This window comes from Ochotona princeps, chromosome 9 (genome assembly GCF_030435755.1).
Source record: "Ochotona princeps isolate mOchPri1 chromosome 9, mOchPri1.hap1, whole genome shotgun sequence".
NCBI classification, from domain to species: Eukaryota; Metazoa; Chordata; class Mammalia; order Lagomorpha; family Ochotonidae; genus Ochotona; species Ochotona princeps.
This window is the reverse complement of record NC_080840.1, coordinates 8,306,897-8,595,254: the sequence shown is the minus strand read 5'-3', so window position 1 is coordinate 8,595,254 and position 288,358 is coordinate 8,306,897. Positions and strand designations below refer to the sequence as shown.

The following is a 288,358-nucleotide window of genomic DNA, read 5'->3' as shown; positions in this document are numbered from 1 at the left end:
CTCCCTGATGCTGCCTCTTACAGGTGTCTAGCTGACCACACATTGCTTCTCCTACTGCTATGCCATTTTGAGTCTGGGCTTGGGGCACAGCCTTGCTGACCCCTAGATTTTTCTGAAGCTATCAAATGCTTTCCCTGCCTCATACCTCTCACTTGACTCAACCGGGGCACCTCTTCACCACCTATACCCTAGTCCAGGTGAGTCTCTCGTGGTCCGTCCTCATCACATACTCTTCTCACTCTTCTGTCTTGTGCTGGAAGGATTTGGCTTGAAAAGCTGAAAGCCCCAGTGGCATTCTTGGCACTCCTTCCTGCTGGGCCACCTCTCCCCTGAGTGTTCTGCTTGATGCTTCAGTGCAGGAACAGGATCACAAGGTAGAAAGAACAGTGAAAACCACAAAAGGAAACAGAATTTTGTTAATAGTTGCACACTGCTGTGTGTGCCTGATGTTGACAATGTCTGCTTTGAAATCAGGCAACCTGGTTTGAGTACTAACTCTAAGGTGGTTGATTTTGCAATTCCTAAACACATACAAACAACCGATCTCTCATCTATAGACAGGAAGCAAATATTCCTATATAATTTGTTCTTTTGTCTTATAAAACCAGGGTCTGTCATTGCTACTGCCCTCTGACTGACCCTGTTTACATAGTGTGGCCTGCTCTCCTAAAGACTCATCAAGTTCAGGAATGCTGCTGCGCTCACGTTAGCCATTCAGTAGGCCAAATGTTTATGTCCCTCCAGACGCCCAAGCTATGACATCACCCTCCAGTGTAACGACATCGGCAGGTTCTCAGGTCATGGAGGAAGAGCCCTCAAGAACAGGATCAGTGCCCTTAGAGGAGACTGCAAAGAGCTCCTTCACCATGCCAGAGGCAGCCGAAACACAGCTTTGTATGAACCAGGAAGTAGGCCCTCTCCAGACACCACATCTGCCTGTGCTGGGGCCATGGACTGGCCAGACTCCAATAACTACCAGCTAGAAAATTCTGTGACTCGTAAGTCTCTCAGTCCATGGTGGTTTGCTGCGGCCTGAGTGGAGTAGACCACCCAGTGAAAGGATGCAGATCAGGAAGCATAAAGGGAAGAGGCACGCTAGTTGGGAGGGTTCTAGACTGGAGTGTCTGGCTGTCTCCTCCCAGCGGGCTTGTCTAGCCTGCACTTGCTTTTTCCTATGACCATCCATGGCAACCCGCATGGAGCATTGCAAATCAGGGAAGCTCACCCGAGCTTTAGTCTCAGGGTTGTTATTGTTCGGTAATCCCAGCTAACTGTTCATGTGGCTGATCTTGATCTGCAATTTGTCCAGACTGATCAATACCACGTGGCCAGATCTCCCATCAGAAATCACATTGCTAGCACACACTGTCTGCCACGGACCATGGCCCTTGGATAGATAAAGACTTTTACCAAAGCAGGGCATTCCCAGAACTTAAAGTTTCCTTTCCAGGAGTTGAGAGCAAGGGGCAAATCTTGCCTTAGGCAAAGCTAATCCCTTACTGAACAACCTCTATATTTATCCTGGTCTAATTTGAAATGTTATGCCAGTTCGGCATAGTGTAGGTATTCTATGTTCTTAGTAATTTTTACTGATTTATTTATATTCATTTGAAAGGAAGAGAGACACACACACACACAGAGTATCTTGGGTTTTTCCATCCTCTTCTTCACTCCCCAGGAGCTGAGACTGGGCCAAGTCAAATCCAGGATTTCAGAAATCCACCTGGATTTCCCATGTGTGCAGGAATCCGAGTTATTTATACCCAAATCTGCTGCTTCCCAGGGTGTGCACCTACAAGATGCATATCCCTGATACGGGATGTGTGCATTCCAAGCAGTGTTTTAACTGCTGTGCTAGCTAAGAATAATAATCTTGGTTTGTCTTCCCTTTTGCCTTTTTATTATTATTATTATTGTTTTTCTTTATTCCAACTTTCCTTCCATTGCTAGAAGGTCAACTCCCTCCGGACTCTCTATTTGCATTTGCATGTCCTGGCAGGTGAGATCCAAGGCCTCCTGAGCAACCCTTGTGTTTTTGCCTCCTCCCCATCGCCCTGCGTACTGTTTAGGTGACTTGATGTGCCACTGGGACCAGAACGAATATCTCCTGATGGGCTCCTTTACCTTATGACTTTCCCTACCATACCTAGCCCTGCATTCTGCTCCTGGAGTTCTCTCTCTTAACAGCTTACCCCTGTCTTGAAAGTTTTGGATGATTCCTGTTACCCTGATAGTCATGCTCTCTTGGCAGGTTGGGGGCTTTGCTAATTATTCTGACCCATTTTTCTAACACTTCCTCTTGTCTTCTGAATCAGTGTCATTGCTTAAATACGATTATTCACACTTCTGGTCTGCTCTGACTGTTTTTTTTTCTTTTTTCTGCCTCTCCCAGTAGCTCTCCTAGGCTACTTTTCTATATCCTTCCCCTACCTCCACTGGTCCACTCACCAGGACACAGTAGCTGCCTCTGTCCTCTGCTGGGAGAAGCTGGCATGGTATCCTCAGAGTGCTCCTTCAAGGCCCTGGACAAGCCTCTGTTAGAGTTCTTGCACATTGGTTTTAACTTTGGCCTTGGTGCGCGGCAGACACTCGCTGACTTGTGTCTGCTTAGCACACGTGACCTTGTATACTAAAGACACAACGCACTCTATCCTAGTTATCCCTAACATGTGACATTGGATGTGTGATTCTAAAATTAGCTCTTTAACGAGTCTATAATTTTGTATTTCATTTTAAAATGTCCTTACCATTCATCATTTACTCCTGCTGTTGCTTTCATTTTTTTCTACATAAATTATTTCTTCCTCTTCAGTGAGTGCTTTGCTCTGGGATTAGCAGGATGTGCAGACATTTTATCATGTAATACCTGGCAGTAGAGCAAATAAAATCTCCTAGAAGGTTCTGCTTTATGAGAAAATATGTATTATGTTTGAGCTCTGGCATGGAAGCTGGTTATCACTTACTAGCTGTGTGTTAATACTATGCTGTTTTTCTGTTACTGCTTTAGTTGTCTAAGCAAGGAAATCCCCGCGGTCTCAGATGCTGCCACCTGGTGGTGAAGTGAGATGACAACCGTCTCCTTAATCAAAGCCTAGAATCCCTGAAGGCCAGATCCAGGGGCTGGGGAATGGCAGAGGTAAAGAAGCGGAGAATTGAAACCACTTTTGGCAAGACACATGGAAGGTGACACTACACTAGCCTTGGTTCTTCAGGGGAGAGACCACAGTCTCATTTCACAAATGAGGAACAGGGCTAGGGGATATCATCCAGAAGCATCTGACCCTAAAGCCCGGGCTCTTCCTACCAGCCGTGATGAAAGCCTGTAGGTAGAGCCATCTATCTGCAAGGTCCAGACACCCCAAAGCCTTTGCCCTCTGGGTATGAAGGGACAGATGGCAAGTGCACTCAGATATCTGGAAGGGTGCTCTCTGGCAAAGTGATTAGATTGATGTTCTAAAGGGATGCGGGGCACGTAGATGTAGCATAAAGGAAAACCGTCAGGCCAACACAGAGAAGAGCTTCCCATCCCTAGGACCATGGCTGTCCTTGGGCTGCTTCCTGGACTCCTGCAGTATTTTCTCTAGGTGCAGCAATCTCTGGAGCGCACAGTGTTTCACATGCCAGTGGTTCCTCATTGAGGGAGAAGCCATGCTCAGCCTTCTTCACATCCAAGGGTCTGGGTCAGAGGCTCTTGAGTTGGGAATAAAACAAAATGTCTGGTATCAGATAGCTGTCTATAAATTCTTCCTTGAAGAGGTGAGTATCGTTGCCTGCAGGAGGCGCTCTAAGGTTGGAGGATCATCCAACAGGGGCGCTGTAATTGGCCCTCTGCCTTTTGTGGGAGTGGGAAAGGGTTCCAAGGTGGAGCTCCCGACTAGGCAGCTGTGTAACTTCCTAGGGAGCTGAGTTGTTGATGTCTGAGCCTGAGGGACAGCAAGGAAAACACAGGAATGGAACTGTTTCTTGGGAACAAAACACTAGGTATGAGCAGCCTCAACCATGTCATGACGTGGAAAGGACACGCAGATCCAGGACTTTCTAGGTCTGAGAAGGTAGTGCTTCATACATTGATGTACTCCCGCCCTTTTCACACTGACCCTGGCATGGGCCATATACACGATTTTCTTGAAATTACCCTTGGCCTTGGAGCAACTGGGAAGACAGGGGCAGCTGTCTGAACCACTAAGTTAGGAAGACATTTTGGTTTTGCCTTTGTACGTCATGGGATAGCAATGTTGGCAAAAAAGAACATGTGGATGCCTCTTCCATGCTAATCCTCATGGAAGATGCCGTTCTTTATCTGTAAGCTTTGCTTTGCTCTCTCCTCTTGTGAAGAGATTCTCCTGGGTGGTTCCTTTGATGGGCTTGGTTTAGTGACTGGTTTGGGCAGGTAGTGTATTTGTGGACATGATACAAGCAAAGGCTACGCAGTTCCTCTATCATATACTTTCTAGATGAGCAAACCCCAGTGGGCAGTGAGCCCTGGAGTGACAGACATGTGGAGCAGACAGGAACTTGATTATGTAGCCAAGAGTGTAGCACTTAGGCCATACTGGACTACAGGGACACAGGTGGAGGATCTGAAACAGCTGCCCCTTCGAGTTTGCTTTTTCAGGAGGCCAGGCCACCACTGACAGGTAAAGCTGCAGGAGACAAGTTTCAGCATAGTTTTGAACACACCCTGTGTGAAGATGTGTGGCGTGAGCAGGCCCCTGGTCTACATCTTGACACAACCCTTGCTGTAAGAGCCCTGGTGGACTGCTTCTTAAGGGAGCCAGTTTCTGCAGGGAACTACACTTACCCACCGTCTCCTCTTCTTCACCTGTTACAAGCAACTAAAGCCTTTCTTGAAGGACCTTCTTCTTGAGGCTGGTAGCACAGCTACATTGAAAGCAAACCAACTCCTGTGTCTGTGGACAACTGCAGTGAGATGATCAGTGTTTCAATGGGAGAGGACTTACCGTACAGCAGTGAAGCACTTTTCAGAATGTCTGCATCCTATATTGGAGTGTCTGGGGTCAAGTTCTGGCTCCATGCTCATTTCCAGCTTTCTGGGAGGCAACAAGTAATTGGGTCCTTGGTTTCCATGTGGGAGACCTAGGTTGGGTACTGGGTTGGGGAGTGAACCAGTGGAATAAAAGCTCTCTCTGTCTCTCCCTGCATTTCAAATAACGAAAAGTAAAGACCATAAAAATGAAAGGGAAATGATTTCTTTTTCAAAGAGCTCATGTTTTCAATGACAGATGCATTTTTATGAACCCTTTGCAGCAGTCATCCAGGCCTGGTTCTTGGCTATGTAAATTGGCTTTTAATAGATGCATGCTCTATATCTGGGTAAGACATGACTTTTAAAATACTGTCCTGAATATTCTATTTTAGTTTTCAAATGATGAATGCCAAATGTTCCTTCTCTTTCTGTTTTCCGCTCTAAGAGCCCTGATCACACACATCCTGGGGCTTTCTTGCTAAGGCAGAAGGCGATGACGCCTTAGGCTGATGACAGAGAGAAAACTATTCAGGCATAGAGAAAGGGCCATTTGTAGCAAAATGACCCCTGCTGTGATCAGCATGTCCTTGAGGACAATGGTCATATTGCTGCTATAGGCCTGCTTCCTTCTGTTTTAATCCAAAATCTTGCCCTCTCCCTGCCTGCTCTCCCCCACCCCTACCCCAGGGATATCAATTTTAAGCAAAGGCATGCATAAAGTACACAAATGAGAAGAGTATTCATTTGGAAGATGAGAGAGGAAGCACACATTCATGTATGAGCATGTGATGCCTCACGCAGAGCAATGCCTGTCAAGAATGGGCTGCGTATGAGTGTTTGTGTGAGGGGGAGGGTGGTGAGTGGGATGGGGAAAGAGGTAGGGGAGAGAGGGATAGGACCTCCAACCGTTGAAAGAAGCCTGTCCCCTCTTCTCAGCCTTTATTACGGGGTGAGGGGTGTTGCCTTACTTGAATAAACAGGATGGAGTCGTAGCATGCATGAAGCCACTGGCGATTTTCCCGGCGCCTCCCCATGCGGAGGTGTTGCTGGGCGTGAGATCACGCCAGACATGTCTAAGGCTTATTAAGGAGTCTTTATTAACCAAGCTTTGTGATAACAGGGCCCATTAGAAATAGCACTCACAAGTCCATATGGCAATCCAGTCAGTCATAACCCCAAGAGGAACAGATAGTTAATACCCTGAGGTTCATCCGTTAAACTGAAGACCTATGTCCCAGACTCTCCAGTAATATAAGTTATCCTAGGAGACATGCAATGAATATCCTGGATGCACTTAAAAGCTGCAGACATTCATCTTTCCCTGTTCTTTGCCCACATTCCACTACTGCTAGGTTTCATCTCTCCTTGAATTCCGATAGTACACACATTAGAAATACAAAGCATCTTAGCATTGCTGTCTTCACTGTCCCACCCAAGAACTGAATAGAGAGTGAGGAATACAGACACACAGGGGCCATGCTCAGGGGATACCTGTCCTCAGAGTCTTTCCGTGGGAAGCCAGAAAGCAAGCAGGTCCTGGGGAGGCCAAGAATCGGAGTGCTAGAGCAACGGAAGCATGTGACCAAGACAGCCAGCCCCTCCTTATCATGAGCCTTTATAGGGGCTTATGAGGGGAATGGCACACAACAATTCAGTACCACCCTCTCTCGGGTTCCAGGTGGTGATAGGTGAGCCTCACCTTAGGGATGCTCCTGACTTTCTCACTGTCTCACTGGCAAACCCAGAGAGCTGATCAACCCCTGTACATGGTCCACATTTACTGTTGAGGAAGATGGCCATTTACCTGGTCTAAAGCCGTATCTGTGAATAATCTATAGTCTCTGGAGTAAATGATACTGTGTTTGAATTTCCATACATGTTTCAACTGCAATTTTTGAATTGTATAACAATAGTTTTGCTAAGCCAATATGTAGCTGACTCAAAAGGCCTCACTTTCACTAACACATTATTATCCCTCCCAACAGGTGAACAATTGTTTGTTCTGAATCTTTGGTCTCCAGCCGCAATGACTGCTAGACTTCAAGGGATTGGAGAAGTGGTTGGCTATGATACAAAAGGGAAGACAGAGAAAGATCTTATCATGAAGTCTGTAAAAGTCTGATATTGAGGACTTAGGAGAAATACCAGGACAGAGGAAGAGACAGATTGCCATCCATGATCATTTGCAACAGAGGGAAATTCTGGCCCTGACTCAAGATGGTGGAGGGCCAGGGACTGGGTCTAGGAGATAAGAATAAGGTTGTGCTACTAACTGGTTGTCAGGTCATGACCAAAGTCTCTTCTTGTGAAAGGGCAAATGGTGATCCTTGGAATAGTGCTGTGTGGGACTTTTTCATGGCTCTCGTCATGACCAGGCGCCCTTTCATGAGGTCTCCCACATCTAGATTGTGGTTTTTTTTTTTTTAATTTCCTGGTGTTTGTTTCAGTCTGTCAATTTCTGTTCACTGAGTTCTCTCAGGTTCTTATATTTTTCTTTCTTTAAGTGGCTTAAGTCATTTTTGTGCCTTCAGTAATAAGCAGCCAATTAGCTGGTAACAGCCACTTCCTTGACTTGCCAATCAGTTCTGTACTTCTTCCTTCACAACGCTTTGCACTCACTTCGTCCTTGCAACAACTCCATCAGGCAAGTGGACATGGCAGTGTTCACATTCCATGAAGGTGACACAGCAGGAGCATGGATGCAGCAGGGATGACTTGGGCTGAGCGTGCCAAGGATCTGTTGCTAGAACAGAGCCGAGTGGCACTAGCTCGGTTCTTGGAGCCTGAGCGCTCCTATGACATGGATAAGGCGTAATATATAGTCTTATCTTTGTGCTCTAAGTGATAATATGTGTAAGATCACTCTGTGAACTCTAAGGTTATTCAAGCTTGTTGTTGTTGTTAGATTGTAATATTTTTAGTGTTTTTCCTATGTATATAAATTCAGAAATAAGACATTTCCGAACAGATACATAAACATTTATCAATAAATCATCCTGATTCAAAAAACTCCTATTTACCTGAATTTAGAAAAGCTTTCCTGCGAGTAACTAGTCCAACTACATTAAATGTAAAAGTTGAAGTACATCAACCATTTGCTTCCTTCAATTCTTTTGTTTAACAATGTACAGATGCATTTTCTTACCTTCCCGTAACCTTGCACTGCTTTTATTTGTTTTTCCTACACACCTTCCACCAGCAGAAGGCTAGTAAGTGGTCAAAATAAAGTTTTGGAATCAGAGAGACCTGGGTTTGGTTGCCAGCTGCCTGTGGTGCTGGATGTCATCCATAGTCCCTGAAGTCCGTGCTCTTCCCTGACTTGAGGGGTTGGACTGGGCACTCTGCCTCTTTCACCTGCCAGCCCGCTTCTAGGTGTAGTACAGTATCTTCCAGAGAGATCCACTTCAGCAAAACATAAAGAGGAGAAGTAGGCGCTATTTCTTCCTGTTCTGGCAGCAGCTGCAGATATGTGGCTCCGTGGATATGAGATTCTTTGCACTGGCTTTTGTTTGTCACTAAAGGTGGATACTTTTTTGGGACTTTGGAAGAAACATAGTACTAACAGTGTCCTCCTGAATTATCCCCATCTCTGAACGGCGATCCTTGTAATTCTGCTCAGTATCACCTAATGAGAATGCATATGCTTCGTTCTTCCAGCTTGGAACACCTACGCCATTTTCTGTTTGCTTGATCTGTCACTGGGCGATACATTGCTGACCTGGCCCGAAATCTTGGGCAAGACAATTTACCATTTCTGGCCTCAGCTTCCTCATTTATGATGTGGGCCCAATAACAAGGAAACTCTTCCAAGGATCAAATAATACACGTAAATTATTCAGCATAAAACAGAGGCTCAGTCACACTTTTGTTTTAAGTCTCCCTCATGCGTACTACTCTTCAGCATCCAATGTTTTCTTTTGGGTTCAGAATTCTTTCCGCTTGTTGGGAGTTGATTGGAAATCTAAATGCTTGCATGGCTCTTCATGCTTATAAGGTGAACCCAGAGCTGCCTGTCAGCTGGATATGCAGCTGTTGCTGGCTCCAACCTAGATCTCTCACTTTTTGGCCCGATTGATCATCTGCCCTTTGTGACAAGGATGGCCGACTGCTGTCAGAGGTTTTTATGATTAGCTGATGAAGCTGTCCTCAGGGAGTCCACTGACATTTTCCTTCTGTGCACCTCTCAGAGTCATTTTTAACTTGGACAGATTAATTTATCAAGCTCCTAAATGCAGCAAGGCAAGTCCTGGCCCAAGAAAAAAAAGTCTTCCAAGAGGCAAGTGGTCTGTTTATAATTCCTAGTCTACTTTGAGGCACCCACCTGCTGCCAGGCAATGTCTCCTTCTGGATGTGAAATAGATAAGCAACCAGCCCCCTTGGCTGATGGATGCAAGAAGCAGGGGACCTGAGCGCTTCTGTTTTGGTGCTTGCTCTGCCATGATGGCTGAAGGTCCTAGGCCAGGAACTGTCTCTGTTGGGCCTCGATTTCCTCCCTTGCAGAACTGGCAGTGAAGAGCTTCAGCATCAAAATCCCAACCATTTGTTCACGGCTCATTGCCTCTGAGAAACTGTATGAGCTTGCAGGCTAAATGGCCTTTGCGATCTCTAGCTGCCTATGTGACCTTTAGCACTGATGGGCCCCAATTCTTATGAATCAAGACCCACCTAAGTCTGGTTATCACACAGGTGGCTCCAAGTAATTAAGTGGGTGCTTCCCTTAGTTGCTGGAGGCATGGGCTGTCCAGCCGAGATAGGTAGGAAATGTGTGGTATTTCCCCTCACCTTGCAGACTATTGTGAATTGCCCCTTTTCAAGCTATTGCAGACTGCCTCTATAAAAACCCTACGAATGTGCTATTAGGGGCCACACTACCAGTAAGGGGTGTTAGTCCTGGTTGGCTGGCTGGCTCGTTGGTCAGCCAGCTGCCTTCTCTCAACCAAGAAGTCAGGCTTGGATGTGCTGAGCTTCAATAAACCATCCTTGTGCATTTGGATCAACTTCAGACTCCTGGTGAATTCTGGGGATCACAAAATCTGGGCACAACAGTAGTTGAGTCTCTTGAGGGTATTGCAAACCCTGACATTTATGTAATCCCCAGAGGACTTCAGTACCTCTTCTGGAATGTCCTTTGGGGCTGACATCAGTGACATCGTTTCTCACTACATTGTTCTATTTCTCTGCCTGTTTTTAAGTGGGGTCCTCTAATGGGAATGAGACTGACTTTCCAGAGTGTTCCTTGAACACCCAAGACTGAGTGAACCTCTTGCAGCTCCCTGAGAGCACTCATAAGGTTCATGTCTGACAAAGTCTGCAGAATCCATCCGTGGACATGGCTGGCAGATACCTATTACTGTTAATGGCAAGTCAGGGGCGGGTTTATCTGCTGAGCACAGTCTTCTCAGGGAAGAGGATTTGCAGATGGATTGCAAGGCATTGATCTGCATTCCTTTGAAAGCTAGGGCTTAAAGAGATGTGGTCCCTGAGTGAAAGATGCTGGACAAGTGCTCCAGTTGAAAGGGCCATTAGTAGATTAATACCCTGCAGTGAAAGCAAGCCTGGGGCATAAATAGTTTCTTTCGAGAGGGGCTCTAGGGAGTCACATTAACCTCAACAACCCTGGGATCTTGAGGGAGCAGAGGTCCATCTGGACAGGCAGCCAGTATGTTCTGGAGGGGTCAGGGCTTGGCCTTTGTTGCATCCTGGCTGATGGTATTGAATCAATTTCACAACTGCTTCAAATCTAGTTTTCCAATTCATTCAATGGGATCAATGACACCTAATGTACAAAGGTTGCTGGAAGGACAAAATTGAGTAACAAATGAAGTCTACCCAGAGACTTGGCTGACATATACTGGATGGTCTATACATATTCATTCTCATCTGCTTCCTTATTTTCCACTCAGGCTTATTTTTCTTTCCATTTCTGTGCTTAGATTTAGACTTGAGGGGAAGTAAAATAACTTGGAATCTATTATGAACTGGGACATATCGCTTATATAAAGATGATCATTCCAATTAAAAATGGGAAAAATCTCGAATAAGCATTTTATTAAAGAAAACATCTGAATGGGCAAAGAAACATACGCCCAGGTGCTAATGTTAGTAACAATAAGATGCCTTTCTGTATCAACAGAAAGGCCATTTGTTAAAAATGTGGGGTGAAAAATGGAGTGGAGGCAATGCAACCCTTGTACTTTACTGGTCAAATGGGAAACAGTGCAACTATAAATGGGTTTCAAAGAGTCATGGAAAATTTGCATGATCATTTAATTCTATTTCCCCATCAACTTTTTCAGGGTCCTTCTAAATTTACCAAGCCACTTGGCAGTTTTGCATAATGTAAAAAATGCATTTTCTGTATGATACAAAATCCAATTCAAAAGTCATGATCACAACTTCCTTTTTTATGGCTCCATTGAAAATTCAAACAGTGATGGGTTGAAACGTAGTTTGTGGTTATTGAAATTGCTTATTATATATTTCTGGTTTTAGAAATCTTGTGTCCTATAAGAATCAGTTACAGAGTATGGTGGTATACACAAGCCCTCAGAGTCCGTCACTGTCTACCTTCCTATCCCTTTCTCTCTCTTGCCATGCATTTTGTTTTTGAGCTGTTTGAAAATTAGGTAACTTCTATTCAAAATTCCTTCTGCGTAAGCATCCAGATCATTGTACATTATTCTAGCATCCTGCAATTTTCCCACTTGAATCTCCTCTCGATCCTTCTTGGCTTTGGCTTGGTGAGGTATTACTTATTCTTTAAATCTGTATTGTTAAACAGGGTGTCTCTGTCACATTTCTAGATTCTCCCATACAAAGGCAACTACCCTCTCTTCTGTGTTTTTGTAGACCTCAACTGCAGCACTACATGCTTTATCCATTTAAATGTCTCCATTGCTGATGTTCATCCCGCGTTCATCCTACAACATAAATTCCATTATAGCAGCCCCCCATTCTTTTTTTTTTTCTGTGTACTTCACAACAAAATCCAAACTCTTTCCCATGGCAAGTACAGGAGCTATACAGTATCTGACCCCTCTCTCATCCCATCTGCAACCGCCTCCTCTGGCTCATGGGATTCCCACCACCACGGCTCCTTCTAGCTTCTTGTCTGCATCAAATTCCTCCTGCTGCAGACACTTCTTCATTCCAGCACCCCTTAGGGAGTTGAGAAAGATCGTTCTTTACAGCTTTCCAACCTTTCCATTGTCCCTTGCCTGGCTTCTCCTTGGAATCAAGCAACACAAGCAATCCTCATACTCACCTGGTTATTCTTTTTTTTTTTTTTCATTTTATGACACAGTTTCATAGGCTCTGGGATTCCCCTAACCCCTCCCCGTGCCCTCCCCCCATGGTGGATTCCTCCACCTTGTTGCAGTGGTACAGTTCATATCCAGTCCTGATTCCTTCATTGCAGGCATGGACCATGTAGAAAGTCCGGAATCTTATTGTCCTGATAAATTCAACAGTTTCATTGGGAAACCATCCCTGGTCTGAAAGTAGAGCAGGCAGAATATCATCCCCTCCAATGGAAAGCCACCACACAACTTCAACAACAGTTTACAACATCATGGAGTTAATTGACATGGTATTGAGTGACCAATATGTTAGAAAATGCAAGTTCTTAACCGCATCCTGTGACTACTTCATTGACATTTTAATTTTAGTTTATACACAACTGGCTGCTATACACCTTAAAATAGTTATAGGGTACTATTCAGCTGTCTTGTGTCTATTGTCATTTTTATATTTAGCAGCTTATAGTATTCAAGCGTGATTTTTACTGAACTTGGCGAATTTTAGGATAGTCCAAACTGGCTTATAACTCAAACATGCCATATGTTAACAATTGAGGAGCAGAACAGTTTTAGGAGGGGTGTGCAGAGAAATCTTCAATACCTTAGTGAGGGGTAGCTAATCTTTGTGTCCTACCTAGTAAAGTATATGTGAGTCCAAGCTGACTGTTTCCTGTCTGTTCTAAGATTTCTTTATTCTCACCTGGTTATTCTTTCACAGCATCCTATACTGTTCTTTCACAGCCCTAGTCACATTTCCTCAGTGCATTTTTGTTGTTAAGTGACTCTTACCAGTCACACATGCTACGTTCCTGGAAGGCCATGTCTATGTTTTGTTCTGTGCTGCATCCTAGCAGGTAGCACAGAGCCTATTTAAGTCTGGCATCCCTAGATATAGACTGACTAGAGGCAGTGCTATTAGGTGACTACAGGAATGAGTGACTTAATGATTTATCTCAATTTAAAGATGATGGCTTTGATTGATACCATATAGATAAATATAATATAGTTACATATGATATATTTTTATATTTATGCAGTGTTAAAAAACACATGATCACTGTAACAAGTCAAGCAAGAAAGATGTTAGAAATGTTAATGATTTTTCTCTCCTCCTCTCCTTTATGCTAACCAATGTTAGTATGTGAAGATGTTCTTACAGATTTTTACATATATTCATGTATTTCTTCTTTTATGTATATATGGTCCTACATATGTACATATATATGTAATTTTTCTTTTATAAGTGGGATGATATTTTACATATTGTAACTTGCTTTCTTCTTCTGCATATTTTTCATTTTGAACTGGCTATTCCTCCAGTTCAACAGATACACATTTTTAAATATTAATAGTAGTGTAATACTTCATAGCATAGCTGTCCTGTCATCACAATTCAGCTAAATTCCCTGTGGTTGAATGTTAGAGCTGTACGCTGCCAAAATAACTGTTCAGTAATTACATACTGTTGTATCATTGTGTCCTTCTACACTGAGCTCTTGCAAAATAATACAGTGTCTTCATTTTGTAAGAAAATAGTGATCAAACTTTTCTAAAAATGCAATTTACACTTTGTTTAGCAAGGAGCATTTTCCTCTGTGTGAACAATGGATGTGCTTGTTTCTAGGCATGCGCTCCAGGACCCTGTGATTTGCTGATGAGGGCTGAAAGGGAAGTCATCATTCTTCAGGAGCCCTGAGGTCCAGGAACTAGAAGACAGCTTTCCCCTCCTGGCTGTACACATGGAAGACAAACCCGGGGGCCACTGGACCACCATCTCCCTCTGCAATCAGTTCCTCACCAACGCTGACTTGATGCAATTTTCCGAGCTCCTCTGAAAAAGTGCAGTCTGGTAATGGCAGCATATGGACGTGTGACAGGAGGTGCTTCCATTTGGGTATCAAGTTTAGTGTAATGCTGTGTCAGGGGAGATGTGGTATTGAATTCACACTGGCTGATTCACTTAAGAGCATCATGAGAGGAACTGGTGTGCAGCATCTGTAAGCAGTTGGTTCCCTGGGAGGCAGATGGCGGGGAGAGGAATGGAGTTCTGAAAATCAGGATGGATGCACGAGAGCCTGTATCACTGCTGCAAACGGTGACACTTCTCTTAGGGATTTGGAGGACATCTCAAATATTCCTCATGTTGCAGAAAACACAACTATTTCCGATTTCTTCTTTTCAGTTGCATCCTGTGCTTAACATTTCTCTCAGGTGCAAAGGAAGGTAACACCTTTGCAAAGTGTCAGATGCTTCTGGGAGAGACTGCAGAAAGAGGAATTCTATGCTTTTGCTTTTTTTCAGCTTTGTTATTTAGATCTCAACCACCTATGCATGCCTGGTGGCAGCAGGTGCCTCTTGAGGATCCTGAGGAGGGGACTCGAGATGGCTCTAAAAGGCGTCTTCATACTTCATTTCCCGGTAACATTGACATATTTGTTTGCTTTTATATTCATAGATTTTGTGCTAATTATTACTGATTGCTTTTTCTAAAGCCAACTCACAGTTAAACCCAACCTGTCTCTGAGATTAATGCATTTGAAATTCTGACTTTACTTGCAATAGTCCCTGCAGCATTCTAGTTCTAGGGGTTCAAGCACCAAATGGAGAATGGAGACTAGGACACACACAGGGGTGTCTTTTGAATTTGAATAAAATGGTGAAATGAAATTGGAATTTCTTCATTCCATTTGGAGATTGAATAGAAATAGTCAATGTATTTTTAAGCATCTAACATTATTAGAGGTAAGAATGGACATTGCATGTGACAGATTGATTTAAGAAATATGCTCAAAACTTTGTTTCTCTCTTTTCTTTGCAGGCCCTCCTTTCTGAAGTTTATTCTTTACCCCTTGAATCTTACCTTGCTATGGCTTTTCTTGGCCAAGAGAAGGCTCTAGAAATGACACTGCATCAGTTTTGAACATACGATTCAGACGGATCATGTGATTCTGGAGCCCCAGAATTACTATGTGAATTGTATGTGGACCAGTGAGTGACAAGGAGACTGTGATGACCTTGCATCAGCCATCACTGTCCACAGTCATTCAACGTGGCACACCATGAAAGGCTCATACCCTGTCTGGGTGCGCTTGGCTGCAACTGGGAGTGGGCTATGCTAGTTTGGGTCCAAGTACCTACCAGAATGCACAAGATTTGGGTCTGGGAATGGGGTAGGGGGACTTTGGAGACTGACTTGCTTAGGTTACAGCTCCAAAGGTGAGTGTGAGAGCTGGGTCGGTGGGCAGACTAGGCTTGGCAAGGCTGTAGCACTCACAGGCATGCATGTGGGTTGGACTTAACGGCTGGCCAGACTGGGCTAAGTTTCAGCACTTCAGTGCTCAAGAGAGCCAGAATGGATCTGGGCTTTGCCAGGCTGGGCTAGTCTGCGGCATCTACCAGTTCACATGAGAGCTGAGTCTGGGGCTGGGGCTGGGCCAGGCTGGGCTAGTCTTCATTGCTCCTGAGAGCTGGAATGGGTGTGGACCAGTTGGGCTAGGCTGCATTACCTGCTGATTGCCAGGACTGGGGCCAACCATATCAGGCAGGGCCACAACACCCACCAGCATTTGCAAAATCTGTTGCTGAGAGTGGGACTGCTAGGGGAACTTGGGAACTCCCCTGCTAGGCTGTAGCTCTAGCTGGTGAGCACAGGAGCCAGGGTTGTTGAGTGGGCCAGACCGGGCTGGGTTGTAGCACCTGTTGGCATATGGATGAGGGTATGGGGGCTGGTTGGACAGGATTAGTCCATAGCACATATTGGCATAAGTAAGAGCCAGGAGTGGTACAGGTTGGTCTAGGTTAGACCGCAATACCTGCCAGTTCACATGAGAGCTAAGGCTGGCCAGGCTGGGCTAGGCTGCTGTACCCTCCAGCAAGAGTGGGACTGAGGACAAGCTGGGCTAAGCTAGGCAGTAACATTTGCTGGTGAATGGCCAGACAGGGGATGGGCTGTCTCAGCCTTGGCTGTAGCACCCACTGGCACACACAAGATCTGGGGTTGTGAGTAGGTCTGGTAGAGGAACCTTGGGGACTCCTCTGCTGGGCCTTTGCTTCTGTTGGTGAACATGATGGCTGGATCCAGGTTTGGGCAAGACTGTTACACTCATCAGCCAGTATTTGGGCTTGGTCTGGGGGCAAGTTAGGCTGGGCTAGGCTGCTGCATCTGCTGGCATGGAGAGAGCTAGAATGGGTGCTGATGTAGTTTGACAGCAAGGAGCTGTCCCATGTCTTAAAAGTCTTTTGGTTGGTAAGTATCAGCCAAAGGGCTTACTCTGACCAAAAAAAGAAAAAAAAAAAAGTAGGGCATTAAGGAATATTTTAAAGCGTTAGTGGATGCCTGGTCAAAGTGAGTTCTAATTTAGAATATATGGTAGTGCTGAAGGAGAACAAATCATGTGATGAAATTTTCTCCCTCTACTCGGGAATTGAAACTCACTGGCATGAACTTCAACCCAGACTAGATGCTTTCAGTGAAGATAAGGGAAACATGCAATTGTAAGTCAGGGTTCCAGTGCTTCTGTTGAGCTACTTTAGTGATTTTTTGATTAGAAAAGGTTGTGGTGCAGGAATTACTGCTTCAAGAAATTTTGGTGGTATTTGAGAAGTCTAGACTGGGTTTCCAGGGAGGACACCCCAAAAAACACCATAGAACTTACTTGATAATAGAACAATGGAAAGAAATTTATCTTTCCCAATAAGGGAATTAACATTTCTTTCAAAATCTGTTTGAGAGGTAGATGGACAAAAGATAGAGCTCTCGAATGCTATCTCATTCCCGGAAAGACCTCAACTAAGGGACAAAGTAGGGAATGAGGGGTTCAGTGCAGGTCTCCCGCCTGTGAAGCAGGACCCTAAAACCACAGCAAACCATGGTTTTCTCATGTCTTAAAAGTCACTGCTGCTTTCCAAGGTACATGTTTGCTGGAGCTGGATCAGGAGCCGGAAGCAAGATCTAGGCTCAGGTTCTCTAATTTGGGGTATAGGTCCCCCAGCCAGCGTCCTAACTGCTGCATCAAATGCTTACCATCTAACTCCATTTCCAAGAACTTTATGCAGCCTCCTCGTCCTGAAGCAGCTGGATTTACCTGATCTCTGTGACCTTCCCTTCCTGCTCCATAGCTCTGCTTGGGCAGCCCCTTCGCCAAGCTTTATAGCTCAGGGAAAGAAGATGTGGAAAGCAGCATTGTATTTCAGCAACTGTATAGTTAACCTCTTCCACAATCAGAGTTCTTTGATCTTTCCCTCTTCAGTTCTTATCACAACTTAATTATGAAATTATTTAAAAGACTTTGGACTCAGTATCTCTCTCTCTGCTAAAGCTGAAGTCCATGGAGGCAAAATGAGCCCCCGATGACTGACTCTGGCGCCTAGAGTATGCCTGACTCGGAAAGGCACTGATGAACAAACATTCTTTGGACAAATGAGTAGGAAAAAGCACATGAGGAGCTATGTTTCCTTTCTGTACAAATGCATGACTTATCAGCACACCAAGAGTAAAACAATGGACATTCATCACTGGTTTTGAAAATAAGGACAGGAAGAGAAGGGTCTGGTCTAAAGTGGCTAAATGATTCCACTGAAGGAATGGGATATTTTTGGCTCCGGCTGTTATTTAAGGATGGCTATTTCCAGTCCTTGAGTGAAACACACGTTAATCAAACAAGGCAGGTGGTTGCAGGGTATTTGAGAAGAAAAGGTAATGTGATAATGTCCCACTTTGATTAGTGGGGGTTCTAAATGCAGCATGTGGTGTGATGAAAGAAAATATGGGATCCTACTAAAGGGGAAGCTCCAAATAACTGGAGTTGAAGAAAAAAAATGACCTTTCACTTTGGGAGTCATATGGTACAGGTACGCTCTAGTGACTTTGCTAATCCTAGCTTAGCTAACTAAGTATCTACGTATCTTCTTATGCATTAGAATGGGCTGCTAATGCATATTGATACCTGATCTCATTTGCTTTATTAGATGGTTCAGAAAATGCCTGAAGATGAATTGGTTCTTCAAATCCTTGGAATAAACTTCAGTTTTAGGTGTTATTATCCTCATTTTAATAGAGAAGGACAATGATGCTTGAAGGGGTTAGTAATATCTTCAATATCATACAGGCATCAGGTGGTTTCCAGGGCTGACTCCATGCAAGGACTTGGTGCTCTATGGAGCACCAAGCTGAGGGTCAGCCTACTTGCTTTCAAATTCAGGCTTTCCCTTTCCAAACTGCTTGAATGACAAAACACAGCTGGGTTTCAACTCCCACAGCAACTGGAGACAATGAAATAGAGCACTGGTACTCAGCATGTGGTCTACTCACTCAGCACAGTGAAGGTGACCTGTTTAGACAGTGGAAGGGTAGGGTACCTGAACGTGGGATGTGGAGGTACTGATGAGCAGACAGCACCGAGCTAACTTACAGGCAGCTGATCTTAAAGGCAGGTGTCCATTTTCTCTCCTCTTCAAAGTTTGCAGAGGGAAGCCTGTGCACCCATGAGCTTGGAACACAGTACAAGCTTCGGTCTGCTACTCTCAGAGCATCTTTTTATTTTGTAGCTGGGTTCTTTTCCAGTGTGGAAGCATCTTAGTTTGATGTAATCCCATTTGTCTAATTTTCTTTCACTGTTTGTGCTTTTGCTATATCTAAGAAACGCTCTTTAAGCCCAGTGTCATGGAGCATCCATCCACTGGTTGGGCCTTTAGGTTGTTACAAAGAACACTGATGTGAGCGTTCGTGTACTTATCTTTATATAGACTATGCTTAAATTATTTTGGGAAAATACCTAGATGATCATGTGAGACATAAATGTTAGCATTTTTAGGGAAGTGTTTATATTGGGAATGTCTTACTGTTTTCTTCACATGAGTACCGCACATTTCACATTATGGTTATTTCCAAGAAGATGGTCTTTATTTCTGTTTCTTTTAAATTTTTTAGATTTATTCTGTTTTTTATTGCAAAGTCAGATATGCAGAGAGGAGGAGAAACAGAGAGGACGATCTTCCATCGGATGATTTACTCCCCAGGTGAGTATAACGGCTGGTGCTCCTTAGCCAGGAGCCAGGAACTTCCTCCAGGTCTCCCATGCAGATGCAGGGTCCCAAGGCTTGGGCTGTTATCGACTGTTTTCCCAGGCCACAAGCAGGGAGCTGGATGGAAAGTGGAGCTGCTGGGATTAGAACTGGTGCCCATATGGAATCCTGGCACGTTCCAGGCAAGGACTTTAACTGCTAGGCTACCGAGCTGGGCCCAATGGTCTTTATTTCTATTGGAATAAAGTACTGGATATTCTTTACCTTTTTACATGGTAACTCATCATTTTTGTGCACCTGAAGGCATTGGTTTCTGTATTTACTGCTTTTACAGTCTGCACAGTATCATATTATCTTATTTGGATTAGTTCTTTTGTTGATTTATATCCCTGAAAATGCTCACAGCTTTTCTTTACTCATTCATTTTAAATTCTCTATCCTATAGCTGTTTGTTTTCTCTAATTACATGAGCTAATACCACTTCCAGCATCATGTCGTTTCATAGAGGAGACACAAGCGGACAAGGTTGTAGTGTTTCCTGACCAAAGAAATCGCTGCTAAGAAACTATTTGGGACTGGGTATTTGTTGCAGTGGTGTAGCCACCCCTCGGGACACCTGCATTCCATGCCAGGGTGCCTGCTTTGGGTCTTGGCTTTGTGGCTTTGGATCCACACCTTGGGAAGCAGCAGCAATCGGCTGGAGCAGCAGGCTCCTGTCGCCCCCAGGGGACTCTGTAAGGCTTCAGCTGCTGACATCAGCCTAGGTATTTGGTAACAGAACCGCAGGATGGAAATTCTCCTTTGTTCTTTGTCTTTCTACCTTTAAAATAAAATACCAAAATAAAAATAAAAATTTAAAAGAAAAAAAAGCGACAGCACTAATGGCCAGAAATGTAAGATGAAAATGTGTGTCCATACGTACATGAAAGTAGTTAGCATATATATGAATTTTTATATACATTTGAAGGTGTTGAGCAACTGACTTTTTTTTTCTGAATGATTACACTGGGAACACATGTCAAATAAAGATGCTTTTCAAGCATCTCTGGAAATAATCATATTTTTCCGTTGGCCTCTTAATGGACTATATTAATATGAATCCTACTATGAAATCAACCTTTACTTAGCCATTTGTTTTATGTTGAAGGATTTTTTTGGAAGTTTTGTTTGGCAGCTCTTTTATTTTCCTATTTTAGAGATAGCTTGGCACTGATTTGCTTGTGTAATTTCTGTTGAAAAGCTGGCTATGGCTGTTCCTTTGAAGGTAAAGTTTCATTTTTTATCTGGATGCTTTTAAAACATTTATTTTATCGTCGGTTTTTAGCAGCTTTACTATGAAGTGCTTAGAAGTAGTTTTCTTTCTGTTTGTGACACATGTGGGTTAAAGAGCTTCTTTAATCTGTGGCAAGTTTTGGAAACTTCACAGTGTTTGCAAACACTTGTTTGCCTGGTCTTTCCTGATTTGGAGATTTTCATTACAGATGCATGTACTCAATATGTCCCTTATGTCCATGCTCTCTCTTTTTACTTTTCCACCTTAGGAGATTTTATGTACTTTAATTTCTGTTTCCTAGTGATCGGTGGGCATTACTCTTCCCTTTATTTTTAAAGTGCCTGTGTCACACCCTACCCTGCTTCTGTTTTTGTTCATTTGTTTTCAGCTCTGTCATGCCTGTAAGCTTTTGACTGGATGCTAGACATTGCAAATAAAAGAAACGTGCACGTTGTTTGCGGAGTGATTTTTCTCCAGGTAGAATTCTGTGTTCCACTGGCAGCATTTCACCTTGTCGCAGGTGAGGCTGGGCTTCAGGCTTCCGGGCTGGGCTTGCTCAGGTTTGCTCTTCATGGCAGTGTGTGTCTCAGTGGAAAGCCTGCTTCCTTCAAGAGGTTTGGTCTCTGCCTTTTGCGTCCCTAGCACTCTGCTGCTGATTACTCCTTTTTATTGCTTGTCTTCTGCTTTGTATAGATGGAGTTACTTTAAAAAAATCATGGAAAGGTAAGTTTATATTGATGCCAAAAATCGAAATCCATGCATAGGACGGTATATTTAAAACTTCATACAAATACACATTATAAAAATCTGTATGGATTTTAAAATTGCTTTTTTGCACCAAAGTAATCTATCTTTTAGTTTTATTTTCCTATAAACGAACTGAAGCACCTTTATATATACAGCTTGGAATATCAGAGACTTTCTGGAAGGAAGATTTTGTGCAGGATTTCCCTAGGGCTCCATTGTTCTAGGAGACTTTCTCTGAAAGTCCTGACTGCTGTGCTAGCCTGAACCTCACATTTGTTTCTTCCTTTCCTTTCATCCATCCATCCATCCATCCATCCATCCGTCCATCCATCCATCCATCCATCCGTCCATCCATCCATCCGTCCGTCCATCCATCCATCCATCCATCCATCCATCCATCCATCCATCCTAGGGAGACTTCCACACACCCTAGAATACTTTCTTCAGACCCCTCCTACTTGTGCTGTCAACAGCAAAAGCCCTCGAAGAAGAAAGCAATATGAGATGCAGGGCTCACCTCCAGGTCTTCCCCTTCTTGGGGAGTCCTGGTTTCTCTCTCAATTACTTTGATTGCTCTAGTACTTGCACCAGATATTTATTTTATATTCATCCGGATTTTGTAGCTATTTTTATTTTGAGAATATTAGTAGGATAGGAGATATGCCATTAAAGGTGGAAGCACAGTTCTCTTTAAATAGATTCACTTTGATATAAACCAATTACCTAGTCTTCTAGGCAATAATATTCATGATGTCACTGGTTCGATGTGCTAGTGAGCTTTGCTTTAGAGAGAGAACATATTGAAAAAATGCATATTGAAAGATTCACTTGGATATCTCCTAAAATCTTTTCCTGCATATAGCATACTTTGGAGTTATATTCTGGAACATACTTGGAAGGTCATTCTTAGCATCATTTCTGTGTTACTCTAGGCATTCCAGCTTTGCCACCCACTGTAGTCTGAATGTGTCCCCTCTGACTCCCTATGTTGAAATCCATCATTAAAGTGACATAATTAAAGGTCTAGGTGGTGGTTGACCTGGATCTCCAGCCTCCAGATCTCTGAGAAATAAGTTACTGTTGATTCTATTATTGCTTTTACCATTATTTCTACTATTATAGCATTTTGCTATCCTAGACTGACTTAAAAGGCTAGATCTGTAAGGACAAACCACCTGTCAGTTATAAAACCCAGAGGATTCAGCTTTCCCTAAACTGGTGTGCAGTGTCACTACCTCTGAAATATGGCCTGCCCACCAGTGTCCAGATTGCCTGGCTCCGGATGCTGTTGGGGCTTATACACACTGGCTAACTGCTCGAATTCCTGGCCTTTTCTCCAGTTCTGTCCTCTTGGAAGGTTTCCTTTTTTCTTTTCTAGTAAAGATAAAGGTTTCTGCCATCCACGCGGAATTCAGATTTGGTGTGTCAGAGCCTGAGACAGGGTGTGTTGATCCAGGCAGTCCCTGGGAAGGACCGACCTTTGTACTTTGTGTACTTTAATTAAGGGAGCTTTGAAGAAACCCTTCGCATGTCAATATCTTCTTTACATTTTCAAAATATATCAACATTGTAGGTTGTTTTTGTGGGATACATATTTTCTTCACTATATTCAACACATACCTGTGAGCACCTGCCGCAGGCAATGAGACAGGCTGTGTGAAGGGGTGGCACGTGGACTCTGTGTTCAGCCTCCCTCACCCCAGTTCATATTTTAGAAATCCTAAAGCAATGTGATGGTGTTAGGATGAGATGGGTCGGTTAGGAGGTAATTGGATCTTGTGGTCTTACCCTTGGAAAAAGGAATAGTGCCCTTTTAAGAAAAGGTCAGAGAGCTGGACAACTCTCTGCCATGTAAGGAGACTAAGCATGCTCAGCAATCCTCCCTGAGAACTGGACCCTCCCTGGAACTTGACCATGCTGGTATCCGGATCTCCGAGTTACAGCCTCCGTTACTGGGAGAAAGAATTCCTATTGTTCACAAGCTGTGCCGTCACACGGCCACGTTTTAATAGCAACAGGAACTGAGACAGATGAATTCTTCGGCACAGATTTGAATTTGATTCCAGGCTCCCTGTAGAGTGTGATCTGGGGAGAGTACTGCGATTTCTTTTGCCCCCTCTCCTCACTGAAGAAGCTGGTATTGCGTCTTTTACATGTCTTACAGTTATTGTAAGAATTCTCAGGAAGCCAATGGCAGTAGTTACTGGCAGGGGTAGGAGAAAGAAGGGTAAATGAGCACAGTATTGTACTAAGAATTATTGGAGTATATCTTACTGGATCACTGATTTTTTTTAAAGATTTATTTATTTTTATTGCAAAGTCAGACATACTGAGAGGAGGAGAGACAGAGAGGAAGATCTTCCATCCAATGATTTGCTCGCAAGTGGCCACAATAGCTGGAGCTGCTCCAATCTGAAGCCAAGAGCCTGGAGCCTCTTCTAAGTGTGCCATGTGGGTGCAGCATCCTAAGGTAGACTTGGAGGAGGTTCATGGATCCTGGCTTTGGACTGGCTCAGCTCCAGCCATTGCAGCCACTTGGGGAGTGAACCAGCTGATGGAGGATCTTCCTCTCTTTCTCTCCTCCTCTCTGTATATCTGCCTTTCCAATAAAAATAAATAAATCTTGAAAAAAAAAGAATGGAAGCTTGTTCATCCTTTCCTCCATGTGAGGACACACAAAAATAAACCATGTATGCTCATGGGCCCTCACCACATGCTGCGTCTGCTGGTGCTTTGTTCTTGGACTTGGCAGGCTTCAGCAGTGCGAGGAATCTAAAGCTCTGTTGTTCCTAAATTATACAGTCAAGGGTGTATCTTGTTATTGCAGCCTCAACTGTCTGAGGCTGTGAGCTTGTCCTTTGTGCTTCTGAGAGGTTGGTCTGAAAGCCGAGCCGTGCTGTGAAGTAGAGTATGTACTCCCTGGACGCTGACTGCTAAATGCAGCAAATGCTTGCCCTGCACGGTGGTGGCTTCCTGGTGTCTGGTTTGATGTCGGGTGTAAGCCAGAGCACACCTGGAAGTGTCACATGAGCGAGCTGCTGGACAGAGCATCAGGGGACTTTTCCTGCTTGGACACCAGCTCCAGTGTTTGGAGGAAGTAGAAGAAACACAGAGCAATGAGACAGTGGTGGGCTTCAGCTCACTCTAGGACGCAGGTTTATGACCCAAGAAGTGCTTCTTCTGTGACCTCCCTAGGCCATATACTTTTTGCTATACTGAGTTCTTTTCCCAGTTTCTCTCAGTCGAGTCACCAAGGGATTGCAGTTGCTCTGTAGGGCCCGGGCCTGGAGCCCAGCAAACACTACCTTGTTGGAATAGCTGTCTAAGTGTTGTCTTGGAGTTTCCAAGCATAGTCTCATTCTTCCCATGATAACGACTCAGTAGAAAGAGAAGCTGGGTTGTTTTGATTGTCTCAGCGCTTAGTTGGCAGCTAGTGGCAATGAGGATGCAATGTTAGCAGGGACTTCAGAGTTGGTCTTCTGGAAAAGGTAGACTTGGAGCAAAGATTTGAAGAAAATAAAGAAATGAGCCAAGAATTGTTCTGAAGGAAAGACTTTCCAGTCAAAAATAATAGTCCAGTCAAAATTCCTGAGGCAGATGTGGGCCTGGTGTGTTCACAGCAAAGGAGTCTATAGCATGCCTGTTCAAAGTGCAGAAATAGTGAATGGGCAGCTGTAACAATCTAGGCAGAGAGAATGAAGATGGATTATATTTGGAATGTGGCATAGAGAAACCCAGGGTGGGATCTGGTGACTAATAAACTGGCAAGGACAATTGTGCATGTGGGTCTAAATAGTGGGTTTTCCTGGTTCATCAGTTGGAGAGAGAACATTTATGACAGGACAGGGAAGTGGAAAATATCTCAGAGCAGAGAAGAGTGAGATCATGATTTAGATTTGATGCTGTTGGATTTAATGTATGTATGGGATACTCCAATAGAAATGGACGGAGCTGGATGCCAACGGGACCTCTAAAGCTTTCATGATCAATGAGATTATCTGGGAAAATGAGAAGAAAAGAAGGCTATAAGCAGAACTTCTGACAATGTGATGAAGCCACAGAAGAGATTGCAGGGGGAGGGAGGGGAAGGAGACCAGGGAGAAGTTGTATTTCTAATACCAAGACTGGAAATATGGTCAGGAAGAAAATACGTGCACACCCCTGAGCGGTCCGCAGAAACAGAAGAACAATAAACATCCTTTGGGACCAGGGAGGAGAGCTTTCTCTGGTCCGAGCCTGGCTCCACCTCTGGACCCCCACCCTTCCTTGCAATGACCATCAGGATCGCTCCGAAAACCCCTCATAGCAAACAATCATACAAACTAAAAAAACCTAAAATAAATAGACAAACAACAAAAAGTAGAGCTTGGAATCAGACAGGAAAGAGCTGGCATGGATTTGCTCATGCCTCGCTGGGTGGGACATGAAGATTAGTCACTCTTCACCGTGGTGTTGGGGACTTTCCTGCACACCCTCCCCCAAAAAAATGTTCTGCACCTTAATTGTTGACAAATGTCTTGTTAGAGTTACAAGCCAGTCTAGATTATCCTAAAATCTGCCAAGATCAGTAAAATTATACTTCAACACAACAAATGGCTAAATACTAAAATGAAATAGACACGAGACAGCTGAATGGTACCTTATAGCCATTTTAAGGTATATAGCAGCCGGTCCTGTATACAAACTAAAATTGAAATGTCAATGAGCAAATCATAAGTTGTGGTTAAGAACTTGTTTTTTTTTTTTTTTTTTTTTTTTTAACATACTGGTTACTTAAAACCATGTCAATTCCATAATGTTACAAATTGCTGTTAATGTTATATTGGGACTCTTAATTGACTGGGATGATATTCTACCAGCTCTAACTTTGGACCAGAAATGGTCTCCCCAAGAAACTGTTCAACCCATCTGGACAATAAGTAGCTGGACTCTATGTTTGGTATACGTTTGCAAGGAAAGAATCTTGATTGAATTTGAACTGTAATACTGCACCAAGGTGGAGGAATCCACCAGGGGGGAGGGGCGTGGGGAGGGGTGGAGGGATTCCCAGAGCCTATGAAACTGTCACATAATGCATAATAATTAATAAAAAATAGTAAAAAAAATACGTGCACAAAATTTGCAGTAAGATGAACCCATCAAAGAAAATGTTTTGAGCCAGGAGATTATTAGAGATCGTGGCATAAACTATAGTGTTGGAAAGTTGGATACAGAAGGCAGGTTGAAATGAGTTGAGAGGCAAACAGTGGGAATGATGAGATGATTCAAACACAAATTCGTGACATTTCCTAGGTTTGACTCTGAACATAGGGAGAACAGACTTAGGGTAGGAACAACAGAGAAACTTTTTGTTTCTGAAGGTAAAGTAACAAATAATCACATTTAATAGCTTAAGACAACACACATTTGTTATCTCCCAGCATCTGTGAATCAAAAGTCCTGGCACAGGACTTTTGGGTCCTTTGTCATTCTTGGAATCCCTACGTAATGAACTCAAACTGACTTAGTCATAAATCAACCCAGCTAGCACGTGAATGAACTGAAAGTCTAACCTAGGAGTACATGTTCATAACACATGGCTCAGTCAAGCCAGTCCCAGCAGGCAAGCTTTTGCCTGTCACAGGCAGCTAGAGGATCAAACTAGGTTCGAACAAGGCAGACACTGAGCTGCCACCAGGCGAACTGTCTCGTGCATAGATTCTGCCTGTCCACATTGTACGGCTGAGTGCTCTGAACCTCCTCCAGTCCTAAGGGCTGCCCAGTTGGTGAACTGTTATTTGTTCAATTAAACTATGTTAAATCTAATTTCTTTAGATCTTTTCCTGTTAACATAGAAACTTGGAGCAGGAAGAAATTGAGATACTTGGAAAAAATGAAGGTGTATAACACTGTATTAAATTGATGGTGATTTGCTGAAATTGTTTCATCTTTCTCCTGTAGACTCTCTGGAACCCTGGGAGCCTCCAGGAGAGAGCAGTGAGACAGTGGCAGGTTTCAGCCAGGAGCTGGGTTCCTCATCTTTACAAAAGGAAGCCTGTTAATGGTGAGTGGGTGGGTTGGGGGGGATTCATCATTAGGAAATGCACATTGCAGTCTGAGAACTAGTGAAGGCTGATATGGGCTAAGAAACTTGCAAGTAGTCATCAAATTCAGATGGAAGGGCAGGAGAAAAGTCCCAAAAATGAAAACTCAGGGGTGTAAAATGAATGATTATTTAACATGACATGTGAACAGATTGAGGGGTAGTTTTGCAAACATCAAGCCACCAGAATGTTAAGTTTCCCTGTAAGTGTATGCAGCATTTTGCTGGTCTTGGGATACCTGCTAAGGTCCCAGTGTGATGGTGTATAATAACAGCCAAGAACTGCTAAGACCTATCATTTCTTTGGAAAAATGTGTTAGATTCTTAACACAGTACCTGACTGAATGATAGTTGTTATGTTATTACTATTTTTACTTGAGCTCTAGTTGCACTCTTCATGTTTTTTTTTCCTCCTCTCCTCACAAAGCTGCTCCATTCCCCAAGAACTGTCAGGCAGGTGAGTGGGCACCCACTTTGAGAAAACAGCTGGGAGGGGGTGACACCATCTGTATCTTTCCTAAAAATGGCTCTCCTTGGAGAAAATTACTAATCCCTGTCATTATTCTGCATCTGGTGTACTTCATTCCAGGTAAAGGACACTGTAAATGGAATTTTAAATTCTTAATTTAGGCTATTTTCGGGAGGGGTGTGCTCATTTTGGTACTCACTACACGAGGCATTGGACCGGGCATGAAGTTTTGATGTTCAGGGAATACCTTAGCAGGACTTTGCACTTTTTCTCTTGAATATACTAGGTCTCTATTAAAGTTAATTGCATTTGTGCCAGCTTTGTAGGTATCTTTGGCATGCTAGGGGGAGTGGAGATCAGCCCTGAACATGACTTTCACAACCAGGAGCCTAACTGGCATCCACTCCATTCTTCGCATGGAAGTAGTGTGAACTTAGCAGGTGCAAATTCCTGTTGCATTGGTTGAATGACGCTCTTTACTCAGGACTGCAGAGCCCTGGCTGCTTGCACTCATGTCATTAAATGCATTATCTCTTGCCTGTCTCTGTTTACCAAGCTCCACGCACTCTGGTCTGTTTTTTCCTCCTGAACTAAGTGACTCTATTGCTTGCACCTGTAATATTCCCTCTCACAGTTAGTTTCTTATCCTTTAGAATTGAGATTCAACTATCTCTCTAAAGAGGTTTTCCTTGGTCACCATTTAAAAAGTAGGACATCTCATTACTTTTTTTTGAATATTTATCTGTTTTTTATTGGAAAACCATATCTACAAAGAGAAGGAGATACAGAAAGATCCTCCACAAGTGTCCACAGTGGCCGAGCTAAGCCTATCTGAAGCCAGGAGCTTCCTCTGGGTCTCACTATTCTGTGTTACTCCTCTTAAAGAGAGAGTAACAGGCTTGATAGACACTTGCAGAGTTTGCCAAATTGTGTGATGCTTTTCTATCTCACTAGACTGTATGCTCCAAGTTGGAAGGAAGCATATATATCTTGTTATTACATAGAACAGGGTCTGTAGAGTCAAATTTCACTTCAAATTACAGTGATGTTGGTGACTAGCTCTGTCCCAACCTTGGAATCAGTTACACAATCCTCTTGTACTCTAATTTCTTTTTCTGTAATGTGGTAAATAACAAAATCATGCTTCAGTTAATATTTGTGAAAAAGCATTAAAAAGAAGGCAGGCTAGTGTTGTGGAGTAATGAGTTAAACCACCGCCTGCAAGTCTGGTATCCCGTATGGGGATCAGTTTGAGTCCTGGCTGTTCCACTTCCTATCCAGCTGCCTGTGAAGGTGCTTGGGAAAGCTGCAGAGGATGACCCAAGTACGTGGTCCCATGCACTCATGTACAAGATGCAGCTAAATTTCCTGGCTCCTGGTCTCAGCCTGGCATCACCCTGATCACTGTGACCACTGTGAGCACTTGGAAGTATACCAGCAGATGGAAGATATATCCCCCACTCTAGCTCTGTAGCTCTGCCTTTCAAGTAAATTGAATATATATATTTTATTTATTTATTTTTATTTTTTGAATATATATATTTTAAATAAGAAAATAAATGGGATAGTAGTTACTGTCAAGTAGTTTAAATGTAGGTAAGGGATGAGTGGCTTTCAATAAGAAAGCTCTTTATGTTTCAAAACTGTTCCAAACTCCTAGAGATTAATGTGGAGAAATCTAGGAGGAAGACTTGTGCCAGTGGTGAGTTGCATCACTGGCCTGCAGGCCTAACAGGGAAATCATCTGTTTCCAAGCACAGTTGAACAGTACTCTTGCGACTCATGCAAATTCGGACTCTCACTTATGGGATAGATATTATGCAGCTATTGAATAAAACCACTCTTTGTCCTGGAGATGCTGATCACTTACCTGAGAAGAAAACAGCTGATAATTTAGGCTGATGCTGATGCAGACATCTAAGCAAAGGGCAAACAAAGCAGAGGATGGAGGTGTTAATCCTGCTCTAAGAACCCAAGAGTCCCGAGTTTCAGTAACTGTGAGTATAGTGGTTGCTGTTGCGTTGTGTGAATTTCCACTTTCCAAACCTCCATTGAATGTGTAGGCTATTGAAAAATCAAATGTTTATGGCCTAGGAAGGCTGTAGAGGATGGGCCAAAGCCAGACCCTAACCCTCCATGGGAGACCCAGAAGAAGCTCCTGGCCCCTGGCCTTGCATTGGGTCAGCTCCAACCACTGCAGCCACTTGGAGAGTGAACCAGTGGATAGAAGATTGTTCTCTCTGTCCCTCCTTATCTCTGTAAATGTGATCTGCCTTCCTAATAAAAACAAATGAATCTAGAGCCTGGAACAGTAGCCTAGCAGCTAAAGTCCTCACCTTGAACGCACCAGGATCCCATATAGACGCTGGCTGAAATCCCTGCAGCCCATCCAGCTCCCTGCTTGTGGCCTGAGAAAGCAGTTGAGGACGGCCCAATGCCTTGGGTCCCTGCACCCACACTGGAGACCTGAAAGAGCTCCTGGCTCCTGGTTTCAGATCAGCTCAGCTCTGGCCATTGCTGTCATTCGGGGAGTGAATCATTGGACGGAAGATCTTCCTCTCTCTATCTCTTTCTCTCTTTATGTATCTGACTTTGCAATAAAAATAAATAACTCTTAAAAAAAATCTTAAAAAAAGGAGGGGGAGGGGCACTTGGCGTGGCAGCCTAGTGGTTAAATCTCCGTTTTGCATGCTCTGGGATCCTATAAGGGCACTGGTTCATGTCTGGCTGCTCCACTTCCCATCTACCTCTTGGGTTATGGCCTTTCAAAGTATGCTGGTCTGAAGAGGTGAGTGGAACTTCTTGTTCAAACACAAGTATGCAACTGGGGGAAAAAAAATCACCAAAAAGCCATTTCTACTCTCTGAAAACCACCCACACCAGAACAGAAATTGAGAAGCACTTATTTTTAAAAACAACTTTGTTGAGATGCAATTTACATACCATGAAGTTAACCTCTTGAAAGTGGAAGATGCAGTGATGTTTTGGGGTGTGTCCATGGCATTGCACAAGTGCCCATTTATTTAGTGATGAAATATTCTTTTAAAAACTGGATTAATTGATAATACTTGCACATTTTTAATGGTGCAATGCAACTGTTCAGTAAACAAACGTAATTTAAACCAAACACACCAATCAACTTTTCTATTCTGTTGCCTTTGTTTTGTTTGGAGCATACTACCTAGGTCCTCTATTTCAGTTCTTTATACAGCATGTAATACATCATTGCAGATTATAGTCCTCCCTCTGTACTGCCAAACACTAGCCCTTTTACACCTGCCCTGATTATTTAACCCTGTACACTTGTTTAGGAGAGTGGGAGTTTGAGTTGTTGCCTGGAGCTACCCTCTGTATTCTCCAAATGTGTGGAAGAGGGGCAGCTAGCCCCAAATGTCCACAGTTTTTCTGAAAGCTTTGAGCCCATGCAGCTCAGAGCTGGGACTGAAAACGTGAATTAGTCCAACAAAAAGCCACAGGTGAAGCAGACTTGCTTTGTATGAAAAACAGAAAAAGAAAGAAATAAAAGAAAGAAAGAAAGAAAGAAAGAAAGAAAGCACAGCTAAGCAAACTTGGCATTGATTGTACAAAGCATCCCGAACATTAGGCTAAATGTGAGTTTTAGAATGGTGGTTTGAATAGTCCGATGAGTTTGTGGTCAAGAATACACAAGGCGAGAAGGCCGGCTTTGACTTATGTGTGGAACAGAGATGGAGACGTCAAGTAAGAAGTTTGAAGCTGAGGAAAGAGCCCTGAGTGTGGATATAAATTTAGGTATGTGAACCTGCAGGGTATCTGGCACACTGGGCAATGCTGTGATGGTCCAGGAGGGTGTGAGGTCATGATAACCCGTGATGTCAGGAGTCCTCTTGAGCATTGCAGGGTGTTTAGTATCAAACTCTACCCAAATTCTACCAAGCATTTTCTTCCTAGACTCTAGCAAACAAAACTATGTGAAGATACTGTCAAATGTCCTGTATCCCCTACTCCTGGTCAGCCCTGAGAGCTGCTAGTGTAGAGGGAAGCAAGAAGGAGGGGAAGGTACCAAGAGAACACTCAGGTTTAAGAACTACCTAAATATTGAAGATACATACAGACGGAGAAGGAATTTGTGATTCGTTAAAGAATGATGTACCTAAACTTCGCTTTCTACTATCTTATTCCTTTTGTTTATTTTCCAAGACATGAATTGGATGGCCTTGCAGACACTGAACAGGCAGTGCCATAGCCAAGCTTTTAGAGGTGGTATCTCAATCTTGGCCACATCCTAGCTCATGGCTTTGACCATGTCTACTGGCAGGACACTGACCACTCCCTTCCTGCAGGGGCTTCATCATCCCCTCTGCACCTGCACGGCCTCATGACTTTCACTGTTCATCTGGTGCTTCTGTTAACGCCTCATTCCGTTCCTTCCCTCCCCAAAGCCTTCTTTTCCTAAGTATAAATTGACATTTGGATGAATTTGGAAAAAGAAAACATGAAAATGATAATACAATGAATTTATTATTTAGCTTTTATAATTAGGAGCTGAAGTTGTGGCATAGTAAGTAAAGCTGCTGCCTGAGGTGCAGACATTCCATGGGGGCATCAGGTTGTGTCCTAGCTGCTCCACTTCCATTTGGTTCCCTGTTAATGCTCTGGGAAAACCAGTAGAAGATAATCAAATACTTGGATCCCGATACCCATGTGTGGGGGGGACCCAGAAGAAGCTCCTGACTGCTGGTTCTAGTGTGGGCCAGTCATCTGGGGAATGAGCAGGTGCAAAGATCTCTCTCTCTCTTTCTCTCTCTCATTTCTCTCTTTCTCTAGCTCTTACTTTCAAATTAGCAAATGAATTTTTTTCAAAAATTTGTTATAATTTCTATGAAAGAGAGTGCTCTAGATGTCATTGAAAGATCCACAGACACTCTGCTACAAGCAGAAGCAATGGACAGAGACAACAGGGGTAGATGAAGGAGGCCTCACTTCTGACATACAGGCAATAGGGAAGTGTGGGGAGTTCAGGGATAAAGAGGTCCGACAGGCATGGTTTCACTGCTGTCACTCTATCACGGTTGCTGACCGAAGAGCTTCAGTTACCTTGAGATCATGAAGATCACTTGAAGGACAGGGAATATGAGGAAAAAGAGGCAATTCCACTTGGGCACCAGTTCGTGTGCACCACCAGAAAGAGGCAATCGACAGGGAACGCTGGATAGACCAAAACAGGCAGGCACCCAAAGGAACAGAAGGGAGACTGGGCTTTAGAGATCTGATGGGCTTCAGTCTGTTGCCATGGCAAGGGAGACAGGAAGAGAATGACCACACATGTTATGGGTTACATCTATGTTGATGTCGGGCTGAAGAGACCATGGTCCTCCTAGGTCTCTCTTTGTCCATTCTGTGAATGACCAGGTACTGATTTTCAAAGATCACATAGCCAGAAAGTGGAAGGACATAGTTTTGAACTTAGATCTCCAGGGTCCTGCATCAGGTCTCTTTCCTTTCGGCACACGTCACATTCTTTTAGAACTTTTCATCTGTCCCGCAGATCATGGTCAACATCCTGTATTCTGAATGGACTCATGGGAAGGCAGAACGGCTCATGCAAAGGATGTGCTGAGTTCAAATTCCAGTTTACTGCTTGGAAGCTGCCTGCATCATCTCCTCTACCCAGTGGGAGCGACTTTCCACAGCATCACTAGCTGGAAATCAGCTGATGTTAGTCAAGGTGTGTTGATGATGGAAAGCTGGCCACACTTTTGGCTATTGTGCAAGTTTGGCCACAAGATGGCAGCAAAGGAAAGCAAGTCCTAGTGTCAGGAATATTGTAGTTCTCTTAAAGATTTTTTAAAAATTTACTTTTGATGATGTTTACATAGCTGATTAAGGTGGGAAAGGTCGAGGGTTACAGGAATGTGGGTGAGACAATTGTTTCTATATTTTCTTTTTTTCTTCTTCCTGTATCTGAGGGAAGGGAGAAGATAAGGGGAGAAGCCACACTCAGCCTCCCCACTGCCTCAGTACTGGAGGATGGGAACGGCCACCTGACGTCACCCTAGGGTCCTTGGTGTGGAGCATGCTCCGAGGGTTCTGCTCAAGTTCAGTAGTTCCAAAATGCTGTTTATTTTGCAGATCCAAGGATGAGGAAATCCTTCCAAATCCACAGGCTGATTTAGTCCACATTACATTCCCCATTGCCCATACATTTGCTGCCAACGACTTGTCCTGCCCTATTCCTTCTGTGATGGTGTAAGATGTCCCCTGCAGGCTCAAGTGCACTGCCATATCATCTGTGTGCATCTGGTTATGCTGTCCACTGCTTCACGCAAGCCACTGAGGAGGCCCAACTCTGACACATGCATTCCATGGTCAGCTCACAGATCACAGATCACAGATCACAGAGCCTGTGATTCTCCCCATGGTTGGGATTCTGAGTCCAGTGGTTCATTTTTGGGGATCTCCAAAGAAACATTGCCTGAAGTGATCTCAGACCTGAATCGTGTGTGCTTACCAGTATGCGGCCGGCTCTGTCCGTCCCTCGTACCAGCCTATGCATACACTAGTAGGTGCAGTTGCTGGGTTAGGTCTGTCTTCAACATTGTCTCTTACATAAACCAATGGATGCTGTGGCCCAGCCCAACCCTACCCACCATACACCTAGCCCTCATGTATACCAGCTGGAGCTGCAGCTTAGCTGGAGCAACCCATATGAACTCCCTCTAGGCCTGCTCCCAGCCCTGTTTCCTGTGCTTGTCAATTTGTACAACATTCTGTTCCACATCACATTCAGTTCTTGTAAATGTCAATGGGCACTGAAGCCTACCTAGATCAACCCAAGCAACCCCACTGTCCAGCCCACATTCATGCTGGTGGGTGCCACTCCCTGTCTAGCTAGGCCTGCTGCCAGTCCTGGTTCTCACACTCACCAGTAGGAGCTGCAGCCCATCAGAGAAATGCCCACAGTTTCTCTACTGGACTCATTCCCTACCCCACATGTTGCATTCTCTAGGTGGTTCTGCAGTCAAGCTTAACAGGACTAGTCCCCAGTCCCAGTTCTTGACAGAGATGCTACAGCAAAAGCCTGACCAGCCTGCCCTTATTGTGGCTTCTGCTTGCACCAGTGGATAGAGTTGGTTAGCCCTGCCTGTCTCTCCCCCTAACCCAGTTCACATGCAGGCCCACAGGAATTGTAACCCTGCCTGGCCAGGTCTACCTCCAGTCCCAGCTCTTATGCTCACCAGTGGGCAGCAGTGAGCCCCACAACTCCCCTTCTGGGCTAGCACCACCCCACTCCCTGGGTCTTGCATTTGCTGATGGGTGCTGTATCCCAGTCTGGCATGGCCTATCACACCTGGCATATGCCAGTGGGTGCTGTAGTCTGGCCTGGCACATTCTGCCCCCAGTTCTGGCTTGTACTGGTGGGTCTTGCCACCCAACCTGGCCCAGCCAGTACTCAGCCTTGGCCCCAGTGTGAACTGGCTAGTGCTGCTGCCCTACCCAGCCCATCCTTCACCCCTTCCTGGTTTTCAGCTTTACCAGAGTGTTATGAATTGGCCCAGCCTAGCCTGCCCCCAGACCTAATTCACACGTATGTCAGTGGGTATTGTAACCTGGCCTGGTTTGGGCTGCTTCTTACCTTATTTCTAGCATTCACCTGCAGGCACTGTGTCCTGACAAAGGCATTCCCCAAGCTCTTCTATCGGTCTTCTCCCAATGGCAGATTTTGTACACATGGGTGGGTCATTGGCTCAGGCTGACTTAGTCCACCTCTTCCATCCTGGCAGGAACAGTGGCCCTACCCAACTGGCCCACACCCACTCCAGTGCTTAATGTTGTATGTTACAGCCCACCCACACCTAGTCCATGCCCTGTCACAGCTCTTGCACCGTTCAGCAGGAGTCCAGCCTGTTCTATACCTACCCTAGCTCTCACGAGCACCAGCGGGTGCTGAAGTCTAGCCCAGTCTGGCATGCCCTAGACCTGGTCCATACCCATGCCAAGAGACACTACAGCCATGTCAATCCAGATTGCTGCCCCATTCCAGCCCTTGTGCTCACTGGTGGAAACTATAACTCAGCAGGGGCGCCTCCTTAGCTCCCCAACAATGCCTGTTCCCAGCCACAGATCTTGAGCATGCCAGTGGTTGTTCTGACCCAGCTTGGCATAGCCCATCCCCTATCTTGGCCTTTGCCATCACATGCTGTAACCTTGTCCTGACCTGACCTACTCAGCCTGTTCCCAACCTCAGCACCCAGAAGTGTGGAAGGATTCCATGGTCATACCTAGCTCAGCCTGTCACCAGCCCCAGCTCCTAAACTAACCAGCTGGAATTACAGCTCCCCAGGGGTGAGCCCACATATCTACCATAGAATCTGTCCCCAGACTTGGTTCTTTCGTATGCTTGTTAGCGTCATGGTCCACCTAACGTGATGCGTTCTCTGTGCTGACATGCATAGGCGGATACTCTGATCTAGCCCTGTCAAGTAGGTCCCCAGTCCTAGCTTTAGTGTGTACTGTGTGGTTGTCAACTATGGACCATGCTAACTAGGCCAGCTCAGGTCTTCCACGTGGGCTGGTTTATTGGTCTGACCCATAAAGGAGGAAATGCAAGGAAAGCGAGGCTATTTCAAGTGTGTTCATAAGTACCAATTACAGGGAGGGCAGGGGCCCTGAGGGAAACACCTGCCGGAGAAGAAGATTTGAATCCTCTTATAAGACAAGACTGCAGAAAATAGGATTGAGAAGTGAAGAAGCTTCAGAAACAAGAGCGATTCGGCAAAGTCACCACTCTTTTCTGCTTCGTCAAGCATCCCATCTTCCAAGCAGAGCAAAGGCCCATGTTGGGAAACTGCTTTCACCTTCTCTGAGCTGCAGTTTCCCGCAATTGTGGAAAGGGACCAGGGAGACCTCGCCCTTACGAGTCATTACAACAATCCAATGTGCTCCTGCACAGAAAGCCACTGACTCCACCCAGCCCCATGTGACACCCAAGGCCAAGCAACTGAAGGCACATTCAGGAACAAGGTTCCCCTGAGACTGGGTGCCAGCAGCACGTCCAGCTCCTATTACCCTGCCAGGGGCAGAAACAGAGAGGTGGACCTTGTCCAATCCCACCTCTTTCCCGCATGCATTCCCCCATCTCAGAGCCCTATTCATCCTCAGTCCTTTGCTTGCCCCAGGGGCCAACTATTTACAGAAGACCAGGGTCAGACTAGGACAGGTGTGGTCTGTGTACTTATTGAGTTTACAGAGCCCGGCGGAACAGGACAATTGATAAATGAACTCTCAAATAAATATGGCACCACACCCATGCAGCATAGAGTTTAGGCTATCACGTGTGAGTAGGGTAACTAGCAGGTGGGGACGTTTGGGCAGCATTCATCCACTCTTATCAAAGTGCTTCCTACATGCCAGTCCTCATCCCACACCTTCAAATACATCAATAAACTTGACTGACACAACCCCAAACATACTAGTGACAAGAACACCAAAAACACAAAAAGAAAGAGAATTACTTCCGTTGATGGCAAGTGATTCAGAAAAGCATGGTAGAAATGGCATGTGGATTGTGTGTAGTGGGCCAGGGCTTGACTTAGGCACCCCCCCACCATGGTTCATCACTCAGGGCTGGCTGTACGAATGCCCTAAGCACACCTGGACAAAGGTGAGAGGGGCAGTCAAGGCTCCGGATAAGCAAGGGGACCTGCCGTGCTCAGAACAAAGGAATCCTGAGTCTGAGTGACTCTACTGTTTCATGGTGCTGGGTTCAGGGTGATGGTGGCTGTGACAGCACAGAGAATGCTGTGGTCTCAGAGAGACCTCATCACTGGCAGTGGTACAGGCAGACTCCTGGCTCCACCACCAAAGCGTGTCAGGCCTCCATGGTCCTATAGTATAGTGATTCTAGAATAGAATCTGGGTGACCTGTAGGAGGTCCTGCCTCACCAACTAGCAGTGACAGCAAGCTACAAGCAGCAGGGGTGGGTGGACACATGTCAACATGACCACAGGGGCTACAACTGTTTCTAGTGGGTGGGCTCTGTGGACAAAAGCAGAACCCTTCCATGTAAGTAAGAGCACTGTGTTTGAATGATGAATGTGAGCTGTGAACCCCTTTGCAGTTAGCAGCAGCGACATCCTAGGCAATGGGTGCTTTGCCGCAAAGTGCTGGTGGAAGTGTGAACCTGCGTTCCCGGGACAGAGAGGTTACACACACAAGTATGTAGTGATGGAGCAGGGGTTAGACACTTGGTGTGCTGCCTGTTTCTTTGTCAACTTGGCCCCACTGTCACCCTTTTCTTGGATCTTCACTATGTCATGGAGAAGCTAGGAATTACATTTCCCAATAGATGTCCCTCAGTTAGCCCTTAGTTGCAATGTTTCTAGGTTAAGAAATTGCAAGAATTTGGAGTCTGAGGAGGAAGACTGTCCAGCAGGTGGCAGTAACATACATGAGCTCTGTGGTGAGCAGGAAGGTCCTAGGGACTACTTACCGGGTTCAGGCGATGTCCCTGAGTGGTACAGGAGGCTCCAAAGGGATTGGATTGCCTCCAGGCTCTGACTTCTCAGGAGGCAGCAGTTGCTGGGTGTAGTTTTGTGGGGACATACAAAGCAGGCAGAGTTCAATGGCTAAAAATCTGCCTGTTTGGGACACTTTTAAAATAAAGGAATGCAGGAAAATGTGTTTCTGATGTAATGGGTGCAGCCTTCAGTGATGAAATAAACATCCTTGAGACCAAGATATAGAGGTTGTGGTTTGCTCGTTTATGTCAGACAGAAAAGTGCAGTCAGGAAAGATGTGTAGCCATGACAGCTCCCAAGCAAGCTTCAAGACCTCACTCACAAGTCTTCTGGCTAAGACCTGCATGCCTGCTTCCTGTCTCCCTGATGCCCGCTGGCCTGTCCTCTCTCAGGGTCAGCTTTCTGATCAAAGTGCTGGTGTTATGTGGGACTCCTAACCGCTGAGATTGTCTCTGAGTCTCCACGTCCTGTGCTGTGAAATGGAATTAGTGTCCTCTCACGTGCTGTCTGTGAGATGTTTGCACAAACGCTCCTTTGCGGTGTTTGACAACTAGGAGACACGTGACAAGCATGAAGCCTCTCTTCTCCACTTCTGAGCTGCAGAAATAAATGTCTGGGGCTGAGGGAAAGAATGACAGAAGTAAAAAAAAGCATTGTCCACTAGGTGTCTGTGCCTTCTTCCTTTGACAATGGCCCAAGCTGGGTTGCTTGCTCAGCATGGTTGCCAATGGAGGAGGCATGGATAGATAGCTAAGTAGATAGATAGATAAAAATCTCCATCCACTTATTTACTCCTTAAATCACTGCAACATCTAGAGCTGGGCTAATCTGAAGCCAGATGGATGCCAGAAACTCAATACAAGTGTCTCATTGGGCCATTATTTACTGCTTCCCAGGGTGCACATTAGCAGGAAGTTCAATGGCAGATGTGGCACTTGAGCTTAGGCTGTCTGATATGGGATGCTGTCATTCTAAGCAGAGACTTGACCTACTGTGCCACAACACCCAGCACAGGTGTCACATTCAGAGTATTCTCAGTTGTATTTTTGAGAAGTGGAGTATTCTTGAAGTTATTATTCATGGGTTTTAGAGACCTGTCAATCTGCTCGTATCCTTTGACTCAAACTCCTAAGCCCAATTGCTTTGGAAAAGAATTGGTAGGTTGTAAGTGGGGGAGGACCATGGCTTGACAGATGCTTGGGGTGCACTGAGCACTGTGTGATGACTGCTGCAGAGTGTGGCGGGCAGGAAAGAGTGCAGTGTGGAGACTGTGGGGAGAGCTGGGGAGTCCTGTGGCGAAGTGTCAGGCGGGAACCCTGAGGAGTAAGAGGAGCAGAGACTGGAGACCTGGGGTTGAAGAAGAAAGTGGAATGGAAGGTTTACTGGTTCAGAAAATTGCTTTTTGTTGCATTGACTAAATCCTGTGTATTAAGTTGAATTAAAGCTTGTGGCAATTGACAGAGAAGTCCTAATAAGTCATGGAAAGGTGCCATGGTTTCCTTCTGGGATTACTGGCTGCATGGGAAATGAGCTGTCATGTAGCGAGAATGCTCCAGCAACCCCATGGAGACACTCATGAGCCAGGGAAGCCAGCAAGCCACGGAGGTCTGTCTTGTGGCTACACCAGCCTAAAAGTGGGTTGCTTAGCCGCGTCAAGCCTGTGGGGGTGCTGGCTGAGACTCTGAGCCTGACCAGAGTCACACAGCTCAGCCTCTTCGGAACTTACGGTTTGTGCAAACTGAGAAACTAGACGCTCTCTCTTGGAAGCTGCTATGTGTTAAGGCTGTCTGCCACAGCACTGGAGAGTTAACACAGTGTTCCTGAGGTGGCAACATACACTTCAATATTCAGGCTGAAGGCAGAGAAGGAAGGCTTGTCTTCAGTAGGTGGCACTTGACATAGTTCCTTAATTTCCTTTGAGTACAATTTGGTCCCAGAATTCTGTAGTGTCAGCAGAGACTGGCAGCGCAGCTCCGTTTTTGGTGGCCTTCTCACGAGTAAAGGTGGGAAGGAGGGGCCAGGGAACACCAGAAAGCCTTCACCATGCCTTTATAGTGCTGTTTGTTCTGCCTTGAAAGAGTGCGTTGTTGGGACAGGTGTTTGGTGCTTGGCACTTGCGCGTTTGCTTGTGAAGTGCTTAGGTCTGAAGCTCAGTTCTGCTCTCCGTCCCAGTCACTTGTGAATCCAGCAGGTGATGACTCAAGTGGTTTGGGTTTCCACCAACCATGTGGGAGACCCGAGGGAGTGCCAGGCTTCCAGTTTCACTGGTCCAGTCCCAGCTGTTGTAGGCAATTAGGTGATGGACCTGTGGATGGGAGATCTCTGTCTTTCTGCCTTTCAAATAAATAAAATTAAGATTTCCTTGTTGATGAAGAGTAAGAACTTCTTGATCATTGCTTAATGGAGGAATTGGAGCGCCTAAGAACTTGTCCCTTTCAAGCAAAGAAGTACCATCTCCCTACAGAAAGTGGTGGCAGAGGTAGTGATGAGCCTGCTCCCTGGAGAAGACTTGAGGTAGATTTCTACACACTACTCTGGGCTGGGCATGTTTGTGCCTGTGATGGAGCTTAACATAGATCTAGATTTGTGACAACTGTTCTTGATATCTGCATGATAGACCCTACAGAAAGAGGCAGTGTAAAGGGTTTGGTCAGTGAGACTGGGGAAAGCATGGCAAGCAAGTCTCCTAGGGAAAAGATAAGACATTGCAGTTGGAAGAGGGAAGTGGATGGGTTGTGAAGACAGGGAGGACAATGAGGAGGAGTAGGAGGTGAGGGTCAACAGCAGAGACACTGTGATGGGAGGGCTGGCACCTTGGCCAGCTTTCCTGTGATGGGCTTGGTGTGGTGTTCCAGGTCGTACTGCATCTTCTACATATGGAAGTAAGTGGGAGAAGACATTGAGCATGCGCAGAACAGCTCCTGACCTTCATGCCTGTCTTTTAAGAGGTTTTTAGTACTTTTAATTGTTATTATTATTTCCCTGATATGGTTTTGTGGGTATGTGGATTTCTCCCTTTACCTGTGCTTCCTCCCTCTCCATTCTCCCCACTCCCACAACCATTTCTCCCTATATTATTACAATAATGTGTTTTTTATTTAGGCATTTCATGGCATTGTCGGTATGGGCAATAGTGGAAAATCTTGTATTATATTGTCAAGGTATATTTAACAGTTTCAATGGGAGTTCTCCTTTTATTTCGGAGTAGAGATGCTTATTGTAACCTATGTCCAGGTGAGGAATGATTGCAGAGGGACTTCTGTAGACAAGGCTAGTGTATTTGCAGATAAGCGAGGGGGCTGAGATCCGGTGGTTTGAAGGGAGGAATGGGAGAACCTTTGATGGTCAGACAGAAGCACCAGTATGTTAGGGAGACCTGAGTTAGTTTAGTATTGCCTACCACTGAATACTACTCAGTGGTGCATGCTAAAGCTAGGGCTGAGGGCCTATCTGGTGGGGTTAGATCACAGCACCTACCAGTGAGATTCGGAACATAGGATGGGTAATGTTAGGTTGTCCCATGGCACTAACTAGCACGTGAGAAACTCAGGTCTGGGGGCAGAATCTTTTGAGGGGTATGTTGGCTCACTCCAATGGAACTGCAATCTTTGCTGGCATACACAAGATCTGAGGCTGGGAACAGCCATGGTTGGGGAGCTAAGGGGATGCCCTTGCTGGGTTGGGTTTCCCACTGGTGAGCGTGGGGGCCAGAATGGGGCTGGTAGTCTGGACTGGACATGGCTGCAGTCTCCCTTGGCATTGGTGTGGACTGGGTCTGGGAAGTGCCAGACTGGGCCAGATTCCAGCACCTACTGGTACTCGTGAGAGACAGGGTAGATGTAGAATAGGCTGGACTGGGTCTTAGCTTTCACTGAACCATGTGAGTACTGTGGCTGAGAGTAGACCAGGTATGGCTGGGTTGTGACTCCCAAGAGTAATAACTGGAATGGGTGTAGGCTGGCTGAGCAATGACACTATACCTGCCAGGTCAGGAGGTAGACTAAATAAACCCAGGCCAAGGACCTATCAGTGTATGCAAGATCTGCTGTGGGGAGAAGAATTCATATAGGAGCTTGGGGAACTCCCTTGTCAGGATGCAGCTCCTGTAGGTGAGCACAAGAACCAAGGCAAAGAGCAGCCCAGACTATGCCAGGTTACTGTACCCACCAGCTTACATGTGAGAGTCAGGTCTGGTGCTGGGCCAGGCTGGGCCAGTTCATAACACCCAGTGGTAGATCTGAGAACCAGGATGGGGTGAGTGTAGGATGAGCCAGGTTGGACTGTAATCGCAGCCAGTCCACATTAGGGCTGGGATTGGGTACTGGCTGGGCTGGATTAGGCTGCATCACCCACTAGCAGGAGCTGAAACTGGGAGCAAGCTGGACTGAGTCAGGCTGCAACACCTGCTGGTGGAAGCTGAGATGAGGTGAGCCATGCCAGTCTGGGCTTGATGGATACTGGGTCTGTGAGCCCCAGGGGCTGGGGTTCCAGTGGGGCCCGGACCTCCTGGCTGGGGTCCTTGAGCCTGCTTGCAAAAACTGATCCTCCTCAGTCAAAAGACTGAGCAGTGGACAGGAGGCACTGATGCACATGGGGGATATGGCAGCTCACTGGGACCTGCAGAGGACATCTGGCACCTTAGCAGAGAAATGTGAAGAGAACACATTGGACAAGTATTCAAGTCAAATGATGATAGCAAAAACATGGATGAATGGAGACTTCAGGTGAAGTGTGTCAGCTAATGGACATGGGAAGGGCTGCTTTATCCTTGCACCAGCAAAATCGACAGCATTTCAGAACTACCCAAACAACTTGAACAGAACCTTTGGAACATGCATACATTAGGGCTCTGGTTTGATATTGGGTGGCAGTTTCCAATCTGGGACATTTGGGCATTTGGGAGGCTGGGTATGACTCCTCCCCTTATCTCCTCCCTTCCCTCAGAAACAGGAAGAAGAAATAGAAAATTTGGAAACAATGATTACTTTTCCTATCCCTTGATCTTTCCACCAACCTGATCAATTATGTAAACATCATTAAAATAAGATCAAAACAAGAAAGGAAGGAAGAAAGGAAGGAAGGAAGGAAGAAAGGAAGGAAGGAAGGAAGAAAGGAAGGAAGGAAGGAAGGAAGGAAGGAAGGTGGAGTTACTTGGTTCGGGTTTGGCTTGCTGGTTAAGTTTTTGATCCCATATTGTAGTAATTGTGATGAACGCATGGCTCTGACTGTCAGTGCAGGGTTCTGCTAAGCAGTTCTGGCAGGCAGCGGTCATGGCTCCACTGTTGGTACCCAATGGAAAATCTAATTTCTGACTCTGGCTCCCTGACTGCTGCAGGCATTTGGGAAGTGAACTAACAGATGAGAGTTCCTTTTCTCTTCACCCATCTATGTGTCTTGCTCCATGTCTTTCTCAAAAAAAGAAAAAAGAAAAAAGAAAAAAGAAAAAGATAGATAGATAGATCTTTGTTTACTTGTTTGCTCTCATTTAGGTGATGGGCCAGGGAGCTCTAAGTGACCTCCTGGTGACAGGGCTCCCTGGTTGACAAGAAATCAGAGCAGATGACAAGAAATCAACATACTCAGGCCAGAGTGGAACCAAAAGGAATTAAATTGTTCACCTTCTGGCTTAATTCCACTTTTGAGTGATGTGTTGATTATATATGTTCTCTTCTTTTGGGTTTTAGGTTCTGTATACGTAAAATGAAGACTTGGGATTTAGTGTGATTTCTTAACTTCTTTTCAGCATTAACACTTTGTTTTTAGGTACAGTTTTAGTAATTTTAAAATTTTAATTTATTTGAAAGGTAGACAGATTGGAGAGAGGGCAAGCAAGTGAGCAAGCTTTTCCACACAGTGATGGCTTATTTCCCTAATGTCCACACCCGGTAGGACTGAGCAAGGCCAAAACTAGGGCCCAGCACCCTATCAGTGTCTCCCACTGCATGGCAGGGACTGAAGTCATTGCACGATCACCTGCTGCCTTCCAGAGACTGCGTTAGCAAGAGGCATACATTGGGCGTGGTGTCTGGGACTTGAACCGAGGCACTCGGGTATGGACTGCAGGAGGACAGTTAATTTGCTACACCAAATGCCAATTCCTATTAATATTATGATCTCCAGTTCTCTGGAAAATTAGGATAATAATCTCTTTCTCTGAGAGCTGTTACGAAGATCAGTTGAGACCATATTTAGAAATGCACTTTGCAAACAGTGAAGCACTCTTACAAATTTTCATTCTCATTGTTATGGTAATATTATGTGAGGGGTATTATGCGAGGGGTCAGTATAATATAAAAAGATTAGGTCTGATATCACTGTTTTCCAGACAGAGACGGTTGGCACTGGAGTACCGCTGCCATCTGAAAGGCAGTGCCTGGAGTCTACTTGGTGTACTCATTCAGGAATGGAGATCTTATCTTCCCAGAGTGGGAGAGGGGAGGCGGCTGGCTGGGAGTGGGCAGATGATGTGCCATTAATAATTCACATAAGCACATGGTGCTATTTTGCAGGGCACCCTGTCCCTGGTAACTCATCAAATAAATATGGGATTCACTTGTTTGGAGCCCACAGCTAATCTGAAAGCCATGTTCTCATTTGGAAATGATGCTTGGCACAGGCACTAGAGAGTCAGAAAAGCCAATGGCTTGGAATAAAAATCAAGGAAGGCAATGTATTTCAATGCCCTTTTCTTAGGGTGTCCAGAGGGCAGGGGGTGGTCTTGAAAAACAGGTCAACAGTTTTGCTGTGACCCTGAAGAAATCTTTGCTACTCTCCAACTTGAATAGCTCCATGGGTGGGGTCTCACAGGTGGAAGTCCCTGAGCAAGGTTGCCAAAGCCATCTGGGGAAAAATGTACAAATATAGACAAGTAAAAAAAAAAAATTAAAGACAAGTGCCCGGCGGCGCGGCCTAGCGTCTTAAGTCCTCGCCTTGAAAGCCCCAGGATCCCATATGGGCGCCGGTTCTAATCCCGGCAGCTCCACTTCCCATCCAGCTCCCTGCTTGTGGCCTGGGAAAGCAGTCAAGGATGGCCCAAAGCTTTGGGACACTGCACCCGCGTGGGAGACCTGGAAGAGGTTCCACGTTCCCGGCTTCGGATCGGCACCGGCCTGTTGCGGCTCACTTTGGGAGTGAAACATTGGATGGAAGATCTTCCTCTCTGTCTCTCCTCCTCTTTCCAATAATAATAAATCTTAAAAAAAAATTAAAGACTTTCCAATAATAATAAATCTTAAAAAAAAATTAAAGACAAAAGAAAGTACAAATGATCACTATTTTGATAAAATCACTGTGTTTTTAGTAACAACACAGCCAGAAACATTTGAGTGCAGCCCAAGACCAAGTTAAGTGTTTAAGTGTGTCTTTGTTATCTTCATAACAGCCCTCACTGGTGGAGGAAGCCTTGTAAGCAAGGGCTGTAAATGTGTCTTAAAACTGTGTTGGGGGTGAAGCCTGACTGGCAAAACAGTCTTATTTAGAGATTGTAAGCTTGGATAGTTAATCTGATGACCTTATTACTTAAATTAGTTATGTTGCACTGCTTCAGACTTCCTGGGGAAGTGAAGTTGGTAGTCCTGAAATTTGAGAATATCAGCAACCCAAGTCGTGATGACTTCCTTTATGACCCCTGTGAAACAGGTGAAGCAGCCCAGGTGCACTGAGTATGTACCATTTGCTCATCAACTTCTAAGTGGTAGAGATAGGATGTGAATGACTTTGATATCTCTTTCTGGGATCCTACATCAGGTTTATGACTTATGCAACTTTCTAAAAACAGCTTGACATTTCAAGTCCTTTTGATAGATGAACAGAAGTGACCCCCAAAAGTAGGCAAATAGAAGCACACTCTGAATTTCAGAAAGATCATTTGCTTTTGCTCACCCTGCAGATTGTACAAGGCCCTTGAATAGCCAGTGTGCTGGATCTCTCTTTGTTCTCTTGCCCAAGGAATGGGGAGAGTGCACACCTGCTGGTGCTGATGGAGGGATGGGCCTGGAAGGCAGATAACCAGTGCTTTGGACTGAGGTGACTTAGTACCAGGCCATATACCCACTTGGTGGGGATTCTTGGTGTTTTCTTGGAGAGTCTCGGCACCATCCTGCCCCCATTCTCCTCTCATTGATACTTCCCAGGTACTGGATAGGGTGTCCACCTCCTCCACCTGTTTTATCTCAAGGCTCAGCTGTATTGATTTGAGAACTATCCCGTTGTCACCCCCAAATGGCAGCAGTCATAGTCCTGAGGCCTCCTACCTTAGCTGCTGCCCAGTTATCTTGCCTAGCACCACCTTCTGATTCTGGTCCAGGGATTTTGTCCTGAATCTTAGTTTTGGAGCTAGACCAACATCTCTCCCTGTAGACTCCCTCCTGGAGCTGTATTCAGTTGTCTGCTCACTGGTGTCTCTGCTGAACATTGTCCTGTATGCTGGAGAGGACCACAGCTTGGTAACCTGCAGCAAGCTTAGTCTGCCTCTCAGACACTGTGCTTTCATGAATGGACTGTCTTAATTGAGTCAGCCTCTTTGTGGTGTTATCTGTAAAACTTGTGACTGACTTGGACTCAGCTCCCCCTCTGAATCTGGGCAGGTTATATTAAGTCCAACACTGGTGGAGGACTTTTCACTTGACATCTTATCTACACTCTGGTTGTTTTTGGATGCAAAAATGGGTTCTGAGAATGAAAGGCATTCCAAGAATGGCTCAGAATTCAAGGTCATCCTGAATCCTAATTCCTTCTTCGTGCATCTGTAGAATATGATTTCACTTCTAGCACAGGGATCTCAGATAGGTTGCCAGCTTATCTATTATAGATTTATTACTTGGACTCACTTCTACTCCTTCTCTCTTTTTTAATGGTCTGATGGTTACAGTCAAGAATGTAGAGAATGATTGGGATTCCACCCTCTGTGCTCCATGTCTTAACTTACCAGAATAACTAAGTGTTGCTAAACTCAGACTTTGGGCCTAGATAGATGCTGGATCTTAATTCTAGTCATAAAGACAAAGCCCAGGAGGAACCCATTTCTCAAGCTGCATCTCAGAAATCACATAAACAGCTTTCTGTGCAGGTGTCTCAGGCCATTAGAGGCCCTGGAATCTTGTATGGAGGAGCACTGTCCTATATCCAATAGGATGTGAAGAAGTTTGCCTTCTACTGTGCCTGGACACTAAGCTTGAGAGTTGCTTATTATAGCAGTTGGCTTTTATTCAGCAATACAGTTCTGACACTAGTGTTATGTGATTTTGGGCAATTCCATTAATTTTTATGAATTTTATCATCTATATAAAATTTCCTTTGCAGCCTTAGGGTTGTGAGAGGACAGCTTAGGATGAAATCTTCCCAGGAGACAGTCAGCTTGCTTACAGAACTTAATTAACCTGCTGACTTTCTAATTGTTCTTTCAAGGTACCTGTACTGAACTCATAGTAGGGATTTTGCATTTGCTACTTTTTCTGTTTGGGTTATTTTTCTCTTTAATTCTATGTGCTGCTCCAGTTAAGACAGCATCCCTGCCCTCATGTTTTTTTATCCCAGAAGTCCTACTTAGCTTCCTTTACTGCATCTACTGCTATCTGCAAGTAGATTTATATGTTGGTTTGTAAGTAAAATGTCTGTTGTCTCTCAACTAGAGTGTCCTGTATGGGAAGCACTTCTGCTGGGCTTTCTCCGGAACATGCAGGGGGGTAGCCCTTGCCAATGGTACGTGTTCTGCTTGCATAGGCAGGTATTGGGAGGATTACATCAGGTCATTAGGTAAAGACTCTGGCACTTGGTGTAGCATGACAAATGTTTAAAACATGGAGATTTGGCAGATGTTGCAATGTAGCTGGCTGGGTCTCCACTTGGGATGTATGCATCCTATGTTAGGATTCCATTTAGACTCCTGGCTATTGTTTCTGATCTAGCTTTTCAGTAATACACCTGACAAAGTAATGAATGATGGGCCATGTATTCGGGCTCGTGTCACCACTGTGAATAACTAGAATGGAGTTTCTAGATCCTGGTTTTGGCCTGGCTCAGCCCTGGATATTGTGGCCATTGGGGAGTGGATCAATGAATAGTCTCTCTCTTTCTCCATCTGTCCTTCTACATTCAAATAAACAAATAAGTCTTTAAACAAGCGGAGTTTGTCACTGAATATCCCACTGGACTGAGGCTCTGCATATTCCTTGTTCCCACTTAACTAACGACCTCTTCAAGTCTGAAGTTGCTCTTATGTATCTTGCTTCTCAAAGGGTCTTGTACATGAGAGGTGGTCCATCAGTGTGGCTGAAGATGACTTGATCTGGTGCATTCAAAGACCAATGAAAACATCTGTGTTGTAAAAAAAATTAAACCTTTTTATTAGTATATTTATTTTATATATAAAAGAAATAAAAAAAAAGAAACACAAAGAAAATGCATTTATGGCAAATCCGGTTTTTCACTGCCTTCGGCTTGGGCACCAGGCTCTGATCCAGTGGGTGTCAGCAAAGTCCGCCGGTTGTAATGGCCTTTGATGATCCCCGTATTGTTGTTCTCATTGAGTAGCTGCTTCTGCCTTTGCCGGTTGAGTGACTGGACAAGGCCTAGGACGACTGCGGCCAACGAGTACTGCCCAGGTAGTCTTCTTGGGGGCAAGATGAATGGGTTGGGTTGGACTCTTCCCAGGAGAAAGTACGTTTTGATTTTCCCTTCCTGTTCACTGATGCCTTTCACGTAGATCTCCCCTCGGTAATCAAAAGCAAAGCCTTGGTCCTTCAGGATGAGATAGGTCTCTTCTGGCACTTGGATCCGCCCGCTAACCCCTGTGCTGTCCATTCGGCTGGCCAGATTCACAGTTTTGCCCCAAATGTCATACTGCGGTTTCTTAGCGCCAATCACACCAGCTACCACGGAGCCATGGCTGATGCCTATGGGTGAACCAGAGGAGCAAGAAATAAGAGACAGAAGAGGAACAGACAGGGCCTGTCAGTGAGGCATCCATGTAATAAAGGTTGGGTGAGAGGGTGATGAATGAGGTTGAGAAATTAGACACCAAGCAGATAGGAGATGCCCTGGTATGTGATCTCAAGGAGCAGTGGTTTGATCTTATAGATAAAGGCACTCCGGTAGATGTTTAAGTGTATTATAACTGGATCCAATGGGCACATCCTAAAGTCTTCTCCTCCCACAGCAGTCAGAGGACCAGGAGGACACTGGAAGATCAGCCCCAGAAAGGCTTCTGTGTGCACACTGGATCCAGTTACAACCCATGGATTGGGAAAACGGTGCTGAACACCTGCATTACCAAAGACAAAAGGAGGTACCCAAGTCCTCATGCTGGCCAGTCACTTCCCTCTCTTCCCTTTGCTTCTTCTAGCTCAGACACTCATTTCCTCCCGAACTCAAAGTTTGATAAATGCTTCTGAAGATATTTGAAAATAAGCACAGACTTCTCTAGAAGTAACAACGTCTCACTAAACACGTGAAAGGCATGTGTGTCTTCTTCTTAAGTTTCTTCATTCTACTGTCATTGGACTTGGCATTGGGAACAGAATGGAGATAAAGTCCTACCCTTGAGGATTTTACGTCCTAATGGGAAGACAAGGACAGTAATAAAGAAAAAAAATCAATCGGGTTAAATGCGTAGGCAAAGAGGAGGAAGGTGCATTTTGGAGTACAGTGATTTCTGAAAGATTGGAAGAAAGTAATGGACTTGGGCACACAGAGGTCTGGGTAAGGTCATTCTAGTTAGAGCCAGGAGTATCGCAGGGGAGAACTCATTTATCTGTGTGTGTGCACACACACACAAGACACAAAAGCTTGCAAAACAGACTATGGAATCTGTGGGAATCACAATGACACTTAACTTCAAAATTCCAGAGAACCTTTTGAACCATTGTCTCATTTTCTGAACAGTTCTTTAAATGTTTAGAAATTTATTTAATTTTAAGACAAAAGGGAAGGAATGGAGGGAAAGAAAGAGAGAATCCATCTGTTGACTCCCTCCCCAAATGGCCACAACATCCATAGTTGGATCTGGCCAGGCTGAAGCCAGGAGCTAGAACCTCAGTTATGGTCTCATGCATGGGTGTCAAGGACTCAATGACTTTAACAACCACCACTGCCTCCCAGGGTGTGCACGGTAGGAGGCTGGATTTAGGATTCAGGCTGGACTCAGGGATCTCGCTTCTAATGCAGGAGGCGAGATCCCTTCGTGGTGTCTTAATCACTGTGCCAAATGCCTCCCTGTGATTTTTTTTTTTGATTATCACGTTATTTCTTGGAAGAAGGAAGGTAAAATGGAAGAAGGAAGGTAAAATGTAAAAGCCAGCTCACACAGGAGCCAACAGAATTATGAAGCTTAAAGGACCAGAGATACAGAGCTGTTTACTACAGGCCCAGAACATAAACAGAGATGCTCAATCCAGTTGAGAAATTGATTTTCTCACCTCAGAGATCGATGAAACTACAGCAGCCTTATTACAGATCATGCCAACAGTTGGCCCTGATGTCAGCATCGTTTCAGAATTTGCTCAGAATAGAGCGCTCTGTTCGGGGTTAAGGATAGCGTTTTATTCCTGGTTCAGTTGTGCAGTTAGTGATTTCAGAAGGGACATGCAGGGTCGATGGGAGTCATGGGAACAAGCCCTGAATATCCCATCCAAAGATCAAAAAGCATTAAAAGAATAACTTCTTTTATGCCAGACAACAAAGGCCCGCAGCATTCCTAGGTCTGACAAGGCAGACATGGGTGCTTCCTGACCCTGTTTTCCTTGAAGGCTTCTATGGGAGAATCAAATAGAGTAACATGCCACAAGAGCCAGAGGATGTCCACATAGGAGGATAGCAGCACATGCTGTTTTAACCTGCTCCAGGCAGCCAAACTGTCCTTGTCCCACAGTCAGAGGATTGCAGAGGTGCTGCTGCCCTGCCCGCTGTGCTGTGGCCTCAGGATAATTACTCCCTATTTCTAGGCCTGTGTGTGGTCATCTACACAGTGAGTGTGCTGACCAGGGGCTTTCTGACTGCACGGAGGCAGGAGGAGTTGGTGAACCACATGGCTCAGAAAAGATGATTCATGTGCAATGGCCGGTGTATTGCCTCCTTACACAAAAATTTCTGTAAGCCCAAAAGAGGGAGAGCTGTATGGCTGAGCTAGGTGCTGACTTTCCTGGGCGGGATATAGCATCTGCCAACCTCAATTGCACAATCTTCAGAGCAATCCCTGAGCCATCGAAAGAAAGTGATACAGAAGTCAGATGGGAAAGATTGGTTGGTCAGGACCTTGTGTGATGGGAAGGCTGCTGGACAGGTCAGCTGGAAGACAGGTAGGTACCCAGTGTCTAGTGTTTCCTAAAGACCGACAGCTTTGTTTTTCTGTACACTCCTTAGTGTCCTTCTCTTCTCTCCAGCATCTGGCTTGAGGAAGGCTTGAGCTGACTCTGTCCGTTTTCTTAGCAGGCCCATACCACTCCTATTACATTTTGTAGGAAAATACTCCCTGCATTAATGCCCTGGACATGGAAAGGGCTGAGGCAGCCAGGCCAGCAGACCCCACAAGCTGCCCCTTACCAGTTGACCAGCTGCTACTCACCAATCCGGAGTTCAAAATTATTGAATGAATGCTTGTTGATCTCCTGTATGCTTTCAGTCAGGGCAAGAGAGAAGTCGGCCAGGGCACATAAATGTCCCCACTTGTCTTCACATTGCTGGAACAAATAGGAGAGAGGATTCACTAAATGTGGTCATCAGTACATGTTGATGGCAAGAGTTTTGTGTTCCAGCCTCACCTGCACATCTCTCAACAGCAAATGACCTTGTATGTTTGCTTCTGTACACTGAACTCATGGGCATCCCAGAAACATGGGATTGCATAAGATTTTCTTTCAGGATTTGTAAGTGTGGGCCACCATCTTCCTTCTCCTCACTGCACTTCTTGATTTGCATGCATCTGTGTCAATGTGTTTATGCCTTTATGTGCAACTTTGCCAAGCTAGGAACCATGCCTATACCCTGTGACACACTCAGAGCATCTGTCTAAGGGATGTTTCCCATGAACCTCTGGTCTCAGATTCCTGAAGTGCAGGGTAAGCTTCTGTGCCTCCCGGAACCCGAGTTTCCAAATCTACAAAATGGAGATCAAGGTACTTGCCCTGTGACTCAGTGAGATTACATGTGCCAAGGAAACCCTCCTGTTTCAGTGAAAGACCACTTAGCAGATAGTGTCATCTTTATTTAGAATATTCAACTCTGCCCATTTAGTTTGAAAGGAGCACAATACAAATAAATGGGCATGGCTATGATCCAATACAGATTTGTTTACAAAGCCAGTTGAGGGGCATACTTCAATGACCCCATAATTATGTGCCCGTGCATGTACCATATTACCAATGTGACTTTCTTCCCAGATATTCACTTCATGGGTACTTCTAGAATTTTGGTTAGAAAGAAAGTACAGGAAAAAGGAGATAAAATAAATGAAGATATCATCTCCCTAATGAACTCAGACTCACACTTCGCATTCAGGATGTATGAGATGATAAGCTTTGTGTGGGAGCATGGCATTATCCCAGGCAATTCATGCATTAGCTGTCCCTGTGTAACACAATGCCTGGGACAGTCAACACTCCCAAGGGCAGGGTGGATTGCTATTGCTGCATACAACTGTTAAAGGCAAAAACAAAAATGAGAAAAGAGGCTAGCATATGGCATCAGAAGCATTCATAGCTGATTCATTACTAGGGTATTGCTTGGCCCTGATTTTGGTCCAGTGACGCAAGAATAAAGCTCAGAACCAAACCTAAACATTTGTCAAGCAAGTGGCATGTTTTTGTCCAGCAGTCTCTATCTGCCTCAGAGCAAACATACATCACACAGCTATTGGGATCCACTCTTGCAGATTCTCCTCACATTCCTCAAGCCTCCTGGTGATGGAGACATCATCATCTCCAGCGACAAGACAGCAAGTCCCTGGTAAAAGCTGTGTCCAACTTTTAGGGGTCTTTTACCTGTTTTTCTGGAGACAGGCCTGACACAGCCATGTAGGTGCTGCCAATGGTCTTGATCTTTTCAATGTCCTGGAACCGGTCTTCGCCAAGCAACTGAAACAGATGCAGGCAGTGGTGTTAGTGCTTGGGTTGCCTCCTTGAGGAGGCTGATGCCTTCTGTCACAGGCCTCTGGCTCACCACGAAGATCTAACTCCAGTGGTCTAGCACCCTCGAGGTGGCAGCTTTTCTGGCTGAGGAAGGTGCATTCAGTCACCATGTATGTTTATTGAGTACCTGCTCAATGTCAGAAGCCATAGCCTTTAAGGAGATTTGTATCCATGAATCTTTGAAATAAGCAAAGCTATTTGACTAGCTTTGTAATCACAGATATTTCCAAATGCATCCGTGCCTCACTGTGGCTTTGCCTTCATCAAGCACTCTGGATCCTGCTGCTCTCACTTCCCTGCCGCTCTGTTAGCCTTCTGCTCCTCTTGCTCTCACCTCCTGTCTCCCAGATGGTGCCCAGCACAGCCCATTCCCATGGAGGTCAGCCAGTAGCTCCACTCTGTGCTAACCCCTCCCAGGGCTTCCTGTTCCATTTAGGCCAAGGTCAGTCTTTACTGTGACCTTTCCCTCTTGGATCACCTATGGCTTGCCATGACCTACTTCTTGTATTGTCCATTTACCTACTTTGCTATGGCCCCACAGGAAGCAGCGAGTTCTGCTGTCTCAGGACCTCTGCATGTGTTGTTCCCTAAGCTGGACTACTCTTCCCTGAGACAACTGCCCACTTTCCTCCATCACTCCAGGTCTTCTCTGAATTCCACCTGCTCTGGTGGTCTTTTTGGTCACTGCCTCTAAATGGAACATAGTATCTCATCCTCACAAACATGCTTATCAGTTCCTCTCTTCGTTTCCTAGCATCTTTTCCTGACTTTGTTTTTTCACTGTCACCAAACCCAGTGGGCTGTATGATTTCTAGGGCAGGCACTCCTGTCTGCTGTATGCAGTGCTCAGCACCCAGACAGAGCCGAGAGAGACAGTGCAGATAGATCAGGGTCCCATGTGTATGGTCTCATTTGACTATGATGAACTCTGCATGAGCCCTGTTTTCAAACACAGTCCTGCCAGGATTAGAGCTTCAATATGAATTTTGGGAGGGTATATCATTCAGTTCATGGCCCAAAGGTCAGTCTGAAGTATTGTTTTATTTTATTTAATTTATTTAACTTGAAAGTCATCATGATCTAAGCGAAGGGAAATGAAGAGAGAAAAAATCTTACATCTGTTGTTTCACTCTCCAAATGGCCGTATTGGCCAGGGTTGGGCTGTTCCAAAGTCAACAACCAGGAACTTTTGGGTCTGCCACCTGGCTACAGGGTTCCAAAAAGTTGAGTGATCCTCTACTGCTTTCCCAGGCCAGTAGCAGGGAGCTGGATGGCAAGTGGAGCAGCTGGGACAAGAACCAGTGCTCATTTGGAATGCCAGTCTCCAGGCTGAGGATAAGGCTCCTGAAGTATTTTATGATCTTTGTATTTATGATGTAATGACCAGGATTTGTTTCATTTTTCAGATGAGTAAACTGAGCCACACAGATGATTGAAGAATTTGCTTAAGGGCATGGAGTGAGAAATTATTGAGTTAGATTATTTCAAAGCTCCTCCTCCAGATAATGTTCAATTAAAAAAAATCTCAATGTAGCTTATATTTTCAAGATCTAAATGAAATATTTAAAGAGGTTAAAATGTAGGCCAGAAGAGGTGTTGAACTTGTCCTTTGGGGCCTGAAATAAGGGCTCTCCCTTCTTGCTTGTTCTTCAGAATGCTTCTTTGAGCCTAGTGTTCTTGTTTGAATTTCGTAGATGAGCCAATAAGGATTCAACATGACAGAATAATATGTCCTGAGGCCCCAGGGTGTGATGGGGGAGGCAGGACCAGCTACAGAAAACAGGCTGGTGCAAAATGAGATGTGGAAACCTTTGAAAAGTACTCAGTGATGATGGCAGACTAGCAAGCCAAGTAGAAGTCCCTGATATGGCTGCACAAGTCACACACTCATGACACTGGCCTGGAGCAGATGACCTCCATTAGAAAAATCTAAATTCTGGCGTCTCGTCACCCTTTGTTCATGGGGATATATATGCAATCTCTTTATCTTCCATCAGTGCTGTGATAACTGAGGGAGGTCATGTCAACCAGTGATAGACAAATGGATGTGTGAGGGGATAGATGGGCTGTTTTTGGACTATCTTGCTTTAGCCAACAAAATGTGGAAAATTTTTGCTTTGGAGGAACTCTTCTAGAAATGTGCAGAGCACAGGCAGGTGCTTTTGTGACTAGCTGTGTGTATATGTATCTTGGCTGGCAAGAGAGCTAGTCTTTACCCATTATTTTATTTTTCTAAGTAAAATGAAGCTCCTCTTCTGTTCTTACTGAGATCCTGCAAATTGTGACTATGGTATCCCATTCCTAGCCTTGGGTGTCTGGCATTTGTCCTCAGACACCACATCACATTTGGTCTTTCAGCAAAGCCCTGGGCTATTATTGTTTTAGCTGGAAGATCTTTGGATAGCCCCCACCTCTGCCTGCACAAAAGATTTCATTATTTTATTTATTGTCCTTGCAGCAACTTCACCTGCACTATCCCTTACAGGGGGCATATCAAGGTCCTGAGTCAACCTGTTGATTAATTCATGAGTGGGGGTGGGGAACCTGAGATGGTAGCAGGCCCTTAGACAGCCTTTTTTCAGACTAGGGCACTGGGGTGGGCAGCTTCGTGTTGGCTTGGTGCACACAGACCTGGAGAGCATGCTCTGTGAATGTGCCGCTTTCCCCTGGACTGAGAAAGGATTTTGCAGGAGTTCAGGCTCCCGTGAAAATAACAACAGCAAGAACAGCAGCCTTACTGAAGCAAGCACCAAGTGTCTAGCTGGAGCTCAGCCAGGAATAATCCAGAAGACCTATCTTGATCCCAAGAAAGAAGGCCTGTCTGGATGACTTCAGCATCCACCAGGGAAAGCTAAGTGCTTGGAACTGGCAAGTCAAGGTACCTTACTGCTTTTCCCCCTGGCTACATTCCCTTCCACCCTTCTTCCTCACCTGCCTTCTTCGACTTTCCCTCCCTTCCGTCCTCCTTTCTTTCTCCTTCTCAGCTCTGCCTCTCCTCTCCCTCTTTTTTGTAAGACAATCTGTTGGATCAATTCCTTTATTTCCAACTGCCCTCTGCAAACACTTAGCTACATAACTGGAGGCACTAATCTGCTCAGCTTGGGGAAAACTGCAGTTTCCACAGTCTGATCCATTGAGATACAAGTATAGATCCAACTCTATTACAATTTAAGAAGACACTAGTGAGCACTGTTGAGAGTTTCTAGGGAGTTTAAAATACAACAGAGCCTGATGTGTCAAGCATTAGTCAGATAGTTTTAATAGTTATTTTTAAACATAAAAGTCTAAGTTTTGGATTACATTAGCTTATCCTCCTCCTGCAAACAGGGTTCTAGCTCCCTTTCTTGGTTATTGATTAAATCATTCATTTGGCAAATACTAGCAAACACAGGCTTCATACATCTTGCCTCTCTTCTGTGCTATATGCAGTTCTAGGTCCTGAGGACTTGACAAGATACAAATATGTGTGGCTTCTATCTTTATTAACATTTGGCCAAGCACAGAGCATAGAAGTTACAGGTGGTCTCACTACAATCTCTTTGTCTCACCTCTCCACCTTGCAAGGCCTTCTGTACCAGCACATAGAGCAGTGACTTCTCATAGAACAGCAATTTAAAGACAACCTGCTTCCCATTGGATGGTGAAGCCACAGTAGACAAGCAGAGGCTGATCTCTTTTATATTGATTTCCACACTCCTTCCTGGGATGGTCAAACTAGCCATTGTTCAAATTATGATTTCAAAGCAACCATTGTGAGATGCCAGGTAAGTGAGAAACAACGTAATACAATGATTAAAAACTATAACAGCATGGCAGCCATGGTTTAAATATTGGCTTTGCCACTTAATGGTGTGTGACCCTGGGCATTCCTGGCATGTCTGAATCTCAGTTTTGCTTATTTATAAAAGTGCTGATTAATAATTTCTATCTTACAGATTTTGTGTGAGAGATGAGTAACAATTAAATGTATTGAAAATGCATTTATGGCAACACATTGTAAATTACTATGGAATTTCGTTAATAAGGTAGATTTCTGTTCTAGAACTTGGTAGGAATGTGGAGGAATCAGATCTGGCCAGCAGAACTACAATGGATGGCTTCAAGTGCTATGATAGGGAAATTTTTTTTACTAAGAAAGTAAGTGGTAACATTTGCCTGGAGAGAGAAGAGAGAATGCTAGGAGAATAGAAGCGGATGCTATCCATGCCTCATGCAAACCCTCTTACAGGATCCTCCTTTGTACTGCCACACTGTTTTTAGAGAATTGAGCTGGATCTGTGGGAATCTCTCCACTAAAAATGCCCAGGCTGGTGTATACTTCCACAGGGCAGTCCACAACTTCCAGGTGTCCCAAAGCCTGTCCCTCTTGCACCAATTGCCCCAGTGTGAGGCAGTTGAGCTCCTGCAGGATCAGACCGAGGCTGAACTGAAGGTGAGTCCACTTTTTGCTTGGCTTCTCCCTAGTCTTTCTCAGTGAATCGCCTGATTTCCACTTCAGGCTCTGCCAATTGGGCAGACACTGGTGGCCTTCTTCCAGAGGGCACGGAATGGGCAGGGCCACTCCTGTCAGGGTTGCCCACGTAACAAGAGCAGCATGAGCATTTCCTGTCACAGTATGGATTCATAATCCCCGTGGAACCTGCAGGGAGAAACTGGCATCTGGAGTGTTTAGCTCTCGGACTCAGAGCTAACTGCTGGATTTATTTGGCACTTTGAGTAGAAGGAAAAATGTCCTCATTAGTGTCCAATGACTCTGTGAAGCCACATAGTCTTCCAATCAGACCCTGGTTTTGCCATTTGCTAATTGTGTGACATTGAGTTACTCGGTCTGTCTTAGACACTCTTTTAACGTGAAATAGAGGAACAATAGCATATCTTTCAGGTGATAACTGTGATAACTAGATTGCATGATACACATATGTGTTTATAATGTGGTTTGAAATTCTATAAGCACACAAACATGACCAATCCCCCAACGAATAATACAATATCATGACCAAAAGGATTTGCACTCATCCATGAAATTTTCTGAGGATTATCTTTACCTCATCGAAGTCAGCAATGATCTCATTCAGCAAGCGCAGGCACTCCACTCCCTGGTTATTCATTTCTGTCTGCGAGTAAAAGTCTGCAAATCCTGGGATAGAGGCAAACATCACTCCGACAGCATCATAGGATTGAGAGTAGAGTTCCTGGAAAGGGAGACACACAGAGAACCCCAGAGACCGGGATCAGGGTCAGACTCTGTAAATGCATGTTCACATGCACAGGTGCCTGTCAAAGAACAGAAAGTGGGAGGCAGTACTTCCACACCGTGTTAACGCCACAAACCTCAAGATGTTCCAATTGCTATAACTAAGTGACTTCCACTGAGTGGCTTATAGCAACAGACGTGCCCTTCTTCCAGTTCTAGAGCAGCCCGAGATCAAGGTGTTGGTAGACTTGGTTTTTGATGAGGGCTCAGTCTCTGATTCTTTTTTAGTGCTGTCTTCAAGTGGTGTAAGGGGTGAGATGGTTCCCTGAGGCTGCTTTTATAAAGGTGCTAATCCCTTGGATGAGGGATTCACCCTCATGATCTAATTACCTCCCCAACGGCCTTGATTTCAAATGCCAGTGTTTTAGGAGATTAGCATGTCAGCATATGGATTTTGGAAGGACAGAAATATTCAGTTCACTGTACCATAATCACAACATTGCCAGCCTATGTACTGAGACAATCAAACATTCTTGGCTACCAGCCTTTATTGGACCTGAGTTTTCACAGCCCATTCATTCATTCTTGATTAGCTTCCTTTTCTGTTCTCCTCAATAGCTAGTACAAAATCCTACCACTCTTCTTAATTTAACCCTTCCCATTCTTCCTCTTAATAGATTACCTTATTGCCCACACTATTAAAAAGTGACCCTTGGCCATGGCTCATCTCAACCTCAATCCACAGATGCCTACTCATGATGGTTTTCATTTTGATGTCTCTTCTTGTTACTCTGGGTTTTTCTTTCTCCTATTTGTACCTGAGCTCTTGATCCCCTTGTAATCTCTTCTATTGCCCCAATGATCCTTCTCTCATATATTTTGTTTTCTTGTTCTTTTTCCTTTCTCCTCTTCCTTCTCTTAACCTTTTCTTCTCGAAGAACAATTGTCCCTGGGGTCTTATAGAAACTTAAGTTAGTTTTTCCACTTCCTTTCCCCACACTCTCAATTTCCATCACATCTCAGAATGAAATTAAATGGATCAAGAATGTGCCAGCCTGACAGTCAACGTGGAACAGTCAATGCACACAGGCCTGTCTACCTCCTACTGGATGTCTTCTCAGATTTCTCTACTGATCACTCTCAAGAGTTCTGTTCTCTTGCATTTCTGTGCTTTAGAGACATCTGCTGTTTTCTTTATGTTTGGCCTCTTCAAGGTTGCCTCTTGCTTTGGCTTATCTTCCATCTTCAGTCTTGCCCATTGCTATGGTTCTGTCCTTGACCCAGCAAATGTATCAGATACTTACCTGGTCCATCTCATTCAGTGTCAGACTTTCTAACACACATATGCTATTGGTATTTCTATCTTCAGGTCAATTCTTCTTGGGCTTCCAACTTACCCATCTCACTGTTAGCTGTCTTGACCCTGCTAAGCTTACAGAAGCTAGCAACCCAGCTAGCAACTTACCCTCTCTCCAACTGCACCCACACATGTGCCTTCTTTCTCTACCTCAGTGGGTGGCGCCAGAGTTGCCAAATCAGCCACTTGAGAGATCTGTAGAGTCATTGTGACTTCCTTACCTCTGTTACATTCATATTCAGTAAATCACCAAGTGTGTCTGGGTTTTTCTCCTAGACACTCTCCCCTCCCCCAACCTTTCCACTTTCATTGAACTCTTCCCAGTCTCCTCCTAGATCACGACTAAGAGAATTTCCTCCTGGGTTCCCCGACCCCAGACTGCCTCCTCAGGGAAGCCAGAGATATTTCACACATGCAGTACCTGTGCCTCTCCCCTTCCTGAGTTCCTTTAGTGTCTCACCCTGGCCAAGATAACAGTCAAACAACGTAGCAGATGTTGTATTCACACCCATAATTTTTTTTAAAGAAAGATCTATTTTACTTTTATTGGAAAGTCAGATACAGAGAGAGAGAAAGAAAGACAGAGAGGGAGATCTTCTGTCCAATGATTCACTCCCCAAGTGGCCGCAATGGCTGGAGTTGAGCCAATTCGAAGCCAGGATCCAGGAGCTTTTTCTTGGTCTCCCACATGGGTGCTGGGTCGCAAGACTTTGGTCCATTCTCTACTGCTTTCCCTGGTCACAAACAGGGAGCTGTTTGGGAAGCGGGGCTTCCAGGATTAGAACTGGTCCTGATATGGGATCCCAGCGTGTGCAAGGTGAGAACTTTAGCCGCTAGGCTACTGCGCTGTGACCCACTTTCTCCGCCTCCTGATAGCCTGCAGTTCCTCAAGTTGGATCTTGTGCTCTCACTGAGGCATTTGTGTTGTGTCCTTGCTGCAGCAGACACTGGAGGAGTCCTGTCGATTTTCCCTCTGGGGGATGGAGGTCAATGGAGGTGCTTGTGTTTCCTTGCTAGAGTTTGTCTTATGACACTAGAGGGCACTCTGCCCTTGTGAACAGTAGACTGAATATGTAGGAAATCAAACTTGTGGGTAGATATTCTAGTACTGATATGAATTCATAGATGATACCAGCTCCTTCACCTCAGCCCACATGATTTTGAGATGTGCTTGAGTATCATTTCCTCAAACTTCACAGTAGTATGATAAATTTCATGTCACAATTATGTATATACTAGTAAAACACAATGAAAACAATTATATATGCTATGGAATTATAGTTAATTATTAATTCTTATCCTAGCTGCCCACAGAAGTAATGGAATTAATAATATATATCATTTATCTGTTGCTTTCTTTTCTGTTCTTCTACACACGCTTGCTTCCTGAGATTATTTCCAAGTAAATTAATCGCACACAAATTCTTATCTCAAGGTTTGCTTAAAGACACAAACATCTAAATACTGAAATGTTTTGTTTCACAGTACATGTTTTAATTTCTATTATCTATTTTTTGATGGAACACTCTTTTTTATGTCATTAAGTTATCTTTTTTAACTGGCCTCACTTTTTGTTTTGTTTTTCCCTTTTCTAAACACTTGAGCCCTGATCTTCCATAATGTTTACCAGACTCACACTGAGTGGAGAAGCTGAGCTGCATGCTATTGTAGTTCTCCGAGCTGCCTTATAGTAGGCTCTTTGCCACCATCACTGCTGTTCCAATGCTCATTTGTTCCCATTAAGTGTGGACCCCAAGACCAAATGTATCTGGAGCTGATGTGAGTGGTATAAAAGCCTGAGTTCAGACCTACTCTCTCTGTAACGGGAACACCCTCCGACATATGTTACCGTCACTGTTGTGTGCTGCCTTTACTAGGCACCAAACCAAAGAGGCTGGCCGATCTTGACCTGGACCCCCAAAATTGTGAGCCAAGTTTTACTTTACTCTTATTATTATTAGAGGTAGTGTTTTTTTAAACATTTATTTTTATTACAAAGAGATACACAGAGAGGAGGAAAGATGGAGAGAAGATCTTCTGTCCGATGATTCACTCCCCAAGTGACTGCAATGGCCGGTGCTGTGCCGATTTGGAGCCAGGAGCCAGGAACTTCCTCCAGGTCTCCCACATGGGTGCAGGGTCCCAAGGTGTTGGGCCATTCTCGACTGCCTTCCCAGGCCACAAGCAGGGAGCTGGATGGGAAGTGGAGCTGCCGGGATTAGAACTGGTGCCCATATGGGATCCCGGTGCTTTCAAGGCAAGGACTTTAGCCGCTAGGCCACACCGCCGGGCCCTAGAGGTAGTATTTTATGATACAGTTCCATATGCTCTGGGATTTCCCTTGCCCCACACCAAATCCCCTCTCTCATCACTGATTTCCTCTATATTATTATAATAGTATAGTTCTTCATAAACAGTTGTAAGTCCATCATTGCAGGCATGGACAATGGCAGAGAGTCCAGAATCCTATTGTCTGATATATTTAACAGTTTCATTGGGAGTTCATCTGGAAGTAGGGATGCATACTGCATTGTATCCTCACATCTGAATATGATAGTCTCCAATATTTATCCCATTAAATGAAAAGTCACAAAACAAAATAAACAGCAGGAAGAAAAATAGAAATCTGCTCTTTATACATTATTTGGCTCAGATATTTTGTTGTGTAATGAACACACAATGCAGCAAGTACAATGAATTTATTGGCCTCAGCTGTAGGAAGGGAGAAAAGTTTGCTGGTTTTGCTCCTGCTTGCACTAAGGTGTCCTGCTTGTCTATTTGCTTGTCCATCTGTTTTCATTAGTTCCACTAAGTGCTCTCATCCCTTGACCCTTTGGTTCTGCGGGTGGTGAGAGCTTCCTAGGACTACTGGTCCCAGGAGTATTTATCATCACTTTGTTATCCATTGCTTCAGTTAAGGACCCAACAGACAATCAAGGGCAGTTAAAAATCAAGAACACTCAGGGAAAGTTAATTTACACATGAAGGAAGAACACAGAGAAACTCTAAGAATTCTTTTAGGAACCTAGGACTAGTGGTAGTGGAGCTGTCACCCAGGCTGAACAGGATGAGACCAGGTCTAAGCAGTGAGTGAAGCTGACATTGGAGGCAGTTCCTTGGTGGCCTTCAGATGAGTTGTCAATTTCTGTGGGGGGTGATAGCCAGCCTCCAGTCTTGGTCTCGCTCTCCTCCCCTGTTTCTCTGACCTTCTGCCCAGCACTCATTGCTGATGATCCTCAACTGGGGAAAAGAGCCCATGGAAAGTGGTTGATGCAGGCAAGCCATCTCCCACCCCACGGCCATCGCAAGAGTAACAAGGAGAAGATGATAGAGAGATATGAAGAGGCACACAGCAGGAATCCTGCCCATCAACCCACACCTTTGCAGATAGTCCCTTCATTCAACTCACTCTAATCAACTGTTTTGAATGTGCCATCTGTTTCTTGCTATTTTGGCCTTAGAGAAGACAAAAACACTTTGCAAACTGGGAAGGGACTGCTGAATATAGAAACACTGTCATATTTTATTGCCATCTTCCTCTGGTTGGCAGGAGCTATTGGTTAGCACTCAGTACAGCATCCCGAGCACAAGCATGTACCCACCTCTGCCCACCATATGCCAATGTAAACACTCCAATGTCCTCTTTGCCCAGGGACCAATGTCCCTTTTTGTCCTCTGTCTGGTCCTGACCTACTTAACACCATCTGAGTTCAGTTTTGTGTTTCTCACACCATGATGTCCCATAAAATACCCCCCTGTCTTCGTCAGGATCCTTTTGTTAGCTCTTATGAAGCTACAATGAGCCATTAGGTTTCCTGGGGCTTAAGCATAACCTGCTTGACACTGCCTGGCATGGACTTCCTGCTGGTTTTATTTGCAAGAAACTCTAGCTCAGTGGAGATAGCCACTATTCTAAACAAAGTTCAGCAGAATAGCCAGAACTGCCTGAACCTTTGAGTGGCTGACACAGCTGGAAGAATCTTGAGCTGTTTGCATCTAGTTTCCATGTACTGTCTGTGTCTGGATGGTCTGCCTGTATTGAGCTAGAGAAGGAAAACACACACACACACACACACACACACACACACACACACACACTGACTTTGGTGGTACCTGTACTTGGGTTTGAGTTTGAGCTAACACATTCATAAACCTCCACCAATTCATTCATTCTCTGTGCCTTAGTCCCATCATCTACAAAATGAAGCTCATATTCTTTCCTATTGAGCACCCAGAGAGTGAAATCCAAGCTTCCTCAATGCCCTCGAAGCCTAACCACTCTACCCAAGACTCCTGTGCTCTATCCTTTAAATACTAAGGCGTTGTGGTCTTCCTACTTGTTCATAGCCATTAATCTTTTCAGCAAGGTCACACCCCAAGGTCTTTGATCATTTGAATCTATCAGTCTTATTAACATGTGGGTCTTTGGAGGGTAAGTACAACTATAGCTGCTTTACATGTGAGAAAACTGAAGCCCGGGCAGATGAACTGATTACCCTAACTGCAGAGCTGGGATTTGAACACAGGTTTCAGTGGCTTAATTGCTTTATCCACTCCCATCAGGTTACTTGGCCTCCCCTGGAGAACTGTAAAAGGTGTTAGAATTTGGAAGAGGTGAGGAGGGTCACTGAGCTTGCAGCAATGATGGCTATGGTAGCTTAGAAAGTGATTCTGTGACCTGGGACAATCCATACTCCCACCCCGATCCCAACACACGTGTTATATGTGGGAAGTCATTTGATTTGTCAGTCATTATTGTTGTCTAAGGAGAACCATTTGACATAAACAAGTCAGTTGGAGTCTGCAGGTGCCAAGTGATTGCCCCAGGCTAGCTGACAGTCAGCCATGACCATATCGGGGTGGGGAAAGGTGGTGCCTGGGGCACAGCTGTGGCCTTGTGAAACTCTGAGACAGCCTTGGATTTTCAGAGGGCTATATCTTCATTCTGGTTTGTAGCAGAGACATGAAAAGTGACCGTCTTTTATAGATCAAGGGTGTGACATTGAGAGTTCTTGTGGATTTCAGCAGTTCCAGACATGCCATCCTTCCTCAAGATACACTGCTGTCTTTCTCGTTTACATACACATATACCCCTAGTCTCACCTGACTATAGGGAATCCCTGGCTAGCAGTATGGTAAGGTGGAGAGGGGTAACTCAGAAGCAAGAAATTCAAAGGTCTAGATTCAAGTCATAACTGCCTATTCAAAGCGAGGCACTTTACAAAAACTTCAAGAGGCCAGTTTTTCCTCAACCACGTGGGTCACAATAATCCTCTTCCAAACACTGTGGAGAAAGAGATGATTTTCAACAATTGCCTATCTCAGTAACTGTGTGTAGTAGGTGCACAGTAAGTGGTATTACATAATAATGTGGAAATTCAATACTTAACATAAACACATTCAGTGTCTAATCTTAGTCAAATGAGAACTGGTTAAATATCACTCTCAAATAGTCTGGACAGGGGTTTTCTTAGAAATGTCTTAGGTATGTGATGAGGGTAGAAGCTGTCACTTTTGTTGGCCTGGATGAAAGCTGATGACCCGAGTCCTGGCGTGCTTCCTGGCTGACTTATTTCCCTTCAGGATTAAATGAGTCCTCAGTGGTCTTCAGCCCTCATAGTCTGCGTATTTTTATTAAAGATATATTTCCTTTAATTTCTCCTTGGGCTTTCCTTCTGAGTTTCTGGCACTCCGTCTTTTCCATCTGGTGGTCATGGCTTATGCACACCAACCTTCTCTCTGTCTAGAAGCTCTTCAAACAATGCCTCTGACCCTAGGGAGCCTTGGGAACATTTGGCCTGAATTCCATCTGCTAGACAGGGTGGGTAGTGCTTTGATTTGTAGCTGAGAAATCCTCAAGGGCCTGAGTACATTAATAGATGCATTATTCAAATGGCTAGTGACTCATTCTGTTTTCTCTTTCCTGGGTCCTTCTCCAGTGGCTTGGAGAGGGAATGGATTTCATAGATCTCTCCTAATTCTAACTTTTAGGATTCAAATTCAAGGGTCACCAACTCAGACTCCTTAGGTGTCTGAATACATGACAAAATAGGCAAAATATAGCTGTGCAGAGGCCGAGGTATATCTAAATATGTCACACACAAATTGAAACAAGTAAATCAACCAAGACTGAAGGATCTGTCACAAGGTCACCCTTGTGACAGATACAATTAAATAAAAGATACAATTAGATAAAATGAAGCCATTACTGCATTGTGGTGTGCTCTAAATCTAGAAATTAATATCCTCATGAGGGAGGACTGTAATTAGATGAAGGCAGACATTGGAGTAACATGGACGTAAGTCTACAAACTCCTGAGGAAATATTCTTCCTCAGACCAACTACAGGGAGCATGAGCCACCCCACACCTTGATCCAGATTTCTACATCAGCCTCACTGAGAGGTTCTTCAAGCATCATATCAGCAAAAATATATGTGAAAAAGAGCATCTCTGGGTATTTATTACATACTTGGTAGTATAAGAAGGTATATCCATAGACAGTTATGCATCAGTAGATATATACACACCTATATTTACATGGGTATATGCCTACTTTTATGTCTTATGAATGCATATAACATACCATCTGCCATCTTCACCAATACTTGTATAGCTCAGTGGTATTAAGTACATTCATGTTTTTCAACCATTACTATCTGAATTCTATTCCTTTCAAAGGAGCAAGACTTTGACATTTAATGTATACATACCATTTATAAAAACATACTCATCCATTGGTGAATTCTTGGGTTGTTTCTACTTTTTGGCGACTGTGACTAATGTTAGTACGTGTAAAATACACTCATGAGGGTTTTTCTTTCAATTCTTTTGAGTATATATCCAGTTCTAAACAAAACTTTAAAATTACAGTGGAGATATTACCCATTTTATAGATGATAAGCCTGGTGGAAGCCATACACAAATTTCATACGGTTAGCCAGTTTGGGCTGCCTGGTACTAATGGGGTAGGCTCATCTCCATTCTCTTGTACACAACTGAAGATGGTGGAGTGCCCCAGAACATGAAATCAATGTTACTACAGGGCAACACCCACCACCCGCCCTTCTCATTGTTAGAGAAGCCCAGCTCACCTCATTGTCTCTGTCTTTCTCCAGGAAATGTCGGGCCACGTGGCTGGGTAAGATGTTCCGGAGCATGTTTTCATTGTGTTCCCTCAGCTCTTTCATCTCATTGATCTCCTCCTTGGCTTGTACTCGCCAGAGGAAGTCTAAGCGGGCCGTGTACTCCAGCTGCAATGAAGAGGAAGAGAAAAAAAGCCCATAAGCTCCTGGAGGATGCAGTCTGTAGCAGCAAAGTCTGAGGGGTGGGAAGGTTTCTCTGGAACTCTTCACACCTGAGCTGCAGCCTGATGAAAGCACTGTGGCCGGCAGTATGCTTGCAGCCCACAGTCGGAGCATGACCATACTCAGAGGGACGTGCCCCAGCCCACCCGAGGTTGCTGCGCTGTGTGATTATCTGACACCACCTGTTTTCTCTACTAAATGTTAGGTGGTGTGCAGCCACATTGCACTCTTTCTGTTATGGGTTGACTGTTTGTGTCTTCTTCAAATTTCTATATTGAAACCCTAATCCCCAATGTGGTTTGAGATAGGATCTCTAGGAAGTAATAAAGATTGAATGAGATCATAAACACATGTCCTGAAAGATGAGATTTTGTTTTATTTTCTCTTCATGTGTGTATACCACTCAAGACAATGTAAAGACACAGTAAGGCAGTGACTATCTGCTAATAAGAGAGTCCTCTTTAGAAACAAAGTCCTCACGAGTCTGGGAGGGATCCGGGCCTTGGGGTTGGGGGCAGCTTGCGGCTCCCCGCAGTGTGGTGGCTGTGGGGGTGCCCCTGCAGGGCCGGATCCAAGGCTGGGGACTCAACCAAAGCCACTGCCAAAAGGCAGTCAATGAGCCCTTGGCTTTGAGCCAGTGCATTAAGTGGTGCCAGGCTTTGCCTGCTGGCCGCCCAGCGGCAAACTCTGGGGTTTTAGGATATGTAATTGCTCCCTAGGGACACCCATGAATAAGGCCAGTTTTAGTGTAGGTAAGAGATGAATTCTGGGTGATTCCCAGGACCAGGGTCATGGAAGTTTTAGGCAAGTGTGTGGACTGAGACCTGATGGTTTCGAGGGGAGTGTCGATAAGATCTATTTTGGCCAGACTGAATCACCAGCCAAATTAGGAATCCTGAGATGGGCTGTTAGCATAGAGCATCACTGACTGCCACACACCAGACCACACCAAAGCTATGGATGGGGGCCTGTCTGGCAGGGCTAGGTATCATTACTTGACTGGGTGGTGGAATAGTTCACTGGTCACATTTGGCAGGGTTAAAACACTAACTAGCACGCGAGAGAATTTGGTCTGGGGGCAAACTCTGTGGGGGAAGTGTGGGCCCAGCCTTATGGAAATACAAGTCCCACAGGTTAGCTTGTAAGCTGGGGTGGCGATGGGCTAAGCTAGGAGTGACCATGGCACCTGCCATCACTAACGGGTAAAGGAACCAATGGCAATCCGGGCAGGTCAAGGCTGCACCACCCGAAGGTGCATCCTAAAATAGGATGTGGGGTGGGCTGAGCTGCAACTGGAAGGGGGTGGACTAGGCAGGGCCGAGCAAACTTCAACTCACAAAAAATAATAGAAATCAGGATGGAGCACATGTCATTCCAGCCTAGGCTCTTACACCAACTGGTCTGCATGATAGGCAGAGATACTAGGTCACAGCATCGAAGTCAAAGGCTGAGACAGGTGAGGGGCCAAGCCAAATGGGTCAGAGCATCCACTGGCAAGCACGCAATCTAGGACTGGGAATAGACTCAGTTGGGGAGCTGTGAGAGTATACCCTTGCTGGGTAGGGATTCCCACGGGAAGGTGTGGGGGCTGAGTGGGGGCTGATTGGGGGCTGCGTTCTGGTCTGGATATGGCTGTTGTCTCCCTAGGCACAAATGTGGACTGGGGCTGGGCACACCAAGCTGGGCTAGACACCTTCACCATCTGGCACTCTGGAGAACATGGGTAGATATAGGACGCACTAGGCTGGTTCTCTGCCCCTAGTGTGCCATGTGTAAGCAGTGTCTGGGCATGGACAAGCCTTGGCTGGGGTGAAACAGCCAACACCAAGAACTGGAATGGATTGAAGGCCAGCAATGATGGCTGGCCCATGGAACCAGCAGTATGTGCAAGACCTGGCATAGGGAGAGGTTCTGAAGGAGGAACTTGGGAAACTCCTGTTGCAGCACAGTCTTTACAGGTGAGCGCAAGAACCACGATATGAAGCAACCCAGGCCAGCCCAGAGGAAGATACCCACCATCATACATATGGCATAGGTGGGGGTCAGACCAGGTTGAACCAGTTCACATCAACCGCTGGTGGATCTGAGCACCAGCATAGAGTGTGGGTCAGGCCAGTTTCGGTCGCAACACATACCAGTGCATATTAAGGAATGCCAAGGTGAGGTGAGACGTGCCAGATGCTGTTGTAGTGCCCAGAAAGCACAAGTGTGAACCGGGGGAGGGGGAGGAGACAAAGCTGGTAAGGGAATGTGGGCTCCCTTGCTGGAAACCACTCCCACTAGAGAGCATGAGTTGGGATGGGGGCAGATCAAAACAGGCAGGGCTACAACACCTGTGGGTCTCATGTGAGCTAGACTGGGGAAGGGCCAGATTGGGTTGACTGTTCCGACGGTGCAAGCAAAAACTGTAGTGGGTGAGGGTTGGTTGGGCTTAGCCACATCATCAGATGGCAGAGGCTGGCACTGGGGGCAAATTCTGTTAAGTTAAATGCCAGAACCACCTGGAGAGTGCACAATCCAGAAGTTGGAGTGACCTAGAAGGGAGGTAGTGGGCACCTCCCTCTTGGGTGACCACTCCCACTGGAGAGCACAAAAACCAGGACAGGGGCAGGGGTGGCTAGACAGAAAGGCACCTGCCAGTAGGTGCGTGGGCTGGATAGTAGGTTGGTTGGGTTGAACTAGGCTTCAATGCCAATTGACAAGTACGAGAGCTAAATGGGATGTGAGACAGACTGAACAAGTCTGTGGTACATACTGGCAGGCATGGGAACCAGGAAAGGGAGCAGGTCTAGTGGGGGTTATGGGCAGCAAACTCATGCAAGAATCAGATTTGGGTTCATCTCAGATGAAGTTTCTTTGGAGATCCCTCCAACTGAACTGCTGATCTTAGAACCCCAACCATGAAGAAACTATGTCAGCCAGTGGACTCTGAATAGGTTTCACTGTGATTGGAACTGAGAGATTGGCAGCAATCCAGAACTGTTGAACTATCAAAACTGCTTGAGCAGGACCCTCAGAGCGCGCCTCCCATTGGGGATCTGGGATGGGTGGGAGGCTGGGTGAGGTTTTTCCCTTTGTTTCTCCCATGACCCCAGATACAGGGAAAAAATGATATTAGTGTGGAAACAATGGTATTACCCACTTTCACCCTGTAGCCCTTGACCCTTTGTACCCTAATCAACTAAGATCATTCAAAAAAAATAAATAAATTATGGAAAAAACCCTAATACAAAATGTATAATTTAGAGGGGGACAAAGGTGGTTATGTCCAATAAAGAAAAGAATCTTAAAAAAAAAAAAGGAACAAAGTGCTGTTGGACCTTGCTCTGTACATTCAGTTTCCAGAACTGTAAGAAAATAAGTTTCTGTTGTTTAAGCCACCTGGACATGGTGCCTGGTTTCAGTATCCAGAAGACACTTACATGAAAGACAGAGACACAGAGATCCATATGTCCACAATAGCTAGGGCTTGGCCAGGCTGGAAATTAGAGCCTGGAACTCCATCCATGTCTCTCATAATGTCTCTGTTGGTATTAGAATCAAGTACTTGAACCATAACCTTTTGTGTGCCAAAGTGCATGTAGGCAAGAAGTTTGATTAGAAGTGGAGGAGCCATGACCTGCACCAGGTCTCCAGTATGAAAGATAGGTGTTCCAAGTGGCACCCTAATCACTGTGCCAAAGGCTTGTTCTTAACATTATTTGGTGGCACATTGCTGAAGAGAAACATCCTCAGGATAAAAAAGCTCAAGCATCATGTTAAAACAGCCTACACTAATCATATTGTAGGCAGTTATACTTGCATTTATTATTCACAGACAGTTCTAAACTGTACATTAAGGTGAGTGAGTCATTTTACTGGGTGTCATGAAAAGTTAGAATTTCTGGGAATAGTAGAAGAAACTGTAGGTATCCTATTAAAGGGACTGAGTCAAAAGTCAGTGGTGACCTTTAAAAACAACCCCTACTCTTTCCAAATGGCTAAAGGTTAGGTGCAACTTTCACAACGAGCCTTTTGTTTTACTCAAGACACAGAGACAACCAGAGCTTCCTTCCACGGATTCTACCTCCAAATGTCTGCAACGGCTGGGATTGAGTGAGACTGAAGCCAGGAGCTGAAAACCAAACTTTCCATGTGAGTGGCAGGATCCCCACCATTTGAGACAAGACTGCTTCCCCTAGTGGTCCATATTATCAGAAAGTTTCAGACAAGCGCCAGAACCTGGAATTCAATCCAGGTGCTTTTTTGTTCTTTTATTTTTTTAAAGATTTATTTGCAAATTTGAGTTACACAGAGAGAGGGAGATTGGTAGATAAGTAGATAGATAGATACAGATATCTTCCATCTATTGGTTCATTCTCCAGATGGCCGAAATGGCTAGAGCCAGGAGCCAGGAGCTTCTTTCCAGTGTCTCCCACATGATGATAGGGGTCCACATACTTGGAACATCCTCTATTGTTTTCCCCAGGACATTAAGAGGGAGCTGAATTGAAAGTGGAGCAGCAGGGAAATGAGCCAGTGCCCATATGGGATGCCAATATTGCAAGGGGTAGCCTCATCTGCTGCATCAAAATGCCCTACCATCCCAGGTGCTTCCATGTGGAATGTGGGTTTCCTTACTGTTGGCTTATCTTCCAGGCCAGAAACCCACCCCAACACTGGTATTTTTAAAAACATTTTTTTTCCAGCATTTGCTCAGAAATCATGAACTGGAATGTATCTTCTTTCTCATTTTTTCTTCCAAAATACTGAGGGACTGTCTATTTGAAAAAAGCTGCTACAAAGGAAACTAATACATATGCAGGTGCTTTAAAAAGCTCACCAAAAATTGAATTAAAAATGGTTATTCTGGTATAAATCTCTAAAATCCATGCAAATTTTAAAAAGTATATTTTGATAATTTTCTGCAGTCTTTTCAAAGACCCTCACATGCATGAGTTTCAAAACCTTTTCCACCAAAATCAATTTACTTTCATATTTCATTTCCTCGCAAATCTCTGCGGGCCCTTTCTTCTATGTTTTTGTGCCAGTCTTTTCATTTGATGTGAGCCAGTATTGACTGAGCTTTTGTCTCAGCTCAATAAGGTGGGCACTTTAATGTCCGCCTTTCAAAGGCAGGGAAACAAAGGCACAGTAGGTGAACCACCAATCTCCTAGGATCTCACAAAAAGAGCTTGTTTTCAATTGAGGGCATTTTGACTCCAAGTAGTGACTCTTTTCCCCTGAACAAGTGAATGATCTTATTCAGTTGTTTTCCAACCCTCTACTGATTGTTGTTTCATGTTACAGATAAGGAAATGGCAGACCAGAGAGGCTGTCTCTCCCATTCTCGAAGTGGCACTGTTGGTACTCAAGTATGGCCATTTGCTTCCAAGGCCCCTTGTTCCTAGTGTGTCTTTATCAGACCTGTAAGAAGGTAACTGGAGATGCAGTCTCACTGATTTCTGTCCTCACATGCTGGTGTGGCTTCCTCTGCTAAAAATGGAGATGGCTAGGCACAGCCCCAAGTTCCTGGGCTGTGAATGAATCAGGCACGAGGTGGGAGGCTCTCCTTGTCCAACCTTCAGAGCATTCACCTGCCTCAAAGGAGGAGGAAGTGTTTGGCATATAACTTCCACATATGTGCAAAATAAAATCTCCCAATTATTTTGTTACATAACCACCTCCATCAATCTGGAGATATATAATTGCACATCCTCCCATTGGATGCTTTAGCAGCCACCAGTGGGCATTATTCAATTTTTATTAAAAATAGAGGACCTCTGAGTCACAGTGAAGCAGGTAGCAAGCTCAGGAGTGGGCAAGTTTGGAATGATCAAGACCCTGGAGGATGCTATAGATAGAAGACACCTGAAGTGACACGGTCCAGCAGAAGGCTGCCTCTCACACAGAATGGCGGTGGCGGTGTGCCACAGATAGGAGGAAACCAGGAGTCAGCCTGTGGCAGTCTGGCTTTTCCTGCTCACATTATGACCTCAGGGAACTTGACTCTCTGCTCTTGCCTTGGGACAATGAATAATACTTATTTTCCTATTGCTGTCATGGACTTAACTTCAAAGTAAAATATTAACAGCTAAACCATCTTTGAGTACATATTATATATGTGAACTACTGGCATAACGAAGAACATATTTTCATATGATAGCACAGATTCTGTGAAGAACTTGTTAACCATATGCTGATCTTATAGGAGGGGAAACTGAGACAGAAAGATGAGTAAATTGAGGATGGTTACATATTTGACTAAGAGGCAGAGTTGAAGTCTGAATATTATCTGCTCAATAACAAAGCCTGAACCTATAACTGCTACTGTTATGCAACACGACTATGAATTTCCAAGCCATTTGAAGTTAGAAAAGGAAGGCAACAATATCAGATGTCACTTAATCCCAGTAGCTCACACTATCAGTAAGCATGTACATGCTCCCACTTGTATATAATCTAACATAATTGGGCTATCTGCTTTCTCAGGACAAACGGGGATGAGCCTAAACTGAATCAGAGTATTAGAAGCATTCCCTTTTAGAGAAGAGGCACTATTGGCTCAAGGCAATTCTTCAAGGTGACAGGGGAGACAAAAATATCCTACTTATAACAGAAAGAAGACCCTCACCCTGAACTTGTCTTCTCAGATATTTTCAGACATTTCTCGCTTGTCAGACTTAACCCTGTGTGATGAAGTGAGCATATGACTTTCTGCAGGACTGGCTTGTCTGCTGCTGTTGTCATAGCCTCCTCGAGGGCTGTCATCCACTTCTCAGACTGAGGAAACCATCAAGACAGAGCATATGCTCAAAGATAAACCACAGGACTTTCAGGAATGGCTAGAGTTTGACAATTGGCTGGCTCATAGGTTGTAAATTCAGCCAACTGTGAGAAGAAGTCAAAGTCATATTACAGGACTGACTGTGTTGGGCCAGGGTGTTGAAACTCGGTCTTTATTCTGCTTCGGACTAGTGAAGTGGGAAATGCTGGGCTCTGGAGATGGACTTCGATTCTAGTTCTCAAATTCGTTAGCTTAGCAGCCTATCTTCACCTGAGCAGTGGACTGTTGGCATTCCCGCTTCAGGTTGTTGATAAGGTTGAATGAGCTAGCTGAAGGGAAACACCAGGAGCAATCACTCAGTATTAACTCTTCACTTCCCCTCTTTGTCAAGTTTCTGTGCTACTCACATTTTCTTGACTACATTTTGCCAATCCCCTATTACAAACAACTTCATATATGTATCTCTCCAGTTTCCAGGGATTTTTGGCTGTTGTATTCTTAGTTTTCCCGGATTTGTTGCTTCGCTATTCCCATGGTGATTTCCCAGGGATAAACTTCCATTTCTGCTATGGATGACAATCTTATTTTGTTTTTCTCCTCTTCTGGTTCTTCTTTTCGCAATGCATGAAGACAGGAAACAGATAGATTGGGAGCAAGAGTGCAGCAGGGCAGCTGGCCGGACCTACTTCCTCTTTAGAAATGAAAATCTCAAGTGATAGATGTTTGTGGGTCAGAGTCCACCTGAGGTAGTCCTCCTGGTCTGTGAGAGCTTGTGACACCCCTTGGATGAAGTATTCCATGATGCTCCCATCAGAATAATGAAGTCTAGGGAACGTGTGGTCTACACATGGCAGCTTTATTAGGATACAACCTCCTTCAGGCCCTTTATCTAATTAGGAAAATCAGTAGTGAAGCCTACCTTAGACAAATGTAGGGTGGCACATAAAATGTGTGCTTGATAACCTCAAATGAGCCCCTAACACAGCCCTACTTAATCCTATTTTACTTCAAAGTAAGGTTCAGGGAGATAAGCACCTTTCTCAAGTCCACACACTGAAACGAGGATCTGATGATTATCTGGATGATGGCCTGCCATAGCCCACACCTTGTACAGTCACTGTTCTGTCCAGGCAGTAGAACTGAGACAACTTTGTTTGTCTCAGCCAGAAACCAAGAGCTCTTTTGTTAGGGTAAAAGCCTTTTGGGAAGAGATGTGCCTAAAGAAAATTGAAACTGTGTTGTTTAATAAATTGTTTCCAGTTCCTTTTTTATTAGGTGGTCTTTTTTAAATATAAATTGATCAAATAGTTACCAGTCATTTGAGACAAAGAACAGTGTGAACTTTTGCTGGACAGTTTCATGGCAATAGTTAGCCAAGGGTGTACAGAACAAAGTGTCACATTACCTGCTGTCCATGGTAGAACACAGCAAGGAGGAACATGGCCATTAGCAGCAGTGAAGCCTCTTTGGTTCCCAGGAAATCTCTGCAGAAAGAAAAAATGCAGGATGGCGCACAGTTGTAATAATCACAAAAGTACTTCAAGGACGAACATTACACAGCAGAAGTATAGAAAGGTGTGGAGCAAAAAGAAAAAGAAAAAAAAATGCTTTTTGAGCATCTACTTTGTGACAGGAGCTGCTAGAGGGTTTGCACCTTGGCTATTTCAGGAATTAGTTGATCTCCAAGAGTATATTACTGGGGCGAACCTGGTGAAAGAGATTTTGAAGTTTAATGTCTTTCTAAACGATATGCTCACCTTAAAAATAATGCCTTATATTTTCACACCACTTTTGCTAAGCTTCAACAAACTTTAACATGTTCTCATTACCAAAATTTACATGAACATGAATGAGTGAGAGAGAGAGAGGAAAAGGTAGGGGGAGAGAGAGAGAGAAAACACTAGTGTTCTCATTTACTGTTTCATTCCCCAAATGCTTGCATTTGGGCTAGGTCAAAGCAAGGTTCAGGGAATTAATTCATGATTCCTTTATGAGTAACAGAAACCCATTTACTTGAGCCATCAGCCATCAGTTAATAAATCCCAAGGTCTGCATTGACAGCAGGCTGGAATCAGGGGCTGGAGCTAGGAGCTGAACTCAGGCATTTTAAGCAGTATCTTAACTGGTAGGCTAAACATGTGACCTCTTCTCTGTCTTGCTAAATGCGTTACTCTGTTTAAGAGACCAATATGCAATGTCTGTTGGCTGTATGTGTTCTAATTGATTTCATCCTCACGTTACTTAATTTATTCTGTGAATTGGACCCTGTTTTACTTGTTATAGTAGTTCTTTTAATCTTTATATCAGTTCTATGATTTGGGGGACTTATGTTATCCCTATTCTTGGGTATTTTAATGTCTTTTTTCCTTTGTGTCATCTCTTCCTAGAGAAAATCTCCCACGCTCAGTCCATAGCAGCAGAGGGAGCACATGTTGAAGAATCATTGACAAGGGCTGCCTTGGATCTCTGGAAGATCCTGGTGGCAAGGGGAAAATTTACACACCAGTAGGACTTCCAGTTGCCACAATAATCAGAGAAAGATGGTAGCATCTGTGGCTGGATTTTGAATGTTTTTTTTTTTCATTTTATCACAAAATGAAGCCTTTCTCAGAACACATTTATTAGGAAACACAAAAAGTTGAAAGAAGAAATCTTGGACTTCAAATATATAGATGTGGTTGAAATGAGTAAGTATACAGACATAAGGAAGAAAACTCATTATACGACTCTCAAGAACAAATCACCTGAAGATGTCATGACATACTTCACCTCACCTCATCTGTGTCCCATCTGCCCAGGCTACTCTGTCTCATGCAATGACCCCAACCCATTCACCCAGGTGCTCCAGTACAAAGCAAAACCAAGACCTGGTCAGTTCTCATCCTCACTCCCTACTCAACTTTTAACCAAATGCTGTCCTCTCTGCCACCAAATATACTCTCAGTCCATTCACTTCTCTCCATATTTACCACCGCCACCTCAATACGGATATTATAATCAATAGACTCCTAATGTTGTCCACTGTAAACTACTTCAGAATTTTCTTATTGTTAAAAGCAGGTGAGTCTATATTCTTGCTTCATCTTCTCCCCAAATGTAAGCACTTATATCTTCACAACTCACTAGAAGTAACTTTTACATGGTCATTATGAATGAGTTGCAATTACCATAGGGAGTAATAGACTGAGCAACAAGCTGGTCACACCAACATCAAGCTTTTCCACTTGTGTTTTGCTGTATAGTAATAGAACTGGCATAGTGATCAGGGAAACGGGGTCATGAGGCCAGCTTTTCGGTGGCTTTATGCAATAAAGAACCTTATGGACAAACTTAGTCAAGTTCACTATGATAGAGCCAGGAGTTAGAAATGGAAATATGAATGTGTTGTATATGTTTAGGGACCAAAAACGTTGTATATATGAGGCCCAAGAAGTCTAAAGAACTTTGTAGGCTGAAGCAAGATCCAAATTTGTGAATTCTAAGTTCCATGTGATTTTATCTTGGAGATGAGATGCTATGAATAGATGGTACTCATTATTATGTTTCTTCTGAATTGCATGAGAGGAGAACATCATTATTGAGCATCTACTGTGTGTCAGAAGTACTCTAGGATACAGAGGTGAAGAAGGCAAATAGCTTTGTTTTCATAGTCCAGTGAGAAAAAGAATCTAACATGCACATAATTTTATAATGTGATATACCACACAAAAAGGATCTATTCTGTTGCTATAGAAATGCATGAGGAGTTAAAGCAAGCATGGCTAAATGTTCAAAGAAAACTTAAAAGATGATAAAACTTCAGCAAGAAACAGTGGGATGGGACTTTCAGGTGGAGGGGCCTATCTTGGTTTGGTAGCTAGCCAGGCTGAAGTGTCTGGTGCAGGCAGGGCTAAAAAATACATGTCAAATTTTATGTTTGGATCACATGCAGACTCAGAAGAAAATACTGCTTGGTTTTCCTGAAGTTGTCCAACATGAGTGTTGAAGTGAAGAAATGGTGAGCCACATGTTGTTATGACTACATTTTGGGGTTCCGTGGGGATGAAATTCCTTACATCCAATTACTCATTCATGGTCACTATTGTATTATAGGCATGTAATAATACCACCATTTGTTTCCTTAGTGTGATTTAATTTTCTAGCCTCTGAAGTTTGTGGAGCCATGAAAAAAGCAGCAAAGATACGATTGCTGGATTTTGTGTGGGCCAAAGCTTCAGGCTCAGCTTCATTGCTGACCAGTTATCTGACCGTGGAAAAGACATGTAACATCTTTAAATCTGTTTGCCTACCCGTGAGAGGCGAATATCACCATCTGTGGAAATGTGAGGATTAAGTGGGTAAATCACGGTCATGTACCTGACCTGTGATGCACCTACACCTCCTCTTACAGATGGTACTGTTGTTCTCAATGATCATGCATTCACATTGTTAGCTTGAGTTGGAGAAATTCTATGTTTAGCTATTTTTGGATATGCCCCAGACCCTTGCTCTTCTTGGCACTTACAATGTCCTTTTTCTTTGTGATGCAGGAGATTTTCTTGAAGCCCAACAATTTATCACTTGAAACACGTTTCTCAAGAGCAAACATAATGCCTCTTGAATCACTTTGACTAGAATCACGATGACTAGACCAAACTCAGAAGGAAAAGCAAAGGAAAATTGTGAATGATCTTTGAATTGTTACTTGTATTTCGATGGAAAAAATAGCTTGAGTAGAGATTACAAAATCAACATAGTCAGCCACTCTAATAAGCATTTAAAAGAAATTGTGATTTGAAAATAGAGAGGTTTTTTTCCTTTTTGCAACTTGTATGATTGTTTTAAAGAATTTATGAAAAGAGTTAAGTGGCTGAAATATGTACCGAATTATAATACATCGCTTGATTTTTGGGTGTATTTGAAAACAGAGCCTTCTGAATTGATCTATTTGGTCTGATAAAGTGCTAAATTAATACTACCATTATCCTATGCTAATAGACAAGGGCATTCTTAAATGAAAATTCATGTATAAAATGCAATTCTCTAAATAAGATTAGGGAAAACCTTATTTATTGTATAATAAAAGATAATGCTTGATTGTTACTGAATACAGAAATTCTTATGCTAATTTGTCATGAATTTGGAATCTAATGAAAATTCACAAGTAAATAAAAATAATTCTTAACAATAGTTAATTGTTGCTGAGGGTACATTAGAGCCTTTAATTGATCGGGTTGATAATCTGATGGTTCTGCCCTCAAACCGGTCAGGGTCTCCCCAGGAAGCTGAAGAACTAGATTGGATTATAAGATGTTGGACTCTATGTTTAGTTTATGCTTGCAAAGAGGGAATCTCAACTGTACTTGATCAGTGGATATGCAAGAAGGTGGAATATTCCACATGGGGGGAAGGCAGGGGGAGGGGTGGGGTGATTCCCAGTTCCAACGAAACTGTATCACATAAAACAATGTAATCAATGAATAAAAAAAATAAAATAAAAAAGAAAACAATAGATAATATCTTGAAGTCAACCAAACTTAATTTTCTTTTTCCCTGTGCAAAAATGTATTTACAAGTTTAGAAGCACATGGTTCACAGCATTTTGGTAGCTATCTTTCCATTTAGGACAGATTAGAAAAACAATCTCATATAATTAAATATTTCATAGTATGTACTTGGTAAATATAGCCCATTCTGCATTATGCATACCATACATAATGCATTCTTTGCAAGACTTTTATTTTATGGGTAGTAGTCTGAGGTCCCTGGAGAAGACTTCTCAAGGTCAAATTGGCAATTTTGACAGAGGAACTTGAGAACTCACATCGTAGGTACCTTACTCAGAAATTTCACTATTGTGAGTTCTCCTCCAAAAATGTAATGTAATTGTCCGTTCCCATTTAAGCTACTAAAATATCAAATTCAAATTTTAATTTATCTTTCATTCTGTAATCTACTGAAGACTGTGTTTATTAATTGATACCATATTTGTAATAATCACTTTACATATAATGCTTACTTCTTTGCATCAACAATCAAGATGCTGTTAACTCTGTTTTAGAAAAGGAGAAATGGAGGTTTAGATGTGAATTAATTCTTCCAGTGCACAGAACCAGTTATCAATTCAGAACTCATTAATGTTTTTTCCATTCCTATAATGTCCTCTTACATGCACATATTTATAATTGCTTGCCCTTAAACTCCCTAAGGGTATATACAGTCATGTACTGCTTAATGGCAGTAGTTTGCTCTGAGAACTATATTGTTAGGTGACTTCGGACTGTGAAAACATTACAGAGCTTACTTAAGACAGTTTTTTTTTCATTACAATGTGATATAATCTTAAGGGACCTCTAATATATATGTAGTCTAATGTTGGCATTATTACATAGCACAAGATTATAATGTTTTACTAATATATGACTCTTCAGAGCCTAGCAATAGCTGTGTTTATTAAATAGAGATGGATTGATGGTTGACACCTATGATATTTTATGGTAATGTTTGGGTTATTCCCAGGTTTTCATTCCTTCTATACAGTATGATCTCTCTTGTGAATGAATGCAATAGCCAGAACCTGCTCCATGATTCATGAGGGTCAGTGAAAAAAATGAAAAGACACCAGATCCCTGGGGAACACTATTATTACATTCAACATAATTAAAGAGCTTTAATCCAATGGGCAAGTTATGTGTGCATTCCATCTGGTCTTTCTTTATCTTGTTCCATTTTGATTCTTCTTTTTTCTTAATCAAATAACTTTGTTTCAAAATATCCCTACTCTTGTTTGGTTAAGGCCCTTCTGGTAATATCAGAGTTTCCATGATGCTTAGCGAGGTCTTCATGCTCTCATAGCTATGCCTGTCTTGCTATTCTTCCACTCTTTATACCACATATTAAAATAGATCATGAGCTGGATTTGATCCACATACCATAGTCTTCCAACCCTTATAATGGATCCTATAAAGTAGCCCCTCTTGGAATGTTGGAGAACAGGCAAAGCAGTGCATAATGGGGAAAGATCATGAGATTGAGCATGATCTGAAATTTCTGGGAAGGACTGATGTGCTAAATCGCAGACAGCATGAGCAGGTTTGCAGGACTGGATAGCAAGAGCTGAGTAACAGACCCTAATTCTGCATTTGCAGCACTGAAGTAAAAAATGCACCATTGCTGAAGATGGTGGGCGGGAACTTTGCTCAAGCTTGAGTAAAACTGTACCCTGTGTGTTGTTATCATATTTTTCCTTGAGTAACCAAGACTGATGAGGTGCCCCTGGGCCAGGAGAAGCACTGACCTGGGGAAGCTCCTTGTTAAAGATCAGGATATGAGGCATAAATTCATCTCTGATGACCCTTATAAACTGCTGAGGCATTTCAGGATGGCAATGCTCTAACCATCTTTGGAAAATGTTGCTAATACTGTTGCTCTGTGCCTTGCCTCTACTGATTTTGTTTTATGGTCTTAGCTGAGCAGATCTTGACTGGTTTTCTTTGTTGACGCTCACATCTGGTGTTCCTGCCTATATGACTAGCTATTGGTATTGGTCAGCATATATTGTTCAACATATTGTTCAGCACATGATTATACAGGTGTTTTTCTTTGAAACCCTAGTAAACCCACTGTGTGGATGGACACCATCTGAAATACTACACATCCAGGATTGCCCATCCCCGGTTCTAAACACAGCAACAAACTTGGAGAGTTCCTAAGGTTATTTTTGCTGTGATTAATAGCCGTATATAAATAAATACAAGGGAATTGGAAGTAATTCAATGAAAAGTACTCTGACCACAAATGACATTAAGACCTGCAATCCATAGCTAGCTTTTTCACTTATAAGTAGTAGTCAATAATTTCCCTGCTGTAAAAGGAAATCAAAGATAGGGAAAGGCTGGTGGGTATAGACTAATATGTAATTATACAGAAGAAAAAAATTGTTAATGCAGTATGGTGACTATAGGTAACAATGCATACTATGTATTTCAAAAAATCTACAGCAAAAGACTTTGAATGTCTTCATCACAAAGAAATAATAAATGCTTACCCTGAGTTGAGCTTTACCCATTTACATGGTACCCCATCAATGCTGGCTATTTTTACAAGTCAATTGAAAAAGAGAGAAAAAAAATAATTAAAAAAAAAAAAAAACCCAGAAACCGAGACTATCTGTCTTTGAAAAGTGGGAATGAAAGCCTCTCTCTTTGAAAATTGGGTGATGAAATCTACATCAAAAATGATCAGGGCCAGCATTGAGGCACAGCTGATGAAGCCACTGCCTATGATGTCAGCATATCATGCTGTTATACTTCTGACTCAGCTGCCTGCTGACCTGCTAACACAGTAGACCATGGCCCACATGCTCGGGTCCCTGCACTCATGTGGGAGACCTGGATTTCAGCCTGGCCCAAGTCATGGCCACTGCAGTAATCTGGGGAGTGAACTAGCATATGGAATATATCTCTGTTTCTCCCTCTCTATGTAATTTTACAGTTCAATCTAATCTAAAAAAATAATAGAAAGTTATCATGGTACTAAATGAAATGATTAGTTCTAAAGAGATATGTGAACTCTTAAACCTTGTGCATAAGTGAGGAAGAATTGTTATAAAGATTATGAATCTTGACAATTCCAGTTATTTTCCAGGATGGAGCATTTCTAAGGATGGATATTTCTAAGAGAATGAATAAAAGGGACTCAAACTTATCAATAAGTTAGTTTCCCTTTCCATGGGGCTTCTAGAATCTGTCAACATCAATTTTCTTTGGTTCCATCCAGATAGCTTTAGGTGTCTGATTTTTCTTGAAATTATTCACTCAATTCATTATGGTATATGAAAGTCTTGTCTTGTAACACATCTTCTATCTTAAAGGTTTGTTTTCAATACCAAACATTTTTGATGAATCTTACAAGGATACTTTTGGTAACTATGGGTTATATGTAGCTTGGAAATCTCTGAGAGGCTATTTATACTATTTTGCTTACAGGTACCAAAATGAAGAAACAGCAATGTCAGAAAATAAGGCATACTGACGTGTATGTGTATGTGTGTGTGGTGGGGGTGGATGTGAAGGTGGTTTGGGGGATTGGAGAGGCAAGAATAGCTAATATAAAATGAAAGGCAAAGGAGATACTAGTCGCTTTTGTAAGCACCTATTTTGTAGCAAGGTGCAAGTTAGATCTTGAAAGGTTTTCATTGTTGAATTAGAATAAATGTCCTTTAAGTTCCACTGAGAAGAAAGGAATAGCATGAAAACTATCATTGCCACTTCCAAAATACAGAATGGAGATAAAAAGACAATCTCCCAGCACTATCACTGACAAGTTGGATTGGTAAATACTGGTATCAGCATTGTTTAGGCTCTTAGTAAACATATTTCATTGGCTTCCTAAATGAAGAATGTGGTCACTAACGGTTAGAAAAAAGAGAATCTGATTTTAGATTTTCTAACCTCAACTATATTGCATTAATGCATTCTAGTACAACAGAACTTCAACAGATTCATGGAAAATGCATTTAATGAAATCAAATCATGCGTGGTATTCAGAAAAAAAGTTGCACTCAAATTTATCTTTTAATTCAAATTTCTGTGAACCCTTTGGAGTACTTTCACATCTTACCTTTATTTTAAGAAGACAGCAAGGCATAAGTGGTAGGAAAATAGAATCTTCCTGATTATCAGTTATTTACAACTTAAAAAGCCAATAAGATAAAGCTCCCAGAGTAAGTTAGAAGGCTTAGTCAGATGTAATTACTATAAGTGTGAAATTCAAAATATCAATTCCAAAGCAAATGGTGTTTACATCATAGAGAGCACCCAATTTAAGAGAATCAGTGAGAAAAAGATAAAAGGGATTGTAGATGACAATTGGCTTCCTGTGGATCAATAGTGTGATACAATTCTAAATGAGCTGATGTGCTTTTTAGTCATCCATTCATTTACTACTTCATTCCACAAATACTGAGACACCTACTGCCGGATTCTCTAAGTGCTGACAATATGAACATGAGTAATGGCCCTTCTCCTCAAAACTTCCTATTCAAATGGAAATCTACGATGGCAACAGGGACTTAACTGCAATGACACCAAGTTATGTACGTAGACTAGAAAATGATGAATGGCCAGTGATAGAGTCACCAAGGAAGAGTGTGCTTGGATTGGGTTTTGAGAAAGATGGGCTGGACTTAAGGAGTTATCAGGCAAGGGAACACTTATGTAGAAGCTCTTTTGGGAAAGAGTATATGATTTTTCATGGCTACAAAATGGTGATTTGTAGGAGGTAAGATGGAAGAAATAAAAGCAGGCCAGGAAAACAGAACTTTGAAATCTTTATCAAGCTGGTTAAACGTTTGGCTTCTGGGAGGTATGGAACCCCTGGCGTCTTTAAAATATGTGATTTGGGGCTTAGCATGGTGACTCAGTGGCTAAATTCTCGCCTTACTAGGTCTGGGATCTCATATGGAGACTGGTTAGTGTTCTGGCTGCTCCACTTTACGTCCAGCTCTCTGCTTGTAGTCTGAGAAAGCAGTGGAGGATGGCCCAAAGCCATGAGATCCTGCACTCACATGGAAAACCCGGAAGAAGCTTCTGGCTCCTGGCTTTGCTTCTGGCTCCAGCTGCTGTAGCTACTTGGGGAGTGAACCAGTGGATGGGAGCTCTTTCTGTCTCTCCTCTCTGTAAGTCTAATCTGCCTTTCCAATAAAAAGAAAAAAGAAACAAATATTTATAAAAAAGCATAATTTGGCCAGATGGCTTTGGTGAGTGTGAAGTGAGAGTAGACGTTGGGAGAACAATTAGGAACAGATGAGGATGAGGAACTTTAACAGCTGAGTTTGTGCTATGGCAGGGACATGTGTAATAACAAGTGGCAGCACTTGATTCAAAATCTTGGCTGTCAAGAAGAGCACTGAAATAAACATTGGAGTTTATCTTTGCATCTGCCTTTATCAGACCTGATGCTCAGGAACACACAGCAGGAATTTCCCTGAATTAATTTAAGCTCCCCAAATGTGGATTATTCCCAATAGCCTGAACATTTGGTGAATGCCAGCCAGCTTCACTGTGACTACTGTCCTGTTGATCTGCAGTGCTGCCAAGCCTTTGTTGCTGCACACTTCATTGCTGAACCAAGTGAAACTCATTTTTTCCCTCTAGTCATACTTGAGCAGCTTAACCAGTGGTTTGAGTGTTGCTGCCAAGCAGGAGGTGGATGGTTTTCTCACCTGGGTTATAGTTTCATGGGTAAGGGGGCGGGGGTATTTCACCTGAGATGGAACCTAGCTCAATATACAGTCCCTCAGATCGGGTCTGTTACTTCAATTTCCTATGACTCTACTTTCCCTAAAAGGCAGTCAGCTTTGTTCATATCTCAGTTTCTATTTTGATGCTTATTTCTCCATGGTTATGGGAATCTGTTGCCAACAACCATCTTTTTTTTTTTTGGAACTGTTCTTTCTTTCAAACCTGGAAATACAATGGTAAATTCTTGAGCATGATTTAAAACATGTAAGAATTCATAAAGGTGGACTTTGGAACCAAACTTGAATCCAGTTCTGTTATTTACTAGGCATATGCACATGAGTGACTGTTGACTTGTCTTCGCCTGAGTTCTTTGGAAAGTTACTGTGAGGACTCAATAGGATAAAGCTGAGAAAATACGTGGTCTACGGTTATAGAAGACACACATTGATATCAACCATTTATGGAAAACTCTCATTCCTCAGCACTTGTGATTAAAACTACAACGAATGTGGGAAAACAAGCTAAGGGTGATCAACTGATCACCCTGATCCACAATAAAGAAAATGTGGATAGAGAATATATATGGAAGTGTACACACACACGCACACTTTCAGGCCTAAAAGAAGATAAAATGGTGTGACTGGCCACAACATGGATGAACCAAGAAGGTACTGTTTTAAGTGAAATAAGCATACAATAAGTTGTCACTCACATGAAATCTGAAAGAATTGAATTCTGGAAATCAGAGATTGGAAAGGTGGGTTGGAGGTAGAACTGGGAAGATGTTGATCTAATTATGTAAAATTTTAGACACCCATGTGAGCTAATATGTGTATCAAATAACTTGATTAGTCATTTTTTAAATGTATACATGGAGCAAAAAATTATATAGTATGCTATAAATATAGACAGATTTTGTCAGTTAAACACAGAAGTGATTCTTACAAATTCAGTGAGAAAAAGTTGAACAATCCAATAGAGAACTGGAAAAAGGGAATAAACTACCAATTCATTTACAAGCAAAATCAAATAATCAGTGAGTACACAAAATGATGCACACATGAGCCATAATCTTTGATTCAGCAGGGACTGAAAACCACTAATAGTGGTCTGGATGAGAATGAGGAGATGAGAGCTTCTGCTTATAAGAAGGGGGTTATTTTAGGAGGCATTTGGCAATGCAGCCCTTTAAAAAGTAGAAATTTCAAATAACCTACAATCCAGCAAAAACACTTTTATATAGTACATCTAGGAGGTATATTCAGGATGGTCATTGAAACATTTTGTATAATAGGAAAGACTGATCATCTATATATCTATTAGTAGATCAGAGAATACAAATATTTTGGCTATGTTCATATTGCATCATACTACAAATAACAGCTAAAAAGAGATCTATAGATATCAATCTGTATGGATTGGAAGAAGACAATATTGCGTAACAACCAAGTAACAACATAAATGATTTACAAAGACATAGCTAAATATGTGTTTTAAATACGAATGCAACCCTATGTATGCGAGCACATGCAGTGTGCTAGAGGTTGCTCTTGGCAGGAAGGGGGAAGAACGGCACTAGGGGATGAAATTTCAACAATCACTGTACAACTTTCTATTTATGAAAGTACCAAAGTAAGCATGGCTAATTGCTTGCATTGCTTCCAAAAGTTTGTTCAAAGGTGTTCAGACAATTTGTTTCCAGTGCATTTTCTGAGGCTCCTTGGGTTGCTTTGTCTTTCTCTTTGTCTGTTTGGCACTTATTCTGGCCTCAGCTATATTTGTGTGCTTTCTTCACCTCCAGCCAACCAGCGTAGTGCTCCATGTTTGACTCTTCTGTTCCTGCCTGTGTGGGGTCTGTTTCCCCAGAGGTATAGAAGAGGCAAATGATGACATTAGAATGTGTGCTCAGCACTGGAGAACTGTGACCAATAGGGAAGGGAGAAAGAAGGAACCGGAGAACACATTTCTGGCTTTCTTCTCCTCTGAGACATGTTTCCTCCACCAAGAAGCTTGCCCAGAAATGTTTCAATCATCTAAGAAAGGAGACATACCCAGGCATCCACCCACTCCCTTCACAGTTCAGTTGCCAAGGTAGACACTTGCATTTGCCTCCCAGACTTTTCTTCCTCACTTCCCATTACCCCTACTCCCAAGCACTGAGTTTGCATTAGCATTTAAACTTTGCCTCAGGCTCGTTTTACTAAGAAATCTAGGCTAAGACTTTTTTCTTTATGTATCTATACTTTAAAAATGATCCATGGTTTGGCAAAGTAGCCTAGTCGCTAAAGTCCTTGCCTCGCATGCATCAGGATCCCATATGGGCACCAGTTCGTGTCCCAGTAGCTCCACTTTCCATCCAGCTCTCTACCTGTGGCCTGGGAAAGCAGTAGAGGATACCCCAAATGCTTGGGACCTTACACTCATCTGGGAGACCTGGAAGAAGCTCTTTTCTTTGGATTGGCTCAGCTCTGACTGTTGGAGTCACTAGGGGAGTGAATTACTCTCTCACCTTCTCTCTTTAGGTCTGCCTTTCCAATAAAAACAAACAAATCTTAAAAAGAAAAAAATAATCCAGCACCAAGTGGATGTGTGCTCAGTACAGTTACTATAATTAATATGGCAATATGCAAGTTATGATCTGACCCTGTAAGTTTTACAGTTGTTCATACGAAAGAAATGACAAATTATCAGGTTTGCAGAGGAGTGGAGCTCCTATTTTGTTAATATTTACTCCAAATCTAAATTATCAGCTATCCATGTGACTGATGTAACTGAAGAGCAGGCATTTTGCCTAGGTCTATAAATTAGTGGATTCATGAGTTGAGACACAAATCAGTATCTAGTCAGCCCATAAGTTTCAATAACTGTCTTTTGATCATTTTTTCTCAGTGCTTTTGCTGGCGGGAGAAAGTTGAGCACATTTTGAACACAAAATGGTGGACACTTACTCTCCACTGTGATTCAGGTTGTCGTAACGCAGGAAGAGACCAGCATAGATGGTCTCAGTCAGCAGGGCATAGATGGCGATCATGATCAGCAGCACAGCCAGCTTCAGCACAGAGTTAAGTCGGAGGAAAACTGCACAGGTCACCATGGCCAACACTCCAGTGAAGACAAAGTACTGTCAACAGAGAAGGCAGGGATCAGAGGGGATAGGAGGGCAAGAGGCTCCCTCTCCCAGTGCTCGACACTGTGGGTGGAGTATTTCATCTTGGAGGTCCCAGAGCCTCTGGAAATTCAACAGGTCCCAACAGAACTCTTCATTTCCCTAGTCTCAAACCCACACTGCCTTTTTCTGAGAATGACGTCATGATTCACATCTTCCCCGAGCCAGAAGCCTTGTTGTCCACCAGAGTTCCTGTGTCTCAGGGCTCTGCATCCTCAAGCTCCTGTCCATCCGCCATTACCCTGTGACTGACCTTATTCTGCCAATAAATGTCAGCTCAGATATCCTTTTCTCTAAGCTTTCCTGGATGTCTACAGGTGCTTGAGATCCAGCTTATTCCTCTGAATATGCTATTAGTTATAAACATTTATAATCATTAAAGAACTGGAATGATGGAGTAGTCCCCACGTGTCACAGCTCAGCTAGATTTCAACCTTTGGTGGTGAGGTCTTCAGCCTATAAAGTCATCTCAAAGCATCATTCTGGATGGTGCATTCGGATTCTGACTATCCAATTGGAAACAAGAACAAAGCTTGGGTTGTCAAAAGCCCATTTAATAGTAATATTGTGATCTCTACTCACATTTTCTCTTTTTAGTATGCAAATGAACTGCTCAAGTTAGACTCATATTTCCATTTTGCAGATGAAGAAACTGAGGTTCATAAGACTTAAGCAAACTGAGATTTGTAGCTAAAAAAGTGTGATGCAGGTGATCCAGACACAGCCGGTTTGTGTACATGTAACTCTAGTGGGAACACTGGGCTTGATCATTTCTGAAATCCCTTCCAGTCTTGGCATACATGGATTTTGGTAACATTTTTTGGTCTTCTTTTTCTGGAGACAGGTAAAAACGGCCAAAATTCACGAAGAACATTTGAAGATGCATCTTCTGACTTATTAAGAGAAACTGATTTATTCATGTATCCTTTCTTCAACTACTGATAGCAACAAATCTGGATGTTCCCAGTGAAGGCATTGGCCTCGCTTCTGTGATGTGTGAGATAGGCTAAGGGGTAAGTAAGCATCCACTCTGCATCCTTGACTTTTGTCATTTTTTTTCTAATAGACCCAATTATGTCATTGGATCAAATGGAATAGAATCCTTTAAGAATGTTTCTTTCAGCCACATTGGTAGATAATTATTCTAGATGTTTCTGTGCGCAAGGATGCTATGTGTGAACTGTGCTCATTATTCAGAGTTTATTTTCTCCAGAGAAATTTCACAAACCCATTGTTTTATCCAGGAACAAAGGAAAGAGGAGGAGAAATGAAAGCTTTAGTTCCACTGCTGCCTGCACTGTGCATGCAAGGGTTGTGCAATGCAAGTTATGAACTGTATGTTGAATCAAAAGCTTGAACCTTTGGGATAGGAACTTATGGGGCTCCAAGAGCCGAGGTTTTTGAACGTAATAATCACTTATTGAAGCTAACTGAAATTAAGGTATGGTTCTACACTGGATGTGGAGAGGGCTAATAAGGGATAGCTCAGGTCTAAAATGGAAAGCAAGCACGAAAATGTGAATAACTCTACAGAATACTTTGCCAGCAGTGTGCTAAAACACAATGAGAGAATGGAAGTATAGCAAGTGTACTCTGTGGGGAGAAGGTGCCTGTGTGGAAGCCTGTGTGGGAGACATGAGTTTGAACTGAAGCATGAAGGATGGGGAGGATCTCACATGATAGAAACTGGGAAAACAATAGCATGAGTGCAAAATAATAAAGCAGCAGAATTAGCTCCTTGGGCTATGCTAGAGGATCATGAGTTAATGCCACAGGTGGCCAGAACAATTTCAGATGTTTTCTAAAGGGCTCCTGAAGGTCTACAAAGCAAGTATAATCATGCATTTGCACAATGGATCAATCAGCTGTATTAGTACCTTCTTGTCATCTCTGCCTACCATCCAGTTTCATGGAAAGAAATCCATTGGTTTAGAACTTTCTTCTTCAGAGTATAATGCTGAACCCTCCTGGGTGCAGTAAGCCATGTGTCATCAATCAGAATGAGATGGCTAGTCAACATCTAGCACATCGCTGTCTATTTTTTTTTTGTTACTTTGATTGTATGTTCGGGATGGGGCCAGGCACTAGGAGAAGAGAAAGCAGGGAGAAGTGCAGCTTTGTGAAAGCCTGGTGTAAACCTGTCTCTGTCTCTTGGGGTCTTGATCCCTGACTTGTTTTCTCCAACTTGGGAAGACACTGGGCTCAATACAGTGACTGTGCCTGTCAGGCAACAGTGTTTGTGATCTGCTGTGTTACTCAGGAAGACAGATCAAGTTGAGAGATGTAGATTGTATTGCTCAACCCTACCTACATGTATGATCATCAAAGCAGAAGATTAAGAAATAAAATGGAAGTTACAGAGACTAAAATTCAGGGACTACTGTGTCTGTATGCTGATGGAAGAAGAAATGCAGAAAAGCTGATTAGGAATTGTTGGGGATTTAAGGGGGAGAACTAGAACACAGTAGTGAAAAATGCACATAGGATATCCCAAAGATTAATCAGACAACAATTTTGAGAGGCTCATTCAAATGGATTTTGAGTGAATTTATTTCTATTTGTGTTGCCCGTTAATTTTAACTTGCAATATTAAACGAAGGAGTAAATTAAATGTACCATTTGGAAGTGAGTCTTTGTACTCTTATAAAGTAATGGGGTGCTCTGTTTTTTCCTATATCTTAAGTATTTATTTACTTATTTGAAAATTAAATTTACACGGATGGGATAGAGATATTCTACCTACTGGATCACATCCCAAATGCTACTAACAGAATTTTGGGGCTGGCCCAGTCACAAGCCTGGACCCATGCTAGTCTCCTACTTTGGTGGCAGGGATCCAGGTACTTAGCCCATGATTTGTTGTTTTCCTGGAATGACAGAGGGAAGATGGATAAGAAGCAGAGTAGCTGGGACTTTTTAAACCAACATGACAAGAACGGAAAATATCAGAAAAAGTTTCAAAAGTCACTGTGATCCAAAGGGATAATCCAAACTTACTAACTCATGTAGAACCTGATTCTTTGCCATTGTAACTGGTGGTGCAGACAGCACACTGAAGGGTCAACAGGCAAAGACAGAGACTGCTCTGTGACTCCCTGAGCCCGTAGCCCAATTTTCCATAGTCTAGGAATGAGAGTGTGTAAGTCTGCAGGGTCACTCAAGGTGCTGAGTGGAAACAGCTGAGCTGACTCTCCAAGCTCTATATTGGAAAGCATCTTTTAGAAAAAGTAAAGACTGGATGATGCCTAGTGAAAGTGTGAAAAAGGAGAGAAAATGTCAGGATGCCAAAACATGGATAATATCAACCCATGGTAACACTGACTTTCAGGGATCCGTTCAGAGCAAGCTCTGAATGCTCCTACAGTATGGTGAGCTGTTTACTCAGACACGCCACAGCATACCGTCAAGGGGCTTGATGTGAAAACGGAGGAGTTTGCATGGGAGCTCCTGAGGGCCCTCCATTGGAGAGATAGGCGTTCTTGCTTGTACGTGTGACTTGCATTCATGTTAACAACGCATGTTTCTGCCCTCTGTAATTTCTCAGATTACAGCTGGAACATGTCATTGTTCTTTCTCATTTTCTGTTTTCTTATTTTTTTTTCAGTAGCTTGCATGATCTCAATTCAGAATTCAACTATGCTTTATACCATAAGCTATCACAGTCTCATGTGCATATCAATGCAGTTTATAACATGACTTTGGACTGGGGGTTGTTCCTCATGAGGTGGCGTAGTGTGGCATTGGATGAGGAAACCAAAGCTCGCAGAGAAGAGGTGGTTTGCTGGGGGACACAGCAAGTCTTTCAAGGCATGGACTTCTAATTTCTGCTGGGTTGGCAGACAAATGCATAGACAGAGTAGCACAGCCACAGAGGAGAGGAAGGCAAAGGGCGCCTCAAGCTGATGCGTATAGTAGCTGCCTATCTGTCCTGCGGCCACAATTGAACTCTTCGGTTGTGGAGGGAAATAGTAAGACATTGGTTCATATTTATTTTTTCTGGCGTTTAAAAACATTTTTTCACTTTTGACTATCTTTCATGACAGACATGTACATTAGCACCACAGTACAGATATGTGTAACTCCATGTTTAATAATGTAAATGGACGGTGCAGTCTTTCTATTGGAAATAATAAGTATATGAGAGCTGGCATTTAATTAGTAGATATTTTGTGCCAGGCATGGCCCTAACTGTTTTACATCTATTAATTTGCTTAATTTTCAAAACCACCCAATGAGAAAGGTACTATATTACTGATTTTTATAGAACAAGAAACTGAGACATAGAAATGAAGCTGTGTGATCAAGAAGCTTAGCTACCACTTTCATAGGACTGGCATATCTATGATATCTGTAGCCCTAAGTTTGGAGGATCTGGTGTGAGGTCTAGGGTCGACAAAGTTGATTTAGAGTGAGGTGGAGGCACAGATTAATAGTTGATGAACATCTCCTCCATCTTAGGTGGTATGTTAGCAACTAAATATTCATCAGCTCATCTAAGCACCGTGAAAACAGGTAACTTTCTAGTATCTACCTTAAGGAGGTATTAATTTTCCCATTTTACTGATGAGGAAACTGAGGTTCAGAGAAAGTAAGACTCAATCTTACATTTCACTGTTAGCAAGTTACAGGGCCTGATTGGAGGGGAAACCCAGCTTTTGTCTTGCTCTGGCCATTCAATTCTTGACATACTCATTGTCCTCCAAACTTGGAACATGAACCCGTACTCTCCAAGGCAAGAGTTTCTCAGTGATCTGGCATTCCACAGAGAATGCTAATTTTGGTCCATTTCTTGCTGGAAGAAAGGGCTCATGTCTGTTCAGGTAATCCTGAAGAGAGCTGGTCCTGAGAAGAAGAGCTAGTTATTCCTCTAGGGACTGGGCCTGGATTCTGAAGTGTGGCATAGGGATAAGGCAGATACGGCTTAAATTACAATACCAGTTCTTGGTAGCTGTATGGAAAAAAAAGAAAGGAAGTGCAGAAAAAATGCAGGAAGGGAAACAGGGAAGGGGAAAGGAAGACAGGCAGGTGCAGGGCTGAGTGTACTAAGTAAGTTACCTTCTTGGGTCTCATTTCCTTTGGTACAACATGAAGAAGCAACAGACCCTGCCCCCCATCTCTTTGCAGGATTTCCTGATGTTATGGTTATCAGGTACCTGGCATGTGCGGGTGGAGGGAAGAGGGACTTGCTTTCCTCTCACAATGCTTGCCAGAGTGATTCTTTGCTGAGGAGATGCTCCTTCACCCATATGCTGGAGGTCTCTGAGTGTGACCTCAGGACGTGTCCACCCACAGGTCTCCAGGGATGGGGCTGGTTGGGGGGTATGAGGGAACCACTCAACTGCTAACTAACTAACTAACTAACTAACTAACTAACTAACTAACTTCTTCCTTCCTTCCTTCCTTCCTTCTTTCCTTCCTTCCTTCCTCCCTTTCTTCTTTCCTCCTGCAAACACTAAGCAGCGTGATTTAGACTATGGCACTGTCTATTACAGGATTTTTCAGACAAGTTAGGAGAAGGCAGCACTGAAGGAAATTATGAAAAGGGATAGAAAGAATAATGGGAGAGAGGAAGGGCATGAGCCAGGGAAGGGTGGAGGTCCAGAACAGGAAGAGGAGGGGACAGGAAAGATGACAGAAGCAGAAGATGTCAGGGAGAAGGAAGGAAAGAGAAAGGGAAGAAGAAATGAGAGGAGGCAGAAGCTGAACAAGGAAATGGGCCTCTTGGATTCTTTTTCAGGCCTTTCAGCCATTTCTGTGGGCTTGGAGGAGGTGGGGCTATCTCTCCGACTCTCATCAGGGGATGCTTATCAATAAATACCTCTGGGTAGGAGCAGATATCTGTAAACACAGCTGAGGAATTGAAAGTCAGGTTCTTCAAGGGTATCGACTTGTCAAAATCACACCACAGCTGCGGATTAAAAAAAAATAAAAGAACAACAACAACAAACAAAAACAAAAAACAAAAAACACAGGAACAACAAAGTCAGTGTGAGTGTCGGAAATGGAGCAGAGTGCTATCAGTCGAGGGGACTCAGCTCAGGCTGGGGTGCACTGGGTCCTAGACAGGGCTTCGTTTCAGAAGGGAAGGAGCAACTTTGATCTTTTTTATTTAGGAAACAAGTACAGGCTCAGAAATAGCTTTTGTGAGCTGATTGAGAACTCAACGTTTCTCAGTTGGCCTAATCACATGAGGTCACGGGAGTGTGCATGAGGGGCTCAGAAGAGAGAGGAGGGTGGCAGGAGAAGAGGGCTGGGGTAAGCTAACAGCCTGTCTCCTTTCAACAGCAGGTGGGCAGGGGATCTGAGGTCTCAAGGGACACGTATTCCAGAATGACAGTTAATGTGGCGGGGGTGATGGGCTTTCTAAGGACAGAATTTACTACTGGAGATCTTGTGTCTCTCATAAAAGCATAACTATCACTGGCCCAATGCCTCCTCTGTGCCAGACACTTAGTACAAAGCCTCACAGCCACCTTGGCATGGAGCTACCATTGTAATCCCCATTTTACAACTGGAAAAATGAAACTCTGAGAAGTAAAGTAACTTGTCCAGGGCCACTGAGATGGTAATGGGAGGAGCTGAGATTTGTGGGCAGGTCTATCTGACTCCAGCACCTCTGATCTTCCTAACACATGAGTGCAGCGTGGATGGTCCCAGTGGTTACCCTACCTAGAGCAATTGGGCTGGTTTCCAAGTCCTGTACCCCAGGAATATCCGACACACCATCAAGACTACCACTTCACAGCAGTTCCATTTCACCTGTCAGAATCTATAGGTTATCATTTGATGGTGATTTTCCTGTTTCTTTATTCCATGGAGTCCTTCAGTACAAGGACAACTACAAAGCATGGGTAGAGTCATTACAGAGTCAGTTTGGACACTGCATTTCAATTGAGTCACAGGCTGTGAATTGTGGGTGTCTGCATTTTGGATTCTGAAAACTTGGAGATCTTCTCTCAGCCCCAAGGGCACAGTGATGGTCTCAGCCACAAAAGGATTCCTCCCTTAGCTTCTCCCAACTAGCCATGTGCCAATTTTAAGACCTGGAATCAGAGAAATCACTCCTCAGACTTAGCTGCCTTAGTCATAAACACAGACTATTTGTGCATATATAGAAAACACCTGTAGCCACCATGACACCATTCTAGAGACAGTGAAGTCATTACAAGGTAGATTAACAAGAGGGACATATCACGTCAGTTGGATTTCACTTGAAATCATGATACTCAATTTTCATGGAACATGGTTTCCTCATCCATTAAATGGAGGCTGTGATACCCACCTGTAGCACATAGTAGGTACTCAATAATGGCAGTTCTATCATTTCCACTTCACCCACCCCACTCCCACTCTGAGAAATAACTCAGTATGAGAGAATGCGTGTGGGTCATGGAGTCAGACAGACCTTACTAGCAAGTTATTTCATGTCTCCGAGCCTCAGTTTCCTCAGCCATAAAGTGGGGATAATGAGACTTACCTCACGGGGTTTCTGTGAGGATTAGGTACGAAAACTTTCAAGCTCCCTCCTTCAGTGCATGGCACACAGTAGGTGAATATTGGTGACAAATGAATGGCAACTCTTACCAAATTACAATTGATTGGCCTGAGAGCAGAAAACTTAGAGGGCTTTGGAGTTTCTTTGTAGTAGATAACTCCCATGTTGGGAAAAAGACAATTACCCCACTTCGAGATGCACCTTTTGGACAGGAAGCACATCTTTGCTCATTGTGAGCTTAGGACCAGAGAGCAGCATAAGGGTAAGTGGTATTATTACGAAGGGCAATGCCAGAAACTGGAGGCTCCACAAGCTGCTAATTTCTGACTGTACACAAGACACACAGGCTTGGAAGGACTTGAGATGCTTACAATATTTAGGATGGCACCCAGGAAATTAATCAAGATGGAGGCAAAGATGATGACATTCCGGGCCAAATATGTCTCATTAATCCAACAGCACGTTTTCCGCAGGACAAGGGGCAAACACTTATAATCCTCTGCTGTGGTGATGAGGACCAGAGCTGAGTGCAGCATGATGAGAATGGAGAACTGGATGGTCATGGGCACCACTCTGTGGAGAAGCACAGAACACAGGGTTATGCAGCACCTAGCATTTGATCTCCACTTACACAGCAGTACTTTCTGTTATGTACAAATCTCCCTTCCCCACTCCTTGTAGCCAACCCTTCTTCCAAAGTTCCATTTGTTCAAGATAAGCACTACATGCTTAAGAGTTTTTTGTTTGTTTGTTTTATCTCTTGTTCACTAGTGTACTGTCTTTTGAGAAACTTTGCAATGAACATCAACTATTTGGCTTGAATTACGGATTCTCCCACCTTCTCCTTTACTTTTACCACTCACTTTCTCACTAGGCAACTGCTGCAAATGCAACATATCAGGAGAATTTTATCTCATTATTATGGGAGGAACACATGGCTTTTCTCCTTCAAAACAGGAGCATTGATGCCGAGAACCAGGCTTGACATTGGTTCCAAGTGGTCCAGTTTGGTTAGTGATGGCACAGAATATATTCTAGTTGAGATATCGGTGAGGAGAACGCTTCCTCATTCATTCAAGCCTCCAATATCACCCCAGACTTAGCTCTTCAAGCACCATGCCCTCTCCAAGGCTCTGTTCTATAGTAACCTGTGTTTCTGGGGCATCTCCTCTGAGTGTCAGAATATTCCTAGCAACTCAGGGACTTCTACCCCACTTCCCTCCAGAGATATATTTAACAGTTTCCTTTCTTGGTGGAGCATTCATTGCCATTATGCTATTTATCTTTGGAAATGCATCTCTTTTTCTTTAACCAGTGAACGGCCATTTGTGTCTCTATTTTTATTTTACCTAGTTTCAGCCAATAATCTGCAACAGTTATTAAAAGGTACCTTGAGAGATACGCTGGGGAATTTTATATCTGCTGTTTGTTTCATAAATTGAAGCTTATTTTTCTGGCTTTCATATCTCTCATTGTCTGATATGTTTAGTGAATGAAATTGGACTCATCTTGTCTCTTGGTGTTTCTTAGTAATCTTCCTGTCTGAATGTCCTAATCTATTATGATAAAACTAGTACAACTAATGTATTGATCTCTGACTAGGTGCTATAGGAACTTCTCAGAGCAAACCTAGGTCATCTTTTGATTTCTCTCATTCTCATTCTTCATTAGTTTTAGAGGAAGATTTAAAGCTTAAGAGGAGGACCCTTCCAGGTTTCATTCAGTTGGTGTTACAGTGCGTCTTAGTCATAATAATAATGTTTGTGAATAACATTATTTGGTGAGTCCCCCATGCTTGCAGTTATTTGTTATTGCTTCTGTGGTTTTATCATAATATTTATTCATTGACCAGGTACTCCTCCCAGATACAGAGGTGGCATCAGGATACCAGGACCAAAGATGTATGGTCTGTGTGGTTTGAGAGATCATGGTCCTGAGTAGTATGTGGAAGTACAACTGATGACCATTATATAATGTGTGACAATCTATAGGGAATTCCAGAAAATGGGGAAGGGAAGTAAGAGGGGAGGAGGTCCACAAAAGAACTAGCTTTTTTGGTTAGGCCTTAAAGGTTAGAAAGATGAGAAGTGGTCAAAGTGCTAAAGAGTGGGGAGTGTGACTGAAACATCGAATGAACAAGAAGGACCAGTGTTTTAGGAGTTTCTAAAAACTCAGGTGCCATGGGAAAGGCGTTGACAAGGAACAATGCATACTATGTCACCACCCGGTGGGTGATATGCACATGTTTCAGATGTATAATCAGAGCCTGGCCAGATTGGATAGGTGAATTTGAAAGACAATTATGGTGGGAGGTAGAGTGTACAGTGAGGTAGAAAGTGTTCAGAAGATTCAGTTAGCTGAGGCATGAGGTAAGCAGGAATGAGCACAGGGCAACAGCATTGATACTGGGAAGGGCAGGAAAAGGCATAGGGATAATCTCCCTATGCATGTATTAGCATGTATTAAAGGTGACACTAGTGCTTTTGGCATCCCACCTTGGTCAGTACGTGGAGAGCAGCTAGTCTACACAGGGGCTGACAAATTTGATTCAGGGGAATGTGAGATTAGCCCCTGGGAAATATGAAGACATTGATTGAGGCAGTGAGTAGGACAGCTGGGTTGGACAGATGTGGTTGGAGGTCTGTGAGTGGAAGAACTTGTTCAGGGAATGGCATGTATAGGCTGTGGGAGCGGACAACGTAAAAGGGAGAAGTCATAGAAGGGAACTTGAGAAATGTGAACAAGGCAGCTAGGAATAAGACATTTACAAGGAAGAGTAACCAAGAGTGTTCATTTCCTGTCCTTGGTCAAGTGACATAGAGCCAGGGAAGTGACTCCTTCCGCAGCCTCAGGTATTGTTTTGGGGGGTTTGCTCTTGTTCACTTGCACAGTTTTGATTTTATAGATCACCTTGAGAAGAACTCTCTGTGGGAGTTTTAGATACAAACAGAAGGTTTGTGTAGCATCCTGTCCCCCGAGGGCTCCAGGCAGATGGGAAACCACCCCTCCAAGCACAGGCTGTACAAGCACTGTGTGGCAACACTTCATTATTCCTGGGCACCCTGGGGAGGTAAGACAAGGAGAAGGCAGGGCATCACTTTGTCAGGCAGCCTCACGAGAGGAGGAGCCAATTCCAAGGCCAGTGTGTCTCAATAACACGAAGCACCTATGAAGAATAAGAATGCCTTATTTCAGGTGTGAAGTGGAAGCAAACTTGAGGAAGGCAATTTTGAAAGCTGCTCAGCAGGTGTCACAAAAGCTTAAGTGGTGATCACCATCAGCCAGATAAATTCTGTGGATGTCAGCCTGGTATACTAGGGGCCTCTAGAACATTTCTGGGAAATGCATATTATGAAAAGACTTGTATGAATTTCAAAATCTTCTACACCCAAACTATCTTGTTAGTTCAAAATCTCCATGAGCTTTTGAAAGTCCCCTTGTAGAGATGTACACTTCAACATGTCTATTTTCTGGTATGCTACTCTCAAATAAAAGGAGGACTCCCAGTACAACTGTTAAATACACCTTGACAATATGATGTTAAGTTTCCACCATTGTCAATACCTATAATGCCATGATGTTCTTAAATAGCAGAATGTTGGACTTGTTGCTGCTGCTGCTGTAATAACATGGTGGTGGGGAAGAAGAGAAGGTAGAGGGGGGAATTCCTATATTTACCAAATAGTATCATAGAAAATAATAATAATAAAATACAAGAAAGTCCACTTGTGCAAGGATCTTGGAAAACTGCTTTTGGTTCTCTCTCCTACCTTTCTTTTTGTCTCTGTATTCCACGCACAGGGAATATTAAATTAGACATAGTCTGCCCCAAAGAAAACACTACCTCATTTCCTTTGGACATTTCCATGACACCTTAATGCTGGTGAACAGAAGCTGCTCACTGAATACCCATATATACTTTGTGACGGGTGAGACGACTCTACGGACTCTTCTCCACATTGCCGGTGTTCTGTCTCCCTGCTGACTCAGCTTTCCTGCAGGCAGGAGTGAGCACTAAGCCAGACCAGTGTAGGATGCTAAGTGGATCTCATTCTGTGTGCAGGACAGGGTCACTGTGAAAGGTCTCTGCGTGTGCGCACACCAGATACTTGTCTTCCCTGCTTCTAGATGTACTGGGCTGATGCCAAAGCCAGGGCCTTCATCTGTGCTAAGGAGGAGGCCCGGCTATGTTTTCCTTTAAGCAAGCAAGCCCAGATCTGCTTATCCATGTGTAGAATTCAGATCATGGTTTGCATGGGGTAGACAGTTTCAAGTGATTCAGCATGCAGCCACCCAAGCCTGGCTCCCGACTTTGGATAGGCGCAGCTCCAGCCACTGTGGCCACTTGAGGAGTGAATCAACTGGCAGAAGATCTTCCTCTCTGTCTCTCCTCCTCTCTGTATATCTGACTTTCAAATCAATCAATCAATCAGTCAGTCAATCAATCAATCAATCAATCTTAAAAAAGAGAAAAGTACTAAGTCCCGGGGAATCCCTACAGCAGCTCCTGCATGCTCGCTTATTTCTGTGCCCATAAGCACTATAACCATGCATTGCAGATTTCATCTAATTATAGAGCTCCTCAGGCATCCAGTGGTTCTGGGTGTGCATTTGCATTGTTACTGCACATAGAGGCAAGGAAACCTTTCATTTCTGAAATGGAGTCTCAGAAAGAATGACAAGAGATTGGTAAGCAGCTTTGCAGAACCTTTTCTAGACATTGAATTCTAATCACTCCCTGCCGTCAGCCTTTAGAGCAGAGTTTGGGATGGCGTCATGTTTTGACATTTACTGGGGAGGCAGGGAATAGTGAGCAGCCACCTCTAGTGGTTTGTGGTGCACTGAAACACAGAAACTCCTATCACAGTGAACCATGACATGTTTAAGACATGTTAGAATATGCAAAGAGCTTTCGATCATTGCTGCAACTCTTGGAGACACACATTCTTAGCTCTTCTCATAGATCAAAAGCTATGGCACAAAAAGGGAAAGGGGACCAGAATTTACTAAAATTAACATGACTTTCTTCCTGCAATAGTGTAAGTGTGCATTGTTCTTGCTTTACAGATGAGGAAACTGAGGTGTCCGAGTGATTAAATAGTCACATATGTCTGGTCAGATGAGCAGAAAATGGTAAGACCCAGGAACTCTTTTTATCCTTCTACCTTCCTTTCTTGCTCACTGCTCACCCATCTCACTCCTCTCCACTCACTTCTGTCTGTCTCTCTGTTACATTGTAGATATATTACCCTGTAATCACAAAAGCTTTTTTTTAAGGGTATTTTTTTCCTCAGTTTACCCTCCTGAGAGAGGAAAGTGTGCCCACACATGGAAGAGCACTGTATGCTTTCTCTGTAGGGTTCACCAACTTGCTGTGGGGATTGAGGGTTATCTGTGGTCCTGAATAGAGATGGCCTCATCTGCTTAAGAAACATGAAGGAGAGGCATCCACCACCTGTCTCTTGTCAACTAGAAACAAAACGAATTGGCGAGGGAACCAGCACATACATATCTCAGCTGAATGAGCCTCCCAACTCCCACAAGTGGATTTGTTAGTCCAAGTCCAGCTTTGAAATTTCATTGCTTGCCAGGTTCCTCCTCAGTAAGGAGGCAAGGCAGGGGCCCTGGATGTGTTTCGGTTCCAGGCTTCAGCTTGAACCCAGGAATCAGGGAACTCTTCTGGCTGGTTGCTGGGTAAAATTCCAGGTCTCTCTCTCAACCCAAGAATCCAGGTGTTGGCTGCCCCCGAGCCCCCACCTCTGCCATTTGTGCCATCTGGAAAAGGAAGCTGCCAAGGCAAGCAGGGCAAATGAGGCCCACAGCCCACAGAGGGCAATGACTACTTCAGTCCAGTGCCAAGTCCGGGCCCACAGGGTCATTTTGGGATCCTCCCACTGCCTCACTGCCCACAACCAATTGGTCTCAGAATTGTCAGCTTCTGCCCTAAACACCTAGCAAATTCTTCTCCTATCTCCTCTAGTGGCACTCTCCATTGGTGTTCTGCAACTGTTCTTACTGCTCTCCACTCCAGACCTCACTCTCTCCTACCCATGATCCAGTGTGCTCCTTCTAAACACTGAGTGAATTTTACTGCCTCTATCACCTCCTCTTGGAAGCCCACACTGATCACTTTATCCTTCCTCCGTGCACATATCCTACCCCATCTTGCTCTTTATCACAATCCATTGTACTATGTCTCAGCTGTCAGGTGCTTGCCTTTTATCCTGTAAACTTCCTGGAGGACCCTTGCTGGACCAGCATAGACAGGCACATAGCAGATGCTTAAAGAAGTTTGCTGAGAAGGGCAACACCGGAAGTTCCCAACTGTTTGGTTATCACATTCTCACAGAGAGAATTGCAGAGGAGATCCAGAAAGGTTCAGTGAGTCTGACCAGCCTCACAGTTCATCCTCCGAGATAGCTTTCCTAGAACATCATAGTCTCTTGGATGGTCAGAAAACGCATTCTCAGCTGGTGTTCCCCTGTGCCCTTCTCTGATGTTTTCACTGCATTAGCGATACATCTCCACACAGATAGCATATATGTGTTACATATGGACCTGCATATGTAAATGTCTACTCCTAAGAACTTTTTTTTCCAAATTGTAAAACAAAACACCAAGAAAATCACACAAAAGTGCAGCTTCTAGTCAACACCCTTGAGTTCCTGAAGCAGACCTTTGCAGGACACATCCAAAGCTCACCTTGAGCTATGTTGTAATTCCAGTCCTTTCTTCCAACTCCTATTAATCACTTCCCATTTCTTGACAGTTTTACCATCTGTTCTTGGACCTTATAGTTTATTGCCTAGTTTTAAAAATTTTGAATTTAATTTCTTTAAGTTTTAAAAGTTCTATAAACTCCCTATCTCACTATTTTCTTTGCACCTTATTTATTGAAGAATATGAGCCTTTGTCTTACAGCATTTGTCACTGTGTTTCACTGATGTGCCCTGGCTCAGCACTCTCTATCTTGTGCAGTTCCTGCCAAATGGAATCTGGGTTCAAATCCTTTGTCAGATTTAGACTTAATCCCTCCCCTGTTCTTCCATTAAGAGCTGTGGGTGTCTGAGTTTTTGTGCTGAAGTTACTTTTATGTTCAACTCCCACGTCCATAATTATAGGGTAGGGTGGGAAGTTGCAAAATAGTGATATTTTAATTTTATAATATCATTAATCACTAGTGATCTGAATACTTTTAAGATGTTTCTTCTCAAGATATAGGTCATATGGGAAGCATAAAAATTGTTTCATTTTTTCACTGATCACCAAGAAAATATAAACAATTCATTATCACATACCCCAAATTTTCTGATTAAAAAAATCACTGTAAGCTCATGACATTTACTAGGTATTGATTGAATGTGTTAATAATTATCTACACTGATGGTCAAATCCTCCATCTTTGGACATTGAAGAATATCCATCTTTGAACAGTTCTAAACATGGCTTCCTCTATCTCTCCAACTCTGAGTTTCAAATTAGTAAATAACTGTTTAAACAATCACCATCTGACATCTTAGTATGCTCATAGATACTGGTTGGGCATTCTTTCCAGGTCCCTCCACACCTAATACCTCCGATCCAGGATTCCACCTTCTGTTGGCTTGGTATGCCTCGTTAGGCTCCCCTGACAGTGGCCATTACTCAGACTTGCCTTGTTTTAGATGAGCTTGGCAGTTCTGGGGAATACTGTCCAGGTCTTTATACTCTGCCTCTTACTGGGGATTTATCTGAAGTTTTCCACATGACTCTCGTTTGTGGGTTTGAGGAGCAAGACTGCCAAGCCTGTATACCACTCTCAGTACCTCCAGCAATACAGCCATCTCTGTGTGAAGCTTCATCACCTTGCTGGGTAGTGTTTGTCAGATTTCCCCACGTTGTACCCTCTGCCTGTACTGTACTCATTGTAAACCAACAATTTTAAATCCAACACACAATTATGGAGTGGGAGTTTTTTTAGAAAACTCCTTTTGCAGAATGTATTACCTACATAAATTATTCGTGCTTGTTTTGCATGGGGGATTTAACAATAACGTATCATGACTGATAAGTGATTTATCAATACATATTTATGTCAGTTTGAGCCTGAGGATATTCATTTTGTATTTTGGACTCCAGCCTAATCCTGCATTATTCATTCTGAGCCTATTTTGACCTTCAGAGCTCTGTCAGTTGGCTCCTGTGTCCCCTTTCGTATTTCCATGACTGTGGTGTGTGTGCCTGAGTGTGCGTGAGTGAGAGTGTGTGTGTGTGTTTTCAGCATGTTCTTCTAGTTCTAGTGCTACGTAGTCTTTCTTGGTCTATTCACTTTCAATCTCTGGGTTTTTCTTTTTACAGTAACCTTTTGGTAGACAAGATAGGGTGATTGGGTCTTCTTAATCTACTCTGGCAACCTCTATGTTTTAAGTGATGTACATAGACCATTATTACAAGGGGGTGATTATTTTTATAGTTAGGCTTGTATGGTCATTTTTGTAATTACTTTTATTAAATATAATTAATATATCATTTGTTTCATTCCATTTTGCATGTTCTGTGATTCCAATTGAACATTTTTACAAGACTTAGTTTTCCATCTTAATATACCATTTATATTTCCTTAAATTTCATTCCTTGCAAGGGTGGTTCCTAGGAAGGCTATTTGGGTGATCCGTCTAGGTAGTTCATAGTTTCTTGATGGTTCCAGTGCTTCAGCTCTTACACAGAATTTGTATTCAACTCCTATTGTATTGGACAAATCACTTGCCATTTTGAGTTGTTTTCTCAATTTGGTTACACAGAGTATTTCAGTGAATGCCTGTTAATCCTTTTGGAGCAAAGTGGTCGATGCCCAGTACTTCTTTCTTCATCCTCCCACATTGATACTGGTACCTAAATCTTGGTGAATTTGGGAACTGTCATTACCCAGGTTGATTTAGAATACATGATATTTACCTCATCACCTGCTTTTGCTATATGTACAAAGGATCTTCTAAAAGTTCATGGACAAATATATTACAAAAACTTTGCATTGATTTCAAAACCCCTTTGTTAGAGTTGTTTTCTAAACGAAACTTCTATTCTAATGCCTTTGTTCCGCGTCACTCAATATGAAGTCTTTCCTGCAAATATTTTCTTGAGCCACTCAATCAGAATGAAACACTGATTGTGATTCAAAACAAACAAACAAACAAACAAACAAAAACAAGCAATAAAAAATGGTTAAGTAGTTAAAAGCAAAGACCTTGTCCCTGAGTTCAAATCCCAGCTCCAATGTTTTACAGATGCGTACCTGGGATTAATTCTCATTTTCCAAAATAGGAATTAGAAATGCTGCCACACGTATTGGTTATCTTTGAGGTTTTGCTGAGAAAATGCAGGAGAAGGATTTAGCATTTTTCTGGCATGTAGTAAATCCTCAGTAATAGAGTTACCGTTAATGTCTCCTTTTCCTTGTAAATTATGCATTAGTGGTTATAGATCTCCTTTTGCAAAATTGCACCATCCTCAGGGGTTATCATATGATAGATATTTGTCTACAACAAACACTTCTGTCTCTTAAAAATACTTTAAAAATTATTTAGTTTTAACCACATAGATAAGTTTAGGAAGAAGTTAGTTTAAATGAGAAGAGTACCAGAATCAAGCTTGCAGCATAGGAGAGAGGAAAAAGGATGGTTACTCGACTAATCCAAAATGAGGCTGTGTAGTTAGGTTTCTTGACCTGTCACCTGTCATCCAGGCTGCAACATCTTTCTATTGTGAGAACTCAGGCAAGTTATTTTATTATTCTGAGCACCCTTCCCTCTTTAATTGCAGATAATCACTGTATCTAGTGTTAGCATGAGGATTCGTGAGTTACTGTATGCAAAATATTTGAAACACTGGTCCACCTACAGATGTTTGCACTAGTATTAAAATGCCACTTTTGCTGACTCGAGAAGCTATAATGTTCTATCTATGAATAACTCATATTAGCAAGTAAATAGTGATTGCAGCTTTAACTCTTTCTATGTTTGTGCATGCCATGTCCAATGAAAGTGAGGATGATTCTGATTTTTGCAGTCATTTTTTTTTGTTATGACTGGGAAGAAGACTCTTGTTTTGGCAGACTAGTGAGATTATTATGCAGAAAAAGACAATCAGAATAAACATTGATACTGTCAAACATTTTGGTACGAATCCTGGATCTTTTCATTGTAAATTGTAATTCTTTGCTCTTAAAAGTTTGCGTTGCTGGCTACAGGAGCACAATACAATCTCATAGACATTGCCCCTGATAACTTAGTCCTTTCATATTTACCTTGAAGAAGGAAGTAAACTTTGTATTGCCGTGATAAATAGAAGAACAATAAATGCACAGACCAAGTTTGACTTGAATACTTCATCCCTCATTTGAGAATACTGCAATTAAAAAGAGAGAGAATGAATTACTTTGCAGCAGAATTGAGCTTTTAGAGGAGTTAGAGTTGAGAAGTGTTTGGGGTTAGGTAAAACAGTAAGGAAAAACACAGCAATTAAATCTTAAAAGAGACAGAGAAACAAACAGGGATTCACATCCTATCAAGCCTTCACAGAATATTATGTCCACCTCTCCACTAACCTTTCAGTGAGAACCCAGAGGCAAACACAACTTTGTTCAAAGTGAAGGGTTTGGGAGGGAAGCTTTGCACGAGCTTACAAGTTCTTCACCACACTTTGAATTAATGTCATTTTTTAAAGAGCAGAAGAGCACACGGTTAGCAAAGCGCACCCACGTGGCTCTGCATGAACTCATGTATCTTAAGGATTTTGTTTAAATTAGAGGTCTGAGGAACTATTTGACCAGGAATCCTTCTGCCTCTTTCATTTTTTTTTTAGTAATAACAATCAAAAATGAATTCACAGAATCTTAAAATAGAAAATAGCCTAAGACATACCAACTTAGTGTAGCCCTTTCATTTCACAGAAGAGAAACCAAGACTGATAGACCAATATGCTCAATGCCATTCTGTCAGCCCTGAGGAATGGTAGTGATTTCATTCTGATTACTTGGAGTACTTAGTAATTTCATTGTCCAGCCTAAAAGCTTCTGGAAGGTTAGCAACGAATGTGAATTTGCCTTACTCCTGCCTCGTCTCCTGAACCATCTTGGAGTCATTAAGCTGAGGATTAATCTACTTCTTTCAGAAGGAAGGAAGGATATTTTAAAACAGTAAATGACCTTAGAATTAGCCCCATCCAAACCTTTCATTTTACCTTAATGCCAGAGAACTCTAGTAACTTGATGTAGATCATAAAGGGTACAGATAATTTGTCAGAGGAAGGGGTGGAGTAAGTAGGGAGGCAACAACTGGCTTTGGAACTTTCCAATCCTGGATTTGATTTTCACTAAATATATAGGATGCTGGTCCATTCTCACATTTTAAGCTTTATGTTCACAATATTGGACAAGGTTTCAGTTAGGTCAAAGAAATAGAAAAAATAGTCACATTTGTTGGACACGGTGATTGGAATCAATATTCACATATTCTTTATTTTGTTGCTGATTTTTTGGTGGGATCTCATTTGAGACTGTGATTTACTGCTTGGCACCATAGCTAAGGTCTGCAGAGTCCTCTTGGAGCCAATGGATTTCATGGGCAAATGAACTGCAGTGCTGCTCAGATACTGCATACTCACTGTCTTTTCGGGGTGTGTTTTCTACTCCCTGATATTGAGGCTCACAATATGGTTGCAATCTGGAGGAGAACGAGGAATGTACCCTGAAGAATGACTAGGCCATCCCTACTTTGATAAAGCCACAGAAAATTTATGTTATTAAGTTAGCAATAGTGCTGCATAAGGACACTACACAATCACAGAGAACCACAAGTGTCCAACAGAAAATAGTCACAAAGCAGTACGTTCAAAGAAGTATATGCCTAAGGGACCGGCGTGATGATTCAATTGGCTAAACCTCCCCTTGCAAGTGCTGGTATCCCATATGGGTGCTTGTTCAAGTCCCAGATATTTCACTTCTCATCCAGCTCCCTGATTGCAGCCTAGGAAAGCAGTGGAGGACAGCTCAAAGTCTTGGGACCCTGCACCCATGTGGGAGTCCCAGAAGCAATCTCTTGGCTGCTGGTCTTGGCTTCAAATTGTCTCAGTTTTGGCTGTTGTGGCCATTTGGGGGTGTGAACCAGAGCTGGAAGATCTTTCTCTCTGTCTCTCTGTAAAGATGCCTTTTCAATAAAAGTAAATAAATATTAAAAAAGTAGTAATACATGCCTGAATGCCTTCTAACAATCAATTGAACAAAATTTAATTATTCTTTTCTGACTGAGTCATCAATTTCAATCTGCTTGATTATTTGGATTTGGTGATGTAAGTTAAAAAATATGTTAACCAATAGCAACAATTTTTAGTTGTATTTCATTTTTCTCATTACGTTGTTGGCACCATATGTCACTGCCACTGTCATTTTCACATCCTCTTAGAGCTGTAAGAGAGTATCACCTCCCAACTCTGGGACCCTTTCTGTAATATATCTGTTATCATCTCAAGTGTTTGTTGATTATTTTTCTCTGTTTTGTCTGGAGGAGTGAGTTTCTCCTCTGTAGGCCTGGCCAGAGCATCCTAGGGTGCTAAATACTCATGGCTGCTCCCAGTGCCTGAGTCAGAGATGTCACTTCTGCACAGGCCCTTTCCATCCCTAGCAAGTCCTCATCCTGAAGAGGCTTCCTTTCCACAGACCCTAAAGCTCTATGGCCCCTGCAGATACTGATCCTCTGGAACTCCTTTCCTGAGTATTTCTTGCTGATGGTTTAAAACAAATATAATTCTTATTTCACCAGATTTAAATTGCATATGGGCCGATGTTTTTCCTTTTCTCCAGATGCCAAGCTAGGTGTAGAGAACGGAAGCTTAGCCTCCAGGTCTGCTACTCTTTCACTACGAACAACTCTAAATTTTTTTTACAGAATTATAATGTACATGGCTTTACTATCTGCTCTTTTTATTATTATTTTTTTAATAATCTTACTTAGTTGATTAGGGTATAAAGGGTCAGGGGCTACAGGGTGAAAGTGGGTAATACCATGTTTTCCACACTAGTATTATCATTTTCCCCTGTATCTGGGGTTAGGGGAGTAACAAAAGGAAAAGTCCCACCCAACCTCCCACCCATCCCAGATCCCCAATGGGAGGCGCACTCTGAGGGTCCTGCTCAAATAGTTTTGATAGTTCATCAGTTCTGGATTGCTGCCTATCTCTCAGTTCCAATCACAGTGAAACCAATTCAGAGTCCACTGGCTGACATAGTTTCTTCATGGTTGGGGTTCTAAGATCAGCAGTTCAGTTGGAGGGATCTCCAAAGAAACTTCATCTGGGATGATCCCAGACCTGATTCTTGCATGAGTTTGCTAGTACAGAGTCCAACACCGTCCGTCACACCAATCAGCTTATGCACGTGCTAGTCGTTGCAATTGCTGAGTCCGTTCTGTTTCCGGCCCTGTCTTCCTCGTGAACCAACGGGTGTTGTAGTCCAGCTCGATCCTACCCACTTCATACTCGGTCCTCACGCAAACAAGTGGGAGTTGCAGCCTAGTTGGGGCGACTGCCCACAACCCCCACCAGTTCTGCCCCCTACCCTGGTTCCCATGCTTGCCAGTATGTACCACAGGCTTGTCCAGTCTGTCCCACATTCCATTTAGCTCTCGCACATGTCAATGGGCATTGAAACCTAGTTCAACCCAACCAACCTACTATCCAGCCCATACACCTACTGGCAAGTGCCTTTCTGTCTAGTCACCCTTGCCCCTGTCCTGGTTTTTGTGCTGTCCAGTGGGAGTGGTAACCCAAGAGGGAGGTGTCCACTATTTCCCTTCTAGGCCACACCGACTTCCAGATTATGCACTCTCCAGGTAGTTCTGGCATTTGACTTGACAGAATTAGCTCCCAGTGCCAGCCTCTGCTGGCTAATGCTGTGGCAAAGCCCAACAAACCCTCACCCACTCTAACTTTTGCTTGCACCAATCAGAACAGTCAGCCCACCATGGCCCTTCCCTTATCTAGCTCACACGAGGCCCACAGGTGTTATTCCCCTGCCTAGTCTGATCTGCCCCCATCCTGACTCACGCTTTCCAATGGAAGTAGTTGTCCAGTAGAGGAGCCCACATTCCCCTGACAGCTTTGCCTCCTTCTCCTGATTATCACATGTGCTGTTTGGGCACTACAACCACATCTGGTATGTCTCACCTTAGTCATGTGCAGGCCAGTGGCTGCTCTGACTCAGCTTGGCAGAGCCCCTTAGATGCTGTGGCTTAGCATCCCTATCTCACGCAGATCAGTAGGTGCAAGGACCTATTTGGCATGATCTGTGCTCCAACCTGATTTCTGTTGTTTCTTATGAGTTAAGGTTTGTTCAGCCCTGCCCATTCTGCCCCTGTCCAGTGGCAGCCTGGTCCACCCCACATCCTGTTTTGGGATGCATATTCAGGTGCTGCTGCCTTGACCTGCCCTGACTGTTGTGGGTTCCTATACCTGTGAGTGATGGCAGGTGGAATGGTCAACCTAGCTTAGTCCGTCATAACCCCAGCTTGTGCGCTAACCAGGGGGACTTGTATTTCCACAGGGTTGGGCCCATACAACCCCATAGAGTCTACTCCCAGACCAAGTTCTCTTGCGTGCTGGATAGTGTCTTGACCCTGCCAAATGTGACCACTCCACCATTCCACCACACAGTCGGGTAATGGTACCCAACACTGCCAAAGAGGCCCCCATCCATAGCTTTGGTGTGGACTGGTGTGTAGTGATCAGTGATGCTCTATGGTACCAGCCCATCTCTGGATTCCTAACTGGGGTGGTGAATCTGTCTAACCCAAATTATCTTCTGGATACTTCCCTCCAAACCACTAGGTCTCAGTCCCCAAGCATGCCTGAAACTTTATAACCCTGTCACTGGGAATCACCCATAATTCACTTCTCACCTACCCTAAAACTGGCCTTAGTTATGGGTGTCCCCAGGAAGCAGCTACATATCTTAAAAACCCCAGTGTTCGCCGCTGGGCGGCCAGCAGGCAAAGCCTGGCACCACTTGGTGCACTGGCCCAAAGCCAAGGACTCTTTGGCTGCCTTTCGGCAGTGTCTTTGGTGTGAGTCCCCAACTTTGGGTCCGACCCGGTAGGGGCACCACCCACAGCTGCCACACTGCAGGGAGCTGCACTTGCACCCAACCCCAAGGCCCGAACCTCTCCCAAACTCGCCCAGTCGCAAGATCTTAGCGGCAGAGCAGAGCTAGGAATTTTAACCCAGTTCCCAAGTTCTCTCATGGTGGACTTACCCTGAGGAAAGAGCTCTCTTGGGTCCTTGAGGAGGTCAAGGACTCGTTCACTGCCTTATGGCAGTGTCTTTGGCGTGAGTTCCTAGCATTGGGTCCGACCTGGCAGGGGCACCCCCCACAGCCGCCCCACTGCAGGGAGCTGCACTTACCCCCAATCCCAAGGCCCGAACCCAAACAACTCTAAATTTTGAAATCTCACCTCTTTTTCTAGTGTCCAAATGGCTGTGAATGCAAGCCATCACTTTGCAATACTAAAACATCTTATTATTTCTGTTTGATGCCAATCAAATATAAAATACAAGGCTTCAGAATGAAATGTCTTGTTACCTTGAATATGTAAGGAGAACAGTGCATGAAAAGAACATTCCTAACTGAGTCAGGTTGAGAGATTACTGAGATTGAGCGATTCGTTTAACTTCTTCTTGGATTTTGAAAGTCTGAAAACTCTGGTTCAGAGTTATATCTAATTAGTTGCGTGCATACTCCTGTCTGCCAAAGGTATATCCTGCTTGTCTTGTGTTTGTTCTGGCCTCACTCAGCATGGTTTAAGCTATAGCTAGTCTACTGGGATTTGAATCTCAGTTTCAACGCTTACTAGCTATGCAATTTTGGATAGATTTATTAATCTTTCTGCATCTCAGGCTCCTTACCTAGACAATGGTTACAATAACTATTTCATAAAGGTTGCCGAGAGGATGAAACTAATATATAATATATGTCAAGTGCTTCTAGTAATATCTTGCACATAATAACCCTACAAGAGTTTCTGACTACTATTCAATTAATTACACTTTATTTTATTTTTAAGCCTTCACCTTTACGAAGCCTAAACATTAAGTGTTGTATCCTGGAACGTTATTCTCCATAGATGCTATTAGAATTGTATTTATGAAGCATGAGAATCTGTTCTCTTTATATTAATACAAAGTAAACAAATACAGACATTAATAAAACGAAGCCTTAAAAAGGGGAAAGTATTTTTTTCTTGAATTTATCAAGTATCTTGAAAATGTTGATGCTTGGAATGCTGCTTTATAAACAGCTTTTGCAAAGGAATTACGACCTCCTCTGTGGTCTTTGGACTTGGAAAAAACCCCATTCTCATCTGTCCCCTTGTATCACTGGGTAAAACTACAAGAATTTTTGCAAGACTTCCAGACCATCCTGCCCAAATCTTCCATCCTTCCTGATTGGTGTACTACCACCCACCACTGCGAGGTCACTACAGTGTGACTATGCCTGTATTTGTTGTCTCCAAACTCAAAGTTGTTGATGCTGGTGACAATGATCAATGAAGTGTCAGAACTGTTCCAATGACTGATCTCTGTAACCTTTCGTTTAAATGTTATAATTCTGTCATTCTATACTGTGCCATTACGGGTGACATTGGTGTTTCTGCCTAAAAACGTGGGCTCTGTGAGAATGGCACTAGTTAATTGGTCAAATAAAAGATACAAGTGAAATAACCTTTGAAATCAACTTCCACGAGGATAGCAAAAATCACAGTGATTTTACGAGGTAACACGAAAAATAGAAAGGAGTCTCACTGATCTGCTATTGGAACAAATCATGGATTTTTGCTCCAAGTCTCTTTGCGACATGACCTTCGTATCTGAGGGAGGGAGCTAAATACTCTTACTGTCTTTAGATTAAGGACAATGTCTTCTATAGGAAAACATAAAAGAACATGCATGACCATTTGGTTCAAGTTCCAAGTTCCCAATTTGTTCATCTAAAAGAGAGAAATGATTCAAAAGCTTCTAGACGCCTCTAGGATAAAAACCTACTTTTATTTTCATTGTCAAATTCCAGACTCTATCATGCTAATTTACAAGCAATTTTATCCCTGTGTCTGGTTGTCTTGATTATGTTTATTTTAGTCATTGTAACATTGAATAGAAGTTAACAGGAACAGAAATAACACATTTGGAAGTTTATGGTGAATTTCTCTTAAAATCTTTCAAAGTTTCCCTTTAACTCCTATTTTCTTCATAAAGGACAGGGAAAAGTGAGAAAGTCTAAAATTGATAAGAGCCAGTTGTGCTCCACTGAGGGATTAGTGAAATACCCTGTGTGAGTGGCAAATTCTTGTTTCTAAGGGGCTTCTGGTGAGGTTAAAAAAAAAGGTAACAGTGAAACAAATGTTTTGAAAATACTTAGCAGAGAACTTGGTTTAGTGAAAGCATTGTGATAGCTGTTTTCATGTTAAAATGGGCAAAATCTGATAGCTGATTAGAAGTGGATCCTGAAGTTCATCTTTACTTTGGTGTTTTTAGGGTTAAGCTGGTTTTGTCTGCCTTTTCAATCCATCCATTCACACACTTACTCCAGACTGCTGGAACTCACCTGCTTTCTAGTGAATACACAGCTCAGACTTTCAAGGACAATACTCCTCATCTTTTTGTCCTAAGAGAAACGGTGGTTCATGTGCCTGTCCACTCGCCGACCTGACTCTCATAGGTGCATGGAGAGCTAGAGCAATTTGCCTTTGTTTTAGTCCTTTTTTTAAAATCAAATTTGGAGTGCTTCAAAGAGCAGTTGCTAGCTTGGATGTACTGTTCAGACACATGTGTATGTATTTGTATGTGTGGAGTAAAAACAGGATGAAAGAAATATTTATATTTTCAGTTTTGCCAACTTTTTTTGCCTCCAAGGTATTTGCCTCATGCATTGCTTCATTACCCTATCCAAAGCATTCCTCTGACTACGTTTTGAATGCATTCCAAAATGTACAGAAGGGAGTCCTGAAAATGTGGTAGAATCCTTCACTGTGCTAGTGATAGTCTGGGCGGATGATGTAGTGAATTAGGCTTGAATTCCAGCTCTGTTGGCTTTCTACATATGTGAGTCTTGGAAAGCTTCTCATACTCTGAGTTTCTCTCATGTGTGAAACAGTGAAACGAATACTTACAGGTAATAGTGAGTTCAAAGGAGATCATAATATTCATGATAGGAGCTGTGAGGTATTGAATGATTAACAAATACCAACTTCCTCATGACACCTCTGCGTCAGCCTCTGAGACACTCAATAAGGACTCGATAAAAATACATGGAAAATCCAATGAAAAGATTAGTTTCTGTTGGTGTATATGATGGGTCTTGAAACAATTCATAGAAGACAAACCTTATGAAAAAACTATGCACATATATCAAATTTTTGAAAATTGCCTTTAAAAAATGTATTTATTTGAGGCAGGAAGAGAAAGAGAATGAGGTTCAGAGAGAGTAGCCTCGTGCTAGCTTACTTCCCAAATGTTTGGAGCAGGCTAAAGCTGGAAACCAGGAACTGGATCCAGACCTCTCTTGTGGGTGGCAGGGACTCAACCACGGAACTATTACCGTTACCTCCCAGAGCTTCAATGGCAGAAAGCTGTACCAGGAATCTGAAGAAAGGTATCATTCCCAGCTGCTCCATAATGGATACGGCATGTTAGCCCAATTAAATGTCTGCCCTTAACTTGTCTTTTTAATTCCACTTTCTATAAACCTTGCAGTCTCCTAATAACTGTTTTTTATCTGCGTAACAAACTTGTGAGGTAGCCATGGTTATGCCTGTTTTTAGGATTGGAAGTTTAATGATTAGCCCAAAGTCAAACTGAGGAGTAAATGACCAGGGCATGGAGGACATAGATTTTTTTCTCTCTGTAGCACTCAGCATCTGACACCTGGTGGAGTGACACAAACCGAGAACAAATCATGTATCGTGAATGCTCTGAAGAGTGTCAGATGGACTTCCTAGGAGTCACAACAAGTGTGGAAAGAAGGACACATTTTGCAGGACCTTAAATGAAACCTCCACACGAAGTGATGGATACAGTCTTCAAGCATGATTAAGCACTAAATGTCCTTGAAGAGAAAAGCCGCCTTTCGCATCTTATTTGGAAGATGGCATTAATAGAGCATTTAAATACCAAATAATTTGAACAAAAGATAAGCAAGTGCTGTTTATTTATTGGAACACACCTAAGGTCCAAGGTGATCACTACTTGTGCACCAATGGTGCGGATACCTGCTTGAGAACACTCTTCCAAATCAGCTGTCATTTTGTTTTTGGTTAGATTCATGAAGTTCAGGACTCTAATCTCATTAAGATTGATCTAACCAGTTCTAGGAGAAGTGTAAGATTGACTTTAAGTGAACATTTAGCCTCATCAAGATCTGCATTAGCAAAGAATTAATCAGAAGGACCAGAGGAAAGAAAGTCTACTGTATTTACCCTAACTTTTATTACATGAGTATTGTGTCACGAAATTTCACATCAACCCCTGGGGAAAGATGATTATCACCACTCCAGTGAGATCAAGGATCCCATTTTATGTGATGAGTCGGCAGAGACAGGAATTAAGTTTAAGTCTCATCTACCTAGCAGTCAAGTCTTTGTTGTTTCTTCTTTCTTTTCAATAAACATTTTCAAGTTAAATGATGACTTTGCTTGTGCGTGGCAATGTTCATTTGAGTGATAGAAGTATATTAATTTGTTAGTATGTATGATGCTCAGCAAACTGATCAGTTATCCCTTGTGCCCACTTCTGCTTCCAAACAGATTTGAACAAAGGTCTGTTTGATCTCAGAGCCTGTGCTCATGGGACCATTGTGAGCCTTGTAGGGACATGTCCTTTAGATTATCAAAGGCCATATTGATCTTGATTCTGTGATGTGAACTGATCTCTGATCATGTGAGGCAGGCGATAGGCTCAATTAAGCTCACCCAAGAACAGAGAAACATGATTGACAAATCATAGTGAGAGTATTGCAAAGGAGCATTTTTTGAAAATGCATGTCATCCTGGAAAATCAGAATCTTGGGGCGGGGGCGGGAATAGTGATGGTCAGGTACTTGAGTTTAAAACAAGATCCCCATGTGATTTTCAACTTGAAAACTATTAATAAAGGACAAAGATGGCTATATGTCATAAATTTGTCACAAGGATAAAAGGTGACTTCTGCCTCAAGAAAATTTTCAGAATTAAGTAGAAGGATATTAGCAATGAAAGAAGGAAGGGAATTTAATCTTCATTGAAGTCATCTGATTTTAACACCTAATTCACTAAAATATCTCCATACAAAACATAAGTACCTAATACATTTTGAAATATATACCAAACATCCTAATCTTGAGGAACCAACTGCATTTTTTGGTGGTGACATTTTTTGGAACCGTATGCTGAAAGAGCTCATTCCAGATGAATCTTCCAATAAGGCAGCTAAAGTTTGGAACTGGCTTCTCTGGCCTGGCAATACGTATAAGTAATTGTAATTAATGTTCTTTGTCATCCTATGCTTCACTCAGGGTCTTGTCCCAGAAAAGAAATGAGAACTAGAGGCTGAGAAACACTGTCTTCTCGTAATTGCTGAAAAATGGGAAAGTTAAAAAAAATGATTACAAATTCCTCATTGTATAAAGAAGCTCACAACTCAGGAGCACGTAAGTGCACACCATAGTAATATAAATAAGCAAACCACAAAAGGGGAAATATGATGACCGAAATGCATACACATGACCTTAAACCTCTTCCAGAACAGAGAAGCACAGGTACAGAGATGCTGTGTGCTTCCTATCAGAGGGAGAATTTTAAAAGTATCACCTGAAGATAGTTTCAGAAAACATATCAAATATTTTAAAATGTGCATCATCTTGATCTGTTTTTAAGATTTTACCTTCAGGAGATAAATGAGCCTTAATGGATAATTTAACTATGACAATGATTGTTGCACAAGAGTTGGTGGTTTGTAATAGTGAAAAGCTACAAAAAAAAAAAATCCCAAGTTAATTAAGATGTGCAGTGGAGTAGTGTGCAATTTCTAGAATAATTTTGTAATTGAGCAATTTATGATATGGGAAAAACTTAAGAAAGGGTAACAACTATATATGATACAACACTATTTCAAAACATGATTCATTTTTATTTAAAAAATGCATAGATAAGTATATAGAGACCCTCTTATGTAAATACAGCAAGGGAGATCCCAAATTGCTCACAGTGCTTTCCAGGGAATGAAAGATTGAAATAATGTAATTTTACTGTTGCTGTCTGCCATAAACTTTCTTTAGTGGAAATGCAGTCTTATTTTAATAAGAAAATAATCCATATAGTTGACACTATTTAAAATGTTCCTTTCTCTGTCTATCATAGCTGTAATTTTTGCTTGCTTATGAGATCTGTAGATTTCCTTGGGGAATAGCCCAACTAAAGATGGGAGGAGATTATTTTGTAAGATTTGATGAAGGCTGGATTCCATGATTCGATTAGGTTTCCTTCCTATACCTAAAGACTTGCTGGCTAAGGGTCCTGAGACGTCTGCACTGGGTGACTCTTAAGAATACAGGAAATACTGCTAACAAAGACATTGTGGAAACACAGGTAAGCCAGGACGGCCCCATGCAAAGCAGGTGAGCACTGCTGGTTGTAGGGGATTCCAAACAGATTTGATTGCTGACAGAGGTGAGGTACTGTCCAACCCCTCATTCCATAGAAATCAAAGACAAGAGGAAAGAAAATGTTTTACTCAAACACAAGAGTAAATCACAAGAGTCCTCCTTTTGGAGCTTAACTGAAAACATTCCTGCAGGAGGTAGGATGGTAAATCACGTTGCAATTTGATGGCACGAAACCAAGTGCAGTTTATAGTCTTTTTGCCTAAAATTCCAATAAAAAAGGGTCAGATCCAAACAGATCCAGGTTTTTTTGAGTTAAACTTTGCAGAAAATACCCTGAGCCCAGGCTGGAAGGCAGTATCCCCAATTATCTTCAAAACCGGAGTCTTTATTCAATCTCATTCATGCACCAAATAATTATGTAACCCTACTGACAAAAAGCTAATTCTTCTAAGGCTTAAGAAGGAAATGTCTGAATATCTCTATACATCCCAATCGAGTTTCTTTTTAAACTTTGTAATTCACTCATAAAAGTGGAGAAGCAAGTGAGTTTTCCCATTCATTTATCTTTTTATTGTACCAACAGAACGAAACCTCTTATTTTCTATAAAATTTGCAAGGTATGAGCATTGTTTGCATTTCTATTTTCTCTTTAAGTCAAAGTTTTGTGGGTCAAACTTCTTCCCAAACAGCAGGATTTGGAGTCATAAATACTGTACGTGTTTTAGAAATTTTAAGATGTGTATTTTAAATTTAAACACATTTTTTTTCCTTCAAATGCACACATGGATTCTAAACATAGACTGCGTTTTATTTTCCATGCACTGTTAAAACCTTGAGTTGTTTCCAGGGTCCTTTGAGGTTGCTTCCACTGTTCACCAGGTGGCGATACCCACCGAATATTACTTCAAGTGTAACTGTCTATCCTAGGCTTAGACTCCATTTAGAGGGTTAATTCAGGAAGCAAACTTATGTAGGTTTATTTTTTTCTTTTTCTTTTCCATTGTTATTTTTCATGATCCAGTTTTGAGATTTATTTTTTTAAGATTTGTTTATTTTTATTACAAAGTCAGATATATAGAGAGGAGGAGAGACAGAGAGGAAGATCTTCAATCCGATGTTTCACTCCCCAAGTGAGTGCAAAGGCTGGTGCTGCACCGATCGGAGCCAGGAGCCAGGAAGTTCCTCCAGGTCTCCCACATGGGTGCAGGGTCCCAAGGTGTTGGGCCATCCTCGACTGCTTTCCCAGGCCACAAGCAGGAAGCTGGATGGGAAGTGGAGCTGCCGGGATTAGAACTGGCGCCCATATGGGATCCTGGTGCATTCAGGGTGAGGACTTTAGCCGCTAGGCCACGCCGCCGGGCCCAGTTTTGAGATTTTATTGTGGAGTTTAATGTTTAGGGAACTCTTTCCTTTCATCTAATCAATACAAGAGTAGTAGCGTAAATGTGTTGGTTTCCTCACTGCCCTTGTCTATTGATTTTATTTTTCTGTTTATCTTTTTTTACTTCAAAGATGCAGGGGCAGCTTATTGTGTGTGTGAGGGAGCTGTTTCTTTCTGAGTGCTGCATAGCAGGTACAGCATCTGCAATTTACAGCATCTTATAGTCAGTGGAAGATAGTAGTCGATTTTGAGCTCTAAGATCTCAACTTTGTATCTCAGAGGCTCAGTTTTTTCTACTGTAAATGTAATTTTTATACTGAAAGAGGATGTGATCAAACTCTGATATACAGAATGATTTGCACACAAATGTTATGCACTGACTTTGGAATCCCATGGGTTTTTGTTTCTGTAACTCTCAAGAAACATTTCCCATGCAGTCCCTCCTCTAAAGCCTTTCTTTGTTCCTCTTGTCTCGTACAAAGTTCAAAAAGTAATGTGTGACTATAGCATGGGATTATTTTTCTCCAAGAGGCTGGAAGAGCAAGTTTTGGAATTGCTGAAGAATACTGGCTTTGGTATCACAGCAGGTTCAGGCCCTAGTCTCTCTACTTACAGCCTGTATTTGAGTACCTTTCTAATTATTTCTCCATGTCTTATTTTATCAAATGTAAAGCAAGATTCATAATTACATCTACTTTGCACTGCTGTTAACATTTGATTATTGTAGAAAGTGTAGAAATAGCACTTGGTGTTTGGCAAATACCAGATGTGTGTAACTTGTCACATCTTCTCTGCTTGCAGTAGCATGGTTCCTAGACAGAATCTTAGAGCAAGGGTCAGTGGAGTATGTCTCTGACAGCAGTTGTGTTCCATTGACTCACCAAGCAGGTGAGACCATCCAGGCCTGCTGAGGTCTTGGCCACACCATCAGGTGGGCGGCACCGGCATTGCCCACCCATTTTCTAAATGATTAAGAGACCGCCGATGGGGAACATCTTACCTGTAGGTTCCCACCCAACAAGCAGGGGTCAGGGAAGACTTAAAGTCCCAAGACCTTTCCTTAAACCTTTGATGTCTCTCTCCTCCCCATTTCCAGAGGCACTTCACCTTCTGGCATTCTCTTGGGAGGTACTTCCCCTTCACTCTCCCTCTCTGCTCATCTGGGCCCTTCGCAAATAAGCTTTTCTGTCTGCAAGAGATTCCTGGCTTTTATTTCTGTACTAAGCTAAGGAAAGAACTCACCGGGCATTTCTGGTAACACCAGGGATGTAAAATGTTGGCATGGTGGTGCCCGGCAGGACTGTCCATTGGCAAATCTCATGTCCATGTCTTTTGGATAACATCTTCTGATTTCTTACTCATAAAAACAAGCCTTGGGGCCTGGCGGCGTGGCCTGGCGGCTGGAGTCCTCGCCTTGAGCACCCCGGGATCCCATATGGGTGCTGGTTCTAATCCCGGCAGCTCCACTTCCCATCCAGCTCCCTGCTTGTGGCCTGGGAAAGCGGTTGGGGACGGCCCAATGCACTGGGACACTGCACCCACGTGGGAAACCTGGAGGAGGTTCCTGGTTCCTGGCTTCGGATCGGTGCGCACCGGCCAGTTGCGGCTCACTTGGGGAGTGAATCATCGGACGGAGGATCTTCCTCTCTGTCTCTCCTCCTCTCTGTGTATCTGACTTTGTAATAAAAATAAATATTTAAAAAAAAAACAAGCCTTGGACACACTGTGCATCCCTTTCCTAGATTTATTCCTTTTACAGCCCCAGGAGGATAGAGATAAGAAGTGGATATTCATAAAACCCAGAAGAAATGAGCTATGTTCTGCAGGTTTTAGGTCATTAGAGAAGTACTACATCTTTCAGCAGCAATGAATAAAAGGGTTTGGTATAGCTCTGGACACAGGTTTCTACTGAAGCTAATTGTGAAGATTCTTTGCAAAGCCTCCGTGCTCATCATCCTGCTCTTCTGCATTTAATTTCGACCTTAAGCCCTTAATCATATTATGAATAAGCAAAGTACACCTACTGTGTCTGGGGGCTTGAGAAAGGCAAATGTTTCTTTTCCTTTTGTTTAGTTAGCACATAGACACAATACATTTCAATTGGGAATTGCCAGTGAAGGTATTAATTTTGCAGTTTGCAATCTGTAGGTAGCTCTCACAAACTCATTGGGAATGGGGCATGTGCACAGACGTGTGAATTTCCCAAACCAAACAAGCAGAATCTCCTAGGCAGCTGAGCAAAATCACACACCAAAATTGCTCACTGGAGCTTTACAGAGTATTGGATCAAACTCTTAAAATTTGCTTGCAAATCCCCTGCTGTTCTTGCCCAAGGCTCCACAGATGCCAGGCCCCTCCTGTGTTCTGTCAAGGAAGGACTGCGCACTCCCAGCTGTGAAGGGGAGCAGCCCAGTTAGTAAGGCCAGCACCCTGGTTACCCTCTTCCCTTTGCGAGGCAGGGGTGGGGCAAGTGATGACTGCCAGTTTTGAACACTTCTCCAGATGAAGTCATTACCTTGGAGGCTCCCACATTATCCAGTGAAGAAGGCAGTTTCGTTATGCCCTTTACATAGGGAGGAACTCATGCTCAGTTAGTTTGCCCCACTTATCAAATGTCACCTTGCAAGGAAGTGGCAGAGGTGGAATTCAAACCTCACTGGATTCATAACCCCATCCTCTTTCTACTACCCTGACATGGAGGTGAGAGGAACGAAAGGATGGGCCTTCAGAGAGCAGAACATCGGGAGAACAGGGTAACAGACGTCTAACATCTAAGGAAAACAGTGTTCAGCCTAGTGCTTACAGCAAGTTACTGTGTGCCCTCACATAGGAAACTACGAGTCTTGCAACTGCTGTGAATTCATCCTAAAGCAAAGCCAAGGGTGAGTTGTTAATACCACTTGGAAGTGGAAAGAATTCTTGATGCTCATTGAGTTGGAGGACTGATCTCTCAGTCACCTTTGTCTTAAGTTGCCAAACTCTTGTTCTTTTTCTAATTAGTATCTCCTTTCTTGGCTGGTCTTCCATCTTCTTATGAATTTCAGAGAGTCAAAAAACGGACAGCACCAAACTAAACCAAACAAACAGCAAACAAACAGACACCAAACACCACAGAGCCTGGGTTCTCGTTGTAGTCCCACACACATTTACAACAACAATTTACTTAGAAAAAGAGCCACTCAGCTCTACCTTGTGCTCCAGGCTGGAGTCTTTAAACATCAGTGAGAATGGCTTGATATGCTCTCTTCTCAATTTATCGCCACTCCGCAAGTCGATGGTATGTTCTATTCTCTTGTTAATTTCCTCAGGCCCAGACTGGACATGCAAAGCTTGTGCAAGATGATTTGGAAGCAGATTTATTGAATTTCTTGTTAGGGCAGCCAGAGTCTAGGGGAAAGCACATGCAAACACAATAAACCTGCTAGTCCCCTTTGGATTAAAAAGAAATGAAATGTTTTTAGATCATGTTGCATTGCAAACAGTAACAGCATTTCATGCAGTAGTATTCAGTGAAACCTACAGAGGTCCATTAGTTAATATTTGATTCTCAGAAACACAGCCTGGCAAAATACCACATCAACAGGGAACATTCATTTCCTTTATGTAGGTGCACTGAATTCCCAGGGTTCAGATATTTGGAGAATTGCTGGCTTAAGAAATGTAAATCAAAGGCCTTTCTCCAACTAGGATTATTAGAGTGTTGAGAGAAAGAATGCCCCAGAACAGCACAAAAATGTGAAGACCCCACAAAATGATCATCTCCAACCAAGCAGAATGCCACATTTTCCTGTGGATTTTCATTGGTGGTGGAGAGGCCTGGGGTTCCAAGTCTTTCATCCTTTTAGCATTTCTAACAGTCAGCCAGATGTGCCAGGATGTGCTCCTTCAACTTGGCAAGGGTTGTTAAATTTTTACACTCCACAAGTATGCCTCTCTCTCCAAGTAGACCATTATATATCTATATGATTATAGATATATATGTGCTTGATTTTCTCTGGCCAAAAAAAAATGCAAGCAGCTCTAGCCTTTCAGAATTTGCCAGGGTTCAATGACATGAGGTGGCATGACGCACAGCCACCAAAGTTAGCAATTGGACATGGGTACACAGATGCAGACATTGCATTGGCTCAGCGAAGGCCGCCAGTTTCAGCCAAGGAACCTTATCTCCTGGTGACTTGACCACCAGTGCTAGGATCCATTGGCTGGATCTAGCCAAATGCAACAGTCACTCACAGCTCCGATTTCACACTCTTGTTTTTTTTTTTTTTTTAAAGACACTATGATTTGGACCTGAACGAATAGATGAGGAAAGCCCAGTCCATCACTCCAAGAGATTTCCTTGAGAGGAGGGGTGGGTGGGACGCATCTGTAGAGCTGGCAAGTGAAAACTGCCTGGTACGTACTCAGTGTCTGCTCTTCTCTGCTAGCCCCTTCTGGATATGTTTAAAACACAGCTAGGCTACAGTAAGATTATCCAGCCAGCGAACAGTAGACTGTTGGAGGAGACAAACTACCTGGGAGATGCTCCCATACTGCCCTTCATAAGTCTGTAAGCCTTTGAGAGACATGGTTAAGAACCTTTAGTTCATTTGCAGATCAGAGTCAGATCCATGTTAGTCTAGGGCCACAGTTATCAGGCAAGGTCTCTGAGCACTATGAAGTCATCAGCCCAATCCACCTAGATTCCACATAAAGTGTTATTGGATACTTCAGATTAACCATCATTGGAGATAATCAGTGTAACCTGAATTGGAGGTCTTAAAGAATTCTCTTGCAGGGCCTCATCACTGGAAGGAGTTACTGAAAGCTCATCTCCAGCAGTGGGACAAAGGATGAAGCTCCTTGTACTAAAAAAGAGAAAGCAGGTGTATGCTGTAGGGTACTGGAGCAGTTAATTTCAGCTCTGGATATTAAGGAGACCACTGCAGAGAAAAATGACAGATGTTTGCAGGCAGCAGGAATGGCAGGATGAGAGGCAAGGATAAGGGATGGGGTTGAGAAATGGAAGCAGGGACCAATGTTCCAGAAAATTCCACAGTAGGACTCACACGCGGCTAAAGGGCTTGAGCCTTGCCTGGAACTAAAATGCTGCTAGAGCAGCATCCTAAAAAGCAAAGAAGCTAACCCTTTGTATTTGTTTCACCAGAGGAGATTATTTCCACAGAGACAGGAGTTGATAAAATTCAAGTTTTTATTGTTATCTTTTGAATGTCATGAGGGATATGGAAAGGAGAGTCACATTTCCCTTGGCTGGGATACCTTCTGCCTAGATGCTCCTGAACAGTACTTGGGGCTGGCTTTTCAGAGAAGGACATGAAGTTCACTGAAATTTCTGCATGTTCACAGATAGGCATGTCTAACATTTTGATCATTTAAGTTTTTTTAAATTTTATTCCTTTCAACAAAATTGAACTCCTGTGTGCCGTGATGTCCTCATGGCTCCAGTGGCTCTCAGATCTCTTTGTGTTACACAGAGTTGGGGAGTTTCAGGAAATATGGCTGGGACAGATTTCCGTAAAGTATAGTAAGAGCTACTGCTGCAATAAGAATTATAACTGCATATCTCTATACAACCTCTTTTCACACAAGAAAAGGCTTTCTCCCCTCAATAATAATGAAACAATCTCACAGTGACAGTCCCATTCACTTCATTTAGTGAATTAACTCCTCACTTACTCTTTTTTTTTCTCTCATGGATACAGACTACTGAAAGAAACATCATGGAGCAGTTCTGGTCTCTGTAGAATGTTTGGAACCATAAGTACACATTGCCTCCTAAGGCCTGTGCTTTATAACACTTGTCTACTCAGAGGAGGAGTCAGCTGCCACTGGCTACTTTGGATGGCGGAGATGTGAAATTTTCTTCGGGAAATTCTGAACACATGATTTCTTCCTTTTCACTACTGCTGTGGTTGATTCAAACAAAAGAGAAATTTGGAAACACCTCTTCTTCCTTCCACTACTGCTACTAGGTAGGGGAACCAGCTGACAGGAACCCTTTTTATCAAAATGCCAATAATGTGAGGGCCCGGTGGCATGGCCTATGGCTGAAGTCCTCGTCTTGAACGCACCGGGATCCCATATGGGCGCCGGTTCTAATCCCGGCAGCTCCACTTCCGATCCAGCTTCCTGCTTGTGGCCTGGGAAAACAGTCGAGGACGGCCCAAAGCTTTGGGACCATGCACCCGTGTGGGAGACCTGGAAGAGGTTCCTGGCTCCTGGCTTCGGACTGGCGTAGCACTGGCTGTTGCAGCCGCTTGGGGATTGAAACATCGGATTGAAGAGCTTCCTCTCTGTCTCCCTCTCTGTATATCTGACTTTGTAATAAAAAAAAATTAACAAATCTTAAAAAAAATGCCAATAATGTCGTGGAACATTTTTTTTTTAAATTGCAAAGTCAGATATACAGAGAGGAGGAGCAACAGAGAGGAAGATCTTCCATCCGATGATTCACTCCCCCAGTGACTGCAACGGTCGGAGCTGAGCCAATCCAAAGCCGGGAGTCAGGAGATTCCTCTGGGTCTCCCACATGGGTACAGGATCCCAGGGCATTGTTGACTGCCTTCCCAGGCCACAAGCATGGAGCTGGATGGGAAGTGGGGCCACTGGGATTAGAACCAGCTCCCATATTGGTATCCTGGTGTGTTCAAGGCGAGGACTTTAGCTGCCATGCCACCACGTTAGGCCTGGAACATTGTTTCATTGTTTAATCAGTCATTCATATTTCTTACAATGACATAAGTAGTACTTTATGTAGATACTCCATTAACACCGACTGTTTTCTCTGATTGCGTGCTCTGTCAATTGCATGTGACAATTATACATCTCTATCTCCTCCCTTAAGAGTATACACTTGCATACTCAAGATAAAACAGCCTAAGTTCAGAAAGGCAAGAAAATAGAAATTAGGATACATTGTATGTAAAACCACAGCCTTAATTTATCTGTAATAAACTACAACTAAAGACTTCAAAGATTTGAACTATGGTTTCAACTTCAGTGCGATAATGCCAAAAATCCCAATACTGATGTTTCATTTGTCAATGATATTGAGGAAATGTGTTACATGCCTAATTTACCTATTTAAGATCATGCTGGAATGAGTCATTTTTAAAACAGAATATTTTCCTTTTCTTTATGAAACTAACTCACCAGTGTGTGTTAGTTGGAGATTGTTAAAAATAGCATAAATTTTCAAATATTATTTTAATCTTACAATGACCTCCAGCTATTAGAATGATCTTTCACATGAACAATTTCAGGAATTAGATAGAGATGGTGAAAAAAATAGGATGGAATGGGAATAAATAGCAAATACAATGAAGTTAAATATAATACATAATTGGACACTGATGCCCAAGTATGTTTTAATGCATATTGAAATATATTCACTACTGTTCTACATAATAATACATATAACACATATTTATTTACTTTGGCTGAAATCTTTTAGATATTAAGGAGGTCAGATTGAACTTGCAATGTTATAAATAAGTTGTAATTAGTGCTATAAATGTTGTTACACATATTTTATAATGCTATTTATTTACTTTAGCTGCTGTTTTAGATGTTTGGGTGGTTAGATTTGCAGTAGAAATGTGAAAGCTTGGGGCCAACATTGTAGCACAACAAGTTAAACTGCTGCTTGTGCTCTGGCACCCCTAACCAGAGCACTGCCTTCAGTCTTGGCTGCCGCACTTCTGATCTGCCTCATATTACACCTAGGAAGTCAGCAGCAGATGACCCACGTTCTTGGAGACCATCCGCCTATGTGGGAGACCTGCATGAAATTCTTGGCTCTTGGCGTTGGACTAGTGGATAATGATTCCTGTCATCCTGTCTTCTCCCTTCCTGTCACTATCTTTCAAATGAGTGAATGAATGAATGAATACATAAATAAATCTTCATAAAACAGAGAATTGTCACAGTTTGTGGCTGTGTTCAAGAAGAAAGTGTCATGTCTCTTAGATTCATGCTAACTGGAATCTGTGCTGTTCTTGCGTGCCTCAGAAATTATTTCCTCTTTTCCAGGTGCTTAAGACAGATCAAAGCCCAAATGTGAACAAAATGCCCTTTGAACCCAGATTCCTGGTGAGAATTGCGCTTAGAGGTCTGTGGAGCTCTCTGAAAGCTGCATTGAAATAGGGCAGGGGTGCCCATGCTTTCTCTTCAGCCCATCATTTGGTTTATGCATAGAGGACTTTGGATTTGTGTCTTTTCTGTTTATCTGCGGAAACCTGCTTTTCCTGCAGGTTATATTATTTCATGGGTGACCACAGATTTCAGTATCAATAAATGAGTTTGTCAAAGTGGGTAAATTCATCCCAATAGGATTTCAGAGTCTTGGGGAATAACCTGTTTTCTTGAGTGAGAAACAGTTTGGCTCTGTGGAACATAAACTATAATCCCCAAATCCTGGGCATCTTGAACATAATTTTAGAACTGAAGTTGCTTACTCAGGGTCAGAGTTGGAGGGTTCTGCTTCATTTCCAGGTCTTCCTAATTCACTTTCTTAAAAACGTGTTCCAGGAAAGAAGAATGACCAAATGCTTTCTCTGAAAGTGGTTCTGTGGTTTAGGCCATGTGGATCCATTATTTGTTTATGGCTATTTCCCCTCATATTGTCCTTGAGAGAACTTGGGGTTTTTTGTTTTTTGTTCCCAGTGCCTGAGCCAGTGCTTGATATATTGTAATCACTTGGTACACTGTCACTAAATGAACAAGTTTATATTAAACTCCGATTGAAACCTTATAGCCTGCATTATTGAGATAAAAATACTGACAAGCTCTGTAGTGATAAGATAGTTAAACTAAGGTTCTCAAACTTCTGTTAAAAGCAAGCTCTCTTTTTCTTGGATTGCCTTCATAAATTCTATAGCATGATATTTGGAAAACAATACTCTAAAGCTCTTTGTTGCTTCATTCACAGCGCTCATCCACCAGCCCTATTTCTAATCCCTGAGAGATTTTAATCTCCCTCCCTGTGACTGTCTTCTCTTTACTCCAGGTTAATGCGTAAGGATTTCCCAATTGCTTTACAGGTGGCCAGAGTTTCTCTGTATTTCAGAATGCCTCTTAGTTTGTGTGTACCCTATGCACTGATGCAAATGACATCTGACCTTGTGGGTGGAAGTGGAAACTCAGACACCTGACACAATGTGACCTCTCAAACAACTGCTCAGACCAGTGTGTTTTTGGAATGGAACATATAACTCCTAGGGATATGTCCCACTGCTACTTAAACAACCAGATCAGATAGCAGCTTCTCTAGGAAATCTGCTTGGAGTCTCCACTTGTCCTCAACACAAAATTTCTATGATTTATTGCAACAGCCTAATTGTATGTTTGTTTTTTTAAATTATGATCACTTGAAGATCATATGCAATATTTTATGTATAACAGTCTAGCAGCTGGTGTTTTTGCTAGTTGTCTTAACAGGTATGTGTGGAATATATGATAAAAGGCTGAAAGTTTCTGTAACAAAATTATCGCTAGGGCAGTGTTTCGGCTCTTTTGTTGTCAGAAATTTCTTTACCTTCTTTTTCAAAAACTTCTTTTGGGACACAGCATGATGATTCAGTTGGTTAATGCTCCACCTGCAAGTGCCAGGATCCCATTTGAGTGCTTATTCAAGTCCTAGCTGCTCCATTTCCCTTCCTGCTCCCTGCTCGCAGCCTGGGAAAACAGTAGAAAATTATTCAAAGCCTTGGGATCCTGTACCCATGTGGGAGACCTGGTAGAGGTCCCAGATCCTGGTTTTGGATCAGCTTAGCTCCGGCCATTGTGGCCATTTGGGGAGAGGGCCAGTGGATGGAAAATCTTACTGTCTTTCCTTCTCACTATAACTCTGTCTCTCCAGTGAAAATACATAAAGTCTTTGAAAAAAAAGAGTCTTATTCCTCTTTTGGACTCGAAATTTAGAAAAATTCTGTTTAACAAACTATATTAATTAAAAAATAGGTCAGTTTCCTATTATATAATCAAACCTAGCTTTGGATCAGCATAAGCAAACACTATCTGTTGAAACTCCAGGCAAGAGGAAAGGCCTTGAAGATATGCTTCTGATGCTTATAAATGTGAGGTTTTATTAATGTTTCTGGCATCCAGAGAATGAGTCCCATTACTGCCTCCCAGTGCAGGCTGCTAGGGCACTTGGGACCACTAATTGCAGTGGAGTACTCTGCAGCCTTTTCTTGGGCCAGCACCTGCCCTGATTTCAGCTTCGGTGTTTTTCATGAGCCAACTTGCAATGGAAGGTTAAAGGCATTTGTGCAAGGGCTTCATTGTTTTTAAGTTTCCTATGAGGGGAAGTACCTGTAGGTATTTGTGACTCAAGTCCCACAGTTTGGCATGGCTCACTGCTGATTTGGGAAGGATGAGTGAGAAGGCCAAATCCAGCATGATCAGGGCCCAGCTGCAGGGCTGCCATCTCTTGTGCATAGGATGTTTATTTGTCTCAATTACTCTTTAAGGTTGGAGTCTGCACTCAAGCATAGGAGAGTCACTGGGTTAGTCCATCAGTTCCCGGATTACCCTTCTATCACCCCAGTGGTAGCATTTTCCCTAGCTAACTTGGAGGATGCTTTTGCATTGAATTTCAGACTTGCCACTCATAAGATGTGGCTTGAGAAAATCAGATTTTACTTTCCATTATTATGCCCTACAAGTCACAGGAAACAGATTCCTACCTAAAACATATTTTTGTGTTATTTTTACTTTTGACAAGTCATAATTGTATCTAATGATGGGATATATCGTAATGTTATATATGTGTATGGCATGGAATAACTTATCAAGCACATTAATATTGTCATTAATGTATAATTTATCATTTAATCTTTTTGAAAAAAAATTAATTTTTTGGGACGCTCTGGGGTAATCTGATCTACAGTGGTTTGCATTCAGGGAGCATGATTGGTATGTTTGAAACAGGCAATTCCCCCACACAGATCTGGTGGTAAGGTGCAGAGGTTTCATTGGCGGGACAGAGATTAATTCTCTGGTAAGAAAGCAGTCAGTTGCGCTTGTAATTTTGGGAACCTTTGGGATGATGTGCACACAGGGCCTCTAGAACCTTCTTAGGAGATTGGAGGTGCTGATGAATGGCCATTCCCCGGAAGCAAGATGGGGTAGTAAGACTGCTGACACTTTTCCTGTCTTTACTAAGAGAAAAAGGAATGTCACATCCCAATGGTCTGCATGATGCATCTAGAGCAAGGGTGTTTGATTACATTTTTGTTTTAAACTGTTTTCTAAACAAAACGAATGGTTGGTGAATTGTTACTGTGGAAGGAGACTATGGGACTCCCCCAAGGGGAGAGGTACAAGTAAACTTTGTAACAGTTTCACAGCTGTGAGCCTAGGAAGCAAAAAAAGTCAGAATGTCTCGTCTGCTGGATTAAGAGTCCAGGCACTGTTAACTGCCCTGCAGCAGGATTCCAGCAACTTTTCCAACCTGGCTACCAGTCCTCAATTACAAGGACCACTCAGGGGTCCAGGACATTTGGATAATTATTTCTTTCCACCCTTAGGAAGAAGTGTAGGCTTCAAAATACTGTCAGAATGTAACATTTGTGGCAGATGAAAGGATTTGTGGAAAACATTGGCCTTTGTGACCTGAAACAATCCCTTATTGGCGAGGAGACAAAGCAACAACAAGAAGGCTCAAGGGACAGCAGGCATTTAGTCACTGATGCGTTCATTTGAACTCTGTACTTCACTCTTGAAATTTTAACTGACTTTGGTAAGCTGGACCATCAAGACATCATTTTGAGATTCCCCTCACCACCAATATTTTGAAAGGATATTCTTTGCCTGATGTGCTTCGTCTGATGGTAAAGGTTTTACTGTACTTGCTGCTTTAGCTCTTGTTTGTGGTCTTTGGACATAGACTCACTGGTGCTGGTTCTCTTTGAACTTGAGGTGGGAAGAGAGTCAGCTGTGGCTGACCTTCCTACCCAGCCACAGTTCTAGAGGCTGGGCAGAGTTCTTTGGACAGGGAGCCTTGGAGCCCAGAGGGAAATCTCGTTCATCCTGGATTTTGTTCCTAATCCTGATCCAAGTGCTCTGGCCAGTGGAACACTCAACTAGTTGCATCTGACCCTGTTTGTGTCTAGCCCGGCAAACATGCTTGCTTCTGCCTACCTGATCTGCTTATCAGCTAAATCTGGATTCCTAATCTGATATTATTGCTCAAGTTCTTCAGGCAGAAAACTCTCCTTTCAGATGGGGAAATGCTATTATATCTGAATCCCGGCACATGTGGGCCAACTTTATTTAAAAAGGTTTGCTGCTCTTCTACGTAGATGGCTGAAATAGAATTTAGCAAATCCATTTTTGTCACCACATGTTTGGTTTAAGGCAAATAGAAATTTCAGCGATTACAGTTTTGCACCTTTGAATATGTGTGCAACAAGTGAGCAAACTCCAACACTGACGTCAGCACAGGCTAACAGGTTGCATGAATACAGGGATAGGAGATGATCTATGGAGAGCACAGGCTTCCTGCTTGGTGTGTGACTTGAGAGCTGGGGACAGAAAGGCTCTTACATTAGTTGTAGGGATAAGGAATGTCCAACCATTTTTTCTGTCCCTGCCAAGGAAAAGTTTAGGTGAATAATTTTAATTCAGCCTTGAATGATGTTCTGAATATCCAAATGATTCTTGAAAAACAATGTTCTCCACCCCTGAGGGATGCAGGATAGGTGAAAATAAAAGAAGTAGATGATGGTAGTGTCTTGGCTGGCACCGTCATATGCTGTGCTGGAGAAGTGGCCACTTGTTAATGGAGTGACCTTGGGTCAGCAATGTGGAGAATTTCAGCTCAGAAAACAAGTAAATGACCACAAATCAGGACCCAAGATCTTTAGTTTTTTCTTGTGAAGATCACAAGAAACATGATTCCCAAGTGTGTGTGAATGCCTGTGTGATTGTTTTCTTCACAGAAATTTGCTGAAAATTGCAACATGAGAATTCTCCAAACTTTCAGCTTTGTCAGGATTCGGCACACTCTACATTTAGACAAATCAAAGTATTAAACCTTGGGTTGTTTGTAAGTTTGGTGTCTTAAATTGATCAATATAAGCCTTGCCAGATTTCTACGGTAAATTAATTGGCGTATTTGATGATTTCACCGTGACTCTAATGTATAATCTACTGATCCTCAATCAAGCAGTCCATCTTCCTTTTCACCAGTTGACGACAAGGAAAAATCAAGCAAAGAAGGCATCACCCTGCTGAGCATCAGACTGTTACGTTCTTGGAACTTTATGCCTTCTACTTGCTCTTTCTTTGGCTATTACATTTTAATTTGTTATTGTGATTTTCTCTGATACAGTTTTGCAGTTATAGTGATTCCTCCCTCCTCATCCCCTTCTTCTCTCCCCATTTTCACCTCCCACTGTTTTTCCCTTTATTGTCTCAGTAGCATAGTTCTTTAGTAATGACTACAAGTTTAACATTCTGCTATTTAAATTTTCTACTTTAACTTATACCTTTACTGGCTGTTACTCTAAACTTTCTATCACACAGTTTTCTATGAGAGGTGTCTAATTAACTTTTTTAAAAAAGATGTGTTCATTTTTATTGAAAAGGCAGATATACAGAAAGAAGGAGATAAAGAGAAAAAGATCTTCTGCTTGCTGGTTCACTCCCCAAGTGGTGTCAATGGCTGAAACTAAGCAAATCTGAAGCCAGGAGGTTCTTTAAGGTCTCCCACACAAGGGGATAGGATCCCAAGGTTTAGAGCCATCCTCTACTGCTTTCCCAGGCCACAAGCATGGAGATGGATTGCAAGTGAAGCAGCTGGCACATGGACTGGGGCCCATATGGGATCCTGGCACTTGCAAAGTGAGGATTTAACCACTATGCTATTGGACCTCATTTCCTGGGCTGTGAATACTCCTGATGTTTGCTTCCAAGTTTGTCACCTAAGCAACTGTGTTTGCACATTTCTGAGGCACAGAATACTGAGTGGCTGATACCACATTTGAAGCTTCCACAACCCTGGTACCTCATGATGAAGCATCCTTCAGGAAATGAAGATGCTATAAAAGCCACAAATGGGAACAAGTACAGCAAACCTGAGGACTCATAATGCCTTCCGCTATTAGGCAAATTAAAAATAAGTACATGTACAGATAGCCAGTATTTTTAATAGGTTTAGGGAAAAAATAACCGTATTTTTAAGGAAAAGTATTGTGTCTCTTGTTGGGATTAAGTCATTTAGAGCAGCAGTAGTCATGTCCATGTGCAGAGCAGTAACCACAGAGGTCATGGCATGTTTGCAGAATTGCTCTAAAAGCGTAGATACAGACTCATCCATAGAAAACACATCATTATCTGAAAAGAAAATCCTCCTGGATACAAGTCACATTGAATTAAAGTAATAGAAGTTATTTTGCTGTCAAAACTGGGCAAGGGTTTCATGAAGCTCAATAAAGAAGTTCTCATGCCCGACGTTAGCTCCAATCACAAAGTAAGGATGCCACAGAATAAGGCACAATTATTAATTTGCAACTTGGAAAAATGGGGATGGGGAAAACTTAGACTTTTTCTTTCTCTTGCTATATATCTTCACCTTTTTGATATATTATAACTTATTTCTACATGATTAAGATATTCATGTTGGTCAGGTCATAGTTTTATGACTCCTCAAACAATTAGTCACTCCCTGGTAAAATAAACATCCAACTACATTTTCTCAGAGAAGTTTCAGTCAGCTATTGGTTGTGGCGTAACCACTGGTGGCAGCTTACAGGTTTGCCAACTTAAATGTCTATTTCCAAATCTGTGATTCTACTCAACTCCCCCGCCTTTCCATCTTCCACCTACTCTATCCCAGAAACTTGAAAGAAAGGAAGGATAATTAGCCAAGGTTAATGGATCAAATTGCGCGCCTAATCCACTCAACACTCCCTGGAAGGCTTCAAATCTACTTGCCTTTCGGAACAGAATGAACAACCAGACCCCTCTAATGATTTTCCCTGGCAGAACTCAGCAGCTTTCTTCAGAGTCAGGACTCGGGACAGACAGCCTGGGGAGTTTCCTGATCAGAAAAAGTCACATTACTGGAAGAGTGCAGACTGACTTCAGGGAAATTCCCGAAGCCTCCTGTGTTCTGGATCCCGAGTCGGCAGATGTCCCGCTCAATAAATGTCAAAACCTAATCTGATGTTATAATCATTAAAAACAAATTAGCAGCAATAAAGCAAAATTTGCATCTGATTTTCTGAAATTTGAAATTAGATATGAATAACAAAAATTTGATAGCTTATCCCAGAAGCAAGTAACTCTGAAAATGTACTTTTCTTTTTCTGAGAATGGTATCCAGCATTTCAGGTGTTTTTCGGGGAGAGCCCTGTGTGGGAAGGAGAACCCTGGTCTTTGATCTTGAGGAATAGAAAGTGAGGCTGAGGTGGTAGACTTGCTTTCTGCTCTTCCTTGGGTCTTTCCCTAGTTCTGGTGTCCTGCGTGTGGGTTTCAGCTTGAGTGTCACCTCCTTGGAAAGGTCCTCCCCGAGTACTGCCAATCAGTTTTCCCTCCTTCTCTCCCCTGTTCTGTTGCAGGCAGATACTCATATGGAGCCTGGTGACCTGATGGTAATGCGAGCGTTATGTGTGTTCCATAGCACCCAGACTACCCTCTCCATCTCTCCATCCCTGGTACTTTAAGGTTGACCTGTAAAAGTGTAATTACTCAGTAATATATGACAAAGAAATGACTGAGCAAGTGAACCGTCATCTCAGCAGGACTGACTTGTTTCAGTAAATGTGGAATCAAAATAGGTTTGAATATAGAGGAATCTTCTTCTTGTGAGTATTGAAATGCACAAAAGAGAGGCCCGCACTTAGTTTAGAGCTCATCTTTAAGGGACAGAAACAAGAAAGAAAGACATTAAATCTCAGGGATTGATATTATTTGGCAAGAGACAGAACAGTCGCAGTGAAAACAGGGCCATGGAAAGAAGGTTGAACGTAATGATGTTAGGGTGTCCATGCACATAAAATCAAAATTACATTATTCTGAATGCCAAGAGAAAAGGGATCTCATTTCCTACTTAGATTTTATCTCAAATATTTTCTTTTGCTTTAATTCATTTTGATAAATTTGATATTCATATCTATGACTATTCACTGGTATAGCAGTGCAAGCACAACTTCATTGTACACTTAGAGAAATAATCGGTAAGTATGATCACCACTCCCTGGATAATCTTTAATTGGATGGTAGGATTGTGAAATTTATGAAACCCACAATTGTGTGGAGAAATTGGAGGGAATAATAGCAGAGCTGGGAGGAATTACTGGACTATTAAGTTCAAAGTAGCCATTGTACTAATGCCATCCTGCCTGGGAAGCAGAGGTGGTTACTCAAGTAGATGGAGAAGTCTGCACTGTAACTCATTTCTTTACGTTCCCATGCAATCACTTCCTATTATCAAGTAATAAATAAACTTTGGGTCCTGCAGAAATAACACCAAGCTCTCAGGATACACAGAGTACAGGGTTAACAAGCTTCCTAAGAAATCCTGGGATCCACATTGGCTTCGTTTGAGATCTGATGAGAATTCCTTCAGTTCTCCCAGTCCATGCAAAGAACAGGACCTAAGAAAAGTCCAATCTGGGATTGATGAAGATAAAGAGTAACCCACATATGTTATATATAGCCTCACTGTCTACATATATTCTCTTCTATTGGTCTCAGCATTCTCTACTGCAAGTGGTAGCAGTTCACAGGGGTGAGGCAGAGTGGTCTAAATCTGTAACAAGGTTCTCATTGTTATTTACTGTACACATGGCCTTCAGGGAGTAAAGGGATCTCTCTGAATTACAGTTTTCTCATTTGGCAAACAGCTCACATGCTCTAAGTTGGTGTAGAAACTGAATGGAAACAATTTGCCTGAAGCCCCCAACATGATACCTGGCCTAGTGTTCTTTACCTTTGCCTCTATTTTTTTTTAATGTGAAAGAATGCCAGGCAATGGAATCTACTTCCTTCCCATTTATTGGATGGGATAAAGAAATTTCATTTATGCTTATAATTCTTATGATAGTTATATTGACTTCAAGATAACAGCAATGATTACATACAGACTTGTGCAGAAATGACTTAAAAAAATGTGCCAAGGTTTACATTTCTCTTTGTAACTCCCTAAAAAGGCTGGAATAAGTATGACTAAAGTTCCTGGAATCGGAAGCCATCAGAAACATGACAGGGATGGGATGAAGGCCATGAGTGTGTTCAGGGCACACCTAAACACACAGGTATCCACAGTGTATTCAGGGCAGATCCTGGGCCCTGAAAAAGGCCCTTGCTTCTGGAAGAATAGCTCCACGTCTCTTGGTAAATCACTCATCACAAAAACCCAATGAAGACGATCCATATCCTTCACACAATACATTTTACAGCAATGCAAAAGTCTCATCCTTTGATATCCTCTTGTAGGTTATAAGCCCATGATGTATTTTGTCTGAGAAGCCCACTTTACCCCTAAAGTGCTCTCCTAAAATTCTAAATCTGATCATATCACTGCTCTGCCTCAACCCTTGCTCCTTGGGGCAACTTTTGTCTCCTTGGGGCAAAAGACAAAATCAAAGAATCATGCTCCTGCCTGTTTAGCTCCCTTACCCACTAAGGTTTAGCTACTTGGCTCTCTCGGCTCTTCCAGCTCCATCGGCTCTGTTCACCCCCCCCCCATCTGTATTGGCTGTTGTTCTTTTGAGAATACCTTTCTCTCTGCTATTCCCATGCACAGACCTTTCATCACTTGAATTCTTCATAGAGCGCTTTATTGAAAAGTGTCTGCTCCCTGGATGTTAATCTGCAATTCCTTCACATATTATGTTTTGGTTAATTGTCTGCATTCCCAACTTCCTTGAGATAAGGACCAAGTGTGTATTTTTAGAACTGAGTCTCCCTCTAGAATATGGAGTACCAGTGAAATCACTGAATGAGCAAAGAGATTAAACACCAATTAAAGCTTTTAATTAGAACAGGTACTTCCACAGAAAAATCCATTTTTTGAAATAAAGATCCTTCTTTAAAAGTCCTCTTTTTATATGCAATTTGTTTTCATTATGAGTGACTGAAGGACCATATTTACGACTCATTCAACACTCTAATCTTGAAATGTCTGGATATCTTTCGCCAAATGTGAAAGTCTTCACTCTTGGTTTGCTTTACCTACTTCTGTTTCTGTGGTCTGAAGTAAAGTAATCATAAATTTCTTGCCTTCTAGATGTCTTTCTTTCATTACTCTTGGAAGCTCAGAGTATGGGTAGCTTCACTGGTAAATGATTCAGAGTTAAGGAGCCAAACCATCAAACCCGCAGTCTGAACATGTGCACTTGCCAGAAGTCAAGGAAGCAAACCAGGAGTGTTTGGGATGTTCACTGGCAATCTGGATTCAAGAACCTAGTCTGAGTGAAAGCGTGATGTCAACCAGATTATTATAGATACAGGGATAGAAAATATGACCACATCAATACTAAAGGAGTGTGGTTGACCATAGGCAGGTATTAGAAGATTCACCTATGGCGAAAGCATTGTTAGCAACTTTATTTACTTTTCCAGTTTACTGAGATGGGCAGATGGGAGGGGACTGGGATGAAGTTGGGATTCTTTTTTGGAAATCCAAATTTCTCTCTTAAAACTGTAATACTTAACACTGTAATATGTAGGGTTCTGATTTCACCATCTTACCAAGCCTGCCTCTTGCCAAGGTGTGCTTTAAATCAGTTCTAGTAGAGTGCTCCCCACCTTTATGCTATGAGCCTCTCGGGCGCTATGACTGGTTTTGTTGATGGGCTTGTTCTCTTCAAAATGCTGCACTCTCTAGGTTTCCATGATACCATATCCCCTAGTTCTCTTCTGATCCCTCTGACTGTTTTTGTCTGTCAAGGAACCTAACGATCTTGGAAATCCTTAGATGGTCCAGGCTTCTGTGGAATTGACAGTGTTTTGGTACCTTGTAGTCATAGCTAGGCAAGACTTGATTTCCTCCAGGGGCACATATGTCTCTAAATTACACATACGATCCCATGACTATTAGAATTGAGCCTAAGTACAAAGATGACGCAGATGATTATATAATGGCAAAGCTCAAGCATTGCAGGAAAAATACAGTATAGTTCAACATCAAGAGTAATAAGCATTGACCAACAATAACACATTTTATAATAACTTTTCAATCATATAAGCAGATGAATTTGTAAAATCAGCAAAGAAATATTTCAAGTGTTCCTGTAAATTTTACTAGGTCAGTCAATTATGGAATAAAGACAAGTGTCCATGCCACTCTGTTCTTGGTTCTCAATGATCGATGGTAGGGTCTTACTTGGCTGAGACTACAATAAGAATATTTATTCCAAACTGGCTTATAACTCTAACAAGGCATATGTCAACAGTTGAGGTGCAGAACAGTTTTAGGAGGGGTGTGCAGAGAAATCTCCATTGCCTTAGTGGGGAGCAACTTATCTTTGTGTCTTGTTAGAGTTATAAGCCAGTTTGGACTACCCAAAAATTCGCCAAGTTCAGTAAAAGTTATGCTTCAAAACTATAAACTGCTAAATACTAAAATGAACATAGACACAAGACAGCTGAATAGTTCCCTATAGTCATTTTTAGGTGTGTAGAAGCCGGTTGTTTATAAATTGAATTTGAAATGTCAATGAAGTAGTCACAGGATGTGGTTAAGAACCTGCATTTTTTAACATATTGGTTACTCAATACCATGTCAATTAACTCCACAATGTTGTAAACTGTTGTTGATGTTATGTTGGGGCTTTTAATTGGCTGTGATGATATTCTGCTAGGTCAGCCTTCAGACCAGAGATGGTCTCCCCAAGAAACCGTTGAATGTATCTGGACAACAAGATGCCGAACTCTATGCTTGGAATATGCCTGCAATGAAAGAATCTTGACTGGATTTGAACTGTAATATTGCAACAAGGTGGAGGAATCCACCAGGAGGGGAGGGTACGGGGAGGGGTTGGGGGAATCCCAGAGCCTATGAAACTGTGTCACAAAATGTAATAAAAAAATATTTACTCCAGTTTCCATAATCAGCTTAAATGAAGATATATTTCCAAAATTAAAAAAAATCAAAACAACACGGAGAGAGAATTTTATGCAGAATTTATGTTCTTTTTAAATAACCAGACTTCATGCTCAACAAATAGGCAGAAGCTGAGAGGGCACCATCAGTTGGCCAAGCACCCAATCCAGAATGTTTGTAAGACCCCTGTTTTATAAACTAGCTACTTGTATCATGCACATCATTCAGGGAAGGAAGGAAATAGGCATTGGAATCAGTTACAATCTGTGTGGGCATCAGAATGTTTGGGGGATAAAACACTCGCTAAAACATAGGGAAAAAGTAGGGGTAACGCTGCTTGGGCATGCAGGCCAGGGTCAGCCTGCAGCTTATGAGTTTTTCCAGTGGAATCTGGCTCATGCCTGGTCTAATAATTTCTTCCCATAGGACTAGAAGGAGCCCCCTGCTAACTTGGCTTCTGAGTGTCCCAACAATCAAAGGCAGATGAGAAGGAAAACGTGCAGCATTCAAATCATTTCCTTTGTAAGTGTCTTTAATCAGACTTAATGAGAAGTGCTCAAGTCTTTGTATTGAATAATTTACCCTCTCTAGCCTTCAGTTACTATCATTTTGCTTTATTTGTTGCATCGTACTCAGCTCTGGAACAGCCAGTCATTGTCAGGTAAGAGAGAGTGGCATTTTCACATTTGTTTACTTAAAGTAGTATGGGAGTGAGGCACAATGCCGCTGCTTGGGATGCCTGCCCACATTCCATATCTGAGTGCCTGGGATTGAATTCCACCTCTGCTTCTGATCCAGTTTCCTAACAATGTTCTCTCCCCTGGGAGGCAACAAACGATGACTCAAGTACTTGAGTCCCTGCCATCAGTGTGGGAGACCTGGATGGAGTTCTAGGCTCCTGGCTTTTGTCTTACCCAGCCTGGGCTATTATGGGCATTTAGGGGGGTAGGCGCAGTAAAATAGCAAATGAAAGACTTTTATCTCTCTAATGAATAAAAATGTAGTAAATCATGGTGGAGCCATAACATTTAACTTACGTTAACTTCAGGATATGATCGCTGTCTAAATGGATAAAGGGAAGATCTACATCAGAGCAGATGGTTTTGCACAAGTATCCTAGGGGAGAAGAAAGTTTCTGTATATACTATAGTTCTTGACTTGCTCAGTCTCAATTTGCTAGAGCAGCTCAGAGTCTGAGCATCTCATCGGGTAGAATGTGGTTCCAATATTTGAGGAAATAAATTTTAAAAATAATTTTGTCTACTGAACTCCTTTAATACGGATGTGGTAGCCCTTCTTGACATCGGAGATGGAAGTCTATGTTATCATTTAAAAATGTAATTATGTAAATGACTTGGAAAGTGCACGCCAGGCTTGCACTTCCTTACAGCTTCTTTGGCAGCACTTGGTGCTGCTTTTATATTCCAAATCCATGGTGCCCTGTTGACTTTGAAATTCAGAAGCCAACTCAAAATTGCCTAGTGTCCACTACCTCAAAAGGGACATTCTCTTGCACTTGACCCTCCTCTTTAGCTCATTAGCATCAAATCTATCTTTACCAACATGAGTGATTTTGTGCGGTAAAATTGTAAACGTTACGTGCCATTAAAAAAAAAAAAAAAAGAAAAAGCAGTGCTGGGAGCCCTCTGGTATTTCTGCCATTTCCTAAAATTGCACACATAGGTTACTTCTGTCCTGAGGATAGAAAGCTGCTTGATCACTCGTGATTATGGTGCTCAGTGAAGAAAAGGTTGAAGATGAGTCAGTTTTCTCTGCAGTGTCTGGGTTGGAGATGCACTCAAGCATGCATTGGTGGCTAACCTAAATGAAGAAGCCAAGACTTACGTTCTGTTTCCCCACGATGTTATCAAAGGGCAGCTCAGGGCTCCAGGATCCTTCAGTGAATGTGGCCCCACTATTTCTTCTGTCTGAGGGGCTCACCGACTCCTTGACAACGTCTTCTGGCAAAGACAGCAGACTGTCCTCAGGCTGCTTAATTAAATAGGTCTCTATGTTATGCTTCCTCAAGAATTCATTCCGTTCCTTTCCATGGCCTTCTTCCACATTATAGTCACCATTGAGGCAGTCCAGGGTGGCTTTGGAAATGTGGATTCTCCTGTGTGTAGAAAGCATCAGTCCATAAATGGCTGATCTGTCTGGCAAAAGATATTGCTTTCTTCTAGCCTGAGGAAAGCCTACATCAGAGCTTTACATGTGATACTGTTAGGACACATCATCAAACACAATACTTTGTCCACCAAAATAGTGGAAAGCATAGAAAAGAATTGAAGTTTAAGCATAATTTCATTAACAGGCAATCACTGACTTCTCACCAAAGGATACTACAGTCTTTTTTAGCATACTGTCCTGTTGAGCTTCTTCCAGCCTTTTTTTTTTTTTTTTTTTTTTTTTTGTGATTGGCAGCCTGATCCCAACAAGCTAAGAATCAGTGATTTGCTTAAGTGTATTGATCGTATTGGAAAAATAAGTATCATAATATTTGTTGATCCCATGACAGTTACTGTCCAAATCATTAGGTAACAACAGCTCTATAATCATCCTGGTCCTTTTCCTATCATTTGCACCTTGTTTCTGCAACCTTTGCATAATCTTTACTCAAGGCACATCTTTGAGTCCATGGGGTTACAATGGAGATCCTTTGGGAACAATACAGTGACATACATTTTCTTCTGTAGCACTGGCTGTGGGGAGTAGAGAGCAAAGCTATGGACACCTGCAGGCATATTACTGACTAGCTTCATTCACAAGGTAAGTGGCTCATTATTATGTAATCGTCAGCCGCTGCAGCTCTCTTTTATCAAAAGAACATTAGACAACAAGGGCCTAAGGGGCAGAGGCTGATTCATGGGCCCTGTACATGGCAAACCCATCTGTCCTCACTCCTGTTCAACCCAGTCAGATTGCTTATTGGGCAGCCCCGTGGTCAGTGTAGACCACAAAAGAGGTTATGAACAGGGACTCTATTGTCAGATTGCCTGGGTTCTACTATTTGTTAGCTGAGTGATCTTGGACAATTACTAAATCTTGTCGTGAGTCCATTTTCTCACCCAGAAAAATGGAAGAATCAATATCTCATAAGATTATTGTTTTATAAGAATTGATTCTATTGTAAAAGTATTTACATCAGTTCATGGTATACAGCAAACACTATGAAAGAAATATTTCAATTATTGAGGATACTGTCAAATTCATTGTTTTCATATTACTGTTGTGTGCTCCATCCCCTACGAAGGCTTACATGAGATGGTCTAACTTTCAACGAGGCCTTTGAAACTTGCATTTTCCGCCCTGTTATCCAAATCTCATTTCATAACAATCTTTCATGGTAGCCTCCTACATTCTCTTTAGCTATTCAATTAACTGACATTTCTTCAAATAAATGTTTTTTTTGTATGTGTCTGCTAGTGCTTCCTTGCCCCTGATCAGCTTCAGTCATTTTTCTAATCAAACTTTACTGCACTGTCGAATGAATCAATGGAGTAAGTGCTCACAATCCACTTGGACTTTGTAATTCTAGAAGCTGGTCAGTTGTTTCTGTTGAAACAACAAGTTTTTAATTTAGAGTAGTGTTTACTAATGTACTAGATTTCTGTGCTCTATTCTGTCTGTCACTCTACTAACTCATTCTGCTGAACCATTGCTTCCGGAGTGGTTATTTCATTGCAAAGGGCAAGTGAAGAAGTCAGACAGCATCTTTGATAATTCAAGGCACATTAGCCCCATATTCTGTACAAATTCCGTTTCCACAGTCACTGATTTAAAGCTAATGACAGTAAAAGCAAGCGTGTGAAAGGCATGTGTGAAAGATGTGTTTGACTCTTTTTCAGGAGGGTGCTAAGTAAGTACAAAATATTCTCATGATGCATTCTGTTAGTAAGTAAGAACTTGACAATATTGACCTTGGAGAATATCAGATCATAAAATGGATGACCAAACTGCTTTCTCAGATCAAGATTAGAGTCAGGTGTTAGGAACCAGACTCTTTTTTTCCTAGGCAAAACACACCTTCTAGGAGAATTTTGTGAAAGTTCAATGGCTAATTTTCTTTTCAGAACTCAGTTAAACATGGACCTTGCTTGGCATTTCAACTGGGTTTCACATTTCACTATTCAATAGGCATCGGTCTAATATTTGCATATTGCAGCAATAACATGCTTGGGTCATGAACGGAATCTTCATATTCAGTTTTCGTTGCTTCTTCTGTGCAGCACTGATCAATACACACTTCAATGTTTTCAAGAAGCTGAGTTACACATGTTTAGTTTCATCCTTGCTACTCATTTGAGCTTTGGGATTAGCTCTTCCAGATGAGATTCTGATTACTGCACTTCTCCCTAAGGAAATGAGTTAATTGTCAGGCAATATACTCATATATTGAATGACAGATAAATCTTACCAGGATATAATCATCATGAGAATAAATAAGATCTAACAATTGTGCAACATTCATTTTGCAGATGAGTTGATTTGTTGCTGTAAGTACTGATGTATGCTTGACTCCATGGACAATTTCACAGTGTTCATTCTTCTAACAAGTCTTGGTGGTTACTTTTCTTGTTCTTGTTTGGCAGATGGTAAACTGACAAGAGACAGTGACTTAACATCTGGCTCCGAAGTGTCAGTGATTAGTGGCAGTGCTGGACTCAGACAAGGACTTCGACTGTCACACTAAAGTCCTGAATCAGCTGTAATAGGCAACAAACTGTATGTATAACCATAACCATGAGCACTATTTATTGATTTTGGTGCTAAGGGATTGCATTGGGCATTATCTTGTTTAATAAAAGCTCAAGAATAGCTATCCTCCAAGTGTGATACCAAGTTCAGTAGTTCCTCTCACTTGGTTACATGTTAGAAAGTATTGAATCCATTTCAAATATGCTGAACCAGAAATTCCATACTCAAGGACTTATTAGCCCTTTGAGAAATGCATTCAAATGCCTACTAAAGTTTAAAAACCATCACTCTAGGAGGTCAAGAATCGGAAGTCAAAGGGTGAGATATCTAAAAGTAGCAAAAACATGAATCAATGAAATTCCAAACAACAGAATTTGCAGATGTGTTTTGAAATTTCTGATGTTGGTGCATGTTGGTGATTCCTGAGCTTAGGCCAAGCTGGATGTTGCGCAGACTGTCAGTCTTTAAATAGATGAAATACTTGAAATTGAGAAGGATGTGTTTTCAACCCAATTTTTTTGGGATGAAACTAGACAGGAAGATGAAGGAACTTGTCTCAACTTTCACAGCCAGCAGATAGTGAACCCATTGCTCAACGTTCACCACATGTGATATAAACTCAGGGATTTTTCTGTTTCTGATTGTGACTGAGGACTTTAGTTAAACTGGTTTCCAGATGTCAGAGTAGAATCTTGCAAACCTTCAAAGCTTTGTTCTGAAGTTTGCCAAGGGAATGTATTCAGTATATGGGTAGTTCCCCATACACATATGTTTTTGAAAAAACAGGCCTAGAAACAGATGGATCAACAGCCTGCTTTGTTTAAATTCAGGATTCAGTTACTAAAAATCTCACAGAATTTAAGGACTTAGAGAACCCAGCAGTGGCAGGCCAGGATTTCCTCAGTTCTATTCCAGTGTGGCAAATCCTATAAAAATGGTAACTGACATGGAGATGTCCATGTACAGCTTGCAACGTGTTCAGGAGAGATCTGTAAGATGGATTATGCCCATGTAGCCAATGGGAAAACACATCCTCACTGGGAGAAATACAATAAGCATTGTCATCTTTATTTTACGGTGAGGAAAATGAGACAGAAGAAGCAAAGCACAGGCCTGAGATCACACGGAGAGAATGATGAAGGCCAAGTTTGCTCAAAAATCTCCTGCTGGGTGCCTTACCCAGTTTATACAACTTGATAAAGATACTAGAGCTTCGTACAGCGAGATGGGTAACCTGAGAATTTTCTTCCATGATAATTTATTACCTAATATTAAATATAATTTTCAAAAATAATGGAAGAGACTAGAGAACACTGCATCTCCAAAGACAGGAAGGTTGTATTGAGAGAGGAATATATGTTTGTCTCTATCTATCTATCTATCTTTCTTTCTATCTATCTATCTATCTATCTATCTATCTCTTTTATCTCTATCAACTAATCAATTACCTATAATCTGTTTGTTGTCATCTGTGTTTTATTATTTTTGCATTTGCTTGTGCATTTATTTTCACTTTTAATTAAAAGGCAGGGGAAGACCCAGAAGGCAGAATATATGAAGAGATTTTTTTCATTCACTGGATCACTCTCCAGAAGCCAACCACTGTTAAGGCAGGGCCAAATTGAAGTCAGGAGCCCAGAACTTCATTAAGGTCTCCTAGATGGCAGGGATCAAAGTACCGGATCCATTCTTTGTTAAATGCTAGGGTGTGCCTTAGCATGAAGCAGTAGTGGAAATGGAATTGGTTCTCAAACCTAGGGTTATGGTTATACCTGGCAACATCTAAACCATGTACTAAACACTTGCCCCTATCATGTCTCCCCTCCCAGGCTCTGTTTCTATAATTTCTCAGAAAGAGTAGCTGTAGAAAACTAGTTCAAAGGATTGTATATATTTGAGATCTAACTAAATCCAGTTTCTGTAAATAGAATCATAACACTAGTCTCCAAGCATCAACTGTCCTTTTCAGGACACCAACACCGTATGGGGTCTAGACCAACCTTCCCACACAAATTTGCTGTGTTCAATTTTCAAGGAAAGCTCTGAATTTTCTGTAGGTCTTAACTTTGGCTTTTCACAGTATTGACACAAGAACTAAAATAGATTCTTCATAGGCTATGCTTTAACTGAATCAGCATAAGATTTGGATACCAGGGCTCCTAAAATGTGTTGTTGCCACTTCTGATTTGTAGCCAAATATAAGAACCATTATTATGTGGGGAAGGGACCAGCACACCTCAGTGTCATGCCAGCATCTCTATGACCTCTGGTGCACTTTATTAGACACAAGGGGTCAATATTTGTGTGATGTTTCAATGTGCAGTCTCCTTAAGTATTTGCTTCTTAGACCCATGCCTCTGAATTCTGCACACAGCAAACCTGTTTTCATAGTCGGTACAGAGCAATGAAAGGACTTTGTTTTGGCTTACCCAGGGATTCCTCCAGATTCTAGTTTGTTTGCAATGTCCACATCCCAAGACCAGACGTCAAACTGCCACTTCCTTAGGCCCAGAACACCACATAACACAGAACCCGAGTGGATTCCAATCCGCATATCCACATCATGCTTTGTCCTTGACCGGACGTACCTGTTAACGTAGGTGATTGGAGAGACACATGTATAAGACTACAGAGAGTATTTTTCAACACAGGAGGCAGTCCCACTCTTGCATCCTCCACAACTTTCCTACAAGGAGTTATCAGATTCTTAGAAACTCCTGGCCTTTTATATGTACTCTCACATGTTATTATAAACCTTCGCCTCACACCTGCTACATACATCTGTCTCAGGTTATGGTGTTAGAATCTTTTCTACTCAGAGTCCATAAAGCTGTGATTGCTTCATACTTCATTGTTCTTTCCATCTATAGCCCCAAACTACTATTGTTTTCTTCTTGCAAATTTGTTCTGAAGACCCTCATTCAGGCCATCATTATAACTCTGTCTGAGGTCCTCGCCTCATCCTGCCCAAGGCTTGGTCAACGAGGCTCCTTCGAAATAGTAATTTTATGTCATCCTTTCACCCTATCCTGTCTAAAACTTCCTTGATCTGAGCAATAATTAAAATACCTCCTTTAGCTCCTTTTTTTGGTTAAAGATTTGCTTAATTTTTGAACTCAGAGTTGGAGTGAGATAAGGAGAGAGATACATATATACGTATATATGTGTGTATATACACATTATCTATCTATCTATCTATCTATCGATCTATCTATCTATCATCTATCTATCAATGGCTTCACTCATGAGATGACTGCAATGGCCAGAGTCTGGCCAAGTTCAAGCCAGGAGGTAGGAGATTTATTTAGGTCTTCAATATGCATGGCAGGGGTCCAAACATTCTGGCCTTCTGCTTCTGTTCTCAGGCCATTAGCAGGCATCTGGATCAGAAGTGGAGCAGCCAGGACACAAAGCATTGATCACATGTGACGCTGACAATGCAGATTGTGGCTTTGTCTTCTGTGTCATAATGTTGGCCCTGAATGAGGTCATTCTTGACTCCAATGACGATTCTACTTTCTGGGCCTTTATTTTATCTCAAATTCTTGGTTAAAAATTGTACAAATTGACAATGAACATCATAGGGAGCAGCTGAAAACATTTTGGCAATGCAAGAAACTGCTGCCAGAACTTGGGAGGAGCATGTCACCTTCTGATGTACTTGCAGATTGGTTTCCATGAGGTTGTTTATTAAGATTGGCCATTTGGGGTCAGCGCCACAGCCTAGTGGCTAAAGTCCTCGCCTTGCATGTGCCAGGATCCCATATGGGTACTGGTTCTAATCCCAGCAGCCCTGCTTCCCATCCAGATCCCTGCAGTTGAGGACGGCCCAAAGTCTTGGGTCCCTGCACCCGCGATGGAGACCTGGAGGAAACTCCAGACTCCTGGTTCGGATCAGCCCAGCTCCAGCCATTGGGGCCGCTTAGGGAGTGAATCAACGGATGGAAGATCTTCCTCTCTGTCTCACCTCTTCTCTGAATGTATGATTTTGCAATAAAATTAAAATAAACCTAAAAAAAGAGTGTCCATTTGTTCTGCCCATCCACTAAGTGTAGACTTAGAGTCCAAGACTATGCTAAGACTGCACTCTCCTGTATCTTTGATGCTGTTACTAACATGTTATGTGCCACTTTAGGCAGAAGCTCTAAGGGCTTGATCAGTCCCAACAACTCTTGTTCTCGTTTCTGTATCCGCCATCAGTTACAAAGTTCAGCCCTTGCCCAGTGCCTTTGAATGAGTAGGGTGGATAATGGTATATCCTCATATACTCCTTGCATAACAGGGATAAAATGTGAATGAAAAATAAAGCTTCATCATAACCAGCAATTTTATAATTGGTACAATCATTAGTCACAATTCACATTTTCCTCATCATCACATAGTTATAGCCAAAGAGTTCAAAACAACAGATTGCAGTTGCTGGAATACTGAGTTTACATTTTGATGTGTTGCCTGCTGGCTACATAAGCTATTTTACTTCTCTATAATTTAAATAGCAAAGATAATAATGTTAATAACAATAGCCTCTTCATGGTTAAGAGGAAAATGTATGTAGAGAGTTCAGAATATTGTTTAATATATACTTAGGATTACTGGATTGTTTATTTTTTATAAAGAAACTTAAGCCTGGGACAGTAAAAGACTTTTTTTTTGTCTGTGATCACATAGTAAGCAGGATTTTAGGACTAAATTGGCACTGTTTTGCTTTTAAACCCCATACTCTCTGCACCACAAGTATGGGATTTGCAATTTGATCATAAACAAATAGCTTAACATTGACCCTGATCATCAGGGGTTGTAAAATAGGGTTCTACCTGATGCTTTCTCACGGAGCTGCTAAAGTCCCAAAGGAGATGATGGATGTTAAAGTGCTTTACCAACAAGTTGTGAGAGACTATTAAACAGTGTGCTGTGCTGATGTTATTAGATAATTAACATTATTCAGAGAATGCACTGGAGCATCTTAATGAAAAGACATTTACATTTCTTAGTTTTTTCTACTAAACAAAAATCATAGTGAGAATACTGAAAGTTTCTTTATTGCATTGTCTCCTTCACCCCTTTTTGGTTACATCTGAAATTTGACTTAAATAAAATATAAGAATGGAACCATGTAAAAGTCATTCATAATTCATAGGTATTGATCCTCTTTGGAAAGGCTATTCTGTGATTATAAAAAAAAACCTCCAACACACAGTCATTCAAGTTCAGCTCTTGAGGGGAAGACCTTTGGATTCCTACGCAGCCAAAATGGAAGTTTCTCTGTTTAAATCTTCAAGTTTGCTTAATTCAAGTTTACACCCAGGGACTGTCTGCTGGGATTTATCAGCTACAAATTAGGAGAAAGTGACTGTGGTTCACTTAACACCTACAGCTTCTCTTGTGTCCTCCACCAATCCTGAGTTTCCTGAGGGCTGGAATCTCATCGTTCCCATCTGTGAAGCATAGTTCGTACATGTGGGCATTGCTCAGAGGAGTTTACTAACCTAGCAGGCAAGGTTCTCTGGCGTTTTTGCTGAACATCCCTGTGTCTGAAGATTAAACCACACCCAGTGCTTTAGGACCTGCTAGTTGGTGGAGGGTGGTGACCCTTCAAACCATTTCCTTTCCAAACAGCAGCTTCGCTCTGTGGTGGGCCTATTTTTAAGATATATTCCTTGAAGTGTACCTATAAAATACAGTGAGTCTCTTTTTTAAAAAACAGATGAAAATTTAAAAACCATTTGATATTTTGTAGTTCTGTATAGGTAGGGACAAATAGTACAATGATTAGCAGCAGAAAACTGAAGGTATCTTTTTTAATCGAGGGAGCAATGTTACAGTTATAAGGATAAGATAAAGGATATTAGAATTATTCATTTAACTTAAATGCTGCAAGTAGTTCATTTTCTGGTCAATTCATCCATCCATAGAAGTTGCTGGAGGAGTTTCAGGAGGCACGAGCCAGTAACAGTCACTGATATTTAAACTGGACTCTATATTCTCAATGAATAAGCAGAAAATGAGAATAATTTTTGCAGAGTAGCAGTTTGGCACTGTGGGATAAACACTCAACTTCTTTGTTTTAGGGTCAGAGACCAGAATCCCAATGCAGATTTTACCATTGCTGAGTTGGGCTCCAGACACAGGTATCAAAGCCATGCTGGTTGTGCTATTGGGCTTCCTATTTACTAAAGGCTAGTTTTATTAGTATTAGTCTCAGAATCTTGGTTTCTTCAAATATAAGGAGGGGGGCTGGTTCCCTGAAGAGTGTTCATAAAATTAAACATGTAAAACAGTTAATCTGATACATACAGGACACTCACAACTTTCAATTGTTGTCAGCTATGATGACTTTCAACTACATAGGTTGAATCAGAGGATTAAAAATTTGGAAATTGATTACTCATTTTCATTTTCTGCTAAAACCATGACAGCAATAATTATTTACAGCAATTATCTTCCCCTAGCCTGTTTAATACAGTTACCAGGAAGAAACAGTACCTTGTGACTTTCCAGAACAAAACAAAGGTGAGGCAGTTATGGAGCTCAGTTGTGCTTGAAGAGTATTGTGTAGATGTGGAATTTTGATGATACAAGTGAGTTATAAAAAGTGCATTGCTTTTGGGTTACGTAGTTTTATGTGGAAAGCTTTTATAACAGGTATGTGAGTCTAAACACAAAGGTTGCTTTCTGTTACCATGTATAGCTTCTTTAAAAAAATAGCAGAAAAAGTAGTAGGCTGGGCTTGGCCTATGGATGTTGAACTTGACAAATTTATCTTAAAAATCAGTGAATTTATAATAAGGATGCTTCAAGAGTCAGTGTGGATTTGGGGATGCTGGTGTGGTGGGTCTTTAACTCTGGTTCATTTTTTGGCCTGTGCTGCACTTGAGTGAAACTCATCCCAACATAGAAGCTGCAATTTAACAAAGCACTTCCCTCTTCAAGATCTCACTCGAACATGCACAGTAATTTTGAGAGGGCTGTGAGTGTGTCAAAACCTTCCCTCTTGCAGATGAGGAAACTGAGACTCTAAGAACGTTAAGAGATGCCCATTACCTCTTCTGTGTCAGATATTCCATCTTCACAATCCAAGTCAACCCCACATCATTCTATGCAAAATGGCCAGCTCATCCATTCACCTACCCACCCATCCATCCATTCATCTACCCACCCATCCATCCATTCATCCATCCATCCAGCCAGCCAGCCATCCACTCAAGAAGCATGTTGAAGATCTTGATAGACACAAGAAGTGAGCCAAATAGATAAACCGATTTGCATACTTATGGAGCTTGTTTTGAGATGACTAATTCTTGCTTGATAGTTAAGGAAGCCAGAGTGGAGAGAGGGTAAGTTATTCTCCCAAGATCACCCAGGTATTAAGGTATGGGGCTTGACTGACACTCACCATGCCAGACATCTGAATGAATGTGGTTTGGACACTTGGCTGTATTTGTCTCCAATTGCTGGGAGTGGAAACCTGATGTGCTAGCAAGAGACCTCCCTGCTAAGAACTGCCTAGTAGGAGCACAGGGAGAACAATGGTCCTCTTGGTCCTGGCTGGCAATCTTGAGGAAGTGAGCAGTGTTGATCTGACTTCCCTTCATGTCTCTGAATCTGAGAATAATGACACACTGAGTCAAGGTGGCTTTGCACCTGGGTCAGAATTTCCTTGTTGAGCCAGCTCAGCGAAATTTTGGCTGCTATAAAATGATCTTTCTCCTAAATTAACACTTACAGAGGGATAGTGGAGGCATAGACAGTTTGGAGTTTTTGTAGAGTGGTGGGGCACTCATTCTTTGATTACTTTTAGTCTCCTTCATTTTACCTCTTAATTCCCATTAGTGTTTAATGCATTTCCCTTCCTACCCCTCAATACCATCTGTCCTTCCTGCCATGGAGTTTTGTTATCCCCCACAGCTGTTAAAGTACATCTCCTGGCAGTCTCTAGGCCAGACCTAGCCACAAGGGCAAAGAATCCCAGTCTCTCATGCCAGCGCCATTTTTTGTGATAAGGTATGCATAATGCTTGAATTATGTGAGGGAGAATCTGATTTGACAGATCTCGGGTGGAGCCCAAGATTCTACACGTCCAGTCAATTTCCAGTTGATGTTGCTGCTGCTGATTATGGACCACATTCATAATTCTACAGCCCTAGACCAAGGCTGTCCGTCAGTCACCACTTAAAACTATGGTTCACCCTATTCAGTTTCTTCCTCAAATTTCTTATGTCTTCTTGCTGATCAAAATCATATATTCTATAATCTTGGTGGAACACAGTGGGCCCTATGTCCTTTTCCATGCTGAAGCTGAATTGCTTGGTATGTCCTCCCATGGTGAAGAGAGACAATCAATGGTAAGCTCTCTGGTGTCTCTTTCTCTCAGGGCACCATGTGGACCAAAAGAACCCCATTCTCGTGAACTTATCTAAACTGACTTAACTCCATTTCCACAAATCATCACCAGGACTAAAGTTTTAAAATATGAAATTTGAGAGGAGTCAAAGTCTGCTCCATAGAAGTATACTTAGTGAAATGAGATATTAAAACCTATTTTCTAAGAATTTTATCATTAAACATACTTTTATTATAGATCTTTCCCATTTTAATTACTTAATCATTTAATGTTTTGTACTTCCTATAAACAAAATAAGCATGCTTTTATGATTGATAGTTACATGTCAACTTAGAATTGGGTGAGGGTTGTAACTTATTATTTGAGGGTGTAAAGAGCAAGAAGTTTGCAAACCACCATTGTGAAGAATCAGAATCAAAGTCTTCCGTGGGACCATTTCCAAATCAAACTTACAAAGAATATGGATTACAATGTGCATTCCACAAAACTGAAATCCTCTTCTTCACAAAAAGAACTCCTTGTCTAAACCATACTGTTTGACAGGCAGCTTCTTATAGGAAATTTAAAAGCTAGGGTGATTTGGCTCCCTCCTTCTTCTCCTGCCTTTCTTGCGAGTTTCTTTCTGCCTCCCTCCCTCCCTCCCTTCCTTTCTTCCTTTCTCTCTCTCTTTCTTTTCTTTTCTTTCTTTCTTTTCTTACTTCCTCCCCTTTTTAAAGATTTATTTATTTTTATTAGAAAGATTTACGGAGACAATGAGAGATGGAGAGAAACATCCTCCATCTGTTGGTTCACTCGCCAAGTGGCTACAATGTCTAAAGCTAAGCTAATGTGAAGAGAGGAGGCAGGAGTTTCTTCGGGTCTCCACACAGGTGCAGGGTCCCAAGGCTTTGGGCTGTCCTTGACTGCTTTCCCAGGCCACAAGAAGGGAGCTGAATGGGAATAGGGACAGCTGGGACACGAACCAGTGCCCATATGGGATCCTGGTGCATGGAAGGCAAGGACTTTGGCCACTAGGCTATCTCACTGGGCCCACTCCTTTTGGTTCTAAAATGCTCCAGACACAGGCTCTGTGAATTCTTGGTCAAATGTTCTTTAACTTAATTCATGGGTACTCCAACATGAATTCATATACATGAACACAGGGTATATGTTGCAAATGGACTGTGGCCAGGCCAGTTACTGGTACACAGAGGAAGGTAGAATATGACTCTAGCGGTGTCAACAAGAACACCTTCATTCTTAACAGAGTTTATCTTTGGTGCTGATATATTCTCTGCTCCATCCTATAAAAGCCTGAGTGTAGCATTTAAGAATTTAGCCAGTTTTGTGCTGGTAAATGTTTCACAACTGTCTCTTTTGGGACAAAACACCTTCATTCCTAATGCTTGTCAATGTTTGGGGTGTAGATATTCCTTTCATGGCTTATTTCAAGCTTCTAACATGGTCCTTGAAAATAGGCAGAATCCAATTTCACCACATTTCTTATTATAGTTTTGGCTTGATGGAATTCTTCCTCTGTGTGGATAGCTGAGTTTTTGGCAATTCACTTGGGACTTTGCATGGAATAGAGATGGACGTCACAGGCACAGGCCATGTCTGTTGCCTTAGGTCTTTGTACACTGTACAGTGCTTGGTTTCTAACGCGGTGGTGAGATGAAGTCACCTCCATTGTCTCCAATATTCAGATCTCACCATGTGTATCTGCCCTCCCATATGATTATTCTAACTTTTCAAAGAAGGAAATAAGTCTAACATGTGAAACACTCCTGGAAGCAGAATGTCAACCACAATCTCTTGAGTGTTCAAGGGAAAGCATGCTTCATTACATCACATGGTTTCATCCTAGCTGCATCACTGGATTAGTGTGAGAATTGTGCCTCAGGAGTGGAGTGATGGGTGGATCGTCAGGGAATCAGGGCCTCTGGGAGGAGCCCTACATTTAGAGAACGAACACAAACTGAGTCAGGGATACTGTTGGAACACAGTTCCATCCAATGGGATATTTCAGGTCTTTAAGAGGAAAAGACAGTGATGGTTGCAGTGGACTGCTCTGTTTACCAACTTCCAATGGTCCTATCCCCTTTATAAGCGGGAGGAACATGTTGCTTCTTGTTCACAGCTGTCTACACGCGTCTAAGACTCTGCATTCTAACTTGGTGCTCTCACAGATGCCATTGCCTATGAGGCAGAAGAACATTGTGATGGTTGATTTTATGTGCCAACTTGATTAGCCTATAGTATCCATATATTTGGTCAAATGCTAGCCTAACTAAGGCTATAAAGGTATTTGTTTAGAATGAGATGAACAAGTATATCTATACATTTTGAATTAATCAGATTTTCCTGCATCATGTGAATGTATCTTCCTGGTCATTTAAAATCCTAGGAGAAGAAACAGTGGTGTCCCCTGGATATGATGGGTTTCTCACTGCACTGTCTATGCGCTTGAACTGTAGTGCCAACATCCCCTGAATCTCCAGCCAGCCAGCCTTTTCCAGGCTCTCACAGTCTCTTGCAACACATTTCTCTGTGTGTATACAAACATCCTGTTGGCTGTTTTTTTTTTTTTTTGAGAATGTTAATACAAATGCCTTTCTCTTCACCCCAATTTGATTTGTCAAAGCTTCTTTTCCTTTTTAGCTGTATCAGTGATACATGATGATGAGGGTCATGGAAAATGCATATGATATTTAATTTTGTTTCTCTGAGACATTTTGGAATGCCCTTGTATTTCTGAAAAGGGAAAATGCTAAAAAAAACACGGATGAGAATCAAAACCACCTATCTTCTGTTACAGTGTTTTATGACTTCTCTTTTTGTAAAACTAGGCTTTTTTTCCTAAAAGTTACCTTTTTATAAATAAGTGTGCATGAATTCTACTATTTGTACTTTTTAAACTCACAAGTATTGTCATATGCCATTGGCTATTCACGTAAGCTGTGATATCCAGTGACTGGTCGTCTATCCATCTCATATACATGTCAAGCGTCTGAGTACTTGCTATCATTTAGACATGTCTGGGTTGATGCAGATGTAGTTTAGTCTTTGTTCTGTCACACAGTGTATGTGAAAGTTTGTGTGTCCTATCAAAGTCTCAGTTTTTTAAATATAAAAATTAGGAAAGGTAGAAGTGCTTCTCTCGTATCATTGCTGGTATTATGTCAATCAAGTGAGCAGGATTATTTAATTTAGTGCTAGATATATAGTGAATAGTTAGCTCACATTGGCTTCATTAACTATTATTACCAGATCTATTTTATTTTGACCATTATAAATTATTTTGTGAAAAAGAAGCCAGAAACGTGTTTGTGTGATAAAACCATCATAGTCCTCGCATCTTTAGAAAGAGTACAGATTTCTAAATGCCACACATTTAGAAACACCATTTTAGAACAGAATGAGAAGAAACTGAGAGAAAATGGAGAGAAACAGTGAGGAAGGGAGGTAAAGAGACTGAGAAAGAAAGAGAGGGAAAGAAAGAGGGGGAGAGACTAGGGTGAGATAAAGACAAAAAAGAAAAATACAAGAGATGTTGAGGGAAGGTGTGGGTGTTCTTGCCTCCAGTCGGTAGAAAGCAAGGTAATTCCGGCTGTTCTTTCCTAGTCTAACCTACTGCTTAGCAGGGAAGCTCTGCCACAGGATGAAAAATTTTGCTCTAATTAACTGCTGGAGAAAGGCCAGCTCCTACTTTGTATTCTCATGTCATTCCTATGACTTTTCAACAACTGCATTGCAAAGATCTGGCTCTGCAGTTCTCATTAGGATGCCACGGGGACAACTTCCGTAAATCATGAATAACGCTGTTGCAGAAACAGAGCCCGGTGCTGACTTTGGCATCTTCTCAGTAATCCAGACTCCCCCAGACAGACTCCAACGTATCATGAAGTGGCACTTGGTTCCCCTCTTCAATCTATGTAACAGAAATTGTCATCTAATTTTATTTGAGTTTATTCAATTGTGTAAATAGACATGTGTGAGACACATTAGAGGCAAACTTACATTCAGTGTCTTCTTAGCTATTTATCTGGCTGTTACCATGTTTCTCAAATAAAATATTTTTGATGAAATCAGTATATTAGGAGATCCTATTGGTTAAGGATTATTTTCTTGGTATTTCTGGTTATTTATGAACTTTTTCCACTTCTAATTATCAATTATACTTATTTACTAGAGATGTGTGTAAGAGCTCTCAAGCCATATGTTGCTCCTTGGTATCGGTGGTGGAATTCAGGCATCAGCAGAAAATACACAAAACTGAAGTTGTGAAGCTAGATACTGCAAAGGTTAAGACTCATGGCTTTGCAGGCATTTGGTTCCAGACTAATATCCCCGTGCCATGATGGAAGATCTGTGTGCTATCAGGCAGTTATAGAACCTGTGTAATTGCAAGTCTCCTGCCAATAAAGTGGTAATCCAATTCGAGAGTTTCAAAAATCAAGCAGCATCACTACAATGGTACAGGTTGACATGCTTTACATCATCTGCTCTGCCTTATTTGAATTTTTAACTTTGCAACTCTGTCATGAAGAGTTAATGAGATAATGTTCATTATCTCAGTGTCCGGCATACAATAAGTGATTAATAAAGTTACATTGCTATTATTTTTTACTAGCATATAGAAGAAGCTAAACAAAGATACCTGTGACTCTACTGAGTCAAATTTTCCAGTATGCAAACCCAGCTTGTCTTCCAAGGTGCTACTAAACCATTTCTACTTTAATAATATGAATATTTCCCATTTGAGTTTACAAAGGGGTATTGTGAAGATGTAATTTTATTGTCCCTGTCTTATGAAGAGGTGATAAGAGCTCTAGGTTATGTCATGCATACAAAGTTACACACCCAATAAGAGGAAGAAGCAGCAAACACACTGGCTTTGTTGCTTCACATCTCCAGCGCCTGTTCTGCACTCAGCAAGTTACCCATAAAGAGACCTTCAGAACAAGAACACTCCTTTGAGAACACTGGCCAGCAGCAAACCGTATCTTTCATGAGATAGAATCCTGTCTGAAACTCAGAGTGTTGTTAGTTCAATGGTCAACGTATTGTCATGACAAATGTTTAAATTGGTTAAGGTTTCTATGTTGTAAATCATCTAGGGTGTCCCCCAGGGTCTCAGTTTTGAAGTATTATCATCCTTTCCTTTCTGTTTCACAGTTGCTATTCTGTTCCAACTTCTCTTAGATTGTTACAGAAAGATCTAGACAGTTTCTTTCCCAGTGTTAGCCACACAAAGAGCCATCCTTCTCCACAGTTAGATTTTTCTGACATCTAGATCAGAACTTGTCACTTCCCTACTGTATATTCTTTTGCCTATAGAATCCCAACATTCTGTACAGTAACCCAATTGTCTAAATTTAGATCTGTGTTAGTCATCAAGGCCTGCTTCAATGCGTATACTCAACACACACACTTCCATATAAACACCCACACATATACCCACACATCTCCATATACGCACTTGTAGATACCCATCACTGAAGCCATTATGTTTAGTGTCTGGCTTACATCAGCCCCCCAAAAACTAATATCACAGGTTTTCTCTCATCTGTGGTAACTAACATTCAGACGACAAGAACATAACCTTTATGAGTGAGATCGATATTTTGAGATTTGATTATTGTTTACAGACTTAGTCTACACTACGAAGAAACAGTACATATTTTTTCAGCTGACTAGTGGTTAGAATCTTTGTCTAATGGAGTGTGAAGCCTGTGATGGTTAAGTGAATTGCAAGTAAGTAATTTAAAAGTCAAAAATAAATAAGGAAAGAATGAGAGGATAGGGTGCGAAGTACTATTATGCTGTTAAATCTGTACTGTGAAAGGCAGTAAATTTGCTCACTTCATAATACTAAGTCAAAATATTTTAAAAAATGAAAATAAAATATTTATTTGCTTGTTTTATATATTTTGACTGCAAGATTTAATCTATTTACATGCAAGAGAATTACTGACTGGATTGGTAAGAACTTACAAATGATTTTTTGGAGGAGTAGATTTTTGCCTCATTTCTTCCTTTCCTAAGGTCTTCATCTGTGACTAAATGGTATGTCTTCATTTGCTACTTTTTGCTTTTTGTTTGTATACTATAAAGAGATATCTTTTGGCTCCCATGTGGCTTTTACAACCTTTATTATTTTTCCCTCACTGTACACAAGCTCTATACTTTTACATTGTCATGCCACACATTTTTAATTTTTCATGTCACTATTTCCATCTTTGCATATTTTATCTCTTAATAATTGCTGTAGTTTTTTTTAACAGTGAAATAGTTTAGTCATTTAACTTCCATACATTTAGGCAGTTTAAACACTCCCACTACAGCATTAATTAGAATATTCCAATTTTGAATATGCACTTATTCTTACCAGTGAGTTTGATACCTCAAATGTTTTTGTGTTACTCATTAACAACCTCAGGTGACACAACTCTTTTTTAGCATTTCTTGTAACACCAGTGCTGACGGATTCTCTCGGTTTTGTAGATCTGTGACAGTGTCTCTTCATTTCTGAAGGACAGATTTAGTAATGAATACTTTCTTGATTGATAGGGTTTCCTTCCTTTCTTTTTTTATTTGGAAGGCAGATTTACAGAGAGAAGGAGAGACAAATGGAGAGAGAGAGAGAGAGAGAGAGAGAGAGAGAGAGAGAGAGAAAGAGAGACTACTAATTCACTGAGTCACTCGCCAAATGACTGCAATAACTGGAGCTAAGCTGAACAGAAGTCTGGAACCAGGAGCTTCCTCCAGGGCTCCCAGCTGGGCAGAGAGGCTCAAGAAACCAAGCCATCCTCCACCGTGTTCCCAGGTCACAAGCCCTGAGCTAGACAGGAAGTGGAGCAGCCAGGAGTAGCATGAGTGCCCATCAGGGATATTGGTCACTTACAGGAGAAGAATTAGCCTATTGAGTCACCAGGCAGGCTTCTGATTGGTGTTTAAAATTTAGCCTTTTGAGTGTATCATCCCACTCTATCCTGTAAGGTGTCTGCTCAAAAATCTATTTCTAGAGTTGTCTGACTATCCAAATACTGCTTTTTTTTTTTTTTTGCTATGTTCTGTATCTTCTGTCTTTCTTAGTTTTTTACTTGATTGTAATATGTCTTAAGTCATTTGTATTGAATCTTATTGGGGATCTTTGACATTTCTATACCTGGATGTTTTCCTAATATATGTATTTAAATTTTTCCCATAAATCCTGGAAGCTTCCTTGATTTTCCTTTTCTCCTCTGACATTACATCTTAACCTAATCTATCTTTTCGTTCATATATTCTTTCTCCTCTTTCTACATTCCTTAAAGAAGAGAATTTCTTCATCATTACAGAAGATAGAAAACTAATAGATGGTCATTTTTAATCATTTTGTTCAGATTTCTACTTAGTTGTAGAGGTGGTGAGGGCTGAGTTTTCACCATGTGCCTTAGAGAAAAATAATGTAAATTCATCTCCCCTGCTCATCCCTGGAATTCTCTTCTTAATTTTGCGTGAGACTTTCAGAATTTTCCCTTGAGACATGGGAACTATGAATTTTATTCAATAACTTCGCTTCCCATGAGCAAAGATAGGATGCACAGATTGAAAATTGTATATTTTTCTAAAATATTTATCCTTTACTAAAACTGCTTTCTCTGAAGGCACATGATTTCTGTTGAAGGAAGGTAGCTCATTGTAGTCTCTGCCTCACAGTAGATCAATAATCTACCAGTTTGTACAGGTGCATGGATGCAGATGGATTATTCCGGACCCAATCATCACTAACTGGGCAACTCAGGACTGGCGAAGTGGCACAGCGTGGGGCTGAAAAACTTAAATATGTCATACTTAAAAATATATCAGTTGTGTCATTTGGAATATTTTTATCTTTTGATCTTCTAATTCCTTCTCAATTGAATGAAAGTATAAAAGTATGATCCTGTCAAGAGAATGAAGGAATCCCAAGTTTTGATATTAAAGCAATGATAACCATGGTCTCTGGTTCCTCCCAATTCACCATTTGTCTATGTACCTAAGTTTGATGTGGTAAACTCCTATTGCTTCTTTATTGTAAGACACTGTTTTTGATTAATTGAATACCCGAAGCATTTGGGTGGAGAGTTCAATAAAAGGCCCTGAATTCCACTAAGATAATTCAATTTGAAAAGGCTTTTCTGTGTGCTTCTCTTTTGTTACTTGGAGGTCATACCCCTCTTCCAGGGCTGAGTGTGGAATAACAGATGAGTTGCCATTGAGATTTCTGCAGCTCATGGTGGTATACCTGCTTCAAGTCTTGACTATGCTCTCAAACCAGTTTTCTGTTAACGTACCCACTGGAAAGCAGCTTGTGATGGCCTGGGTACTTGAATCCCTACACTCACGCTGGAGACCCAGTTAGAGTCCAGGTCTCCTGGATTTAGCCTGGCTCAGTCTTAGTTCTTGCAGGAATCTGGGGAACAAAACAACATGTGGAAGATATTTTTTCTTTTTAGACGCACGCGCACACACACACACACACACACACACACACACTGACAGTTGTTTAAAAAGTTCATGAGAAATGTGTATGATGAGAAAACTGTACATGCACTTAAAAACTATTTTATTTCAAGACATTTATCCAAAGTTTCCATAAACTTTTCAAAGTGCTCATGTGTATTTCAATATGGTTCTGTCCCTGTAACTTCTATTAACACCTTTGCAGAGGTTGTGTGAAGATGACATTTAGAATTCTGTCACCACTTTAAAATCTCAAAAATACATAAGATAGTACCAAGTTTCTGTCTGAGAATAATCATGCATCGTCTAGGTCCAGAGTACTTGTCCTCAGCAAATTTCCTCATTTTGATTAAGCTGCTGCTTGTCATATAAACTAATAAAGCCAAAAACACTTGCCATATATCAATGCAACTAACCCCAGTGGAACTCCTTCAGTGATTTCTTATTTGCTTTAGTGTAAAGAGTGACACTTTAACGTGCTAAGGCCCTGTAAATCCCAGGTGTTCCAACCCAGAGTTCATCTGCATCAGCTTTTCCAGCCCCAGACCTCACAAGCTACCATTGCAGCCCATCCTGATATCTGCATTTCTGCATTTTGTTTCCAAAGCTGTCCACCTTGCCTGTTGGATACTGTTCCTCCCCTTTTCTAAAAGCAGCATATACATCTCTGCTCCCGAAAGGCTTATATTTATCTCAGTCTCTGCACTGTAACCCCCTAAAGGCGAGGGTGGTCTTCGTCTTGTCACTTGCCATAGCCTCATGAGGACATCTATGAAACAAACTTGTGGCACAAACGGAGTTATACTTAGAAATGAATCTAATAGCTTAATAGATTTCTATAATAGATTTCTATTTTATGAGTACATAGTGCTCATGAAATAGGCTGACAGGATCTGTCTTTCATCATGCATTTGATGTACTGAAAAGGATAGATGGGACAAGTGGGTGTTACTCATTCTGCATATTGAGTGCCCAGATGGCATGGAACAAACTGTAAATTACCTGATGGTTTTGATCATGCTGAGACCCATTTCAACACAGCAGTGGGCATGGTCCTGGCGGGGCTCAGGTAGTCCAGAAACGCAGTAGTAGCAATCCCCCAGGATTTTAATACGAAGGCAGTGATGCTCCTAGAATGAACAGAGTGGGAAGGTAAAGGCCTGTGTCAACAGAACTAATGCTTCAGAAAGGCTTGGGAAAGAGGCAAGCAGGGTCAGGATCTCTGTAACTTGGGGTCAGAAGCATCTCCTGTGAAATGCACTTGTATTATCTTGCTAGGGATCCAGAGTGAGGGAGTACTCCAAAGTGGGGTTTGAAGGAACCAAAGATAGGAAACTACAGAAAAAGCCCTACAAATTTCAGCTCAACAGACACATAGCCATATCCAAACTCTTCCACCAATTGGCTACATGTCTTGTACACCCACCACTTGAATAATTCTAGAAAGAGCATTCAAAGTTTCCCCTACGTGTCTAATCCCCAACGTTGTCTTTCTCAGAACTCATTTGTGAATGAACAGCTCTTAGCATTCTTTAGCTCAGAAAAAACTGGCTGAATTTGTAAACAACTTGGACATTTCTATTACGTTGAATTTGTTTTAGGTTCTTTCCAAAGTAGAGTATTTGTGCCTTAAGAGATGCTGACTATACCTTATACATTTTAAAAATTAATTTGCGGGCCCAGCGGCCTGGCCCAGCGGCTGAAGTCCTCGCCTTGGAAGCCCCCGGGATCCCATATGGGCGCCGGTTCTAATCCCCGCAGCTGCACTTCCCATCCAGCTCCCTGCTTGTGGCCTGAGAAAGCAGTCGAGGACGGCCCAAAGATTTGGGACCCTGCACCTGTGTGGGAGACCCGGAAGAGTCGGATCGGCGCTCACCGGCCCGTTGCGGCTCACTTGGGGAGTGAATCATCGGACGGAAGATCTTCCTCTCTGTCTCTCCTCTTCTCTGTATACCTGACTTTGTAATAAAATGAATAAATCTTTTACAAAAAATAAAAATTAATTTGCTTATTTATTAAAAAAACATAAATTGAGCATACAATAATAAAGTAAGTATGGTCCTTGACAGAGGTGATTAATAATAGAGACCACGTTGTGGCATAGCATGTTAAGCCATTGCCCGTGTTGTCAACATCTCATATGAATGCCGGTTTATGATCTGGCTACTCTACCTGCAACTGAACACCCTGACAATGACATGGAAAAAAGCAGTGCATATGGTCCCAAGTGCCTAGGCTCCCACCATCTATATGGGTGACAGGGATCGTGCTCTTGGCTCCTGGCTTTGATGTGTCCCAGTCCTGGGACTTAAGGCTTTTCAGCAAGTGAATCAGTCTAAGGAAATTCTCTCTCTGTGAATCTGGCTTTCAAATAAATAAATCTTTGGAAAAAGGTGACAAATAATATCACCTCCTTTTGTGTCACATATTAAACAGAACTACTTTTCAAAACAGTGTGAGGTAACAAGCAGGTAAGAAGCAGGACGCAGTAGTAGGGGTCACAGATTCCCAACCTTAAGCATATAATGACACTTCAAACAGTTTATAGAAAAATGGAAGTAAAAGATGTTCATTTTGTAGCAAAAGGTTTTGAAATTCACGCATAGTCTTTTGTTAAGATGCATTTTTCAAGAACAGTTTGAAGACCCTGTCACATGATTCTTAAAAATCTCAATGAACAACCACCATCAAGGCCATGATATATACTCTGATGATGCATGGGAAATGGCTAGATGTTGAAGGTTTTAGAGGAAAAATAATTTCTAGTTGTATGGCATAGGATAACATCCTGGCTTAGGATTAAACTGTAAAGAAAGAAGTTCCAGAGACCGTCTGTCACCTGCTTCCTTCCCCCACTCCATCTTGGCTCTGTACCTCACAACAAATGACTTAACCTTTGAGTGTCAATTGCTTCATCTGTGAAATAGGGATAATAGCAGCACTTGCCTCATTGTGCGACTCTGATGACTGAACGAGAGATGCTTGAGATGCCTAAGTGCAGATCTGGCAGGTAGGGTACTAAGTTCGTGTTGCCTCCCTCACTGATGATGATTTGGGATCCTTGCTCCATTACACATCTATCACTAATTCTGGGTAGGTGATTTTATCTCAGTGACTTCTGAGATGCCTTCTAGGTATGAAAGCCTAGGGACTCAGGGCCTGTTGGTTGGGACAGGACGGGTAGGTCTCTCCTGGGGAAGACATAGTCCCAGGTGAGGAAATGGGAAATTTCGTAGAAAGGATCTCTGCACGAGAACAGCACCCTTACAATGCCATGCTGTCAAACACTGTCATCTTACAAATCTCATTGAGAATTGGGGGATTATGTTTGGAAAACAAACACCTAAAATTATCCTCCTAATAGAAAACAGCCGTTAAGCAAGAAAAAGAAAATTAGAACTGCTTCAAGGGCTTCCTCACTGAATCAGATTTCCAGAGCCTTGCCCACCTCCAAAAATGGCCACACTCTTTAAGGCTCCAACAGTGCACGTAGGCATGTTAGGATAATTTTTTAGAAGTTTGGGATGCAGATACTTTTGCAAGAGAACTGATAATGAGAATTGAACAAGTTCCCAGCTTTAGGATATTTTCCAAAATATGGTCAAAATGGAACTTAGTGAACAATTCTGTCCACTGGTGCTGGCTGAGCCCAGATTTTTGGAGCCTAGGGAACTCTCACAAAAGCATCAGGAGACTGTGGATGCCAGCATCCCACCTGGTCAATGGTTCAAGTTTTGGCTGCTCCACTTTCTCTCCAGCTCTCTACTAATGTGGTTGGGAGAGCAGTGGAGGATGGCTCAAGTTCTTGGGCACTGCATCCATGTGGGAGACATGGACGCAGCTCCTGGCTGTTAGCTTTGCATCAGCATAGCTCTTGCCATTGTAGCCATTTGGGGAATGAACCGGCAGATGAAAGTTCTCTCTGTCTCCTCTTTTTAAAATTTGCTTTTTTTAAGTTCTAAGGATAACTAACTGCTTTGGAAAAAGATATCAACAGCAAATAAAAATTATTAAACCAGTATATGCATGCAATTATCAAAGATGGCAATATTGTTGTGATTTGTTGGAGTTACAGGAATGTACACTTTCTGTGTGTACCTTTAAAAATTATTTATTTGAGAAGTGATGAGAAAGAAAGAGAGCGAGTGAGTGAGCAGGCAGCAAAGCTGGCTCATTTCTCAGATGTCCCCAAAAGCCAGCAGGGTGCATAAAGCACGAAGCTGCGTGGGTAGCAGGAGCCATGTGATTAAGCCTTCGTTGCTGCCTCTGAGGGTGAGTGCCAAGAAGAGGCTGGGGTCAGGAGTTGTCCCCGGGGGTTCTAATCCAGGTACACTGACATTGGCTTTGAGTAGTAACAGACTTCTTAACCACTTGGCCGAGCACCCGCTCCATGCACATTTCTGCTGTTTCAACTTTATATAATCAACAAACGTTACTTTATTAAGCAGATAAATCTGTAAACAGTGAAAAGACAAGATTGCTGAAAACACCCATGTCATTAACAAATTTAAGGAGAGTTCATGTTAAAAGGTCAGATTTCAGAGTATTTTATCCAACCAGAACCATCTAAGTAATAAGTATGTCCTGATGAAAAAGAGAGCGGATAAGATGAAGGTTGGCAAGTCTGGGAGCCTGGTCTCCTTAACCCTCCCTGCGTGCTGCTGTGCACTCAGCATGATGCACAATTATACAGACGGACACTTGGCATGCTCTTAGCCACCAATCTATCATGGGATTCAGTCATGAAACAGGCTTATTCCTACAAAAACATATCATACAATCCATTCTACGTGCTTACAAAAATATGGTCTCATTCCTGTGTTAATAACCTTGCTGGACATTTAGTTTGCTTATGTTAAAACCTCCATGTAAGAAAAAAAAAGTTCTAAGATTCAGTGAGGAAGCGTGTAACAACAAATATGCTCTTTTTTTGGTAAGGCTGAATTCGAATGGGGCTGGAATACACAAGAACTATTTGAAAGATCAAAGACTGGAAGTCCTAGCGTTGTTAAGGGTCACAAGGGCACTGGAAGTCCTAGTGTTATTAAGGGTCACAATGGCACTGGAAGTCCTAGTGTTGTTAAGGGTCACAACGGCACTGAAAGGTTCACTTAAGCTAAGAGGCATTTAATAGAAGACTTAGAAGTTATCTCCATATTTAAATAATGCAGTGAATAAAGGAGTGCAGTGTTCACCATTTACATGTGAGCTGGAGTCTTTCTGATCTTCAGTATAATAAAAATATACAACCAAGTATCAGGGCAAGGCAACTAGAGAGGATTCTGGAATCACGGGCTTTTAGTGCTAAAAGCCACCACAATAAGTGAATATTCGATCCATTTCATACCTAAACACCATTTTATACCTGTCTCCTAGCTGGTTGAGTGACTTAAAGTTGGGGCAGAATCAGCTGGGTAGGCTTTCTCATTACAACCATTGATTTCACCAACAGAGTTTTCAAACTTTTCCAAGGGTGTTCCAGTACAGTAGAAGGTACCGGAGGGCCTGTGGAAGGGGTAGACTGGCAATTACTAAGGGTGAATGCATGCTGACTACCCATTTTGGCCCTTCTCCTATACCATGACACTTTAAATGCATTGTCTGATTTAGCCTTTATTTCAATTCTTTCAGGAAATAGAGACTCAGAAAGATGATTTGCTCAAGCCGCATTCAAATCAAGCTCATCCTTTAACATCACCCCTCAACATGTTCTACACGAGCAGTAACACCTCTCTGATGTCTCACCCTTGATCTTACAAATGTCTAAACCATGGCATAAGGATTAAGAGGAAGCACCCAATCTTTGTTGATGGTTCTGTGTGGGTGATTTTTTTTTATCTTCAGTCATTCATTCTGTAAAATGGGGACAATAAAGAACTTTTCTCAGTGCTTTTTTATGAGACCTAAATGGATTAATTTGTGGGGAAAGCATTTGGCGCCATGCATCACAGCCATCTGGTAGATTATGAATGTTTAATATTCTTATCAAAATTAATACACACTAAGTTAGTTTATCACACATCCCTGCTTAATTTGACTTTTTCTTTAAAATCTTTAAAATTCATACCTCAAGCGATAATAATGATGCTTGCAACCACTGATACCTGACTGCATACCTCCACTTCCATCACCCTCACCTCCCTCCCTGTGTACACCATGACAGGGTGGAAAGCTAAGGCTGCAGAACAAAGTCCATGTTTCTTAAAATTCTGCACCATGCCCTCCAGGATTTCTTTTTTTTCTTTCCCCTTCAGGCTAATTTCTCACTGGAGTCTCTCATGCCCTTTATGCTCCAGCAATTTTGAACTTCTTGCAGCTCCCCAAACAAGCAGTGTGCTCTCACCCTCTCCTGCCTCTGCGTCATGACTCAGCCTAAAAGGCATGTCTTTTTCTAATCTGATGCCAGGAAGCCTCCTGCTCTCCCTCAAACCCAGACTGCACGTGGCCTCTCCTCGGGGTGCTGCCAGATCACCCCCACACCCAAGCATTGATGGCTCCTTCTTTAACCATCAGTGTGTCAGTGTGTGTTCATCACCACCTACACCACTCTGCTGCAATGAGCATGGAATTTTCTTTTTGCCTTGCCAGGCTATGAACTTCATGATGTAAGCACCTGTTTAGCCTTTTGTGGTGACTGGCACACGGTCAGGACTCAATGGCTGAACAGCTTTCACTTGGTTGTCTATTCCTTGGGACAGGTGAGGACTACTTGGACTGAAGTTGACCTTAATCACATCTGTCAGTTCTTATTGGAGGGAAGGTTTTGTTCATCTTAATATTTTTGAACAAAAATATTTACAATAATAGGAAATGACAGAGCTATGTGTACATGACAGCAACCACCAAAAACAGAAAGAACCAGTATAACTATTTTTCCCCAGATTTCTAATCCTCTAGATAAGTCCAACCCGCTCATTAGGAGGAGACCTTCATTTCTACCTTTTTCTCTGTCCATGCCAATGTCCTTGTTCATAGTTGCCCAGTACACACAGTTTGTTATCCAGGCATTTTGCAGGTATCTATGTTTCTAGATTCATGGTCGTTTCCTATCATTCGTATTTGGTTGCAGCATCCACTTTTGCTTTCTTCATGTAAAGAAAACATCTGTAATTTTGTTCTCCTCTCTATATAAAGTATCCATTCCAGATTTCTGGATGATTAAGATTTAAATATTCTACAATAAAATTCACAAGCTTGACAAATGTGTACAGTCATGTAATCACCATTATATAGACAAAGTCAATATAACAGCCACGTTCTTCAGAAAGTCTTCTCTCCAATGATTATGTGTTGTTTGTGGTCTTTAGACACAGAACTTAAGACATTCTTGGGCTAACCTTGCAATAGCATGTGACAAATGTATCATGCTTTCATCATCTATTTGTGACGTCTGACCAGACTTGACTCTAGTAAATTATTAGGGGTGGCTCTTTAAAAATTACTCTCATATTCTCAACATGCACCACCATGTACAACATCTAGTAGGTGCTCAGATGCAATATCTGAATGGATTTTCCTTCAAGCAAGGCTAACATAAAACAGGAAATTTGGATATTGTAAAAAATGACTCCCATTTGTTGTGATATCTTACTGAATTCCCACTACAGCCCTGTGAAGTTGTCAGTAACATATGCACCTTACAAACAGGCAGTTAGTCATGCCTATTTTAACTCAAAGCCCACTGGAAAATACAGTGTGACAAGGTTATTCCTTTGTAATTTCAGTGGCTTAGGATTACAGATCTATTTTGATAGCGAATGTTCATCTCCTTCGGTCAGTTGGCTAAAAACAAAGCTCTTAAGTTAGGTCAGTCACAATGTTAGTAGGATGGCCCAGAAGATTACTGGTTCTAAGAACAGGCTAATTCATTCCAGATGGCCGGCGGTGGCTATGAAATTGCGGTAGCCATCACTGCATGTACGGGTACCAAGTGCTGCAGCTGGATGGCACCTGGCCACGTGAAGAGGTAGTAATGATGGGCAAGTGGAAAGAAGATTAAAAAAAGATTGCTGCTCAACCGGTTGACTCTCAGCTGAGAAAATGAATCTAAAAAATTCACACCCAAGACTTGTAAATAACTAATATGTCTCCAGCGTGTGAGAGGGTCAGGGTTCTGTGCCCATGGATGGGATGCAGCATGGTAATAGCATTGGTGATGTAGTTTAAATCCTTTTCTTCCCTAATTCCACATGCACTCCCTCACTCCTGCAGAAGACTAAGAGGGACTTAAAATCAACTCACATGGGCCAGTCGATCAAATCTGGCAAACAGCTCGTTGAGCATCCTGACGAGCTCCTGAGCGGACAAGGTCGTGGAGAGGTTGGTAAATCCTTTAACATCTGCAAAAAGAATACTAAACCACAAGGGAAGAGGTAGGAGAAAGCACATTAATATTTCAATCCATCCTGGGAGACGTAACAATACCATCCAGATAAATAAACTATGTCTTTGGTTTGAGGTTTCACTCTCCATTCCATGAGAGACAAAGGAATGCCTCATACCTAGCAAGTATCTCAGCAGAGAGCATTCATCTAGGACAAGGGGACAACAGAAAGCCTTTCTTCCAATGAAGGGTGTGAAGTGTAGGTGGTGCACACAGCACCAAAGTTAATGTGTCATTGTGGAAAGGTAGATTTCTTGTAAAAAGCAAGAAGAACATTAATAAATTAGCTCTTTACTTTCAGAATAGGAGGCAATGCACGTGCTATGCTCATGGAACAGACATGGGAAGCAGGGGTGGAGGGACAACAAAATTTCGCCATCTTGAGTCCCATACATATATTCTATCCTAGATGGCAGACAAATTGAAGAAATTGTTTCTCAAAAATGACAAAGCTAGAAGGCCTCAAGTAAAATATTTAAGTCCCTCAAACTCTCACATTTACAGAAGGTTTAAGTTAGGTGAAACTGTATTCTATGTACATGGCTTGGTACAAGTGAAGAGGCTGGTCTTCAAAAACCTTATGAAAGCCAGACACTGCCTGAGTTTATCCAATAATTGCCCTGTGGGACAAGCATACTTCTTTCCATTATGGAGATAAACAAACTGAAGCTCTGAGAAGTGTGAATACTTGCCCAATATTGCACTGAGAGTATGTGAAGTAGTTGAAATGGTTCACGTGGTAGGGTTTTGTTCTGAAGATGATAAAAGCTGTGGAGGTTCTTATACATGGGAACAATGCACTCAGGTTTCCTATTTATGAAGTTGTCTCTGGCAGAATCACCACGCTGCCACTGTCTCTACGATTTTGTGTGGCTGAACGTATTGGCACATGCATAGGATTTGGGTATAGACTGATCTGAGTTCTAATCCCAGCTTGTCACTTATGAATTCTATGACTTCAGATAACACTTCGAACTTCCTCTGGCTCTTGGACCTGGTATTGTTCTGAGAGTTCTCCCTGAATTCATTCATTCACTCCTTACACCAGCCTATTTGGTAGATTTTGTTTTTTTTTTTTTTCATTTTACAGATAAGGTAACTAAAGCCTGAGTAACTTTCCTGGAAGTCATGAAGAGATAGGATTTGAGCCAGAAAACTGGCTCTGGAATCTGAAGTCATTATTGCTAAACTACATTGCATGTGCAGTAAAAAGAAGTGAAAGACCTTAGATCTGGAATTCAACCCACTTGCTTTATAGACCCATATACTTAAACTCTTAGTATCTACCTGTTTAAGGGGAGAATGGTTTGTTCATATATTCATCCATTAATTCAACTCTTTGTTATTGGAATGCTTATTATGTTCCAGTTACTGGAGACACTGTGCAGTGTAGACTGTACCATAATAACCTTTATGGAGTTTCAAGGGAAATAGATGTTCTGAAAAGTAAGGTTACACAATTTTCAGATGTGCTCTGTGTTGCCAGATAATCAAATTCCTTAGTCTTCTGACCATACTTTATGCACTCATTACTTTGTATATGATATACTTATTTCTTCACATGGCTTTCTTACCTTTCATTATGTATTAGAATCCTACTTGTGCTTCAACATCTTGCTCATACGAGAAGATTTTTCTTTTATGTAGAATTCTCCAAACCAGCCAGTTCACCCCTACCAGTCACCTGTCTGCTGTGCTACATCTCTGTCATGGTACTTAACACTCAAGAATATAGTCCGACCTGGCTGCATTCCATCTACTCAGATAAAGAACAGAAAGAAAGCTATTATTATGTTCCTCCTCTTTAGTACACTGACCGATTAACTGTCATCACAAGTGTTTTGTAATGTATTCAATCAGCAGAAATAGTCAGGATTGTCCCCCTTCCCCAGAGTGTGGCTGCAGTCACCACTGGTGTCTCCTAGGAAGTCTTTAGAACTGTAGGATTTCAAGCACCCTCACCAGATACTCTGCATCCGAGTTCACTTTGATAAGAGTCCCAGGTGGTTCACAAGGCAAAGACACCGGTCTAAGTCATGCTTGTACCAAAAGGATGTGGTGAGTAAAAGACGGAGGGGAGCCCCAGACAGCTCTCTGTTAATGTGCTTGGGAAAGGAGCCCCAATTTTCATTCTGCTACCCCTATGTGCTAACCTCGCGATCATCTGGTATTTTCATTCTTGGCATAAACTTGTTGCCTTCCAAGATGAATATACTGAATGAACATGGTAGTGTTCAACTCTAATTGTGTTCTATGAAGTTTTTATTTGGTTAAATATGTCATTTTATATAATTAATGTTCTGCAAGCATAGTCATTAAAAATCTCTAGTACAATTTAGTAAAATAATTAGGAATACTGGTATCATGTGGAATCCAATTCGTTGCCATATATCTTGGGAAATTTAATTAACCTCTTTGTTCTTCCATTTCTATTACAATAAAGCTAGGGTTGTTAAATCTATAACATGAGGCTACTATCATAAGATGATTTTGTAAACCATAGCATAGTCCTCATAGCATAGTCCTCATTTGCAATAAAAAGCTGAATGAGCAGAAGATCTCAGGGACTTTGAGCTGAAATCAACTGGAGAGTTTAAATGTTTTGTCCATTTCGAACAGCACTGGTTTTGAGCTGGGAAATTGAAGTGCATACAGATTAAATGATATGCCCAAAGGCTTGCTGGGAGTGTGCTCAAATAGAGAGTTCTGCAGTGAAAACTTGGCCCTGTGGCCCCAAGTAACCTCTCGACATACAAATCCTGCAAAGAATGGTGCCTCTTCCCACACCCCTTTCTGGTAGCCCAGTGGATGCATTATAACTTGGAAATGGCCAGCAGACAGCTTTTAGGGAAGGAAGGTAAACAGCAAACATCAAAAGCAACAGAGAACACAATTAGAAATGACTTTTCAAATACTCTCACACTGCATGGGGTTTGCTATGGGGGCTGCGGAAGGGGGCGTAGCAGCTGGTCTGGCTTTGTCTTCAGACATAGGCTATGCAGCATCCTCCTCTGCCTCCATCTCTTTGGTCTTATTTTAGCATGCTGCAGCCTTGCAGTGGGCAGAAATGGCCCCACAACCCCTGGTTGAGTTCATTTTTCCAGGGCTCCCAAGAACCTGGGCATCTTGCCACAGCTGCTCTCAGAACAATCAGAGCGTGCCAGCCAGTCTTTGTGTTGATTTTTCTCCCCCAAGAAACTGGGCTCATGGCGAACAACACCGAAGCATCTAGGCCAAGAAGTTATGCTCTGATTTAGTGTGTTGTGAATGACTGAGAAAGGGTCGCCAGTTAAAGAACCCAGGTGGATGATTGAAAAAAGGACAGGTGAGGCTGCAGGAGGCAGAATAGCTCTAGCTGTTCTCCATTCAGTGGAGCACTGACCCTTGCTCAGGCTCCCAGTAGGTCAGTGTGGGTGTGCAGACTGGTTCATTTCTCCCCCTTTGTTTTCCTTCTAAAGGTTGTTATTTTTTAATTCTCTCTTTCTCTATGGTTACAGAAAGTGACATGTCAACCAACTGAAGTTGTCTGTCTACATCACACTTTAACTTGGGATGAAAATAGAGTAGGGGAAGTAGAATGTACGGCAGAGCAAAGGCGTCTGCATCCAGTTTCTGGAGGCTGTGTGACAAATTACAATGGTGCAAGTGGTGCCAGGAACCAAGGGTTGGTAACCAAGCAGAGGCCTGTTCAGAGGATAAGGGCAGTGGCTTTGCAGCTGGCCTAGTGCTCTACTGAAAGCTGGACTACGCATCTGGTTGTATGACCTTGCTTTCATTAAGGCCCATGACCCAGCCTGCTTCTCTGTACTCGATTGCTTATTCTATGGACTACCACATGGCCTTTAAATGTATTTCTTTTAAATATCTAGCATTGGATCTTTCTCTTGTAAGACAGAAAGCATGTCTGAAATGGTCTATCCTAGATGCTTAGCCACACATGCTCTGTGCTTGTATTTATTTTCACTTTCAAAGTTTACATATCATGATTGTTACAATACTTATTTTACAAAAAAAAATGAATCTTGATATTCAGGTTAGTAAACTGCAAAAGATCCCATACAGAAAGGATTCCAAAAGCTAGTTTTCCTCACTCTAAAGGCCACCTTTTCATTTTCAGTATACACCATGTTGTCCAGCATAGCACTAGGTACAATGAGGGCATGGATGGATAGACAATCTGATAAACAGATGGCTGAATATGTGCAGAGCCAGATGAGTGGAGGGATGGTGAATGAGTGGTTGGATGGTTGAATGATTGGCCAATAATATGTTTACAAACAGAAAAATGATGCAAACCTTTTGTGTACTGTTTTGAAGATACTTAAGGGAACTATAAGGAGGGAATCTATATAATCACACCTTCGGCCCCCAGATTGCATTTTAAGATATTTTTTCTGATCATAGTTTAACTGGATTTTGTCTTTTCCATTCAAAGATGAAAGGCAAGCAAGCCTAGTGTAGGGGGAGCCAGGCAGTAAGGAAACTAGAAAAATATAATTGAGTTCTTTTTTTTTCCAGCCTCAATTTGAAAATGTAGAATTCCCTGAGGAACAATCACTAGGTAATGAATTAATCAGCAGAAGGAAGGAAGGCACTGACATTCAGGCAGACAGAAGTCACAGCACTGTAATAAAAGCAGCCAAGCACACATAGACCACTCAGAAACACAAGGTGGAGCATCACCTGACGTTCTCATAGCGATGGATGTAGATCCTATGGAACTGGTGCTGCAGGTGCTCATCTTCCACATTGGTCATGTCATTGATCATTTCCAGGACGACAAACCTGGGAAGAACAGACAGCACGAGACGCTCCTGGAATGAAACAATGAACAGGGTCAGTCTCATAAGGAGGAGCAGCAGTCTCAGATGGGTGGGTAAGGGTTCTAGAAGTTACGGGACCCTTGGTTGAACCTCTTGAGTAATTGCTAATTTCATATCACTCTATAAATATGACAAGAATTCATTAAATACTTATTTTCCAGGCTCTGTGCTAGGTACTAGCTAAACAATGGTGAATTAGGTAGAAGTAGTTCTTACTTTTTGTTTAACTACTCATTATTTGAAAGGGAGAATTACAGAATCTTTCTCACACACACACATATACTCAATCTCTCTCTCTCTCTCCCTCTCTCTCTTTCTCTCTCTCTCTCACACACACACACACACACACACACACACACACTGATCCTCCATTTATTTGCTGGCAGACTGACTTCTCAACTAACTGTAATGGCCAGGAGCAAGCCAGGAACTTGAACTCCATTTGGGTCCCCCATATGAGTGGCAGGGGCATAAGAGCTTCAACCATCATCTGCTACTTTCCTAGGCGCATAAACAGGGAACGTCATGGAACAGTTGGTACTGAAACCAATGCTCATGTTTGATGCCAGAATCACAGGTACCAGTGTAACTAGTTGTGTTACAATGCCAGCTGGATCTCACTATTGAAGAATACATATGTGTCGATATATATTGATAAATATGAGAAGTGCCATAAAGAGTAACTCAAGACAAATTACTTGATAACCAGATTGAAACCAAGGATTAAGAATAATTATAGTTTGCCATTGCCATTTACACTGAGACCTGAGAATTTTTAATGACCCAGGGCTTTTTAGGACAAGAGGATGAGGAAGGAGTTCAAGAGACAGCAAGTGCATATGGTCTCAAGCAGACAAGAGCAATGGTGTGGGTGAAGAAATGGAGGGGCACAGTGACAAGTGACAAGTTGGAGGTGAGGACAGAGGCTAGAAGCTAGAGGTAAGGATAGAAGAAAGAGAACTGAGGTTAGCATACAATGTCTTGCACTTAACTTCCACTGCAACTGGAAGTCACTGAACGATACTTAACAGAAGAGTGCCATGGGCTGATTTTCATTGTTAAGCATCACTTTGTGCGAAAGAATCATGGGAAGGGGCCAAGGGTAGAAGCAGAAGAGAAGGCATCTGGAGAAATCCCTGCAGAGCTCCAGGGTACAGGGTGGTATTGGAGAACCGACTGGCAACCAATTGAGAAGGTAGGACAGAAACAGAGTGTGGCCACTGCGATGGCCAGGTTTTGCTTGTGGTTGATAAGAATACGCTACATTTACAGGAAGAGGTGACATAGGGGAGAAATTGGGTGTATGAGACCCTAACTCTGTATTAAAGATGAAGGAACTTGTGGGAGGATACATTATAACTTACAGAATGGCTTTATTTGCTGGTGATTAAAGCAAAATGATTGGCTAGTTAGCAACATCAATTTAATCCTACAATGTCCCTAGGTCGCAGAAACAAGGGTAAGAATCTGGCTCCTGACTTTTTTGGGGGGTTGATGTAATGTTAAGGTGAGCTTAGGACAGGTGAATTCCAACCATGACTTCTCAGCTCTTTGCACCTATTTATGGATCTTAAATATTGTCATCAGCCAATCTCTCACGTGTTTCTTACCTGGAAAATAGCCACATAGAAACACTTTTTAAAATTTAATTGACAGACTGAGTTCTGAAGAAATGAACTATAACCAAGTGACAATACTGAATACACTCTTGACCTTTGCTATTCCTCGCTGGGGTTCCTGGTTGGGGAGCTGGAATCCACTGCTATCACTTACCTTACTAGAAGTGTACACTGTCACCTCTCTGTGCCTTGACTCCCTGATTTGGTAAATAGCAATACTATTGTCTGCTTCCCAGGGTTGCTGAGAGAATTCAATGAGATAAAATAGGGAGTTGGCATTAACTCCCTCCTCCCTCCCATGCCTCTACTTAATCCTAGCTCTCATGCCAACAGCTTTATTAAATGAAGTGGCTGCTAAGCATCTCTTGAAAGCTGTCTCGTCATTGGGCAGAGTGGTGCACTTTTGACAAACAATCCTACACTGTGTCCTCTTGTTCATAAGTGCCAGTTGTTAACTTCCCGTGTACTTCTGCTCTTATTCACACAATGGCCTGTGGATGGAGGAAGGTGCCATTCACGGCACTGTGGGTACCAGTGCTCTGCCACTGGTGGGGGTTATTTGAATAAGATGCCATCTGCGGCAGTTCGGTCTGCTAGCAGAAGAGAGAAGAGCTGGCTCACCCACTTCCTAGGTCCCCATGCGTGTTTGAAAATGTTTAATTGTGAATTGTGTTTTTGTAAGTGGTGTACTGGAGTGACATCTAAGGGAAAAAACGACACAGAGAGAAGAATTTCCATTAGGAATACAAAGATACAGAGACTAAAAAAAGTGGTGATAAAGAACATAAAATGATCCAGGGAGGGGAACAATGTGAAAAAGCATTCTTTCTCATGCGCTATTAGATGTCTCTCCCTGAAGTTTAAGTTCAGAGGTATATTTATCAAGCAACCCCCTGGACTCTGACAGTCCATTCTACGAGGCCTGGTGCTTCATTAAAGTTCAGTTGCCCTTTCCCTTCCTAGAATTACAAATTAGGCTCTATTGGGGGCAGTGGTGTGGCTGGTGGAGTTCTTAAAATCACCCAATATGTCTGAGATAGTGAGACATAGAATGAGAATTACTTGATAAACTCTGTAATGTCCTAAGGCACATTAATACACTTGGCCTTCACTATATGTTAACAGGAATGTATTTGAAGAATAATAATAAAAGAATCACACCATGGTTTTAGAAAATGCGTTACCTAACAACATGATCACCTAGACCATAGGCAGTAAAGTAGTTACTCACAGTCTCCTGACTCCAAAAACAGTTCTCCCAATGCTACTTCCTTAAAACATATTTTAATCATCTCTTATTTGATTCAAAGATTTATTTAGAATGGAAGTACAAAGTAAGACAGCTGCTGGGATATTCTTGTGATATGAATGAAAAATATGCAAGTGCAAATTCACTATGGAAGGTGGAAGTTCTTAAAAAGGATCCCTGAATACTCAGTAGGTTCAAACATGTTTTTTCACAAATTATAATGTTTATTTTACTCATTCAATGAACAAATACTTATTGATACTATCCCAAATACCATAAGTTTCCAGGTAGAGGGGATACAGAGTAAATAAGACAAACCTGACTCCCCACCTTTAAAAAATACTTATTTATTTTTATGTGAAAGAGATTTTAGAGAGGAGAGACATAGAGGTCTTACATCAACTGTTTCATCTCCCAGATGGCTGTCATAGTCAGAGACGAGCTGATTGGAAGGTGGTAACCTGGAGCTTCCTCTGGGCCTCCAGGTGGGTGCAAGGTTCCAAGAATTCTCTGAGCCAACCTCTGCTGCTTTCCCAAGTCATAAATAGAGAAGTGGAGCAGTGAGGACCCGAACTGCCACCCATATGGGAAGATGGTGCAGCCGGTAGAACACTAGCTTGCTATTCCACAGCACTGGCCCCAGGCAGGACTCTTTTTTTTTTTTTTTTTAAGATTTCTTTATTTTCATTACAAAGTCAGATATACAGAGAGGAGGAGAGACAGAGAGGAAGATGTTCCACCCGATGATTCACTCCCCAAATGACCGCAACGGCTGGTGCTGTGCCAATCCGAAGCCGGGAACCAAGAAACTCTTCTGGGTCTCCCACACGGGTGCAGGGTCCCAAATCTTTGGGCCATCCTCGACTGCTTTCCCAGGTCACAAGCAGGGAGCTGGATGGGAAGTGGAGCTGCCGGGATTAGAACCGGTGCCCATATGGTATCCAAGTGTGTTCAAGGCGAGAACTTTAGCCACTAGGCTACGCCGTCGGGCCCCCCAGGCAGGACTCTTGAGGGAACTTTACAGGCAGAGCTTTAGAAGGTTGCCGGATTGCATGAAAGCATGTGCATCTATACTAGCTGTTGCTTATGGGGTTATCAGAGAAGTCATCAGAGGCCAGGTGCTGAGTTAGGGAGTTTCACACACAATCTCATCTGGTATGCACAATAACATTACAATGGGGGTACCTAATTATGAGTTCACAAGTAAGAAAATTAAGGTTTAGAGAGGTAAAGTAACTTTCCAAGCTCATGCAGCAAAGGATGGTGTCTGGTTTTTTCAGGCTCTAGGGCTGTTGGAATACTTCCTCTGACCTTCTCAGAGACTTCTCCTAAAAACAACCCTCAAGGCCTAATTCTCAGCAGTGCAACATCCAATAAGCATTGAAATCAAAGGATTGTGTGGTGCTTACAGATTACCCAATTGATTATATTACAAACAAATCAAAATTGTACAGAATCATACAGCTAAAGAAAATTCATGAATATATACAAAAATGAACCTGGGATCTTTGCTACCATATATTCTGAAGACTAAAGACATTTTAAAGGAGGCATTAGGGATTTTATTACTAGAAGGGATACTGTGTGATGGATCTCTTTAAATGAGCTCAGCTGCCTCTGGACGAGTGGTTCTTGCATGGCCCTCACAATGTGAGGAAACGCCGCAGAAGCAAGTTATTAGTGCAGTTGATCAGAAGTGAAATTTTTATGGAACTGCGCAGTTGTGTCTTTGGATGAAACAGTGTGGCTTTGCTGGGCAAACCCTTGTTGGCTTGCACACATTTTAGAATCTACGTGGACGGACAGTCTTGTCCATCGTTGTGAACTTGGGGTTAATCATGGTGTATCTTCAGTGTTGGACTAATCACACGTCCTGGTGGTGTTGCTGCTGTTCTTCCGACCTTGAAAATCCTTTCCTCCTTTTCTTTCCCCCCAGTTAGCTATCCATGGACGCCTGCTCATCTTCAAGGTCTAGGGTGGCTCTCCTCTTTTCAGGGAGGCACTTATTCATTCTCTGTCATCCTGTTACTTTACACAGGTCTTTTGTTTGTTTGTTTGTTTTAGGATTTTTAAAATTTATTTATTATTTTTAATTCATTAATTGCATTGTATTATGTGACACAGTTTCATAGGTACTTGGATTCTCCCCACCCCTCCCCAAACCCTCCCACCATGGTGGATTCCTCCACCTTGTTGCATAACCACAGTTCAAGTTCAGTTGAGATTCCCCCATTGCAAGCATATACCAAACATAGAGGTCTTTTTTGTGATGTTTATTATATCACTTGATACTTGTCTCTGTGTTAAATGATAAACCCTGAGCTCTTCGAGTTAATGTTTTCTATGTCTCAGGCTTAGCATAACACAGAGTCAAGAGACTGCAATAAATGTGTAAGTAACAAAGGAGCCAACAGATCCCATAGAAAGGTCACCATAGGAAACACTGGCCTGAAGTAAGGAGGACCAGGTCTAGTGTTGTGGTGCAATGAGTTAAGCCAGTGTTTGTGATGTTAGAATCCCCATTGGAATGCTGATTTGAGTGCCAATGGCTTTGCAGGGGGAAAAACCCAATATTCATTTGCCTTGATCCAATGATCCAGGCAACGGATGACGGTTCAAGTACTTGGGTTTCTGCTGTACACTTGGGATAACTGGTTGGAGTTCCTGGCCCCTGGCTTCAACCTAGCCTAGCTCTGGCTATTGTGGCCATTTTGAAAACTGAACCAGTGGACAGGAGATCTATTTCTCTCCTCATTTCTGTGAATGAAAGAAAGAATGGATGAATCTTTATGAGAAGCACAGTGAAGATCTTTCATTCTTGAAAATTCTCAAAGGCTTTTTTGATCCCCAGTCTTCACAAGCTCTAACCATTTGTCCGCCAAATTCCCTCTTAATCTTTTAGGGCTTTCCTCTAAAGCCATTCAGTGTCCCCTCTTTTGGGATGTCTAAGCATGGTTGCCTTGCAGTGCAGTACATCTTCTCTCCAGACTTTCCCTCTTGCAATGCTCATAACATATTGCTAGTGCTTACTTCTTCTAATAAGTATACAATTGCTTTGAAGACAGTGGTTATGTCTCTTGTTGCCTTGTGAACCTTAGCAACTTCCACAGTGCAAAAACACCAGCTCATGAGCATATAGCAGGCATGTGCTGTTCAGCTCAAAATTACATCCTGTATATTAGCAGAGAATGTCCTAGAATTATTTGTTAAATAGAAATGTGTAGAAGCAGCATTGTTCCAATATCAAGCATCATGCAATCAATGTTATTATGTTTTCCTTTTCTCAAAGCTTTACTTAATTTTTCAAAAAACAAAGGGTGAGTGGGAAAGAGAGGGAGAGATAGAGACATCTTCCATCCACTGATTCACATCCCAAATGGCTGTAGTGAGTGGGTTAGAGCAGCCACCACCAGGAACTAGGAGCTCTAGCCAGGACTTCTGGTGGGTGGAAGTGGATAGGGACTCAGACCATCTCCTGCTGCTTTCCCAAGCACATTAACAGGGAGCTGTTTAGGAAGCAGAACATCCGGCACTTGAAACTATGGTTCAGTGTGCTACACCTGTGTCATAGGTGATAGCTTAACTTGGTGTTCCACATTGCTGGCCCTGAAAGAGTCCAACAATAAAATTTTTCATATCAGAATTCTCTGGCACCCAGATGTGCTAGTCTCCAGCCAGCTGTGTCACTGGCATCTGTTCCAGCTCCTGTCTGACTTTCTAAGGTGTCCTCTGTAAGATAGTACTTATATAAACCTATTATCACCTTTTTTTGGTTTCCCTTGGATTTGTCCACTGTTTAAGAAACATCATTAAAATATCCTGAAAACAGGGGAGTTTGCCCTTGGGTAATATTCCCAGATCCTACTTGCACTGGGGTGCAGTACAGAATCCTCTGCTAGAGCCAGTTTTTGCCCCTGGGTGGCTTCAGCATGCAGAGCCTGCACATCTTTGTCTCCTTGGGCTTTTCCATTTGCTTGAAAGAGACTCAGGCTGATTCAAACTGCTTCAGTGGCACCTGTCTGGTTTCCTTTCTCATATGATCAGACATATTCTCATCGTTAATCAAAAGGATTTCATTGGGCCCGGCGCTGTGGCCTAGCGGCTAAGGTCCTCGCCTTGAAAGCCCCGGGATCCCATATGGGCGCTGGTTCTAATCCCCGCAGCCCCACTTCCCATCCAGCTCCCTGTTTGTGGTCTGGGAAGGCAGTCAGGGACGGCCCGATGCCTTGGGACCCTGCACCCATGTGGGAGACCTGGAGGAGGTTCCAGGTTCCCAGCTTCGGATCGGCGCGCACTGGCCGTTGCGGCTCACTTGGGGAGTGAATCATCGGATGGAGGATCTTCCTCTCTGTCTCTCCTCCTCTCTGTATATCTGACTTTGTAATAAACTGAATAAATCTTTGAAAAAAAAAAGGATTTCATGGGAATTATCTGCTACAGGAAACTCTGAAGGGAAGTCCAGGTGAAAACAGATTAATGATAGTCGTGGTATGCAAATGTCTACCACAAGAAAAGGAGCAGGGCAGCCCTGTAATGCAGGCAGCCCCACTGGGCTCAAACACAGTAGAATTATCTGAATGGAGTCAGGATCTGTTCTCAGGATCTTCCAAATTGTGAGAAGCTCTCCGTTACCTTCCCTTTTCTCTACTGCAGTTAAACAGTATTAACTCCAGTCAAGGTCCAGGCACTGGGGAGAGGCTTAATCTGGAGTTATGGAGAAGCAACTTTTTTCCATTGCCACACAGTATAAAGGGGCCCAAGTGTTCATATCCATTGTCTAACCAAAAGCTCGCATTAATTATAGGAGGAAGTAAACTGCTATTTTCATTCTGTTTTACATATGAAAAAACTGAGAATCAGCGGTTAAGTAAGCTGGGCAAGGCCAAAAGCACACATTTTTGTGAGTGTGCAATGAAGACAAGAGCCTGCATTCTTGTTTATTCTGAAAATGGAATCCTAAGTAATAAGTGGCACCATGTTGAGTGTGGAGAGATGGCAGAAAATAGAAACAGACATGGTGCTTGGCTTTGCAGAAGTCACATGCTGAAGGTTATATAATACATGGTAAACACTGAGAGCAGTAAGTGGCCATATTAGCTCAATGGGCAATGTGGTATTCCTCAATAATGTCTTCTAACCTGGAAGCTGAAGGACAAAATGCATAATTCTATGGGAAGTCGGGGCAGGTGCTTTAGGCACAGGGGATCAGCAAACACGGAGGCCATTCTGCATTGCCATCCCTTCCCTCACTCAACAACTTTTATTGAGGTTCTAGAAAGAAGGGATAATAGACACTGTAAATGTTGAGTGCAGAAGGAAGACATCAGCGTGGACATGAAGGCTGGCCAACTCTCCGGTCCTGGAGGTGCCAGAGGAAGAGGGGGAGAGTCACGTTATCAGAAAGGCCCAGTAAAGTGGACTGGCAAAGGGTGCCAAGTACCATGGCAGTAAACTTGTAGCAGCCTACACAAGAAATATGGGTAGGCAGTCTTGTGGTTTAGGCAGCATTTTATCCATAGACGGTGAGGCCATGGTGCTGGGATCTGGAGGAGGAAAGAGGCATCAGAGTTGACACAACAGAAAGCAGGAGAAGCTGGGCTTCTATTTAGTTTATAATTCAGACCTAGGGTCAACAGAAGTCTACTAGAAAGAGCTACTGAGACTAAACTTTGAGTATGTAGTCTTAGGGACAGGAGTATGATCATCACAAGAACAGAAATTTCATACTCTGATGTCATTTTTTTGGTAAAAAGGGTTTATTTATTTGAAAAGCAGAATTCTTGATGGGAGAGAGTGAGAAAGAGGGAAGGAGAGAGGAGAGAGAGTCTATTTGATAGTTCACTCCCAGATGGCTAGCATGTCCAGGGCTGGGAGGATCAGGCTGAATTCAGGCACCTAGAGCTCCATTTGGGACTCCTCTTTTGGTGGCATTAGCTCAGATGCTTAGGGAATCCTCTGTTGAGGTCCATGTTCAGGGAGCTGGATTGGAAGTAGAACAGCTGGGGCTTGAACCAGTGCTCATACGGGATGCCAGCATCACAGGTGGCGACTTGATCTGCTGCTCCACAATGTTGGTGCCTACGCTCTCAAAGCATGAAGTTTCTTAGAAGAGTCCCTCATTCCTTTAATCACTATTGGAGCTACAGCTGGAATGTTTTCTCTAGCTGGTTTGCCAAAGAGACACCGCCCCCATGAAGCTGTGTCTGAATCTTACTAGGCTGCATGCACTTGCCTCCTTTGTTCTACTAAAACGCACACCTTACTGTGGTAAAATTACTGCAGGCTGGTCCCTACCAACCCAATTGTTTGACTTAATTGATTTGTTGGATCAAAGCATTCTGAAGACTCAATGGGATGGTAAAGGTTTCTGATTCTCAGGCAACTAGCTAAATGCCAAAAGCTTTGCTTGTGTCTGTAGTCCACACACACTTAGCATCAATCACTAGACTTCTTCCTAAACACAACTGATTTAACAACCTATTAACTAAAATTAAATAAGGGAGAAAAGAAATATGAGGCTTGTACCATAATGAAATCAAAATTTGAGAAGACTTCATAATGAAGAAGAGCTAAAAATGTTATCAAATTAGATGTGGACAAGAAAAGTATAAAAATACATGAAAAAAAATCACAGAAATCTAGATGTCACTCTGGTACTTTTCTACTGCACTTTAAGGAACCAGAAATCTTACCTGAGGCCTGAGGGACTATAACTATTGTCTCTGTAATAAGCAAACTATATCAGGTTTTTTTTTTTTAGTGGTTTGACCTTATTTTTAAACAACTGGGTAATAAGTTGCTTAGTACACACTTAAATTATCAATAAAATGTTTTTTCGTAATTTCCCTTTTCAATATACTTTTTCAATCAAGCAAGTAATTTCCCATTAAGACTACATCAGCTAAAAGGGACTTTGTGATTACTGTTTGGGTGGCTGTTGTCCTTCTTAGACTGTGAGATAGCCGAGAGCCACAATGATGCCTGCTCCACAATGAGAATCCAACACACTCTCAACAAAGGATGAGGGCTGTGTTGGTTTGATCTCCTTTGCTATCAAAGACACAGACACTCTATCCAACACAGCTTAATCAAAACCAGATGTTATCATAAACACATGGGCTATTTCATGGAATCTAAGGGCAAACCTACAGCAGGACCTTTGAAATAAAATGATTTGGATAACCTACCATGATTCTCCCTGAAATTTGTGTCTCTGCTTCTACTGAAAGCTAAAGTCACTCTCATGTCCTGATCATCAAGACCTTTGAGCCCTTATACCTCATATCCTTCCTTGGTTATTTGGAGGAGATTCTTGTTCAGTTTAAGTGTCAAGCTGTACAAGGACTTTGACTGAAGCAACCGACCGTTTGCAGCCACTCTTGGCTAAGGCACATGGTCAGGATAGACAGTATGGTCATTACTGGGGTGATCATCAAGAGGAGCGTGGGTGGGCTGGATGAAGAGTAGAGCAGAGAGATTCCAGGAAATTAATGAGCACAATGTGATAGTCAGTGCATGTTTGTGGAAGGAAAAGATGAAGAAAAATAAATACCCAACCCAGAAACACATGATTTACTCTGAGAAGTAGGACACAGATAGCTAAAATGAAAGCAGTGATTTCAAAGGGCCACATAGTATAATGGTCATGTGCACATCTGTGGTGCTGGGCAATGGGTTGGAGTAATACCTCTGTCCCTTCCCAGTTCAGAACTAGAATGCTTACCTCACATCTCTTTGTCACAGACCTATTCCTTTCTGTGACATTGAGGATGATGGTAATAGCATTTATGTTATACAGCTGATGTGTGCCAAATGAGTTAACATTTATTCAATATTAAATAGCATCTAGCACATTTTAGCCACAGCCTAATGTTTACTGAATTCACTGGCAAGCATGCTATTTTAAGCATTGTTTTAGAACTCTAAAATTGTATATTGTTGCTAAAGCTATTGAACATCTAGAGGATATTTTATGAGAAGTGTGGGACAAAAGAATGCGTATTAATATGTGAAAAGGCAATCATGAAAAACCTACAACAGCAAGGTTTTAATACTTTAAAAAGTGTTGTCAAAATCTTGACTCTGACATTTGGGTCAAATCTTCAAAGGCCTTTCTGAGCGCTTGCACCCAGGACTATTTTGGAAACTAAATGAGCAGAAGCTTTCGTCTAATTGGTTCTTGAAAGCATGTTCTGGGGGTGTACTTCACACTTACTCAGCAAGGAGGCTGAGGGCCAGGACAACACCATCCCCGCTTGTTGGTGTGTGAAGCCCTTGGGAACGCTGGTTCTATTGAGACACACAAACACTGAAGTGTCTTGGCACCAGGCAAGGTTGAACTGAATTCTGGCTGAGCATAGCAACTGGCTTGCTTTGTGACTGCACTAATGTACAGAACCCTCCTTCGAGCATTGGTTTCTTCATCTACATATCTGCAATAAAAGCTTCCACCTCTTGGTACTGTTATTCAGAAGGAATGACCTAGTTCTCACTGACCTGGTGCAAAGTCCTAGGTACTTACTAAGTAAGTACTCATCATATAAGAGCCAGTTCTAGGAGCCAACTTATGGTCCATGGCATGCATTACTCTACCATCTATATTAAATGATAAGGAGAGCTATTTAAAGGAGAAGTTACAACATTCTAGTTTTATTTATTTATTTATTTATTGGTTATCTAATTTTAAGGAGTGAATCTTTACTCTCATCTAATCATTAGCTGTTCTCAATTTTGTCATATTGGAAACATGGCCACCAAGAGCTCTTCTGCTGTGTTGATTTATTCTATCTTTGCCAAATGCCCACCGAGTTTCAGGAAACCCAGACACTTGTGGCTGACAGGGACCAGCCATTCACAGATGCTAACTAAGCTGTATGACCTAATGTGAGTCACTCTGCCTCTCTAATACTCCCTTTCAACACCTGGAAAATAAAATCTGTAGCCCCCGTGAAATTTTTGTAAGGCCTGGGGAAATGCCCAACAGCAGTAGTTACTTCCAAATCCAGGCTGGAGAAAAGTGGGTGAAGTTTGTACTGGGTGCGAGTTGTTTATGGAAAATTCAAATTAGCATGACAAATACGGAAATAGGAGAAAAGTTCAGTTTTTTTGATTGTCTGCTGAGAATTGGCAGGGGTTTACTTTGTGGTGTCAGTGGAGAAAGCTGAATGGATTTTAAATCCATTCTGAATGTGGTGTGACAGATTGGATATAAGAGATGAAAGGAAGAAAGGCATTTTGGATAATTTATGCAAACGCTTGACACATAGAAAGGATTTGATAATATTTGGCTATTGATGTTACTATTAATATGCTCTTTGAAGTTGAGCACAGGGAACTGTATACTCACTAACATATCTTTAGGCTAAGTCCAAATTTGGTATGCAACAGGAGCCTCTAAAATACATGATTGTTGAGTATTCATGGTATGTTTTGCTAACAAGTAATGTGGGGTTCTACCAACTGTTAGATGTTAGTAATAAACTACCAACTATGGAATTTGTCATCTCCTTGTTTTGGGTATTTGTGCTTCAATTAATTAGACATGATAGCATTGCTCCCAGCTTAAGATGTGGTGCTGACAGCAAATCTCTTGCAATAGGGTTGTATGTGGATGAAACAGATGCTAGTTGTGACATTGATAGACCTAAAGCGCCCCCCATGATCCATGGCTCTATCTTTCCTCACTCTTATCTATCTATGACTACAATTCTGACATCAGGGTTAGGAAAGTACTATTCATTCATTTGCTGAAATATGAATGTAAATTCATTTATCATTTTTTTTCTCAAAATGATTGATTTACTTGAAGAAAATTATCACTGCGCCATCAGGCTGATTTAGGGTGGCAAATGCGCTGATTAGTGGGAGATCAGGGAGTGTACAAGCACAATTCTGGACCGAAGAAGGTCAGAGAAGGCTTCCTGGAAGAGGCAATTCTTGAGTTGAATTTTGGAGAGCAAGTTTATTTCATAGACAAGAGAGAACATTTTTAAGTGGAGCCAAGTGCACATGTGAAGGGATGATGCTGTACCCATAAGGCTTCAAATCCTTGGAGCTGAGAAATGGCCAGATCATAAATATGCTTATGCACTAAAGTGGGGAGCATTATTTTATGCTAAAAGTTATGGAAAGTCACTGAAGTATCTTTTTTTCATTACTTCATTGAAGTGTAATTTACACGGAGAAAGGTTAACATACGGTCTGGGTGCACAACTCCATATATTACTGGAAAGGCAGATCAGATTCAAGAAAAGAAGGAGAGATGGAGAGAAAGATCTCCCATCTGCTGGTTCATTATCCGAATGGCTGCAGTGGCCAGAGATGAGCCAATCCAAAGCCAGGAGCTCTGAGTTTCTTCTGGGTCTCCCATGTGGGTGCAGCGTCCCAAGGCTTTTCCTGGCCACAAGCAGGGAGTTGGATGAGAAGTGGAACAGTTGGGGAATGAATTGGCACCAACATGGGATCTCAACATTTACATGGGGAGGACAAGCAAATTGAATACCATGCCGACCCTTACCTCCATATATTTTTCAAACAAGAACACTCTCATCAACAGAAATGACACCTAAAAGCAGACATAATGGAATCCAAGATACCCCTTGAATCCCTATCCAGTCACTACTCTTATAACAATAGGGAATGTGTGATTTCACATGGCAGGCTAATGTCCAAGAGAACTGGACCCATTGACAAAAATCCTCTTACTGACCTCACTTTACAGGTCAAAGTCTATACAGTCAGTAATTTCATTTGGTGGTAACTTGAGCTGATGGTGTAGATTTGTTTGCTTGTTGTTGTTACACAGACATAGAAATGGAAACGCTGAAAATGTTAGATCATTGTCTAAGAGCACATGCAGCCTGACTTGGAGGTCATCTTTTTCTTGCATGTAGTGGATCACCTGGTGAAACAGTCTATTCAATGGCTCTGTAATCTGCTGGGGAGAAATCATCTGCTACCTACTCGTGGCATCCCTTCAAATGTTACGTAGCTGGCACACAGAAAGGACCAAGAGAGTGTCAGACATTGTATTCTGCACTGTGGAACACAACAGGCAAACCTCACTTCATTTTCACCGAGACTGCAGTCTGGTTGGTGATAGACCAAAAATGACTGCAATGAAATTAAAGAACATCCTGACATAAGTCAACCCAGGGCGTCCATGTGCCTCTTGTGCATTTTACAGAGACATCAGGATAATACAAGTGAAACCTGAAATATTTTGAGTTGTTGGGAGTTAGGTTTCCTCTTGTCCACAAATCAGTACTTTCTATGGTTCTTAAAGAGTTATTTATTTCTACTTAGGAATGAGAGATTTTTCATCCAATAATTCATTTTGCCAGTATCTGCAACAGCCAGTGTGTAGGACCAGGTTGAAACCAGGAGGCTAGAACTCAATTTGGGCCACCCACAAGGGTTTCAGAGACCTGAATACCAAAACCATTACAGGCTGCCACCCAGGATTTATACTCGCAGGAAGATGTATCAGAAAAAATACAGAACTTGAATCCAGAATCACTGATCCACACCACACCACTTAACCTCCACACCACAACTTGCTCTGTGGCTTCTTTGTTCTGTTTTTGACTTCCAATGTAGGCACTTGGTAGATTCTTCTTGGTGTGTGGCTTCTTTTACTCTCTCTATATAAAGAGTTGTCACTTGGGGGTCCTCACCTTCCTGGCTTTTCAGTATTTGCGGCTCCTCCTTTTAGTTTCAGCTTCTTGGGCATATGATTTTCTGTGTTTGTTGTAGTTTCTGGGCTAGGTTTTTAAAAAGTTATTATTATTGTTGTTAATAACATTTTAGTATCTTTGCTGGTGCTTTCTGCTCTGTTCACCCCTTTAAATTAGGGGGAGCAGATCTGAATTTAATAACTCAACTCCTTCCTGTCTTGTCCATGTAGTTTTCCTTTATACCTTTACCCGGATGAACATCTTTAGAGATCTGTGTGTCAATCCAGACATTGTACTCATATTTGTATTATGATTTCCAGTCTGGACTCAATGCCCATATATTCAGTTGCCAATTGGATGATTTCACTTGGAAAATCGTTGGTAACCTAATGTTAACATAACTAAAACATCAGCTTTGGCTTTTTTTTTAACCCCATCACTGGTCCGTTTGAGTAAGCCACATGAATCTTTCTGTGCTGTGAATATAGCAAAGTTGTTCTCATCATGTGCCTATTGCGTTAGGAACCTCTGATGCCTGGAATGTTATCTGTAATACCTTGCCTGTTTTTCTTTCTTTCTTTCTTTCTTGGGCTTCAATCACCCATGCCCAACTTTGGGGAAACATTTCAGGCTTTCTTTGACACATCACCAGCTTTGTAAAATATCACTCTGCTCATCACAATAACGTGTTAATATCTTTCCATCTCTGGATTCTTTATCTCCCCCTTATGAAGTATAAATATTAAAGTCCTAAGAACTTTAAGCAATGGCTGAGACCTAATAAATGCTTAATAAGTATTAGCTGACTAGCTGCATGGATGGCTTACACTGTATCCTTAAAGAACAGGCTGTGGAGACGCACTGAAAGAGGGAAAAACACTGAAAAACCCTAAACTGCGGTTTAGTAGAAAACCTAACTCCCCCAAATCTCAACACATTCTACTTTTCACTTCTTTAAGCAGGAACCTTAGGGATGAGGCTAGCACATCTGTAATGATTAAGTCTTTGGTGAGAGACTGTCAAACCTTTGCAGAATCAAGACAGATCTCTAACAATGTGTAGTGCCACTAGAGCTAAAGACTTGACAAGGGCAGAGCTAGGTAGTAGCTGCCTACTAATTGGCACATACAAGTGTGTAGAGATTCCATTCAAAATGCCAGGAGAACAGAGATTTCAGTGTATAAAGGTCAATGCGGATAAGCACATATCTACAGTCTGATATTGTCCATTTTGTGTGCTTTGCTAAACCGTTCTTTCTCTGGCCATCAACAAGGCTGTGCTCAATCTGTAATACAAACACATCCACACACATGTGTGTGCACAAGGACACAGTGAGACTGATCCACACTTAGACTCCGATTCATTTGCCTTTTTAGGACAAAACAATTAGCAAGATTATACTAGTAGCAGAAATAAAATCAACATTTAAGTATTTTTAATATATATTTCTTAAATTATCAACAGAGTAGAAGTATGTTTGACATTCTTTCAGTACAATTCATATGCATAACCTTATTTTTTGTAGTCAGAAGATTAAAGTTTCTCATTCCAAATTAAAAAAATACTTTTTGGTATTTAGGAAGCAATAGGAATGAAGTCTACTCTTCATGATATTTGTGAAAAGGAAGCAAGTTTGCTCTGAAATAGGAAAAACTAGGTTTTGACCCTTTCCTCTTGCTTTTACATCATTTTCTGCAGCAATAAGCAACTTCTCAGGAAGTACTTCATGTGAAAATGGTGACTAGATCGCCTGAGAAGAAGTGAGACCTGGAAGAATGCTAACTACTTTTCTGGCTCTCATTTCCCTCTGCAGTTAGTTCAAATGAAACACTAGAAAAATACGAATATTAGAGTATTTGCCTCCATCCTGTCAGTTTCCTGATGAATCACAATGCTCTGTAGTAACATTCTCTATTTTCCTGTAGGCCTATAATTGTGCTGAAAAAAGGTTTTCTCTTTTGTTTTCACTCAAAATTTTGTAGATGTTTTAGGAAGGCAACTTTAGGAAACCAAAACTTACTGGGTGGGTAGGTTGCTTGCAAATACGTGCATAATAATTCTTTCCGAGGAGTGCTTCCTACATTGATTCTTGGCTTGATAATGTCATTTGCTTTGGTCCAAGCAGACAATAGCAAATGTGGCAAATACAGCTTCCTGGCAAGTGCTTGCCCATTGGGGTTTATGGTTTTTATTATTGTTATTGTTTCAAAGTTTGGAATCCTGAGATCTTCATGCGAATATTCCTGAAGGTGATGTATGAAGGGTGAGAGACCACATGGTTGAAAACTGGATGCCCTTTGCATAGTCTGCCCCAACATTGAGCATGTGGCCAAGGCTGTCCTAGCTCCCTGGACAGTCAGGGGCCTCGCCTACAGTTGGTTACATGGAAGAACTCAGCAGAGATGATTAGAACTGATCAGAACAGAATAGAGCTTAATGTGGTAATATTATAGAATTGTGAGCATCTGAGATCATTTATTGCAAGTTAAAACTTCCTGAGCTACAACATTGACAGAAATGAAAGGACAGAGTGGTTGGAACGACTGAGAGAGGAGACAAGTGTCTACTGAGCACCATTGTGTGTGACAGTGCCCACACATCTTAAGCAGTTTGATTCTCATAGATGGCCAGGGAAGCGAAAAATTGAGTTTACAGCTAAGACAACAATCCAGAGAGGCATTATGAGTTTTTAGGACACATCACAAGGTGAGCGCTAACTTTTTTTTTTTTTTTAAGCTGAGAATACCGTCATAGAATAGAAATATGCACAGGAGGTCAAACAACTGCAAGTGGTAGATTTCAAAACTCAGCAAATCTGTTACAAGCACCAGTGATCTTCTGAATACTGCTGATGGTGTCTGCATACCAAGTATTTCCAAAGAGGTATGCCTCCATGTGAATGAAGCTAGCACCTTGTCCACCCTATAGCATTTGGCTTATTGTTCTTTGATCTGTTCTCCAATTTTCCATATACTCTGTTGTATAATTAGGAGTGGTGCCCTTTCTTTTTTTGAATGAAGAACAGGTGCCCTGTTCCTGAAATGCTCCCTTATAGGGCCCAGGGTCTTGAAGAATCAGTTACTGACCATCTATGGGCTCTGTCTAAAGGCTACAGATGGCTAGGACCTAGTTGCAACAAATAATGAAAAGAGTGTGGTGGACATTGTGGACAAGCACTCCATTTCTTTCTAACTACAACGTTTTTAAAAAGTTGACAAAGAAATAAAAATAAAATCTAGCAAAAAAGAAGCCACCAGACTCTGATGTTTATAAAAGTATTATATCATAAATACTTCACTATTATGTGTGTTGGAGTGGGCTTAGATTATCCAGTACAATTCATTTTTTTTACTGTGTGCTGTGGTTGGGAAATTTAAAAAAAAACATGAACACCTAGTTTTTCCTGAAATGAAAAGCCTAGAGAACTCCTGACTCTACTCCCCCAAATTCTGACCACTGTGGATGTGATTTGGGTTTTATCAGTGAGGTGCACTCCTGCAACTGTTCAAATGTGAAGGACAGAAGCCATTTTTTAGTTACTTCAACATTTTGCCTGCAACTCCACAGACCCTGGAGGGAACAGTTGTGGCAGTTGTAGCTTGCTAACCCTTGCCCTTCACAACAAGTGGGAATCTGGAACACGAGGTCTAGAAGGGCATCCTTGCCCTGCAGAAACAGAATTTCACTCATCTTCAGGTCATCCTACAGTTTACTGGCAACAGAGGTAAGAAGGACAGCATTTTATAATCATATCAGCTCTCAAAAATCCTCTCTACCATTATCAGAGACTCAGAAATGATGGGTGCTCTGGATGTCCCCTGGCGTATTTACAAATACCATGCTATTTGTCTCTCTACTACTCCACTGCATAGCACAGCATAATGCTTATTTGAGTCTATTTGACTATTCCTTTGGATAAATTGTAATTATGCCAGACTCCGAGTGTGTGCCTAGGTGCTGAATGAAACTCTGGCCCTGAAGGTAATCCACAGGTATAGGAGCATCCTGGTCACATGGCATGCTCTGAGACAGAATTCCAGTTTCTGAGGACACAAAAGCTGCAAGTGGTGCTGGTCAAGGATTTCTCTTCAATAAAATTGTGAAAATCACAATGAATACCTTTCTAGCTCCCCTTAGGAGGGACTTGCAAGTGGAAGGCCTTGACATTTAAGCTTCCTAATGAGTCCACTTCTGACTAGTCAACTGTATTTCAACACTGCAAATGCTGGAGGATCTAACTCCTTAGAAACCTAGCTAACCTATAACTGACTGTGAATAGACAAAACAAATTATTGCCCTTTGTAGGTATCAATATACAGGTGTTCCTATAGAAATCTGATTGTAGCCGAGTGATGGCTGGTATTTCAGAAAGCTATTGGGATAACATCTCTGGCACAACTATTTGAGTTCAATGGTGGTGATTCTGGTGTCATTTTTATTTATTTATACATATTTCGTACAATCATCCATTGAAACTTAAAAATATATTGAATTTATGGTATATTTGATGTGAAACTGAGCTTTATACATTTTATCAAGAGCATCACATTTTAAAACTTTTTCATTTTCATTATATTTTATGTATTGAGAGAGAGAGAAAAACAGAGAGAGAGAGAGAGAGAGAGAGAGAGCGAGAGAGAGACTCACCCCTGAAAGAACTTTAGATTTACTAGAGATTGGAATAGCTAATTTGGAAGCTGAAAGTTTGGCTAAATTTCAAATAAGAACCCATTTGGTTGTAGCATTATCAAGATACTATAGTCTTCTCAAACAGAATTAAAATAAATTCAAAAATCTTCCACATCTGTAGTATGTCTTCAGTAAAAAATTACCTTTGTGTGAGCTAGTCCATTTCATCACTCAAACAACCTTGTGAGGCAGAAATTACCACAATAATTTCCTAAGTGAAGATTCTGAGGCTTACAGAGGTAACCTGTTCAGGAGCAATTCTCCAAGTCATGCAGGACGCTAAGTCAAATATTCTCTTGGTGCTGCATGTCAACTGGCAGAAAAGCCAGACTGCCAATGCCAGCACTTCCCTAAGGCAGTCAATCAGATGCTGGGTGACTTGGCCCCTTTGCTGTCACAGCCACACACTCTGCTGCAGAAACTGTCCCTGTCTGATGTGAGCATGTTGTCTATAAACCTCTCTTCCTTAAGAACTGAGTGACTATTGGGGGGCCTATAGGCCTGTGCATTCAAGTCTTCATTTACAAATGTTGATGGATTAAGCGTGGAGACTGGATCTAATGTATGGTCTAGTTGGTGGCTCTATTGGGAGGTATTTAACCGCTGGGGGTTTGCCCTTGAATGGTAGTTCTCATGAGATGTTTCTGGTGGACCCATTTCCCAGCTCACCATGTAGTAACTGCTGCTCAAACATTCTGCCACTGTCAGCCTCTGTCAGACACCAGACTAATGGGGCTGCCCAAGGCTGGACTGGGAACATCTGATCCATGAACTGGAATCTATTATTTCTTCCTTCCTTAGTATATTTCAGTTAGAGTAACAAAAACGAATACAAAAGAGAACTGGCTAATGAGCTGAATCATCATTTTTTACTCCAGGGTTAACCATGTATTTTTGTTGGTTTTCTACTTACAAGAAGAGCAAGTATCAACCAAACTTTAATCATTTATATTTAAGAAGCACAAAATATCATGATCAATAGGGCTTACCCAGATAATACATGCAGCACTCATTCATTATTGTCTCTTATTATTCAAATTGATGAGCACTGACTATCCCTGGAAACATAAAACATAAATCAATTTCTTTGATTTTTCTATCTTCTCATACTCCAAACATCTCCATTTGCTTCTCCCTGCACGTACTCAAAATTAGTTCAATCTCAGGAAAGCCTGAGGATTTTTTTCTGATGGAATGCTTCATTTCTTGATTAAGAAAATGTCTAAAAAACTGTAATAAATATTAACAACATGGTTACCAACAACAGATCTTTTTGGGGGACATTTAACATGTGTCAAGCTGTACACGTGTTATTCCATTATTCCTCACAACAACTAGTGAGACAGATATGTTTATTATCGCTGAGAACAATATGATTCATGAATGTGGAGACATAGATTCAGCAATTGTTTCAGGAAGCTGCAAACGGCAGCGCTGTACACTACCCTAGGTGTCTGCATCCATCAGCACATTCTCTGTGCCATGAGCCTGATTTACAATCATCCCTGCTTTGCATGTAGTAGGTCACCTGTGATTGTCACTACCTTTTCCATGAGACTTCAGTCTATTCTGAAGTATCTACTAGTTATTCATGCTTCCACGAAGAGTTATTTAGCAGGCATGTGTAAGGAGCACATCAGCAGCAGGTGTTGCACTTTGCAAAGACATGCGCTTAGCAGTGGCTAGGATTCCCTGCATCTTCTCTGAGCTCACAGTCTGATTGGTGGGGGAGGAGGGTTAAAAGGACACAGTGTAATATTAACGACTTTATGGTACAATTGAGCATGGGGACTACAAGACTCTTGCATCTTCCACACATACAACATTGTAACATACATTGTAACATTCTTTCCTAATTTCAGAGTTCAAAGTGCTATTCATGTGTAACACATGATTCATGTGTAAGTCACACATAACATTTCAACACGTATATATTGTATAGACTAAGTGACTAGCTTTTCCATTTTATCATTTTGATGCTTGGAGCTTATCAGTTTCTTTATATAGTTAACACACCAGAACTACAGAACAGTCAAATCCATTCTGTGATTTTAAACCTGCTATCTGATATTGCTTTATATTCTTCACCCCATACTTCCCAGCCTCTATACAGTAACCACTGTTGTAAGTTTGGAACAACTCTTTTCAACTTACACCTAAGACATATAATATGTGACATGTCCTTCTGGGCCTGGCTTATTTCACTTAGCATAAAAACTTCTAGCTCTATCAATTTGGCAGAAAATGTCATGATTTTGTTCTTTCATGATTGAATGATATCATAGGGCATGTGAGTATATATATATATGCCATATTCATTTATTACAGACATATTGTTTCCATATCTTGGTTTTTGTGAATAATATTGCAGTCAACATGAAATTGTTAGTATCTCTATGGTGGGCTGATGTCATTTCCTATTAAATAATTTGAGCTACTGGGGATTCAGGAAGTGCGAGATGAAATGTGTATCTGTTGATGATTAATACACAAGTGATGATTTACACTCACTCATCAGAGTTTGCAGGTTAGCAAAAGCAATTGCTTGCAGGCATCAACAAGAAGGCCCTCTGTGGGATATGAAAACCTCTGCAAAATCTACAAGTGAACTGTTTAAGGGCACAAAGGAAATGGTTGTTTCGAGCTCCCTAATTTCATTCTGATTTTACTTGTGTGATACAACGTTACTGAATGTTTACATATCAGAGTAGCTATTATAAGGGACATAAACCCTCTATGGAAAAAGAAATTTTCAGGTTATAACGGAAGATATGAACCACATGTGACTCTAGTTTGCAAAATACTAAGCTCACTAGACTCTAGTTTAGTCTGGAAATCTTTACTTTAAAATATTACATGATTGTTATTTATAGCATCTAACCAGGATAATGTACCATAATATACATTCTTTTTTTTTTTTTAAAGATTTATTCATTTTATTACAGCCAGATATATACAGAGGAGAGACAGAGAGGAAGATCTTCCGTCCGATGATTCACTCCCTAAGTGAGCCGCAACGGGCCGATGCGCGCCGATCCGAAGCCGGGAACCAGGAACCTCTTCCGGGTTTCCCACGCGGGTGCAGGGTCCCAAAGCATTGGGCCGTCCTCAACTGCTTTCCCAGGCCACAAGCAGGGAGCTGGATGGGAAGTGGAGCTTCCGGGATTAGAACCGGCGCCCATATGGGATCCCGGGGCTTTCAAGGTGAGGACTTTAGCCGCTAGGCCACGCCGTCGGGCCCCATAATATACATTCTATGATGTACTAATCTAATGGGATGATAACACAGTTTTGTATAATTTTGATTAGAGTTTAAAGTCTTTGTAGAATACAGAATAATGAAGCGAAATAATGAGATATTTCATTATTTCTGGTTCTTGAAGTAATTTTTGTCTTAAATGTGCTTGGGAATGGAATTCAGACCAGTCCAAGTTCATCTGGAATTATAAGAGACCATGAATAGCCAAAATCATCAGGAAGAATAAAAAATCAAGCCAGATTAATCACAGTTCCAGACTCAAGGCATACTACAAAGCGATGGTAATCAAAACAGTCAGGTACTGGTACAGGAACAAGAAGACCAATGCAACAGAATAGAAACCCCAGAAGCGAGTCCATACATGTACAGCCAACTAACTTTTGAGAAGAGAAAAGGATATAGTCTAGGGGAAAAGCTTTGTCTCTTCTGTGGGGCTCAGGAGCAAAGAGGTCACTATGTCAGTAAGATGGCAACTAAGGTCAGTCCAGGTCACTGGCGGGCAAGATGGCGGCCAAGGACAGAGCCCTGGGCGTGAACCAGGGCAGTAGTCACGTAGCTCCAAGGAAATACTGATTGACCAGGGCCATCTCGCTCACCTACCCCTGGCCTATGGGAGGTGGCTTCCACAGTCATTCTCCTAGTAATTGGCTCCTAGTTTCTCCCCTCCTGGAATTCCTGAAATTCCCGGCCTGAGGCTATCTCTTACCCTATATAAGAAATTGAATTTCCCCAATAAATCAGAACTGCTTAGACAGAACCCCTGTGCGTCTGTTTGTCTCTCGTGGGCTGGGAGGCTGGGTGGCGGGCAGCAGGCTCATCCCCTCCAGCAACGGGGTACTAAAGGAATCTGTGGGAGAGACCCCGCATCTTCAACAAATGCTATTGTGACAATTATATAGCAGCCTGCAGAGGTAAAAATCAATCCCATCACTCCACCTATCACCTTATAAAAAAACAGCTTTAAATGGATCAAAACCCTAAATCTGCACCCAGCAACCATTCAACTAATAGAGGACAACACAGGAAAACACCCTACAAGATATAGGATAAAAGAACTACATTTCATCTGCTCCATGGAATACCATTTATCTATTAAAATATGAAAATCTAGCATTTGCAGCCAAAGGAACTCTATTGAGAAGTCAGTAGTGAGTCTAATCGGTTTTGCTGTGTGTGTTATTTGATCATTTTTACCTGATTGTTTCATCATTCTTTCTTTATGTTCAGTTGAGAGAAACTTCATAATGATGTGTCTCAGCCATGCCTCCACTCACTAGAGTTTGGTCATATGGCTTTTTTTCCACCATAGGATATAAAATGATTTACCAGGATTTGACAAGATGTTCAGCTTCACTATAAGCTAATAAATGCAAATATGAAAGAAACATTTTCATAATTTTAAAATTGAAATACATGAACTGACAAAAAAGTATAGGTACTTTGAGAAATTTCTAGAAATATTTAAAGGCAAAACCTGTGTAAAGGACAATTTAAATGATTAAAAACTTGTAACACAATGGTACAAATTTATTGTTGTAGTTGTATTGAGAGTTGTGTATAAAGACACATTTTTGAATTGGCTAAAGACAATAAATGTTAACCAAGTAGAAATTACTAAATAAAGCAGCATGCATAAAGATACATGCACAGCTACTACAAAGGATGAGATAAACTTCCACATACTGATGTAGAATTTTTTATCTTTTTATTTATGTTTTATTTCTGTTATTATTATTTTCATTTTATGATGCAGTTTCATAGGCTATGGGATTTCTCTAACCCCCTCTCTGATTCTCCTCCCCTCTCACCCTACTGAGTTCCCCTATATTATTTTTATGGAATCGTTACTCATAAACAGTCATGTGTCCATTATTGCAGACATGGACAATGGCAGAGTCCAGAATCCTACTGTCAAGATATAGTAAACAGTTTCATTGGGAGTCCATCTTTGCCTGGAAGTAGAGATGCATACTGCATTGTATTCTCACATCTGGATATGATAGTTTCCATTACACAGTTACTATATATCCCCTTAAATGAAAAGCCACAATACAAAATAAACAACAGGAAGAAAAATAGAAATTTATGACTCCATGAAGTTAAATACCAAGCTACTAGATATGATAGTCTCCATTACACAGTTACTTTACAGCCCCTTAAATGAAAAGCCACAAAACAAAATTAACAACAGGAAGAAAAGAAATTAAAAACAACATGAAGTTAAATAACATGCTGCTGAATGACTAATGTTTTGCTGAAGAAATGAAAATGAAGAACCTTCTTGAAGAAAATGATGCTACTGTATGATCTATGAGTCAGTGAACAATTTAGTGAGAAGGTGTTTTGAAGAGATAAACAAAACAAAACCCATCAAAACCCATGAGATATAGTATCTGCTTATCCTTGTTGGTGAGCTATGTCTCCTGTAGGCAACAGACAGCTGGGTTTTGTTTTCTTGATCCAGTCTACTAATCTGTGATGCTTGTTTGACAAGTTTAAGCCATTTACGTTCAGGGTTAATATGAATGGGTGTTAATTGGTCTTGTCATTTTAGGAATGGGTTGTTCATTGGTTTAGTCTTCTGTTGTCATTTCACTGGGATGTTCTTCCCATTTGCCTTTGGTTTTGGTGGGTGCCATTCCTCTTCTCTGTCAAGAGAGCATCTTGAAGTATCATTTGTAGGGCAGGTTTGGAAGAGGCATATTGTTTTAACTTTTCTTTACTGTGGAAGAATTTTATTTCATTTTCAAAGACAATGGAAAGCTTTGCTGGGTACGTTATCGTGTTCCAACTTTTTTTTTCTTTTAGAATCTGGAATATGTCACTCCATTCTCTTCTGGTCTGTAGAGTTTCCCATGAGAGGTGTCCTGTGAGTTTATGTGTCAATTGATTTTTTTTCAAGTGCACATTTAAGGATCTTTTCCTTTTGTTCCACTGAAGAGAGCTTGATTACCATGTGTCCTGGTGAAGATGGTTTTTGGTCAACCCTATTGGGAGTTCTGTGCCCCTCCTGGATGTTGTTCCCCAATTCTTTCTCTAGTTAAGGGAAATTTTCTCTTATTATTTCCTTGAATACATTTTTAAATCCAGCTTCTCTTTCTGCACCTTCTGGGATTCCCATAACTCTTATATTTGGCATTTTAACAGTGTCTTAATTCTTTTCTTTTTTTTTTTTTTTTTTGCTGGGATGGTGTTTGATTTTATTAACAAATTTAGTTTCTGTTTCTGAATAAGTTTTTTTTCTTTTTTTTATTTATTAATTACATTGTATTATGTGACACAGTTTCATAGATATTTGGGTTCTCCCCACCCCTCCCCAAACCCTCCCACCGTGGTGGATTTCTCCACCTTGTTGCATAACCACAGTTCAAGTTCAGTTGAGATTCCCTCATTGCAAGCATATACCAAACATAGAATGTCTTAATTCTTGAATCTATTTTTTAACTTGATTCAGCTCTGCTTCCAGATTTTTGTTTCTCTCTGGTGACAGGAAATACGTTCGAATTCTGAGATTCTTTCTCCCTCTTCCTTCATTCTATTTTGGAGACTCTTCACTGTATTTTTAATTTGCTCCACTATATTCTTAATTTCTAGTATATCAGCTTTCATTTGCTTCATTTCCTGTGTGTTATACTACTTAAATTAGTTAAACTCCTGTATTATGTGCTTTTCGTTGTTGATAATAAGCTTTATAGTAAGTGTTTTGAATTTTGTGTCCCCTATTTTCTCGATGTCTTCCTCAGTTAACTCTGAGGTTGGCAAAGACTTTTGCTCCTTTGCAGGGAAGACATATGATGAAGCACAAATAGTGAAGGCATCGGATGTCAAAGTGACATTACAGCATCACTGTTGGATATAGGGGTTCTGGAGAAATATTTTCAATTATTGAATATTATGTCTGCAACTCAATAACTGTTATTTAATTTCTATGTCTTTCAGTTTCCTCACTTATAAAATGCAGATAAAAGCATCTTACCTCATAAGGTTTCTGCAAGGATTAAGTACTATGTTACTACCTAACACAGAACAAAATCCTTGTAAGGGCAAGTCACTGTGAATTCTTTCTATCCAGGTAGTATTTAATGTGGGGAAAGAGGTGAGGAATAGAATTAGTATTCCTGGAGCTGCTGTAACAAACAATCAAACATCAGTGGCTGAAAAACATCATCTCACTGTGCTAGGAGTCAGAAGTCTGCAGTCAAATGTTTCAGGGCTTGTTGTTTCTGGGGTTCTGAGGGAGAACTGCCTCATGGAACTCTTAACTCTGGTGGCTAGCAGCAGTCTGCCAGTGCACTGCTTTGGTCAGCTTGTGCCATCATATGGCAGTCCCTGGCTGTTTTCCTTCCTGCAACCAGGCTTCTCTATGTTTTCTGATCTCATGGCAAGGATATCGCCACGGTGAATTAGCCCCCCCCCCCCAGTCCAACATAATTTCATATTTTCCTGAATACATTTGCAAGGATCCATTTCCATATGAGATCCTATCCTGAGATTTGGGAAGTAATAGGTTTTTGGGGTGTGGGCACTAATTCCACCTACCAAAGAAGTCACAGAAATGAGCTAAGTACACTTGCATTTTAGAAGAATCACTGTGGCAGAAAAAAGCACTCCAGTGAATTAAGGAACTGGGATTCTCTCTGGAGAAATGGAAGAGTAGGTTGAGAAAGGTAGAAACAAACATGAATATGGCAGAGAAAGGGAATCAGCTGCTCATAGCTAAGAGGATGGATAGTTTACGTGTGAAGACCTGAATGACTGGTGCTTCTAATAAATAAGACAGGAAATATTGAAGGTGCAGGTGTTTGGGGTGGGAAGGCCAATGCTTGTTGAACAAGTGGAGGATAAAATGGCTATTGTGCCCATACCAAGTTTTTGTTTGTTATGAAATTGTAGTTCATAGTCTGTGCCTTAACTTTACAGACCTCAACTGCTTAATTAACAATAATTTAAATAATTTATGAAATCTATTGAGAATTTCTGCATTTGCATAAATAATTACAGAATGGCATTGCATTTATAGTAGCTACCCATTTAAATGATTCACCAGCTACTGAGGAAGATTCTTCACCAACCCTTTCTGGTAACCAGTGCTGTCTAATCCACCTGTTCCATCACTCACCAAGAGGTAGTAATACTTGTTCTCAAATCTGTGTTTCCTGATTGTATCAGTTACTATTACAATCTAACTAAGGACAATGTAGAAATCAATATGATGGGGAAAATAAAACAAGCTTCTGTTGCTATGAAAGATAAAATGAGTGCTATGAAGATAATAAAAATTTCATTCTGAAACCATTCTTTTCAAATGAGGTGTTAATACGACGTTTTCAAAAGACTAGAGGGAAAGACAGAGAAATTCAAGAATAATTTTGCATCAAGACTTGCCTGTACCTTAAATTACCTCTCGTATTTTATGGCCAAACAATTTTGGGTGAGGTTTATGCAAAATAGAGAAGATAGAATTCTGGTCATTAGACTTGCACTCAAATACACTTAAAAGAAGATATTTACATCATGGATCATTTTTCAAAAAATATATATTCACATTCAGAAAAATACATATTTTATTTTCCCCTGCTTCATTCCACCACCGTTTTTGCAGTGTGCCTTCAGATGTATCAAGGCAACAGAGCATGTCTCCCCATCAGCATTTTAGAGTCATGCTGCATTAGGTATCCAGCTCCAATTTCTTTATGAGATAAGAGTCTCCCACGTGGCTCCTGGGCTGCTCTGCAGCTTCTTCAGGCTGGATCAAAGGTGCTGAGTGCTGTGATAGTGACTGATTTCCTATTCCTGGACTGCCTCTGAAAATGTTAATTGCATGCAAATGAGCACAGGGTGATAGCCTTTCTTTGGTTCAGGGAGAGTTTTTCAAATTAGCCTTGTTCATAGATGCCAATAAAAGAACACAAACAGCAAGAAGGAAAAAATGAAGTTGGTAGAATCAGTGTATCTTTGGCTATGAATTGCAGTATGTGGCCCTGGTGGCTCAATAGCTGAGCCACCCAAGTGAAGGTGAAGGGTCAATTGTGGCCCTCAGTTCTCATGCACTGAGACTGTATTATGCCTGCCAATGTAAACCACTGTTTCCTATGCATTATTTAGTTTTTTTTTCATAGCAATTTTGAGATGTGGGGACTTTCAGCTTGGACAAATGAAGGATGTAATATTTAGAAAGTTCAAATGTTGTTCCTAAGATGGCCAATAAAATGTTACGAGTAGGAATCAATCCAGGTTTATTCTGCAACATCTTCGTAACTTTGATCATGCCACAAAATGCAAATAATGAACTGGGAAGATTACGAAGAATTGAGCAGCAAGATGAAATGCAAGAGTTGCTGACCCGCCTTCCGTGGGCAAACTGTCATCTGAGTAAAGTCAATTATCATGAGAAGACCCAAGTCTATTAACATTGGTACCTTTTATCATTGCTCAAAAGCTTCATGGCAATTAGGGAGCACAACGTGGTAAATCTGGTATGAAGCAGCTTGTGGAAGACCCATGCTCACTAAAATTTTCTACGAGCTAAGGAAGAAATACCTTCTGCCTGGGAACATTAGAGGCAGCTCTTGAAAGGAGGCATATCTGAGCATCTGATTGGGGTGTTGGTGAGAGGATACACAGAAATAGCCTCAACATTTATAGAGTTCTTAACAGTTGAAGTAACACTCTTTCAGAAAGCGTGTTCTTTGTTTCTCGAAACACCCCCATGGGTTAGAGCAGGAATGATCACTTCTAAATGAGTGGTGCACAGCATGGCTCGACAACTTGCCCAGAGTCACCTCAGCAAATGAGAAACAGGAATGGGATCAGAATGCAAGTCAGTACTCTCTAGTAAAATACAATGGAACCACATATGGAATTTTAAATTTTCCTGTACTCCCATTAACAAAATAGGAACTGTTAAAATTCAGCTTTACAGCATATTCTAATTAACTACTTAAGTCCCAAATGTTATTTCAGTGTGTAAATAGCATGTAAACAGTATGTAAAAAAGTTGTCAATGAGATCTTTCTCTTTTTTTCTGCCTTGGTACTGCCTTCAAATTCTGGTGCAGGAATAGATTTATACTCAAAGCATATTTTTAGATCAATGACATTACAAATGCTTAATACCCACATAGGCTAATGGCTACCATATGGCATAGAGATTTTTTTTTCTGATTTTTGGTTCTATTAAACTACCTTGCAAATATAGAAAGAGAAGGGAATAGGGCACCAGCTGCAAGAACATGCCCATTTAGGGTCCAGTGACAACAAAGGCCTATCTCAAAGGGTATTAAAGAACTTAGTGAAGAGTTAGGGGGATCAATAATGCATGGAAAAGGCAGTCCCAGACTATTTCAAGAGCCACAAATTCTGGGATCTGGACTCTGCAGTGTAGGAAAATGTTACTTGACAAGAGCTGTAAACTTCAGTAACCAACTTGGTGAGGCAGGAGATAAACACATGGATCTATCTGGCCTACTCTCTCTCATCTCCTTCTAATGCCTTCCATTAGCCTGACCTAATGCACCAGAAGGTAATCAGTCTGTTAATGTAAACAATATGTTTTAACCTCTTGGAGCAAAGAAGAATGGAAACTGGAGCTAGAGCGCACAAGGAAGCAACCAACAAAGAATCAAAGACACAGATGTCTGGGGGCAAGTCAGGCTTAGCTTAGCTGCAACACTCATGGGAGTGAATGAAAGCCAGATGGAATGAGAAAGACTAGGCTGGGCTGTAGTACATGCTGGCACTTGCAAAACTAGGGCTGGGGTCAGGCCTGGAGGAGTTATTGGGGGTTGCCCTGACTGGGCCGTGGTACTTGCTTGGTGTGTGTGAACACTGCATCTGTGGCTGACTGGGCTAGACTGGGCAGCAGCACCCATCAGTTTTCGTGGAAGATGGGCCTACGTGTAGAATGTATCAGTATGTGTACTGGTTGGTTTAGGTGTTGGAGTGAATCTGAACCCATACTGACTGGTACACACAAGGATCACCCCTGCATGAGATCACCCCAGGTGAGGTTTCTTGGGCGACTCTGTAACTACAAGGCTGATCTCAAATCCCAGATACAGTGGAAAATCACAAGACATGTGGTCTGACCTTGGAGTGCCTGTGTCTGGACTGAGCCCCTCAGTTGCTGATGTTTGTGCAGCGGACAACATGCCCGTATGTACCCATATGCACACAGGGGACATGACACCAGCTCATCTAGGCCAGCAGAGAACATTGAGTACTACATCAGAGGCTGAAAAACAGAACAGGTTGGATCACTCTCCTAGCCAAGCTTTACAATATGTTCCTTAGCGTTTGGATGTACTAAGGTGGACCTGGTCAGCCAATAGACCTTGGAAAGATTTTTTTCAACCCTCATTCAATGAAGCTGATGATGTCTTAGAACTATCAAAACCACTTAAGTAATACTCTCGAAGCACTCTTCCTCATACAGGGCTCTCTAAGGTGTCATCAAAGGACCATCCCATAACTCTGGGTGCCGATGTAGTTTGACAGCAAGGAATGGCCCCCTCCCTTTCCTCTACTGCAGGCACAGAAGAAAAAAAAAAGGAGGCATTTGTACCACTTACCTTCTTCCATGCCTCAATCCTCCCCATCCTAATCAGAGGGCCACATGGGTGTGCATCTTGCTGAAATATGTAAACAACATTGAAAATAAAAATAAAGCAGGAAAAAAGGTATAAATGTGTAGGGTATGCTTTCTGGTTGAGGTGGCAGGTTAAGAATAAAAGGGAGGGGCCCAGCAGCGTGGCCTAGCAGCTAAAGTCCTCGCATTGAACGCCCTGGAATCCCATATGGGTGCCGGTTCTAATCCCGGCAGCTCCACTTCCCCTCCAGCTCCCTGCCTCAGGCCTGGGAAAGCAATTGAGGACGGCCCAAGGCTTTGGGACCCTGTACCCGTGTGGGAGACCCGGAAGAGCTTTTGGCTCCTGGCTTCGGATCGGCACAGCACCAGCCGTTGCGGATCACTTGGGGAGTGAATCAACGGATGGAAGATCTTCCTCTCTGTCTCTCCTCCTCTCCGTATATCTGACTTTCCAATAAAAATAAATCAATCTTTAAAAAAAAGAATAAAAGGGAGGAGGTAGCAGGTGACATGATTGAAAAGATAGGATGGAGCTGAGTAATGTCAGGCTTCAAATGAAATTGGCTTGTATTCTATGGGAAGAAGCAGACCAGGGGTGTTAGTGTGAGATCTTCAATAGGCAACATCAAGCACTGAGAAAATGATCCTTACAGAACTCTGAGATTTCAAGGTTTGGGTTAGCCATAACATCCACCTCTGAAATGAAGCACTTGAGAAACAAATATGGAAGCAGAAACTTTTTACGGGCAATAGAACTGGAGTTATGTTTCAAAGAGGTTAATATAGGTTTCCCATTCCTTCATTTGGCACTAGCCAGTTTATTAGCTGTATGCAGGGCAGGTGGGTTCCTATGGAGTTGATGGCATCTACAACCTCCCCATGTAGAGGACATCAGCATGTCTCTTGCAGAAAAGAGAGGAGACACATTCTAAACCCATGAAAATTCCTAGCAATAAAATTCCTAGTAACACATGGATCCTACCCTCTGGAGATGTAAGGAGCCAGATATCCCTTCCTCACATGAAATAGAGAGGGATGAGAATAGTAAGAGAAAGTAATGGCTTTGGCTTCTTGTCCCACACATTTTCTCCAAACCCAATAGATCCAATAAGTTCCTATTTTACAACTCAAAAGGAAAGTATGGGAAAGGAAAATACAATTTCTTTCTAAAAAGTATCAAGGTGACATGACTTCAGCTTGCTAGACCACATTGGTTAGAAACTAGTAGGTACCACCAGATAGAAAGTCAATTTGTAGAAGGCCTTAAACCATACAGTCTTCATAAAGGAAACATAGGATCAATTAGTACATATATGAGGTAGCATCATGGGAAATGGTGTTACGGTTAATGTGAATGAACCAGGTAAAAGGAAACGTGTCAAATAAAGCAGGGTATTTTTTGGTGAGGCTCCGTAACAGGCTTAACCAGTGACATGGGACATGCTAATAAAGGACATTGGTGAAAGGCACATGAATCTCAAGAGAGAAAATGGTCTTGGTGATGCTGATATGAGAACAATCCAGACAAGCAGTGTTTGAAATCATGAATAACCAAAGAGAGGATGAATCAGAAGAGGGTCTCAGAAAGAGACCTTTGAAGAATGTCTGCGTTTAGGGATAGGAGGAGAAAGAAGGACTTGTGGAGGACACAGAGACAAAAACAAACACAAGAAATAGCCAAGCGTCCTCTAGTGCCTCTAAGGGAGCAGAATGCACCAAAGATGGGGATGGAGGAGTCAACAGTACTCAAAGCTACAAAGCTCAGGATGAATGGATTCTACTGATGTATGATTTGAAGAACAGGGCTCCTGGGAGAAAACCAGAGAATGCAAAAGTGTATTAGACCCTACCATTCCTGTCACAGAAGTGACCCTCCCACCCATGGTTCTGCTGCACAATGGGTACCTTTCATGATGAGTCTTGGGGAAGACAACAAACCAAAGCCTATCCATTTCAATTTCTGTACTTTTAGAAATTTGCCTACACCATGAACTCTTTAAGGACTTTGGATATGTGTTTAATTTGTGTCTTTCAAAAGAGCATCTTTTCCAGGCAAATCCTCTGCCCACTACTGCTGGCATCGCATACGCGTGCTGATTTGTGTCCTGGCTGCTCCACTTCCCATTCAGATCTATGCTTACAGCCTGGAAAAGAAGCAGAGGAACCCATGTGGGAGACTTAGAAGAAGTGCCTGGATTGAAGTTTCAGATCAGCTCTCTCAATTCTGGCTGCTGAGGTCGTTTGGGAAGTGAACCAGTGGAGACAGGCCCTGTCTATTTCTCCTTCTCTCAGCATTTCAAATAAAAATAAAGAAAATGAAAGAGTAGAAAATGAAGGATAGACAGGAAGCTTCCTAGAGTTTGGGTAACTATTTGTTTACTGATTCTGGGCTCTTCTTGGGCCCTGAATTGTTTTTCATTCAATAACTTTTTAACATACCCTTACCGTCTTAGAATGAAATACCCTTCATCATTTTTGTTAAGTGAGAAGGAAGTAGTTACTTTCATTTGCTGTATCTAAGTATTGTGGTACAGTCTAGAATACAGAGATGGGTAATCCAATATGGAGGCATTGGCTCTGTGTGGTTATTAATTGTTAAATTAATTGAAATTAAAAATTTACTTCCTTAGTTATACTGTCCACATTCCACCTGCTGCTCAACAGCCAAAGGGGGTTAGAGGTCTTTAGAGGTTACAGACATAAACAGTTCCATCATTACAGCAGGCTCTCCTGGACCTGCAGCTGTGGAATATTGTATGTTGGAGAAAAGGATTGTTACAATTGTACCATGTATTTTTCATAAAAGCAAAATTATGAAAATAGATGAAATGATAAAACAATGAAAGAATTGAAGCCTGGGCAAATAAGAGAAGTTAGGATAATTACGATGATCAAGAAAATCTCCATACTTAAAATCTATATTTATAAATTTATATTACAGGAGGGGTGAGGAGAATCCCAGTACCTATGAAACTGTGTCACATAATACAATGTAATTAATGAATAAATTTTAAAAATGTATTACAGATAATTTATATAAAGGAATAACGGAAGGCAAAATTAATGGATGAATAAATAAAGTTGAAAGTGTTGACAGAGCACCTGGTTTTGGAGGACAAGCATTGCAGGCAGGCATCATACTACCATAGGAGACTATGTCCCAATGCAATGCTGTTAACTTACCAATGATTTTTTTCATGGAAAAATATTTGAGAAACACAATTTGTGCCACCCATTGTATGTTTATTCTCTCTGTTTTCTTTCCTAACTTACTTGAGTTTTATCTTTGAGATCACATCAATTGCAAAAAAAAAAAAAAATCAAACCAAACCAAACCAAAAAACACCCAATTAAACATATCCAGTAGCAAAAGAGTCCTACTGTGGAAGCAAAAATTAAACAAAGGCATAACACAGTGTAGGAAGACAGGAATTCCATAAAGAAATGAAATTTTCGTAGAAACCATGACCATGGGAACCAAACAGGTTCATTATAGAAGAGGTGATATTTTAGCTGAGCTTGAAGGGTGGGCAAAATGAGAGAGGCATTCAAAGAAAACTACATTAAGTAGACAGAAAAACATATGCTGTCGAGGTAAGTGGAGAGTGGTAAGAACTTGAATATCCCAGAGCAAATCTGAAACATAATAATAACAAAGCTTAATATGTCTTTTTTTTTTTTTTAGAGTCGGAAAAATGTATATTCTGTTGTTTCGCCACCATAAGGTCAACTGTGACTTTTCCTTGAATGGATCAATGACAAAATTCTTCCTCACTGGTCCACAGAATCCATAGCTTTCAAGGTGAAATATCCTGTAGGTGTACAAGACACCAGCATAATCAAAAGCAACTGTCTTAGAATGTAGCTGCAAGGCAGACTTCCTCAGTCTATTGTTTGGAACAGTAACATACACCAGTATTGTCTAACAGAGATATTTAAGTGGAATTGCTTCAACACAGCCAAAACATCTGCTGCATTTAAAAATAATCTTCCTGGTGCTACAACATATGGTGCAGCCAAGAACTTTGTTTCACTGCCCCCAGAGCCTCTTAGAAACCTTTAAATGTCACGATTACCATACGGGGGTTTATAAAATTCTCAAAGCTGAAAGAGAAACAATTAATTCACTTTAATATTTAAAATAAATATGGGCCATTTGGACCATTTGAGGGAGAGAAGTGGGATTACAGAAACTATAACAATTAAAATCTAACTCTCTAAAGAGAGATGTTCCAAGATGTAGCTTCCAGATGGAAAATCCCCATGCAGTTTTGCTGAGTACACGTACACAGCCTGGCCCAGTGTCTTTTGAATGGAATAAGAATGCTCCCCTACCAAGTTTTAATGAAGGTCCTATGAAGCACAACTCTCTTACACAGCAGAATTTTCACAATATTCATGTAGGTGCAAGTGAGACAGGAACCAAAGATCGAATACAGCATAATTAAGTTAAATAAGCTCGAATCACAAGGTCTTATATCAGAGAATCGGATGAGTAAAATGTTTTTACCAGTCGGTGCAGTGGAGTATCATACTAATCCTCCGACTGTGGCACTGGTATCCCATTTGGGCTCTAGTTCTAGTCCCGGCTAACCCACTTTTGATCCCACTCCCACACAACGGCTTGGGAGAAAGCAAAGGATGGCCAAGATCTTGGGCCTCTGCAACTACCTGGGGGGACCTGAGAGAAGCTCCTGGTTTCCAGCCTCAGACTAGCCTAACTTCGGCCATTGCAGCCATTTGGGCAGTGAACAAGTGATGGAAAACCTCTCTCTGTCTCTGCCTCTCTGTTTATGTAACTCTGAGTTTCAAGTAAAAAATAAATAAAATATCACCAACGACACTTGTTGGCGAGGTTGCGGGGAAAAGGGAACCCTACTCCACTGCTGGTGGGGCTGCAGGCTGGTACAGCCTCTATGGAAATCAGTATGGAGAATATTCAAACAACTCAAATTCAACATACCGTATGATCCAGCAATAGCACTCCTAGGAATATATCCAGAACACTTGTTCTATGAGAAACCAACATGCACTCCTATGTTCATAGCAGCACAATCAGTAATTGCAAAAACATGGAAACAACCAAAATGCCCATCAACAGAGGATTGGATAAGAAAGCTATGGTTCATCTACTCCATGGAATACTACTCAGCTATTAAAAAAAACAAAATGCAGTTCTTTGTGGCCAAATGGGCCAAACTGGAAACCATAATGCTAAGGGAAATGAGCCAATCCCAAAAGGTTAAATACCACATGTTTGCCTTGATTTAAGATGATATGATGTTATGTATAACATGTTATGTTTTGAATGTTATATGTTGTGTATAAACTAAAATTGAAGTATAGGTGAGGTGGTCACAGAAGGTGGCTGGGAACTCGCATTTACTTTTAACATATTGGTTACTCATTACTATGTCAATTAATTCCATAATGATGTAAATTTTTGCTGATGGTATGTTGGAGCTTTCAATTGACTGGGAAGATACTCTGCTGGCTCTGTCTTCAGACCAGAGAGGGTATACCTAAGAAGCCGTTGAACTTGACGGGACAATAAGATACTGGACTCTATGTTTGGTATACGCTTGCAATGGGGAAATCTCAACTGAACTTGAGCTGTGGTTATGCAACAAGGTGGAGGAATCCACCATGGTGGGAGGGTTTGGGGAGGGGTGGGGAGAACCCAAGTATCTATGTAACTGTGTCACATAATACAATGTAATTACTGAAGTTAAATAATAAATAATTAAAAAAAAAGTGTTTTCACTAGCAATATTTTATATGTTCATGAGTTAGGAGTATAACATTTCAATACATGAATTTAATACGTACTAATCAAATCAGGGTGATCAAAAATTCACCCTTTTTGAAATTATTTTATTATTGAAGCCTTCCACTTTTGTTTCCCATTTGTTTATAAAATATTGCAGGTTACTGTGAGCTATTTCACACCCACTATTCTATGCAAAACTGGAAACTTATTCCTTTTAAATTCTGATTTGATATCTGTTATTCAAACATTTTCTAGTCTCTTCCCATGTCTCCAAGCTCTAGTAATTATTATTCCATGATCAGACTGAAAATTTTCTAGCTTCTACACAGAATGGAGAACATATGATATTTATCTTTTTGCATCTGTTTTATTTCATTTAATGTGTTGTCTTGCAGAGTTATCCAATTTGTTGCAAATATCAGAATGTTATTCTTTTTAATGGCTGAATAGTATTCCATCACACACACACACACACACACATACATATCACATTTTCTTTATTTAATCATCTCAGTAGTTGCTTTAGTCTTCAGTGGTTTTAGGGAGACAGAAATGCTGATTAGTAAAGGTCATTAGGCATGGCCCATTCTTTAGTGACATTATGGTACATTGCATTTTGGAGGATGAGAGGACCTTTCCATACTGTCTGGGATCAAATGAAGGGAGGCACACTGCATCAGAAGAGAAGAGACACAGCAAGATGAAGGTGAAATCTCCTTGCTGAAAAAGTCTGATAGTACACAGTTGGAAATTAGTAGCATGAGAGCCGGTGGTCATTTCATACAGCATGAGATGGAAGGGGACCAGGAAGAACTTTGGGGGAAAGGGAATATGTCAGGTTCTAGAAGGCCTATCGCACAATGCAAGACTGGATTTTGTCTGGGATGGAATATGGCAGCTAGAAGAGTTTCCTTCTGAGACGAGTGAGATCATAAGACTTTGCTTTTGGCTGAGAACCATCCATTAACCATTATCAAAAGCTTGGATGAATGTTTAATCAGTGTGCTCATCTCATATCCATAACATCAAAGTATTCAGAAGAGAAGGAAGAGGATTGGGACCCAGGTCCTACAAAAGTTGATGGGTGTTTTCTCAGCACATACACTATTCTGCTTCTGAGCCATGCTAAGGTCTTAGGATGTAGAACGGGCATGAAGAAGAGAAGCTGAGGGCCAGAAGAACATGTAGCAGGTGATTATTATGCTCTGTGCTGGCTGGCTAGTATTTGTGTTTTTTTTTTTTTTTTTTTTTTAAAAAGACCAAGTTCTGGTCTTATCCGAGTAAAGGGCTAATAGGATCTCTATCTCTTGCGGAAACTCATTTAAACTAGACATGTCAGCTTTGGATCCTTTCAGTAGTTCCTACCTGGCATTATACTGGTTAGATATAAAACTCAGAGTCATCTTCAAAGAGCTTAATTAAAAGCCCAGTCTTGAAGAAACACTGAATAAAGTGTTTTAATGGTTCTTGGTTCTTTAACTTCAAGCACCACACATGGAATTCATGATATCCAAGGAGGAAAAACTGCTTCCCAAAACATCAAATGCTTCATTATATGATGCGAGCTAGAAATAAAAGGAAGCATAATTCAAAGGCGTTTTAAATCTGACTAAAATTGGACCATTTTTACTTGTAGCAATAATTAGCACCCACCATTATATCTTAATAATCCCATTTATCTCATAGGTATATTTTCTGTAGTAGTTTTCAGAATATAGAGAGGAATGAATTATAGGACCATTTTTCAGGGGTTCCTAGTTGATCCAACAGGTGCAACAATGGAGATTGAATTGTAGCAGGTAGTAATAGAGATCTGAAGTAGACTTTCTTTATTTTGGTGTGTACAGCACCTTGAAGAATACCTAAAGCATAGTTGATTCCAGTAAATATACTTTTTCATTGATGAAAATTTGAAGTGCCTCATTGAATTACACATTTTTAGGTGGTAAATATGTTTTGTTTATTTACTTATTTATTTTGATTTTTGAAAATTTTTACATATTTAATTAGGGTGCAAAGGGTCAAGAGCTAGAGGAAAGTGGGTGAGACCACTGTTTTCATATTCTCTTTTTCCTTACTGTATCTGGGGCAAAGTGAGAGCTAAGGGAAGCAGCCACACTCAGTCTCCCAACCATGCCGGGGTCCCTGATGTGGGTCATACTCTGAGGGTCTTGCTCAAGTGGTTTTGATAATTCAACAGTTTTGTATTGCTGCGGATCTTTATTTCCCTACATTTTCATAATTCTTGTGATTAGCATTATTGCTAATTTCTGCTTTCGTATCTTCCAATAATGAAAATTGCACTTATCCTCTAAGCCCAATATTGAGTAAATATCAAGTCTTGTGTTTCATTGTATCCACAGCATAAATAAGCAGATTGGAGGGGTGATTAAATGGGTGAATGATTATAGGTATGTTCACCATGCCCCCCAGCAAACTATTTTCTCACATATTTCAAAGTGTTTTCATATGTTTTTGACCATTGGCTGGGGGAGAGGGTGAGCATTTTTCATCGTTTCTTCACTGAGCTGAACACTTTCCAAGTGGTAGCTCAGACGATACTTCCTCTAGGTAGGCTTCCACAAATGTAAACCCATTTAAATTTGAGCCATCCACTACTGCTCTAGGTGTGGCCGGTTGTGTAGCTCTCCTTTCATATCTGGCACTTTGTCAGGCCAGGAATCCATTACTAGTCAATCTTCCCAAAGTCCATCAGACTTCCTTCTCAGAGAGACTCTCAATAAGTGAGTTAATTCATGATTGAACAAATAAGTCATTGACATATTTATTTTTAATTCTATCAAGAAATAAAGTCAAAGCGTGAAAAATTCTATAAATTTTAACTTATATGTGTAATCTGACCTGCTTGATTCTGCATTTGAGAAAATGTAAGTTGTCTCCTTTGGGATAATTAGCAAAGTGTAAAGTATATACTGTCTCTTTTGCCTTTACAGTGTCTCATTCCTAAAGTGCAGGGTTTCCTACAAGTATGGTATTATAATTACCTCTGCTTAAAGGTGAATGGGAATGAATTGTCAATGGCACACGATAATTTAAAATTTTATATGGAAGCTTACAATGAACTCTGGTTGCCGAGTATACGAGTATACTTGAGAACTAATTTTCTGATTTGCCTCCATATAAATAACCCTAAATTATTTCAATACTTAATGTATTCTCAAAAGAGTCCTCCTGAGACTGAACTATGTTGGCTGACTCATAGAAATAATTATGCTTAATAAAGCTAATAGGAACTCTTCACTGAGTTGTGCACAATATTTCTCACCATGAAGGCAGCTTTTCAGACAGAGTATTAATATCTACATTCTTTAGAGGGAGAAATCTAGTTCTGGAGCTTGCTCCAGCTCACTAAAAATAGTAGCTAAGGTTTTGAATTCAAGGCAGTCTCATTAGAAAGCCTGCATACTATCTGCTCACCTAAACTGCACACCTGTCACTGAGGAAGTTCTCAGCCATTATGGAAACCTGAAGCAGAGATCAAGTTTCGATGGAAAGTAACTTCAGCACTGAGTGACAAAGAGCTGGGTATGTTACATATTGTCCTGGGAGGAAGGGAGTTTGTAAGACACACTTTGTCATCATTGTGAATGCTGAATTAAGCATATGTTGCTTAATCTACCAAAAGATGGTCTGTTACTTATAGTTCATCCTTGGATACTTTGACATGGATTTATACACATTATCTCATCTGAAACAAATGCAGAGCTGAAGAGGAAGGTAATTTGCCATGTACAGATGAGGAACCAAAGCTGAGAGTGAATTGGCTTAGATGGCCCATTAGGAAACAAGGCAGCTGCAAAATCTAGTGGCCTGCTCTCTATACCATAGCTTTCTCGTATTCTACTATTGTATGTTTTTATTTATCCTTCCTGCTACCAACTTAAAAAACAAGGTTAGGGAACAAGGCATGACATCCCGTCCCCTGTTGGGTTATTATATTGCACTGGTTCCAAGACATCCAATTTCAAGAGTGGGAAAATAAAATCTTACAGGTATGATAAAGCAATAGCTTCCAGTGCTTCCAATATTTTATTAGCACTCGATAGCAGGTATTTTCAATAACTCACCCACATGGTGGATCTTGTGACACAGCATGGAATCAGCTGAATTAATTATTGATATGGCAGCATTCTCTGAATTGGCACAACGCCAATGGAAAGAGTGACGCGCCAGTCTAGCAACTCTGTTTTGTACAGCAACGTAACACAAAGTCGTGGGGCATGCTCATGTTTATTGTATAAGATCCCTTCTTTCTTACAGTTGTCTCTAAATTATTCTAAAAGCCATTCAGGGAAACTACAGTAAGATTATTATCGAGGCTCCACACATTTTTTAAACACTAACTTAAAAACCAGTTTTTAACCTTGCACATTCAAGGCTGGTTTCACAAACTCTCCAGTTTTCTCTGTGACTATGACAATACCATCGGGTGCAACCATGACTGCTTGGCAGATTTCCTCAGACCTCTGTGTCATCCACTGTCAGACAGAGATGGCTCCACTCATTCAAAGACCCACACTTCCATATAATTCTATCAAATCATACATGACGAAGAACAGTAACAGGTTTTTCTGTACAGCTATTATCCTTATCATTTCTCAAATCATTATTGTCTAAAACTTAAATAACAGGTGTGATATACACAACAAGGCAAACTTTAAGAAGCAAGTTAGTATGGCACAACCTGGTATATGTGTGGAGCATTTCATTTAGGATTTCCCACATCAATTTTAAAACTATTGTTACAACACATCTGGGACATTCCTCTTTGGACATTGTTCTCAGCAGCAGTGCTAGGCGCACATTTTTGCAAAAATGACTCACTTCGGTGAGGGGAATCTTTGGTCTCTGAAAGGTGATTTCATTTCATTAGTTTTAAAAATGTTTATTTATTTGTATTTACTTGAAAGAGAACCAGAGACAGGCAGAGACTGACAAAAATCTTCCATGTACTGCTCACTTCCCAAATGCTCACAGCAGCTGGCCTGGGCCAGGCAGAAGCGAGGGTCCCGCAACTCAATCTAAGGCTCCCACATGGATCCCAGCGACCCAAGCAAGTGAGCCATCACTTGCTGTTTTGCAGTATTTATAATAGAAACAGAAATACAGACTACATCCATAGAAAGTTGGAGTCAGAAGCAGAGCCAGAACTCAAACTCCAACACTCCAATATGAGATTCGGGTTTCTCAGATGGCATTTTAGCCAACACACCAAATGCTTGCTTTAGAAAGCTAATTTTATTTTGTGAATATAGCATCTGATGCAAAAACAATTTTCCTAGTTCCCCAAACACCCACCCAATCAGAATATTCAAGAAATACTTGATTTCAACCTTTCCAAACTGAAACTCATTGCCTATTCAGAACCCAAATTATTTTCCCCCCTATATCCGTTATCACGAGAAGGGTATCATGCCTATGGAATTAACTCTGTATAATACGTATTTTGAAAATCAAGATGGTGTATTAAGGGTCCAAAAAAGAGAGTGTTTATTTTTGGAAAGAGTGGTCCTGTTTAGCAACATAAATGGTCATCATAAGTATCAGAAACCCATATTGTTACAAGCAGTATTCTATTTTTATGGGAAATAAGTGATTGAATGTGGAGAGCATGACCAGCCCACTGTTACCTATAACTCTAATATTATTATTTTAGATTCTGTAATCCAATGGTACAGTCACATACTTTGAGAGAATAACTGAAAGGCTAGAAGGGAGGAGAAAAGAAAGCTTCTTGTAATTCAGACAAGGGCTAGGTGATAACTGGGAGGCACAGCCTTTGCAACTGGTACCTGTCTTTGATTCTCTGTCTCTAGGCGGAGTCTGGCCTCCACACACCTCCGTGTCTCCAGGAAAGCTTGGCGCTGGGCCCGGTCTGACAGGTAACTGATGAAGATTCCAGCTGTGTTCATGCACATGAATAACACTGCTTGGGCCACAACCTGAAACAAAATTTCAAACACAGTTGGTTAGGTAATTAAAAGCTGATTGGAGGCAAAGGCGGGGAAATGTAAGTTCTTGCCTGCATTCCTGATGAACAGGGTTTTTAAAATTTTTTATTTTGAACTTTAATTTAGTGGAGTATTATGACTTTATCATATGAATTGAAAATCTATTATCTCAATAACTAAAAAAGAGAACGAGGAAAGATAAGAAGGAAGAAAGAAGGGAGGAAGGTAATTCACTTTTTCTCACTTTCAAACTACTTCCAGTGAAGAAAATCAGGAAGATTCTGAGAAAGAAGAAATATTTGAAAGGAAATAACATCATAGTGTCAATTTCCTTGTTTTTATAGCTCTAGTCTGAAGTTAGATCATAGTGGGTCAGTGTGAGGTAGCTGAGAGTCCAGTCGAGAATTTGGTGAATTAAAGCAGCAAATAACAATTATAGCTTTGGGAAAGTGAGGAGAGAATCTTTACAACAATAGAATAAATGTAGGGATAAAAATCTTCTGAACAATGTGTGTGCAGGGAAGACGGCAAGCAATTGTGCTAAGGATAAAAGAACTGAAATGAAATTTGAACTGCAGTTGAAAAGGCAAAGGTTTTGATTTGAGTTCAACAAAGTTAATTATTAACTTAAAAAAGAAATCAACATTCCTTGAGGAAGATGAGAGAATCTAGAGTCTTTACTAAATTGCATTCGTAATGTCCTGAATATAATCGAAAATTATATGTGACATGGACTTGCTGTTTGAACCGTTTTCATCTGTTCCAGATGATGGAATCAGTGCACAAGAATGACAGCAGCTCTGACAGCTTTCCTAGGTGATACAAAGGCAAACGTGCTAATAATGGAATAAAAGATTGGAAATACTCAAAGGCATTGAAATCACCACGAAAAAAAAAACAACTAGAACTGGAAAACATAGTATCTGAAACAAAACTTTCACTGGATGAAGTTGGCCTGAAAATGTGGATTCCAAGAGAGTGCACCAAGCTGAGGTTATATCACAGACAAAAATAATTTTAAAATGTTCTAATAACCCGAGTGACAATATTTCAGGGCTCTAGATACATAGAGGTGGAATTTCCCAAGAGAGTGTTGGGGGGAATAGTTGAGGAATATCCAATGTAAGTTTATGAAGTCACATGTTTATAGAGTCAGCAAGCTCAAAAACACAGCTTAAATTTGAATAGAAACATGCTCGTGTACCATCTAGTTGACATGCTAAAATGTGGAGAAAGTACTGGAAACAGTCAAAGGAACTGTCACATTGAAGAGATCTACTCTTCAATTCTGACTGTGTATTTGAATCAGAGAAAAATAATTCAGCTTTTTAAAGATATGGTGCTGGGCCCAGCGGCGTGGTCTAGTGGCTAAGGTCCTTGCCTTGAATGCCCCAGAATCCATATGGGCGCCGATTCTAATCCTGGAAGCCCCACTTCCCATCCAGCTCCCTGCTTGTGGCCTGGGAAAGCAGTCGAGGACCACCCAAAGATTTGGGACCCTGCACCGCGTGGGAGACCCGGAAGAGGTTCCTGGTTCCCAGCTTCGGATTGGCACAGCACCAGCCGTTGCAGCCGCTTGGGGAGTGAAACATCGGACGGAAGATCTTCCTCTCTGTCTCTTCTCCTCTGTGTATATCTGACTTTGTAATAAAATAAATAAATCTTAAAAAAAATAAAGATATGGTGCTAAATAAAGTGATATAAAAAGCTCAGAGGACAAAACAAAACAAATTGGGCCTGGCGCTGTGGCCTAGCAGCTGAAGTCCTCGCCTTGAATGCGTCAGGATCCCATATGGGCACTGGTTCTGGTCCCGGCAGCTCCACTTCCCATCCAGCTCCCTGCTTGTGGCCTGGGAAAGCAGTTGAGGAAGGCCCAGGGCCTTGGGACCCTGCACCCTCGTAGGAGACCTGGAGGAGGTTCCTGGTTCCCAGCTACAGATTGGCGCAGCACGGGCTGTTGCGGTCACTTGGGGAGTGAGTCATCAGACGGAGGATCTTCCTCTCTGCCTCTCCTTCTCTCTGTATATCCACCTTTCCAATAAAAATAAATAAATCTTTATAAAAAAAATAAAACAAAACAAATTGTTTTTTTGTAAATATATTAAGTGAATACTTGTCAAAGATAAAAATAATTTGGTAAGTCCTACAATTAATGATTTTGAAATACAACATTTCACAATTAGAAAATGAAAAATTCATGTCAGGTATACAATAAAAATTTAGGATCTCATAGGACTAAAGCTAGTCTCAGGAAAAGAGAAGTCCAAAGACGCAAACAGAAACCTTGGATTCCAGGATGATGAAGATGGTGGTGAAGATTGGTTTTGATGATGACAAGATGAAAACTGGTAAGAGCTGTATAATATTTTAGAATTATTGCTTAGAAGAACAATTTTTAAAATTATTCAAAAGAGTGAATAAGTCACGAATATTTAAAACATTTTTAGTGCATTTTTTTAAGAACAGGAAGTTTGATATTTAAACACATAATTGTACATGAGATTAAAGCACGAAATGCTTTGTGAGGCTTGGGCAGTTGTAAATCTCTATGCGAATGACATGGGTAATTTCTCTAGCCTCATTTTCCACACCTGTTTCTTTGCAATTGCTACTAGATGACAATGTAAAGGACAAGGTGTTCAGAAATTTTGCTTTGGGTTATTAGCTACTGAGAAAACATTATTGAATGACAGAATTGTTGTGAAATTAACTTTTACCTATTAGGGATGGCTTATCAGACAGTAGGAAATATTTGTAATTAAAATATTCTTTTATGAGCTGTCTTGAAAGGTAAATTTCAATTTTTTCCTTTTTTTTTTACTGTAGAAGAGTCTACAGTAAATTTAAGAGTGAATTTTTTGAAAAAAAATTAGTTTTTACTTATTTGAAAGGCAGGGTGACTGATACAGAGGGAAATCAGACACACAGACACACACTCACACACACACTCATACACACACACACACAAACACACATACACAGAGAAAGATTTTCTGTCTGCTAGTTCAGTCAGGAGTCTGGAAGAGAGAGAGAGGAGAGAGATAAAAAGAGAAAGAGAGAGAGAGAGAGAGAGAAAGAGAGAGAGAGAGAGAGAGAGAGAGAGAGAGAGAGAGAGAAGAGATCTTCTGTCTACTAGTTCATTCGGGGCATCTTCCACTGCTCCCAAGCATATCAGCAAGGAGCAGGGCTGGAAATGGAGCAGCTGATGTCTTGAACTGTTGTCCAAATGGTTGGTGTTGTAGGAGGTGGCTTAACCTGCTGCGTCACAATCCTGCCCTTTTGATCTAAATTTGACTCTTAACGTATTTTTTTAAATGTACTATAACACCATTTCAGTGAAAATCACAAAAAACCTGCATTCTTAACAGTCGTAAGAGAATTGTTGCTAGCTCCACATTAAAGCCTGCACTCCTCCCGCTTCTGGTTTTGCCTGATCACGTAATGAGCTTTGGCTCAGTGGGCTCAGCTTTTCACAAAGGAATATTCTCAGAATGTTCAAGGTTTTCACCTAATTTTTCTTGTCTCCTTTTGATTTTCTTGCCCATTTGTTAATAGGCCTGGTGTACTCATTTCTAAGATAAGTGATTTATTAAGACTACTAAAAGTCAGCCCCCAGTAAAGGTTTAAACCAACAACAAGCAAAAAAATTTTTTCAAAGGAGTATTACATAACTACAGTTAGTAACTACAATGCAATCAAGTTCTAAATAAAAAGAAAACCAGAAAAATCCCAAGTGTTTGAGAATCTTAAATACTTTTAAATAGCTCAAGGACTTAAGAATATAATGGGAAAAATATATATATATATATCCCAAAATAACAAAAATATTAGAGGACAAAGAATCAACAGTTATAAAGACTTTACTACAAAAAGAAGAAAGGTTGAGAATTCATATCTAACTATTCAACTTCAGGATTTAACAAAAAACCAAAATCAAAATCAAACTAAATAAACAAGAACTGGAAAAAAATCCTCAAATTATATAGACAAACAAACAAACAAAAAATAGCATCAGCAAGTAATGAAACAAAAACAATCAGTGTTGTAGTTAAAAAAATCAATAAAAATACTCTCAGAAATGACTAAATTTCTTAGTAGATAAATAAAGAGAAAAGGTACAAATACACAATATTAGAATTAAGAAATTGGATGATTCGACAGTGAAGAAAGCAAAGGAAATTAAAATGAACTATGAATCTTAATGCTAATGAAATCTTTTGTGGAATTGAGATATTTCTAAAAATATCTCTACCAAAGCTGACTCAAGAGCAACGGAGGAAAATTCAATCAATGTAATCATAATTAAAAATCTTTCCACAAGGAAAGCAATAAACTCTGATGGCTTCATCATAGCATCTTAATGCAATTATGAAACAAACAAATAATTTAAGTTTTCAATTTCTCTTTCAGAGTAGAAAGTAGAGAACCTTCACTAACTCAATCCCTAAAGATATTATAGCCTTAATACTAAAACTAACCCAGTTGATGATATGAAGAGGCAGACAAAAACAAAAACAACCCCCAAAAAGCAAAAACAGGTGAACCTCACTCATGAACGCAGGGAAAAGTTCCCATACACAATATTAGAAAATTCTAAGCTAACAAGTAAGGAATAGATAGTGTAACTTGACCACATTGAAGTTTTCCATGAAATCTGAGTGCAGTTTTACATAATTAAACTCATTAATATAATCTATACTATTTGCAGCTTCTAAAAACGTAGTCACCCTCTTCACATGTTGAAGCAAACCATTTATAAAATTCAATTTTTTCACTTAAAAGCAGGACATAAGCAGTACTTTCTTTTTATTATTTTATATGAAAGGCAGAGTTATATAGAGAGGAGAGACAGGGAGAGGGAGCGATCTTCCATGAACTACTTCACTCCCCAGATGACTGCAGCCAACAGCACTGGATAAGGCCGAAGCCAGGAATTCAGTACTTCTTCTAAGTCTCCTGCATGGTGCCAAAGCCCAAACACTTGGGCTGTCCTCCACTGCTTTCCCAGGGACATTATCAGGGAGCTGGTTTGGAAGTGGAGCAGTCGGGCCTTGAACCTTTTCCCATGTGGGAGACTTGCTAGGCAGTTGGTGGCTTAACTTACTATGCCACAGCGCTGGCGTTTAGACAAAAACTTTCTGTCTGGTGTATAGGCTATCCAGAGAATGAAAACAACAATACTAACAGTAAGTGTCCTAATTCAAAGTAAAATGTTGAAATATAAGGCAGCATTTACACAATATACAAAACAATAGATACAGGGGAAAATGTACATACATATATTATCTCTCATCAATGAGCTGTATAATGAGACTGGCAAATTGGAAAGTTAAGTTACTTTGCGGTAGGCATGTCTCCTCCCAGATAAGGAGGGATCCTGATGAAGCTGTTAAATATACCTTGACAATATGATACTAGATTTTCCACCACTGTCGATACTACAATGCCATGATGTACTTAAATAGCAGAATGTTAGACTTATGACTTGCTGAATGTCTGTATTATTGTAATAATGTGGGGAAAAATGGTGGTGGGCAGCGGAGAGTGGGGAGGGAGGTTGGGGACGTGGAGGGGAAAATCCCTATACCTACAAAACCACACTGTGGAAAATAATAACAAAATAAAACATTTGCTTAAGATCAGGAGACAATCTAGGAAAATATTCTTATCACCTTGACAGAGTTAATTATGCCCAGTCCAAACTGTTAAGCTATCAGGAGTTGTACTGTTACCATTTTAAAACCACTGTTTTTGGAGTAGAATAGTAGAAATACTATTTCCTACATTAAAAAAATCTAAAAATGGAAATTAAAGAGCACAAGCTGAAAATAGCAGACTAATACATTTCGTCAATTACAATTAAGAATCTGTATCCCATCAAAAGCCAATGTAAACAAAATTAGGAAACAAAAGCCATCCACAAAGTGAGGAAATACCTTTGTGACACTATGGCCAACGAAGAATTAATGTTCACTTCAAATGATGAACTAGCATCAATCTATCAGAAATATAAACGGTAACTACTGAAAGCAATAGCAAAGTAGACATCTATGTCAAAACGGAGAAAACGATGTGAAAACAAGCGCTGCCTTGTTAGAGAAGTGGAGCTTGTACATTAACACCACCACTCAAGACCTGTTCACACCTGCTAGGTTAGGGAGCCCTGTCCAACAGGCTAGAACGGTGGTAAGGAATAACGCCTGTAGCTATGTTGGCCCCTTACACAAACGATTAATTTCTGCATCTCTACAACTGTGCCTTCCACACTTCACATCTCAGAGGCACCTTTGCAACAGCACCTTCAGCTGTGTGCTCAAGATGTCCATAGAAGCACCTCACATACGGGCTTGAAACCGGAAATAATCTGAATGTCCACCAGTAGTAGAGAGGATAAATATTTGGGTGTGCATTAAACAACTACTACTGAGCAGAGAAAGAAATGCATATGTGCCTCCAAATGCATAACTACAGAAACAAAATTGAGCAAAATTTTGTGATTCCAATGACAAAATTTTAAGTGTTAACTAATTGTTAATGTTCAAAAAATTCAGTAATATATTACACTGTTAAGGTTGTATGGAAAATAGTAAGGCTCATAAGTAGCTGAGGAATGTATGAATTTGACAGTAGCTATAAAAATGATAATATTCACTAACCCACTATTACAGATTTTTGTAAAACTACGGCCACCCTGTGGAAATGTCAAAGAATTTCACAGCACTGCATGATAACATGCTATTGTAAATAGCCTAAATGACTATGAAAAGAAGATTGGATTAATTATAACCCATTCAATTGAATAATATGTTAAGAGGGAGAAAAGGCAAAGGGCTAACATCTGCCATCTTTGCATGCATGGGCTCACTCAGCAAGGGAGTGGATGAACCAGGGGACAAAACCTAGGAAGGCTAGATTTACAATATCTATTGTTCTTTTTGTTGTAATTATTTTATTTTGAAAATCTTCAAAGTTGATTAGGGAATAAAGGGTCAAGGGCTACAGGAAAGTGGATAAGATTACTGTTTCCACATTATCATTTTTTTTTCTGTGTCTGGGGTGAGGGGGGAGATGAAGGAAGAAACCCCACCCAGCCTCCCACCCATTCCAGGGTCCCTGATGTGGGGCATGCTCCGAGGGTTCTGCTCAAGTGGTTTTGATAGTTCAACAGTTACGAATTGCTGTCAATCTCGCTATTCCAAGCACGATGAAATCGCTACAGAATCCACTGGTTGACATAGTTCACCTTAGAGTCTCCGTTTGCCCAGATTTTCACTGCCAACATATGGCTGGGGTAGTTGATTGGTTTTTTTTCTGTCCTCTGTCGTGGTATCAGGTGTCCTCTGCAGGTTCCAATGTACTGCCATATCCTTCATGTATATCTACTTTTCATGTTTTGTGTATGTGCATACAATAATTACTCAAATACATAGATTTTAAAGAAATAGTCATATTTGATGCCCACAATTTATGTATTTACTTCGTTGGTTGGTGGATGCTTGCTCACTACACTGCATTTTTAGTTCTACTGAAACAAAGATGGTGTTTGGTTTAGCCACAGATGGATATCAACTATTTTGCAAAGTACACAGTATTTAGCATTGCATCTGTTAATTGCTCAGTATTTAATAAGCACTAGATAGTTCCTGAAGGAACACAAGGATGCAATCATAGTTTTCCTGTGTACCACTGATCATCATTTAAACATACGAAAGAAAACCAGCCCTACTGACTACAGCAATATGAAGGTAAAACACCAAAGAATATTCTTAACAATAATCAAAATAAATGCATGAGAGATGGAGAAGAGCAAAGACAGAGGAGGGAGTTGTTTCTGATCAAGAAATGCTAACGTTTGTTGTTTATGTAAGTCTCATTCAGTAGCTTTGCAGCAATAATAAAAATCTCATTGCAATTTCTATATGAAGCTTCAGAGGATTTCAAAGTCTGTGTGGAAGAATATATCCATAGAATACCAAATAATCTTTTAATTAAAGCATTAGATTGAAGAATTAAAACTCTATCACAGGAGAAAAGCTTAACTGGAAAACAAACATGATAAATTAAACGACAGTTCATAGTACAGAAACAAACAAGAGCTGAACAAGAATGTACGTTATACACGTCTCAATGAATCATAAGGAAAAAGAATTGTTCACGAAATAATTGGTCAACTACTGCAGGTGAAAAGGTCAACAGTCACTTTATCCTCTGTGCTGAAACAAATGCCAATGGATCAAACATGGAAAACAAGGTTACTGAAAAGGGAAAGAAAATAAAAGGGAATAGTGTTCCAATTTTCTAAGCGGAAAAGTGAACAGTCTTTATTAAAGAGAACTTCTCTTCATTCATGGAAACATACATACTCTGACGATGGGACGGTCCCTCACTGTAATGAGCCTGAAACGCATATTGGAGACAGGTTGCACAATTCTGTTCAACTGTTTTGAACAGGTGGACCAAATCCCAGAAAACTGTTTTAAGGAAATCATCAGCTGCAAGATCAGAAATTTCTGCTGTAGGATTTTACATTCAACTGTAGCTATGAAAAAAAGGTACATTATTTTTTAACAGTAGGGTAAATGTTTGAATCAGTCTGCAAGAGAACATAACTTGCATTAAAAATATTTACTGAATCTCTGATACATATAGTAAATGGTGTTTTTATGAGCTCTGTTTACAAATAAATCTAAAAATTTAATGTGATGTTAATGCTTAAAAAGAAAATTATATTTGTGTGTAAATATACACAAAAGGTAATATATATATACCCACATATTTGCATATGCATGCATATTCATATATGCAGATATGTGTTTTCTTGAAATAGAAAAAATTGTTTATTTACAAGTTCACTTGGGAAGATCTTACAAGGCAATAAAAACAAAATAAGATGTTGAGTTCTGGAGGTACTCACCAGGGTGAGCCTACCATCTGGGCTGCTGCCTTCCTAAAGGCGTTGCTGGGGAGGTAACTGAGGAGTCATTGATGCTCAAATGTTGGAGCTGGGACACCAAAACAAATCCACAGACAAAGGAAAACAGGTGCATCCATAGACATATCCCTACGACACAGACTCTGCAGCCTGGGTCCCTGCAACGGATTTTACGTTTAGCATCACCCGAGTACCTAAAAATACCTGAACGGCTCTCTTTTAATTATTCATTACTCTTTCACTAAACATGATGGAGGTGGCAACTGTAGACCTGTGCTTCTGTGACCCAGTCACTAGATACTGTGGCTGTCTCAGATGAGCTGTATTTTGTAATCCTACCAACCTAGAGTTCTTCCTAGATCCAAACCCATCTGCAAGCCACCTCTGACTCTGAATTGCCAATTGTGAGAATTGGGAGAAGTATTTGTTGTCCAGTATTTTTTTGTTTCTTGTTATATGCATGAACCACATTTGAATAGACTTCCTAAGTCATCATTGGCATTTATTAGTGTACCCATTCAAAATTCTTCACTCATTGTATCTTCACATCTGAGTATGATAATCTGCATTGTAAGTTACTATACATCCTGTTAAATGAAAAGCCATAAAAAATTAACAACGGGAAGAAAAACAGGAAATTCACAACATGAAATTAAATAACATACTGCTGAACAGCAAATGTGTCACTGAAGAAACGAAAACATAAGAAACCTTCTTAAAGCAAACAACGCTATTGTATGACCCATGAATCAGTGAGGAAATTAATAATAAAAATATCAATACCCTTGAGTATAGCAAAAACAGAAAGGTTATTGATCTTATATTTTGCACGAAGATTGCCTTATATCTGACAGAACATATGATATTTGTCCATTGTGGATCGACTTATTTCACTGAGCATGATGGTCTCTAGTTCGGACTATTTAGCTGCAAATGATAGAATTTCATCCTTTTAAATGGCTGAATAGTATTCCATGTAGTAGATGTACCACAGTTTCCATATCCATTCCTCTTTTGATGGGCATTTGGGCTGTTTTCATGTCTTTGCTATTGTAGATTTCCTTTGGCTGTATTCCCAGACGTGGGATAGCTGGGTTAATGCAGTATGCATCAATACTTCCAAATCAAAGATGGACTCCCAATGAAACTGTTAAATGTATCTTGACAATAAGAGGATGAATTTTCTACCATTGTCCATACCTACAATGTCAGGATAAACTTAAAAGAGCAGAATGATAGACTTAGGACAGTTTATAAAGGATTATATAAAGGGTCTCGAGGGGTGGGGGAACTAGTCCCAGGGCCTATGGAACTCTAACATAAAATATAAAAAAAATTATGGAGTATTCCTGCATTCTATGAACTGCCAATGTGTATAGCATCCTGTTCCCATGCTAGGTGTGGGAGATGCACTCAAAACAAGTAAACTGCGTGAGTTTTCATACTTGACTGTGGGGGAAGGCAGTGTTGCTGGGATGGAAGTGGGGGTGGGATTGGTGAATGGCCAAGGTGATAAATGTCAGGAAGGAGAACTCAGCAGCTTCAGGAAAGTTGAAAACAATGGGTTGGGTGCAGAGACAGAGGAGCTCAGAGAAGACTTTGCTGATAAGAATTTTGAACAAAGATCTGAAGAAAAATAAGGGATAATTGTTGAAGATACTCGAGAAGAGCGTTTTAGGAAACAGAGAGGTCAAAGGCATTGATGCAGACTGGCATTCAGGTGTAATGGTTAAAGCCTCAGGCATGGGCACTGATTTGTATCTCTGCTGCTCCATTTCTGATCCAGCCCTCTGTTAATGACCTGAAAAAACCAGCAGCAGATGACCTACGTGTTTGTACCTCTGCCATTCACATGGAAACCTGGGTGAAACTCCTGGCTTCTGCTTTGGCTTGGTCTAACCCTGCTGGTTGCAACCATCTGGGGAGTCAGCCAGAGGATGGAAGATTTCTCTGTCACTCTCTTTCTGCCTCTCCTGTAACTTTGCCTTTCAAAGAACAAATAAATCTTTAATTTTTTTTTCTGAAGCAGGAACTGCAAGAAGTCCATACAAGCTGAGCACAACACCCACTGTGGGTAGAGCAGAGAAAGGGGATGCCTTTCCGGGGTGAAAGGCTTTGAAAGCTTGCAAAGGGCCGGACTGTGTAGGGTCTGCTGTGGTGAAAAGAACACTGCCTTCACGTTCCATTAATTGAGAATGCTCCAGGGGTTCTGGACTCAATGGTGGCCTGACCTGCCATCTACGTTTTCAGGATGGCACTCACTGCTATGACAAGTGCAGAATGCAGTGTAGCATGGAAGGAGGTAGGGAGGTAAGAGCAGAGACCTCTTCTGATAGCCTCATTGCAGAGAGGTCATGGCTTGGATCAGGGTACAAGTCATGCAGATGATGATCTAGGATTGAACCCTGAATATGTCTCAGAGGAAAAGATGGCAGGAGATGGTTTTTGTGAAGTATGAGGGAAAAAAGTGGCTGGCAAGTTAATACCTTTGACTGCACATGAGAATTACTCAGAGTTAAAAAATGCAGACTCCTGTGGCCCTACTCAGACTTACTGAATAAAAATGGCTCCCAGAGCCAATCTTCTTCTCTAGCAATCTGTATCCTTTGGGGGACAGAGGTACAATTTTGTAGGTTACTGCTGGACAGTGCATGGGGCACAATGACTATTTCACCAGCACATCATGAGTGTTTGTGAGAGGGGGAAATAAAGGTCTCCTGCCTGCAGGTGCACGAGCCTGACTGGAGAAGGTCTGGTGTCACTGTCTTACAGAGAGCACTTACTGAGCACTTCGCGTGTGCCAGGAGCTGTTTGCAGTCCCATGCATGTTTTCATTCAGCTTGTCCTTACTATAGCCCAATATGGTAGCTACCGTCAAGATAACCAGTTTGCTGAAACTCAAAGTTTAATCATTTACCCAAGGCAATGAATGGATCAAATGACTGAGCTGATTTTTGAACCCTGGCAATTGAAGCCAGAGTCTGAACTTCAAACGTTTCCGTAACAAGCTATCTAACCTGTCTCTTAGCTTCCAGCTCTGTTAATGCAATGAAAGTCTACTCCTTTAACAAACTTATATTTGCGACATGCACAGCCAGATGTAGGAACAGACCTTTAAGATGGTTCAATTCTCAGCCTGGCAAAGTTCTCACTATGGAAGAATTGCAAAACTTTGCAACACAGTCTAGAATAAAGGGCTGACCTGTGGTTCAAGAAAGTACAATGGGGTCACCTAAGGCAGGGACATGGTCTTCAGCATACCCTAATTATCATGCCTTGATTGGATTCAGATACACCTGAAGCATTACATCATGAGCTATGTCCATAAGCTTAGGGGCCGCTATGCTTATCTCTCCCCTCACCTCATCTATCCTCCATCTATAGATGGCAGAACTAAGATAAACGACTTACGGAATACTAGATCGGTGACTATACCACCCGCAGTCTCCAACCTCAGTCTGTGCAACGTGCAAGCTATCTTGTGTTTTCATGTTATTCTTTTTATTTGTTTTATCATTATATTTATTGGAAAGTCAGAGAGGAGAAGAGACAGAGAGGAGTTTCTGTCTGCTGATTCATTCCCCAAGTGGGCGCAACGGCCAGAGCTGAGCCAGGAGCCAGGAGTCTCTTCCAGGTCTCCCACACTGGTGCAGGGTTCCAAGGCCTTGGGCTGTCCTCCACTACTTTCCTAGGCCACAAGCAGGGAGCTTGATGGGAAGCATGGCAGCTAGGATTAGAACTGGTGTCCATATTGCATCCCAGGCACATGCAAGGATAGGACTTGAACTGCTAGGCTACTGCTCCAGATCTCACAATTATTCTTATGCCTGGGTAAGCGTACCTGTGTTTAAACCTCTCTACTCTTTGACTTGAATCTGTTTTTATGGGACTCACACTTAAGCTTTATTTGCTACCTAATAAAGATTCAGATGGAGGTAAGGACTGTAGCAGGAGAAAAGAAATCTAGGGGTAAGACAGAATGATGGTAATATCAAAAGGGAGGTGGTGACACTCTTTACATGGTCCAGGGTGTGGAGTGAGGTTGGGGATGCTGACAAAGTGTGTGTGGGGGGGGGGGGGTCAGGGTGGGGAAACACTCTGTACCTGCCAGGCGCTAGAACTTTTTTGAGACCTGGATTACTGCCCTCTGCTGCACGAATTACTGGCTACATAGGCTTAGGCATGTCACTTGATGTCTTTTTTTTAGCTTCAATGTTATCACCTTTTATTTCCTTTTTAAAGATGTATTTGCTTTTATTGGAAAGGCAGATTTACAGAGAGGAGGGGGGAGAGAGAGCGAGAGACAGAGATCTTCTGTTTGTAGGTTCACTCTCCAAGTGGCCGCAGTGGCCCAAGCTGCGCTGATCTGAAGCCAGGAGCCAGGAACTTCTTTCAGGTCTCCCACATGGCTGCAGGGTCCCAAGGCTCTGTGCCATCCTCAATTGCTTTCCCAGGCCTTAAACAGGAAATTGGATGGAAAGTAGATCAGCCAGGACACGAACTGGTGCCCATATGGGATCCTGACACACGCAAAGTGCGGATTTAGCTACTAGGCTATTGCACCCGGCTCTTGTTAACATCTTAACAATGGGAGTAAAAGGCTGCCTCATCAAAGTTAAGTGTGTGTGGGCTGGTACCATGCCTCAACGGGCTATTCCTCCACCTGCAAGTGCTGGTGTCCTATATGGTTGCCAGTTTGAGTCCTGGCTGTTCCATTTCTGATCTGGTACTTCACCTATGGTCTAGGAAAGCAGATGGGGGTGGCTGGAGTCCTTAGGATCCTGTACCCATGTGGGAGTCCTAGAAGAAGCTTCTTGCTTCCAGCTTCAGATCAGTTCAGCTCAGGATGATGCGATCATTGGAGGAGTGAACCAGCAGATGCAAGATCATTCTCTCTGTGTTTTCTCTGTATGTAAATGTGCCTTTCAAATAAAAATATAAATCATTATTTTAAAAGGGGAGGTGCATGCATTAGACTGTGCCTTGCAAATAACAGGCCAGCTTTTTTTTTTAGTCTAGTCCATGCTGTCACATTCTTGCAGTTTATTTCCTAATAAATGACCTATTATGGATGTCTGCCTCCAGAATATGAAACATTGCAGAGGATCATAGATACTAAAGTCTTGAGTATGTAACCTACTTTACAAGGTACATTTATTTCTGTTGTTTACTACAGCATGGAGATAGAGCATGTTTGGGGAGCCAATGTGGAAACAGTGGGCTTTAAACTATGTGTGTGTTGTTTTCCTGCAGGACACTGTGGCAAGTCACTCTGGCAAGTCACTCTCACTAAACAAGTGGGTATTACAAAGTTCATTTTCTGCACTTTGAACACAAAACTTAGTAGTACAATCTGGTGTTTAAAAATATGAGGCCCCATAGGCCCAGTGTGGTAGCCTAACAGCTGAAGTCCTCACCTTGCACACACTGGGATCTCATATGGGCGCCGGTTCTAATTCTGGAGACCCCACTTCTCATCCAGCTCCCACTTTGTGCCCTGGGAAAGCAGCTAAGGATGATCCAAGACCTTGGGACCCTGTACCCACATGGAAGACCTGGATGGGGCTCCAGGCTCCTGGTTTTGGATTGGCGCAGCACCGGCCATTTGGGGAGTGAATCAACAAATGGAAGATCTTCCTCTCTGTCTCTTCTTCTCTCTGTATATCTGACTTAGTAATAAGAATAAATAAATCTTAAAAAAAAATGTGAGCCACCCCTCCTTAATGTAATTTACTTTGTCAGCTAACTTTTGGTCCTCAACAGTAAGTGCTATAGGAACATTATCTTTCTCAGAATGTTGTTGGGTCATCAGTGAAAGCAATTGGAAGAAGGCTTGCAACACAATAATTTTTTTTACTTTTTTTTAAATTATTATGCATTATGTGACAGTTTCATAGGCTCTGGGAATCCCCCCACCCCTCCCCACGACCCTCCCCCCTGGTGGATTCCTCCACCTTGGTGCAGTATTACAGTTCAAATTCAATCAAGATTCTTTCCTTGCAAACATATACCAAGCATAGAGTCCAGCTACTTATTGTCCAGATGGGTTGAACAGTTTCTTGGGGAGACCATTTCTGGTCCGAAGTTAGAGCTGGTAGAATATCATCACAGTCAATTAAGAGTCCCAATATAACATTAACAGCAATTTGTAACATTATGGAATTGACATGGTTTTAAGTAACCAGTATGTTAAAAAAAAACAAAAAACAAGTTCTTAACCACAACCTATGATTAGCTCATTGACATTTCAATTTTAGTTTGTATACAGGACCGGCTGCTATATACCTTAAAATGGCTATAAGGTACCATTCAGCTGTCTCGTGTCTATTTCATTTTAGTATTTAGCCATTTGTTGTGTTGAAGTATAATTTTACTGATCTTGGCAGATTTTAGGATAATCCAGACTGGCTTGTAACTCTAACAAGAAATTTGTCAACAATTAAGGTGCACAACATTTTTTTTTTGGGCGGGGTGTGCAGGAAAGTCCCCAACACCACGGTGAAGAGTGACTAATCTTTGTGTCCCACCCAGCGAGGCATGAGCAAATCCATGCCAGCTCTTTCCTGTCAGATTCCAAGCTCTACTTTTTGTTGTTTGTCTATTTATTTTAGGTTTTTTTAGTTTGTATGATTGTTTATTTGCCATGAGGGGTTTTTGGAGCGATCCTAATGGTCATTGCAAGGGAGGGTGGGGGTCCAGAGTTGGAGCCAGGCTCGGACCAGAGAAAGCTCTCCTCCCTGGTCCCGAAGAACGTTTACTGTTCTTCTGTTTCTGCGGACCGCTCAGGGCTTCTGGTTGTCTTTCCGATGACGTTGGTTTCTGTACGGTAATGTTTGGACTTCTTCCATCCCCTGCGGAAGCTCCGGTTGGGGGTGGGTGACCTCAGAGTACTCGGCCTCCGAGGGCATCCAATTCCCTGTGGCCTCCTTGGCAGTTGGGATATAGTCCTTGTTGCTCGTATTAATAGTTAACACAATAATTTTTTAATATGTGTTAGCTGCAGCACATATTGCAGTTACTGTATTTGTCATTGTTCTGTTGTCTAATGTCACTGCACATATCCACCTAAAAGCTTGAGCATGTAAGTGACATGGTGAGGTTTGTGGTTTACAAAGGTATCAGAATGCCCAGGATAGATTCCTAATGCCCCTAATCAGTTAATGCCCAGGATAGATTCGTAATGAATTCAGAGATGGAAGTGATGCAGTATCCAAGACAGTGGCCAGAGACCAACTGGAAGGGCATGTGGTGACCGCCAACTTTCCCTGCTAGGTCGTGGGTTCTCCCGCAGCTGTTAACTCCACAGCCAGACTTTCTGTCTTTGCTTTATAAATAGTACGTGATGAACTGGAAAAAGAGCTATATATAGCATATAGTAAGGTTTAGAAAACAGAGCAATAAGGCAGCAGATTTCAGTAAAAAAAAAATCTATGACAACAGTCGAAGTGCAGAACAGTTCTAGGAGGGGTGTACAGAGACATCTTCAATACCTTAGTGAGGAGTAATTAATCTTTGTGTCCTACCTAGTAAGGTATGTGTGAGTCCACGCTGACCATTTCCTGTCTGGTTCTAAGTTTTCCTTGTTGTTCTCTGTCTATCTATTCCAATGTGTGTGTGTGTGTGTGTGTGTGTGTGTGTATGTTTTGGGGTGGGGGGCTCCAGAGCGACCCTGATGGTCATTGCAAGAGAGAGTGGGGATCCAAAGTTTAGCTAAGTAAGGACTAGAGAAAGCTCCTCTGCCTAATCCCAAAGGAAGCTTACTGTTCTTTTGTTTCTGTGGACTGCTCAGGGCTCCTGGCTGTTGTTCCGATGACCTTGGATCCTGTGAGGAAGAATTTGGGCTTGGTAGATCCAAACGGGGATGGGTGACCTCAGAGTTCTTGGCCTTTGAAGACACTCCAATTCCCCGTGGTCTCCTTGGCTGCTGGGATGTAGTCCTTGGTGCCCGTACTGATAGTCCTTGGTGAGGATCCGGGAGTCTCCAGGGTTGGGATAGAAGCCTCCTCCTGTCCTCCTGCTCCACTCTGGGGTCCCCCCTACTTTGTGCATATGACCTCCTGTTAAGAGGTTGTCAGGATCTCTTCTACACTTCAACTGTTGACATATGCCTTGTTAGAGTTATAAGCCAGTTTAGACGATCCTAAAATCTGCCAATGTCAGCAAAATTATGCTTCAACACTATAAACTGCTAAATACAAAAATAGAAATAGACACGACACAGCTGAATAGTACCCTATAGCCATATTAACGTGTATAGCAGCCGGTTCTGTGTATAAACTAAAATTGAAATGTCAATGAAGTAGTCACAGGAGGTGGTTAAGAACTTGCATTTTTTAACCTATTTGTTACTCAGTACCATGTCAATTAATTCCATAATGTTGTAAATTGTTGTTGATGTTATGTTGTGGATTTTAATTGATCAGGATGATATTCTGCCAGCTCTGCCTTCAGACCAGAGATGGTCTCCCAATGAAACCACTGAATTTATCTGGACAATAAGATGCTGGACTCTATGCTTGCAAGGAAAGAATCTTGACTGAATTTGAATTGTAATACTGCACCAAGGTGGAGGAATCCACCATGGGGGGAGGGTATGGGGAGGGGTTGGGGGAATCCCAGAGCCTGTGAAACAGTGTCACGTAATGCAATATAATGAATAAAAAAATTGTAAGAAATCTATGAAACAGGTAAAATAATGAGGTAAGCTAAAAAATAAAAAGTAACACCAAATGATGAAAATAACAACGCGCATTCAAAGACTGATATCCTTAGGAAGTTAGAAATAATGGGAGAAAAGAGAGAATTTCTAAAATAAATTTAAAAAGCCAAAAGATCAGGGACAAGAGTTTTTAAAAGCCTGGATTAAAGTAAGATGTTGGAGGTGGTTAAAAATACTAGATGCTGAAAATAGGAAAATCGAGTTGGGAAATAAGTGATTAAACCCTTCAAAAAGAGTAGATGAAGAGATTAACAGATGAAGAGATTAACAGAAACAAGTAGAAGAATCATAACAGGCAGTAGCAAACCTGGAAGACCAATTATGCTAATGCAAGCAGTTAAAGACACTGCACATAACATACCCATTTCATGGTATACAGACACATGGCAATGGGCAGCTGTAGTTACTGCAAGAGGCTGCTCTATAAGAAGGCTGGTGGAGACCTTCTGCTCAAACCTGCTCATGATCTGGATACTGCTTTGACCTTTTCCCAACACTCTTTTATGGACAATTCAACAATAGCCACCACTGGGTCTTATTTGCAGCATGTCCTCAGAGCAAAATGAGGTTCAGACAGGACTTGATTTCATCTCCTGTCAAAAGTCTGTGAGTGATCCTAGGATGCCCAGCTGTGTTGCCGTGCTTTGCAGACAGAACGTTGCCTTAAAATCTACATAGTGTTGAGTCCAGTTTCTTTTGTTTGTTCTATTATTATTATTATTATTATTATTACTTTAATTTTATGGCACAATTGCCTAGGGTCTGGGATTTCCATGCCCCCTCCTCAAATTCCCAACCATAAACTGATTTTCCCCATATTATTACAATAGTATAGTCCTTCATAAGCAGTCATATGTCCATAACTTTGCTATTTAAGTGTGTCCTAACAATGCTGGTACAGACAATGCCAGATCACAGTAGCATCACCTTACCCAAGAAACTTGTGTTTTGCTTTTCATTTCTTCATCTGTGCATTGGCTATTCAGTAACATGTTGTTTAACTTCATGGTGCTATAATTTTTTTCTTTTAACTTCATTCCTGCTGTTGAATTTGTTTCATGACTTCTCGTTTGAGGGAAAGTATAGTGATAGTGTAATGGAGACCATCATATCGAGATGTGAAGATATAAAGCAGTATGCATCTCTACTTCCAAATCAATGATGGACTCCAAACGAAACTGTTAGATATATTAGGACTTTGTCAAAATCTACACAGTGCTGAGAGATCCCAGGGCACCTGGCTTTGCCGGTGTGCCTTGGACATGGGAGTTTGCTTAAAATCCACATGCTGTTGAGAAAATAATGCGGAGCTTCTGTACTTGCCCATGACCTGTTTCTGTGGACCTTGCAAACTAAGAATGGCTTATACATGTTTTTTAAAAGGATTTTTTAATTGGAAAGACAGATATACAGAGAGGAGAAGAGACAGAGAGAAAGAGCTTTCATCTGCTGATTCACTCCCCAAGTGGCCATAAGAGCTGGAGCTGAGCCAGGAGCCAGGAGCCAGAAGCATCTTCCAGGTCTCCCGTGAGGGTACAGGATCCCAAGGCCTTGGGTCATCCTTGACTGCTTTTCCAGGCCACAAGCACGGAGGTGTCTGGGAAGCACAGCTACTGGGATTAGAACCGCCGCCAATATGGGATACTGGCACACATATGCCATCCTAGTGCATGCAAGGCAAGAACTTGAGCTGCTAGGCTACCATGCCGGGCTGGGCTTATACATATTTAAATCACTATGGAAGAGAAAGGAATCACAGGAGGAGCAGGTGGAGGATGAGCAGGGGGACACAAAGAAAGGGAAGTAAGCAAAACAACTATATGGTTAGCAGAACCAGAAACAACCACTTGTTTGCTGTTTTCTCCTTTGCACAAAAAAATTGTTGATTCTTGCCTCCCCCATCAATCTGAAGTAACGGTTAAGAAGGAGCTGTCCAGAGTCTAGAAGGATCAGCATGCATGTATCTGTGCACATACATTTGTGTGTATTTATAACTACGTGTGCACATTGTGCATGCCTCTGTGTTGGAGTCTGTTTATGCATGTGTGCCTGTGTGTATTTGTGTCCATGTTTGTGTCTGTGTCTATAAATGTGCGTACATACACATGTGAATGGTACATGTATAAGTGTGTCTATATATGCACATGTATTTATATATTGCGTACACATGTAAGCATTTGTGTCTGCATGTGCCATGTGTTTGATGCTTGTATGGATGCACTAACATGTGTGCTTGTGTACATGCATGATTGTGTTCAGGTCTATGCATATGTACGTGCTTGTGGGTATGCATGCATGTATTGTGCGTATATATGTGCATATGTGTATTGTGTCCGTGTGTGTATTCAAAGAGAGAGCGAAGACAAAAAGAACAAAGAATAAGGGGAAAGGGAAGCAGGAAGAGGAAGGAGCAGAAGGAGAAGAAGCAGGAGGGAAGGAAGTTGGGGTTGAAGAGGAGGAAGAGGAATAAGAAGAGGAGGAGAGGAGGAGAGGAGGAAGAAGATAGAAGGGCAGTGGGGGAGAGAAGAGGAAAAGGAAAGAAAAAAAATAGAGATCAGTGTAATCAATTATTCCAATCTGGGCAATCACTGCTTCTCTACAAAGCATTTCTAGGTTTTTGACTGGCCCTCATTCTAGTAGTACCACCTTTTCCCTCATCCTTTTAGACCCTAGCATGGAGATGGGTTCCCTTTGTGCCATGGGAAACTCATTAAGTGTCACCTTCAATCTGTCCCAAGCCTTTGCCTGAGCTCACATCATGTACTCCTTTGAGTGTCTGATTCCTACTGGAACTCTGATTAACACATAATCCACACCTTTTTATACCTTTATGCATTTTTATGCCTTTGTATATTTGGTTTCCATTGCCTAAGGTAACTTTCTGTTCTCACGTCCACTGTACACAGAGACACACACAAATACACACATGCCTGACATTGTTCAAAATGAAGCAGAAACATCTTTGCTTTGAGAGTGCTTTCAGAAAGATTGCTTTTTGGTCACTCCTCTTTGACATTTTCTGCCACCCAACCCTTATCATACTGCCTTGGAGGTCTTGTCAGTTCTTAGATCTTTTCCTTGTGTTGCTTAGGGCAGTGGCTACTGTCATGTTTTGCTGTCTCACCGTACATGATACACAGCAGTAATTTTGTTAATGTTTGTTGTCAGGATGCTCCCAGGGTTTTGTGAGAGAATCTTGGAGATTTGGTGAGGGATTCACTGACCAGCCAAGAGTGACCTCTGTGTGTTTATGGCTGTAAGAAAAGCGTTTCTCAGGAGAAACTCATGCACCCTTATCAATGCACTGACGTCCTGGTCAGTGGGGGCTGTTTCAAGTTAATTTATCTTACATCAATCTATTCTTATTAATAAAGAACCTCTTGCATAAAAAATTCATGTGACTGTGCAGAATTCTAGACCCCAGTTTGTCCTCCATTTACATATGAGTTTTAAATTTTGGAAAGCTCACACTTTCACATGGTCACAATCTATAATGACTTAGTAGACAAATCACTTCTGGATCACCAAAACTGTTTTTAGACATTAGGATAAAGGAAGGAACTTCAAGAAGTACAAGTGACAACAATAATTGGCTCCCTTGCAAATTCAATTTAAACCTTCATGAAAATGATCAGAACTGATGGTTTTCAAAATACTTATAGCCAGGAACAGGATGAAACAGATGAGTTCCAGGCTAGACAACATTTCCATGAAGTCTTTTTTGCTCAGATATATGATTTTAGCTTCCTGAAGATACTGATCTTAATTATAATCAGTTTATAAGATTCATTGTGTATTTTCATTGTGTGTTTCATTGTGTATTATTCTCTATTCAGAGAATAGAAGGGTATCCATTCCATTAGAGATAAGATGCAAAATTAAGGGAGCCTATATCTGGCAAACAGTAGGTGCACAACAATGAAGGAATGTACAAACAGTGGAAACGCAAAACAGTTTATGAAAAACACCTATCTTTCTTGAACTGTTAAATTCTTCTAGCTAAAAAGGAATGCATGGTACTAAATTAGATTTTATAAATTTTAATAATTCATAGAGTAAAAAGGAGGCCTACATAATTGTCATCTTTTTCACACAAACCCACAAGTACTAGATCTCCTGGTCTCTCAATATTGTTTCTGAGATGAAGAAAGCAAGTCTTCTCATTAAGTGTGTGGGTCTCAGATGTGGGCTATGTCACTCACCAAGGGCATGTGGCAGTGTCTCTTGTTTGTTATACATGGGATACGACTTGTGTACAACTGGCTTTTACTGCTAGAGGTCAACAATGCTGCAAAAGATTCTATTTAATGCAAGCCAATACTCCTTCCCAACAAAGAACATTGGACTCTATATGAAAAATACTCAAATTGGAATGACAAAAGATATGAGTCTTAGAAAGCTAATCTGTCCATGAGTTATATATTTCACAAAGGAGATGCCATTTCATGTCACTGTTTCCAGTTTTGTTTTTTTTTTTTTTTTAGATTTTATTTATACTTTTTGAAAAGTAAAGTGACTGAGAAAGGAGGAGTGGGGAGAGAGAGAACAAGAGAGAGTGAGAATAGGAGTGAGCTAGATTGTCCAACCACTGTTTTACTCCTCGAATAACCACAATAGCCGGTGATGGGCCAGGCTGAAGACAAGTGTCAGGAGCTAACTTACGTCACCTACCTGAGAAACCTGGGCCTGAACACTGGGGCCATCTTCTGCTGCTCTCTCAGATACGTAATCATAGAGTAGGATAGGAAGAAGAGCAAGAGACTTGAACTGGCACTCCTAAGGGGTTCTGACAGTAGTTTTATTCATTATACCATAATGCCAGCCTTGCACAACCAATCCAAAATTTCAAGATATTTGGAACTCCTTATTTTAGGAATCATCTACCACTTCCTTGGACATTCCAGTATAGAAATCACATTATTATCTGTATCAATAAATTTACTTTAGGAAGTGATACCCTTTCTAGGGGGTTGGGCACAGATGTCAGGTTGGGCATAGATGTTTTCTTGCAAGAAAAACAAAGAGCTGGCCCAGAGAATACACATATCACATTTCCAGTGTATGGTAAAAAGCTTCTCCATTGGAATGTGAGCTGAATAAAGTGACAAATTATAATATCATGGACTTTTCACCAATATGTAGTTTATATACTTTTCATTTATTCAAAATTTCATTCATTTTAAAAGTAGAGACAGGATAGAGATGATAGATAGTAATTTCTCACTTATTAATTAATTTCCAAAATTCTGTAATGACCAGCACTATGCCAGGCCAAAATCAGGATCCAATAACTAGGAACTTCATCTGGGTCCCCTAGCTAGCCGGAAGAGGCCTAATGCCTAGGTCCATCACTTGTCTCTGTTGTTCTCCTTTTCCCAGAATGCATTAACTGGAAGCTGGAATCAATAGTGGAACCGGGATTCAAACGTGGGCATTTGTATATGCGATGCAGGTGTTCCAAGTGGTATGTTCAGTGCTATACCCAAAGCCTTCCCTCACAAGTGTGTGTGTGTGTGACACACACAGAGAGAAAACAGAGACAGAAACTAGAGAAACAAACTTGTGCAGAGACAGCAGGAGAAGAAATGGGAGGGGAAGGGGAACAAAGGGAAGTAAAAAGAGGAGGGAAGAGGGTAAGGGAAGTAGAAGGGAGGACAGGAAGAAAAGCACTGTGAATCACTTAAGCCAAGCTCAATGAGCTCATAAGCTTTTGGAGAGAAAGATCAAGAGTGCGTTTCAGGACAGTGTCTCCTGATAGCAGGCTCACTCCACTTAGTGTGTCACTAGGTGTCAAGTTCCATCCTTTTCACATGCACGGTCTTTAAACAAAAGCTGGTCACTTCATCTGGAGCCCCACCAATGGAGGGAAACTTGACTAAGGTGGACATGTTGACCTACAATAGATCCCTTCATTGAATTCTGTGAATATGTAGGAGATCGTTTCCTGAAATATGATTTTTGAGTTAGCCATTAGCCTTAAAATGTCTCTCCAGGGCATTAGTGGTTTCAATGAAATGTAGCTTTCATTCATGTAGAAAAAAGGAATTGTGTCCAAGTCCTTTCAAGTTGTATGTAACAGAAGATACAAGAATGAGAAAAACAGACATTGGAAAACTCAATGTCTGTTGTCCCTCTAATCTAGGACAAGCGTGTAGCTCCTGGCAGTATAGCCAGCAATGGCAGGTGCATAATAAATTTTTTTTAATGAAACAAACAAAAAAGAATGAGTGACCTGAAAGTTGCTGGTTTAAAGAAAAGGCTTTTCATGTGAACAAAAGGTCATATTTAACACTGCTTTGGAAATGAAGCCCATACATATATACACACACAGGCAAATCAGAGGTATTCTGAAGACCAAAGTGGACACTGGTTCAATTCTCTTCTGCTTTATCTAGGGACTGTCACACATTGCACCCAAAATGCTATTTAAATGAGGCCAGAGGGAGCAAAGGGCATGCATGATACAACCTGTAGTACTCAAGCGAATTATTCTCCCAGAAAGATCACTGGCAGGCATCTGGTGTGTCACTGTACTTACCACATGCTCAATTCCTCATACACAGTGCATGGCAATTTGTGTTGGCCATTTTGAAGAATGTTACTGCAAGATGAGTGAGAGTTAATCATGTAAAAAAGGGGGTGACAATATGTGCCTGGGTTAGCTGTGTTATAGCTTTGATGTGTATAGGAGTCTGATAAGGGAAGGACCCTGTAGGTAGCCCTAGCCATGCTGTGTCAGCCCACCCGAGGGAACTCCTTCAGAGCAGAGGGAGAATAAGAGTGGGTAGGACAAGCAGAAAGTCATTGATTATGTTACTCAATCTAGCGGCCATTACCCAATGCATTGACAAAAGGCAGGGGTACTCCTGAAGACCCTGCTGAAGGTCTAGCTCTTGTCAACAGTCCCTGAGAACTGGGTTACACTCCAGGACACATCAGCCCCTGGAACCCAAGACCTCATTGTGGTGTTACTTAGGAAACCAAGTCTAGGAAACAAAGATGGAAGAAGTGGTTGTCTTACTTATCACCCCCAGAGACCAACTTGGGTTGTTTGAAACACTAGGTCCAGTGGTGCTGGATTCTCAGGTTGTTAAAAACAAGTGCTTTGGGTCCGCAGAATCAGAAGAACAATAAACCCTCCTTTGGGACCAGGGAGGAGAGCTTTCTCTGGTCCGAGCCTGGCTCCAACTCTGAACCCCCACCCTCCCTCGCAATGGCCATCAGGATCGCTCCGAAAACCCCTCATGGCAAATAAACAATCATACAAACCAAAAAAACCTAAAATAAATAGACAAACAACAAAAAGTAGAGCTTGGAATCTGACAGGAAAGAGCTGGCGTGGATTGGCTCATGCCTCGCTGGGTGGGACACAGGATTAGTTACTCCTCACCATGGTGTTGAGGATTTTCCTGCACACCCCCCCAAAAAAAATGTTCTGCACCTTAATTGTCGACAAATGTTAGAGTTACAAGCCAGTCTAGATTATCCTAAAATCTGCCAAGATCAGTAAAATTATACTTCAACACAACAAATGGCTAAATACTAAAATGAAATAGACACAAGACAGCTGAATGGTACCTTATAGCCATTTTAAGGTATATAGCAGCCGGTCCTGTATACAAACTAAAATTGAAATGTCAATGAGCTAATCATAGGTTGTGGTTAAGAACTTGCTTTTTTTTTTTTTTTTTAACATACTGGTTACTCAAAACCATGTCAATTCCATAATGTTGCAAATTGCTGTTAATGTTATATTGGGACTCTTAATTGACTGTGATGATATTCTACCAGCTCTAACTTTGGACCAGAAATGGTCTCCCCAAGAAACTGTTCAACCCATCTGGACAATAAGTAGCTGGACTCTATGCTTGGTATATGTTTGCAAGGAAAGAATCTTGATTGAATTTGAACTGTAATACTGCACCAAGGTGGAGGAATCCGCCAGGGGGGAGGGTCGTGGGGAGGGGTGGGGGGATTCCCAGAGCCTATGAAACTGTCACATAATGCAAGATAATTAATAATAAAAAAAAAAAAACAAGTGCTTTGCCAGATGACAACATAACTACAAGCTACTGCTTTCATTTGAGAATGCTGGATTCTTCGTGCCAGGTCACCAGTAAAAAGCAACTGTCACAATCTGCAAAGCCTTCTGCCCTGACCTGGGGTATGATGTGACGTTTCAAGATTAGAATCTGCCTCTCACCACCAGGTAATCCACCACAACCCAGCCAGAATCCATGCACCAGGGCAGTAAGAAGAATGGCATAAACAGATCTTTCGGGTCATAAGGAGTCTGCCTAGTGGAAGTTGGAGTAAGTCCCATTGGTATCCTCACTTAAGCTTTCCAGGATTACAGAGTAATGGCTCAAAACATGTGAAAGTGGATTCCAATGGCACAAAGTGTTGGACTGCAGAGGCCGAGATGTAGCACCAAATCTCCTATCAGGAATGAAGGACAAAGTCTCCAAGGATGGCTTCTGGCACAGAGGCCTCAGCTGTCACTGCCTCTAATGCAACCATGAAGATACCCCAGAGCTGATAGACACAGAAGGTTGAAGTATCTTAACTCCAACTCAGAATATGCCAGCTTCAAAAGCACCCACTTGGCTGAAGTCTCTGTTGAAACTGCATCTTTGCTCAGCTTGTCTCTTTGAATGAGAACCGAACTCCACAGTGTACAAGTTTCCTTTTGCAATCTGTTTCTGAGGGAATGTGACCTGTAACCACTAATACGTATTGATCATCCTCAGTGATGTAGTTAACTTCCAATGATTGTCAAAAGGATGACTGAACTTATGCATTTGTGCCATCCAGGCTACTAGGATGTGACTGTCTCACAGGCAGTTTTCTCCTTACTTCATTCTTTTTAAAATACTAAGTTCTAAGTAGGAACCTAAAACTTATATATTAGTGGTAAATAAATCAAGTATGATTGCTTTCCTAAGGGATATGCTTTTGATTTATACTAATACATTGAGAAAAACCTTTTCCAGTATAAAGTATTTAGAGGAAACCTGAAGGAGAGAAACTTTCCAAGAAAAGAACCAGGCAAAATCAAACCAGGCAGAGCAAAAGTAGAAAGAGTGATCCTACAGCGATTTGGGATGAGAGAAGAAATTCTATTATATGGAAAATAAGCACAAAACTGCTACGTTTTCTTGCTAAGCTCCCTCATCATCTCCTTCTTGCTACATCTAGCAGATGGTGGTGTCATGGAGGTGGTACCAGCAGTTCCTAAGGAGTTTTCGGTGTGAGTGTGAAGAATGTGTAGTGTAACGGGATGGTTACTATGGTAATTGTTATTGGGTAATTGGATTTGAAGCAACATTTTGATTCATCACTAGTTATTGATATAAAAATAGCAACATAACAAGAGCTTCTCTTAAAATCCGTTTGCGATGTGCATTTGAAAAAGTGTAGTGTATCCCACAAATTGGAGCAGTTACTAAGTCACTTGTGTCATGATTTTTCAAGGCAGATCATATCATTTTCTGTTTTACTTTATAAAAAAATGTGTATAATGTTGCAAAGGACAATCACACAGGCCTAAGAACGATGAAAACACAGTTTAGTAGGCTCAAATCAAATGGTTCAATCCATGAAAGAAATAACCTCACATAAAATAACTATAAAGTTCCTCAAATGTATTATTTCATAGGGTTCCCACACTTCTTTTCTCTGATGAGTAGATATTGTAGGCTGATTTAAAAATCGTGATATAAGGGATAGGTACTGCACCAGAAAGTCTAAATCAGCACTTGGTGCAGACACATCCCATGTTGAAGCACTATATAGAGTCCCCGCTACTCCAGTTATAATCTAGTTTCCTGTTAAAAGCATTTTGGAATGCAACAGATGATGGCTTAACTGCTTGGAACTCTACCTGTCACATGGGAGATCTAGATGGTGTTCAGGGATTCAGTCAGGCCCAGCTCTGGCAATTGCAGATGTTTGAAGTGTGGACCAGAGGATGGAAGATTTTCTTTGTATCTCTCTCTGTTGCTCTTTCAATTATATAAAATTAATATATCCCATATTTTAAAGTGACAACCTAGCCAAGGAAAAGTATTTGTTAAAAGCCACAGTGGAGATAAACTTCAACCAACCTGTCAATAAAAATTTCATTTATCTTTGCCTTTCCAAGGTTGCACATTTAATTCCTGAATGAAATACATGGGTTTCCAAAATTTTAGTCCATGGTGGTTACAAGTAAGTAAAAAATGTTTTGGTCTATAACACTGAGTTATATATCTTATGGCATACCAGGCAGTAAAAATAAAATAAAAATCAGAGACATTAAATGTCTTCAGCCCATGGCTACTCAGATATAACCACACATTTTTCACAATATTTTAAAATAAATGTCTGTTCTAGATATGAATTCTAATTCTGCCACAGAAAAATAGGTAAGCCTATTTCACCAATTTTAAAAAGTAGAATAACTAATAACTGCTTACTAGGATTGCTGCAGGATAAAATGAGGTCACAGAAGGACTAGCCTCAGCATGGTGCCTGCAAGCATAGCTCAGAATGGTATAGACCTGTTTCCAGGATTTGAATCTCAGCTCTGCCTTTTCCTAGATGTGGAAAGACAGGGGAATTATTTAACTTCCCTAAGCCTCAGGCTCCTCAAATGTTAAGTGGGGAAAATTGTGGTAAGGTTTTTGGGATTGAGTGAAGTCATTGCATTTAGTGTTTGATGTGTAATTAACCTTCAAGACCTGTGAGCTGTTATTATTGATGGTATTTTCCTCCCCTTTCCCATCTATATCACTGATTCCTATATTGTAGAACTATGCATCATAATTAATTCTTCTGGACTCCATGGCTATTATAATATTATCATTGTGCAAACTATGGTACTTTTCAGGATCAAAGGGGACATAAATCTGGAGTGTGTAGGCATACCAAGACATGGGGCATCTAGCACATACTGCTGCCCAGGCATTGGCTGATGAAAACTGTACTTGGATGATTGGTTATTAAATAGTAGGCTCTTCAGTTCAGTAAGCACAGGTGTATGCTTAGGCAATATGCGAATCAACAAAATACACTAAATCTTTCCCATGCTTATGAGAAGACAGAAAATAAGACAAAGAAAACATGATAGACTCTCATGCACATTGGCAAGAAGTGCTATGGAGACAAAGTTGATTAAAAGAAAGGAATGACAGGACAGAGGCATTCTTGCTTTATATAGGAGAGTGAGGGAAAGTATTTCTGACATAGCTATACCTGAGCAGAGACCCAGATAGGCAGCAAAGTGCCCAAAGGAACAATGGAGAGAACGCATTTCATTAGTAGCAGACAGTTGTAGCAATGTCCTTGGCAAGTGTGAATCCTACAAAGTGATAGAAGAGGTATCAACAAGTTTACCTTGCACAGAGAGGGCAGAAACAGTTCATACAGGCATGTTATCTTCCCTACAATTTTGGCTATTTGATCTTCAAACAACTCATAACTTTATCCAGCTGTTAGCATTCTAAAAATAATAGCTAAATTTACTAAGTTTTTCCTGGGTACTCAAAGCTTTAGAATACTCTTTTTTCAAGCTTTATTTATTTTTATTGGAAAGGTGGATGTACAGAGAGGAGGAGAGACAGAGAGGAAGATCTTCCGTCCTATGATTCACTTTCCAAATGGCCGCAACGGCCGGCGCTGCGCCAATCCGAAGTCAGCAGCCAGGAACTTCTTTCCAGGTCTCCCACGTGGGTGTAGGGTTCCAATGCTCTGGGCCGTCCTCGACTGCTTTTCCAGGCCACAGGCAGGGAGCTGGATGGGAAGTGGAGCTGCTGAGATTAGAACCAGTGCCTACATGGGATCCCGGCATGTTCAAGGCGAGGACCTTAACCATTATGCTATCACACTGGGCCCTAGAATACTCTTATTTCTTATACTACCAGGTCAGTGTGGTGATCATTATGCTCACTTTAAAAAGAAATAAAAGGCAAAGTTGCAGAGGGAGAAAGAGGAGAAAAGAGAGGGAAGAAGCAAAAGAGAAGGAAGAGAGAAAGAGACAAAGAGATGGAGGGAGAGTAGAAAGAAAACAGAGACAGAAAGAATGGAAGAAAGAGAGACACTTTTCTATGTACTGGTTTTCAAGTGGGCCCCATAGCTGGGTGTAAGACAGACTGCAGGCAGGTGAGAGCAGCATGAACCTCCGTCTGTGACTCTCATGTGGGAGGCAGAGGCCTAAGCACCTGGGCCACTGTCTGCTGTTTTCCAGGTGCATTACGAGGCAGTTGTAACAGAAGCACAGCCATCAGGACTGAAACCAGTGCTCACATGGGATGCTGGAATAGCAGATGGTGACTACGTACACTGTACCACAATGCTGTCCATTAGGCCCACTTCTTGATGAGAAGTGTGAGGTTCAGAGAGGTGAAATGTCAAGGCAAAGGCTAGTTGGTTGGGGTTGAGCCTAAAGTACTCAAGTCAGCTGATACAAAATGCCACCTTCTTAACTGAATATTCTGCTTTTATTTTAACATTAAGATGCCATTATGTACCCCAAAATGAAGATACAATTATTGATATAAATCCACTCATTTATTCATGATTCTATAAGTATTCCTTGTGTGTCAGGTCCATGTCAGACAAAGATGTAGACCTGGGACAGATCAGTGGAAAATAGAAGCAATTTCTTCTCTTCGTGCCTACCTTGAGGCAGAGAAACACAATTTATTTGGACCGAGAGTAGAAACTGATTATAAAGAAATAGAGCAAGTTTAAAGATTGGGCTGTAGATACAGCATGGGGAGAGGTCACACGACTGAATTGTAAGGTTCGGTTAGATGCTTTCACTGAGAAGGTAGTTTTCAAACCAAGGCTTGAGTGAGTCCTGCAATGCCCAGCAAAAGAACATTCCTAAAAGAAGAAAAAGCCAATGTTAAGTCCAGGAGCACATGTTTAAGCTATTTCTGGGAAGCAATTGAGGCAGAGCAGAGTGAATGAGAGACAGAGCAGGGAGAAGTGGGGTAGAAGAAGATTCAGGATATAGTTAAGACTTAGGGATACTTCTTGCCATTGGAGTCACCCCAGAGGAATGGAGAGTACTGCTGGGCTTTAGAAGAGGAGGAATTTGGCTGTAGCTCAAGTTCTTCCTCTCCAAACCCTGCTCTCTCCTCCCCACACCTAAGCCCCGAAGCTATTGGCTCATCTGCTAGAACTGACAGAAGCTTTTCTGCTATGATCTGGAAGTAGACAAGGATGTCCACGCTTACCACTGCTATTCAATATAGTATTGTAAGTCCTCTGAAAAAGAAATTTAAGGAATTCAAATCAGATTTATAGCTGTTTGCAGATGACATGATCCTCCACATAAGAAAATGAAAAGACTGAATCAAGAGACTATTGGAATGCATAAGAGAATTTGGCAGGGGAGCAGGATATAAAGTCAATGTACATAAATCAATGGCATCAGTACACACAAATAACTCCATAGCTGAGAAAGAGCTTATAACTAGTTTCCTTTAAAATAACAGAGAGGAATATCAAATAATTTAGGGTTAACCTAATCAAAGATGTGGAAGACTTCCATGATCAAAACTATAAAACACTTAAAATCAAATAGAAAAAGAAATTAAAAAGTGGAGAAACCTACCATGTTTCTGGATTGGCAACACCCACATTATCAAAATGTCCAAATTAACAAAAATAATATGTAGAGTCTACGTGATCACAATCAAAATCTCAATAACATTCTTCACAGAAATAGAAAAAATGATACAAAAGTTCATCCTGGACAATAAAAATCAAGTTGAAGGAATCACAGTTCCAGACCTCAAGACATACTACAGGGTGATGATAATCAAAGCAGTCAGGTACTGGTACAGAAACAGGGAAGACCAATGGAGCAGAAGAGAAACCCCAGAAGGGAGTCCATACACGTACAGCCAACTAATCTTTGACAAGAGAAAAGAATATAATTGAGGGAAAAAGCCTGGTCTCTTTAACAAATGCTATTGTAACAATTGGATAGCAGCCCGAGAAGAAAGAAGACCCTCGCATGTCAAATTATACAAAAATCAGCTCTAAGTGAACTAAATCTATACCTAGAAACCAGCAAACTATTAAAGGAAAACATAGGAAGTGCTCCATAAGATACAGGCCCTGGGAAAGAGTTTATAGAAAAGTCACCAAAGGGCCTGGTGCAGTGGTGTAGTGGCTAAAGTTCCTGGCTTTGAACATGCCAGGATCCCATACGGGCACTGATTCTAATGCCAACAGCCCCGCTTCCCATTCAACTCCCTGCTTGTGGCCTGGGAAAGCAGTCAAGAACGGCCCAAAGCCTTGGGACCCGGAGGAGCTCCTGGCTACTGGCTTCAGATATGTGCAGCACCGGCTGTTGCAGTCACTTGGGGAGTTACTCATCGGACAGAAGTTATTCCTCTGTGTCTTTCCTCCTCTCTCTATATATCTGACTTTGCATAAAAATAAATAACTCTTCAAAAAAAGTCAACAAAAGCATAGGCAACCAAAGACCAAAATAAATAAGTGGGACTACATCAACTTCGACTCTTCTGTACAGCAAAGGAAACTATCAGCAAAGTAAAGAAACAACAATAAGAGAAAAACTTCACGCATTATGCAGCTGATAGGGGAATAATATCCAGGATTGACAAAGACCTTCAGAACTCAACAATAGCAAAATAAACAGTTCTGTGAAAAAAATGGGTGAAGAAAATGAACAAATGTTTTTCAAAAGACTAAATTTATTTTTTTAAATTATTTTTTAATAATCTTACTTAGTTGATTAGAGAACAAAGTGTCAAGGGCTACAGGGTGAAAGTGGGTAATATCATTGTTTCCACATCAATATCATTTTACCCTGTATCTGGGGTCAGGGAAAAAAACAAAGGGAAAAGCCCCACCCAACCTCCCACCCATCCCAGATCCCCAACGGGAGGCGCGCTCTGAGGGTCCTGCTCATACAGTTTTGATAGTTCATCAGTTCTGGATTGCTGCCAGTCTCTCAGTTCCAATCGCAATGAACCCTATTCAGAATCTACTGGCTGACAGTCTCTTCATGGTTGGGGTTCTGAGATCAGCAGTTCAGTTGGAGGGATCTCCAAAGAAACTTCATCTGAGATGATCCCAGGGAACACCAGGACAGTGGCAGGGGTGGCTGTACAGAAGGGCACCTGCCAGTAGGTGTGTGGGCTGGATAGTAGGTTGGTTGGGTTGAGCTGGGCTTCAATGCCCATTGACATGTGCGAGAGCTAAACAGGATATGGGACAGACTTGACAAGCCTGCGGTGCGTACTGGCAAGCATGGGAACCAGGGTAGGGGGCAGAACTGGTGGGGGTTATGGGGAGTCGCCCCACCTAGGCTGCAGCTCCAACCGGTTTGCGTGAGGACCGAGTATGGGCAGGATCGAACTGGACTACGATACCCGTTGGTTCACGAGGAAGACAGGCCTGGAAACAGAATGAACCCAGCAATCCCAACGACCAGAATGAGCATAAGCTGATTGGTGTGACGGACAGTGTCGGACTCTGTACTAGCAAACTCACAAAAGACTAAATTTAAATAACTAATAGACATATGAAAAAATGTTCAGGCTCCCTAGCTATCAGGGAAATACAAATGAAAAGTACATTGAGGTTCCACCTAATTCCGGTGAGCTTGGCCTACATTCAGAACTCAACTAACATCTGCTCCTGTGAATGTGGGGAGAAAGGTACCCTCTTCACTGTTAGTGGAAATGTAGGCTAGTACAACCTCTATGGAAGTCAGTATAGAAAGTGTTAAGAGAACCAAAAATTTATCTGTCATATGTCCCAGTATACTACCTCTGGAAATATATCCAAAGCAAATGAAATCTTTATATGAGGAAGTGACCTGTAATCCTAAATTACACTTGATCTTAGCAACAGGCCGAGCAGCTGTAATCCTATAGTTATAGCAGCACAATCCACACTAGCAAAGACTTGGAAACAATCCAGATGCTCATCAAAAGAGGAGTGGATAAATACATTGATATATCAATTCTTTGGAATACCACTCAGTGAATAAAAAAGAATGAAATTCTACCAGCTACCTATCATGCTAAATTAATTAAGTAAGCCAATTACAAAAGGACAAATATCATATGTTCTCTCTGACAGAAGCCAACCTTCATGCAAAACACACGATCAATAATATATAGTAAATACGCATGTACATATAGTAAGTTAGAGTTACTGTAAAATAGACACTATCATATAAAGATGTGAAGATATAATGTTGCATACATCTCTACTTCAAACCAAAAGTGAACTCCCAGTGAAACTGTTAAATACATATTCATGATAGAATGTTACACTCTGCCATCCACCATACCTACAATGCCAGGATACGTTTAAATAGCAGAATGATGGAGATATAACTATTTTAGAAGGACTATACTATTGTAACAACAGAAGGGAAATCATTGGGGGAGGGGGACCTAGGGAGGGACAGAATGGAAACCCCAGGGATTTCCCCTATGGAACTGTAATAAAATAGATACATAAATTAATAGAATTTACAGAATACAAAGTAACAGATAAGCTGCTGCCTGGAGCTTTGAGTCATCCCCCTTCCTCCACTGAATAAATAGCAGGGGCACTATGTGGGCCTCATGCCTCACAGGGTCTGAACAGCCGGGGCGGTAGCCTACTAAATGCATGGGTGTTAAGAAACCTTTCAGGCTTGTTTCCTCATCAGATAAGCTGTATACCTAGTGATTTACCCTCTATAATTAAGTCATGACACCATATTGCACATTAAACTTTAAATACAAATTGTATTACAAATGTCAAATGTACTTTCTTGGTTTAAGTGCTCTGGGTGAGTGGGTCGTTTGAAGCAAATGTTAGTTCAAATAAGAAATTATTTCTGAAATACATGTTCTCATTCAATATTTAATCAAAATAGTGACTCAAGGTGGTTCCAAAACTGCCTCCTTTACCTATTATTACTTTTAAAGGTCAAAAAAATCAGAGTTGGTTTTTATTTTCCTTTTCATAAAATATACCATCTTAGAGGGATACTGCTTGCATACAATATATTATTTTAGCTTTCAGTCTAGTTGCTTGGAAATATCAGTTAACCTAATAAATGTATACATTTTTGTTAACCAGGTTCTGGGTTTGCGCTTTGCCCAAAGCCTCTTGCCAGTGTTAGCACTGGTTGCCTATGCTACTCAGTGGTTCTTTTTGTTCATTCAATAAACATTCATGGAATGCCTTTTATGTGTTAGGCACGGATCTGGAGACTGGAGAAATGGCAATAATGAGAGAATCAAGGTGTCTGACCTCATCGATTCTCCACTGCACCATGAGAGGCAACCTTCCAAGTTTCTACCAGGGTCACCTGTTTATGCTAAAACTTCTTTATAAGAAACATTCTGTAATTACTCCCATTTTACAAATGAGGGAACTGAAACTTATGAGCCTGGATGACTTGACAGGGCATACAACCAGTAATTATATACAAACCCAAGTAGTCTTACTCATTTTGCCAAATCACCTTTCTGTAACTGAGAAGACACATACGTAGCAGGTAAGTTTTCTAAAGATTAAAATACAGTGAATGGCATTAATGTAAGCAAATGATTGTTTTCTAGCAATGAAGACCTAACAATGGAATCACAAAAATTTGTTGCTATCTCTAAATTTCATCCTTGAATTTCCAGCTGATCTGCAACCTTCCAGAGTTGTTCCCATCAGAAGTAACATTTTCTATCTCACTCAACATGCTATGAGAAAGGAGGAGAAAAAGCAAAGGTGGTGGAGAAAAATGACTGCAATATGGAGAACAATGAAAATGAGGTCCGTAGTGTGTTAGGCAGTTCTGATTTTTGCAGTGGACAAACATGATACCTGTCAATCTCATATCAACATAAACACTATTTTCTATTAGTGTCATCACATATAGCAAGGAGCTGTCTGGGATGGTGTGAGTTCCCATGATTAGAGTAATCAAGCAAAATTAAGATAAAAATCTGAGAGAAAGTTTATAAAGTGAATTGATTCACATCCTACTTTTCTATACTGTTTATTAATCTACTCAGTCCCATTCTGAAATTTGGTGTTACAAGTGAATATGACTTAAAAATCTTCCTCAGTAGTACCAGCCTATCTATCTATATCTTAACTCCATATCTAATACTACCTTAGTGTCAATTTTGTCATGAGGTTCACATATTCCATTTTGATCTGATAATTTAGTCTAATTTAAAGATCGCATGATAAACACTAAGAAAGTGGTGATTGTATTTATTAATATTGCTGCTGTCTCTTTAGAGACAGCTATGGAAACCACAACCATTTTCACCAGAACATCAGCTATTAAAAGAAAAACATTAATCTGGCACAGAAATTTTGAGCAAGATCGTTGTCGTTACAGCTTGGCGGATTCATTAGGTCATCTTCTCTTGGTACAATTCCTGTTAAGCTATGGTTCTAAAAATAACTTATCTGCAATTTTTTATCTTACCCAGGATTTGAACCAAATGGAAATGGGCCAGAAACCGAGCAAAAGAATTTATATTAACTATGATTCAACTCAGGTTCAGCTTACCATTTTGAACATTGAACTTCTAACACCACACATGCCAGCCCAATAGCATCATTAATTTGTTCCTAGTAATTATCAAATATGGAATGCTGAACATATTCAGATGAGCAAGCAATATGATTCATTTCCTATCGTGATTGTATTGCCACTTAGGGGAAAGGACATGGAACAATTATCCTCACCTCTCTCTGCCCAGCTCTATCCATATAGGAGGGCAGTGGGGGTGGGGGGTTCTAAGAAAAAATCAAGTGAATTAAAAAATATGCTTAAGTTGTGACTTAAGAGACAAAGGAAGGTTTACTAATTCAGATTCCTGAAAGAGACTAAGGGAGGACGATATTGGGCAGGAGAGGCACACACTGACCATTGGAGGGGGGTGCAAAGAAGAAGGTGGGTACCCTTTGAGGAACTGAATGAATGACAATGTGACTTCAGAATTGACAATAAGATGAGGAATATCATTGTCTGAGAGGGATTAAATCAGATTTGAGAGGTCAGTAACTGGAAAGAATTTGGCCTCTGTGTTAAGAGCAAAAGAAATCTGACATTTGCTTAAGGAATTCAAGCTATCTTGATGAGAATATAGGATTCACTGCGAACACTGTGAGCAGTATACTGTAAAGAAGAAATGGGGGGGGGGTATACGCAGGCTACTATAATTGGGATAAGGGATAGTGTCTTCAGTTTCAGAATGTGGGCAGCAGTGCATGGACTCAAGGATACTCAACAATGTGCAGGAGATTCACCATGCGGAGCAGAAGAGGGAAAAATGACAGGGTTGCCTGCTGAGCTCCCTGGCCTTGGCAAGTGAAAAGATGGAACAGACAAGCCTTGAAGCACGATCAAGATCTAGCAGGAGGAGTGATTAGAGAAACAGCTTGGAGTAAATATCCAGCCTTCCTTTCAAAGATAGGACTCTTCCTAGACTTGTTTCCTTTTCAGAGTTCAGTTGTCCATATTTAACCATCTGACTTCAAGAGCTGCTGAGTCCTAAACTTAGAAATCATTTAGTTCACTCCTTTTTCTTTTGTCCCAAGTCACTAACAATGGACACCTGCTTTCTGCTTGGTAACTCCACGGGCAGATTTTTAATCTCACAAGCCTGGTGCACTTTCACAGAGTTATAAATAGGAGAGCCTCAGCATCTTCCCTGGGGGAATGGTTGCACATGTCTGCTGCAGCTGTAGCTGCTGCCTGGCATTTATCCCAGGGTTGTAAATTATACATCAGATGTCATAACATCTGACCTGGGTCTTTCTTCTCCCCATATCTCAAACATGGAAAACAAATAAAATAAAAAATAAATCAGCACTCATAAAATGGAAATGTTTCTTTTTGTTTAGACAATCATATAGCCAAGTATAAAACTGGAGAATTGTAATTGCAATGTTAATTTAAGGAGCAGTCAATGTTAATTTTTTGAGAAATATACTATGAATATATTTTGTGGTTAGTATTCATTAAAAATGTCATTGGATATTGGTAATGGGGAGCCAAAAGGAAAGTGGAAAAAGACAAAGACTATATGTTTTTTATCACTTAAAACATCAAAAAAATGCAGTACAGGGCTATTATGGTAACTTAATAATATTATCAATGACCTATACTCTTACTCTCTTGTGGTCCACCATCCTCTGGTGGCTTCCATCTCTCTTACAGTCTTTGATGAGTGCAGAGGAATCATCACCTATATTAAATGGGTTGATATGGGTAAAAAAGGAGTCTCCCAGGTGCATCAGGCATAATTTAAAATATTTTATTTATTTTCATTGTTCAAGATTGCTTTAGTTATTTAGGGGTCATTTTTTTCTTTATCTGAGGAGAATGTCACAGGTATTTTGACTGGAATCATACTGAGTCTGTGGTTTACTTTTGATAATATGGACAATGATAATGATTCTATCAATCCATGAGCATGGCATATTTTCCATGTTTTGGTGTCCTCTTCCGTTTCTTTATATAGTTTAACTTTCATCATATAGATCTCGCACATCCTTGGTTAAATTTATTCAAGGATACTTAAGGTTTTTGCCATTATCATGACTGGGACTGATTTTGCTAGTTTTTCTCAGTCGCGGAATTTTTTTGTGTTTTCAAAGATCATTGGTTTTAGTTGCAGATATCATAATACCAGACTTTAAGATGTGCTACAGGGTGGATGTAATCAAAGCACCATGATACTGGCACAAAAGCAGACGTGAACATCCAAGGAACAGAAAGTCAGGAAATGAACCAACATATCAATAGCCAGTTTTGTTTGGAGAAGTAAGCCCAAATCAATCCAGGCAGAAGGGACAATCCCTTCAACAAGTGGTGCTGGGAACACTGGAACTAAGTACTCAGAGGTAAGAAACAGGACTTCTACCCTTCACTTTATAGAGAATTAAACTCTAAATTGATCAGTGATCTAAATTTATGATCCAACACTATCAAATTAATAGAGGACAACATTAAGAACACTCTGTAAGATACAGGCATAGGCAAAGACTTCATTAAAAACCCCAAAAGTAATGACAATTAAAGCAAAATTAAACAAAGCGGTTACATAATAAGTTCAGAAGCTTCTGCACTGCAAAGGAGATCATCAATAAAGTGAAAAGGCAACCAACAGAATGGGAGAAACTTTTCAAAGTATACAAGAGATAGAGGATTAATATCCAGGATTTCCAAGGAACTCCAGAAACTCAACAACAGCAGAACAAATACTTCAGTTGAGAAATGAGCGAAGGACACAAACAGGCATTTTTCAAAGTATGAAATTCAAATAATAGATACACAAAAAAACAGTTCTCTAGCTATGAGGAAAATACAAGTAAAAACCACAATGAGGTTCCACCTAACCTTAGCGAGAACAGTTATCATACAGAAAACATAAAAAGTAAAACAATGAGTGTCAGTGAAAAGATATTCAAATTCACTATTGGTTAGAATGTGAATTAGTGCAAATATTATAAAAAGCAGTATGGAGATTCCTCAGACATCTGAAATTAAATCTACCATATGTCTCAGTCATCCTACTTCTGGGAATTATCCAAATGAAATTAAATCTTCATATAAAAGAGTTAGCAGTAACTCCATGTTTATAGCAGTGCAATGCGCAATAGTTAACATATAGAATCAGCCCAGATGCTAATCAATTGACAACTTGATAAAGAAAATGTGGTATATATACTATAGAATAATATTCAACCACAAAAAAGAATGAAATGCTATTATTTGTAACAAGATTAATCCAGTTGGAAAACATTATACTTGGTGAAATAAACCAGCCCCTAAAAGACAAATATCAAATGTTCTCTCTGATCTGAGACAAGACACAAAGAATAACAACAACAAAATATAATTTCTACAAGTGATTTACCATACTGTTAATAAACTGTTGTGTACAGCATGGATCTATATTCCTTAGTAACATTTTCCATTTTTATTTTAGCTTATTTTAATTTATTATTTTATTTTTTTCTTTTCTTTCTACTTTCTATTGTACCTTTACATGTTGAGAAGTGAAGTTTGTTACTATGAAGCAAGTAAGTATGATATTGGAATAATTTGAAAAAAAATAATGTGGAAAGAGGAGTGCCCCTATGCTTCTAAATTTGCACCATAAGAAATGTGAAATCTACTCACTTTATATAGATTTTTAAAATGCAAAACTAAAATATTTTATTTATTTATTTATTTTCATTTTATTTTAACAGGAGGAGAGACAGAATCTTCTTTCTACTGGTTAACTTCCCCAATGCCTACATCTGTGGCAGAGGCATAACTACTTAGGCTATTACCAGTTGTCTCATAGGTTGCACTTGAAGAGAAACCTGGAATTGGAATTAGAACTGGCACTCAAATCCAGGCACTCTGCTAAAACAGGTAGGTATTCCAAATGGTGTTTTAATCCCTGCATCAAATGCTTATCCTGAGCAACTTAAAATGCTTCACAAAATCATTCAGGAATGCAGCTGGAGATGAAAAGTCTGGTTCAGTGCTTAAGATAAAGAGACAATTCCTACTGGTGATCGTCCAGTTGAGTTTGAAGCATAGCTGATACTGAGCTGTTTGCCACAGGTCACCAGATATATTCTCAAATGATTTATCAGTTTAAAGAATGTAGAATAAAATCAAAATTTAAGATGAATGAGAATTATGTGGGCAATTATATCTGGATTACTTTCAGGAATATAAGCAGAAAAGGCAGAGATTTGTTTCAGTATGGTGGGAACTGGGATGAAAATAAGGACCTGTTCTGCATATTTTGATATATTATGTAATGGTTCTTTTCATTTTCCATCTGGTGTGCACACCAATCTGGTCTTAGAGAAATATGGAATTCTGTAAAGTCATCAGAACTCCACATTCTTCTAAGTCTAGATTTCTTCTCTGTATCTTAGTTTTACTTCCCGCATGTCAGAAGTTCAGCTAAAGGGTGGTGTTACTTCCCAAGTCCTTAGAGCATCAAGGGATGGAATTCTTCTGAAATCTGCTGCAGCTCAAGGCAGAGCCATCACCGGAGGCAAGCCAGAAAACAACAGAGAGCTTTTCTTCTTCCTCTGGCAATAAAATTCAAGAATAGGAATTGTGTTTTATCAGCTTTTCATCCCTCAATTATAACACCCAGTAGACAGTTGGTAACTGAATATAGTTCACTAAGCGTGAATATGACTTTCACCTAAATGGCCACAAGCACATATGGCTTGATAATGGTAGGGGCAATAGGAGTCCATGTATATCTGAAGTCAAACAGACTTAAGTTGAAATCCTGACTTAGGAATGGATAGAATGTATAAACCATATGAGATTCAAATACAGCTATTGGCTTGTACCAAGGATTTTCTGAAACAAAGAAGCCGTTTTCTGATGTTCATTAACTAATGCCAATACCAACACCTATAACACTAATATCCTCAAGTCATCAAATGTGTGTTCTGTTCCTTCCCTTCCCTTTAGGAATACCTAAGTTAAGCCTTGAGTGGTCCAACACCTAGGAGGAGGGGTTTTCTAAAGCAGTGTTCCTCAATCATTTGATAGAAGGTTTGTGTTGCTTTTTGGGTCACAGATCAGAAGAGGCAACACAATGAGGAGGGAGTGTATCTTCAACTTGGCCAAAAGTGCAAGACCGATTTTATTTGGTTTATATGTTAGTGCTTAGTCTAGTCTGGAAAAGGACCTGCTATCACTCTAGAATCTTTTTTGCATTTTGTTTGTTAGAAGAAACTTGATATGTACCTTACCATGAGTTTTTGTACTGCTTTTATTGACAATGGATTGGTTTTTCTTTTTTAAAAAAATTTGTTTCACAGGCAGAGAGATGGAAAACTCTCGTCTTTTAGTTCACTCCCCAAATACCTACAGTGGATAGGGATATACCGTATTAAAGTTAGGAGCAAGGAACTCAGTCCAGATCCCCCTAGTGAGTAGCAGGCATCCAATCACTTCAACCATCATGGCTGCCTCTTAATAGACTGCCTTGATGGGAGGCTAGCATTAGGAGCTGGCGTGAGGGATCTAACTAAAGCATCTGACATGCAATGGAGGCATTTTAACTAGCATCCTAATTGCTAGACTGAGTGAGTTGACTGTCTTGGGTTTTTCTGTGATTTAATTGTTTGATATTAGGATAAATCCATAGTTTGAGACAAGGCCAAGTGGAGGAAGTAGGCCTGGGGGTTAAATTTTGGCAGTTCAGATTTTAAAGGATCTTTTTGACCTTTTAATCTGTTCAAATTAGCCTAAACCAAGGTAGTCAGGTCTTTTAAAAACTTTTTAGAATGTTGAATGGAAATTTGTATCTATCATAAAGCTAGGGAAGAATTAAACAGGAGGAATGACTTGCTTTAGGAGGATGTAGCAGCATTAAAAGCAAATGATTTCTTGGGCCTGGCAGCGTGGTCTAGTGGCTAAAGTCCTCACTGAACGCCCCGGGATCCCATATGGGCGCCGGTTCTAATCCCGGCAGCTCTACTTCCCATCCAGCTCCCTGCTTGTGGCCTGGGAAAGCAGTTGAGGACGGCCCAAAGATTTGGGACCCTGCAACTGCGTGGGAGACCTGGAAAGAAGTTCCTGGTTCCCGGCTTCAGATCGGCACAGCACCGGCCGCTGCAGTCACTTGGGGAGTGAATCATAGGACGGAAGATCTTCCTGTCTGTCTCTCCTCCTCTCTGTATATCTGACTTTGTAATAAAAATAAATAAATCTTTAAAAAAAAGAGCAAATGATTTCTCAACAGCAGTCCACTTGTAACAGCCCTCCTGTTGGTTTCACCGCCACTCACTCGGTGAACAGATTGACTCACCTGGTGACTGCTGTCCTGTGTTTGGCAGTTTCATGCCATTGAAAGATCAAGCATACTTATGATTTTATTGAAATACTAATAAACCAGTGATTGGCATTATAAACAAGCAATAGGCATTTATTAGTTCAAAGTAATTCACATTAATCTATTATTTTACTTATAAACAGTGAGGGTATCTTTTGCTTTTTTTTCCCCTCTAGTCTGTGATGGTAAGAGCTGTTCATTTTATTTTATTTTATTTATCTTATTTTCCATTATTTGATTTTATAAGCACAGGGATTCAACCTTCACCTTCCCATTCTCCCTACCCAAGTGTTTTTCCCCAAATTATTACAATAGTGTAAGTCCTTCAGCCACTGTGGTAAGTTCAACATTCTGTTATTTAAGTTTATCATAGCATTGTAGGTACTGGCAATGGTAGGAAATCTAATATTCTACTCTCAATGTATATTTAACAGTTTCATTGGGAGCCCTCATTTGTACTCAGCAGCATTCAATATATCTTTACTTAAGTACGTAATTCTCATCTTGTAATGGATAATGACTAAAAGTATAGCAGGATTGAGGTTGGCACCATGGTTCAACAGGCTAATCCTTCACCTGCAAGCATTAGCATCCCATATAGGCCCCCGTTTATGTCCTGGATGTCTGCATATTGCCTGGGAAATTAGTGGATGATTACACCTACATGGGAGACCAGGAAGAGATCCTGGTTCTACATTGGCTGAGCTCCAGCCATTGCTGCCATTTGGAGAGTGAACCAGCAGATATCTTTCTTTCTATATCTCTCCTCTCTGTAAAATATGCCTTTTGAATACAAATAAACAGATCTTTTTTTAAAAAAATACAGCAGGATTAAGTGAGTTCCTGCAGACTACACTGACTGCTTCCTGGGGGGAGGAGGGAGCCTGAGGTCCACAGACAAATAAAAGAAATATATAAAGTCAAACTCTCTTTTATGTATTTCCAGGCAATGTAAATTCACATATCAATACCAGCTGGGCAGTATTGACACACAATGGCTTGTTGATCACAGCTTACATGCCATTTTGAAAGAAAAAAAACTAATATAAAAACAGACAATTGTGAAAAGTGCCATGATGTCACTAATTACAGAGTGAAAAGAAACAATTGCCTAGCAATTAAATATTACTGGCAGCAGTACTTTCAAAACACAATGAATGACTGCAGAAACATAAGATTTTACAAGTGATGGTTCCAATCTAATTAAGCCACTAGAAAAGAATCAGATAAAATAATGTTAAACACAATCTAGGAAGTGATTCAGTGATTGTTAAGTCATTACTTATCATTATCTTCCCAAGGTTCTCAGAGGTCAAAATCCTCAACAAATTACATTCTCTGTAAGGATTGCCATGATCCAATCTTCAGGATCAGAGAATTCAGGAAAGTATATAAATGTCCATATTCCTAATGACCCATGGGAAACATTGTTATGGCCTTGAGGAAACTCAGAAATCATTTCACAGTGATAGGATTTTAGAGAAATGAGAACTTCTTTTGGCAGTCACAAGCTGATTGATTGTGCAATGCCACAATGTGTTGCCTGGAAAATCTGAGGCACACCTTCCGAGGATTCTTTTGATGCTCTTCCCCTATTGACCCTCCTACCCCAACTTCATGGTTAAATGACAGTTCAATTACAAGCATCACTACTACCCAGAACACAAATTTCATTTTTCTTTGTTTTCATTATTCGTAACTTATTGTCTTGGAACTAGCATAGTTAATTGAGAATAAGTAGCCATAACAAACCATCCAACCAAGGGGGCAAATTGAGAATCAAGCAGCTGTAGATTGGACTCTTATTAGCCACATGACTGAAGGGAAATGATGTCACTGTTCTGAACTCAACATCTTCATGCATAAAAAGGGAAACAGCAGTACTGATGCTAATATGATTGTCAGGCATTTACTTAGCAAGCTTCTCTCAGAATGTACTAGTGTCCACTCCAAAGACACACAAAAGGACAGATCCTGACCTCAAAAGGCACACAGCTTAGTAACAGAACTAAGAAATGTACAATTCCGACTTACTTGCTATCTTGCTTTCCTTCTTTAGAACATAATTAAAAATAATTTTCTCATCTCACTTCTGGACAGATGTTTCCTTTTAAATAGAACCAGTCACATGACCCAGAATGAGGCGAATTGGGCACCTGAGGGATCTTCCCTTTCACGGTTCCCACGAGTTGAGGGTTGGTGTCTGAGGGGAAGCGCCTCATGGAGTTTTGTACCTATACCTCACTTACCTTGCTCCAGTCATGAATCTGCAACATATCTGCCTTAAATGAACTTCACTGAATTGGAAATCTTTTAATTATCTAGGTCATTATTTGATTGATGGCCATCTCCTTGGTAACAAGGTGTCAGCTTATTTTCCTATTAGTGTCCTTATCACTTGCAGTGAGCATGCCAAGGCACTTCATAAATGTTTGCCATACAAAGTACTAAATGAAGGAATGAATTAATAAATGGTGGACAGATATTGCTAAGCCCTGAAATGTTTGTATCCTCTCCTCTAAATTCATCTGTGCAAGCACTGACCCATAGATGGTGGAATGAAGGGCTGGAGTTCCCTGGGAGGTGATCAGAGCATGAGATGATGGAGCTCTCATGAATGGGACAGCACCTTATAAAGGACACTCTGTGAACTGCCTTATTTCTACCACTCTGTCAAATTTCTGGAATGAGTGATACCTAAGTGAATGCTGACAGGGAAAAAGCGGCTTTTTTTTCCCTAGAAATTACAAGTAGGCAGAGGACAATAGGACATGTCAGAGTCTGGTGACAAGATTCTACAGTAGAACATTCCTGGTGTGTGAAATATACTAGCCTTTAGAAAAGATCACACTGAGTGGACGAGCAGGGGGAAAATAAGATTTGAGAAATAATGCAGGAGGGGGTAGCTACACTAAGACACAAAAATCAAGAGAGAGATCTGTGAATGGACTCCAACACCAGTAGACCAGATCATCAGATTTCCATATGGATGCGGGGTAGGAAGTTGGCTTCTTTTCTTAAACTTGAGCAGCCTGTTGGGCGCTGAGACGGAGATACCCAGCTGATGACTAAGTTTCCTGGTCTTAGATTGGTGGAGAAAACTGTGTTGCAGATAGAGTTAGAAGTGAGCAGAACATGGCTCAAGGTAACGGAAGGGGAGGTGGGATGTGAGTGTTGGTCAATGAGCTAATGGGGAGACACAATGAGTGGAAATCCATGAATGCGCAACATTACAGAGCTGGTTGAGGAGCAGTCCTGAAGGTATTCCAGAAGAAACAACAGGCCACCAGTCATGGGTCATGTTGTTAAGACTCAACAGTGACTCAGGCACTGCCTTGACTTTGAGAGGATCACAGTTCAACTGAAGAAAAGGACTTGGAAGCCCATATCTATGAAACATGGAGCAGGAACAAAGCCTAGGCAAAGAAGAACGCACTAGAAGGAGAAGGGAAATCTAGTTCAAGAATTCTGCATTACTTCCCACTGTCCGGACTTCAAGGTCTGAGAAAAGTTTTGCCCTAAGAAGCCAAACCACTTATTTTATCAAAGTCACTCAGAAAAATCCATAGTAAAAAAAAAAAAAGGATGAAAATTTGTGGTTCTACATTTTTAAGGAAATGTACTTGCATGATTCCAGAAATATCTCTAACTGTCCATTGGCACAGTTCCAATCAGGATGAGATGGCGAGACAGAACCCCCAAAACCGCATAAAACATCAACATTTCACTTGGTGAGAGTCAGGACAATATCTCTCTGTCTCATAAAAGAAAAGGAGAGACCTTGTGCTTATTGAAGACAGACTGGGGTTCTGAAACATTTTTAAATGAAGGATTCACCACAAATGAGGGGAGTGGATTTGACTTTCAGTTCAGAAGAAGGCAAATAATCTGTTCTTGATTTTGTTTTATGAACTAATTGCAGAAAACTAAGTGAAATAATGCTCCACAGAACTAAAAGCATACAAGTTTCTCATAAACTTATTCAAACTTCATGAAGAATGCTTTAGTTAACTGCAGCAGGTTCCCAAACCTAAAACTGGGCTTTCCCTTGCTTCTTGTCGGTCAGTAGATAACTGACCTGGTCAGGAAATGATGTGATCTTCAGGCAATAGGTGTCACGCTGCAGGAAATGATAGAGGTAATTAATCATCTTATTTGCTGCTCAACAATGTCAACCTGCTTTGTTCAACATCTTCCCTTAGGAATGATTCAGACCATTTTCTCTTGAGCATAACCTCCACCTTCTGCCCACTGTAGCATCTCAGATGTACAGAAGTATGAGCATTCATCATATGAGGACAAGCCAAAGAACATGCTAGCATTTGGGAAAGGTTACATATCCTACAAAACCAAGCTAAAGGCATGATTTTGAGTGGGTTGCAAAATAAAGAATTCTTGAGCTAGGGGCTGGGATTTAGAACCGTGAAACTGAAGCACAATGAAAGAGGAGAGGGTAATACTATACTTGGACTCTATTTTATTTAGGTGGACCTGATCCATTAAAAATATTCAGGAATGAATTATACCCATAGGTAATTCAGATCCACTTGTGTATTTTAAAAGACCTGGATATTTACGTTTTTCTTCACATTATCTAGTGACCGCTTTAGCATGTGTGTGGTGAAAGCTAGACTTGTACTTCTCTTTGTGCAGGGTACTTGGTAGGATAATTACTGATGCATTTTTTGCTTATAATGAACAGAGATCCAATTTGTCTTATCATTTTCCGTTGCCTCCAATAGACTGTGTGTGAGGAGTGAAGAGATGGCAGTCAAAAGGAGATGCTTATGTTCATTCCATTGATAGCTCATTCATTCCTTTCCATTAAAAGTATGGCATTCAGAGCCACATATGTCAGATGCCACGGCAAGAGCTAAGGACACAAGGATAACAATGATACAGCCCTTCATTTTGAGGGTCTCAGTCTGGTTGTCATGTGGAACTGTCACAACACTGCTATCATATGCAAACATATAGGATATCAGAATGTACCAAGCACAGAGATGTGAGTCTTGTGGGAGATTTTTGCCAGTCGTCCCTTTTTCTGGTTGGATTTCCACGGGCTCCAGAAAAGCTCTTCAGGTTTTTGCTGTGGTGATTGTGAACACAGAGTAACTTCAAGTTCTCAGAGCTGATGCGCAGCCTATTCTTTTCTTCAAACCATGTCCTTAGGTCATCAAACTTGGGGGTGTTCAGACTGCAACAAGGTGATGGTTTCACACTGGCCTTTTAATTCTTTCCAGGAGTCTTCTACTCCATTCACTAAGAAGGAAGAGCTGCATTCATTGCTATTTCTTTGAGAATCTAAACTTTGCTTTTATGCAACTGCTAAAATAAATTCATTGCAGCTTTGATGTTTCATATTTAGACATTTATAATTTTAAAAATCCTAAGATTTGAATGATGTGTTTGCTGATTCCTGTGTTACAGGTGCGTTTTAAGACCAGAGACATACCTCTCAATCTCTCATTTGAATTTCAAACTCTTTCTCCAAATTCATCTAAGTACTAGCTCCATTATAATAACCTTATCTGTCCATTGCATAGCTTGTTTCAGGGCCTAGAAAGCTGCAAACAGTCAACAAATATTTGTGGACTAACTGATCTACTCTATGCCCACTCTCTCTTGCTTTCTGATGAAATCGTATTTTTTTTGAGGATCAGCAAAATCTAATCTACTTGCTGTCCTTTCTTTGTCTTGCAGTGGCCATGTGCCAAACTTCTGATCCTTAAAATCTAAGCAGAGGTCATTGGGCAGCACTATCTAAGGGCCAGCTAACAAGAGAAGAAGTGTCCATTGGCCCAATGCCTTTTGATCATATTGGTCTTTTGGCCTGTGTTCTTCTCCTTGTCAGCCTGTAAGGAAGTTTGTTGGCTTGTAGATGTGGCCAGTGACTTTCAATTGACCTTGAGGAACAACTCACTTGACAAGAATCTCAGCTTTCTCATGCAGAAACCCCACGGCAGGAATCTCATCTTTTTAAGCAGCACTCTCTCCCATCAACTTAGAATATCTGTATTTACTGCAAAACTTCACCTTGCAATGAATCCAAGTCATTCACTGGTCTTACAGGAGACATCATGAAATGATCAGGCATTAGAGGGCAGTCAGCACGTTCCTGTATTCCCCTAACCTCAAGTCTTTCAGCAGCTTTAGCATGTTTCCTCGTTATCTTAGTTTTTATGTTGCATTTCTTGTATTATGAGTTACAGAAGTGCATGCATTTTGATCATGCATTCTCCAATCCTCAGTAGTTTCTATTTTATAAGCAATCATGTGCATTCAGCAATGTAATCACACACACACATTCACACACACATACACATGCACACGTAAATTGAGAAAAGATTTCTGAAATGGTTTCTTGCAGTCAACTGGAAAACCAGCTGACATAGGACAAGGATGTGTTGTTTATAAAATGAAGTGGTTATACTTTCTATTTTCACGTGAAGATTTCACTGTATGCACTTTATATAGAATAGCAGTTTTTAAAAGTCACTCATTAATAAAAAAACCGCAACATTAATGTGATACATCTTCACAATGAGTTCATCAAGTTCATCTAGTCTTAACATTGTATTCCTCTATTATTTTCCAATTGTGAGATATTTGTGCTTCTAACACCTTTTGCTATTAGGGACTCTTGAGCTTGAGCATATAAGACAGGAAGGGGAGGAGATGGGACAGAAATGCTGGTAGCTACTGATTGTGGAAGGTATTGCAAGGTATTAAATCTGAAAAAGAATGTTCCAGCTGAATAAAACTCAAATGTTAATTTACATGAATACCCATTTGGTGCCCAATGAACAGAGATCAAGGAAAGATGCAAATGTGTGCTTATGTGACAACATATTGTGTCCTAAGCTCTGTTTGTCTTTGCAGAAGGAAGTTTCATGGTGGAGTTTGCTGGTAAAATCATTTTTATTGCCATCAGCAATGGCTGAATCTCCCCAGGAATGTCTGGCATTTCCAAGGTTAATTAATCCATCTTGCATTCTTCCTCTGCTCCACAAGGCTGACTGTGAAAAATATTGCAGTGAGAAAGCTGGCTTCTGAAGTGTTGTTTAAGTGACCTGACTTCTTAAAATAGTCCTTCATAAACAAAACTCACTGATAGAATTTGTGTATGTAGATCCAATTACAGTTGCAGGGCAAGCACAGCACAGAGTAGAATGGCTCCCTGCTCTCTTCTGGCTGGTTAAGGCAGCTTTCCTCTACTCAAGCACTAGGAAAATTCAGGGGAAGAAATCATCTTACATAAATTGCTGTCTCACTAACTGAGGTTCAAATTTAGGTATCATGAAAATTTTCGAGCCTTCAATGTTGCTGTCAACCTTAAGATTCAGTTACTTGAATTGCAGCTCAAAGAAAGAACTAGGAATAAGCTTCAGATGCAATATGTCAAGTGAACTGATATGTTACCCAACTGCAAAGTCTAGGCTTTGCACAGAATCAAGATGGCACCCATTGTTGCTGTGAGGAAAGGCTTGTGATGAGTTCTGCAAGTGTCGCCTGTGCTGGAAATAAGCACACACAGGATCAACTCAAATAGACACTGTGAAACGAATAAATTAGCAACCTAAGAAATATTTATACAACAGTGAAATGTCACATCAGCATGATTGTAGTAGTTAGTGTCCTCTGCATTGCTAGCAGCAATACTGGATTTGGGATAAACTGTTTTTAAAATCCCTTCTTACTGGGCTTGCTTTCACTCACTTTTGAGGAACTTTTTAAATGCCATTGATCACAAAAGTGTAAATACGATTGGCACATTTGTCATACTTAGTCTTGACAATGCCACAGCTGTTCCAGAAGCTAAGATTCCGTTGTCCCTGTAGTTTTAATTTCATTATGCCCTGACCTACTGATACCAGTTAGGTGATATTACAGCATACAATGGAAAGAAAATTCATAATTTAGTCTTGCAAAAACACTTGACACACAATCATTTTACAATTCTCTTTAAACACACAGACATCAAATCTACTTGCAGCTCCAGGGCAAAAATATCTACAGGCCAGGGTTGAAGGGCTTTAATTGGTCATTTCAGCAATCATTAAAAATTTCTTTTGCAAAGTTATTCTCTACCAGCACACACATACAAATAGAAAAGAACAGAGGAAGGAAGGGAGGAAAGACGGATGGATGAAAGGATGGGGACAAGAAAGCAAGGACGGAAGGAAGAAAATTGTGGAGGTGGAAGGTGGAGGAACAAGACCTAAAGGGAGAGTCTTACGTATTTTTCACAAGTAAGTGATAATAATATTTCCATTTCCTGGCATTCAGAGGAATCTCCTGGGAGACCGTCACTCAAATCTGTTTTTCAAAGGCATTTTTCTCAGGCACACTGGAATGTTGCAATTATTTTTTACAGCCTATGTGAATTTCCTAACGAAAAATGCACAGAAATGGGGTATTTGGAGTATTTAAAAATGCAGATACATACAGTGAGGGTTTGTTAAATCAGAGCCCAGTCCTATTCATTTAATATGTATTTATATGTTCTGATGTGTTACCTTGATATCAACTACAAAACTGGGCTGATTAAAGACACATGCCATTTGCTATGCATTGAGTAGTCACAGAATTCGCTCTATTTGCGTTAACAACAAAAGGCCTTAAACTTAGACAAAGGGCAAATAGTACCATATACTGATGCTTACATTTTATAAATGGCAGAGAGATGCTGCTAATCCATCTATTCATTTTATCTTTACAAAGCAGTGACTACTTCACTTTAATAATCAGAAATGCATAGTTAAGTCACGCACAAAGTCTGTCCCCTACTTAATCTCTACCTTAAAACATCATATATTGTCACCACACTCATTATAAAAATGCATTTTCCCCACAGAAATTTTTAAAGGCCAAATGGTAGGCTAAATTCCCTCTTGTTATTAGTCAAGTTTAAGGATCATTATTTAATTAGCATGTTCTGGCTCTAGTCTGTATTGTCTTATGCAATGTCTATAACCAGGGAAGAAAATGTTGCGTGGTAAATTAAAGCCTGGCAGCATGACCTTGTGCACTAACTAGCTTGGATTTGCTTACCTGGCTGCCTTTGCTTGTTGAGCCATCTTGAAGAAATCCCTGCACTGTGACAGTTTCACTTACCTCCTTCAGCCAGAGGTTTCGAAAGACTAATTAGCCACTGGCTGTGACATTTTAGAATCCTCAAGAGGCAGGCAGAATGCCATCATCTTCCTGGTTATATGCTACTGCCTCCCAGCTTTCTGATAACTCAATGATTTCCACCATCTTAGTGCTAATGAGCTAAAGAATGAGAACAGGATGACTTTCAAATGTTAGGTAACTCATATTATAGTCACCAGCAATTAAAAGAGAATAAAATACTCATTACAGTAACTGTAATGTGAATTCGCCCACCATGGGAAAGAAATCTAATACATATAACCTTATCATTAATTTATTTACACAAAAATGCCATTCACAATGAAGTTCCTGATAAATAAGTTGAACTGCTAGGATAAATAGGTGGTCTAAGCAGTGGGAAGTAATCCAGATGTCAGAGAGAAATCTGAATAAGAAAAAGGCATTCCTTTCCTGGTTTGAATTACAAATACACAGCTGATTTAACATGAATTAGGTGAGGCTTTCCGATGAATAACTGTAGCCCTAAGTTACCTGTTCCTGAACATTGTGAAAGTAAAATAGAGTTCTTGAACTAATCTCAGTATTCTTGAACTAACCTATAACAGTCCAGCCTGCCAAGGAAAATGAAGGATTATATATGCATAATATCTGTATTTAGGTGGGAAGTTGAGCATTTTAACTGTTAAATGAGTGGAGTAAACACTCCCTTACCCCCGTCCTCATTTTGCGGATGGCTGGGGACCTGCTAGATGGTCTCCACTGTTGCTTCCCACACCCACATGAGAGTGCAAAGGGTGGGCAAACAAACAGAGGGGTTTGTCCTTCATTTCTGGCATTTACTGAGATTGATAGCATGTCCATTGTCCTGCGCAGACACAGAAGTAATTTCCTTGAAGAGGGAAGAAGGAGAAAGATTCTCGTAGCAATCCCTGGCTCATTTATGACATCCGAAAATAGCATTTTCAGTGAAGTGAAAAGGCTGCCAAGGAGAATTGACTCTGTACTGTCATTTTAGTTTCCTGGCTCTTGAAAATGGTAAGTTAAACAAGAGCCATCCTCTTGAAAGGAATTAGGACAAACGCAAAGAAGGTGATATTCCTGTGTTTATTGGCTTCACAAGTTGGCATGCTTGTATCTAGCTAGGCAGGATGAAAAGCTGGCTGCATAGACTATGCCCATCAATTCCATTATTTTCCCCACCTAATTTCCCTGTGGCTTTCTCATTGTTAAGTATTCATTCACATGTTATAAGGAGTGTTTCTTGAATGATAAAACAGGTACTCCTGGCTCTTGAACAATCAAACACTTGTGCGTTGGGAAGGATAAACCCTAAAATACTACTGGTTGGTTAGCATCAGAGCCAAGGTTTGAATATTTCCTTCAACCTTGCTAGTCTGTAGTCTTTGGGCTGTCTCGCTACAATTTCTATGATCCTGTCATTTTTTAGAAATAAAGATGAAGGATACGAAGGATGATACCATATACTTGTCATCCTTTGATGCAACAATGGACATGAAGGTGCTTAGTTATGTGTGAAAACTGTACAAATACAGATTATGATGATGCCATAACTTGTCCAAGAGGTGTTTATGTGTAAATGACTACCTTAGTTGCATGTGCGTGGGCATGTGTACAGGCATCTTTGGGAGACAGTTTGAGCAACACATGCAGTGAATAGTTCTTTTTTTCAGTGACTGATGCTTACTAGATGCCTGGCATATTCCTAGATTCTGAAGCTAAAGAGGTGGAAATAGTAGGCATTGTCCTTCTGCACTTAGGAAGTTTACATTCTTGTGAGAGTGGGGAGAAGAATCATGGAAAATACAAGCATATAAGACAATTCCTGAGAGTGCGCTTCTCTGGGGGGGTGGGGGGGATGCACACACTGAAGAGGATGGCGTCTGAGAGTCCGCAGCACTGAGACTATGACTGTCAGGTGAAGACCTGGAAAAAACTGTCCTGGGCAGCAGGTGCAAAGATCAAAAGGCAAGCAAGAGCTGGAGAACTTTGAAAGATAGGAAAACAGATGGTGTATTTAAAGTCTGAGGAGGAGCTGAGAAGGAAAGAAGGGGAAAGAAGCAGTAATTTTACTCTTGTTGCCACAAGGGGTAGTCGAATGGTTTGAGCATGCCTTAAAATATTACCAACTATGGGAAACTATACAGAACCTCGTGAAACAAACAAATGGCAACATCTTTAAAAGCAAAACAAAACATAACAAAGCAAAAACAATTAAGTCTCCATTTCATCCATGAGCAGACCTAAGAACGAAGCTTGAAACCCTAGAGGGCGCCAAAGGAAAATGTTCTTAAAGGCTCTTTCAGCACCTGAAGTGAGGGGAGAGCGCCTTGGTCTTCAGAATGTGGCATAGAGGACTCAACCTCTATACTCACAGGTTATTTCTAATTCCCATCCAAGCAGAAATTGAACCAGTTTTAGCTTACATGAACCAGGACTTTGGTTTTCACAGCAGAGGACTGTTTTTGATAGGGTGGGGTGGGAAGACATTTGGAAGATTATTTTTAATCATTGTCCATCTGGCAGTGTTTGAGCAGAGTATAAAACAAAGATGAAGCCAAAATTTACTTTCTCAATTCACTTGGCAAAGAAATTATTTCTATACTTGGAAATTTGAAATACTCATACTTTGCCACTTAGGATGTGTTGTTCTAAATACTGTTCCAAACTTGCTTGATGAAGTCTTTTAGTAATGTGTGCCGAGAAGGAAATGGGTTTTAGCTAATGGAATCATATGCATATAATCCGATAGCCCTGATATATTATGAAAACAACTTGGTGAGTTACATGAAGAAAGCCAAGCAGAGTATATGGGAAATAGATAAGAGAGAGAAAGGGGAAGAGGAACAAGTGAGGGAAGAAGGGATATGCTGATGTCGAATTATATGACATAGAACATGAAAAGCAGACTGAGAAACTTCAGAAGAAAGTACATTTATATGTACTAGAATTCAGATCTGGGCATATACAGAATTGAAAAACACGGATAATATGCCACATAATTGTATACTAGCCTAATCGAAGCATATGACTTCTTTGAAGATCAAGGCTTTATTCTAAGTATTAGAAGCTCATGATCATTTTGAGATAACATTCGTGATTATTTCATCTTCCCATTTCATGACTGATGTCCACAGCCATGAACTTTACATACTCTTCATTTCACTCAGAGAGACTTTATAAAGCACTATGAAAGCAGCTAACCAGATAAGCATTGGGACAAATGGATTTAGAGTCATCAGAAAGGAGGCAGGATCCTGAATGGACCAGAAACCAATGATGGCTAAAGACCCCAACGATGCCAGATCTAAAAACCAAGAGCAGCATTCAGTAGTTCATACCTGAGCAGATGTTTTCAATATGGCAAAAGAAACACCAAGGCTTAGGGGAAACTTGGGACAGGCAAAGCATCCTCCTGTCCATACCCCTCGCCCCAACCTGCCAGGTGAAAACACTGTTGCTCACTACTGCCCTCATTCCTGAAAAACCCTCATTTTTAGTCTCTGAGTACCTACCGGCCTTTGGTGAAGAAGTGCTGGGCCATTCATAATGCATTGGTTCAGTGAGTACAAACAATACGATCATTGTCTACCTTAGACAGCATGAATGCTGTTCCACAGGGACACATCCATATTTGATAAGGAAGTATGGAGGGGGCGAATGACAACCAAGAGGGAGATTCCACCTACTTATTTCAAATCGTCTACATCAAAATACTTCCTGCAATGAATCAAAACATGTATTCTTTGCCAAGAACCTTGCCCCCTCCAATTTCTGAGATTCGCTTATTCAAATAACTTTATTCAAAGATTCTGTAATGAGAGGTGACATTTCAGATTCCCCAAACAAGAAATATTGTGACCCAAAGTCATGTGTCATTGGGTTGTTTTAAAGATCAGTGAGATTACCACATGGATGGTACCCAGCACTGGCAATAACTCAATGCAGAGCAAATGCTAGTTCCTATATGGAGATACTCAGGCAGCTAACTAGAGCTCCAGGGTCCTTCCCACATCCTACAGTTACTCTTAGGAGTAAAGTTGCTAGAGAGCAGGTTTTTCCCCTCCCCTGACATCTTCTGGCAGGTCCGGGAGTGAGGACTGGAGTTATGAAGAACACAGACTTTGTCAGTTGAGAAGAGCGACTCACAGCATCGGAACAGAAAGGTAGAGAGTTGGTAAAATTTCAGGGGTCATTTAGTTCCAGTTCCTCTGAGGACAGATACCAGCTCACTCAAAACCAAGCTCCCTCCCCTGGTGCCAGGCACAGTGAGTGCCAGACTAGGGGAGGGGTCCTACTGAAAAGGAACCACCCTCCTGAAACAATTCATAAACAAACCAAGATGAGTCCAGGGGGAGAGCAAGGCAGGCAAGCCTTACCTGGTTGACAGAAATGACTGGCAGGCGGGGGATGAGCACTTGCAGGACCACCTGCAGCAGCGAGGTGCCTAGGCCTGCCAGGATGGCCCAGGTGAGCGGCAGGGGCAACATGCTGTAGGTGGCGAAGAGTGTGAAGAGCACGTAACCTATGCCGTCGCCCAGGAGCCCGTAGCCCAGGCCCGCTGCCAGGATCTGGGTGGTCATGGCCACCCAGGTGACCACGCCACTGTACTGCAGGTAGGTATGCGAGGTGGTGTCCTTCCTGACCACCACAAGGGCACAGATCACCACCTCGATGCCGGTGAAAAAGCCCAACAGGATGCCCTTGAGCGGGTCCATAGGCGCTGAGGCCAGGCTCAAGTGGAGGACCAGGAGAGTGAGTTTGGTCATCACATCCAGCACGTTCATCACCACCTCCGATTTGCGCCTCTGGCCCAGGAAATAGCGCTGGTAGAGGCGTTCCAGGTCCCGGGATTTAAAGGAGTTGCGCAGGGTGGGGAAAATGACCCCCCGGTAACTGTAGCCCCCATTGAGGAAGAAATCCGAGTTGCTTGGGGCGCAGTCCAAGTGCAGGAAGCCCAGATCGCCTCCTCCTCCGCTCCCACTGGCGCTGCCGCTCCCGCTGCGTTCCGGGAAGACTTTGGAGCCACCGGTGCTGTGCGCCCGCTCCCCGGGGCCCAGCGAGTAGAGTGGCAGCGCCGACTCGCCCGACAGCTGCGGCGCATGGTGGTTGGGGCCACATCCCGCAGGGTTCGAGGTTTTCCCGGAGGCTCCGCTCCCGCCGCCGCCGCCGCCCCGGTGCCCGTGAATGAAGCGCTGCTCGGTGATGTGTCGCACCGCCGTCTGCCAGAGCAGCCGCTGCGGCCGGGAGCTGCTCCCGCCGTCGCCGGCCGGGGGCGTCGGGTGGATGGTATAGAGTTCCTCGCTGTCGCTAAGGCAGCGCACATCGGAGAGCTCCATGGCGCCCGGCCGCCGTCGCAGGACCTAGGGGACGCGGCTGGGGAAAGCGGTGCCAACGACCTCCAGACCTCCTTTGAAGAGCCTGGCGAAAGTCCTTCTCTCTTACGTTTCCCCGTTGCAGGTGTCCCGGGCGGGGGCCTGGCAGGTCAAGTCATAGTGCGCCGGTGGTTGGAGGGGGGTGGCAACGGGCGCCTGCGAAGATCGCTGCGGACTCCCGCGTCCTTGCGCGCCGCCCTCCCGCCAGTCCGCGGAGCTCCAGTGCGCAGTGGCGCCGGCGGCTATTCGTCCGCAGAAGCCACGGCGATCGGAGCCACGTAGCCCCTTCCTGGGCTCTGGCTCCTTGGCTGGTTCTAGGCTCAGCGCCTTGGCGCAGTCTTCGGTCTCCAAGAAGCGCCCAGGTGCCGGGGCGCCGTGCTTTTGCTGCGCGTCGGGCGGGTCCTGGCTGCGGCACTGGGCTCGGGACGCCCACGGCTGGGCGGCTGCGGGGGCTGGGGGATAGCCGGGGGTGACCGGCGGGGGTTGCGAAGTTAGCAGCTGTGACACCTTTCAGAGAACTCCACAGCGCCGGGATGGGGAGCCGGGGCGGAGCTGTGGACGGGGGCAGGGCTGGAGAGGAATCAAGGTCCAGGAGGTGGCAGGGGTGCCCCGCGAGAGGGTTGGCGAGGTGATAGCCCCAGCGCTAACAGGTCACCGAAGAGTTAATTTGGAGGAATGGGCTCCCTCCTTGGCTCTTTCCTCACGGTTGCCACTTCCACCACGGAGACTGACAGCGCAGCGTAGACTCTGTCTAGAAGCCTTCCCCAGGAAGATGGGGTGCCGTTGGGGGCGGGAGAATCAGCCCCAGGGTCCCAGCCTAGGCTATAAGGCACGGTCAACTCGTCCAGCTGTGCTTCGAAAAGGCCACAGCGCTCCGTTCCCATCCCCGTCACTTCGCTCTTTGCAGTCCATTTGGCTTGCAGCTAAAAGGACCTGGAGGCAGGAGGGGGGAAAAGTGAGCCAGACTCTCAAGCCAAGGGCTCTGAGAAGCGGCCGCTGCGAATCCCAAAGGCTGAGACTGGAAGCGCGGCGGGTGCGGTGGGGACAAGGTTTGGGTGACAGAGAAGGCCCGAGGTCGCGTGGCGGTCGCCAGGGACGCCTCCGGATGCAGGCGAGGGCCCGTGCCACCCTGGCGCTCCGCAGCGCGCTGCGGGCACCCGGCAGTCGGGAGGAATTTGGCGACCTGTGAGAGCGGTCAGACACCGGCGGCGACTAGGATCCGCCCCCCGCGCCAGGCCACACCCGCGAGGCGGCGGAGGGCTGGGGTGCGGTAGTCGCTGGGAGCCGGCCCCCAGCTCGGGTCCCGCCACTCGCAGCGCCCGGCGTGGGAGCCAACGCCGGCGGGCAGGCGCGCTCGCTCCGCGCTGCTGGCCAGCGCTCCAGCTGGCCGGGCCGGCCGCTTCCTCCGCTGTTCTTTTGAAGGCACTGGCTGCTGTCCTCGGCAGGTACCGAGCCAGGACTCTCGGGCCGCTTTACTCAAGGACTCCTGGAGCCCGGCGCTGTGGGAAAGTTCTTTCGTCCTCCTTAACCCGGGTGTCTTTTGGCGAATCCAACTTTTCCCCTGAAAGCAAAATCCGCCTCCCCCCTCAAGAAAAAAGAAACAAAACGTAGCCCTAGAGACAGTCTCTATCTCTTGGGAGGGCTGGAGGACTGGGGTGTTGAATTAGGGTCGTCCTCCGCACGTCTCGGCATCCGTTGTCTTCCTGCTTACAGTAATGGTCAAACAGGACATGGGAAAGGCATTTCCAGGGGCCAGCTAGGAGGAGGACAGGTTTCCCGCCGAACAGATTCCGATAAAGCCAGTAGTGGCGCTGGCTGTGGACCAAGTAAATGTGCCTTGAGCTGGTGCCAACACGAGGCACGGAGGGGTCCAGGGGCTCCCGGTCATCAAGCGGAGAAAGGCCGCAACAGCGCCAGCCGGGCTGCAGGTGGCAGAGCAGGGGAGTTGCGTCGGAGGCTCCAGCGGGTAGAGCCCGGCCCGGAGCAGTCAGCTGATGGCCGATGACGTCAGGTCCTGGGCGCTTTCGCGGCTCCCAGTGGCGTCCCTTGGAAGCCCAAACTCCCTCCTTGCCTGGCCGCTCCCGCAGCCTCTCCTAAAGGAGAAATGGCCCTTGCTCCACCGGGGAGAACTCCCCTTGCAACCGCTTGTCCACCTCGTGAACAGCTTTTGGTGATCCTGGCCCCCTGCAGGCCCCCCCCCCCATGCATGTCTTCCAGGGTTATTTGTGAAGCCTGTGTCCCCTACCTCCTGCCCCGCTCCAAAAAGGGGCTTAATATGTCTTTCCTTTCCTTGTATGTGGACGTTGGTTTATTGATTTAAATCCACAAGTGGTGGTGGGTCTTGTGCAGAGAATTTGGGAACCAGAAAAAAAAAAAAAACAGTAACAGCGCCCTTCCTCTTTTTTGGTAACGACTGTGCTAGGATGTGTGGGGAGCTGTGTCCTCTTTCTGTGGGCATTCCTCCAAGTCTGGGCTGGTGACCATATTAGCAAAGTTGGCAGAGTAAGGCGCCTCTTTATTTTCTCAATTGTTTCTGCTAGGGGGCCTGAGGACCCAGCCTGAATGCAGATGGGACTTTTCTATTAAAATCTTTCTCCAACCTCAATGTAGTCCAGGATGATTTATTCAGCAGCAAAAGGAGGCCGGCCAAGGAAGGGGACACAGGGCCTAATCAGATAAAGCCACTCAGGCTGAGGAATGAGCACAGCATGCTACAGAAAGAAACTCCAAGAATTTCATGAACTCAGGGTCTGACGCTGATGTATCCGAGAAGAAAACACCACATCTGTTCTACCCACTGCAAACGTGCTTTTGCTTCAGCTCGGTGATCCATCGTAATGGCTTTATCAGGAGAGACCACCAAGAAGTGGTGAGATTGTGTGTTCCCATGTTCCTCTGCTCCTTGGTCTGCCAGGCGGTTGACCTTGTAGACATCCCCTGCTGTGACCCGCCTTCAGCAGACTGGGCACCGAGGGACCTACCTGGTTTAGGAGTGCCATCCTCCTTCAAACTCCAAGCTGAAACACAACCCTCTGGCCTCCTGACTTGTATCTTAGTCACAAGGAGCTGGCTCATACAATGCTCCCCTGCTCGCCACAGTGCCGTCTGTTCATCAAGCACCTTCCTTCTCTGTTGGCTGTTCTGAATGCTTTTATTCTGACCATCACCACAGGAACTAGCTGTACCCCATTTGTTTGCAGGACTGTCATTTTCCCCACGAACCAGTGAGACCCTGGAGGAGAGGAGGAGTGGCTGCATTTATATTCACATGCCCAGCTTTTGACAATGGTGCTTTACATAGACACGATAACAAGGTTAGCAACAGTTTATCCAACATCTATTTTATATCAGATACTCCCTAAAGATCTTCAGTAAGCATCTTATTTAATCATGTAAACAATTTTGTGCATTAGGTCCTTCTATAGGATATTGTGTAGTGCGGTTTCATGTTGCTAAGTACATTGTCTGGGATCTCACAATTAGTAGACAGCAGAATTTTTGTAATTAAATTAGACTTGTATAAATCTAGTATCCAGATGCCTTTCGTAAGGCAGGTTAAACAGGAATCAGCTGAGACAGACTTTGAGACATTTGTGAATGTGACTCCAAATGGCAGGTGAAGGCGGCAGAAGTCAGTCTTCTTGGGATGGGGAGCACGTCAATTCTGACTCAGCTTAAGCCATAAATACAGGGAAACAGTAGATTTCCAGCTTGTTCACTCATGTCACCAAGCATTTTGGCGCTAGTTTAAGGCTTGGTTTTTAAATTGACACATATAGGAAGTATTAGAGAAAAGTGAGCCAAATCAGTGAAGAAAAAGCAGATTCTTACAAACATCATATTCTTATTTTAATTAGTATAACTTTTTTAAAAAATTACCATATTTCTGTTTTCTCTTTAGGGACTTTGGAGTTTGGGTAGAATATTTAAGCTATATTTTTAAATATCGCATTGCAGTACAAATATACTTATATATAGTGATATAGCCTCATGTACAAAGCACATCTCACTAAGGTTTTTGTGAAACAAATATCTCCTTGCATTAAACAAATTTTTATATTTGTTTCCTCCCAATGTGTGAAACATTTAACTCACATTTTTTCTGGGGATTTTACCATGTGCTCTTCTAATCCCAGGGAGGTTCTATCCTTTAGGCATGTGTGTACCAAGAACACATGCCCACACATACACTACGTATTCACAAAGGTCACTGCAGAGGCCATATTTAATGCTAAATATTTGGTCCTCATCCATGTGACCAGCAACATTCTGCCTGGTTTTCTTTTAATCCGTAGAGAGGAAACTCTCCTGCAGATTTTCCTGTGACCTCATTTGTCTGAAATAGCACATTACCCTTTCACTTGAAGGTGCTATGCCTTCTCCAGGGCACTCTCAGGAGACAATTATTTGGGATGTACAGACTTCCCCAGATCTCGATCTGTCACCAGTTTGGGAGTACATATCTCTGACTGGTGTAGAGACAGTTTGTGCTTTCTTTTCAAGCTCATTTAGTTTTCCTCTGTGCCTTATCAGGTCTTGTATCCTCTAAAACTTTGAAATTCTCTGTTAAGAAAAGGAAAGCTTGTAGCATGGAACTATTTCCTTCATGTTCTACTCCTCCTTCCTGGAAGTGATTGACAACTTCAGTGACGAGAGCGGAAAGGGAAGACACACACACACGAGTAAATCCCATCACTCCCTGTCTCAAAATGGAAGCTACCCTTACAAATGAACGAAATTCATCCATGTCATTTTTGCTCCCAAATTCTGCATTCCAGCTGACTTATGGGGTTATGAAATGAAATGAATTGATCAAGTTAGCATTTAAAACAGTGAACAACTTGAATAGTCAAATAGAACCATGAAGGTAATTTTGTCACTTTACACAAAAGCATCCTTTAAAAATTACTCCTCTGTAGGAAGTAGAAAATTTGGAAACAATGATCTCACTTACTTTTCTCTCACCCTTGATCTTTACCACTCTGATCAACTATGTAAACATCATCAAAAATTAAAATAACCTCCTCTTTGAAAGCTGCTAAGTAAAGGTAATGAACTTGAAACAAAAATATCTTTTAAATTCTTTTTATTATCTAAATGATGTAAAACAAAATTAGGCTTAATGTTATATTTCTTACTATATAGTTTGAGATTTTGACTCTATCTAATTTGGAAAGCATGAGGCATATTTCATAACTTGTCTTTGTAACAACAAAGACTGGTTTACAATGTGGATTGAGGTGAAAGTCAATGGGAAGGTATTGGCCTAGCCCTGAAGTCCTTACTGGCATCATTTGCTATCATGTTTACCTGAAGTTATGGTTTACCGAGATGAGTCAATCTCTTAGACTTGTTCTTGATTTCCTATTTATGATATGCTGTTATATAACTGTTTTAAATTGTTTCATAACCACTTATAACAAGATGTGAATGAAAATTTGCCCAGGTTTTGTGATGGTTTAAGATAGTTTATATGAAGCATGAGGCAGGGGACTTGCAAGGGCTGACCCACACTATCCACTCAGTAAGTAAGGCCAGCTAAGTATTGAAAATAGTTTATAACGTTATTCCATTTCTTCAAACTCCACCACTGGGTTCTTAATTTGGTCTACTGTCTCTCTAGATGAGTCCAGCAGATTCAGGCCACACCTCTTTTGCTGTAACCTCTTTCTTTTCTCCAGCGGTTGTACTTTTTCTAAATTAAAAATTCTGTCTTGCCACTGTATTACATGTGGGGAAAACCCACCATAGCATACAATTCACCTTCCCAGTAACTTCCAGGTATATAGTACAATGTTGTCAACTACATGCACATTATTGTACAGTGAGTCCCCATGACTGTTTCCCGGATTTTGGAAGTTCACACCTATCAAAGCACAACATGTGCCTCCTTTTCCCATGGATGAGTATGTTATTTTTCTTGATTAAGCATTACAGTTACCTGGTTTTGCCCTCAAATTCCAAAAAAACTAAATAACTATCTCCAGAAATGGCTATGGTTTGAGCCTCCAGCTTCATTTGCACTCTGCCTCATTCCCTTCCTCAAATATGTTCTACTATCTTTCTTACAAATCTATAAATGTGTCAATTCCTTTGCCTAAAGTGGTATAGGTTTGGTCTTAATATTCATTTCCTAGGTTCTTTTTTTTTTTAAAGCATTTTAAACACAGGCACCATCACAACTTAAGAAAGTGGTAAGATTTATTCAGACAATGAGGGATACAGGCACAGGTGGTCCATGGTGGGGGGGAGAGGGCCAGATGGAAAACGGAAAAATAGAAATTGTTGCCTTCCATTCTTTGAATCTGTGTGTGAGGAGCAAGAGGGCAAGTGAGCATGTGACAGACCTAGAGTAAGAGCAAGCCCATCCTCAGCATGGGGTTTTAAAGGTTTGAAACGAGACCAACTATGCAACACTACCCCTGTCAGGTCCCAGGTGATGATAGGTAAGCATCATTTAAATCACAGGCGGATAGAAAGGGTTACAAAGGCAAGGAACGTATGGCTTCCCAAGTCATGACCCTGAACTAGTTACTTGCCTAAGTCCTTATCATTCATTCTCAGACATTTCTGACCCTGAGGGTCATTAAATGTTAGGAGTTGCTGATGATGCAAAGTCATCTCTTCTGCAGCTGCTTCCTGCTGATTAGGGGCATAGTCCCTGTGTATCCCAGCTTTGGAAATCTCTTCCCAGTACATCTAATGGATCCATCTCATGAGCTGGAGAATTTCCAGTCACTGCCAATGGCTATGTTCCCTGTATGGTCTTTATTACTCTGAGTAGTTGTTGGATTTTGAAACAGGCAAGTTCATCAATCAGTACAAGCAAAATTATTAATTGTAAGTGGAGTGCCTTTTAAGAAGGAAATGTATGTTATTACTTCCCAAGCATTGGGTGTTGATGAATTGCCCCTGTGCAAACTGTAGAACCATCTAGCCTTAGCATAAATATCTTCAATATCTCTTCCTGTGAAGATACTACAATTAGAGAAGAGGTGGAAAATTCCATTAATCACTGCACAGGCTCCTCCTTATTTTGTGGATAAATGTTCTAGGCTCTGTCAGTAATATGTAACTACTTTAGAGTATCCACAGTCTTGAGTTCACAGCTGTAAAAGCAGGCCTAAATTATAAAACTAGTTACCTAGAGCGGTGACGAGATTTTTAACATTAGCTTCACGTTCTTTTAACATCATAATAGAAGAACTCACTAAGGTTTTTCCTGTCAAAAGGAACTTCCAGAGGGCATCAAGAAGTGGTAGGTGAAGCATGTTTACTTTCATGTTCAGCAGATTTAGTACTGAGAAAGCAAATGATTTTTACTTATCTTTTTGCTTTTTGAAGAAGTTTATGGTATTTTTCATTGGTTCACAGCAGACTGACTTATCTTGTGTGTCTAACTGATGACTGTGGTCTCCAAGAGGCATGTGGATGATAAATGGTAGAGCTGTGGCTATCTGTTGAGTTATTTTAGACACAAATGAGGCACTTTGTCAATCTGGAGTTACAGTGGAAGTCTCCAAATGAGGCACAATCTCGCTTAGTAGAGCTTTGGAAGCTTCCAGTGTCTTTTCTGCTTGAGTTGTAAATGCTTCCATCCATCCTGTGAAATTACCAATGAACATTAGAATACATTTGTCATTATTTTCTGGAAGCATGCTACCGGTCTTCGCCTGGATGTGTTCCTCTCTTTTGCACAGGAATCAGTAAAGGAACTGGGTTCACATGACTACTAGGGTTATTCTGTAAATAAGAATGACAGGAGCAGGTCACTCCTTTTATGGTAATGTGCAATCCATTACCTCCAAATTTCCCGGAGCCTGTTAGTATTAAAGTTCCGCTTCCCAGATGGGTAGAACATGTATTTCCTAATACTCCACTGAGAGACCATTGATAACATAACTTTATGATCTAAAGTCTTACCATCTATAATTTCTATACAAAAGTGAATTAATTCTTCAATGTTCTTAGGTGGCAAAAGGGTCACTTGGTTGAGTACTGGTACACCTTAAGAATTATTTTGGGTTAGTCTAGTTACAGGGCCTGATATTTTGAGACACCCTCCTGTTAGAAAATGGTGTCCCTTAATTTGTGAAATTCCATGTACCTGCTTTTGCATGTGAATCTTAAGTGGCTGACCTAAAGTAAGCTCTGTTGCTTCCTCCACCAAAAGTGATGTAGTAGCAACTGTTCTTAAGTGTGCAGGCCAACCAGCAGCCACTGAATCTAGTTGGTTAGAAAAATAGGCTGCAGGTAGTAGAATTGGGGCCAACTTCTAAGACAGTGCTCCTAGGGCTACTGCCCATTTATCTGCCACAAACAAAGGGAATGGCTTATTCAGGTTAGGCATTCCTAGTTCTAGAGTTTCTGTTAATAGCTCTTTAATTCTTTGGAAGGCTTTTTGTAGTTCTCTTGTCCAGCAAAGTGACTCTATGTCAAGACACTTTAGAGCTTCATATAAATAGAATGAATGAAGGATCCATTCTTGGCAAAGTCAGTCACTTTACTGGATACTTAGAACATGTTTTAAAGAAACCCATGTGGCATGTTGCTGAAAGCTCAAACCCACATTCATCCAGGGATTAATACTTCCTTTTGGTGGTTGTGTGTGAATTGCCTTGGAAGTGATTTTTCCAGCCCAACCAAGCCTGCAGAAAACTGCAGCTCCAACTGCAAGTTTGTCTGCAATACCATGAGAGAGTCTGAACTGGAAACACTCAATAAGCTGTTTTTAAATTTCTGGCCTAAATACATCATAAGGTGATAAATGTTGTTTCCCTCAGGTCTCTACGTTTTGGATTTATGTCTTATGTAATATGTAACTAACAATATCTGTCTGCCCTAATAAACTTTACTCTTCTTAAACAGCAAAACAAGGGTACCATCACAACTATCAGCTCAGGTCAAATCCTGGTCACACTGGCAGGAGCCTATTTATTCATTTTTAATTCATTGCATATAGAAAGCAGAAGAATGGTGTGGTGCCAGAGATAACTTGAATTCCTTTTTAAAAGATTCATTTATTTTTATTGTGAAGATGTATTTACAGTGAGGAGGAGAGAGAGAAAGATCTTCCATCTGCTGGTTCACTTCCCAAGTGTTCGTAATGGCTGGAGGTAAACCGATCCAAAGCCAGGAACCAGGAGCTTCTTCCAGGTCTCCCATGCAAATGCAGAGTCCCCAGGCTTTGGGCCATCCTCTACTGTTTTCTCAGGCGACAAGCTGGGACCTGGATGGGAAGTGGAGCACTTGGGACATGAACTAGCACGCATATGGGATCCCAGTGGCTGCAAGGCTAGACTTTAGACACTGAGCCATGGCGCCAGACCCAATAAATTATAGTAGAGTGTAGGAAGACATTGTGACTATAGCTCAGCGAACGTAGTCAGCGAGCACGGGATTACAGTTGATGGGACAATATTTGTATGATAAACAACTGAATGGATGTCTTGTGTGTGACTGACTGGATATCCTTTGCATGAGAACAACTGTATGGCTACCTTTTGTATACCTGATGAGATATCATTTGTATAAGAACAGTTGAGCCGGAAGTAATATACAAGGCAAAAGGACTTCCAAACTAAGGCATAGAAAACAGTTGATGGTTCTGTTGATGAACTAGGTAGCTCTACCCTAATCCTGTATGACCCTCAGCATATAAAGTCTGTTGCCCCTAATAAATTTTGGCTATTGATCATCAGTCAGTAGTCCAAGCGTGTTATTATCGGCTCCGTGCACCAAGTCCATCGCTGCAGGACAGCGACAAGTGGCGCCCGTGAACAGGGACTTGCATAAAGAAACGAAAGTGCGACGGAGACCCCCACAGAAAGAGGTGAGTGGGAACAATGGGCCAGAATCAGTGCAGAGCGCAGCCTTTTATACCTCTTATACATAGCATTATAAAGAAAAGTGGAGTAAATATAACTAGGCAGCAATTGCGTTCTTGTTTCGAGGTTATTTTTAAATATAACCCTTGGTTTCTGAATGAAGGGACACTAGAAACAGAAGTCTGGGATCGTGCCCGGAAACATGTAGAAGAGGCCCGAATGACAGGAGAAGATATTCCTGCTGATTTTTGGAGTACATGGTCTTTAATTAAAGCGGTTATTGCAATTATAGAAGGGGAAGAAGACAGGGAGGAGAACCTCCAACAGGCTGTCACGGATTCCTTTGATGACTCTGAGTTAGATGGGGAAATGAAGCAAAAATCTAAAAAGAAAAATAAGAAAATATTTCCTAGTGCCATTCCCTCTGCACCCCCACTTCCTGATTCATTTCTTCATTCCCCCCTAACTCACAGTACAGATAAGGAGGATGAAGGGGAATCCGTGATAGACCCCCCTCACCAGGGTAGCCATCGTTATATGGCCAGAAAGGAAACTTTTCGAAGCACAGATAAAATAGAAAATGAAATTGGAACTAAGAGAAAGCAGAAAACTTCCAGCATTAAATCACAGGATTTCTACAATGAGGAAGATGAGGATGAGATAGAAAGGTTAAATACCAGCCTATACAGTCTCACCCTTAAATCTGATCGAAGGTGTTCTCAAAGGCCTGATATTCCCCGCAGACCTCATGAGTTCCGATCGCTTTTTCCAATCATACTTAGTCAAGAGACTAATCATCCTACATATGAAAGCCTAGATTTCAATGCTGTCACAGCTTTTAAAAAGGCTTGTGTGTCCTACGGACCCACTTCTGCATATGTATTGGAGTATTTAAATAGTTGGAGCCGAGAAGCAAACTGGATTCCTTATGATTTCGAAGTAATAGCAAAAATAGGGCTTTCTCCTTCGCAATATCTACAATGGAAGATGTGGAGGAGCGATGCAGCTAAGGAGAAGTTACAAACTTTAGGACGGACGGGCCGACAACTCCTGGAGGGTGTGCGGTTAACTTATGATATGCTGGTAGGAGATGGACAGTGGGCTACTACAGAGCAGCAAATTCAGCTGGCTCAAGGTGCGCTCACTCATATACGGGATGTAGCATTGTGGGCCTGGGAGAAAGTTGACACTGGGTCTGAGTTTGCAGGCAGTTATATAAAAGTCATCCAAGGAGCTGGGGAATCTTATGCTGACTTTGTAGGACGACTGACGAATTGCATAGAAAAACAAGTTAGGGATGACAGTACTAGAAAGCTGTTACTCCGGCAGTTAGCCTTTGATAATGCAAATGAGGACTGCCAGGCTGTTATTCGTCCTATAAAAGAAAGAGAGGATCTTATGGGTTACCTGAAAGCCTGCCGTAACATAGGGACGTTTAAACATCGTGCCCATTTAGCCGCAATGGAAACCTTTGCTGTTCAGAAGCAAATGAAGGATAAATGTTTCAATTGTGGCAAGCCAGGTCATTTTCGCAAACAATGTCGAGCACCTCCTTTAACTCAGAGAGACAGCGCTGATGCTGGTAACAGTACTTCCCCCGGCATATGTCCCAGGTGCCGCAGAGGAAGGCACTGGGCGAAAGATTGTAGATCTAGAACAGATCGCGATGGCCAACTCCTGCAGCCGGGAAACTCCCGGCGGGGCCAGCCCCAGGCCCCGAACAATCAGGGGTTTGCAGCACACCAGTATCCTGTTCAATTCGCGCCCATAGAGCCATAACAGATTTAAAACCTGCAACTGCTGGAAGTGCTGCCTTGGACATTGATATCTCCCAGGATTTCACTATTACACCATCTCAGTGTCCTTGTAGAGTGCCCACTGGAATTTTTGGACCCATTCCTGAGGGAATGGTTGGCTTGATAATCGGACGTGGTAGTCTCACTTTGAAAAATATTAAGGTACACTTGGGGGTTATTGATTCTGATTATAAAGGAGAAATTTTTGTGATGATTACAACTCCATGTGCCTGGACTTTTAAGGCAGGAGAAAAAATTGCACAGCTTTTACTTCTGCCATATTATATGCCTGGTTTTTCTAATAACAAAAGAATTGAGGGATTCGGTAGCACTAACAAGTATGTCAACTTGACAACTCTTATATCTGAAGGGAAACGGCCTACACTCGAATTGGCCATCAATGGCAGAAAATTTTCTGGGTTATTAGACACTGGAGCAGATGTTTCAGTTATTTCAAGTAAGGAATGGCCTTGTAACTGGCCCACAGAACCTGCCGATTGTGGGCTCCAGGGTGTAGGGGCAATGAATGCCTCTATGCTTCGTGTTAGTACAAAGAAGTTAAGATGTGTTGGTCCTGAAAATTTACAGGGTATCATGCGACCTTATATTGCTCCAATTCCTATCAATTTGTGGGGAAGAGATTTATTACAACAATGGAATGCGGAGGTCTACTTACCCTCCCCCTCTCAGCCAAGAGTGAACAACATAGACCACTGTTGTGGTAAAATTTTAGGAAGAAACTCTCAGGAAAACATAGAGCCAGTTCCTATAGAACAAAACCATGGCCAATATGGGCTGGGTTTTTCTTAGGGGCCATTGAGTTTATTAAACCATCACCGATACCTATTCAATGGAAATCTGATCTGCCTGTGTGGACGCCTCAATGGCCCCTTAAACGAGAAAAATTACAGGCGTTAGAGTCTTTAGTTCAGGAACAATTACAAAAGAACCATATAGAAGAGTCTTTCTCCCCATGGAATTCTCCAGTTTTTGTGATTAAAAATAAGTCAGGCGCATGGCGATTGTTAATTGACCTCCGAAATGTAAATGCTACTATGATTCCTATGGGTGCCCTCCAACCTGGACTGCCTAATCCTTCTATGATTCCCTCGCATTGGCCATTGATTGTTTTGGATTTAAAAGATTGTTTTTATTCTATTGCTATCCATCCAGATGACCGCCCCCGATTTGCTTTTTCGGTTCCTTCCTTAAATCAACAGGCTCCTGTTAAGCGTTATCAATGGAAAGTTTTGCCACAAGGTATGACCAATTCTGCTACTATGTGCCAATATTTTGTAGGAAAAGTGTTACAGCCGCTTCGTGATGCTTTTCCAGATGCTTATATTATTCATTACATGGATGACATTCTTCTTGCTGCCTCCAGTGACGGTCAGTTACAACAGTTATATGAAGAGGCACAAAAAGTTCTTACTCTGCTCAGCTTGTGATTGCTCCTGAAAAGGTCCAGAGTGTAGCTCTTTATGAATATCTTGGTCATATTCTAGATCGCACTACTGTACGTCCGCAAATGTTCTCTGTTCGTAAAAACCATCTTTTAACTCTTAATGATTTTCAAAAATTGCTAGGTGACATTAATTGGTTACGACCTTCTCTAGGCATCCCAACCCACCAACTGTCTCACCTTTTTTCAATACTAGAAGGAGATCCGGCCCTAGATAGCCCCCGGATGCTGACTAAAGAAGCGGAGCAGGAGATACAGTTCTTTGAAAAGAAACTTCAAGGTTCTTTTCTCACTCGTTTTGTTCCTGAGGAATCTGTTTTGTTTTTGGTTTTTCCTACACCCCATTCCCCTACTGGAGCTTTAGCACAACGTTCTGGTCCCCTAGAGTGGAGTTATTTGCATCATAAACAAACTAAAACTCTCTCTTCTTATGTTGATATGATTGCCTCCCTCATTATCCAGGGATGTCTGAGAGCCCTCTCTCTAATAGGATACGATCCAGCCTCAATTGTATTGCCTTTAACAGCTAAACAGCTTCAACAGGCCTTAACCTTATCTGCTTCATTACAAGTAGCCCTGGCTGATTATTACGGAGAAATAGGAAACCACTACCCAGCTGGTAAGATTTGGAATTTTTTACAGCGAACTCCTTTCATAATTTCTTCTATTATTCGTGCTGAACCCATTCCTGGTGCTGATACATACTATATTGATGGCTCCTCCTCCGGCCGGGGAGGAATTCATGGACCTCATTTACATACTACAATACAAACTCCATTTTCCTCAGCACAACAGGTGGAACTAGCAACCTTAGTGCATCTCTTACGAGTATGTAACCAACCTCTTAATGTTGTTTCTGATTCGGCTTATGTAGTTGGTCTATTTCCGGCTATTGTAACTGCTTTAATATCTTCTAATAATACTTGTATTTCTCATTTGCTTTTACAATTGCAACAACTACTACGTCAGCGCAACTCACCATTCTTTATTACACATATACGGGCTCATTCTTCTCTCCCTGGACCTATGACCCTTGGCAATTCTCACGCTGACAGACTGACTGCACCTATATTTCTTAGTGCCCAAGATGAACATCGTGTTCTACATACTAATGCCAATCGTTTGCATGTGAAATATCATATTCCTCTCCGAATTGCTCGTAACATTTTAGCAACTTGCCCTATTTGTGCCCCTTTACATTGTACTCCTCATCCTGCAGGTGCAAATCCTCGAGGGCTAAGTTCCAATCAGTTATGGCAAATGGATGTTACTCATATACCGTTCTTTCCAAAACAACCATTCTTACATGTAGTTGTAGATACTTTTTCTAAGTTTCTTTGGGCACAACCTATGAGTTCTGAAACTACTTCAGCTGTTAAATCCTTTTTGCTAACATGTTTCTCAATTATGGGAATTCCCTCTTCTATCAAAACGGACAACGGACCTGCATATACTAGTAAAAGTTTCAAAGCATTTTGTTTAGAGTGGTCCATCCAACATGTTACAGGTATTCCCTATAATCCTCAAGGTCAAGCTATTATTGAACGTGCACACCGCACCCTAAAAAGTCAATTATTAAAAAACAAAAAAGGGGGGATGTCACCCAGAGATACTCTGTCCCTAACG

At 41.7% G+C, this 288,358-nt stretch overlaps 1 protein-coding gene across 1 annotated transcript; it reads right to left on the bottom strand.

Annotated features, from left to right (window-relative positions):
- Nucleotides 1-48,697: 48,697 nt before the first annotated feature.
- On the bottom strand, nt 48,698-273,750 carry ADCY8 (adenylate cyclase 8). Its single transcript, XM_004580732.2, has 18 exons — nt 272,652-273,750; nt 216,474-216,623; nt 173,674-173,804; nt 168,849-168,960; nt 161,610-161,737; nt 146,227-146,385; nt 140,945-141,215; nt 122,233-122,430; nt 106,287-106,387; nt 96,376-96,577; nt 94,328-94,417; nt 88,292-88,464; nt 75,527-75,605; nt 67,143-67,301; nt 58,544-58,690; nt 53,352-53,444; nt 51,938-52,052; nt 48,698-49,271 (listed from the first exon to the last, which is right to left on the bottom strand). Exons 1-18 carry the CDS (start codon nt 273,609-273,611, stop codon nt 48,784-48,786), a joined length of 3,756 nt encoding a protein of 1,251 aa, XP_004580789.2. The 5' UTR covers nt 273,612-273,750; the 3' UTR covers nt 48,698-48,783.
- Nucleotides 273,751-288,358: the final 14,608 nt, after the last annotated feature.

Bases quoted from the DNA above. Each gene is read 5' to 3' on its own strand.
- ADCY8 (XM_004580732.2), bottom strand. From the start codon at position 273,611: ATGGAGCTCTCCGATGTGCGCTGCCTTAGCGACAGCGAGGAACTCTAT. The intron at 161,738-168,848 runs GTGAGTTGATTT...TGTTCATTCTAG, and splicing joins GATTTGATCGACTGGCCCAT to GAGCATCACTGCCTTCGTAT. The intron at 122,431-140,944 runs GTAAGTCTTGGC...GCTTTCCCCTAG, and splicing joins ACATCGTGGGGAAACAGAAC to ACTCTGGCTGCCCTAACAAG.